The sequence below is a fragment of the Filicampus tigris genome, chromosome 1, assembly GCF_054856515.1.
Source record: "Filicampus tigris isolate MCC_2025a chromosome 1, RoL_Ftig_1.0, whole genome shotgun sequence".
Lineage (NCBI taxonomy): Eukaryota > Metazoa > Chordata > Actinopteri > Syngnathiformes > Syngnathidae > Filicampus > Filicampus tigris.
Window position 1 is genome coordinate 14,041,033 of NC_141217.1, and position 278,636 is coordinate 14,319,668.

Consider the following 278,636-nt stretch of genomic DNA (forward strand, 5'->3'; position numbering starts at 1 on the left):
TCTATACCTAATGCATCTTTCCCTGGATGCCACGATTTACAGAACAGCATTGGGGTCGTTACTTACATTTTCAGGCCACCTACCTACCAGCCAAAGGGAGCACCAGAAGCATAACGTAAACTAGCTGATGGCTAGTGAAGCACAGCGACGACTCTGTGGGAAACATCCCAGCCACTCAAGGCTTTAAGCAGATATAGTATTTTCACAGTTCAAACATGGTGCCATGTGTCGGCATAGGAAAGTTGCTCAACGAAGTAATCCATTTTTCAGCAGGGCACGGTTTCACGCATTCAGTGGTTCGGCCGACAGCAGGGACAATTTTTGTCCTGAGATTATTTTTTAAAAATCATTCATACTTGACATGGTTGTTAACTCATTCACTGCCATTGACGAATTTACTTGTCTATTCACAGTCTAGCCAATCAATCCCAGGAACTTTTTTTTTTTTTTTTCAAACGTTACCGTAAAAGGGGGTCTGAAAATGTCTGGCAGTGAATGAGTTAACAACACACTATGTGGCGTGTCAAATTTACAAGACACATTTATTCTCACTTTACAGGGACTTTAAATGTCTCCCCTACCTTTGTTTGCACTTTCAATTTGCATATCAAAGAAATCCCAATGGGACTTTCTTTCCATATTTACATTTTGATTTGGAACGTTAAATGAACATGTCAAAAACAGTCGTGTTTGTATCTTTCTGAAGGTGCAAGAACTACGGAGCTTGTATAATTAGCACCAGAACATGTAACATTGCCAAATGAACAAAAGAAGCAGAATTCAAACGGGATTCAAACAACGGCAAGAGGCGCCTTTCATTCCACGTATTCAAATATTCCCATTTCACCTTTGGACCGCAATGCTTGCTAAGTGATAGCTCTCTTTGAATAATAAAGACAAAAATATGTATTGGAGGTATGCGCTAATGTTTCTTAGCCAGTAGTGACATTAGGTCTCCTAAATTCCATCAGTTTCACTTCTGAAGGGGGTTGAATATTTTTAGATTGTTCACAGTTGTGAAAGGAGTTTAGGTTCAAGGTCGTTTTTTTCCCTCTGCTTGACAAAAACAATCTGTCTTTTTAACGTCACAGAGTTCAAAGTCACGATACAGTAAAAGCGATCTGTCATTTTACCTGACAGTGGAACGTCTGCAAACTGATATGTTCATCCTCTGAAACCAAATTTAAACTTTTTTTTGTCACATGTTGATGGGGGCAGAAGATGGGGGGAGGACTCCGAGGTACTTTTTTTTTTTTCCCACTGTGGTGACATGTTTGATGTGTGTTTCTTAGCATGTCTACAAATGAAACCGTTCCCCAGCTTCTCCCTGCTGCAAAAGGAGCCTAAAAATATGATTATTGTTGGAGTCAGTACTTTGGATTCAGGATTGCACACTGGTCTATTCGGCGTACAAAGGTATGAATTTCGATTTCTTCCATGCTACCTAACCTCCAAATGCATTGGTTTGGTTCTCCTTTATTATTATTTAGCCTCTGGGGCTTATTAAAACAATTATTTTAATGTAGTACAGCAAGTACAGGCTTTGAAATGTACTTAAACACAAAGGAGAAAAATATATTTTTATTAGTCAACTGTATACAATACCTATTTTGATAACATGATAAAACAGAAATAATTTTACTCTTAACTAGAGATATACCAATATTTTTTTTTCCAGGGCCGATACCGATTATTAGTAGTCAAGGAGGCTGATGGCCGCTATTTGGAGCCGATATTCAATTTCAGAAAAAAAGAAAATATTTGTGTTAAAATCTAAAAAAAAAACCCTCTTAACTTTGCTGTTTATTGAACATTTTTTCTGATTTGCATGAATGTTCTTCTCTGTGTGCCCTGCGATTGGCTGGCAACCAGTTCAGGGTGTACCCCGCCTACTGCCCAAAAACGAGATAGGCTCCAGCGCACCCGCGACCCTTGTGAGGATAAGCAGAATGGATAATAGATAGATGGAAATAAGAGGGCAAATACTTTTTTCACAGCTCTGTGTTTAATCCCAGAAATCTATTGTATTTTCAAAAGCTTCAAATGATACAATTCTGTAGCTTAGTCTGCTCCCTGTTGGTTTGAATGTGACACTGCAATGGAATATTTATGACAACCTCCCAAACAAGAAAAACGATCTTGCAGGTTGTGACGAAGATGAGACACATAGAACTTGAAAAACATGAGGAACCAACCAAATAGTTGCTCCAACAGAATTTAAAAAAAAAACAATGGTGCAAACTACTGTAATTCAAATGACAAACAGTACATTTAAATGCAGTTAAAAAAACAAACAAAAAAAAAAACTCCCCCAAAAAACGCAGAACTTTTAAATGTAAACAACTAATATAAAGTGTTCTTAGTATATAAATAAAGCAAAGAGTTTCTTAGGCTATCTGCAGTTTCTCCTGTGGATCACAAATCACTGAATGACACTGCCAGTATTAAAAGTGTTTTGTGATTTTATTGAACTCTAAACATACTGATAAAAAGGGAAGAACAACAATGTTGTATTCACTGTGTAACACATGACTCTGGGCCCTCCAGCGGCTGAGAGGTGCACCCATCAGACTTGGCATCTGCAAAAACAACAAAAATATACAGTCATTAATAATTGGTGTTCATGAACCAAACCCAAGTGCTGTCCCTGTGAAAATGACACCACTTGACAATTTCTTGTGTACACTGGCCAAAGCCCGAGACGACAAAAATCAGTTTATAACAACTCCAGCCATCACCTGATCAATTACCGGTTGTCTTACAAATTGTTTGACACTTTAAACCAGGGGTGGCCAAACAGAAAAGGATGCGAGGGCCACTTGAAAAAAAACAAAACAATATGTAAAGTCACTGTATGCTAAGCAATTTTATTTCATGTGTATTACATACTTTCAATTTATCATATCTGCTACATCACGTCTTTTAAAGCTGCTAAAGAGTTTAGTAATAATCCAATAAACAGCCAGTTGTGTGTTTATTTGAGGTCAGTGATTTGATCTCTACAGTGGTAACAGCCCTCTGAGGGGAAACCATATCTACGTTGTGTCCTGATTTTGACACCTGTGCACTGGACATCCCGAGCAGAAACTCATCTCCAAATTCCAAACCAAAACAAGAGCAATCATTACTAAGATGATGATCTTTAAAATAGTGCTCACTGTTTTGAAATAAAGTACAATGCAGGCAGGCTAGACACAAGCAGAGTATTTTTTTTTTTGTATGTGTCAAGGGCCAAACGGCCGATGGTTGTGTAGTAGATTTTGGACACCCTTGCTTATAAAGTTGATATCGCTGGCGTGGGCCAAAACCTCATACTGTCACAAATTAGTCAATTTAATATTCCCCCGCCCCCACAAATCATCATGCATTTGTTTTTTCCCCCCAAAGTCCTTAAAATGGCTTGCTCTATTTGACAATACAATGTTAATGTTTGAACAAATGTGCCATTTTTGGGGTCCTCTGAAAAACGATGATTTTGAAGGTATTAGGGTTCTGCCCGACACCAGCGATATGCGACGTCCGTGTTAGGCATCACCGAAGTAACAAGGTAGTGATGTGACGCACATTGAGAAATGTAAATTCACCCCCCGCCCCCAAAAAGAAGGATGTGCATCTGGTTGCAGGTTCAGTTCAATGTGTCAGTGCAGCCAAATGTAAATAATGGCCCAAGTCAAATTTCAACTATAATAATAATAATAATAATATTTAACTTGAACATCCAGTTTCTGCTAAAATCAGCAACATGCTTAATTAAACAGATCATTCAATTCTGCCCCTGAAATAAAATGAATACATAATATATAGTAATCAGTATTTGGTTCAATTTTTGTGTTATTGAAAAAGAATGAAAAAGTGAAATGACTTGAGCCATCATTTTAGGAAAGTGACTAAATGTTAATTAACACCCAAAATGTGACCGACCGCAGTTACTGGTCTCTGCAATTGCCCCATCGGGAACATGGCAAACATCTGACAAAGACAAACAGCCTTAATAGGACAACGATTTACAGATAAAGCGCACAGAGACGTGGGATTTGTTTAAGGAGTTTACCTGCACTGATTCCAAGACTGGAGTTATCAAAGAACATTTTGGGAAATGTTCTGGATAGTAGATCTGCGTTTGCGGCTTTGTCAAAAAATTTGCTTTTTGGAGAGTCAAGCAGTGGGACTTTTGATGAATCCAACAGCTTGACTGGGGAGTTCAGGCCCTTCTGAGGCGCAAGTACGAACTTCTTTGGTGACTGAGGCAAGAAGTCGGGGAACACGGGAACTTCCCGTTTGGTGGGAGTACACGGCGGTGATGGCTTAGCTTCCACTTTGGCCTTTGACTTCAGCTTCAGCGCTCTGTTTTTCCATTTGGTCAGGTCATCCTGCTGGCTGGAAATTACGCTGGGGATGGAGCGGAGCAGAACATGTCAAGAGGAAATCTGACTGACGCGGTGACCCTTATTCTGTGTCTTCGTCTTACTTTTCAAGATGCTCGATTTTGATTTGAAGCCGTTTGACTTCTTCCTCCAGTTTGCCATTTTGCAGAACAGCACTGTTCTTGATCACCAAACCCCGGGGGTTTAGAATTCGGTCACAAAGCTCTTCACCCTGCAGGACTAAAGAAGCATTCAAGAAACTTGTATGAGTTGGAAAAAGTTGAAACTGATATAATATCGATATAAAAATCGACCTCTAAATATTCATGTATTCATTTATGACAACCGCAAAAATATGCTCATTTTTCTAGCACCATTTAATATTGAGTACAAATATGTCCTCTGATCAGAATCAGGCTTCTTACAAATGTATATGAAAACACGCTATCAATCAGATATCTGACAATGCAGATTAGGAAAACACTATTCTTCTGTCCAGACCATGTGTGGAAAATAGAGCACAGGGTTGTCATAGACAGTGAAATAGTGTAAACAATTTTCCAACAAAAACACAGAAGATCTATTATTAGTAAGACCTTTTTATTTTGATGTCTGTAGTCCTTCATAAAAGCGGACTGGCTATCTTTTGTGTTTATCCAAGCATCCATCATCTGGATCTGGGACCCATAGCTCGTGACCATAGGTGAGGGTAACAACGTAGATCGACCGGTAAATCGAGAGCGTCGCCTTTCGGCTCAGCTCCTCCTTCACCACGACAGACCGATGTAGAGTCCGCACCCCGACAGACGCTGCGCCCATCCGCCTGTCGATCTCACGTTCCATCCTGCCCTCACTCGTGAACAAGAACCCAAGATACTTGAACTCCTCAACTTGGGGCAGAATCTCATCCCTGACCTGGAGAGGGCACTCCACGCTTTTCCGCCTGAGGACCATGTTCTCAGATATGGAGGTGCTGATTTTCATCGCAACCGCTTCGCACTCGGCGGCCAACCGCTCCAGTGAGAGTTGGAGATCGCGGTTTGAAGAAGCCAACAATACCACATCATCTGCAAAAAGCAGAGCTGCGATACTGAGGACACCAAACCGGACCCCCTCAACGCCGAGAAATTCTGTCCATAAAAGGTACGAACATAATCGGTGACAAAGGGCAGTCTTGGTGGAGTCCAACCCTCACTGGAAACTAATCCGACTTACTGCCGGCAATGTGGACCAAACTCTGACATCGGTGGCACAGTAGCCAAACTTTTGTGTTTAATCAATATAAAACATTTGCAAACATCTGTTTTTTACTTTTTACTTAAAAGTTTGGAGCATCAAACCCTCTCAGGTGCTATTGCTGAATTTTTTTCTTTTATTTTTTACAATCACTAAAAATGACCAAAACAACAATAATTGGTTCAACAATAATCTGGGAGGAAAAATGGTTTTGAAATACACTAATGCAAAATAAAATTCTGATTTGATGAATCTATCGAATAATCTATTCTAAAAGCATTTGATAGTGACAGTCCTACTTCCCTCACCTCCATGATTCTGCAAGCAGTATGCTGGCTCCACACCAAAGATTGGTGATACATTAAGCGCAGTCCTGTTTTTACTGTTTTCAAACTATGTTTTCCAACATGTATTTAGGTACAATTTTTAACGTGTAAATGTTCATACCATGCATAATGTTATTAGTGTCATCCAATAATATGCCTAATTCTTGAAGAACAGTGCGGCAAACTGTGCTCCTGTATTTAAATGTCGCTTTAGTATTTTTTTTTTGGTGTGGTACTGTAAAGTGTACGTGTAAATTTGAGAGCCACTGCCTTACATGACTCCTCTCCTTGCTGCTGCAACGTCCTTAGAGATTCCTTCAGTTTCCTCACTAAGTCTTCCTTCATTTGCAGAACAGTAGTCATCCTCTCGATCCTGCGAGACATATTTGGGGCAGAATGTCAAGAAGAGGGAGAATGTGGTGCTGGTACTGTTCCGGCCAGTCCTTACTCTTGTTGATGTTTATCAGAAGCAACGCTCAACTCCATTTCCTTCATGTACAATTGAGCTTGGGCTTTCTGCAGCTCAGCAACTGAAGGTGGGGCAAGTTTCTATCAGGAAGACAGGGTGTAAATGTCAAATCATTTCAGGAGAGTCTGTGTGCTTTAGTTGTGAGTGAAAAAACTTTTTTAATGTGAGCTTTCGGATTTGTATATGTGAGAAAAATAAAATTCAGCAGTCTGTGTAAGAGCGTTTAGTCTTGTATGTGTGGGAGTGAGATAATCATGAATTATGTCCACTATGGTAAGTAGTGAAGTTGAAACCAACCTCAGACTCTTGCAGTTGGCTCGTCAGGGTTTTGATGGTGTTCTTTAGTTCTTCAACTTGGACTCGACTTGCCACAAGTTCCGTCTCAAGTTGCTGAATGGCTGTCTTGTAGCCAGAGATGCAACTGTTGTTTTTTTGCCTGGCCTCTTCGAGCTGCTCATTCTTGAGACACAATGCCTGATATAGATAGCATGTCACTATTTTGATAATACACATCATGTCAATGTCTGTACTGTACAGAAAAAAAGGTGTTTCATCCTTTCATGCATTACCTGGTAATGCTAAGAATTGCGAAAGTGCTTTTGTGTCAAAAAATTGCAATATCAATGGAGAACATCTTGCACTAATTGAAGCACGTAAACTGTTGGTGATAACATGCTGTGATAGTCATGAACTAGACTGATGACACTTACTTTTACTTTCTCCTCGGATTGATGGAGTAGAACAAGTTCTTGGTTGTGACTGAGCAACGTCAGCTCCGGCCTTGTTGGAGTTTCCTCCAGCTTCTGTTGCAGAATGACACGCTTGCTTTTTTCTTCTTCCAACTGGAAATGAGCCTGCGCCACCACCTGCTGCATTTCCTGACACTGAACATTGCGGTCATCAATGATGCCCTGCAAAGGGATTAGAGAGACGATGAGCTTTGGTATGCAAAGGCAATTTCAGAGCCAAACTCCAAATCCTTGAATGCTCGCATCAATTCTGTTATGTACCACTAGGGGTTTGTTGTTCCAAAGTGCAATGAACCTCTCAAGTTCTCTCTAAATTAAATAACATGTTAAAAAAAAAAGTTTAAAGCTTTTTTTAAAGCCTTTAACAAAAAATAAATAAAAATCTCTAAAACGACACACTAAATTTACAAAATTGCCAATGCCAAACAATCACAGTTAAGGGAATTTAGTACAGTACATTTAAAATAACATTATATTGTTAGCTATATAAGTGGTACTTAATTTTTTTTTCTTAACGTTTATAAAAGATGTTTAAAAAATAGATCACAAATGTACTGGTGACATTGGTTTGACAACTCGCCAACAATTTTTGCTGCTGCTTTGAGCACTGCCCCCTTTGTCATTTTCCAGAATACCTTTTAGGGGTATGTTTGACTATGTATGAATATCCTTAGTCGCATCTTTCCAATTTAGTGGTGATTTGAAGTTTGAATGGCAAAATTAGGCCAAAAGGTCAATTAATGTCTTAAAATGCAAGTACAATTTTATGATACAACTCTTTGGGATCTGGAAGGAATTATCCAAACTATAATCGATTAGAGTAGAAGATTTTTCATTGTCATCCAACAGACTGTGGTGGTACTTTGATGTACCACAGCAATTTGACAACTAAATTGAATCGCAGAACTTTATAAAATCCAATAACTTCATCTTGATGTGCTCACACATTTTTCAGGCTCGGCGCTTGTTTGGAATGACTTCCTAGAGAAATATCTGCAGGGTTCCAATATTTTTTCACCAGCTAGACAAATGTTCATGGAGTTTGTAGTGCCTTCACTTTAAACACATGGTGCAAAAGAAGGCTTTGAAACAAATCATGTACAGTAAACACTACAAGCAAAATGCGCAGAACATCCACGGTGCATATGCTGTAATGCCGTTTGGCCTTTAGTTGAACAATAGAACAATATAGGCACATGGCTCTTAAGCATCTAAACATTTAACTGTTACCGTCTGTTGAAAGAACAGTTATAGCCTGGCTAATGTTTCCCCCCCTTAATCGGCGCCAGGCTAATATAAAAAAAATTGCAAAGCATCAAATTAAATGCACACCAAGTTAGGCTGAAAAATAAATAAATGAGAACATGGACCATACCTGCAAAAACATTTGTCTGCTTTGCAACACTGCTGATCTGCTGTCAGCCTCAGTACTAAAGAGGCTGTGCATCCTACTGACAAGTAATGGCGGCCTGGTGTGCTCATCCTGCACCAGCCTCAAGAACCTCATCCTTTCTCTGACCTCAGCGGAAACTTCATTGCGGTAAGACTCCAAGCCTGCCCAAAGTTTCTCCAAAATGTCGCCCAATTTCTGTAAAACCAAGCATGTATGTCGGTTTTAAAAGCATCAAAGAACAAGAAGATGTGCAGTAATCCTCCGAGCCCCGCGTAACAGAAAAACGGCCAGTAAGGAAAGCTCACCTGCACATAGAACTGTCTTTTTTTAACCAGCTCACCCAGTCTGTGTTCCTGGTCTGAGCAACAGTCCAGGTCTTCAGGAGAGTAGGCTCTGTATCGCAACACATCCTGCGAGCGCCGCTCCTCAAAGATAGACACATCAATTCTGATCGACTCCTGAAAAATCCTCTTGTATACCCTCGCCTTGCCCAGAAGGGCATCCTGTAAAAAGCAAAGAGCAGAATTTGGTAAATACTGTATGTTAAGAAAGGACTTGAAGGAAAAAATCAAATGGAAAGAACGCATGTTATTTACAATAATATTCCGGAAAGTCCTCAAATGCTTGAGTCCCAGGCTACAGACAATGTTGTGGGCTTTGACCGTGGCTTGAGGAAAGGAGTCGTAGACCCCGGCACTGAGGAAATTTTCCACCCTCAGAATGTCATCTTTGAATGCGGGGTGAGGCTGGCTGGATTCGTCTATAAATTGATCCAGTCTTCCAAATAACTCCTGGAAATTGTATCATTTGAGGGGTATCAGATAAAGTACTATGAAGCTTGCGGGGGGTATGTGTGATGTAAAAGCAAGGAGAGATGATTTCACTACTTCCGTACCCAGCAAAAATGCAACATGACGCATTTACCTGAAGTTGCAAAGTTGAGTCGTGCAGCCTTGATGATGAAGTCACCTTGGAACCGGTCAAGTCTCGGTCGCAAACTGTAAGCTTCTCATTGAGTACAGAGATGGTTGCGTTTGCTTCAACGAGCAACTGAAAAGGTGAATAAGAATAGCACGGTAGTGAAACCTTGAGTGTCGACGAACACAAAAGAAATACAACGCAATGTTATTATATATAAATTGCTTAATGAGTTTTCTCTTTTGTCTTATTCTTGTTAAAATAAAGTTTAAGGCCATCCAAGTTTTGCTTGTGGAGATTTATCTAAATGTTGTGCTAAATAGACAAAATTTAAAGAGCCTATATCATACAAAAATCAAATTTGGGGCTTTTAGCTATGTTGAAATGCTAATTCCTCAACAAAAACCTCCCCAAAGGGGTGTTTTCTCCATTCTCTGACCATTCATGCTCTCTAAGCACCAGCTCCCCCCGATGCAAGAAAATGATTGGGTCTTCACTCAATTTTACAGTGTCAAATTGGGGGAGGCACTCCCGTACCGCCCCTGCAAAGTAAACGCACCCCCACTTTCTCCGAGCGGCCAGCAGGACGCCTGACATTCGTATCCGGGAAAGAGGCGCATTGAGCGGCCTCCCCGGCGACAGACCATTCAGCAACTGTTTGCCTGTGATCATTATTTCTCAGAGGACTTCCTGGTGACCCTTAGCTAGTACCAAAGTGAATTGGGCAGAAGACGAAACCTTAAAACTGCCGCAATTACAACAATCAAACCTGATGGAGAGGCCAGAGCTCTAAGTCAATCAAACTGCTAGCTAAATGATGACATAATATTGGCATTAATGCACTAACATTAGCTTTGTTGTCAAGCAGCAAGCGCCATATGTTAGATGCATTTTGTTGTATAAAAAATAAACCTACTTGTGACACCGTTTATACAGCACTGATGGACTATTCATCCATACAAACGGTAAAGATTGCCACTTGACTCTGGATTGAGGACGTAAGGCTCCACAGTATTTTCTCCCATTTGTTAATATTTATTGTTTGATGCGCACCAGCCGGCATTAGGATGATGTCGTGAAAGGGGCGTGGAAGCCACACGGGGAGAGGCGGAGTTTTCGTGAGCCAGGCATCTTTCTTTCAGGTTAGAAAAATAGCCACCAAAATAACTCATGTTTCAGAAGAAATTAGATGGCCATTGTGCCAAAGGTGATAATCTTATATGCCTAGAGTTAACTGTGGAAAGCTTAAAAGAGCATGATATAGGCCCTTTAAGACAATGTCAATCTGTCCTTCAAGTGTTTCAATGCAATAATACATTTGTCAACACCTTAGCTAAAGTTGCTTAACTTTAAATAATATACCAATGAGTAGCGGGTTTTACTGTATTCTGCACAGTACACTGACAAAAAAGCTTTACTCCATTTCATTTCGTCAAGTAGTTGCACGAAATAAAAGCATCTGAATCCAGATAGATTTTTTAAGCAGACTATGCATCTACTTTAAAAATATCTCTGGATACAGATGTTTATTCTGTGCAACCACTTGACGAAATCAAATGGAGTAAATTCAACCACTTTTTTCAGTGTGGGAAAATAATACATTTACTTCTGTAGGAGAAGAGTGTGGCCCTAAACTTGGCCCATCTGTAATGTATATTGGTGTGAATTGGCATTACAGAACTAAATGTATGAAGACAAAAAAAAGTTCATAACAAACCTGCTGTGACATGACTGCTTCTGCTTGAGCCACCGTTTGATTTTCCTTTAATGTATTTAGCTGCTCCTCCAGCTGCTCTACCTAAAGGCAATCAGCATTTGTCAGAGAGAATAATTTACTGTATTTTAAGACTACCCTTACTGTAAGTAAGAACATTAGTATTTAGAAGATGAAGAAATATGTAGCGTTGCATGTCTTGATGGAAATGTACATGTTAAGTTGTGTTTTTCCTTACAGCGCATGTGTGCAAGGGGTTTTTGGGGGTACCTAAGATAGGGCGAAGATGAGATTCTCATTTGTTAAAGAGAACTTGAGTGAGTGTTGCACGGGGTCCAGGTACCAATACCATTCCGTGATTTTTTTTTTTGGAATCAAAAATGGCTTGATAGCTAACCTAGATGGAGTCCCTTACCATCTCCATATTTTCCTCGTGTTCTGTTTTGAGCTGGACCTTCTCCCGTCTCAGGTGCTCCACCATCTCAACGAGCTGATCCCTCTCTTCACTGAGGGACGTCACTCTGCACAGCAACTTCTGATTCTCTTCTATGAAAGTCTGATGCGCAGCTTCCTTGTTGATACATAGGTCGTCCCTCTCTGCTTTCACCGTTTCAAGCTCTCCACTTAAAATCTTCATCTGTTTGAAAGAGGTGTATTTTATAGGCACAAACAGTTCAAGGATGGACAACTCATCTGGGAAAAATAAAATCAATGACAACTGTTGTTACTTACACTTTGCTCAAAATCAAACTCCTTCTCCTCAGTGACTTTGACAAGATTATAATTCTTCTTCTTCAGTTCTTCAAACTCATCTTGAAGGGAATGTAGAAGCTTTTGAGACTCTTCAACCTACAAATGAGGAAACAAGTGGAGGTTTAGGGTATTTATAAAAACATGTTCCATTTTTAAAAATATGTTTTAACAAACTTGATGTTCCAGTTGAGCATGTTTTTCTTGACCCATTCTTTCAAAGTCATTATTTTTCTGAACTTGCTCTTGAAGCTGCGATCGGAGGGAATGTAGAAGGCTTTGGTCCTCTGCAGCCTAATATTTGAATAAGAAAAAAGTTTCAAGGGGCCCAATTAAGAGAGAGAGAAAGAAACGCAGTAGATGGCAAAATCATCAAAGCTATGTAGTCCCTTACCATCTCCATATTTTCCTCATGTTCTGTTTTGAGCTGGACCTTGTCCCGTCTCAGTTCCTCCACCATTTCAAGGAGTTGATCCCTCTCTTCACTGAGGGACGTCACTCTGCACAGCAACTTCCGATTCTCTTCCATGAAAGTCTGATGCCCGGCCTCCTTGTTGAAACAGAGGTCATCCCTCTCTGCTTTCACCGTTTCAAGCTCGCCACTTAAAATCTTCATCTGTTTGAAAGAGGTGTATTTTATAGGCACAAACAACAGTTCAAGGATGGACAACTCGGTTGGGAAAAATAAATCAATGACAACTGCTGTTACTTACACTTTGCTCAAAATCAAACTCCTTCTCCTCAGTGACTTTGACAAGATTATAATTCTTCTGCTTCAGCTCGTCAAACTCATCTTGAAGGGAATGTAGAAGCTTTTGAGACTCTTCAACCTACAAATGAGGAAACAAGTGGAGCTTTAGGGTATTTATAAAAACATGTTACATTTCAAAATATATATATCTATATATGTTTTAACAAACTTGATGTTCCAGTTGAGCATGTTTTTCTTGACCCATTCTTTCAAGGTCATTATTTCTCTGAACTTGCTCTTGAAGCTGAGATTGAAGGGACTGTAGAAGGCTTTGGTTCTCTGAAGCCTAACATTGATTTAAAAAAAAAAAAAAAAAAAAAAAAAGACAGAAAGAAATACAGTAGACTGCAAAATCATTTCATGCTTGGCAAAATGTTATTTTGCAACGTGAATAAGGCAAAGCTTCCACATACCCCATCAATAAATTGCTGCAGCTCTCCCTCTAGTTGGCTCTTCTGCTCAGTGACCACTTGCAGACTAGCCTGAAGTTGCTCTTTCTGAAATGGGAAAACAAGCATGACTGTCTGTGGAAAAATCAGACCGACTAGGCTGGAATCAGAACTGACGGTACTCCTCAAGTAAGCTTTACTGGGTCAAAAACATACAATATGTAAAATAAAAGAGCAATATGAAAGTAGTAATGGCATTTTTCACAGGTCGCAAAGTCGCAACATACACCAAAATCCTAACAGATACACATGGCTCGCTACTTGAAAGTCACCACAAAGGAGGGGGTAGGAGGTGTACCATGATAACGTGATAATGCAGTTTGCTTTGCTTTAAGATGTTGGTACACAACTTTGTTGGTGATTATTTTATTTGGCAGTCTGAACATTCGACTGAAAACTGATATGAACTGAACTGTGGACTTTGTGACCAGTACCCCTGACCCCCAATTTGAGAGGCCCTAATATAAAATCTAGTTTTGAAACATGCACTAAGTAACCAAAGGCCAATTAAACAAACTAGTAGACACAGCCTTAATTAGGGTGCAGTACAACAACACTAAATCACTACAGTTACATTGTGTTGTTTTTGTTGATTCAGTACCAGAGACAATTTGGAGGAAAAAACGCTTTTACTTCCCTCGCGCACTTGCAAGCATAACATCCAACAAGAGTCCGCTCAAAACAATCTCGCGGTACCCCCAAAACCTTGCGCACATGCGCTGTAAGAAAAACATAACTTAACAGATCATGCATCTGGTTAGGAAGTGCGTGTGAGCCTATAAAGCCCCCAGTAGCACTGATGAAAAACTGCAGCCTCCTCCATCACATAAATTGCCCGTATCTGGATTAGATGGTCTGCTGATGTGTACTCTCACTAACTCCATAATATTTGCTCTTTAGATTCCAAAGATATGAACAGTGGCATTGCTGGGCTGTATTCCACATGGGTTTTGAGGTCAAAGGGCACCGACATTGCACATGCTAATAGACGAAAGAAAAACATTAAAAAAAAGTAAGGAACAAGTAAGCCAGGAATAGACCATGACAGTGATTAGAAGTGCAATAGCTGCCTTGTTTTATTGCCATCCATTCCCGCCCTTAGGACTTTAGTGTTCTATTATTATACTGCCGCCTGTTTAAGATGTAATTTGACGCCCTTAAAATGCTTCAAAACTCACCAAATTTTGCAAGCACATCAAGAATGGGTGAATTTGCGATGCTAGGTGTGGGAACGATAATCGTTTTTTCGATGCATCGTTCGGCGTATTAAAAAGATTCTGAATCGATTCCTATCAATTAATTACGTATTAATAATCAATATTTAAAGTTCAAATAAAAAACTAAAGGCCTGCGCAAGTCATTAAGTGCGTTTGTACGTCAGATGTCTGTGCTAGGCTAAGCTAATATGTGACAGGATGGCGGCACAAACAAAACGTCATACGAGCGCAGCGAAGTCAAAGTGTGAAATACAAATCATTGCTCTTCCTTGAGTTTTTTGTTTTAAAAAAAATGTACCAGTGTTTTGCAGGGACTATAAAATGTAAGCCAATGTAGTGATGCATCGGAATCAGAATTGAATCAAATCATAGGCCTCTGAATCGGAATTGAATCGAATCATGGGCCTCTGAATCAAAATCGTATCATGATGTACCCGTAGATTCCCACTCCTATGCGATATGCGGTAGTCTTCTGCCTTTTAAACATCTTTGCAATTGCAAATGTCATCAACATTGCTTTTATTCCAGAAAAGCCATCTCAGCCAATCACATTCAATAGACGCATGGATCAGTTATAATTGGGTAGGTGTGTGTGTGTGTGGGGTGGGGTCACTAATTCCACCCAACACAATGCAGTGACTCACTCTGAAGTTACACTCTGGGCTACGAGGGTCAACCGTGGAAACATTTCAATAAAAAAAATAATAAACAAGTTTGACCACAAGAGGGCCTGTGGGTTTATAAAACCCACCAATCCTATATCATCTACACCACTGGATATGAATCATATTGCTTGCTGGGATGGAAGTACAATCGGCAATGTTTATACAAAGAAGAACAACTTCCTGTTACTAACTCTTTAGGACAATGATTCCTAATCTTGAGACTCATCCCTGAAGACACAAGCGGGTGCTTGTTTTTTTAAAATGATTTATAACCACTTAATGGATTATAATGGACATCCCCAGTTGATGGGCCATTTTTTAAACTATATAGAGTCCCTTACCATCACTATATTTTCCTCATGTTCTGTTTTGAGCTGGACCTTCTCCCGTCTCAGGTGCTCCACCATCTCAACGAGCTGATCCCTCTCTTCACTGAGGGACGTCACTCTGCACAGCAACTTCCGATTCTCTTCCATGAAAGTCTGATGCCCGGCTTCCTTGTTGAAACATAGGTCACCCCTCTCTGCTTTCACCGTTTCAAGCTCTCCACTTAAAATCTTCATCTGTTTGAAAGAGGTGTATTTTTATAGGCACAAACAACAGTTCAAGGATGGACAACTCATCTGGGAAAAATAAATCAATGACAACTGTTGTTACTTACACTTTGCTCAAAATCAAACTCCTTCTCCTCAGTGACTTTGACAAGATTATAATTCTTCTGCTTCAGCTCGTCAAACTCATCTTGAAGGGAATGTAGAAGCTTTTGAGACTCTTCAAGCTACAAATGAGGAAACAAGTGGAGGTTTAGGGTATTTATAAAAACATGTTACATTTTAAAATATATATATATATGTTTTAACAAACTTGATGTTCCAGTCGAGCATGTTTTTCTTGACCCATTCTTTCAAGGTCATTATTTCTCTGAACTTGCTCTTGAAACTGAGATTGGAGGGAATGTAGAAGGCTTTGGTTCTCTGAAGCCTAATATTGATTTAAAAAAAAAAAAAAAAGAAAGAAATACAGTAGACTGCAAAATCATTTCATGCTTGGCAAAATGTTATTTTGCAACGTGAATAAGGGAAAACTTCCACATACCCCATCAATAAATTGCTGCAGCTCTCCCTCTAGTTGGTTCTTCTGCTCAGTGACCACTTGCAGAGTAGCCTGAAGTTGCTCTTTCTGAAATGGGAAAACAAACATGACTGTCTGTGGAAAAATCAGAGGGACGGACTAGGCTGGAATCAGAACTGACTGTACTACTCAAGTATGCATTAGTGGGTCAAAAACATACAATATATAAAATAAAAGAGCAAAAGGAAAGTAATAATGGCATTTTTCACAGGTCACAAAGCCTCAACATACACCCCAACATCCTAACAGACACACACGGCTTGCTACATGAAGTCAACACAAAAGAGGGGGTGGGGGGGGTATACTACGATAATGTGATGACGCAGTTTTCTTTGCTTTAAGATGTTGGTACTCAACTTCATTGTTGAGTACTTTATTTGGCAGTCTGCACATTTGAATGAAAACTGTGACCACAAAACTGAACTGTGGACTTTGTGACCAGTACGCCTGCTCCCCAATCTGAGAGGCCCTAATATATAATTTAGTTTTGAATCATGCACTAAGTAACCAAAGGCCAATTAACCAAACTATTAGACACAGCCCTCATTAAGGCTTCTTTATACACTCGGAGGCGATGTCCGGGAGCACATCACTGCGGCAATGCCGCACGCAGTTTGCCTTTATACTCGCGCACAACCCACACGCATTGTTTTGAAAATGCGTTGCAGATTGACTCCAAGTGGTGAGGTGTCGCTACGGCTGATACTGATGAGGGTGGAATTTCCTCTTCCTTTTATGGGCAATTCCGGTCGGCGTTTTTACTGCCGAGCAATGATCAAGACGACGACGACAACAATGGATATCGTGCCTGCTGCAACAGAGGGACCTAGATGACTAGACGATGCATTTAATTGTATTGCGAAATCAATCAGGAAGGTAGGAACGTGTGTGTAGAACCGAGCTGGGGAAAAGCATACGTCATCGCAACATGTGACACAACGGACCAATCACAAAAGAGAATGCGCACAACGTCCTATACGCAGCTACAATTTCTGACGTGTGCGGAATGTGTTGCAGACCCGTCACCAACACGAGTCGGTCACGTGATGCAATGCGGCAGTTGTCGCCCGCGCTGACGAGGGAGTATCAAGAAGCGTATAGGGTGCAGTACAACAACACTAAATCACTACAAACAATTACCGTATTTTCCGGGCTATAAGGCACAACTTTTTTCCTAGGTTTTGAGCCATGCGGCTTTTTCTTCCACCGCTCTAACCGGAATTACAGTGCAATTCAATACATTTGCCATTAACCGGATGTGACTGCAGGTGGAGGAGTTCAACAGGCGAGGGCGCTATGCACTAGATTATTGCATTAGGTGCTGTAACTCTTTGATTTTATGTTTTCCGAGAGGTCCTTGAAGTGCACATGAATGTGATTGGCTCATGTTAGGTATGTTCTGTTGTTTCTGGTGGACCCTAGCTGACAAATTGGAGCGTCAGCTGGCAGTGAAATGTACTGTTTATTTTCTCTTAATTCTGTTCAGTTTTAATCAGCAACGTTGCTGCAGTGTAAACAGGCACCGTTAGGAAAGAATCTGTTCAGGTACATTTACAGTTCATAATCGTTATGTAAATGCAGTGAATATCTTTTTTTTTTTTTACATAGCTATGTGTGGCTTATATGTTTTTTTTTGTTTTAAAAATAATAAAAATAATAATAGGCTTGTATAAAGGTGCGTCTTATAGTCGTGAAAATACGGTACCTTGTGTTGTTTTCATTGTGGAGACTACTGGAACAGTAATGACACATTCATATCCAATTGCATCAATCAAAACTGAGCATTATCCTAAACAATAGTTGATACAGCTCTTGTACTGGATCTTTGTATTTGCAAATGGTTATGTCTTGGCCTGTTAAGTGCATGTCTCAGGTTTTATGGATTGAAAAAAAAATAGAATTGTCTTTATCAAGTTGTCCAATGTGGCATTCCACATTTTTTTAAAATTATGTTTTGGCAACTCACTTGTGTTTGAAGCGTCTCAAGCTCTGTAGACATGTCATCAAAAGGCTTTCCTAACTTGGATGTTTGGGAATCTTTCAGCTGTTGTTCCAGATCAACTATTTTCCCAAGCGCAGTCCTCAGCTCTTCCTGATTCTCAATCATCTGTTTTGACGACAATAATTAGTGTTGACACGATATCAAAATTTTTACTTCGATACTATACCTGCATGAAATAAAACAACATTCTAAAACTAGCAAAAGCAGCACAATAACTGACAAAAGAACTTCAAATAAAAAAAGTAATTAATTCAAAATATTAGGATATGCTTGATAAGAAAATAGCATTTTAAAGATTGTCAACCACTTATGAACATTTGCACACATGACAAGGGAGAGTGAGATAAATATTACGTTTCTTTCTAAATTTGTTTATATTTTATAGACTACATGTAAATTAAACTTTAAGAAATCTAGTTTTTTTTTTTTTTTTTAAACATCACTACTAGAACATGTGCACAGAGGTTTATAAAGCCATTAGTGTCACATCCACTCTCATGCAGTATTGAGCAGGTTATGATCATTTTCATGGCCAAATAAGCAGCTGTATAGGATCTATGCTTTTTAGACACAGACTTGGGCAAGTCCGAGCTTAAGAACTTTTTTTTTTATTTTTAAATGTATTCAATGCCTGCATTTATTTGTTTATATAAGCATAAAAAAAATAATAATAAAAAAAGGTATCGAGGCGCTTTTGATGCCGAAAAATCACGGTACGGTAATGGTACCGGTATCCCGTACAACATGACAATTACTTGCAGATTGAGCTATGCGACTTGGACACACACACACGCAAAACAAACAAAAACAACAACAAAAGAAAAAAAAAAAAAAAAAAAAAAGACGCATGGACAGAAATGAAAAGGTTTAGTAGAGCGGTAGGGTGAAAGCTGACCAAATCTATATTTTCTTGTAGATCCATCCGGAGCTGGTCTCTCTCCTCTGTAAGAGCGGCAACCACTGACTCTTGCTTCTCCATCTCTTCAGCAGAAATCTGAACATCAGACATTACAAGATTTTCTTTATCCTCCTTTTTTAAAGTACTTGTATCGACACTGCATATGCTTACAGTTAGGGCTGAGAAAAAAAATTAAGTCGACCACAAAAATATATGCGTCAAAACTAGAATAATTTTAAAACCATAAAGACCCCTCGTAATCGATGGAATAATCTATGGGACAACCTGGATAATTCTTACAGTACATCAGGGGTCTCCAAAATCAGTTTAATTGTAAATGTAATACAGCAATGTTAAAGTTGAACCAATTATTTTAAGTTGAACTTTTCCTGGAAAAAAAAAAATATCTAGTTTAAAGCCATTTCTTATGGCATCTAAGCAGTATGTTCCGCTATAATTAGGGTCTTTTTGGAAAATGTGCTCCCCGGGCCCCCCAAAAGATGGTATTTGAGTTTGAGGTTTTGCTCCATAAACAAACAAACCTCCTTCTCCAGGTTGTTCACTTCGAAAGGGGGAGCCTGAAGTGACCTGAGTTCCTGCAGCTGAGCTCTCAGGTCTCCCTCAGCTTCTTGAGATGTTGCAAGCTCCTTTTTCAGGTTGGCCACTGTTCTCTCAAGTTCCACACTATCCATCATATCTGTGGACAGAAAACATTTCATCACTTGCCATCACTCTCAAAATTCACTGCCACAAGGCTGGGCTACTTTGAGGATTAGCAGCGCCCAGCAGTGGCATTATAACATTTTATAAAAACCTACTTCTGGGGGCTTTGCCATCAAGTAGAGTGGTTAGCTTGATGTTCTCGTTAAACACAACATTGAGCTCTTTCTGAAGATCCGCCTGCATCTTCCGGAAATTAGCTTTTTCAGCCTTAAGTTGGAAATGCAGGCTGTTGACTTCAGCTTCCATCTTTTCATGGCTGACAGTCAGGGTCATCTGAAGAGAAGATAATGACAAGAAAATCAGCTTCCGAACAAAACTCAATTTGCTTACTCATACAGTGGACCGCCGCATACACATGCATTTCTTACCTCCGCATACACATGTATTTGCCGACATTTGATCAAAAATAAATCTTTTTGGGTGTAAGCCTTTTCTGTGGAGAATGGTTATTGGCGGCTTACTTTAATAAATAATTAATACACATTTCATACATATTAATAATGTCATAGAACACCTGGGCAACAAAACATCAGTCAAATGTTCCAACACTTTTGATCACATGAAAAAAAGGTTGGGTTCACACATAAGGTTCTATCTTCCAAGTTATGTATGGATCCAGATATAAATAACCTGCAATAAAGGACGTACTGTTGATCTCTTATACTAGCAGTCTTTTGATGACAGACCCAAATGTTTTGGTATGAGGGAAATTGATGTCTTTTGTCCAATTTGTTACCTTCAACTCTTCCAGGGCAATGTTTTCACTGCGCAGAACTGCCCATTCTTTCCTTGTCTCTCGTCCAAAGGCCTCCGCATCATCTAGAGAAAGACGAAGGTTCGCCACTTCTTCAGACAAATCCTTACCACACTGAAAGAAGGAAACAAATGGTCCAAGTAGTTCAACACAGCACAAACAAAAAGAAAAAATATATATATAAAAAAAATACTCCATCATATGTACCATACTCTGAAGATCATCAGCAATTTTGCTTTTCTTCTTCAGCTCTTCAGAGACAGTCTCCATATCTTTCTTTAAATAAAAACAAACAAAAACATTTAATTTGTTTCAATGCACTATCAGGACGTTTAAAAAAATGTATAAAAATAAAACTACACATTACATTTTTTTAAATCAAATTGAACAGATTAAATATTGTTACTGAAGAAGGGGCATTCATTTTATTTATGCCCCTTAGTTGAAAAAAAAAAAGCTGGAACTCTCAGCCACCTCACCTTAAGTTTGAAGTACTGGAGATCACGAGTTTCCATAGCTTCCTTCAATGAAGAAATTTTATTTTGCAACTCACTCTGTGAGATCACAAACATTGGCAAAATGTCAACATTTTCTAACAAAAGTCTCATTAATTACAAGCAATGCTTTTAAGTTTTGTATCACATGAAGATGTTCATAACTGGAAATAAAAGTTGAAAATCTGATTTATTGTCTCAGTTTTCAGAATACAGCAAAACTAACTGTAAAGAAATGTCCTCACTTAATATTTTTGAAAGGCAGTGTACCTGCACATGTATGTAAATGTACAGTAAGGGCAAGTGACCAAAGGAGGTAAATGGTGTTATGTTGCTCTTTTTTTATACAATGAGAGGATCTTAGAACTTTGAAAGGCAATGCTTTAAAAAAATGAGTTGCGTATTGCAACCTTTTGAAAATAGCACCTGTAAAATAACAATTGCAAACTGCAGTTTGTTTGTTTTGCAGGTCAGTTTTTAAGACAATTCTGGCAATGTGGCCTGTAATCAAAAGAACATTCTCCGAATGCTGATACGTATTTCCTTAATTACCTCATTTTCCTTTCTTATCTTTGCCTCGAAAGATATGAAATCCTCCAGCTCCACCTTCTCCACAAGTTCCTGTGAAAGAACAGCTTTCTCCTTCTCCAGTTTTTGAGTCTGCTCCACAACAATGTCCAGCTCCTGCTTGAGATGGTCTCGCTCAGATGCCAGCATATCCTAGAAACACAAACAGCCAAAACTCCTTTGATGTTTTTTCCTTTAATCATAAATAGCTGGTGTGCATGTCTTTTTGTTGGCATGATTTTTTTTTTTTTTTTAATTGTTGTTAATCTGAGATATGCATTAATTAGATATCTTAAAAAAAACAACAACAACCCCCTAACCCCCCCCCCCACACACTTTTTTTTTCGGGGGGTTAAAAAGGAAAAACTGTTTAAAGCACAGTTTAAAACCCAGAAGTGAACAAAAAGGGAAACATATGCTTTCGTAGATGCAAGGCGGCATAAATATTTAAAGGCCAAGTCACCCAGCCCTAATGACATAAAATCAAAAATGTATTGCAGTAAGTTGAGGACAGTGTCTGCATGCTGCCAGAGTCAAATTGTATGCCAGGACATATTGTGCATAGTTTGTTAGTTATCTGATTACCCAGGATCATGTGATAGATGCACTCTAATTGAAGTTCTGGCTGTCATGCGGAAATGTTGATCTCAAATTAGTAGCTCCCAAAAATGTCAACTCCATTCATTGTGTCATGTGCGATCATTTCACAACAGCAGAATTCAAAACTGGATTTGATGGGAGAAAGTTACCTTCTCTGTGGCTAGAATCTCACAACGCTGGACAATCTCTGCAAAATGTATTCCCAGCTAGGGTAGAAACAAAAAAAGGTTGGCGTTCAAAATAAAACCAGCACAGTGTGCACGAGACCATGTAAACAGAACTTTGTAAATGACACACCTGTTCGTCAGACTCAGACAGAGTGTCGCTCTGTTCTTCAAGTTGTCCTTTCAGATCTGCCACGGCCAGCTCCAGCAACACTACTTTCTCTATGACCTCAGCTTTTTGCTGAGCTTCACTTTGGAGCTGGAGGTCAACTTCTGCTGACTTCTGCTCCATTGCCACAATTTGATCCAAGGCTTGCTGCTTTTGCTGGACTACTGTTTGAAGTTCAAGTTCCAGTTCTGCCACTCTTTCCCCTGACCTAAAATGTGCATGAATATATACACTTGCTTATTAAATAGTTTTAGACAGTCTATATACTAAAAAAAAAAAAAAAAAATCTAAAAAAAATCGAATTAATAGAAAAAAAAACCCTGCAACAATTCAAATGTGATTATAAGAGCACTAGTACCTGTGACCCAAGCTACGGAAAGTAACCAAGTCTGGACTTCCGGTTGTGTCATCTGATGACTCATCAGGAATCTCCCAGTGACCGTCAAAGTCTTCCCCCTCTATTAAAATCAAAAGTTGCACACGTAAATGCAGCTCTATTTCACCCCTGCTGACCGCCAGAGGCATGAAAATCCATCTTGCAGTACAAACAACGAGCATGCAATGAAATAAACGGGACTCTAACTTGAATGTGCCGTTAATGTCCTTACCTTCAACCAGCAGCTCCATCACACAGGAGCTATCAGCTTTTCTCTTCAAACTGACAGACTCAGCAAAGCTACGGTCTGACAGACCAGCTGGAGTAGGAGATGGGTGGGCCAAGCGTAACATTTTCCCTCCCCATGTAACCCTGCGTTTGGGCACCTTCAAAACAATAAATGGTAGGCATTGTTAGGACAGCAATGAAGAAAAAAAAGCAGAATTTAAATACTCCAATATTATTTTGAACACAAGTTACCCTTTGTACATGTGTGAGGTTGGTGCTAGTGACCAGCAGTTTGGTGAGGTTTCTTATTCTGTCCTCTTGTTCTACTTGAAGTTGATGTTTTTCTTGGAGAAGTTGAGAGAGCACTTCTTTCTCTGTTGCTGTGGTCTGTGTTTCTGAGGAAACCTGCAGTGAGGTGGGGGTGTCACGCCATTAACGCATCAAAAGTGACTCCGCAATAGAACCCGGGCAGACGGACAAAGCATTGCAGTGGGGAAAAAAAAAGAAAAGAAAAAAGGCTCTTGCCTCCTGAAGTCGCCTCTTGAGGTCCACAATTTCATTCCGATATCTTTTGAGCAGAGCCCCGTCATCAGAAACTTCTGTGACATGTGGATCATTCTTCATTTTCTTTGCAGTGCTAGCAAACTGTAGAATGAACACATTTGAAGATTATTTAAACACCAAGCAACATCTAACAATAACTGTAAACCAAATATTGTTCACCATTTTAGTTCTTAGTTCAACATTTTCTGGACAGAGGTAAAAGTGTCATGCTTACACACCTGAAAAATAATTTATCAACATTATCCTAAAATTAACTTTTCTGGTGGTATTTGGTGTATACCTAATTAAAGAAACTTTTTAGAATAAAAAGGCTCAAATTATATCTTGGTCGAAATTTTCAGTTTCTCCAAATCAAAGAGAAACGGTAGAAGTTTTTGATTCATTTTAAATACTGACTGTTTAAATGTACAAAACCATCATTTGAAAGCTTACTGTCATTGCCTGTAAACTGGAAGGAATTCTTACAAAAATGTGGTGGATTTTTAATGACAACATAAATAAAACGCCATGAAAGAGAAGGTGTATTCCAACCTGCAGAGTGCGGAGCGTCTCATCGAGTGATGCAGTAGTGATTGTGCACAGGATGACTGTTTTGGCGTTTCCACCGAGGGAGTTCTGAAGAATGCGTGTTAACTTACTGTCTCTGTAGTTTATGAAACTTCTGGAAATACAATGATGTTGAAGACTAAAGACTTGATGCAATGCACACAGATACATTTGTAACATTACAAACTGTGAGAAACACTCTGTATCTGTACACAAAAACACTATGATGAGGTGTGAGCAGTGACAGATGGCAAATCGGTGAAGCAGTCACAACAATGAACAACTTGTGCATTCAGTACAAGTGCATGCCTATATTTGACATACCTTTGGCTTTCTTCACCAAGCTTCTTTATCACTTGGCCAAGTGTGAAAAGGCTGCGATTGATATTGCAGCCCTCTTTCAAGCGCGTACCTAACAAGTGGATTGATGTCAACGGTAGCACTTAACACTATTTACCATCAAGCGTTAAAGAAAGTGAGGATTCAAATACAGCGTAAAACTGCACTTCTTTACCTTCAGCCCCTGTTTGGCTTGCTCTCTCTGATCCAGCCAAGTCAACTAAATTCTGAGACAGACAAAAAAACAAAAAAAACAAACATCAAATCAAAATCTATTTATATATAAAGTACTTTCATCTTAACAGCTGCTGCTGTCAGGGTTATAGTAGAGGAATAAAATGGATTGAATGGGGGGAAATCAATAAAACAAGTTACAAAAGAAAATTAAATAAGTACAAAAGGAAAAAATGTATGCCTCATTTACTAAAAGAACTCTAAAATAGACAAGCGAAAAAGAATTACAGCACATTGAACATTAACTTAAAACAGGTTGAAAAGACTCAGTTAATGTCCTCGGTCGCATGCAAATGACCCACTGCTAACCACGTGCCTAATCCATATTTCTTTACCATGACGATTGGGAAGTGGCGCTATGGCACTGAGACTAGGCAAATGTGACACATACAGCGGACGTGTGTTTGGTTTGGCTTTGAAATTGTATCAGGGTGCAATTAGGCAAATTAGCCAAATTGTGACTGCGCAATTCAGCAAAAACTCAGTTAGACATTTTTTTTTAAATTTAAAATAAAAAACCTATAAAACAGGGCTGCTTTAAAAAGGCAACAATGGGCTTGACAAATTAGAAATGGAATAGTACAGTCAACACACTGCCAAATTTTAAAATTTCTGAATTCAGCGCTTCAAGCAGTGCTTCCAATTTTAGTGGAATATGACAACCAAGGAAAAGCAGCTGCTAGTTGAAAACTATGAGCTGCCTTTGGCAAACATGATCAACAAAATAAAGTATGGCGCAAAAAAAAAAACAGACTTACCAAATGGGAAACAATGATAGCACCATCTGCATTTTCCCCTGATGCCAGGTCACTTCTTTCACGACTCTCTAGGATCTATAGCAAAGTGCAGCATTTGTAAGTGAAGCCTTCACAATGGATACACAAGACCTGAACCACTTCAGCTCCACATTAACATCTCTTTTAAAAGAAAAACAAATCTTAAATACAACATTTAAAAAATAAATAAAATAACTTTTGTTAGAAAGTTAAAAAGTGTTACATTCACATCAATTAGTAGGGCAAGAAACTTGGGGATTGTTTTCAGTTGAGGGAGCACAAAAGATTAGGGTAAAATGGAAAAGTGTAGTCATAAAAGTGTCAAAACAATCCAATCACAGAATATTGTTCCAAGTTGCTTACCATTCGAAAAACAGTGTGTGAACGGCTGCTGCGCTCGTTCATTTTAGTCTTTCCATAGTGACGGTTTTCTGCAGGATCAAACACAGTGCATGAAAAAAAAAAAATCTTCCAGATGAGCCAATTTCTCAAACTTACTTTCTCCTTTGCGAATCCAGGCCAGTACTTGTGCAGAAGAGGTCACCAGTTCCTCAGTCAGGTCAACTACATAGATGGTTTTCTACACAGAGTAGAAGAACTATGCTGAACATTCAATGAAATGAAAAGTGCTACAAGTGTCTAAGTTTGGCCTTTATCAAAGAGACCAGAAAAATAAAATGACTGAGAACACAAATCTTGTCAAAACAATTGGAAGGGACTTCATAAAGTAGTTAGCCATCTGATACAATTAGAAATCCCAAAGATGCCACTGGACCCATCCTTCCCTTGTTTAGGACACTAGTCGTCAAACGGGGATTAGTGGTCCTCAAAATAATTCAATAAAATGTTGCATCATGTACGGTAGATTAATTGCCGATTCTAAATTGTTTGCAGGTGTGACTATTTGGCTGACAACCAGTTAAAGGTGTACCCAGCCTCCTGCCCGATGACAGCTGGGATAATTCATTCAGAGAATGAATTAATGTCGTATCCTTTATAAAAATTAAAAATAACAAGATACAAAGATCACTCATATCGTGTGACTAAGATGCAAGAGAGTTAAAAAAAAAAAAAAAAGACAACTTACATTTATAGTCTCTCTGACTTCCAGAGGCTTTCTTTTCCAGCTATCTACAAGCAGGTCGGTCACGGTTTCATTGTATATTTCCATGTAAGACACTCTGAGAAGAAACTCCTTCTTTGGACACTGTAGACCAAACAGAGAACATCAGTGAAAAACCGATATTGACCAACAAAACGTAGCATAATCACAAAAGCACGGCAAAAAAATTGCATCTTTGACCTTTTTAATGGTTTCAAAGACATCATCAACAGCCTGTGGTATGACACCAGGAACATGGTCACTCCCCATCATAGTGAATGTCTTTCCAGAGGATGTCTGACCGTAAGCAAAGATGGTACCTGTTTAAAGGAAAAAGGTGACAAAATGTACTTATGCACGTACAGTATATGCAGTAGTAATGTATACGCCATTACTAACCATTGTATCCTTCCACAGTTGAAACAACCAGTGGCTTTGCGATAGCCTGGTATACCTGATTGGTTGTTTCTTCAGCAGTGAACACTCTGTCTGTTGAAAATACACAATAGTACAATAGATGTCACCATACTGTGGCTGTATTTCACACTCTGCAGATTTATAAACAATATGTGATACAAAGTACATTCTTGTGCAGAAAGTCATACCAAAACTGAAACTCTTTGTTGAGCTTCCATCATCAATCTGATGAATTATTTTCTTATCAGTTTTCCAAAAAACCCGAACAGGCTCTGTCGTTTCTGATGGAACTCTTTCTTCTCTGTAACAAAGAAACATTGAAGATGTTAGATATTTTGAAGGTGAAGTTTAAAAGATTGTTGCAGTTAAAAAGGGGTCATTGGCAGGGGTGCGCATAACTGGTATGCAGGTACGCATGCGCAACAGAAATCACTACTGCTAGTGGTGCACTGCAACGAATCATCTTTGATTGTTAAGGATCAAGCATCGGTTGGGCATGATCCACAGAATGGTTGGTGAAAAAAAAAAAAAAAAAGGCTAACTTCAAAGTAAAGCTTTGAAGTTGGCCCGCGCAACGGCTAACTTGACTTCCGTTTTCAACGTATCAACAGTTTTAACGCTTGCTACCAACGCTGTCTCGAAATCATATTCAGTCGCTAATTTAGGACACGAACAAACTGCTGGTTAATTACGCTGTCGTTGTGGAATACGGCACAAGTCTCCGGCGTTAGTGGCTAGCAGCTGTTATCATTAGCTGGTAGTTAAACAGCTGCTCCTTAATGGCTTTTTTTATTTTCTAACTTCTTTTTCTATATTGTGGCCCTAGATTACTTTGTAATGTGCTGTCCATGTTTTAAGAAAGGTGCCATAAATTGCACTTTTTTCTTTGTCTTTTTCATTATGAAAAAAATACAAAACAATAAAACTTTGTCTTCATTTAATTTATAACAACACATTTGCCTAATAATTAAGAAAACATTCAGCTCAAATGTCTGGCAGGATACCCTGAAATGTATACACTGTACCACTTAGAAAATTGCATTAAAGTGTGTTCTTAAATCTTTAACAGCCATATTAGACATTAGGAGTTGATTTTTTTTTTTTTTAAATGGGCAAAAGCCTTTTATGAAATAAATGAGGACAAAGTTCTATTTAGCTCCCCCCCCCCCCTCATACAAAAAACCATGCGATTTGTGACTCAAAATCCATGACCGATCCGAACCATCACTTATGTGATCCGTTGGCCCACTAGTGAGTGCCAAAGACAATCTCCTGGTACTCATGTGAGTACCGCATGAAAAAAATTATGTGCACCCCTGGTCATTGGCTTACAAAAGCCTTATTTTGTTTATTAGGTTTTTTTTGTGTGTAGTTATTTCCCCCAAAATAGTGATGGGCCACTTTGTGTCGAGGCTTTGGCTGAGCAATCCAGGATGAAGCACGTATCAAATAGTGATTTGCTAGGGGGAAATGACACAATTGATGAGAAGGGGTTCATGTGTTCTAACCCAATTAATTAACAGACGAGGAAAAAAGAGGGAACGGATCCGCGGAAATTTTTTGTTAGTTGCCCTGTTGGAAGATGGCCAATTTCCTTTGACAAATCAAGTCAAGTCAAACTGTGCAAATACAATTGCTTCTTCATGAAGTCTTCTAAGGAAAAGGTGTTGACAATTCTGGGGTAGCTCTCTCCAAATAAAGATATTCCACCTGTATATCGTATACCTGTATTGCGTGAAATTTGTAACTGGTGCAAGCCGAGTAGTAGTCACATATTTCATCACTTCTATATATCAGAAGATTTTTTTTTATTCCAATTCTAAGTGTTTTGTTGTTCCCCAATTAGATTTGAGAGTTTTGACCTCATTTTATAGTTTTTTTTCTCCTCAGATAAACTAGTGTGATGTAGAAGTGCAGCGACACCTCACTGAACCAAAAATCGGCAATATAGTTTATTGAGTAAAAATGTTATCGGTGGACGTTGCTTTTAACCGCTTACTGTAATCTGTAAAACAGGCCAGACCCATTTTAGTTTTTGTGGAACATGATCAATTGTAAGCTTACATATACGCTGATTACTCACCTTTCAATAATCGGACGCACTCGAACACATACTTTAACAGCCGACTCCTCAGCCATTTTGTTGCTTGAAAAGCCTCCCCAAAGATATCAAATTAAATTCTTCTTGTTCATCGACGCAACGCACTTTCCTCAACTCAACTGCCCACTAAATTGTCTCGCCCAAGTATTCAAATTTCTTCTTCTCTTGATAAATAAAGGTGGAAATAGCGATGAAGCACTACATCTCCACCTACTGGTAAGAAGTGTGATTCAAGTGCTGTACAGTACTGCACTTGCTTCTGATGACGGCAGATTGTAATCTGTAATAGAACATTTTGTATCATCTTCGTTTTACAACAAAGGAGGAAAAAATATCTGCTATAATTTTTTTTTTTTAATTTTTTCTATAATTGTTTTGTTTTTTTTCAATGTGAGTCACAGCTTGTGTGTTCTCAAGTAGTTTTAGTAAGCAACAATAACAATGAAATAAATCCAGGACCAGTCCACGTACTATCGGGGTACTGATGGATAAATAGATGCATTGATAAGTATTTATGTACAGTATTCATTTATTTACGCATCTTCGCATTAAAAAAAACCCTGTGTGAATAGACGTGAGAATAGTGACCCTACGCGGACAACATTTATACTACAACACTGAGGGGATTCCGAGAAAACAATAAAGCAGTAAATCAGGGGCAGACACGATCGGCAACCGAAGATTAATCCACATAAAATTGCTGTTGGGTCTTGCATAGACCTGTTGTAGCAATCTGGCAATTAGTCAGTGTTCAGAAGAGCCTTAAATTGGAGGGTGCGGCTGACTGGCAGAGTGGAGGGGTGAGTGGAAAAACAATGTGAGAATGCACAGGGGGCGCATGGTAGCGAAATTAACATGAAACAATACGTTTGTTTTGACTGTCGTCGTAAATACTTTGTATAGATACATTAAATGTGCCATAAAACTGAATAATGCACGACCCGGTGTTTTTCTTTTCTTTCTTTCTTTTATTAAATCCCGTTACACTGCTGCAAGACAAGACAAAATAGAACAATTCCAATTTATTTCCTTGGATTACAGTAGTGGGCAGACATCCTGTCTCATATAATACGTGTGATGATTAGACGTGCGTGATCATAATTTCTGAACATAATTTCTGTTCACATAAATTAGAATAAATGCATCCTCTTAATGAAAAGCAGCTGAATAAGCATAAACACAAATTGAAGTTACAAACAACCATAAAAGAAAATAGATAGAAACATTGATGTGAATTAAGATTGAGAATATTTGTAAGAGTTGTTGAAAAATACTTTTTAAAAAATCCCGTTGCAGTGTTACTGAAAAAGGCAGTGTTGTTACTGAATGTAATAAATGTTCAGTGAATTTCATTCATGAGCTTTTAGGGAAACCTTTCTGATTAAAAGAAACAAATGAAAAGAAAATATTTGGAGATTTGTTTTTTTTATTGGACAGTCTGATTAGTATACAGATAATTGCTTGAAAAGTCATTGATTTTATTGCGTATGTGTTGCAAAACCTTTCACTGATGGTCCATTTACTCTTATATACAAATGTAATCAAAAGAAAGGAAATTACATTTGACTCTGTTGTCAGTGAGATAGAAGATTTAAGATATGTGATATATTTATTTGTGTTTTAGGTGGTTTGTTAGCAGGGTTAAAACATAAAACTCAACAACCTATTGAAACTTGCTACACAAATATGTCCGTTTTTCAGCGTTACAGGATTTGGTCTTGCACATCATGTCAGATTTTATGCAGTAGTGATGTGTTATCGAAATAAAATGTTCTCTCTATTTACAAGTCCACAACAGAGCTTAGACAAAGTATCAACAAAGAAAGAAAAGCTTCAGACATGTCCATGTCACCTTGTAATGTTACAGTACATGAAATGAGTCAGCTGCGAGTAATTTTCTACCTTTGTAATGTGTTAAGAGCTTTGTTATATTAGTTCAATTCAGATTTATCTTGACAGCATGCAACAGGGGAACGCTCGCCCTGGCCTCCACATGATGAACATTCACCATTCAAGAAAGTTCCAGAAGCTTAACTGGCTAGTCCTCTCCTTCCAGTTTTTGTGTGACACATTTGATGCGAATATTTTCTCGAAGGTTGCGGAGTCGTGCACTGCGACTCGTAATTTCTTCCACGTAGGGTTTGGGGAACCAGCCCCGTTCCCCATCGGACAGCCGGATGCCTTCCACCCAACCTGGAAGAAAGATCAACCACATTAACATCAAATAGAGGAAATCATTACATGTTTCATTTTTATCATGATAGACTGAATAATGGGGGCATGGTGTGGTAGTGGTTATCATGTTCGTCTCAAAGTACGATGTTAAAATCCAACTTCCAGTGGCATGCATTGAGGGTCTTCAAAGCCTTTCCTGCTGATCTAAATATGATCAGAAGTACTGACCTGCATTTAAATCTTACATCTCAATAGTTATTTGTCTTCATTTCATAGTGTGTGTCTTGGCTGTGCGGCTTCCAGTTGTTTGTGGGTTCTTATATCTTCTATCCAATCAGATTTCAGCTTCTATGTGTTGCCATATAAATGTAATAATCCCAGGGCCTTAAGATTCAGGTTTGCTGGTCGATGCCAAAACTACAATGGTAAATCTAAATTTACCAATCAAACCAATTTTAATCCAATTTTAGATTCAATAAACAGAGCCATCAAGAAGGCTGATGTCAGCACTTTTCCGTCCTCTGATTGGTTTAGAGCTATTCGAATGGGATTCCCGTACATTACTGGAAGCCAGTGACTGAGCAACAAAGGACATCCATCCATCCATTATCTGTACCGCTTATCCTCACAAGGGTGCAACAGAGGACATGATTGAAAATTCAAAATCGTCCAAACCACGGCTCGTATCTTGAAAAATTCACGATGGGTCATTCGTATCTCAAGGCACCACTGTAGGAAGCTGACAAGAGATTTACTTAGAGGTGTAATTTCACATTTGATATGTGGGCAGCCACTCCAAACACCCAACTATTTTTCATATAAACAAATAAAAAGTATGTGGTGACCCCAAAGGGGACAAGCCGAAAGGGAAAAAGATGTAGAAGTATTCCCTTTAATTTTTGTTGAACAAATTTCAAACCGTTTTCTCACCGTCGCTTGTGATGGTCTTGGCATGGAGAATGTCCGCCTTCTCCAGTGTTAACTCATCATGCTCTTGTGCCTGATAGCTTCTAATGCACTGGACCTGTGATATGTCTGAGATGAGAAGATAAGGAAATTAAAGGACAGTTAAAATGCTTTGCGTTCATGCTTCAGAGACACCTTAAAATACTGATCCTAATTAGATTATATTTCAAAATCGCTCAGCCTTACTGTGTACTCACCATCATGCTCGCTGGCTTGCTCGATGTCTTCTAGAGGATTGGATGGAAACATGGCTGCGATCCATCGCTGCTTCCCGCTCCTTGTTGCACACAAAATCAACACAACGTTTCAGCACAAGTTTTGATGAGAACATCCACTTATGATTCCATTACGCACTCAGTGTTTGATTTGAGCAGAATCTGATGTTTGAGCTGCTGTCCTTCACACAACTGAAGGTGGAAGATGAAGCCCGAGATTCCTTGTAGCTTCTGACTCAAATCCTTCACTTTTAGCTCTCCTATCTTGGCGTGGACAAACACTAAGAACTTCCATGTGCTGCAACACAACCACAAACAGTTTGGATACAAAATCGAACAAAGTTCTCCAAAGCTTTTCACTTGGAGGATTGCTTCTTTTTTTCAGCGTTGAAAGTAGAATAAGCAAACATCCATCCATTTCCTACGGTGCTTGTCGTCATTAGGCACGCAGGTGAGCTACAGCCCATCTCAGCAGATTTAAGTAGAGGTCAGATAAACCCTGGACTGGTTGCCAGCCAATCGCAGGATACATACAGACCAACAAGTATTCACGCTCATATTCACACCTATGGGCAATTTAGAATCTTGAATCAACCTAACTTGCAGGTTTTTGGAATGTGGGAGGAAGTACCCAAAGAAAACCCACGGACGCACCAGGGAGAACATACAAACTCCACACAGAAAGGACAGAGCTGAAATTCAAACCCTCAGAACTGTGAGGCAGATAAGATAACTGTGCTGCCTGAAAGTAGAATTGAAAAAGCAGGTTAAAAAAGTTAAACAGAGATTTGAATTTCATTTTATTCCCATTCAGAGTTAATGTATCAAAATTTGAAAACAAACAAAAAATGATTATTTTTTCCAGAATATGTTCTTTGTAGGCCTACTAGTCTAAACACGGCAATCTGATTAATATTGCATTTGTGGAATATGAGAAATCCACCCGTTTTTAGCTAGCTCAGGGAGTGGCCATCTTGTCACTTCTGTCGACTGAAGATGACATCGAAGTTGCTCAGGGCTCTGGTAACGACCAATCACAGCTCAGCTGTTTTCTGAAGCTGAGCCATGATTGGTCGTTATCTGAGCCCTGAGCAACTTCGATGTCATCTTCAGTCGACAGAAGTGACAAAATGGCCGCCCCCTGAGATGGCTTAAAGTGGGTGCATTTTGCTCCTTAATTTATATTCCACAAACGCAATATTAATCAGAATGCCGTATTTCAACTAGTGGGCCTGCATAGAACATATTCTGGAAAAAATATCTTTGGGTTGACTTCCGGTTTAAGAAAAAGTCGAATTGAAGTGCCCTACTGGTGACCTACTCTTTCCTTCTGGACAGCAGCAGGCAGTCGTTGAACAGGTGCAAGTACACTGGCTTGGTGGGCAGCTTGAGTTTGGATCCAGAAATACTCATGGTCTGTGTGTCCACCTCCAGAAGTTCACCGTGCTTCACTAGCCAGCGAGACTGAGAAATCAGGGGGAAGATCTAGAAAGAAAGGAATTGTTTGTTAAAGCCCCTGTAAAGTGAAATAAATATATCTTGCCAATTTGACACACCACAGAGAAGAGTGTTGTTCACCACCTGCCAAATTTGAATGATTAAAAAAAAAATCACGAAGAACATAAAATCATTTAAAAAGTCACGATTTTCTCTATAATCTGAAATGCTGGATGCACTGAAACCACGGCTCAAATGTCAATTACGACCTGGAAAATGGATGTTACTTAATCTTGCTTTATAAATCAAGGTTAAAAACTATGCTTCCCCCCCATTCCTTTGATTACGGTCATTTGGCATTTTTAAAATCAGAAAGTTCAGAAAGCAACTTTTAATTTTTTTCCCTTAGCTTTTAAATGACTTCAGATCTTTTGGTTGTAAATGTGACTAAAAGTTATCGATGAATGTTCTTTTAGTAATTTTAATAAACTACTTTTGTTCTCTTTGCTTTGTGAATATCTTGAGTTGTTCTGTTAATGCTTTTAGAGGCAGTGCTTTTGGTTGTGTGAAGGGCTGGACACAAGTATGTCAATAGGCACCGTTTTAATAATAAAAAAAAAAAAGGAAATCAAAAATAGTAAAAAATGTAGCATAGCTTTGCTTAGCGCTATATCTCAACAATTCAGGACTACATATTTTTTAGTCTTTGCGCATAACAATTATCTTCCAACATTTGTAATGTATTCAGAAACAAAACTTTAAATTCACTTTATGGGCTTTGATTTTATTTATTTTTAAGGAGACGGTGGTAATAAGCAGACAGTTATCAACAGACTTGTCACCTTGCCCTCAAACTGAATTTTCTTATTGAGGTGGATGAGTTCCTCCATCCTCTTCATGGACCGCACGCTGGAGTTGCACTCCTTAATAATCTAAAACAAGACAGTCACCAGAGTTAGGACTGTTCACAAGTCTTTTCAGAATGATAGTAGAAAGTACCTTTTTTAGCTCATTGAAAGCCTTTGTTGCAGTGTCCTCATCTCTGGAGCCTGGTGTGGTCCTCTTTAAGATGTTCTACAAACATTTTGACATTCTTTTAAATGTATCCGATCAAAATCTCATGTTGCGTGATGTGAAGGGAGATTCCCGATCTTATTCAGTTTAAACTTTAACGTGATTGGCTTTTAAGTGCAAACGTGAAGTGTGTGCAGTGAGTTTCAAGTGTACCTCCACCAGCATTTTAAGGCGAGTGATCCTTTGGAATGGGAGGATTAGAAAGGAGGTCAGAGGCAGTCTCTGGCAGATGCTGTCCTCCTCCAGACGGGCCAAGGTGGCAGGAAAGCGAGCTTTCTCCTGCCTGACCACACAAGAGGGGAAATGCTGAAATTATTCTTGGAAAATTTGAGTTTAATCCAAATGCGAGGGTCCAAAGTGACCTGCATTCATTTGCCAAGGTGAATGGCAACTGGCTGAGGTTTTATTTTATTTTTTTCCGTCATTTGGAAAAATGTATTTTATGATTGATTATTCAAAGTACACTTTATATGTTACTTTTGATTACCACAGATGAACATTTCCTTTTATAACTTACTGAACAAAAATAGATTTTATATTTCTACATCAAGTTTACAAACATGGGTCAAAAATGGCCCATTAGTCCAAGCGTTATTTTACATTAAAATGACTTTCCACTATTAAGAGCAATAATGCATTATCAAATACCCTATTATGAAATTAGTTCTTTGCTAAAATGTATGAAATAAAAACTCACCCGGATCACTTTGGAGCCAAGCTACGCATCAAAGGGAACATTTTTGCACTTGAGAAATTCTTCAGCTCACTACAAGTTAAGTCATGTAGGTGTATATGAACACCCAACACAACCACCCACTTGAAAATATATTTAACGCCACCAAGACACTGGTCTGCTTGGCGCAGGTGACCTTTTATTCTGGATGTTTTTTCAGCTGGTAAACAGCTGTTTTAGTGATTGATTTGATACGAGTGCTGAGGTCTGATCCGAGCAGGCCATTGTTTCAGATTTGCTCTTTGTTTTTTAAAGACAGTAACTCCAAGTGTTTCCTAACAGCAATCCTCTTTTCTTTATTGCCCAAAGCAATCACCTCGGGTTTGTTTTGGAGATTTCGGTTCATCCACTCATTTATTTGTTTAGTGACACAACAAGGCAAGAACGAGAGAGAAGATGACTTCAGCAACAAGACAAAAAGCTCTACTCACAAGAGCCGTTGATAGGTCTGTTCTTGGTAAGCCTGGTTGGTTACATAAGGTAAGTAGACCCTGCGCAGAGCCGGGCAGTGATCCAGAACGATGTCACACACGTCAAAACGCAGGATGTCTTCCTCCAACCTGTGCTCCAAGTCCTGAAGGAACCTGCGAGTAATGGAGAGTGCTGAAGAGATACACCGTCATGACGGACGCGATCAATGACAGACAAGCGGCTCATGACTTCACCTCTCACTGACATCTTTGACTTCGGGCAGCTTGGAGAAGAGCCACTGCTTGTCCTGAGCGCCGAGACATTCAGAGAGCTCCTGTGACAGCATGAAGTGATCCACAGCGATGGTCAAACTTCGGATGTAGGAGGCCTCGGATGTCACCAGCTCAAATTTGGCCTAAAGGGAGGAGTACTGGTCAATTAGAGCTGAGCAGACCCAGGATACGGGATATTAAAAGACAACCCAAGGCAAAAATGTACTTTTGTATGTTCTATGTGCCGCCCTCTATAGTCTCAACAATATTTTGAATAATATTGTTTGTTGTATAAGAATTAAGCAGAAAAATCCATCCATTTCCATGCATCTATGGGGGTCACCATTTTGGCTTTATGCCACTCTCTGAGACACTCCCTCAAAAAAAAAGAGAAAAATATTGGAAAACAATATTGAAAATAAAATCCATGAATATGAGTGGCAGGTGTCTAATGTGGCATGTTTTTGACTAGTGAGGGCACATAAAACAATTATTTACCTTGAGTTCGGCTTTAAAGAGGAAGTCAACCCAAACATATTTTTTTTCCAGAATGTGTTCTACGCAGGCCCACTGGTAACACGGGATTCTGTTTAATCAACCAATCATGGCTCAGCTTCAGAGAACTGGTGATTGGTTGATACCTGAGCGATTGTGATGTCATTCTCAGTCAACAGTAAGTCAAAATGGCCGGCCCCTGAGATGGACAAAAGTGGGTGCATTTTTCTGTTCAACTCATATTCCACAAACGCAATATTAATCAGAATGCCATGTTTAGATGAGTGGGGATGCATAGAACATATTTGGGGTTGACTTCCCATTTTAAGGCTCATTTGTGCGATGCAAAGTGAAAACAACCTCCTGTAATTTTCTTTGCTCATTGCTGAAGTTGTCCAGCTGACCACTAGAGCGCACATCGGGGATATCCTGCCACAGGGCAAAAGCAGAACCCCGTGAGGAGCAAAATGAGCTGGACGGAGATAGACTGGATGGAGATGGGGTCCCATCGGAACCCTCGTCTCTGAGGCCGTCCTCGTCCGTGCCCGGCTCCTTGCCCTGTTGCCTTTGGATCTCTCTGTTAATGGCGACATCGCTGTATTCTTGATACAAGATGGCTACGGGAAACATTGAAATATTTTCAAGTATCTGCTTTTGAACAGATTCAGAAGAAGGACAGTTGTGGAAGAATTTAACTTACAACTCGGCAAGAACCTCGATAAGCGATTGGAGCAAGCAACAACGGGCGGCCTGCACAAGTCTTCCTCAATGGACCTTTTTCGCATTCTGTCGCCATCAATATTTAGTAACATCAGTATAGTGAACCTCCACTTATTAATTCAGTTCATTGTTCTTTGCATATTTTCATGGTCTTTCTGCAACACCTTAAAATGAAAAATTAAAGGGGGAGGTTGCAATTTCCATAAAAATCACTATTTGTCATATTAAATATAAAATGTCAGTTTGGCTTGACAGTAGTACATGATTAAAATTATGTTTGAAAAAAATAATAAATCCCTTTCTGGCCATCGCAATATGGAAACAAGTGTTGCCTTTCAGAGGTGGAGAGACCTCAGGCAGCTGAGAGCATTATTCAGAAGCGACACAGGATTATTTAATTGATTGTACATTCCACTAAATAAAATGCAAACACATCTTAGGAACACTCCATTACGCATAAGTCATGCTGCCAACATAGCATGCGTGGCTAACATCGGCTCGCTTAGCATGCTATTGCTTTCTTAGTATTTCCAGCCGAGCACTGCTGTTTTCTTGAAGCTGGATATGCGTTCTCCGTCAATTTAAGAAGAACACACGTGAACGTTAGTTAGCGTTGGTCAGAGACTCAAGGGGAGAGACATTCGTTAAGTAAAGCTAGATTCAATTCTTGCAAACATTTTGAATGCTGCAAACTGCCTTTGAATTTAGATGCTCCCGAAAGTATTTTCTCAGTCAAGAAGTTGTGTCACTTCAACCTAACTGCTTGATACAAATGATTACTTTTCTATTAGCTGGGGTGTTGACACCATCTTGTGGCATCTTAAGGTATTACACAAAGAGCTGGAAAAAATGCAAATGATTTTTCAATGATTAGTTGAAAAAACACAAATGGGTGGATTTGTGAATTGCCAACTGTGAATAGTTATAGCAATAACAGTTGCGTGGAGAAATATTCACCCAAGTTTGCTGCTCCACCAATGCGTTGGCACTCCATTGTCACTGCTGGGCAGTGGCGAGGCAGGTCCTACGGGACTGTGGGGGGCGCTATCACTGTAGCCTCCTGAGCTGCGTTGCTTTACGTTGGACTTATCTAGAACGTGTTTCAAACACAAATAGTACAGATGTATCAAGATGTCTGCTACTAAAAGTGGGCATACTCTGTGTAGGCCCAAGAAAAAAAAAGGATTTCAGGCACCTCTGTTTCTACTAATAATATTGGTGATTTATCATTCAAACACCTACAATACCATCATTGTTTCACTGGCAGTGTTGTTTACATTATGCTGTCAGCCTGTCATGTCTCGTATGTTTTTTTTGTAGCAGATTCAACTTCAAGAATGGACTGGGATTGATTTACACAACATCTCAAGTGTTAATCATCGAGTGGGATGCAGAATATGGTCTCGGCCTACTAAGAATAACAAGAATCAACCAAAATATTGCGTTTATTTAAAAAGTGTCACCTGCTTTCTTATTTTTGGACTCTAAAAACTGCAACGGCAAAGTGCAAAATGAAGTTGCTGAATGAATTGTTTAATTTCCTCATTTTATGTATTACCCTTTTTGACTCTAGCTTTAATTGACAATTATCTGTTCAATCTATGTGTCATGACATATACAGTATCCGTGCCAAGGTTACTACTACTCACTGTCTGGGCTCAGACCGCTAGAACTCTGTCGGTCCTTGGAGGTAACTCGGGCTGAGAGTGACTTTCCCAGCTTCATGGTGAAGGAATTCTTCCTTTGGGATAGCTGGAGTCTGGAAATCAGTTCTGAGGCTGAAAAGCGCCTCCGCTCGTGGTCTACTTGGCGACTGCGTGGCACACTGCTGCCCCCCATTGCCATCGTCGAGGCGTCCTGACTATCTTCTCTCACGCCTGGTAGTGAGTCTTCTAACATGGGCAGCAGCCTTTCTGTCGGTAGGTGGAGACTATCATCCTGATCAAGGTTCTGCAGGTCCGGAGTGGCATCTGTAGACAAGGGGCTGGTGTTGGTGTCTTGTGAGGACTGCCCGCTGTGGTCCTCCTCCAGAAAAGATGCAAAGGTAACAGGGAAGAGAAAGTCTGCATCCAGGACGGGGCTGCTGAGAGAGTCGTCACTGAGGCTGTCTGGAGAATAAACTTGCATCTTACGGCCTGCAAAGAACAACACAACTTAGAAAAAAATATAGATCGAACAACTGTGAAGTGTTAAAGTGGAAGTCAATCCAAACATTTTTTTTCCAAGAATATTTTCTCTGCAGGCCTACTAGTTTAAACAAGGCATTCTAATTAATATTGTGTTTGTGGAATATGAGAAATCCACTTTTTTAGCTAGCTCAGCAGGCGGCCACTTTGTCACTTCGTCGACTGAAAATGACATAAAAATTGCTCAGGGCTCAGGTAAGATGCAATCGTGGCTCGGCTTCAGAAAACAGGTGAGCTGTGATTGGTCGTTATTTGAGCCCCGAGCAACTGTGATGTCATTTTCAGTTGACAGAAGTGACAAAATGGCCACCCCGTGAGATGGCTAAACAGGTGGATTTTTCTGCGTGACTCATATTCCACAAACACACTATTATCAGCATGCCTTGTTTCAACTCGTCGGCCTGCATAGAACATATTATTGAAAAAAACGTTTGGGTTGACTTCCGCTTTAAAGGAAAAGCAAACTCACGGATGGACTTCTCTCTAAGCGAACCTTGGGATGTTCGCCTCTGTGGATGGTAGGAGTCCAAGTTGTGAAACTCTGGACCCTCGGGTGGCGATGGAGAGCAAGGTATCTGAGAATCCCAGGAGTCTCTGTTTGTGTAGAGCGAGGACAGCGGGAAGGCCAAAGGGAGACTCAGAGGTACGTGGTGGGGACGATACGCTGATGTGACACTTTGTGCTCCTCCATCAGTCTGTTCTAGTGAATAAGTCCTCTGACCACTCTGAGATTTTATATCACTCATACTGGTACGACAAGAGTTTGAAGTGAGCGGTTCATCCTCCTTGCCTGTTTCGAGGTAGCTTTTCGCCCAGTCAATCAGTTCACTCTGAGAGCTTTTAAAAGAGTCGAGAGGTGTGCCGAGCGTGGCACGTTGTCGATCACAAGCAGAGCCGTGTCCATTTAGTTGAGCATTCCCTGGTGGCTGAAAATCGAGGAAAGTCAAAGACTCCTGCTGGCACACGGCCACGTGTTTGTGGCGACACGGATGGGGGAGAGGCTCGTCGTCGTGGGGGTCAGAGATGAGTGCCGCCGACTTGCCCGGGCCAGGGAGCCACATGCTGGGACCGTCTCCCTTGCAGTGCAAAGCGTGATGGTGGGGCTGGAAATCAGGAAAAGGAGAGAGTCCATACCCGGGAAGCATGGCTAGTCAGACACGCTGGATCTGAGGGAGGCAGACAAAAAATATAATATAATTCAACACTGCACACACATTGTAGCACAGGGAAATTCATTTTGTTCCGGTATACGGTAAATATTCTATTATTTGCTTCAGTTTCTTCTTTTTTTTTTCCACGGCAGGTTTTTGGTCTAACCAGATGCCCATATCCTTCAATACTGCATCACTAACATAAAACATTCTAATGTGCATGCCTGCAGCGACATAGACAGGAAATGAGATTTCACCTTCTTCTTTGTGGAAGCACATGTGTTGTCAATGTGCAGCTGTTGGGAAGCCACACCTGTTCTAGTGAAGGCGGCCAGGGACAATCCGCTTTATCTCTGCCCCACCCCTCCACGCACACACGGCAGGTAGTTAGCGCAAATGGTTATGTGTTCCCAGACAAAGGGTGTCTTTATGCATGTTGGAGCCTGGCTGACACCTGAGAGACTGTGGTAAGCGCTTACACTGATCCGCTCCTATGGTGACAGCCACTGGGCCCTAGACACAAGTTCCAGCCTATGAGGCACAATGACACAAGGTGACCGAGTGGCCAGCGAACGTCACTGACGCAACATTCCAGGATACAATTCAAACAGTATTTTTAAGCCGTCATAAAAGCGTCGCAAAAACCCCACAAAAGGCACCGAGTGTTCTGATTCCACCTGCGCATTCCTCGTGCTCCGAGTATCCAATTACGCCATTCGAAATCCAATTCCTGAGATGTGTCATTTTCCCTATCCTAGCAATAACGGGCTGCTATTTGCGCCTCACGGCTGACCTGTTTTCTGAATCTGAGCCGTGATTGGTCGTTGTGAGCAGTTTTCATGTCATTTTCAGTTTACAGAAGACAAAATGGCCGCCCCCAGAGATGGCTAAAAACGAGTGGATTAACAATTACTCCACAAACGCAATAGTTATCAGAATGCCCCGTTTCAACTAGTAGGCTTGCATAGAACATATTCTTGAAAAAAAAAAAGTTTGCGTTGACTTCGCCTTTACTGATTTGCATGTCAAATATTTATTGCTCGAGTCTCTCATTAGAGGATTCCATTGATGTTGTGATGTTAAGGTTTCAGACTGAGGGCCATTGACTTTAGCGCAATATCTAACAATTTGACCTGAAAGTAATTGAAACGCATATGAGAAGGAGAAGAGCTCGTCTCTCGTAGCTGTAGCGACACCAGACATGCTACTTTAGTGGTCTTCATCATTGACGGGAGCAGCCAGGAGACAGCACAGTGGTTCGAGTTAGTCACAGTGGGGTGAGAGCTGCTGGTGTGTGTGCGTTGTGTGTGTGTGTGAGATCACAACAGCACACTAATTGCATTGTCTATGTACACATGCACACACACACGCGCACTTACAGGCGCGCACCGTTATGTGTGCGGAAAGTCTTGTGGGATTTTTCCAGCAACAATGTAAGATTTTTTTTTTTTTTTTTTTAACGTCAGATTTCAGCCTCTGAATCTAATCTTCCCATGGCCCTCAGAATCAGTAGTGCTGGCGGATTTAACTACATTACTTAAACTACATTATCTGGTGTGCTCATCTTGGCTACTTGGGGCCAGTATTAAGACAAACAGACGTCACAATTCCTCTCACCCCATTAGTACGGCACTAATATTAGCCTAAATTTGCAGTGATAATAAACCTGAAGCCTCTTTTTTGAGGAATTGTTCACTATTGGCCAAATTGTTGCTTAATTGTTCAGTGAGTTGAGTTCATTGTCACCATACATTGCTTTATTGCAAGTATGCACTTGCATGACAAAGAAAAAAAATGGCTGAATAAGGGCTTGTATCATGAGAAACTCAAATTGAGACAATCGTATCTTAAGGCACAATTACTGTGTTTAATAATCATCATCCCTGGTGATTATGATGTTTTCCATTATAATGGTGGTTTATGTATTTTATCATAATGCATGTTGATACAGAGCTGCTCCATTTGGTGTATGTGGCGCAATCGCATGCTGTTCTACGACATTATGGTACAGCAGGGTCACCAACCTTTTTGAAACTAAGAGCTACTTCTTGGGTATAAATCTCTGCCAGTATTTACATTTTCAAGTAATCACTTCTACAATTTATAGAAAATCAAGAGAGAGGCAGATTAAGTCAGGCTAGTGCCCACCAAAGGCCCCGGTACCAAAACGCATGGGCCACCATGATCTAAAATAGAGACTGAGAAACAACTACATTTTGTCATTTGACACATTTTAAGACCAGACTTTTTTCTTTTTGCTGCGATTATGGAAGAGTGAACTCAGGTCACCCATGAAGGCAGGTGTGGACCCCAGAGGCTACGCAGGAGCGGGGTTGCGAGGGTCTGGCTTACCCAAATGTCGATACATGGAAACATATTTATGACCATCCCAGACACCAGCAATATTCAGACTGACAATCTTTCTGGCAAATACACAAAGGACACGTGAATGTGCGCATGGGTGGAAGTTGTGATTTGGTCAAGACAGCAAGCGGAGGGGGGGATTGTGGGAGTCCCTTGCAGCAAGCCAACAGAAATTTATGGCAGCCTGAAAAAAAACTACGACAATCTCGCAAGTAAACGCCAAGAAAGTCTGGACCTTTGACCCCCGCCCACCCTTCACAAGACTAACTTTCCTTTCGCCATAACAAGTCTGATCTCAGACTGTGACAAAGGCACAAAAGATCTTTGGGCAAAATGACGTCATCTTATTCATGACGCACGGCATGACAAAATCCTCCAGTCAGCATCCTATCAAATACGTGTGCGTAGTCACATCTGAAAATGAGGAACACCTCAACGTGGCACATTGGCCAATGACATGGGAAAAAATGCATCATTGTTCATGTTAAACTGCCATCAAAACCCTAATATAATGCCATAAAGAATGTTTTTTTCCATTTGAATTCACCCTCATTGATGACTGCTTTTCTAGTTCACAATGGATGTAAAAAAAAAGTCTACACACCCCTGTTGAAATGTTGTTGTGATATAAAATAAATGAGACCAAGATAGATCATTTCAATACTTTTTTCCATCAATAATGTGGCAAATAACCTGTACAAATAGTTTGAAATATTCTGTTATTCTCTATGAAAGGATACGTAAAATATAAATCAATGTAAATAAATAAATACAAAGTATTGAAATTATGTGGTTGCACAAGTTACCACACCCTCTTATTAGTGGCTGTGTTCAGAAAAAAACTGTTACACTCAAACTCATGTTAAATGTGATTCAGCAGATCAGGTTTTTTTTCAAGCAGAGCATATGTGTTGGACTCAGCCCATTTATTATGTGGACAGGATGGGACATGCTACCTTTTCAAACGAGGAACGCACCAAACAAATTGACCGTCCAACAAGTATTGCCCCTGAAAGAAACTGACTGGAGTAAAAGCCTTGAAGAACCCAAATACACCGACCTGCTTTGTTTAGGTGTGTGTGTGTGGGGGGGGGGGGGGGGGGGGGGGTGCTAGGGCCAAACATTTTCCTGCAAAGACTAAGAAACACTGACTTTTTTTTTAACGCACAGCCATCGCCTCGGGCTTCCGCATTTGCACGCCTGCTGCTTTAAGCAGCTCAAGTGTGCCAAATGTTCTCAGCCGTGCAGAAGAAAATTAATACCTTAAAAGATTAGACTCTTATCTCTTTATAAATCAAAGGCATCAATCACGGTCTTTATTAGTCTATTGCTCACTAGGTGGTCCTTTTAATAGTACACCTTTCAAGTTCATGTCCATTTTCAAGGGTCTCGTCGTCCTCCTCATATTCCTACTCCCCCCCAGGAGATAAGACCCTTGGATACTCTCAGACACTTTTCCACATTCCCAAGATGACTTGGACCCACATTCCTCTCAAATGGACCGCTAAGCCGAGGCCGGAGACAATCAAAGAAACGCAACTGCACACATGCGCACAGGTTGCTATTATGGACTGCTGGAACCGCTGCAATTTAGGCTACATGCCCCAAAACGCAGAAAAAAAAAACAGGAAAGGGACACATTCTCATCTAAAATGTGTCTCACACACACACACGGCAGCCATGTCCAAATACTGCACCATGCTTTATCAGGCCATGCACAGGATCTATATGACGCTCAGAATGAGCTGAGCGCTGCAACGCATCTCACCTCCAAACTGCTAAAAGAGTACGACAAACAGCGTTTTCTTTAGGGGGCGACGATGAAGTAATGAGCTCCACCCTGCAGCAGTTTGCGAAAGTCATCGACGAGCCTCCTCTTCTGTGGTGTGTTTTGTTTGACGCTGTTTGAATGACAGGTGTTCTCCGGACAAACCGTTGTGAGGCAGGGAAGGCTGAATGGGGCTTTTGCCTCTAAATGTGTCAGCAGTGGTTAGAAATATTCAGTTACCACACCCGCCCCGGGCTGCCTCAGAGTGCACCGTGGCCAGCCACAACGCCGCCAACGGCCGGCTACATTTCATCAGAGCCAATGTAATAACAAAGAGACATAGGTGGCCACAAGATGCCCACATATTGTCAACTAACCAATCAGAGGAAAGCCAGTTTTCCATTGTTGGAATGTTCTATAAATTGCTACCGGTAATTGGTCTTATGCCCTAGAGACCTGCAAAATATAGAATATGCATACAGAAACGCTGTAGGAAAACATACTGAAAGATAATATAACAATACTCAAAGGTATACATTCTTCCTAATCTGTGAAAAATGACATAAATAAAGCTCAATCAACGATAAAATAAAATATTGATGATTTTGTCTGGCCTGATGTGTGTGCAAAGTTTTGTGAGATTTCGTGCATGTTTGGACCCTCAAAATCAGCGTTGTTTTACTGGCAAACTTCGTGTTGTCATGGCAAGAGCTTAGACCCTCAAAATCAGCGTTGTTTTACTGGCAAACTTTGTGTTGTCATGGCAACAGCTTTTTGCGAAGAATCACAAATTTCGTATTTTAACATCAGGAAGGTCTAAACCAGAGGTCACCGACTCCGGTCCTCGAGGGCACCTGTCCTGCAGGTTTTCAATCTCTCCCTGCTATAACACACCTGATTCAAATGATCAGCTCATCAGCAAGCTCTTGAGAAGCCTGATAACTATCCTGATCATTTTAACAGGTGTGTTACAGCAGGGAGAGATTGAAAACCTGCAGGACAGGTGCCCTCGAGGACCGGAGTTGGTGACCCCTGGTCTTCTGAGCAATTATGAGGTAGACCTGGTAACCTGCGAGGAGAAAAATATCAAAGTATAAAACATGTACTTCCTTTAGCCAACTTTCTTCTTCTACTCCTCTTAATATAAGTGAGCACTCCATGCATAAACAGCACCACACTGCCGCTAAAAGGTTTATTTAATATAATATTATTTTACTTTGTTACCAATTTGTTTTCTAGTTGATCTTTCAAATTATATTTAAAACTTAATCTAGGTTATTAAATGAATAGCAATGAAGAAATAAATACGATTCAAAGTCAATGAATAATCATCTTTCTTAATCATAATTTCAATTTCAATCAAAATAATGAATGAATGAATATTATTTTCTTCCATAATCGCCCAGTGCTGCTTTTTGGGACACTTTGGTACAAACTGCAAAGGGTGTACAGAAGACACGTGCAGCCATGGGCCACCTACACCGAAAATCATTATTTCAGAGACGAGACACAGACACAAACACGCGCGCGCGCACACGTACATATGCACGTTTGACATTACAGAGCATTTAGTCATCAGTGTGGCAGACAGTCACCTCAGCTTAGCCTCTCATGGCAGACTGGCGATGCGTCAAAGTGTCCACAGTGGTGATTGTGCACCCGCACGTGTCGAATGTGCCTTCACAAGCCAAAGTGAAGCTTGCAGGTGAGACACAGAAGTCGTGCGTTGAATATCGGAGCTGTGTGCAGTTTGTAACAAGCTCTCGCGTGGCAAGAACATACCCCAGACATGCGCTTACCTGCCCCGCTGTGCAAAACCTCCTTGGCGCACAGCAACCAACATCATCTTCTCACCCAACATCATCATTAACATTATTATGATCAGGGAAGCAAATGCTTCCTATACACAAGCTTGATGTTTAGCGACAGGGCTGTGCTGAGAGTCAATACAAGCCTCAGAATTTCAGCTTCTCAACAGTAAGTTTTTTTTTTGTACTCCTCCATGAAAGCGGACTGATTATCATTGTGTCGAATCCAAATAAAACATTTACTAATTAGAAAACAATGAACAGCATTTTCCCCCATTTTTTGACATGTCACGGACCAAACCAGCAATTTAATCATAATCAATTTATGGACATGCAGTGTCAATTTGAAATAATGTCATGTTTTTGAATAAGGGAATGGACATTTCAATGTTTTTATCCAAATCATCGACAAAATAATTGACAGATTAATCGATTATTAAAAAGTTATGGTTACAGCCCTACTTGACACTTTAGCATAGTTGCTAAAACAGCAAATAACGATGAGCCAAGACTTCTGAGCAAGTACAACACTGACTTAGTGACAGCATGAGTGTGAATGGTTGTCTATCTCTGCATGTGCCCTGCGATTGACCGGCGACCAGTCCCAAGTTTCAGCTGTGATAAGCTCCCATGTTGTATGTATTGATAATGAATACCTGCAGGGCTGCAAGCAGCCTAGCGCGGCCGCTGTCCGGACGCCGCCGGCAACAGCGCGAAGGTCCTGCAGGCCATCAAAGGCTCAAGGCAAGCAGCTCCGTTGTCCATCACTGTCTTGACTTCCGTCTGTCCTCCCTCCTCCCTTCTTTTGGGAAAAAAAAATCTTCCACTCCTATTGCTTGCATGGAGAGAAAAAAAAGAGGTTAGCGACTTACGACGCAGATCTCCTGAATGTGTCTGTCTCTCTTCTCACTTCTCTCTTCCCTCCCTTCCTCCAGCCGTCACTCCCTCTCTCTCTCTCTCTCTCTCTCTCTCTCTCTCTCTCTCTCTCCCTCTCTCTACTACTGTTGGCTTCGGACTCGCTGTTATTTTTTCGCATTCTCCTCCTCCCCCTCTCGCCCTCCCTCTAACGTGAAAATATCTGGCTTGCAGCTGAGCACCTGCCCGAGGAGGAAACGACAGTGAGAAAGCAGACAGCAGGTGAGGTGACCTTAGTGACCTTTGCACACATTTTCATCCATGCTGTTGTGTTATTCAGCAAAGTTCCCTTTTGTGTATTTGACTTACTATAGGAAGAAAACAGGGCAAAGTATGACATACATGCACACACACGCACACAAACAAAGCTTCAGAAAACAGGTGAGCCATGATTGGTCGTTACCTGAGCCCTGAGCTGTGATGTTATTTTCAGGCAACAGAAAGTGGTAAAATGGCCTGAACTGAATTTGTGCATTTGAAGATTGAATTGTTATTTGGGAAACTGAATGAAAAGTCAAGCGAACGGAATCTGTATGGTAAAGATTTTAATTTGTATGTGTAAAACAGAATATGAAAAAATATACAGAATTGAACTCTTAGTGTGAGGAATTCATATTCAAATTGTATAATTCAAATTCAGTTTTTAAATTCAATTATTCAAGTTTAGCTATTCAAATTCAAATCTACATCATTCAGATTCAGTTTCTAGTGGCACAAATTTTAGCCCATCGGCCGCCCCCCGAGATGGATAAAAAGGGGGATATTGCTGCTCATCTCATACGCCACAAATTAATCAGAAGGCCTTGTTTACACTAGTAAAGGCGCATGGAACATACTATTGCGAAGAAAATGTTTCGGTTGACTTTCTCTTTAAATATTTTGGAGCATCTTCTGCCACTGTGATGATGTACAGCTATCTACCTCCACATCATATATTGTTTAGCTAGCTAGCTTACTTAGCTAGTGTTAACCCCCCCGATTTGTTTCTTTTGCCTTTTTTTTTTCTTAATTTTAAAACACTTTTTTGTTGCCACACTATAAGGCCCACTAAAGTGTTTTTTTCATCACCGCGTTGTGTACGTCTCACACAAAGTTTTATACTAGCTGTTCTTGTCTTGTTTGAACTGATTCAAACGTTCTCTGTACTCTGCTCCTCAATTTTCAAGATCTGAAGGCAAATCATAAACATGTTAAAACATAGCAGAAAACAGGCCATAATGCATACTTGAGTGACATTATTTCAATACCTCGAACTTGGCTGTGACTTCTCAGTTTATACATGTGATGATGCAACAGCAGCACAGGTGAAACCTCTCGCAACAGCCATAAACATCAATCACACCGCCCTCTGTTGGCCCAAGTGAAGATAACACAAAAATGTCACAAAACGTATACAGCAGAGAACAGTACATAAAAAAAGACGCTTCAATCTGTTTATTGGTACTCCCAATTGAAGATTGTCCAACTAAACATTACACAAAGAAAATTACACTTTGTGTATTCAGCTCAATGCTAACAAATAATGGGAAACACCAGATATGAGCTAACCATAGCATATATCTATCTAGCATCTATGTGGTGGTGTTCCAACCACTTAAGCAACAGACAGACATTTGGACAGAAATGGTGCAGCAACACATGTAGACAGACCATATTACAATTCTCACAGGCACATAGTCTTTTTATTCTCTGCGAAGAAGGACGAATATGACTACACAGGAGTTGGGGTGTCTCCTCTGGCTCCAAGCACTACATGTCCATCCAGCCATTCTCCGTACCGCTTATCCTCACATGGGTCACAAGGGTGTGCTGACTTTGGGCAAAAGGTGGGGCAGGCCATAAGCTGGTTGCCAGCCAGTCGCAGGGGAAAAATAGACAACCAACCATTCACATTCACACCTGTTTTTATTATACTGCCCCCATGTGGTCAAGGTGCTAATGCCAGGAGGAGGAGCACAATGTCTAATAATTGAAGCACAAAAGTGCGACCAAAACAGTTACATTCTTTACATTCTATTCCACATTGTTGTTGTTGTTGTTTTTTCGGCTGTAATGGACATAACGATAGTTTTACATGGGACATAGCAAGTCAATTTCAATTGTCCTAGGTCATGACACTCATACTCTTTCCACTTTGTTTTCCTTGTGCAGATCCTTGGTTTAAGTGCACTACAACAACACGCGCAGAGTGGCGTCAATTCGCATCAAACTGCACAGTTTGTGCAAAACTAGAAAATAATGTCGCTCCTGCACACACACGCTCACCATCTGTTTCTATTCTTATGTGTGGCTACATTCCATAGGCACAGCACTGTGATGCGACTGTCATAAAAAAAAAACATTTTCAGTAAATGATTAAATTTTTAATGCAAATGATTTACACACACCTTTCATTTTCCACTTTATTCTCTTCTGCCACCAGGTTATTTTTTCAATCATTAGCACAGTTGACAGTAGTAAAAAAAAAAAAAGAAAACAGCAACACTGGCATGTGCATGTTCTGTTTCATTAGTGCTTCATTAACATCCCAATAAAACAGCGTAACTTAACACACATTTTACTTATATGATATTTTCATGAAAACAAAAAAGTATAAGATGTCATCCATCATTGGCCAGCAATGTTTGACTTCTTGTTAACATGATGGCTTTCCACTTACCACATCTGAACTTCACTGTCTGGAAGCCAACGTCACCAACTTTGGGAATCCCGCAACACAGATTTTTTTTTTTTTTTCAACACCAACCAGCCACAACATTAATTTTGATTAACACTGTTAGAGAGGTTTGAGTGTAACAATATGTTCATGATTGTGCAACATTATACGAAAGCTGACACCAATACGTTTGACTCTGTCATGTTATCAAAGTTAGTGACAGCTCTCAGTAGTTGTACACCACCGCAAACAAGCAGTATTCATAATTCTTCTGGTGTATATATGTGATGGAAAATAAAGTGCGCTTGGGTACTCGAACGCCATTCACTGTCAACAATGACGTGGAGGTCTAACTCATTAACTAAAATTTTCACTCCTTTTGTACACACACAAAAAAACTCTTCTCAGCTCCATTGAACAATACGGAAGTTAAAAGAATTACAATACAAAAGCAACAATTAAAAAAACGTGAGAAAGTGGCGAATTTTGGATGCTCAGTACCTTTTTCACCTGAGATTAGATTTGTTTGTAAAAGGGCAGCAGAGGCAATCAAGTGGCACTTGGAAAAGATTAAAGCACTCGACATGACGGCACGTGTAAGTCAAATATCTACAGTGGATATGAAGTCTACACACCCCCTTTTCAAAATTTTTTTTTAACAAATATTGTGACATAACCTGTACAACTCAATGAAAACACATCTTTAAGAGGGGAACTAAAAATAAACAATTGAGATAATGTGGTTGCACAAGTGTGCACGCCCTCATTCAATTTCCAATGTGGCTACTCAGAAATAAAAGTATCCCTTTTACCATTTATTATTAATTAGCAGTCAGTGTTAGCACTAGCATTCAAGATTCTGCTTGAAAGAAAAAAAAATGTCAAGAACAGCCTACTAGAACAATTGAAATGTATCTGGGGTTGATCAGTGGCACCTGTTATCTTGGCAGGTGCGTGCTGGCTTGCTTTGAACTTGAGCTTGGATGTAATTGGTTCATTCTGAACACCACCACAACCTGGTTTGAAGAGGGTGTGCACACTTCTGCAACTGCATTATCGCTGCAGTTATTTTTACTTCCGTTATCGAAAAAGACTGAATATTTTTTTCAATTGAGTTGTGAAGGCCGTAGGTCACATTAATATTGTAAACAGTTTTATCTTGCTTTATTTTTATTTATATCACAGAAACCTGGTTTGCATTTGCTGTATTGACTACAATGTTTTCCCGTTGACAGGAATTAAAATTACAAGATAAAAGCACAATGGTTGTGGTTCCAGAGACAAAAAGAAAAACAAGTGCATCATATCATGGTGATTTGGTGCTACTGCATTGCAAGAAGGTCTGCCTCGCAATGACACAAGCAGCAGGCCTATAACGAACAAAATGCTTCATTGGTACCATGAGGAAAACAATGTGCAAGTCTGCATGGAAGCCGTCTGCTCATGTCAAGTGCACAAAAAGGCTTTTGTCATCAATTCGGCGATATATCTCATCTCATAAATTTGAATATTGTAGAAAAGTTCATATCAGTACAGTAGTTGATTTCAAAAAGTGAAATTTAGCCTAGTATTGATATATGGCGTCTTTAAACATGGAAAATACTTTTCAGAAGGCCAGTTCCTGCCGAGTTAATTTCTTGAGATTGTGAATTTCCATTAGATGTACACTACAATCCTTTCAATAATAACTTTGCGTGTAGATCATCTATATAATTTTCAATTCAGGTAAAATTGGTTAAATGGAAGCAGTAAAATACTGACATTTATTTAGATGCACCAGTATGTACACTACTCAAAAAAGTTAGGGATACTCAGCTTTCAGTGAGATTTTTGGATGAACCAGAAATGTTCAATCTTCCTGTACTTTTTGCACAACAAAATTTCAGCACCTCAACAGTAACTTTTGTCCAATTGCTGACGTTCTCCATGAAAGCAAATAAAACATTTTCAAATACCTGTGTTTAGAAAACAATGATCAACATTTTTCTTGATTTTTTGACAGACTTTACTGACCAAACCAGCAACTGAATCATCATCAGTTTGTTTGCGGATTTTCTGCATTTGAAAGAAGCGCTTTTTAAATCTAATTAATCGACCAAATAATTGACAGATGAATCAATTATTAGAACAATCGTTAGTTGCAGCCCAAATATCATTTCTGACTGAATTCAAGCAGGACACCTGTTTTGAATTTTTCTTGTTCAGCAGTTAGACAACTGCATGTTGTGCAAAAAGTAAGAAAATACAGAACAGTTTCACATAGAAAAGGTCAAATAAGCTCACCTGCAAAGGTTACAGTGCATTTTAGGTTGAACGTGAAATTTTACCCGAAAGCCGAGTAGCCCTACTGTTTTGTGAGTGGTGTGTATCGTACGAGGACCAACATAGGCGTTGGTGCACAAGTGGGGAAACATCGTTTTAACTGTAAATCAGTGACTATAGCTCATATACAACATTTCTATCTGGCTGTGCCTTATATGAGTGTGCTGACCTATCACTGGTGTGCATTTGTATGTGTGAGTGTGTGTGTGTTTCGGTGTGTGTGTGTGTGTGTGTGTGTGTCAGCACCAAGGCTCGCGCTGCGCTCGGCCCCGTGCCAAACTGTCTGCCCGCTGCCAGGCGCTCTTCATTAAAGCCAGGCCTTCGCTGCAGCGCTTCTGCACTGACGGCTCGCACACCTCTCTGTGGGGGAGCGCCACCTGTGGACAGTCAAGACATGCTGGTAAATGGACAACTGCTCAAGAGCATCGTCGACTGTGAGGCCTTTACGCAAATACTGTATGCCAAAGAAAGAGGGGTACAGTACTTCAAATGCGGACATATTTATAAAATAAATAAAATCTGACAGGAGAAACCAGGTGCAGCAACTACCCCACAAACACAAAAACTCAACATTTATTTAACTTCAATCACGCCTGCAGAATAGTTTGGAAGACCTTATTTTCAATAAGGCTGCAACTAACAATTATCTTAATGACTGAACAATCTGTTGATTATTTTGTCATTAAATTGATGAATCGGATTAAAAAAAGAAATTGGAGATTTACCTTAGAGAAGAATTTGAAATAAAAAATGTATCTAAAAGAATAATCGATTTTCAAAAATAATTATCAATTCATTTGTTGATCAATTATTTGTCGATTCATTTTTGCACCTCTAATTTTGAGTAACCTTGCACGCAAAAATACAGTTGTTGACATGGTGGATTTGCTCAATAAAATCTCCATTTATAGAAGCTAATGTAATTGTTGATGATCAAAAAGGTTATTTCTTGTAAATCACAATGAACAAAAACAGCATATACCAATACCTAATAATTTCATTAAAAGCATATTAACTGATGATGAAGTATGTTTTCAGGTTTGTACAGTGGTTACCTGTGACACGAGTTTAATTTGTTCCATGCTCAAAACTCAAACCACTGAATCAGAATCCGTTCCCCGGTACCCCAAACCTCAGAAATGTGAGGCAGACATGCTAACCACTCATCCGTGCTTCCGCATGTATAAAAATATACATAATAACCCACCTGGAAGATGCTTCTCCACCCGCTGTCCAACACCTCCAGTAGTCGGTCTCTCTCCTCACACCCGCTGAAATACAAGACCCACGGGGGAAGGAAGCGCTCACGGTCCGCGGCAAACTCCTGCCCATAAAACAAGCAGAAAATGTGCGCCGGTGAATGAAAGTTCCAGCGGGAGGACATATTGAAGGCATTCGATACAGTCATAGATGTCCACTCACAATGACACAGTACTCCATGTCAGCTTCCAGGCTGACGGCCTCGACGTCGCAGATGTCGGCGCTGCCCAGCGAGCGGAAGAAGCTTGTCTGGCAGTCCTGATGGCAAGTCAGCAGCCTGCTGTCCGTCACAACCAGACAACACGGGATACACGGGGTGGGGGCCGCGCCTTGGAGGATGACCTGGAGGAGAACAAATTGTTAGTAAATCTTACAAGTCACAAAAACACCTATTGGTGTTTTTTTTTTTTTTTGCAGGCTCTCTGAAACGGCCTAAGATGCTGCCAAAGCCCTGTCTACATTGGAAAGGAAGACAGTAATTGGGTCAAGGACTGTTTAATATTTTTACTAGGGATAGAGCGACTATGGGCTCCGACATTGTTTTTTGACGAATATCACCTTTTTAAAAATACGATGGCCGATAATACATCAATTTAAAATGGTGTCAACTTAAAGGAACTATTCATTCATTTTTTTAGTTAACTTTATAAGAGACTCTACTTACCCTGGGAACACTCTGCGCTTTTTGTTTTTGTTTAAAAATCAAAACAAAGATAAGTGACATTTTAACCTTTCTGTCGTATTTTAAATTTTGGAGGACTTTATTTACTGTAGAGAATTATGGACTTATTGTTAAAGTCTTCATTTAACTTTTGAATACATGTTAATGACCCTGGAATTCCAACCCCCAACCCCCCCCCCTTTTTTTTAAAGAATTTTACTACAAAGATGTTATAATATGCTAACATTGATAATAATACAAATAAAAATGTTAAAAATTGAACATTTTTTCATTTAAATCATGCTTAAAGATGTTTCATCACAGTTAATAGTTTTAATTTTTTTTCAGATTTTGACGCCAATATTTTCTTTTTTGCTGAAAATGAATATCGGCTCCAAATATCGTTATCGGCCTGCTTGACTACATCGGTATCGGTCCTGAAAAAAAACCCATATCAGCCTATCTCTAATTTTTCAACAGTTTTTGGGAAGGTGACAATGTTTGTCACTAGAGGCAAATAATGGTAAATCATTAACATAAATACATATAAAACATTTGGTTGAGTCAAAAAAAAAAAAAGTCTGTCCTCACTCCTTTAGAGACAGACTGGCAGAGCAGCTGCATCCAGTCAGCCATGTCCTGTTCATTGTTGGCACTGAGCTCCAGAGGGGGGCGCTCTGTCAGGATGACTTGAAAGGCATGTGGACGCTCGGTGCTGTTTGAACGGCGGCACCCTCCGCAGTATTCCCCTCTGACATAAGAAGGGGTGGGGGGTATACGGGACACGTGTCATCGCTGCCTTTGCCCACCTTTCAAGTGGCATAAAAAAATGAATCAAAGTTACCCCAAAGTAACTGAGAGCACAGGCGTTACATCAGCCCTTTCTGCATAGAGGTACAGAATTCCATTGCTAGAAGAGGAGGACAAAGTAATTAGACTGCTGAGAACGTCACATAGATTAGTCCAAAAGGCAAAACTATTATGTTTATGTGAACATCTTTACCATTTGCTTCGCACGTTACAGCACTCTTAATTGCTTGGCGGACAGGGTGGGCTGCGTGGGCCCAGCCCAGAGTAAACCGCGCATTGTGTGTACACTTGTATTACGCAACACAACACAAAGAAAAGATTTGTATACCAACCTGAGGACGAGGTAGCAGCTTTTCCACAGCTCCTTGCCCAGATACGTGGAGCCAGACCGGTACTGCATCAGCCCTTCCTTGGTGCTGGAATGTAATATCAAGTTGGGCAAGGTTGTATCCATGGGATCCTCCCAGTGGACCAGTGAATACAGATGTATGGAAACTTCAGAGACCTGGAGGTACACAGAAGCGCTGCCTCAAGTCTTTTCTTAAATCAGTGATTCCCAACCACTGTGTCTTGGCAAGTCACTTCACCGGTCTCAAATTTCTTTACCACAAATACATGTAAATATTCTTTGAAGACAAAGACAACCCAAACATATTTTTTTCCAGAATATGTTCAATGGAGGCCCACTTGTCTAAACATGGTATTCTGATTAATATTGCGATTGTGGAATATGAGAAATCCACCCGTTTTTAGCTAGCTCAGAGGGCGGCCATTTTGTCACTTCTGTCGCAGTTGCTCAGGGCTCAGATAACGACCAATAATGGCTCAGCTTCACAAAACAGGTGAGCCGTGATCGGTTGCTATCTGAGCCCTGAGCAACTCAGATGCCATTTTCAGTCGAGAGAAGTGACAAAATGGTCGCCCCCAAGGAGGGCTAAAAACGGGTGGATTAACTCTTATTCCACAAATGCAACATTTATCAGAATGCCGTATTTCAATTAGTGGGCCTGCATAGAAAATATTCTGGAAAAATATATGTTTGGGTTGACTTCCACTTTAACTACACTCCAGAAGGTACAATCAATGTGGTATTTATACAGCTGACTACAGTACACCAATAGCTTTGTGTTCAAAAAGAAAGTACATTTGTGAGCAAATGCTAAACGTTTTGTAACATTTTTGTCTGATGGTGTGCTGTGAGTCTTTTCTAATGTAAAATACGCGCCTTGGCGCAAAGGATGGGAAACACAGATTTTAAACAACAAGAGGCCATTGGCCATCTTCACCTCACACTGAGATTCCTGGGAGACAAATTTGGTGAGAGCAAGTTTTTCCATGGTGGCATCAGTCAGGATGGAAGGATACGGGGGCTCGCGGCAACCCTTCACCATGGCCGTCTTCAGAACAGACAAGAACCATCTGGAGGCGAAAGGTGATGAGATTACCATGGGCAGTCGTGAAGAGACACGGAGACGTGTCGAAACACACTCACAGGGTCAAGGAGGCATCAGCTGTGTCTAACAGGAACTTCCTTCTTCTATTAGTGCAAACGATGCTCACTGTCTGTTGATCAAGGCCCACCTGAAAACATGACAGACTTCTTTTTTGCACTGTAGACAGAGACAGATTGAAGTAGGCAGAAAGACATGCATAAGGCAAGGAAAAAAATCATACTGAGAGATAGTCAAGCTCATTGTAAGAAACAGCATCTTCCACCGTGTAAGGCTTCTCTGCTGCACCTGTGCAGAATCACACAAAGTATCACCACACCTTAAAGAAAGGCAGAAGAGCAAAAGGTAGTAGGCTGCAGTGTCACAATATCAACATTTGGATTTTGATAATATACCTGCATAAAATACCTCAATACTGCTACCGAAAGGGTAAAAAAAAAAAAATCTCAAATCATCAAGAGCGGCATAATTAAAACTGATAAAAAAAATCTTCACATTTTCAAAAATGTGTTATTAATTCAAAATATTAGGGTCTGCTTGATAAGAAAATAACATTTTAAACAGTGTTAAACACTTTTGCACACATGTGGGGGAGTCAGATAAATATATTACACTGTTTCTTTCTACACTTGATTATTTATACAGTATTTATAGACTACATGTAAATTAAACTTTAAGAAAATGAGTTCCTTTTTTTTTTTTTTTTAAACAAACGTCGTTAGTAGAAAATGCACAGAGGTTTGTAGAGCCATTAGTGCGACATCTACTGTAATTCAGTATGGAGCCGGTTATGAGCATTTTCATGGACAGATATGCAGCTCTTATAGCCTCTGTGCTTTTTGGACACAGAACAGCAGAGCAGAGCAGCGTGTTTTTTTTGTTATTTTTTTTAAAACAGGTATTTTTAAAAAAATGATATCAAGCCGTTTTTGACGCCGAAAAATCACGGTACGGTACTGGTACCAGTACCCCGTGCAGCACTAGTAGGCAGAACACCTCAGAGGTCACACACTTAGCAGGGTAGAGCACACAGAATTTGGGTATTATTAGTACGGATCAGTGCAACATTTCCTTGCTGACGCACTGACCTTTCCTCAGCAAGTAGATGTAACAGTCAGTCAGCAGCAGGTAAAGAGGCTGCAGGTCCCCTTCCATATGGCCTGTACTCATCCTCACCATCTAAAAAGATGAGATGGAATATGCTGCATCATAAATGCATTGCAGTTTTGTTAACATCGGCAGCTACATATGAACGAACAGCTCCACAAAAATTAAAACGCTATTTAATCATTACTATGCCCATATAGAGCTACAATCAGTATACAAACGGTGCCTTGATTTCACAATTTTTCGAGATACAAGGTGCCACTTGACCCTTTTTTGTCTTGAGATCCAAGGAAAATGAGACAATCAAATGCACGTCAGAGCCCCAGCGTTAGATGGCGGCAGCACATTTCAATTCATTTCAACAGGGAAAGTTGATTTGAGATATGAATATTTTCTGATGTCAAGGCGCCACTGTATACGATACAATAAGGTGATCACCCTGAAGAGTTGCTCCTCATTCTCTCGGAACACATGGATCATGAGGAGTAGTAAGTGGTTGTTGTCCACCCTAAAAGACAAAAAGTGGACATGAAACCGCATGTCGTGTTATTAAAAAAAAACAAAAAAAAAAACACAGTACAGATCGCGTCCTTACTTAAATTCAGCAGGATGGGAACTTTCCGAGGGACTGAGCTTCTCCTCTTGCACAACAGTCATTTTACAACCGTCCGCATCGGATTCCTCCTCATTCGTCACGTCGGGTTCCCGTCCTGCCGGTGCTTTTGCCTCTGCTTGATCTTCATGGCCACCTGAAAGTATCTGTGACTGGCGATGCTCTGTAGGGTCATGGTGCCCACCACCTGGGGGAGAAGAGTCTGGATCGTCGGGGGTAAGGCGGAGTACATTCTGAGCGACCTGCAGGAGGTCTGGACTCCAGTCGGGGTCAGGAGGCTCACCCCCGGAGTCCTCCCGAAAGGGCTGCTGCGCAGGAGGCTCGGGACCCTCCTCGCACCTGGGCGGGTCCCAGACCTCCTCGTTAAGTCTGTCCATGACATCCCGGAGGGGTTGGCCAACGCTATCCATGGAGGTGTCTGTCATCTCAGGAAGCCTCAGGAGGGCCTCCACGCCGTCCTCATCGCATCCCTCTGCCACTTCTGTTCCCGCCCCGTCAAGGTGGATTACGGTGCAGTTCAAAGAATCGGAATCCTCCGCGTTTGGGAAGCTGCCGTCCGTTTCTACGTGCTCGGACGAGAAGGAGTTCTGGATGCTGCTGATGGAATCTGTGGAGCTCTTCCCGCGTCGTTTTTTGCTCGCTTTCCTTCGTCTTGCCATCCTGGATGTCGAGAGGAAGAAGCTGTTCATTCGCACTGTCGCTAGTGATTATCAAAGTGTGATAAAAGTGCTCTCATGCAGGGGTGGGAATTTAAAGCGGAAGTCAACCCAAACATATTTTTTTTCAAGAATATCTTCCCAGTGGGCCCACTAGTTGAAACACGGCATTCTGATTAATTTTGCATTTGTGGAATATAAGTTAAGCAGCAAAATGCACTCGTTTTTAGCTATCTCCGGGGGCAGCCATTTTGTCTTCTGTCGACTGAAAATGACATCACAACTCCTCACGACAACCAAACACGGCTGACCTGTTTTGTCATTTGCAGTCGACAGAAGACAAAATGGCTGCCCCCAGAGATGGCTAAAAACGAGTCGATTTATTCCACAAATGCAATATTTATCAGAATGCCCTGTTTCAACTAGTGGGCTTGCATAGAACATATTCTTGAAAAAAAAAATGTTTGCGTTGACTTCCACTTTAACTTTGCAAAGGGGCCACATGAGAAACTGCAACGCGTGCTGAGGCCCAAGACAACATGCCAATCTCTCTTTTGTCCAGATTACTTTTAATACATTTAGGATATTTTTCATTAAATTGCTAAGTGCATAATACATGCTGCGTATTGTTATAATTAGGACATTTCAAACAAAATTATAAGCGGTCATTAATATTACATTTACATTCTGTAAAAGTTTGAGAAGCGCTAATGTAGACAAAGGTACTGTAAGAAAGTCATCGGTCTACTTTACCGAATGACTTCCAGCTCGTTGCTCTCTGTGTCGTCTCCAGCGCAAGCGGTGTGGCAGCCAGCCACGTGGACCGGCGTGACGTCAGCCGAGGTGTTGGTGTCCGAGTCATGACTGAAAGGGTTGTGTCTGGATGCGGGACTGAGCGACGATAGACAAGCCCCCACCTTCACCTTGCCATTGCCAGCAGGTAAGACCACCGAGTCGCTGATGACAGTCAGAGGATCAGAACCACTGGACCTCGGGCAGCTGGCCTGGTCGGTCAGGTCGCCTTCTTTTGTGGAAAGAGACATCAAGACACTGAGTTAGGACAAAAAAAAAAAAAAAAACATCTTACATCTTTGCTTTTGGAGTTATAGAAATACACAACATTTTGTAAATGATAAATGGTTTATCATAGGTGTAGTCGTTATATATTGTACCACTACAAAAACTACAGATTACACTGGTCAAGAAATTCCTTTTTCTTTTTTAAATAAGAGATGCAAGTAAACTTGTCTAGATAATTTTTTGCGCCGATTCCGAATTTGCCCTTTCCTTACCACATCAGTTTTTCATAATAATAATAATAATAATAATACATAACGTGTAATATTGTAATATTAGTAATATTTAGTAATATTAATAAATTAAGGGTTAGGTTCAGCAACAGGTGGGATTTTTTTTGTCTGAAACATCAAAGCTATAAATTACGTGGTAAAATCTGTATTGCGCAAGCTTTTATAGGTCTAATTTAATAAAAACAAGAAAATATCTAAAAAAACCTAACACGCTAGAAAAAAGTAGACATTTTTAAAATTAGCGTCAGAAATATATTCACAGACATCTTTGATTAAAATGTTCTGTTCACCAGTGTTTATCTGTAGCAACCAACAGAAGCAATGTGTATTTCTACATCTCCACTCCACACAACACATGAGTTAGAGCTTGCCACATTCTTGATGTTCATCAGCAGGGCCCAAAACACTTAAGACAATATCGGAAGCCATCGAGTAGTAGTAGTAGTAGTAAAAGACAAGAAGAAGTGGCACAGGCCTAGTCTGAGGATTTCTTTACAAAGACTACACTAAGACTTCACATATTCACATTTGGCATGCACTTTTGAATTGAGGCGCTTCAATTAGTCAAAAGTAGTCCTGTGAAAACCATAACATGAGTCAACCAAATTCAACGCATTTAGCAGATATGAAAAATATATAGCAATTTAAGCACAGGACTAAAGATATTTGTAATTATTGCTTTGCGGCACGTTGAAGGCTAGGTTTGCACATCTGCCTCAAAGTTCGGAGTTTCAGGGTTCAGTGTCGCTCACTGTGCTAGCAAGGGTTTTGTCAGGGTACTGCAACTTTTGCCCACATTCCAAAAACATGCATCTTGGGTTTCTTGAAGATACTATTTGGCCATTATTCATAGGTGTGAATGGTTGTTTGTCTATGTGAGCTGTCTCGCCCAAAGTTAGATGAGAGGCTCCAGCTCAACCCTAACTAGGATAAGCAGTAAAGAATATGCATTGGTGGTTATTTGTTTATTACAACTTGTGATCAGACTCTAGACCAGTGTCACACACCAAGAAGGAGAAAGACTGGACAAGATGAGAACAGTGACAAGAGCCGCACTTGTCTCACTGCGCTAAAGGAAAAGGAGGATTAGGATGGCATCCCACATGAGCTTCATGCATACAATATCAGCAGAGCAATCATAAGTGGCCACACTTGTAACTCAAAACACTCACGTTGCAAATCAATCTTTCCCATTAAAATGAATGGAATTGCCATTAATTGGTCAAATAGCATTGTTAATACTTTATAAAACATATAGACAGAACATAAATAAATAGAATGAAAATAATCAGATCCTCAAACATGATTTAGTGCATCAACTCGATTAATTGTGTTGCTCCTAATGGTGTGCCCAGTGTCCACCTTGCCAGACAGACACAAACGAATTAAGAGTCACCATTATTCTCAGACCCTCAGTAAGGTGCAATAATATTGGCTGTATAATATTGGTTGTTTTTTTTGCAGAGGATAAAGAATATATGCGAGTATTGTGGAACCCCACTTACGTTTTTTCACCTGCAGAGTCGCTGATTTATTTGTCAAAAAAATATCTTTTTTTTTGTGGTGGGAGGTGAGTAACCTACAATTTTCATGGAAAACAATTATTGGCGGTATATCTCTGCTTAATCGAGAATTTTCTGGGTTAAAAATGTATACATGTTTTTCTCTCCTTCAATGCCATTAAATGGGTGTAAATTAATTGTGGATTTTTACTATTCAAAGGCCAACCTGATCCCTAACTTTGTTATATTGTTTGTATAGATGTGTTGCTCCATAGCTGTCTTTAAATATCCGTTGCCTAAACGTTGGTCCTAACACCGCAAGTAATGGTACTAATCATTAGCCTGTCCATGCCGTTTTCCATTAGGTGTTAGCATTACGCTTGCGGGTGCATTGCAAAGGCAAAGTTAATGTTGTTATTTTTTGCTAAATATACAAAGTGTAATTCTCTTTGTTTTATATTTAGTTTGACAGTAAAATTCAACTTCACTTGCAGTGAACTGACTTGAGTTTTCTGCCACCACAAAGCTCTAACGTCTCAAGTCTGTGCTCACAAGTCAACACAAAAGCACAAAAAAGAAAAAAAAAAACGAAACCCGCGACACATTCATATTTTACGGCACCACTGTAATTCCTGAAAACACAAATGCATATTTTGCAAAGACAAACCGTAGCATTTGTTTATCTCTGACAAGTACCCCTCATTTTATGACCTAAAATTGTTCGATATTGAGCAACACAAAAAAAGTGTTTTGACATGACTATAATTACTGTGTAAACACTGTGCTGCATTATCTTGAAATGTTTATCAAAGGAGTTGTTGCAGTTATGCGCAAGCCATTGCTGGTGATCAAGTACGTATACTCAAGGACTATAATTAAATGTGCCTCCACAAGAATTCCACTTGAATAAGAAAAAATGATAGTTTTCCACAAAAAACACCACATTTTTCCTAATATCATGCCAAAGCAGTGCAGTGTGTACACAACATACATGAAGCAAAACAATGGAAAACACAATGCGAAAACAAAGGAAATAGGAAGGGCATGGATTGGCGGGGAGGAAAGTTTTAACCAATGTCCCACCTTCCCAGTCTGCACTTGGCATTGCCTGCAACACGGGGAAGATGTCACCAAAATCATAATCTAAAAAAAGGAGGGATAACATGAAACATTAGAGAGAGCTTTGTACGAATTGAAAATAATGTGAATTATAGCATGCAAAAAAAAAGTGAATCAATGGAAGGAGAATAAATCGAAAAGTGGAAACTATAAATGTAACAGGAGTGATGTGCCACTTTCTCTTCACTTGCGGAATCCTAACGCCAACTCTCAAAAGGTAAATTCAGCATCCGCATGATACTTCCATGGATACGCCGATAATGTTCAGCCCACCTTCACTTGAGGGTGCGATGGCACTGTCGTCCCACTCCAGGTTGGTGGACGTCAAGGAGGTGAAGGAGTTGAGGGATAAACTGTCCGAGCTGGGCAGCCTTTCCTCAAAGTCCAACAGGTTGTGCGGTTTGTAGTATTCTGGCATGTAGGCGGCCACGTCCAAATAGGGCACATCCTGGAGCATCACATTGGGAGGTTAGCAATGCGTCACGGATTCAATTGGGAAGGATAGCGTGAAAGAGACGCGTACCAGTTCCAGATCGAAACGAATGAACTCCAATCCAGCCACCAGCGTGAGGAAGAGAGTCAGGTGGTCATGACTGCAGACCAGCGCATTCCTACGACAACAAATATGATCCACACATCTTAGCTTTCATCGCAACATTTGCATGCGCTGTAAATTCTTCTTCAATTAGTTTATGATGCAGAGGTCAAAGAACACTTTAGAAGTTGGGCATGAAACGCGCAAATTCTTTTTAAATACGTGGCATGAAGCAACAACAGTAGCGATGCATTTATTTTAGTTGCAAAGCCCGTTTGCATAAAACGATACAATATGTATTGTTTTGCTGCATGCTTTGAATGGAAAAAAGTAGCACTATCTAGTGGACAAAAATGTAAAACATTTTGAAAGCCACTACAGTATTTTTTTCTATATATTTTGTTTTCAAGTTATTCTGTATTAAAATACATTCACAATGTGCATGAAAAGTGTGCTTTAATAAGTTAAACTGTGTCTACATTCAAATATGTTTAAAGCCTGTGAGAGCGGTAAAACTGTATAAAATGAAGTTTTATTAGCAATGTGCCAGTTCCCAAAAATGACAGTCTGTCAAAATGTAGAGACTGGTTGCAGTGGCAACTTCAACATGAGGACAAAGCACCAAGAATTTTGACAATCTGATGAAGGGTGTCTTTTGTGCATTTTGTTTATTATGATATTGCCCACGGTAAATCTGGTAAAAAAAAAAGAAAATGCCTTCAAATTAGATTCAAACTGTATTAACTTCATTATTATCAAACCATCTCCTTGACCCTTTTGTTTCATTTTGCTACTCAGGCAAACCCTTCTTTGACTGGCTGAAAATTTCAGTTAAAAAAATAAATAAAATAAAATTTAAAAAATACATTGAAAAAAAAAAATCACCAATAGGCCTGTGCCGGCTGAAATTCCCTGGCGTTCTCCAGCTTGACACGTACCGTAATGTTTCAAATAATTACACAATAACACATTAGACAATTACACAATAACACGTTAGTCAAGAATCAATTGTCATCGATGCATTTGTTTTGAGGATGTTATCGGCATTTCAAGTGCTCATTACATGTTTTTTTGAAAATTCCACAAAGAGAGCAGCCACTTGTCATGTTGCTCCTCTCATATGGTCCCTCCAAAGCAGATGGATCTTGACCTTATATGCCGTGATAAATGTGGCTTTACTGTCATCTTAACATAAAGGACTGCACAAATATAATGTAAATATGGGATGAAAAATTGCATTTTCAAACGCGACAATTCAATCAACACTGCCAAAAAGGTTTGGATTCCTTTTGGGTTAAATGACTCACTTGAAGTAGTACTTCTGTAGCAGTCCTTGGTTCTCTTGGAAGAGGCGTAGGTAGCTTTCTAAAGAGCTCTCGCTCAACGCCAGGTATAACCATGCCCGACCTAGTAGCACAGTCACCGTGAGGCTTCTTGAAGTGCACTCATGAGTGTGTGTGAGAATGCAAGTCAGACTCACTTCGACCCAGGTTAGTTGCTATGTTCTCAAGGTCGTCGATCTGGCGGACAGCCTCTCTCCGTGTGAAGTGAAGGACAAGAACCCAGTAGCCTGAGGAGATATCCTGCAGCCTGCAGTGGAGAAAAGGTCATGCTCAAATGCCTCGTGACACATTGGTGGAAGGTGATCATTTCATTCCATCGTCATAGAAACATGACAACTTTCTTACCCGTACAGTAGCGCATGGTCAAGGTGCTCGCAGAGTCGCTGCAGGACCCGGTCGTGGTTCCTGATGGCTGGAGTCTCATCTTCACATGCTGCAAAGTAACTCTGCAACTGTAGAAACACAATATGACGACGCCGGTGGCGACTAACTTGGGATTGAAAGTACAAGAGTGTTATTTTTCATATGAAGAATTGAAGAAAACTTGGGTACAAAAAGGAAATACAGTATAACTGATCTCTATTGGCAGACAAAACTTATTTGTATCTGAAAGGTACCGGTAAGTAATAACGAGGTATAATCAGTCTCTGAATTTGTTGTGTTTGCTAACTAATCCCTAATGTTTAGACAACCTTGCTGCTCCATTCAGCAAAACAAGTTAGGGAAGAATTCAGAGCCAAGAAATGGAAATTGATGACGTGACTTAAATTTACTAGTAAAGACCAAAGTGAAGGCAAAACATATTTGACAGAAATAAAGATAAGTGGTGGAAAGTATGTCAGACTCAGCAGTATTGACCAAAGGCTGAATGAGTTCAATGAATAAAAGTTCATGGACTCGTTCATATTTTGGGCAAATGTGAACTGAGGGTAGTGTATGTCTGCCTGATGATTCGTTTTTATTACCGGTAATTTATTGTTTTAACTGTCTTTGTTCGTACAGCACTTTGTGTGCAGCAGTGGTTGTTTTAAAGTGCTCTATAAATTGAGTTGAGTTTTAGGCAGGTAGAGGGACAAAGAGGTAGTGGCAGTGACAGCTTATTTCCTTCCTCAGATTGTATTTGCGCCTGCACATTAAGGACTATAGTCTAGTTTTGATCATTAAATGTTGTTTCAAATCATTCAAGCAACAAGTCTAGTTTTTGTTTTAATTCCTCATTCAATATATATATATATATATACACACATATTTTTAAATCATTCAAGCAACTCGTTTTTGCTCACGTTTTTGAGACTGTAAGGTGGAAGTTGCAGCTGGCTACAAGTGGACTGAATGGGTAGCTGCAATGGGTAAATGCCTGTATTTTGAAGGTAATAGCTTGCAGCAACATATTGCAAGAAAAAAACAACAACTATGAACTAGTTAATTTTTGGAACGCTGAATTAAGTTCAAAATTTTGAATCACTAGCTCATTTTTAAATGTGTGAACTGAACTAGTTTAAACGAACTTTCCCAACACTGGCTTAGCTGTCATGGTCTCTGCAATGCATTGGGGGATATAAATAATTATGATTGTCGGAGGCTAAGTGTGTTGAACATTACCAACACAAAGTCATTGTTTCATCCATCTTCCTTCCTCACAAGTAATGAGTAGCAGTAAACAACACAGTACAATTATATTTGCTTTCACAGTGAGTATGTTGAATTTGTTGGCAATTTTAAATAGGGCACACGGACTAATCGATTACCACATCCGAGGCTTTGACAATTAACACCATTGTGCTCTTTAGTTGACAGCGTATTCAAGCTATAAAGCAATGGTGTTTTTGTTTTGTTTACTCCACAAAGTCCATTGGACATTCACCGGGCTCAATATTTTCATAAATTCCGCATTGTACTGTCGTTGTACTCCACAAGTCAACCGTGTTTCAAGTGTATCGAATGGATACCTAACACTTATTGACACATATAGTTGTAAAGCAGGAAACGTATAATTTAAATACGTACGTACAATATGTGGCAGATTGCCCTGTTTAGCCCCATATTGCAGTGGTTTCCAAACTTTTTAGCTTGTGTATCCACGGGATTTTGTGTAATACCATGAGAAGCCACTCACACATCCGTGTTGACGATTCTCCAAAAGTAAATCACAACTGATTAATGAATGGAACTCGTTTTATGTAGTTTTCTTAATTTGAACAATGGCTAATCAAAAATAAACATTATGATGCCGCGAAAATAAGTAAAGCAAAAATACAAAAATCTGCCGATATAACTCATAACATTACCACCAAAAATAGCGCTCCTTTGAATAGATCCCCTTTGAACAAACATCTTAACTTTAAATATCAAGAATGAGACACTGAACTATTTCTGATCAGTCATCTAAGCTTTAATGAGACACTTAAATTGACACCTACGCGACAATTGTGATTTTAGAGCGATGGGCCACTGTTTATTGATCTAGGAAATTAATTATTCATTTATTAAATGTTTCCACGAACCCCCTGAAATGTGCTCACGTTAAGCATCCTGAGAAACACTGCCCGTATGCCGCAGTGCCTCGATGCGGTCATCGTAACTTACAGGGACGTGACTGGCTATTGTAGAATTTGAAATGACAAAGTCAACGAGTGACCAAATTGGTTCGAGATGAGCGCAAGCCTGCTTACAAAAACATCTGCGCGTTCAAAAATTACAAGTGGAACCTTACCTTCTTGACGGACATGGAGATGTTTTCCAGAATTCGGTCCTTGACTTTGAGTTGATCCATCGCGCGCGGTTCTTGTTGACAGCAGGCGCGGCAGACTGAAGCCTGTCAGCTGACTCTAGCTGGCTACTGCACTGCTAGTTTTGCTAAAGCTAACAGCGCCGTAGCTCGCTAATTTACCGGCTCCAGCTTTGGAAACACATTCACATTAAGTATTGTCGGTTTCGTTAAACACGTCAGGCAACCCGACGAGCTTAATAATACTGCAATGATTTGATTTCGTCCTACGATTATTACCTAAAGACATTTAAGGTAGCTGGGAGAAACCACGGATAACCGCATCGTACTACAATGGCAGTAAATGTGACTTCTTAGCATCTCTCATGCAGTTACTTTTATGTCTATTGTTCACCTAGTTATACACATTGAGAGGCGGCTAACTTATGCTAACTTTCTACGCTTAGCGCTAAACGGCTAACCATTGCTTTCATTGTCTCAGGAAACGTGACGTCACTGTACAAGTCACAGCCCCCAAAAAGCGCCGCCTACGAAATATCTTAAGCATGTTTAACACAAGTAATTTTCCAATGGTACTGTTCCAATATTAATTAAAAAGTATGTACCAACGTCGTTATTTATTTTACAATGCAAATCTTGAGTTATCCAGGTCTAGGTAATCCGCAAAGGTTGAATCGAGGAATTCTCAGCAAATGCTGTCACATTATACATGGGAGAAATGTTTTCTGTTTTGCCGTGTTTTATTTGAAGTCATCCATTTCTTACTTCTAAAAGCTCCGGTTTAAAATGAAATTAAGTAAAAACATACTGTAAGAAGAGTACATTGTTTAATGATGCATCTATGGGAAGCACCTGCTTGTGAATGCTTATTCCCTTTCACAAGGTAAGGAGTTTAACACAACTTCCAGGACAAATTTGATATATTTTGAAACCTAAACTACAACCCAACTTCAGTGTAGGCCGGACAATCAACCAGCTCCTCTACACAAGTCATCCTGTGGCGTTTGCTTCATTCAGTGCATGAGAAGAGGCAAGAGTTGCAAACACCCTTTCTGACCGAGAAGGATACAGACGTGCTGGAGCAATTTCCCTATCCCACAACATGGTTACTGTGATTACCCGACCTTTTTTCCAAGCTCTCGGCCAGGTTGTAATAAAGGGGACCCGTTTTGAAGGTGTGTATGACATCACAATGGCAGACGGAGAATTCTCAGGAATCCTTTGACAAGTTTATGACAGTGTAGCAGGACTTGGAAAGAGCATTAGACTCCGTTGGATTATTTTAGGGTAAGTGTAAAACTATATATCTTTTGACACCAGACCTGGAACCTTTCTAATACATCTCGTATTTCTATACTACTCACAAAAAGTTTGTTGGCTTTAGGGTGAAATTTCAGGATTGATGAGAGAACTACATTTTAACTTCTCTAAAACTTTGAACATATGTTCAATGTTTTGGTATTTGGTACAACTTGGAGCTTGGAGTCGCGAAATTCACAACAGGTGTTTGATCCCTGAATCCACGGATAAAGTGTATAAAAGTAAATAAACTTCTTCACCTTTCTGTGACTGTCCTTGGTATCTCTGCTGCAAACTGCTGATTAGCTGTGCAAAAACTAGAAAGACTGAATAGATTGACATTAAATGTTTAGAAGTCAAATTAAGGTTCTTGAAATATCACCTATGGAAAAAATGTTATCCTAATGCTGCTGTCCCCCAAATGTTGTGAGTAATACATGTTCTAAACACACATTTTTTAAACACATTTTTTCAAGAATATGTTCCCAGCAGGCCCACTAGTTGAAACGTATCATTCTGATTAATATTGCGTTTGTGGAATAGGAGTTAAGCAGCAAAATCAACCCCTTTTTAGCCATCTCAGGGGGTGGCTATTTTGTCATTTCTGTCGACTGAAAATGACATAACTACTCAGGGCTCAGGTAACGACCAATCACGGCTGACCTGCTTTCTTGAAAAAAATATGTTTGCGTTGACTTCTCGAAGTAATTTTTGTTGTTGTTTTTAAACATTGTCAATTTGCTGCGGTTGTACATTGTTTAAATTGTAATATGTTGCAAAATCAGACCCAAACAATCTTGGTAATACAGTTCCATGTGGAATGTCAGTATTTTATTGTTTAAAAAAAAAAAAAGTCTTCACACAAATTACCAGTGGGGGTATTTTTGTTCAGTGCACGTGGCTACCACATTGTGAAACAAGAGTCAATACATTGCTGTTGTCGCTTCATCATTAGAGAAATTTTTCACAACCAAGTATGAAGTAACATCAACAGAATTCTGATTTTTCACGGGGCTTGAAGTAAAGTGTAAAAGAAAGCCCAAACACCTGTATAAAAACATCCACCAGCCACTTACTTGAGTGTCATTGTACCCCAACAAATGGATTCAATTTTCGAGTTGCTTTCAAAGTTCGCTTGTCATTTTCTGTTTCTGCCAAATTAGTCAGACTTTTCCTTCTCCTTCATGTGCAGGAAGACAACGCTGAAGACAAAGAGTCCTGACATCATTGAGAAGACGCTGGCGTAGTACGGGAACGCCGAGGGGATGAAGCGCTCATACTGGGTGTGCTGCAGGGGACGCACTGACACCTATTGTGACAAACACAACAGCAGTGCACGGATATGATTATTTTTTCTATGATACATTCATTTATTCTCTCAGGTTATTTTCTTTCCTAAAAGTTGTAAGAATCAGATTTGAAAGCGGAACTAGCCTGAGTGGACGAGTACAGGTGTGTGTATCCCAGTCGGTTGTAGTCCACCTTGAATTGGAAAACTCCATACACGTCGGGCAACTTGAACTGGACGCTGTATTCCCCATCTTTATATGAATCAAAAATTCCATTGGCATCCTGTATGTTAAGATTCAAAGCAGTAAAGGCGCATGCCTTCATACCATCTTTCTTAAGGTAAGTCCTGACGAAGGGGTCGATTCTCACAAACTCCAGTTGAATATCGTCACCATCGAAAGGAACCCAGTGGCCCTCAGACAGCATCTCAATGACAATGCTGTACTCCTGCATGTGCAACACATTTTCCATTAAAAAGGAGACATGCTTTTTTTTTTTTTTTTTCACCCTTTAAAACTTTGTCCAATAACTTTACATGATTTAGAAAATGGATGCATTCAGTATATTGAAAGCTTTTACAAATGTGTTTACAATTACAAATTATTTTTAACAATAGAGTACTGAGTTTTGATTTTCAGAGCTGAGTATTCCGGCTACCTACGCTGCTGACGGATGACGTTAGTAAAATGCCCAGCTGTGTTGATTTTGCCTTTTGAGATCTGCATAATGTTGTTAAAAATACATTTCAGTAGCGCTCATCTTTATTTTTTTTCTATATCAATTTCTGTTAGAGACATTTTTTTATGCCTCTTATTTAGATTGATCTCTATATTTGTGCAAAAATATGTGGCCTACTTCACTTATGTTTACATTTGATGATTTTATATCACAGCATTAGGGCTGCTGGATGCGTTTCTCATTTGATACAGGTCTGTTTAACGTTACTTCAAAATAAGGTGAGAAAAAGTAAGCAGTCATTGCGTTGTAGTGAAGGGGAAACAAAGCTTCAAATTTGCTTCATGAACTAGTTTTATTTTTGACTCCTCTAGATGGCACACACTAGTCAACATTGGGATGAAAAGTACACTGACTTACCATTTCATTTAAACCACCACTGCCATCTAGAGGAGTGTGTTGTATATTTTTTTATAGGATAAGTGAAAATATATCGTTCTTGTGATTTTTTCCCATATTGCCCAGCACTACTCCACTGCAAAACTCACCACAAGGTCGGTGACGGTGTATGCTGCAGGGGGCATGTTCTCTCCCACGGGATGATGCCTAACTTCACCCACCCTGAGGACGCCAGCCTCTTTAAACACCCAACGAGACAGAGCCTCAGCCAGTTCCATGTTGCCTGTCTGCTCATGTCTACAAGGAATGAGGAATGAGACCATCATAATTTGACAAAACAACACGGTACATTGCTTTTGCATGCAAGAGCAACAACTACGACCAGGACAAATACAGTGAAACGGCACTGACAGCTGAGATCCAGGTGTGGCTTTCTGCACGTCAGAGGTGAAAAAGGCGTCACTGAAGAAGTCCAGCGAGCCACTAAAAACCACTCTGGCGTTGTTTCTGGCCTGCAGGCCGGCAATCAGCAGGGTGTTTTTGCCCACAGCGTGTGGGTACTAGAGAAAAGAGCACAAATTAGTCAATATTTGATTCACTTCATATCAAGAAACGGGAACAAAGCGTTCAATCCATGTAGAAAACTAAAAAAATCCATACACAACTGCAGTGTGGGGCATTATATTGCATTGTTACCTGAGAAATGGGTCTGTCGGGGAAAAATGAGTAGGCCGCTGACGAGCCGGTGAGGATGTCAAGCACAAGAGGGTTGTCGGGGTCGGCCACCATGCTGAAAAGAGATAGACATGGCATTCACATGGGGTCACATTCATCACTATTTGCAATGTTTAAGGCCGCATTTGCTAGGTTTTGATTTGAAGCATGTGTCAATGTTGTTGTTTTGATTCCTATTTGTAGCATGTAACACAACATAGGTGGAAGGTACATTCAATCTGTATCCCCCTGTTGCCGTTCATACAAACTAGCTTTGTTTTGGGGGTTTTTCAACAAAAAGGCTCAGATTTTTGCGTTTGAATTGAACATGATCACACTTTTTGTTTGGTGGTTTGCTGTGTGATTTTTCTGATGCAAATGTATGCCTTGGTCCAATAAAGGTTGGGAAACACTACTCGAGTATATAATCAAAGTGTATTAGTGTACAGGACATTAGAGTGACATCAGATGCTGTCCCTTTTCAGTATCATCTTAACTTACCCGACACCCTTAAACAGCACTGGTTTATTGGTGTCTTTACCAACAATGGTTGGTGCTTTCAGCAGGTTCTCTGGTTCAGCAACAATCAGAGTGTGCTGCAGGCAAAAAAGATGATCTTGTGAGTAAGAACAGTGCGGCAAGGCATTGGTACAATTAGGTTACCTCTCCAGGATCAGACTTGTCGTAGTTGTGATGGTCAATAACGGCAGTCCCCTCCTCGTCAAACTCGATGCCACACTCACTGCCCAGCTCCCTTAGCGGGTCACCTGATTTATTACGGGGGGGGGGGGGGGGGGGGGGGGGGATAACATTGGAACATTTTGAATAATATTTAACCTAAGCCAGAGCTGGTAGAAGTCAACTGACCAATATCAGAACTGGCAGCAACCAAGACACTTCCTCCACCATCAATGAAGGATGTAATGGTCTCCACATTGATATTTCCTCCAAAGTCTGTAGATGAGAAAGAGAACACTTTGGAATATAGAAGACAAAATGTGACCCAGAAATATGAAGAAAAGGGCAAGGAATGTACCTTCAACAGACGGTGAAAAGATGATGAGATGGTCATACAGGAACTGGCCATATTTGATGAGAGAAAGTGACGGGTCGTCGGCGGTTTTGAACGTAAGATCAAAGCCTCGATCTGAAAAGTCATTGCGGGAAAACATCAACATTAAAGTGATTGCATGGGCACATGACACTATTAAACAGTCTACAGTAATCACATAGTTATGTTGACTACACAGCCAAATAATTATCAAATAAGACTATATGCCAACTAACTCATACAGACCCACAAAGGCTAATGCTGGAAAACAACATTAAAAAAGACTACATTGACATGTTTGAAAAAAAAAAAAAATATATATATATATATATATATATTAAACTGGCAACACTGACGCAAAGTACCAAAAAAAAAGGCCATGCAGGAAAACAACTACATTAAATAGACTCACAGTCAAATAAAACAGTCGACATACTCAACAACTACACCGTCACTGCCACACAACTACATGATCACATAAAGCACACATACTTTTCACACAACAGACTACACTGTCAGACACAATACTATAAAAGTCAATTTAGTTTAACAAGTACATTCAAAAGACTACATCGCCATATAGCCACTTCATTAAAACAGAATACACACATGACATACAGTATCTGTCAGTCTTGGCCACTATCTATCTATCTATCTATAAGGCGATAGCAACTCAAGTCTCACAACTAATAATGTCACAACTATTGATTTATACCCAAATATTTATAAGGAAGGGCTGTTAATTACATTTGTCAATTTTTTTTCTAAGTCAACATTTTTTCTAAATTAGAGACGCAAGTAAACCTTTCTAGATTTCTTTTCACAGATACCGCTCTGTTTTTTTTCCTCAAGCACATCATGTTTTCCGATTAGTATAATAATATGTAATATAGTAATTTATTTAACATTTATGGGTTATGTTCAGCAGCAGGTGTATTTTTTTCCAGAAACTTCATTGCTATAATTTACAACACATGGTAAAATCCGTGTTGCGCAAGAATTTATAAATTAAACTTAAAAACAATACCTGAAATAAAAACAAAAAGTGAAAATATCTTGTATCAGTATTTATGTTACACCAACTGGCGTTAATCCCGAACGTTATAATTATGCGCCAACAATGACGTAATTAAGGTGCGCCAAAGTAGACAACGATTCATTTGACTTAAGATTCCACTATAAAGTCCACTTGATAAAAATCTCCTGAACAGTGATTTTGGGGTACAAATGGGTCGAATTCTAGGTCGTGGTGCGATCATATTGGTCACCACAGAGCGGTCATAGTGAGCAAATTTTGATAGGTGGATCATGAGATCGTTAATGAAGCTAGGCTAATGTTAGCATGCATTTCGTGCAACATTTAACTCAAACCAGGATACTCCCGAAAATGTTTTATCTGGTTTGTATACACAGGAAGGACAAAATATTTACAAAACAATATAATAAAATAGCATAATTGACGCTTACCTGACAGACTACGGAAGAAGATTGAATGTGTGTCCCTGATGTTGACGTTGTCCAGCAGGACCAGCGTCTTGCCGTCGGCCGCAGCACAGTGCAACAAGGAGGCTAACGAAAGCAATATAACAACGCTTTCCAAAATGGTTGACCTACTTTGAATCATCCGTGTTTTTGACGACAATCTAGAAACGGCCCGGTTTGTCGGCATGTCTGCTATCGACGCGGCCATTATGCTGCTATGGATGGAAGTCGACGTCAGCGTTAGTGCGGCACTACACTCTGACCCCGGGAAGCAGCCATTCGGAAAGGACAACGCGTCATCTTCTGTTTTTCTTCCACCAATGGGATTAAAGCAATGTTGTAGTCCATTTCCGCACTGTCAGACTTTATGTGGAATACATTAAGGTAAACTACAACGCACGTAGTTTAATCCGTCCAGCGCTCTACTTTTTTTTTAGCACATTTCAAAAAATGTTTTTGGGGGGGATGCTTCTCACTCTAGCATTATACCTTTCAGTGGTTTCACCCTTACAACTAACACTTCTGCTTGCAACCAAGTTTGGCACCATATGAATCCAAAAAGGAGGCAAAAAATTGTGCACCTGCTGAGGCTATCGTCAAGTTATGGGTACAAGTAATCATTCTACAGCAGCACCATCACTCAACATTCACAAATTGTTTTTAATTCTTAAAACTCTTGACGATTACATCATGGGCGTGACCACCATTTTACATATAAAGAGGGAAATCCACAACAGCAACATAGCCACTGTTCTTTAAACCAGACGCATACAAAAGTACCCGTTTCATCAAGACTTCATACATTCGGTGGATTCAAAAATGATATTAATAGCAACATTGGGTATTTTTCTTTTTTTAATTGAAGAAAGGTTCCACCCCTGGTGCAGTAACATTAGACTTTGACAATGTAAATTTGACAATTTTACTGCAGTACAATTTAAATTGTACTAAAAGCATAAAACGTTAACGTGATAATGTTTAATACCCCCACATAATACTTGGAAGACAAAATAAATATACTGTACTAAAAAAATCTTTCTAAGAAAATACTTAATACATAAAATATTTTGTTCTTGAATGAAAATGTACATATCCAAAGTGAGTACCATGGGGAACAATCAATACATACTTTTACTCTTTTTTTTTTTCCACAATCAACAACGCACCATTCAATATTACAATGCAAAAATAAACAGATTATGTAAAGTACAGTGTTGGAATGATATACATTACTAACGCTGCCTCAACAGCTACCTTTCAAAGTGTTGCGTCCAGTGGCGGGTGTGGAAAAGTATCTTTTGCATGCTAAAGCAGCTTGAATAGGAACCTTTGAAAGTCGGCATGACTACAATTGAACTTCACACACAATCAGCTCTCCTTCAATTCTTCGATCTGTCTGGAGCTCAGGCAGCATTTCAAGCTGTCCATCGTCCCCACTCTTCCCATCCAGCAGCCCTTCTTCTCCTTGTGGCTCCCCAATCACCTCCTCTTGAGCATTTCCCTCTCCATCTTGGCCACGGAATATGAGCTCCCCTTCCTGGATCACCTGCTCCGATGCGGGTTGCCACGTTGAGGTGCCGTCCCCCTCGGCAGTGGTGACAGCGGTGTACTGGTAGAAGTCAGAGTCTGCTTGAAACATGACCAAGGCCTGGGCTGTGTGAATTCGTATGTGCTGAGCTAGGGAACTAGCATCCAGGAATTTATCCCCACATGAATCGCAGGCATAAAGTATCTGCGTGTTGGGGTCTAGAAACAGAAAAGGGGGGAGCATGCAAAAAGGAGCAGTTATATCATTTAATTCTGTCTAATTTGTGTATATCTGTGTTTCACTGAGTAAGGCCCGACTGATTATCTGGCCGGCCAATTCAATCGGCGGATATTAGCTCTTCTAAAACTGGCAAAAACCTGCCAACTTTTTGCTGCTTGTCATTTTTTACAACGTAAGACAACGTTCAAACATTCAAATGCCCCGCCCCCCAAAAATTTGCCTAAGTAGGTTTAAGTTTTTTTGTTTGTCTTGTAAAGTTAAATACTGATGGACAAGTACTGTAAAACAGACAAATGTTCTGCCTGTATTTCACATCTTAATTGTTATAAGCATTAATGGACCAAAAAACAAGTAAAAATATATAATTTGTTGAAAATTATCATCCGTTTAATCGTTATCAGAATTTTATTCTGCCAAATATCAGAATCTGCATCAGCCTAAAAAAAAAAAATCCATGTCCGTCAGGCTCTAGTAAGTCAATTGAGATGTGATGATTCTTTTAATATACAGTGGTGCCTTGAGATATAACTTTAAATTGTTCTTTGACCACACTCACGCTCAAAACACTTGTCTCAAATCATTTTTTCCCATTAAAATGAAAACAAATACCATTAATCTGTTCTAGCCTTCCCCCAAACAACAAGTGCTGGAATGTGTACTTTAATGAGGAAAATTATCCCTCCATAACATTGTACTTTACAAAACCATACAGTAAAGACATTATTTAAAAGAATTAAACAGTTGTTGTCAGACTGCATCAATTGAATGGCCATTGTGCCGTTTTTTTCTGGCCACTGTAGCGGTATAAGACAGACATATAATATATAATATATGACCATCAGTACTGTTATATTGTCTGTCTACATGTGTTGCTGCACTGTTTGTGTTCAATCCATTGCCGAAAGGGTTATATACTGTAGCACCGAAACATAGATGGAATTTAACAATAGCATTGAGCTAGCTGACTGGAAAGGCTAAGCTATGATTGTTTTAAACACACGAGGTATTATTCACTATGTTTTATGTTTAGCTTGGCAATCAAGATCAAGTGGGAGTGGCAATAAACAGCTTGAAGACTCTTTTTTGAAGAATTGTTCACTATTTAACAAAGTGCTGCTATTGTTAAGTGTATCGAATTGAATTCTGCCACCATTCAGCACAGTTGTCTTTCCAGTCTCACCTGCTTCCTGCACTTTCTCGACTGCCTTGGTGATTTCTGCTTTCAAAGCTTCGGTTGCATCAGCGCACACGGATCCATCCACTGGTAACACTTGAAAACACATTAGCAAACATTGAGTTTCCAGTTCACTGAAGGCATCTCAACTCTCTCACCTGTTAGTTGGGCCACGGCACTGGCCGCCAAGGCTTCCGTCGCCAGGGTAACAATGTCCTCGGAGACAGTTACAATGTTGATCTCGCCATCTGAGGGAGATGCCTCAACACAGCCGTCGATCTCCTCGTCTGTGCCGCTGCCCGTGTCGGGGCGCCGCCGCTTTATGCCAGCCTTGCCGCGGTGGACAGTCCTGATGTGAGAGCGAAGATTGTCTACGCGGTTAAAGCCTCTGCCGCATCTGTCGCACAGAAACGGCTTCTCTCCTAAAGAGAAGTCAACAGTCAAGTGAAAGGTGTCAAAAAGGGAAGCTGGCACATGTTACCTGTGTGAACGATGACGTGCTTGGAAAGGTCGCCCACGTTGACAAATGACTTGTCACACATTTGACACTGGTGAGGGCGGACGTTGTCGTGGTGGCGAATGTGATTGGCCAGTTGACTGGACTGCACAAACCTACCAGGAAGAGACAAGATTACATCCCATAATAAGTCCTCCACTGGACACTTTCCAAGTCTAACAACCGGTGTATTGTATCGCTGGCGTCGGGCCAAAATCTCATGAGTCACATTTTGGTGAATTCCATATCTAAAGGAACAAAATCAAATCTAATATTGTAATGTTTTTTTTTATCACGAGCTCCTTTTTTTAACAACATCGTGAGCTTTTATACAGTATCGTGAGTTTTTTACATATCGCCAACCTCGCCACAATGTCATTATCATATCAATATATATCGTGAGGTTCATATCGCGATATCGTATCGTGACATTTGGATGTCGTGGCATCCCTTTGTTCTACACAAAATAGGTGTTTCATGAACAAATGGAAAACGCATACTAGAAAATTGCCATTTATTGCATGCAAGTTTAAGGAAAAATGCTATTTTGGTATATACAGGGGTTTCTTGAAAATGATCTGTCATTAGTTTCATAGAAATGTTATGTATCAAAAGTTCTAGTGGTATCGGTTACTTGGTATCTGTGAGTATGCAAGAGTTGAGATCTCATACTGATATCTGTCTGAAAAAGGCGGTATTGAGCATCCCTACCTTTTTCCACAACGATCACACACGTAGGGTTTCTCTCCCGTGTGCTGGCGGACGTGTGTGATGAGGGAGCTGGCCTGGGTGAAAGCTTTGCCGCAGGTGGGACATACGCAAGGTTTCTCTCCTGTGAGACAGCAATGTTGCAGCATGCGTGGGCATTCATTCAAGGTTGAAGTACGAGAAATATTTTGCCGTGCGCTGAATGTCACTGTTGTACCTGTGTGGATGCGCTCGTGCCGCTGCAGAGCTCCGGGATCACTGAACGCTCTTTGGCAGTGTGTACAGACGTATGGCTTCTCCCCGCTGTGTACCCGGGAATGACGCTTCAAATTTCCTGACACACGAAACATTTGCCGTGATATACATAATATGGATGTTTCAATCAAGCCCTTGGATATTTACGGTATGTTAGGTTTGATCAGGAAGTGCTAGTATGTGTGATGGAATGTCGATGGCTTTAAAAGGTGAGGGCCTGGTGAGTGACATGGGCGTCAGTGAAAGTGTAGAGTTGGCTGGCTGTTAAATGGCAAATCCATTAGCCTAGTCCGCGCGCTAAATGAGTTGCGGCCATCGGTTGCTTGTGTATGAGCTTATTACGTGTTTTTTTTTTCCTATTCAATAATGTGCACCGGTCGCTGTATCTATCCTTGACCACATGCATTATAATACGTTCTAACTGGTGATGGTATGCTGAATTAAACTAGCCAACATTGATTTATTAACTTCTGTTAGTAATTGTAGATGTGCTGGTGTAGTACACATAGCACTTTATTGTCCTTGTTAAGTGTGAAATGATTTCAAACTTTGGCCGTTCTGTCTTTTGGACTCTTTCCTCTTTGGCTTGCCTGCATCACGCCAATTTATTTTTTACACCGAGTGGCATGTGCGACTGCAATAACATTAGTCCATGTGGAAAAATGATTCCAAAAAATAATCTGCGTTGTAGCGGAGCAGCAGTAGGTGAACTCAGAAGTAGCAGCGTAGCACTGCACTGAAGATACTTTTCTTACCTGAGGTGGTAAATTGTTTGCCGCATTCTCTGCACTTCAGGGGCCCATCTGCGATATGGATTTTTAAGTGGGCTTTCAAATTTCCGGGCTAAACGTACAAGAAAACATAAAGAGTTAGCACACCCAGTATTAACTGTCAAGTAACATCTTTTAGTGAATGAATAATATACAGACCAAACAATTTTATAGCAGTTGAATACTGCGTCCGTACAAAGGCATTACCTGATTGAAGCGTTTGTCACAGTGCGGGCACTTGTTGCCCTTGTTGGCGTCGTGCGTCTCCAAGTGTCGCATCTTGGCAGTGGGGTCCGAGAAAGCCTTGTCGCAGTATTCGCAATGGTACGGCTTCAAACCGCTGTGCACCAGGCGGTGGCGCTTCAGGTTGCCCGATGTGGTGAAGATCTTCTCGCACGCCTCGCAGCTGTAGCGTGCCTCGCCGGTGTGCTGCTTGCGGTGCAGGTTGAGCAGGCTGATCTGACGGTAGCTCTTTCCACAGATTGAGCAGCAAAATGGCTTCAGGGGGCTGCGGGGGTGAGGAGATGGCCACTTATATAGCTCAGTAGGGTGATATTAAGTTGAGAAAAAAAAAAAAAAAAAAAAGGTAAAATATGAGGTGAATCTGACCTGTGCGTTTTCTCATGAACTTTACAAGCCGCCGCATCAGAGAAAGCCTTGTTGCAGTCTCGACAGGCGAAGGGTTTCTCCCCTGTGTGAATGCGCACGTGTCTCTTGAAATTGCCAGTGTGTGTGAATTTCTTCCCACAGTCCTTGAAAGAAGAGCACATGAAATGTTTATTTTTCATATCAAATCAAATCAAATCAAATCAGTCCGAGTCACCCTGGACTGGTTGCCAGCCAATGGCAGGGCACATATAGACAATATATACATTCACTTCTATGGACAAGTTAGAGCCAAACTACGGCTCGCTCATAAAAGCAGCCCGCGGAATTGTTGATGTCGAAAAACAACGGGGGTTGCCCACATGTGAATTGGGATTGGGGACCCCCATGAAATCTATTACAACTTCTAATACTAATAAATTGATTTTATAGAGATTTTTACGATAGGAAAAAACACAAAGACACCATTTACAACAAGAAAAAAATGGTGACTAAGAAAATTCCAATTGACAAGCAAAAACCTTTACACTCGTCATTTTTCCCTCATTGTTCTGTCTCAATTTTTTTTATTGCTGCTCATTTCAATTATTCACATAGTTTTAACAGAGCTGAGTTAACAAAATGTTATTGTTTCTTTGTGTACTGCTGTGTATAATTGGAAAAAAATGATGAGAAAGAAGTCTATATAAAAACGCTGTCCTCCACTTTCTGTTCGGTGTCAAGTGTCCTTTTTGTGAAGTGGCTACGGGCAAACTAAAAATCTGAAACTTATCACCTTATCACCAGTTTTTCCAAATGTAACTGCAATATATAAACAATGGTTAATTGCTTGATGGATTGGTTTTAGTGTGTTTAATAAATTTGAGTTGAAGAATTTTCAAATGACCCTTGCATCCTTCCATTTTTCCTGTATACGGCCCGCCGAGGAAAATATTTGGACACACAGTCTCCGATTAATCAAACATGCATGTTATTGCAAACACAGCCACGCGGCCTATAGCAAAACATATCTCACCTCACATTTGTGCGTCACGGAGCTGTAAGGCTTCGATTCAGTTCGGCTGCTGACAACAGCAGAGTGGACTGCACTCTCATCTGTGTCGTTGCTTACGTCCCCTTGGGGCTGACTCGTATCCGATTGTGCCTCAGGGTCCTTGTCTCCATCAACTTCCCCACATTCATCCTTCTGGCCTGGCTTTGTCGCGCTCTTCTTGGGTTCCATTTTTATGCCTTCATCATCTGAGTCGTTTCCTTACAGTTCATCAAGAGAGACTGATGAGAGACATGGTAACGCTTTTGACAACATTTTTCCTGCTCACAATGTACAGTAATACACATCTACCAAATGTTATGCTCTGCCTGCCTGCATGTGTCTGATCTATTTTTCAGAAATATATAGAGCAGATTGCAAGTTGAAGTTCCCCTTGAGGGTAAAGAGTATAATACATTGGTGCCTTGTAATACAGGCTTAATTCGTTCCACAACCCCCATTAAAATGAATAGAAATGGCATTAACCCCTTCACGCCTCCCAAAGGAACACTTTTGTAATGTGTTTGTCATAGGAAAAAATAGCTCTCTGGCACATATAGATAAACAACCACTCACACTCAACCAAACCTAGTAATGACATAATTAAATTGTTTTTAATCACACTCCTTCAGTGCGTTTTGCGCTGCTCATTCCGGTCTGTGCCCCTTGGCCACCTGGGGGCGGTATAAGAGACATACGGATATTCTGTACCGGAGACTCAGCTCCTCTCTCGACTTCTCAGTACGGCAGTTATCTTAGCTGTTCTTTGCAGAAGATAAATAATATATGCCTGTGAGTATTGTGTTATATGCCAGCAATTGTCGCTATGCCGTATGTGTTGAGTTATCTATTACTTAAAGAATAACAATAATGTCACATAGATACTAGTTTTTTTAAATCCACAACTAATGTAATTCTGTTTATTTGATGTTTAGTTTGACAGTAACATTCAGATGAGTGTGGCAATAAACAACTTCAAAGCCTCTTTTTTGAAGAATAATTACTACTGTTCGAAACGGCCGCTTGTTGTGAAGTATGTTGAGTCACACAGTGCTTTTATCTCAAGTTTGTGCTCGCAAGTGAAAGTAAAAAATCTTACATCGATGGCTCATATCTCCTAAAACTCCTAAATTAGGTCACGTGTATCTCAAGGCACCACTGTATATCAAAATTTGGGGGCAGATTTTATCTATTTTTTAAACCCAGGGGGCATCACTGAGGCAAATTTTGGGGGCCATGCATGCCTCTACTACCGAACGTAAATTTTCAACAAGATGAACTCATGATGGAAACAGCTATTTTAAAACAGCTATTTAAAGGGGAAATCAACCCAAACATATTTTTTTCAAGAATATGTTCCAAGCAGGCCCTCAGGGCACAGGTAATGACCAATGACAGCTCAACTTCAGAAAACAGGTCAGCCATGAATGAAAAATGGGTGGGTTAACTCTTATTCAACCAAACGCAATATTTATCAGAATGCCTTGTTTCAACTAGTAGGTTTGCATAGAACATATTCTTGAAAAAAATATGTGTGGGTTAACTTCCTTTTTAATTTGCCAAAATATACTGTATGCGTACAACTGACAAGTGAACCTCGAACTGAAAGGGGTGAGACTGCAAGTGTACAACACTAACGGCTCACCATGTGGGAAGTTTTGTCGAGGTTTCCTAATCCTCCTCCCACGAGAATTGGTAAAAATGGGGGTGGTGACAGATTTGATGGGTGCATCTGGAAATACATAAAACATCAAAGTTGTGTAAGACATCAAATGGGGATGTGAACGTTTCTAGCTGCTCAAAAACACACATGCTTGATAAAGCTAGCACAGTGGCATGCAAGGGGAGGTGGGTGGTGGGCGGGACAGAAGAATCTACAAATGCCCGTAGATGAAAAATGACAGTAAGTTTCAGAGTCTTCCATCTGAGGACACTTCACTGGGCCCCCCGTTACTGTCGACAAAAAAGGGCCATATAATCAGGCCCTCGCCCTGGGCATTCACTCTGCTTTGCACACCACTGAGCTAGCATTTCCTCATAACCAACGTACGCGGTGTGTAGTCTGCATCAGAGGGGTCGTCCTGAAATGTGGATGCGGCGTCCTGTACAGCATCACTATCCTCTTCTTCATTCTTCACTGATGCTCCCTTTTGTGCAGCATTACTTTTGCTAGGTTGCACACGATCTGGACAGCTTTTGGCGGGGTCCAGCTCGGAAACCTCTGTCTTTTGTGCATTCATGGCGAGGTGTCTGGTTTGGTCCTGGCCTTCTGTCAGCTTGTTGTTCTTATCTTCCGTGGTGGTTGTGGAAGAATTCTGCTCTGCTTGCAATGCCGCCTCAGCTAAGTCACTGTCACAATCTTCTCTCGGCTGGTCTTCAACTGCTTTTTCTCCTTTATAAAAAAAAAGGAAAAAAATCATATAAGAGTAAGTAAAGAAATAATGTGTTTTTGCTACACTTTCCCCGCTTTTCTTAACGGGGGAGTTAACAATCTACAGGTAAAAAAAAAACAACAACACTTTTTGTTATGTTTGTTAAAACTGTCAGTATAAACCTGATAATGGTACATTACTAAAATGATCTTTGTCTCGGCCCCAATCTTTGTACTTCTACTTTGATTTTGAAGTAAACACAACGTCTGAGAAAAAAACAACCAATCGCGGAAAGAAGGTGCGACGAACATGGTGTCAATCATTTGCCGAGGACTTGCACTAACAGCCCGCACCCTCCTGCCTCAATGGGCTACAGGAGCTTTTGCTGAAACTACCGCTGAATATCCCTCTCCATCTCAACAGAATATACTGAAATGTGAAAGACATGTCAGTACTCACCCACAAAGGCTAAATTTTCTCTCAACTTTGATGATGTTGTACGAATGGCCACAGCTAAAATCGATCCTTTAATTTTGTCTGCTACTTGGAGAACCCCTTCTTTGCTTAGCTGTCAAACTTCTGCCAAAAAGATGTACAAATAATCTCATACGGGCCAGAATTCCCAGGCGTGCTCCAAGTGACCACTGTGAAATTGCTGTGGTATTTCAAACTGCGTCATTTGCTATAAAGCTTTGACTTTAATTAAACATCATTCATGAGAACAGCAGTGTCGGCAGTAGAATTGGTCAGGCAGTTTAGCAATTGTTTTCTCATTAATTCATCCGTTATGGGGGATTTTAAAGATGTTTGAAGTACAAATGTGTGTGTGTTTTTTTCTAATTCCACTAAGATGTCACGTTGCTACTTGTAGGTCAAATTTTTGCTCCCAACACAAGACAAAAAATTGTAACTCGAAAATCTCAAAAGTTGGGGGACGCTTAAAAGTAAAAAAAAAAAAAAGAAAGAAAAAAAAAGTACTATCCAAGTGTTTTCCAGAATGGCCTCGAATCCTACACAAGGACTGGACTCACCTTCAGCAACATCCAGCGTGACCTGAGATGGAGCAGGATCAGCCACAGACTGGTACAAGGAGCAAGCGTTTACAATCTCTTGCATTTGCAGGAAATTGGCAACGGACATCACATCCTCAAAGTTGTCAGGAGTCAAACTCAGCTTGGCTGTGTACATGAACTCCAGTACCTGGGACAAACCTGCAGCAATAGAAAACATTACAAATGATTGTATTCATAGAAAAGTGGAACAAATCACAGCTCCTCACAACCTGCAGCATTGCTGATGTCCAGATGCACCACATCCTTCTGATCCAGGAAGAGGGTGCGGAAGTAGACACTGCAGGCTGCCAGCACACATTTGTGGGCCTTGAAGTCCACGCCATCCACGACAAATGTGCAATCACACAACAAACCCTGCTTGCGCTGGTTGTTGAACTGCTCCAAGACCTTCCCACTGTGCCACGGGAACTCCATTATTCTTGAAGATTTTTTGGATGACAGAGAGGCTCACAGACTCTGGGGACAGCGGATGGGTGGGAGGTCATGTTAATCATTTATTTGGTAAAATACAAAACATACAAATGGCAACTAGCTAGGTCGTACCCCACCTCAGTTCAGTTTATTAATTTTATTCAGACATATTTTCACAACAAACCATTTACTCACAAAGCATAATATACATTTTGTCTGAAAGGGAAAATAGGCAGTAGCAGAAGCTTGTTATGCCTACCCGATGTCCATAAGGTAAACAAAGTGTTGCAGAATAGCATTATTCACATCATAAAATATTAGTAATAATATGCAGTGAAAAACCAATTACTGCATTGTCTAATTTCAACATAGGTGTTTAAGATATTCCTCTAATACATATTTTTAAAGTAACTTATTTTTCTCTGCAGTCTTTAATTTCTTGGTTCGACTTATTCCATACTCCAACTCCAACAAAAGAAATGCAATGCTGGTTTACATTAGCACTTACTTTATTATTATCATTTTTTTTTTTAAACATGCCATAATCTCTTAAGCAGGAGTCACCAATGTGGTTTCCCCCGGGCACCTGGTATCCCCTAAGGACCACATGAGTAACCCCCGGAGCAGTTCTCAGAATAGCTTTCCAGTGATGGGACATTGCGATTTTCTAGGAATGTTGTAGAAGTGATCATTTGGAAAACGTGAACATTGGCAGAGATTTATAACGATAATGTAGCCTGTTAATTCTTATCTGTTTCTTAATTATTGAGAGAAATCATTAACATAATCAGTGTTTTTTCATAACTTATCAATATCTTTAAAAATAATAATATTAAAGGTCATATAAGCAAATATGTTATTTTAGAAGTGTGTACCCAACTGGTAGCCCTTGCCAATAATCAGTACTAAAGAAGAAGCTCTCATCTTCCAAAAGGTTGGTGACCCCTGCTCTAAAGTCGCCTTGCCTCTATTGAGGACAAGTTGTATTGAAAATGAATACATGTATATGAAAAATGTACAAATGCACAGGCCTGGAATGGATATCGTGTGTGGAATAATTTTTTTGCATGACAAAAGGAGGCCATGGGAAGACAATCACAGAGTCAATCGCACAGAACATCGCACAGAGACATGGTGCTCATTTTAATCCGCAAAGGTCGAATCGAAGCAACTAAACTGTTTCATGTTTCTTGAAGACATTTGATGAAAAAGGCTTCTTCATTTTTACATTTTTTCTGATTCTGAACTGAAGAATTATTTTAAATGTTAATTTATAAAGGATTGTGATGGTTTTCACCCTTTTTTTGTCAAAGGACAAAGTCTCAAGGGTTAAGAAAGCTTACTTTGGTAACCTTAATAAATCTAACCAGGAACAGTCTTTATGAGTATCCATGACTTGAGCTTTAATTACAAATGCTTCCTGTGACCATTCAACATTCATGTTTTACCTGCTGAAGGTCTTAGAGACGCCATTCACGTATATGAAATAACTTCATCCGTGACAGTGAATAGCTGGGTAATATCAACGTTTTTGGACACTTTTGCCATATGACGGTTTAACAGTGCAATCGATCGATTACAATGCCTCTATGATCCTCGTGGTCGTGTTATCAGGGATGAATTTAGCATGCCTAGCAAGGACGTCGTTAGGCGGACACAAGATGGCGGACGCCGTCGCCAAAGCTTGTTGTTGTCTGCTCGCTCTTCCTAAACGTCGCCGATCTGCACCGTATTCTACCTACCCCTCGAATCGCGTGCTTAGGCTCGCTCCTTAGATGCGTCCTCGAACCTGTGGCTCAGCTGGTGCCGAGAAAAGTTGATCTTAGTAATGTACCCGATCGAGTTTTTCGGTGATCGATCGTGTGCTGTTGACTTGGTTCAGCGCCATCTTCCTCTCGCTGATCGATTGATAGGGACCAGTCAGATGTGTTTTCACGAGCATGCGCAGTGTAAAACATTTGCAGTTGCGGTGTTCGACCGCGTGGCTGTGCTCAAACTCAGCTGCTTGACAACTATTCCGATTTGTAGTTCATATTTAGAAATAGAGTACAGTACAGTATAGAGTGTGGCAAAAATGTTTTCACTCTGGGAAAACATGGAAATTCAAAATATGTAACGAAATGTAATCGGTTCAACGTGTACTTGGGAACATTAAAGGGAAATTCCCACTGGTGAGACAAGCAAGATAAAGTCATGTAGGCTACATTTGTGATATTTTTTTAGGACAACAGGACAAAATAAATGAAAATATAAATTATTTTATTCCATTAATTTCCCCTTAATATGTGGTGAATGAACTGCTTAGTCAGTAACCTATAGCAGTTAGTTATAATTCCAGATCAATGGGTCACAGATATGCACTATTATCATTTGCAAGGAGTACTTTTGCATTTACAAACGCTCAACTGTGTGTATTAGTTATCCCGAAAGAGTGCTTATGCTAACAGAAGTTCCATCTGTGATGCTAGAGCCTCGAAGGACCTGTAAAAGCACGAGTGCAGCATTCAGTTCTTTTGAGAATTTGCGATTTATAACTTTAAAAGACAAATAAATCACTTAGACAATTGCATTCAGGTTGCCCCTGCAACCTTGTGAAAGCTTCTTGATAAAGGGATTGCAGATTCCCTGTCCTGCCATATCACTCAAGATAAATCACATTGAGTGATTTCCCTTGACAAAGTCTTACAGTGTGACAAAATCGCAGTGTTGCCATGTTTTTTTAAAAAAATATATATTTTAGTGGCAACTACGATTTTTTATTTTTGGCAGACTATAATGAAGCTGCAAAACATCCTTACAAAGCATTGTGTTTCCCCTCTGCCGATAGAATTTCTTTTAATTTCAGATTGTAAGGTGTGTATGTTTTTTTTTCTGGGAGATGAATCCGAACTGTTGGTGTGTGCTTTAAAACAAAACATTCCCATGAACCCAAACACTCCTTTCGCTGTTTTTGTCAACACCACAATCGCGCTTATTATGTGACTCATCTTTACATACATACATCCTTGTAAGATCGGAGCAAGGTGGGGAGAAGCTTGGTTACTATGGGAACAGAAATCTCATCGAATACTTAGTGCCAAGAGTCCTGTTGCCGAGAGTGATGTAAGCATCCAGCCGCTCTCCCCCCCAAAAAACACACAAGTGTGTTGTGGTGTGTAACTGTGTGTCAAGTGTAGACTATATTAGTTTTTTACTTTGTATCCAAGACATGCCACTGCACACACACTTCCTACATCAGCGATCCCCAACCCCTGTACACATTAGCATGCTATAAGAGGTCAGTAGGTGTTTTGCATTGTATATATACTTTTTTGTGGTCGTCTCACTAACATTTGAACAATTCTGCACTTCACCATGCGTAAACCCTCTTGGAATTGATTTATTTCTTCGTCATTAGGTCAAATGGATCTACCGGTAAATAAAAAAAAAAACAGCAGTGCAGTTGCTGTTCCACTCAAATGCTCTACTTTAGTTCTCAATGGTGTGCTTTCAAACTGTTGCCAACATAACCAATCAAGAAGAAAGTTATTCCAGATGTCTGTGGAATAACAATGATAGAAGCAACAGTAACAACTCTCCGGATGATGTGACTGAACAGTTCAGCAACTACTTTTCATGAGTAGCCGACCATCTTCAACTAGGTTTACTGCGATTCAACAGCGCTGCAATGCCCAGCATGCACTCTTAGTGCATTGTGCGAGCGAGGTTCACATACTCACACAATCACATGCTAGTCTCCATTGTGTTTAATTTTAATAATTTACACTATTAAAACAAGATATTTCGTTAGTGTAATAGCATAATTGCCAGAGTAATTTTTTACTTCTCAGTACTACTGTCACAATATCAATAACAAATAGCCTACTGCGCTTGTTTGAAGTTGAGATTTTTTTTCATTACTTTTGTATGGATTCTCAGTCATTCAGGTCCTGTTTGTTGAATTTACTTTTCTTTTTTTTTTTTTTTAATTTCTTGTTATTCAAAAACAGTGAATAATGATTTAGGTTGCTGTTGATGATGATGTACATGTGGCTAAAAAGCAAACCACGGAGTCTCTGAATCTGAAATGCATGAGTGAAATAACTGAGTGGGCCGGGGCAATCATTACCAACAGCCTCTCTGACATCCACACTCTCCTTTATTTCTCACCCATTTCCTCCTTTTGTAGCCATTCCAAAACAGCTTAAGTGGCTAGGGCAATTCGTTTCTTCTCGACTGCAATGTTCTTTGTGGTTCAACAAAGACATATACAGGAAGTGCTGTATATTATGTTGCCTCAAAAATGTCCAGATAGGAACACCATGGGTCGCAGATTATCCGTTGCAGTGCTGTAGGTGTACGGCAGGGAGTCGCCGAATGTAACTGGTTTGCGATTGCTCAGTTTAGTCGCGTCGCGTGATGTGTGGCGGGCCTTAACTCTTCAAAGAAATAGACCCAGGAAGAAGTCCCCGCCGCAACTGCTTTGGTAACATGATTTTCAAACATCTGAGCTAGAGACACAAGCGCATATTGACGCACAACCGTATGTTTACACACTTTACGCTGGCGCAGTTATGCCCTTCCACTGCGCACTCATTTCTTCTCTTCTTTTGGTCTGTTAGTGAGGCAAACTAGCTTTGCTCGTACAGTGTCTCAAACGTGTCTTGTGACCTTTCAGTGTCGCTTGGAGTGCAAGAAAAGTCCAATTCAATTCAAATTCTTGATGTGTAATTAAGTAATCACAATTAACACATTAAAGTCCAATATATTTTCTATGAACTATCCTGGTCAAGGTCAAAGATGGGCTGGAGCTTCTCCCAGATAACTTTGGGTGAGAGGCAGGATTCACCCCTGGACTAGTTGACAGTCAATCACAAAGACCAACATAGCATTCACACTCACATTCACACGAATGGAAAATTTTTAGATTTCAGTGAAGCCGGAGTGAAGGTTAATTGCGGAGACAATAAACTAGTCTATGTTTCTACGTCCAAGACGCCACTCAATCTTCGCTCTCTGCTCACCATGCATACCACCACCTGCACCCTCCATTCCGGCAATTTGAATAACCTCTTCATTCTGAAAGTCCACACTACTTTTGCTAGAGCTTGTCAATTTTCTGCCCGAAACGACTGGAAAACCCGACAACAAATAGTAAAACTCACCTCGTTCATCCAAATATCACCATTTGAAAAGTTAGCAATGGATGCTGTACATGATTGCTGCACCTGCTCTACGAACCTTTTACTCATCATACGCTGTGATGTAATGTAAGGTATTACACGTACGCTTATTTGCTTACATTTTGCTTTGTGCTACTCTGCTGTCTGCAACCAGGTCGACATTGCAATCTGTTCTCAGTTACTTTACCTGGATGAATAAAGGTTAAAAAAAATATACATTTAAGAAAAGCTAACATGCATGTTTTCGGAAGGAAGTCGAATTACAAAACAAGCCCAGATTCGAACCGAGAACATCGCACAATGAGGCAGACGCACAAACCACATGCCCATATGCCTAATATACAAAGTAATTCAATTTTAACCCAATTTAAATCATTTCAATAAAGAGAAAACATCCTCATTGCTAATGTCTTTCCAATCATTTCATTATATTCCCAGACTGGATTTCCCCCCCCTCACACATTTGTGAGAACAGGAGAAGAATAGAGAGAGGGGACGAGAGGGGGTTTGTTGGAGACGTCAGCAAACATGCATTCATACTTTCTCCCCATTTTCTGCTCTCTCACTCAGGCGCTCTCTCTCATTCTGTCTCTTTCTTCCTCCCTGTGCGCCAGCTGCCCTCCCCTCGTCATCTTGAAGCCACCATGGGCACCAGATAACCGCCTGCAGGCTTTCCACACATCATGGGTTGCTGCCTCTGTAAAAGTAACAAAGGTCAGTGTCAAGATGCATGCGCGTGTAGTCCTGAGTGTGTGCGTGCAATTGCGCACGTGCGCGTGTGTGTGAAAGCAAGTCTGGAAGTTGCTCGGATCATTTCATGCTCGTAAGAGTGACTGACACTGCTGACAAGTCAAGGGCAGACATGTAGCGTCAGACCCTAAAAATACCAAAAGCAAATACAAATACACGCATGACCTGAATCCATCCAACAAATGATGAGTGTGAAGCACAAATTAATTTACAAAAAAAAAACCTTATTTTCACCAGCTATTACCTCACGAGTCTGCAGCTAGCTGTGAATTTTTAGGATCAGGACAGTACTAAATCGCGACAGGACAAAGCTATCAGAAGCGCCTCTCATCATTGGTATTCTATGCGGCGATGTTTACATGCAAATGCTCACTCGGGGCCTTCCCACTTGAAAGAATTTAAACATGAATGAGATGCTGAAGTGATTTGACAATTTTTATCGAGGATGAGATTGAACTCATACTCCCTTGCAATATTTTCTGCCTGAATCTGTGATGCACTCTGAAAATATTCTCAACAGGAGGATGGCAAATGTGTGTGTGTGTGTTGGCTCTAAATGATGATAGCTTTTCTTGACTTGCCAGTGAGTATGTACTTGTATCTTTGTTTGTTCTTCTAGTGTGTGTGTGTGTGTGTGTGAGTTTGTCCCTGCTCTGGTGACTTAAGTAAATGGAAGGGTATCACTCAGCTCCTGTTGCTGTAATGTTGCCATAGCAACAGCCAATTGTCTTGACGCCATATCTCAGGGGAAACCCCAAGTGTCTGTGTGCCTATGTGTGTCCACTGACCTTTTTAAGTATGTTAATTCTCAATTCCTCTTGTCATTCAATGAGCCTCGCTTACAAAATGAAGTTGGCAAGGGGATCCAGTCGAAGGGATGTTTGAGAAATTGCCTCACTTCACCTTTGGCCAGGATGATAAATAAGAAAGTAATAGTTAGGAATCCCCTGAGCTCTGTCGAGAAACACACAAGAGCAAGCAGACAGCAGATGTCTAAACATCGGTATGTGTATGTTTGCTTCATCCACAGAGCTCCACTATCCCCTGACAGTGCTACATGAGGGTCATCCTCCAACCTCCGCCAAAGTGAGTCAACCCCACCCCGGATGTCAATTTTCGAACCAAGGTTGAATGTTTTGGTCATAATTCGAAAAGGTATGCCGTCACCAAAGGAACAGCACAGGTACAGCGGTGGCAGCATCAAGCCGTGGGGCTGTTTTCTTCAGATGGAACTGGGGCCCCGTGTCAAGGTGGATGGATTAATCAACAGTTTCAAATAGCAGTCAGTGTTATCACAAAAGGCTGCCGCTAGAAAATAAAATGTCAGGAAAAGCTTATGAGAGCAGCTGACCTTTGGTGTTAAACAGTGGCACATCAGGTGACTCCTTAACAGGAATTTGAATATGACTTGTTCATTCTGAACACATCTACATTCCCAGTTAGGGAGTGTGCACACTCAACTCTTTATTTTTATTTCCCATATCGCATTCTGATTAGTATTGTTTTTGTGGAATATGAGATAAGCAGCTAAATCCAGTTTTTAACCATCTCAGGGGGTGGCCATTTTGCCACTTTCTGTCAACTGAAAATGACATCACAGTTGCTCAGGGCTCAGATAATGACCAATCACAGCTCACTTGTTTTCTGAAGCAGAGCCATGATTGGTTGTTACCCGAGTCAAGGATTTTACTGCTTAACTAAATAAAAATAAAAATCAGGATGCCATGTTTAGACTAGTGGGACTGCATAGAACATATTATCGTAAAGAAATGTTTTGGGTTGACTTCCACTTTAATGTTGCTGATGATCTGTAGGTTTTGCGTGTAAGTGTGAGGTAAGTGTGAGTCGTAGGTAGGAGGAACTGTCTCTATTCTATTCGTATTTCGCCCAACAGATTCCGTCTGCGCCTGCATCGCACTTAAAGATCTGCAAAGATAATTCCCATATGCCTTCAAACAATTGTCCATTTTGTCCTCACAGTCGTGAACTGGGGGGGAAAAAAAGCAGGTACCTTACTTGCAATCGATTTCACTCACACCATGTTGTAAACAGGTTAAAGTGAACTGAAACACCGGGAGAGGAATCAATCTAGTGTCCTTCTCAGCATTAACCATAGCTACTATGGTGCCAACACCACACACGTTTGACATGTCCACCTTTGATTGCCAGTCCTTTGTCATGAAACGTCATAATGGTGGCTTGTTATTATTTTGAATACAAAAGTGGCTCATTTGGGAGTTGAGAACTGTATGTCGGCGTTATAATGTGCTCGACTTTCAGATGAAATGCTATTCACAAACATCATTTCTTTCAAACAATCCCACAAAGAGAAGAAAATACAAAACTCAAGGATGAACTAAAAGGGTGCCTTTCAACACCTTTTTACATTTCAATAAACAAAAATCATTTCAGATACAGTACTAGGTTTTAAACAATGGCAAGCATTATTTCTTCACATTTAATCTTTTTATTGTATTGATACATTATTTTAAGCTATCGCAATATATTTCCAGATTGAATATTTTTTGTAGAGTTCCTTGAGCCTATTCAGAGTGGAGTAGTGCATTTATGAACATCATTTTGGTAACCAGAAAACAGCTGCTAACCCAGATATGTGCTAACAAAGATATTGAAGCTGCATGCAGATGACTCTACAGAATGATTATGGGGAGCCTATCATTCAGTAAAGCAGTGTTTTGCGTTGCATTATGGGATTTGTACGTCAGTAATCGCGCCATTAAAAAGATTTTGTGCTGTGTTAGGGGATCGGTGGAAAAGGTCGTATCCCAGCATGCTTTGCTCCTGTATATCAAATATCGTAATGATTGCATTTCATTGTTCTATAATGCCTCTTAGATGTATAATTTTGTAAAGATAATCGTTTGGTTTCTAGACATGCACAGTTCAATTATTGCCACTTTTGATGGTGGTCAATCTGGCGCCCTGAATAACCATGCTAGTCACACTCGGGTCTCTTGCAGCACCTGCATGTTTGTGTCTGATATGAAGTAGGTGTTAATGAGAACAGGAAAAAAACGCTGTTTGTTGCTATTTATCAAATTGTTTTGCAAGACGGATGTGGCCTAGAGGCTGAGTTTGACACATATGGGTAAGATTGGATGGATGGATGGATGGATGGATGGATGGATGGATAGCATTTTTGGCAGTCCTGTGTGTAAGATGAAGTCAACGCAGAATCAGAGCCCCAAGACTCACTGGCTGCAACTATTTGTGACAAAAGCAATTGTCACTCTACAGGAAACTGCCTCTGATGTCACCGCTCATTTAATTATCTAAATGTGAAAAGCTGCATTGGCTGTGTAAGCGCACACTTCAGTTAGTTGTATTCTATTTTTGTTTCATTATTCTAACTGAAAGAGACGTGTAAACCACACACACATGTCCAAAGGCCATTATGTTATTTTGTTCTCAATGACTAACCCTGTGTAATTAGATTAGTGTAAAAGATTTTCAACTGGAATATTGTATTGCCGGAGATCAAAAATGCAACAAGCCGAAATGTGCTTTTTTCCCCCCAAAAATGGTTATGAATATGTTATGTTCCGGTGCAGGACGACCAGGCTCCATCAAATGGCCAAGCAGCAGATAAAAGCAACCACTACAACATTGGCGAGCTGGCCACGTCCTCTCTGCTAGGTGAGACTGTTGTGTGCACATTTACTTTGACAACAGCAAGCTGAGCTTCACCATGAATCCGGCACGCGACGTGGGAAATGATATTAGTAACCATGGGAGCTTAGTAATGTTATTTGCCTCCTCTGTGCTGCATTATATGCATGCGCACTAAGCCTACTCTTATATTCACAGAGAAGTGGACAAATAAGCATTCAAATATGATGCGCTCGTCTATTAGTCTCCGCTCAGCTGCATCCCTCTTTTCATCCACGTGTGCTTTTTACCTCACTGAAAGCTCCATTCTACTCTGACAATTGCATTAGAAAGGCCACGAACATGCATTGCATTGTACACTGGACTGTTCCGGCACGCGAACAGCAAAAATCTGCGATGCCCATGATAAATCCATTGTAAAATCTAATTTGTGTTTTCCACAAAAAACAGGGTTGCCCCCGCCAAAAAACAAAAAAAATCAATATTGGGAAAAAAAAATTCCACAAATTAGTAAATCTGCAAATCTGGAAATTAATACTTATGAATATATGAATGCACAAGCAGGCAAAATGATGACAGCAAAATGATCTTAAAACATTGAAATCGCTAACCCAATAAAGCCGCTGGGACTCTTACTTCAACGTTTCAATATTGACGTTTTAACTTCAATGAACTCATGAGAGATCAACATTTTTCCCATATTCTTTCTTTTACCTCACGTTAATGACATTTGCTTTCCAGATGATCTCCCTCCTTCCTCTTCTTGCACATCTTTATTTCATTCCCTTTATCAAGATGTATCCCTCCCTATTTAGGTCTGGTGGCCACGATAAAGGAGCACATCACCAAGCCCACGGCCATGGCTCAAGGGCGAGTGGCTCATCTGATTGAGTGGAAGGGCTGGGGAGGTGGCGGCGAGGCCGGGGCCGGCGGAGGCTGGGCTCGAGGAGGCGGAAGCTGGGGCCCTGAGGAAGACGAACAATTTTACTCCCAAATGACAGATGAGATCAAGGAAGCTCGCTTTGCTGCCGGTGAGTCAGAAGAAGGAATTGAATAGAGACAAGTAAAAAAAAAAAAAGAAATCCATGTGGACGTTGTTTTTGTTCTCAGGCGAGCATGATCAATCTAGCTCTCAGGGGCAATGACTCACATGGAAAAAAACAAAGATAACATGTTTGTGTGCAGGAGTAGCAGAGCAGTTTGCCTTGGCTGAGGCTGCCATGAGTTTTTGGTCCTTAAATGACTGCTTTGATCAACCTTCGACCAGCTTGCAAGGTTGGTTTCTCCTTTCTGTGGCGACAGCCCTCACACCAGTTTATTGAAGCTCTCTTTTCAAAAAGTCAGCAATTATTACGCTCAATAGAGGCAAGGATGACAATACAAAAGCGTTTATGATGTGCCATTGGAAATCCATTCAAGCATTGATGTGGGAATAAAGTATATTGAAGAGAATTTCTTCCCAATTATACTCACCATCTCAGTTCTTGTGTATCGCAAGAGTGTTCGATGTGCTTATCCTTCTACACTTAAGTCATCCAAGAATGGATGATGATTTGCTGTTGTGATGGAACAGGAAAAAGAACTTCCACAAAGGAACCATAGAACTCTCCTCAAAAGAACTTCTACAAAGGAACCATAGAACTGTCCTCAAACTATCATCAAAGTAGCACCGTGGGAATGCACGTCACATTGAACGTATCAGTCAGAATGAGACATGCTGACAAAGATTAAAGGTGAAGGCAACCCCCCAAAAATCTTTGCAGTTAATGTTAATGCGCCTTCACTAGTCTAAACATGGCATTCTTAGTAATATTGCGTTTGTGGAAGAGGAGTTAAGCTGCAAAATCCACCACTGAAAATGAAATCACAGTTGCTCAGGGCTCAGGTAACGACCAATCACTGCTCACCTGTTTTCTGAAGCTGAGCCATAATTGGTCGTTACCTGAGCCCTGAGCAACTGTGATGTCATTTTTAGTCGACAGAAAGTGCCAAAATGGCCGCCCAATGAGATGGCTAAAAACGGGTGGATTAACTCCATCCATCCATCCATTATCTCCCGCTTATCCGAAGTCGGGTCGCGGAGGCAGCAGCTTCAGCAGGGAAGCCCAGACTTCCCTCTCCCCAGCAACATCCTCCAGCTCTTCCGGAAGGATCCCAAGGCGTTCCCAGGCAAGCCGGGAGACATAGTCTCTCCAGCGTGTTCTGGGTCGTCCTCGGGGTCTCCTGCCGGTGGGACATGCCCGGAACACCTCACCAGGGAGGCGTCCAGGAGGCATCCTAATCAGATGCCCGAGCCACCTCAACTGGCTCCTCTCGACGCGGAGGAGCAGCGGCTCGACTCTGAGTCCCTCCCGGATGGCCGAACTTCTCACCCTATCTCTAAGGGAGAGCCCAGACACCCTGCGAAGGAAACCCATTTCGGCCGCTTGTATCCGAGATCTTGTTCTTTCGGTCATGACCCACAGCTCATGACCATAGGTGAGAGCAGGAACGTAGATCGACCGGTAAATTGAGAGCTTCGCCTTTCGGCTAAGCTCCTTCTTCACCACGACAGACCGATACAGGGTCCGCATCACAGCAGACGCTGCACCGATCCGCCTGTCGATCTCCCGTTCCATCTTACCCTCACTCGTGAACAAGACCCCAAGATACTTGAACTCCTCCACTTGGGGCAGAATCCCATCCCCGACCTGGAGAGGGCACGCCACCCTTTTCCGACTGAGGACCATGGTCTCAGATTTGGAGGTGCTGATCTTATTCCACATTACTCTTATTCCACAAACGCAATATTAATCAGAACGACATGTTTTGACTACTGGGCCCACATTGAACATATTCTTGCAAAGAACATTTTTGGGTTGACTTGATCTAATAAGATGACAAAAACATTTGAATAAAATGTGGTACTCAACAGAGAGGCTGACTATTACGTGTTGTTTGCAGAACGTTACGGGTGTATTTTGCTCGTCGAAATGAACTTGCTCTGACCAACCAATCAGAGGATGGAAAAACAGGGACGTCATTGTGGGCTCTGAAACAAATCTGAAATCTGATTGGCTAAAGACATATTAGATGGATGTGGCCGCGCAGGGCTGACAATACTACAAAATGAGAGAGTAGACTGTACAACTTCATGGAAGAAATATTTGTATTCACTTTGTAAATATACAGTAGGTTACTACTGTTGAAATCATACGCTGTGGTGCTTGATTTCTCTAATGGAAAGTCAAATACGAATTGTCAGTTAGGGGTGTTGGACTGTCAAGTCGATTTTCTACATCTTTTAACTGTCCTTCCTCCAATTCCTTGTCAGGGACACCAAGGAATCACCTGTTGTCTTGTTTCCTGCTGGATGACGCAAGCGTCAGCGTCCCCCATTACCTGCACAGCACCCATGCCGAGACGCATGGCAACAGCCAGCTCAGTAGCCAGGTCGCCCCCACCCAACCATCCGTGGCCTCCATTAAACCACAAGAGAAGAATTCTACCAGCGAGGATAAATGCAGTGCAGTCACCGCAGAGGCTGCTGTGCGACACATAGACAGCAGCTCACCGTCTGAGGATGATGTGTTTTATAATTAAATACCTTCACACTCCAATTACAGTGGTGCCTTGAGATACAAGCGCTGTATGGTTGCAATGAACTCAGCTAACTTCACAACAAGCAGCAGTTTGGCAGAGAGTAAACGATTCTTCAAAAAAAGAGGCTTCAAGTTGTTAAACCAGAAGGAGCAACACAATGTCCATTGAACTGAAGCAAAAAATGTGGCAAAAATGTTTAACTTCTTTACACTCTACTTAATTACGTCATAAATATATGTTTTTAAAAATTACAATAGTGAGGAGTACTATTTTCTTATTAAAATGTTTTTGGGGAGGCTAATGGCATTTCTATTCATTTCATTGGGGAAAGATGAATTGCGATATGAGTATTTTGGTCAGCGTGGTCACGGAACGAATTAAACTCGTATCTCAAGGCGCCACTGTGCTTTATCTGGATTTGAACAAAAAAGACTCAAGTTTAACACCAGCACTCTGTGAAAATAACTTCAAAAGCATTGCCCTCATGTAAAACATTTGTGAATGTATAGTTGCTTAGCTACATTGGACTTTTCTATTCATTGTACTTCAGATATATTTGATTGTATGTTGAACTTACAGCCAATGGGAAGTACAGTATTGTGTAAATATCTTGGTATACAACCACCCACTTCGTGATCTGCTGCTCCTTGCTTGTTTTTGATCCATTTGTTGGCTCACACTAAGCGAATGAGAACTGGTACGGGATGTCTTTGTGACACACAATCACCCGCCAGATTTGACAGTACAAACAGTGAAGATGTAATTATGTACTCATTATTTATTCATATTTATTAAAATGTATTGACAATGGAGATAGTCAGGCACTGTGCAAGCGTATAAATAGCTCTTCCACATAACCACACTGGTGAATTTAAAGTGGACCAATTAGTGGTGAGACTCTTTTTTTTTACCAAAAAAATTAAAATACTTTTAAAATTGTGGATCTCATTAGATGCAAGTTTAACGCAGATGAGTGTAAAGGTCAGGCATGTGGCTTTTTCTCCTCAGGGCGCATTAGATTTCTTTGGCCAAGTCTTCTAAAATTCTCTTCATCTAGAGGAAAAAAAACACCCGGGTCTTTATCCACATGGCACTAGGACAAATGAGCCTGAGTGTGCACACAAGTTACCTCTGACCATGTGACCAGCCCAAGCAGCCTTCCTCTGTCAGTGACAAACACAGTCTGACCCCCAACAAGGCTCAGGATGCTGAAAGCCTGAAAGAAACATCGGGAGTCTTTCCTAAATAATAGTACTTTGCCTCTATTCAGTCAAAGTTAAAGTGAAGTCAACCCAAACATATTTTTTTCAAGAATATGTTCTATGCAAGACCACTAGTTGAAACAAGGCATTCTGATCAATATTGCGTTTGTGGAATAAGAGTTAATCCACCCATTTTTAGCCATCTCAGGGGGCGGCCATTTGTCACTTCTGTCGACTGCAAATGACATCACAACTGCTCAGGGCTCAGGTAACGACCAATCACGGCTGACCTGTTTTCTGAAGTTGAGCCGTCATTGGTCATTACCTGTGCCCTGAGCAGTTGCGATTTCATTTTCAGTTGACAGAAGTGACAAAATGGCCACTCCCTGAGATGGCTAAAAAGGGGTGGATTTTGAAGCTTAAAGTGACACTTGGGTGAGTTTAACATTGGCACTTATATAAAAGGTTTGCATGTAAAAATGACATCAGTACTAAAATATCAGCTCTATTTTCGTGAATCGGTATAAACACCCGATGATGGTAATTTCGCAGATGAGCGCAGGCCGTAAGAGGGAGAGCTGCGCCGCGGTGGAAGTGCTCACAGCTGACTTGGATCATGTCCAATCAAAACGGCTCCTTTCATTCCCGTGAGATGTGTTGCAGTAGCGCACTTGAGACTCAATATGGTGGAACCGCACCTGCACTGCCAAGGGGGTGACTGACAACCCCCCCTCCCCCCCCCCACCTGCCCTGTTGCCCAGTTGCACTGCTTAGTGGGATGATTTAAAATATATAGCCTACAGTATTAAAAAATTCAAAATGTTTCATGCCCACTGTTTAAGAATGAATTAGGTAATATTCGACCAGCAGTCTACCCTGAGTCAGTGGAAGACGTGGTCTGAGCAGGTGTAAGGCTTAGATCCACCATCTGTCATTCTGCCAGGCGCATCTTCAAGTCACTCCTTTTGCTGTGCTGGCTGCCAAACTGGCAAACAGGCGCAGCGAGCCTCACGGCGATATGAAAATCAGGATCCACCGGCTTTTGCGCAGATGTGATTCTACAAAAATAGAGCTCCAACGGAAGAGGTGCTCATTGTGTGAAGGCGATTGCATTCACACATATATTATTCCTACAGTTTATTATTATTCCACTTTTTTTACACTTTTTTTGGCGTGCGACTCCTTCCACATTTTTCTCTCGATTCACTTCATTCAAGTTTCAAAACATTTAGAAAATTCATGCCTTCCGGGGTAGTATTTTTTTTCGTTCCCCAAATTTACCGCTTCCCCAATATTTCCCATTTTTCACCCGCCCAAAAAAACCCCATTAATTTCCAATGCACTTTCAAATTTCAATTTCACAAGATTCAACTCATTCAACTCACATTGGTAAAGCTTTTCAACACACCCACAATTCCTACTTCCCAAAAAATTCAACTTATTCACCCTTAAAAAAGCTACAAAAAATTCACCATTCATTCCCAATTGCAGATTCACTCGACGTTTTAGCAGGGAAACAAGTCTGCCTCGCAATGCTGAGATTCTGGGTTTGAATCTCGAGCTCCGGCTTTCCTATGTGGAGTTTGAATGTTCTCTTCCTGTACTCCCGCTTACTCCCACATTCCAAAAACATGTACTTTAGGTTCAGTAAAGACTCAAAATTGTCCATCAGGGTGAATGTGAATAGTTTGTGTCATGAATAATTCACTGTGCTTTTGAGGCTTATTCTGTTGTACACACCTTGGCCACCAGGGCACCAATAATTTTCATTCAGATATTCATGAGGATGGCAACTCCTCAGTAAGCCACAATAATAGTCGTTCATTGCAGAACATATAGGAAATATAGTTGTATTAAATTGTCTGGCTACATCTGTTACTCCACCGATTTCAAAAATCTGTTGCTTGAAGAAATAGAACACCACAACACAGATGTGCAAAACAAGCCAGAATGTCCAAGCAAAAAATGTAGCTAAACGATAGCTTGTATCTTGAGAAACTTCTAAGTTACGTCACTTGTATGTAAAGGCACCATTCAATCTCATCTCTTCTCATTCTCATTCAATCTTCAATCTCGATTTGTTTTGCATTTGTGTCGGTACTGTACTGCATTTTCTGAGAGTACAGAAAATAATCTTTGGGTCATGCTGATGATAACACAAAAAGCATCAGTAAAACAAACATTTGCTGGATGATTTAGAATTATCATACATGGTTGAAAATGTGAGCCTCTACAGCTAAATTGTTTATTGAATACTATGATAATTATCTTCTCACCTCCTGAATGGTGTTGTGAGGACACAACAAGGCAGAAGAAGGTTGAATGCTGCATACCTCCTCTAGATGCCGATCCACGCCCTGAACAAGGACCACAACATGAACAAGTTTAAAATGTTTACCTTTTTTTTCCTTTACAATTGTGTGATTGTTGGTGAGTGATAGTGAGCCACTAGGGTTTCTGTCACACAAAAGTCGATGAAGGAAAAAGTAAGAAAGAATTAGTGCCCCCTTTCTGCAACCAATGACGTGATCTCAGAGCACTCACGTTGTTCACCGATCCTCATCCAATCGCTAAACAAACTAAACTTTTCATGTTTTTTGTACTATTTCTGTAACGCCACAAGATGTCGCACGACAGCACCAAAGGCCTGGTTAAGTAGGTAAGAGTAATTGATGTCAAGGAAACATGTTGAAGTGCTACAATTGACTGAGAGACACGCTCTGTATTGTACCGGGGGTGGAGCTAAGTTTAGTCTGGGTTCTTAGTGGAGTTACAGAGCATTTTCTTCATTTAACTGTTTTAGGATCATAATTTGTTGCGTACTTAGGTTTTAAGCAATTAAAGGCAATTCTAAACATTTTAGTCAATTAATCACATTTTTTTGATAGTCACAAGCTGTGACTTAGGGTTTACAATACTACAATACTGGTCACACTCACTCTTGCTATGAAATGGTTTGATGTATTAAGCGGAAATGTGGTGCTCAGTTTGTATTTTTTTTTAGACAATCTTTCAGCACGCATGTGCTATTTGTGTGCGACTGTGGTTTTAAATTGAATTCCTCATGCAAAGCTTTTTGGTTTGATTCAGCTCATTTCGCCTGGGCTCGCTTTATGTGTGTGTGTGTGGGGGGGGGGGGGGTCTGTGTGTGTAACTTTACCTGGGTAGTGCCACATAGACGAAGGAACATCAGCAGCTGTGATCGTGTGACAAAGCCCAGCAATGTCGGCGCCTCTTCAAGGGAGAGAAGAGCACATGCATGTGAAGAAAAGTTGGTTCAAACTAGGGATCAAAGATTAGAGAACATGCAAACTCCACACAGGAAGGCCGGGGCCGGGATCGAACCCACAACCTCTGAATTGGGAGGCTGATGTGCTAACCAGTTGACCGCCGTGCCGCATCCTACACCATGTCTATATTACAATTCATAATGTGTCCTTTTTGTTCAAATATGATGTGAAATGCTCAATATTTTTAATGAATTATGTATATCAACAGTTTCATACACTCATTGTGTATGAAACTGTTCCAAAGTGTCCAAGAAATTGGAACATACTTTACCTCCAAGTATTTCCACAAAATATTCTGGCTACCCATTTATCATCTCTCTATCGATCCATTTATCCATCTCGCGTAGCTTGCTAGCTAGCTGGCAAGAAACACTAACTAAACATGCGATGGAGGATTATTGTGATTAACTGAGACACTTTCGTGCAACTGAAAGAGTGCCCCTTTTTTTCTGTTTGATCATGATGTGTGTGGAGAAGGAGCACTAATTTCCACGTGTGTGTCAGCACACCATGTGAGTCCACCACAGGGATTTCCGTCTCGCTGCCGCGGTTTACAACATGTCGGACTTCCTCTGGGCCAGCCGCTTTCTGCAGCTGCACTCGTGTCGCTCCCAAAACGTGTCCCACCTGCGTGGAGAGAAGCCTGTCAAAGAAGAGACACGTTATCCTCAAAGCAGCCTCTAGTCAACGGCAAATGCTCTCTTGTCACGAATTTGTCACCAGAATTCTGTGGAGATTTAGGCTGTTATAGAAGGCTAAATTAGATTTGCTTCCCCTTTCACTGTGTGTTATAGGGATTGCGGTATTATCCCCCCTCTTGTAATGTGTTCAGGTTTGGATTCTTACTTGCTGTGTACATGATGATGAGATGTGACCGATTTCATTGAAATGATAGCAGTTTTATAGTGGTGGGAAGTAACAACTACAAATACTTTCATGTACTTTTTTTCCCAGGTACCTGCACTCACGTGCAATGAAAACTCAACAACATCAACTCATCTGTCCAATATACCCTAGATAACATTTGATAAGATTTTGAGTAGGCCGAATCCCCCCAAAAGGCGATTTGCCTGAATCAAAGCGCTTTCATTTGTATTACTATCCTCACACTTCCGCACTCGGGCCGGGTCTTAAAAGTCTTACATATTAATCTGGCAGGCCATTCTAAAATCAGATGTGGTGGAGATTATTTTACAGAGAAGATCGCCAATTGTACTTGTACAGATGAGCATGTGACTACTGTATATTTTAGAAGTGTTGGTATACCCTGGGCGTGCCATGATGAGAGAGGGCATGTGTGGCAGCTTCTTGCTGATGGAGACAGCGTCATAGAAAGATGGGCGGCTGCCAGCGCGAGCGACGCCATTGGCCAGCAGAGTTGCCAGGAGGACGGGAATTAAATGGCTGGATTGACCGGTTAACTCTAAGGCCAAAAGGGCCGGCGATAATGTGTGCGTCACAGCCCCGGAAAATGCTGCTGCACCTACACAATGACGACGACAACAACAACAATGACACACATCAGGTTGAATCATGTACAGAGGTGCTTTGAGACATGAGTCCAATTTGTTATTTGTTATTCCATTTCGAGTGTAACACATTAGAATTCTTGGATAGTGCTACAGTATTGGCATATATTGAATTTCTTCTAAAATATTTGTTTTAATTTCTTTTAAATTATATACTAATTTGGATGTATTATAACTTGTTAAACACTGTAACATGTGTTGTTGTTTTTGTTTTACCAGCAAGTGCATATCCCCCAGGATTGATAGAAGACCATTCCTGTGTGTGGGAGGAAATGTAAACTATTCCTTCTGCAAGCAAACGGCCTAAGGCTGCCCCTGGAAAAACAGAAAAGAAACAAAATTGAGTATTACCGGTAACTAAAAAGCTTTCTGCACAAAATGATCCAACTTGCTAATGTAGAAAATTACAGCACTCTCTTTTACTTTCTTGTTTCTTTTTTACTTGGCAGTTTACACACAAACAACCAATATTGAATATAAATGCCTACATACCATGTTCAAATGTATTTGTGCTATATATAAGAACTGAGACCAAGATTAATAATTCAATTTAAATTTAAATTGAATAGAAATTGTGCCATTGGGTAGGTCAGCGATAACAATGAGTGGCCATTGGAAATCCCAATGTGTTCACAAATACTTTTCAATAAGAGACCATTGTTATGTTATCATGTTTCAATGACACATCAAACACATTTTTTACCCCCTCACTCACCATAGATGAAGACTGGCATGAAGTACCCGGCTGGCAGAGGCAGAGTGCAGGCAAGCACCGACATCCACAGCTGAGAAGCAATATCATAAAGCTAACTCTCACCACGGGCCTCACAAATCCAATTCAATCTGGCTGCTTTCATACTGCGGCATCAATTTGACGCAAATAATGGTGTGTGAAAAGTACAGAGGCTTACTATGGACAGACTGAAAAGGGGAAAAACGCATTTTGTTTCGAGTAAAAGGACAAAAATGAAGATGGAAGAATAAGAAAGTGAAGTAAGAAAAAATTGGATCGTACGCATAAATTGTGTGAAGATGAGGACTTGTTGGTGAGCTCTTGTCAACATACACTTTGGTAGAAATTTGACAAACACCGAAATTTTATCTCTGTAGGAAAGAGCTGAATGCATTACGTTTGCCGTAATATACAAACACTTTGGACAATGTTGGTCATAATATTATTATTATTATTATTATTATTATTATTAAAGGGCTCCAGACTGGGACTAAAGCCCCTTTTCCATTCTACGAATTTGAAACAGCCTGGCTACGCCCTGTGTGGTCGCTTTTCCATTACACTCTTTAGAGGCTGTGTAGTTACAATGAAATCGTTCTTCAGACCTTCTTCCAGTCTGGTTCTGGAACGTGGGCTGAGGAGGGCCGTGGCATCACTCATTGCCCAACAGGTGCAGGTATTTCTTTAAACGATGCGGAAAGGAACTCCACTTAACACGCCCATTTCTTGGTTTGAAGTGAGCGAGACGCGGCAAACTGCCACCAGTTCATTAAAATGCAGAATACTGTACAGTTCACATTAAAAAAAATAAATAAAAAAAGATGGAGTGGGCCCACTCTCGACATAAAATGAATGGACCCTCAGAAAGGTGTGCCACTTGATAAAATTTTTACCACAAGTTTCGCTATTTCATCCATCATTACATAAGAAATTGTAAATACAATACGGTCAAGTATTGTTAAAACACAATGTATGTGCACTCTACAGTATATACTGTTTTTTTTTATGACTTGGCAGCAGTCTGTGTCTTTTTCATTTAAACTCAGAAATGCATTTTTTTCTGTGTGAAAGCTTCTATGCATGTTTTCATTTCCCATGTCCCACGTCATGCAACTGAGATTCATAATTTGAATCGCATCTAAACTTGCCACTCGTGAAATTTGAAGGCAGAACCCTGCATACTGCAAGCGTGCAGTGGAGGCTGGCACAGTTCAGTGGATCCCACCCATATGGATTGGTAACTGTTGTTAATGAAGAAGCAACGGAGGTAAGGCCTGGTCAAGCAAGGCAGCGGCAGAGCAGAATGGAAAAGGGTCTCAAATGGTCACATTTTATCCTTAGAATGTGAGGCACAGTGACAACAACTACCGCGCTTGTGCGACCAGTAAATCTGCAGATTTTTATCCATTATAATTCAACATTTTTTGTTACTGACAATTTAAAGGGGAAAAAGAGGAAATCAACCCAAACACATTTTTTTCAAGAATATGTTCCCAGCCGGCCCACTAGGTGAAACACGGCATTCGGATTAATATTACGTTTGTGGAATATGAGTTAAGCAGCAAAATCCACCCCTTTTTAGCCATCTCTGGGGACAGCCATTTTGTCACTTCTGTCAACTGAAAATGAGAGCACAGTTGCTCAGGGCTCAGACAACGACCAATCAGGGCTGAGGTTCACAAAACAGGTGAGCCGTGATTGGTCGTTACCTAACCCCTGAGCAACTGTGATGTCATTTTTAGTCGACAGAAGTGACAAAATGGCCGTCCCCAGAGATGGCTAAAAACGAGTGGATTAACTCTTATTCCACAAACGCAATATTTATCAGAATGCCTTGTTTCAACTAGGTGGGCTTGCATACAACATATTCTTGAAAAAAATATGTTTGGGTTGACTTGCCCCCAAACAACTTTTTTCTTTCTTACACCTCCAATAAACCTTGTGTGCCAGGAGACAAAACCTGATAATGAGATAATAAGCAAATTGTTTGGTTAAAAAAAAAGGCAGTTAATGTTGGGATGAATAAAAAATATGTATTATTAGGGCCTGAGCTTGACTTTCTAAGGACCCAATTAAAATGGAAATTCCGGCAAACACATTTTTTCCGCAAAACACACACATGCTGCAAAGACATTCATAGCTGTTTTTATAGAAACCATAACCTTTCAGCGCCGGGTTTAGGAAGACACAGCTGCCTCAAAGGTTGAGTAATATTGAAACGGCTCATTGTCTTGTCAAAATGTCAGCCTTAAAAGTGCATAATTTTAGCCGGGTCGAATTTTGTCTCCTTTTTTTTGTCAGTCCTTCATTTGTACCTTCATGAGCAGAAAGACCGTCAGCGACAGGTAGACGGTAGACTCGGACGAGCCCCACTCTGTCTCCAGCTGCCGCGAGGCGTTGTGAGATTGAGACGTCCACGGTGTGTTTTCCAGTAAGGAAGTGAGCAGCTGCTTCATGGTGGACTGAATTTAACAGAAAAGGCAGTGCCATTATTCTTGGCGAAAAAAAAAAAAAGAAGAGCATGCATCCCCCATTGTGGAAAAGCTGTAGTACTTTGGGATATCCGAGTGTGTACTCACATTAGAACAGTGTTTCCAAACCTTTACTGAGCTAAAGCACATATTTTACATTTCAAAAAAGAATTTGTTTCTGTCTACTGAAAAGATTAGCAAGTTGTTTTTTTCATTTTGTCCCCTAATTACGTTCCCACTTATAACCAGCCCCCTAATGGCAACCATAACTGCAATGTGGCCCGTGTTGAAAATGAGTTTGACACCCCTGCTCTAAGTTCTAACCAGGGGTCCATTTCACAAAGCAGGTTTAGTGAAAACCTAAAAAAGAGTCTGCTAACCCTGAAAAGAGGGAAACTCTGATCTTTCCGTTTCAAGAAGGGAGGTAACTCAAACCAGAGAAAGAGGATTAACTCTAGCCGGTTTCAGAGATCGAGGTAATTTAAGGTCCCGGTCAGTTACTGCAGTAACAGACTCTCTGAATTTAACCTGGTCGGGGGCAGGTTTAGCTCACTGAACCTTGGGTTTCGCTCAGTCTCTGCCCTCTTTCTGAGCCACACACTCCATTTCATTTCCTCATTCCTTCAGTTCGCCCAGGCGAGTTTAGTCGTAGCGTAGTTCTGCCGTGTCATGAAAAAAAAAATCGGAGTCATCCATCCATCCATTATCGATACCGCTTCTCCTCACAAGGGTCGCAGGCCGTGCTGGAGTATATCCCAGCTGTCTTCGGGCAGTAGGCGGGGGACACCCTGAATTGGTTGCCAGCCAATCGCGGGGCACACAGAGACAAACAAACATCCACGCTCACAATCACACCTAGGGGCAATTTAGAGAGTCCTATCAACATACCATGCATGTTTTTGGAATGTAGGGAGGAAACCGGAGTTCCCGGAGAAAACCCACGCAGGCACGGGGAGAACATGCAAACTCCACACAGGGAGGCCGGAGCCGGGATGGAACCCACAACCTCTGAACGGTGAGGTGGATGTGCTAACCAGTCAACCACCGTGCCGCCCAAAATCGGAGTCAGTATGAGAAGTCCATTAGGCACAGTATCACTGAAAAGGTTTCTGTTGAATTTACTCTATTTGGTGGTTGCACGAAATATAATCATCTGGATTAAGATACATTTTTGAAGTAGACTATACATCTACTAAATAAATGTATCCGGCTCCAGATTATTTTATTTTGTGCAACCACCTGATGAAATATAATTTTGTAAATTCAACCATCATTTGTTTCAGTGTACCCACATGAGATTATGCTGAGGTCTTAACTGATCAAACAATGTTTTTAGATTTCATCAGCTGTTAACTTTGCTTCTCCCCCACGAGCTTGCACCTAAATTAAATAAATTAATTGGCGGAAGCAATCTGTATTCCTCTGTTATTTTATCGTGATTGCAAAGGAATTGAAACCTCCAAATATATTGACCCGAGCAGCAATGTTCTCCCACGCCCCTCCCTCGTTGCTATGGTGACTCGGCGAATCGGGGTTCCATTCATGCTGTCTTTTCATAGTTGTGGTGCACGCGCTTAACTCCAGGTGAAGGTTGAGTAAACTGATTAAAATCAGCTGTTCTGGAACCGCAAACTCAGAGTTTCTTATCTCAGAGTAGATCAACTCAGACTTCAGGATTAGACTCAGAGTTTGATGAACCTGCTTTGTGAAATAGAGCCCAGGAGTGGGTTTTACTTGATGAAGACCCACCTTGGAAGCCATGTGTTGACCCATGGAGAGAGGGAAGGTGAGAGATGCCAAAAAGAAGGCCACCGCGGCAGAGTACAATGTTTTCCTGCGCAGAGAAGCATCTCTGTCATTTCACTTCCATTTCATTTATCTTGGCATTATTTTTAAATTTCGATTGCAGCTATCGTTAATTATTGCTATCCATCCATCCATTTTCTATACCATGTATTCTTATTAATCTCGTGGGTGAAATTCCAGCTAACTTTAAATGTATTTTCTTTGTGTATGAAATGTGCTGTATACAGAAAGTTGCCTTACCTTACTGTTATTACGTTGTTATCATTTACATGACTTTTATTTCTCATTAAGTAACAGCTCCAACATTGTGTGCGCGCCTGTGTGTGTGTGTGCGTGCGCGCTCACTCTGTTTTCAGCAAGTTGATGAGGGTGGCATTTGTGGTGATAAGATGCAGCATGTGCCGATGCAGCGAGAGGTACAAGCAGCTCACAGCTCCACACAGCAGCCTGTTTCCAGGACAAATATACACACACACACGCGCGCGCGCGCGCACACAGGCAAGCACGCACACGCGCACACACGAGTCATTAGCAGCCATGATGAGGCTAATTGGAAGAACAACACAACAGCTCAGAGTTTCCACATGGCCTAATGTGAATATGAATCAGTCAGACGTCTTCTCCGGGAATGGAATTAAATTGGTTGTGAAGAGACGGTCAGAGTCAGCTCACCCCAGCAGAGCAAAGAGTAGAATCTCCAGCGGGAGGAAAGGAAAAGCCGTGGGGAAATTGGTTTGAAACAACACCTGGAGAGTCTCTGGAGGGACAAAACAAATCAAATCTTCCCTCATTTAAGTTCAATGATCTTTAATTAAAATCTGAACTTGAAGGTCTTCCTGGTATAAATTGTATCCAAAGTCACTTCTTACTTTAAACGTTTCTGTCAGTCACTTAAATACTGGTGAATTATTCAGTCGAAAACTATTATTGGGCTTGTGCAAACAATCCGTGCGTGTGTGTGTGAGTATCTGTTTGCCCATGAACAATGATGAATTCAAACTGGAAGGGTTCTACTTGCCGAGTTAAAATATCTGACATGGGGCAGAAATTCTGGGCCAATCCATCTTCTCTATAAATAGCTTTCCGGAAGCTTTTGAAATCTTGCTGTATTGATGTGTAAGATGGAAGAGCATTAAAAAGGTTCCGTCGCTGATGCTGAGCGATAAGACTCAGTGTGAGTCCTGTTGGTCCTAGCTGTGAAAGTGCCTTGAGAAAATCTCTTGGAAAAAAAAAAAGATAAAAGCTGCAAACCAGTTGTACGCCTATAGTACCCCTGCAAGTGGACATTTAGTCCTTTTGTAATTTAGTTATTAGTATTACAGGAGTTGAGCAGACTTAAAAACACAAAAAACTAAAAAAAAAACACTTATTTTGTTTGTCAGTGCTCTTAAATGTATTTTTTTTTAATTATGTGAAGCACATTGTGTATGAAATGCGCTATATAAATAAAGCTGCCTTGCATTACCTGTACACAGAGTTAGAAACCACTGTGGCCTTCCTTTACCTTCCTCTCCACTCCACACTGACAACAAGCGGAAGGTCAATGCGCCGCAGGCCACTGAGAAGAAAGACGGGAAGTAGATCTGCATGGCGAAGTGAGAGGATATCACCTCCATGCTGAAGAGCACACCTGCAGGAACGGTAAAGAAACAAATTTGTGCCAGTTTAACCTTACGAATGTACACTATCTCTGGAGTTGAGATTAAACACACAAAGCATTTATTTATTTTTATTTTCCTTACCACTTACAGGTGCTCCGAAGCAGCTAGCAACACCGACTGCAGCAGCTACAACTAGAATTTCTCCATCTGCTTTCTTTCAGACGACATAAAGCAAATGACAATGAGCTGATCTATTCAAAATTATTATATTAACTAGAATTAAACGGGTTGTGCATCAAGATTTAATGCTGCAATTTAATTCAATGTGCTGCTCCTCCTGGTGTACCCGTCTTATCTCTCTGCATGTGTTGCCCTACCGTTTGTGTTGTCACTGCTTAAAAGGTTCTAAAACACCGACTAGCGATGCTAACCGTTAGCAAAACAATGGTGATTTCCATTACATGTTGAAGTTAAGATTGCAAAATCTTCCTTCTTAAGTCAGTGTTGTTGAGTTGAGTTGTTTTATGTTTAGTTTGACAGTAAACTTCAACTGGGAGTGGTATTAAACAGCTTGAAGCCTTTTTCTTGAATCGTTCAATATTTGCCCAACTTTGTTTTGAAGTCAAATGAGTTCACACTCAAAAAACCCGTAAGTCGGGTCAATCGTATCTCCAATATCATGTCGTCTTTCAAGTTGATTTGTGATTTTTGGACCACTTTGAGGAGAACAACGGTTGTTACTGTACCTCCTTTGTGGTTTGTAGCAGCGAGCAGAGCTTGCTCAGGTAACTTGCCATCATAGTGCAAATATGCACAAATGGACCCTGATAGTAGGAAGCAAACACCCACAATAAATAACAGAGACGATTTTTAACCAGCATGTGCAGGCAAGGAGTCTCTCACCACTTTCCCCAGGTAAAGTGTGCTCCCAGCTGCCAGTGCACAAAGGAGACCCAGGAACTTGGTGAACATATTGGTGAGGGATAAGTAATGTGGCATTTGTATGCCGGTCAGCATGGTCCTCACCTCTGGTATTCCAGAGCCTGACGAAACATTAATAAAGTATCAAAGAAATTACCATTTGTTCGGCTAACTCATCCACTAAGACTTACCCAACCAATAGGGGGCATACTTGCATTGTTTCCGGGGGATGCTAAGTTATGCTATGCAATAATAACCGGTGTGATACAGTATTTCCGTGTTCTTTTCTCACAGCATTTACTGAAGGTATCCGTAAAGATGATTTTGAGGGGTTTAATAAAGATAAAAAATGTGACCATACATTATACTTATATTCAGAAAAGAATGAGTGGTTTGCACTGCCTTTTTTTTGCGAATCATAATACAAGAAATATGATGCCAACCAAGAAAATATTCAAACATAAACTAATGTTAAATTGTCCATTAATTATTACTTTTTGATGGGCTGCATGCAAACTACATTACATAACTGAAAAGTGATTTGATCATGAAAGAGTTTTCTTAAAAAGATTGAATATGGAAATTGAATATGATACTATAATTTCATTAATTAATGGACAATTTCATTGATTAGTTAAAATTGACATTACAGAGGGGGGCCACCAACATTTTTGTTTTTTAAAACTGAGCTACTTCCTGGGTTTAATGTGCTTGCATACTCCACTCTTCATTTTGTATGTTGCGTTGTTTGTATCTATTCGTACTGACTAATGCGTGATAAATGGTAACATGTAGGTCCGTACGTCTTGTTTTATTTTTTTACCTTCCTGTAAATACTGTTTTCACCTTGATTTAACTGTTTGATTGTAAGGCATCCATGTGGGCTTTGAAAGGTGATTTCAGATAGATTGCATTATCATTGCAATGTACCTGTGCAGTGGCAGACAGACCTGTGGAGAAGGGGCAGACGTTGTGGCAGAGTGAAGCTGAGATGGCACAGAGGCATGCTGGGTAAAGAGTCCAACAGAAGAACTGCAGCAGACCGTTACCCTCCAGCTGGCTATAAAGCCACTGGTGAGCTACAAATACACACAGACAGACTACATATAGTATTTGATAGGATTTAAACCAAAAATTACTTCGAATTGATAGTTAGATAGCCCATTAAAGGCTTAGGTCCTCCCAATTTGTACAAATGCTCATGTCACTTGAAAATAGCACGAGCAGTACAAGCATAACATACAGTGGAGCTTTGTTTTTGTTTTTTGGGCGGGTAAAATATCCTACTAAACTTTGTTGCAGCACTTCATGTTATCATCTCTGTGCGTGTTAGCATACCTGTCAGGAGTTTGCTAACGCTCAAGTCCATTAGAAAGCTGAGAACGGCGCTTAACATTCCGAGAGCAGCGTAGATGTACCATTCCATCCCGCACACTCGTTCCAGACAAAAAGTTAGCTTCAAAAGACAACCTGTGGGATTAAAACAGTGAAATTTATACTTGAGGTGCTGAGGCCAGTTAAACGTTCCTGATTAATTGACTTGAGCTTTGAAAAGGTTTTATTTGCTTGAGCCACAGTGACAGGAAGAATGAGAGCAATTTGAAGACTAGTCCAAAGGGCAACTCCAACAGGGGGTGCAAATTGCCCATACAAACGGTAATCTTTGGCATTGAAAAGGGACTCACTGGCCTGGAGACTATTTGGCGACTCAAGTTTCCGCTGGATGCGGAGATGTCGCCGCAACGTTTCGTGGCGACTTCCCGGGTCGCCAGGGAGTCGCAGTAAATTTAAACGTTACATTTTTAACAGAGACCTTTTGGAGACTTTTTACAGGTGGTCTTGAGACTAATTCTGTCAACCTGTTGGAGACTAAGGAGACTGATACATATTGTGGGGACGTCACTGTGAAGTTTACATAACGCTTGACCCACAAGACCACGTGAATGAGAGCCCACGAGGCGTAGCCCACGCTGACCACATTCAGAGCTGGGCATCGTCGATCCGTCTAAAACTTCTTGGCGGTATTTCCAGCCGACTCAAGTGGTCACAGTTGTCCCCTCGTCAGAGACAGCCAATTCTTGAGAACATAATTTTCACATCACACGCAGGCGCCGCACAAGCAGACAAGCTGTCAAATAAAGAAAATGATCAAATACAAACAACAGACACATACGCACACACGCACAGCATGGTGATCGGTGAAATAAAAAAAAATGGGATACAACACTTTTATTTTTCTCTTGGGTCGGCTGCGTGTCATGAGAGGGGCACCTGCATGTGACGTGGTGCCGGTAAAGTCCATTCTCAACGCCGTTTGGCTGACTCTGACCGACCGGGCAGGTCTGAAGTATAGAACTCATAGGCCCAATCCCAATACCCACACTTGCACCCTACGGTCCTTACTGAAAAATGTACACGTCGTCGAAGTGCACGTAGTGTTCGAGGGCTCAAGTTACAAGTGTACAAAAGTTGCAGAATTGGGACAGTGCGTGTGACGTCATAGACTTATGCCGCTGCGTCAGAGAGCATGGTGGCAAGGGTTGATGTTTTGGCAATTTTGCTTTTTGAAATTATTTTAAAACTTCAGTAAAATAAAACTTGGCCTCGGTTTTCCAGTCGATGGGAGCTATGGCTCCATTATTTGGACTATTTGCGGCTCCTGCACGATATAGGTTGCTAAATACAGCAGGTACATTACGACAAAAAAATGTAGGTAAACGGTGACTTGAATTTACACATACACAAATGATAAACTTTGTAATAATTCGATATTTACACTTAAAGACATTTTTTTCGGCACAGGTACAGGAATTCCAGGAATTTGGGTCAAATCCGCAATTAATTGTTGGTAAAATGCTTTGGCTGAGGGGCCATGGATGCTGGCTCAGCCGAAGTGCGATAGCACTTTGCAGAATCTGGACACCCACACTCGTACCCTCTGCGAGAACGCGTGAGTGAGGGTCACAAGTGCGCAAGTGTGGGTGTATTGGGATTGGGCCATAGACGGACTAGAGCATAGACAAATGCCCAGCTCTGGCCAAAGTAGTTTCAACGAGAGCATACTTTGGTCTCCTAAGTGTCCTGAGTCGCCATTGAAAATAATTTCTGTAGATTTATTTTATGTGCGGCTGCACATTTTGCACATGCCATAAATGACCAGTGTACAGCAAAGTAATGTGTTCAAGTGACAGTGTTTTCATATTTCTTCAAATGGTATCGTAGATAGTAGCCCACTCAGCACTCACAATTGTTTTTGATTTTTTTAACCCATGTCTTTTTCCAGCCATCCATTTTCTTCACCTTATCTGGGTTCAGCTCACAGGAGCAGCAACTTAAGTCAAGAGTCTCAGACTTCCCACTCCCTATCCTCTTCACCCATCTTTTCTGGGGGGCATTCCACACCCATTCCCCCAAATTAAGATAATGGATAGGCATACTATTGGGATGAACCCCACAGCGGAGTTCCTGGAGTGAAAGAGAAGCTTGACCTCAATTATCTTAGTATTGTAAAGGTCAAATGCACATGGCTCGCCTGTGATGTATTGATGGCGTCTGCAACGATTAGAGTAAAATGTCAGACCTTTGACAAACCCACGGGAGCGTGGGTGAGGTTTCCGAGGATGAGCGGGGAGCAGCGTCCGACTCTGGAAGGTCTCCTGGTTGTGATGTCTTCTCTCATGCATGCGACTGGCTCCGTCAGTTTCACTCTGACCAGACTCATCCGGCAACCTCATGATGCCTTCAAATGTTTGCGTTAATTTAAACAAGAATTAGCTCTAATCCATGGATGGAACTGCTTGAGTATCAAAAGCTAAAACCCAAACTGAACAGGCTTACCTGAGAGATGCAGTGGTTTTGTTCTGTGATCTGTTGGCAAGGTCATGTTTGTGCAGGTACTGCTGTGGGCATTTAGACAATAGAGCAGTCACACTTGGGAGAGCGGCAAAATTTAACTCTTTGGAGAAAGTTTGCTACTTGCTATTCATATGACCTAACCAGATAATTATTTACTTAAAGGGGTCAACCCAAACATATTTTTCCCAGAATATGCACAGGCCCACGAGTTGAAATAATGTATTCTGATTAATATTGCATTTGTGGAATATAGTTAAGCAGCAAAATGCACCCACGTTTAGCCATCTCAATGGGCCATTTTGCCACTTCTGTCGACTGAAGATGACTTCGAAATTGCACAGGGCTCAGATAACCGATCACGGCTCACCTGTTTTCTGATTGTTCTGGTCGTTCTCTGAGTCCTGAGCAACTTCAATATCATCTTCAGTTGGAAGAAGTGACAAAATGGCCACCCCATGAGCTAGCTAAAAATGGGTCGATTTCTTATATTCCACAGGTGCAATTTTAATCAGAATGCATTGTTTAGACTAGTGGGCCTGCATCGAACATATTCTGCAAAAAATGTACTTGGGGTGACTTCCCCTTTAAAGAAAAAAAAACAATCTCCCACTTTCAAACATGGCATGAATATAAATGTGGACGAAATGAAGGGAAATCTCTCTTATTCTCTGTCAAAACATGCACTAAAATTGAATGAGATAGAATTGTGGCACCAAAATGGCAAGTTACTGATTGAAATGTTCATTATTAATTACCCTGACTTTGACCTAACACAATGATTACCTTCACTTCAGACATCAGTCTCAAAGTCAGGCTCACTTTCAAGGGAGTGTAAACATATTTATGTCTTTCATGACTCCCATTACACATACACACCCGCACATATGCTTGCCTTGAGGCCAGAATGCAGTTACACTTTTACTTTTCTCAATTCCACCTCCCCTTCACACTTCCAATTAGCACTTGTGCCATTTTAGATATTTGAGATCTGCAAGCATCAGTCGCACACGCAAGTAGAAACACACCAACTTGTTTCCTTGGAAACACTCCACCAAAGGTAAAAGCTGAGTAGACTTTTGATTAATAATAATTAAATCCAATAGCAGGATGTGCATTAGGCACTTGATCCTTGGCTTTTTTGTTTGTTAAATTAGTTTTTCATTTAACTAATTAATAATTAGTTGATGGAGTAATTATAAATAATAAAATAAAATATCACATAATACGCATACATACAAATACATTTACAAATAAAATTTTAACATGGGCATGAATTTATTTTATATAAAAGAAACCATTTTATATTAACTTTTTTTTTAAACCTCGTATACAAATGATCTGGCCTGTGTGTGTTGATGTAATGTGGCCCTTGCTACAAAACTGCTGTAGGTTTCTCTTAACATCTGTTAACAACAGCCAACAAATAAACAGACTCAAGTGCGGGGAGGAAAAAAAAACAGTTATGAAGGTCAGTGAGACCTGAACAAAGACACATTACCAGCTGTGAATTGTAACTCATGAATATACCAATAAAATAAATTAACATGACACATGAGAAGACCTTCCATGCGTCCACCATCTATGGTAATTGCTGTGTTGGTCTGTCTGCAGCCTTACGTAACACACAGCAGCTGAAACGGACACACAGTCTGTTCGGTATGTATACAAACAAACGCACGACGCAGATTCAGAGTCACTGATGAGACAGGCTGGATTACTGGATCACATTTATTCTCCTAAATTTAGTACTTTTCACACCACTGTGGTAGCTTTTCTTTCCATGAATGCAAATATATTGGGAACACTGCACATTGTATTCCAAAACAAAACATGATGTTCCTTTACAAAAACTGATGAAAAAAATTACAATAGCTTGTTAAAAAAAAAAAGAAAAATCAGGTTGTATTTTTCTTTTTTTAATGCTAATTTTAATGTCGTCAGTGAAAAAAACCAATTTTAACTTCATGTCCGTCACTAAACTCATACTTAGTTGTATGAACTGCAGTTTACGTTTGCTTCGCATCTGAGTTGAACAACCCACTGCAATGAATCAGAACAAATGTATTCAACACTTATGAACATGCTAGCTTGTGATGTACCAAAAATGTAAAAAGCTCCTCATTGAGGTCCAATGGGCATAACCACATCTATCAAAGACACTGACAAAGCCATGCAATTGAATTTGAATGTTCAGGATGTCATCAGCCAGACGTCATGAGTTGCAGATATTAATAGACACAAAGCATGACACCCCTAACTCCCCGACAGCTTTGTTTTCCAGCACATTCTTTCCATCTTTGTTTGGCTCGCAACTTCACCTCGAAGATAAGATATTTTCCATCTTGCTCAGAGCTGAGTTTGTTTGTCATTTCTCTGTCGATCAGCAAGTTAACATAAAAAAAGTAAAGTTAAAGCAGTTGCCATAATGAATGAATGATGTCATTACTGAATGTTTTTTAAGTTCAATATTATGGAGTGCTATACAGTATTTATTCATTAAAATACACATTGCACCAATTTGTTGTTTTTAGGGGGGGAAGACTGCAATGGATTAATAACAATATTGTTCAATTCAATGGGAAAAGATTTATTTGAAATACAAGTATTTTGAGTGCTGTCACTGAATAAATGAAACTTGTATCTCAAGGCTCTTTTTTTTTTTTTTTACATTTTACTTATGTGGCATTGTGATTCCCACAGTAGTGCTTGTGGGCAGCTAAAAACTTTTTTTTTTTTCTTAATGCACATGTTAGGTTGGCTACCTATATGGTCATAGGCATTTACATTTTTTTTTCTTTTTTACATTGTAAAATCTCTGAAGTCAGTGTTCAAAACTAATGAGCTGGAAGTGGCTCCTGAGCCACATGTTGGATAGCCTTGTAGTAGGGTGATGCAGCACAGTATATACACACACACACACACAGACAGATAATCTATTTCAGGGACAGCGATGTAGGAATGGCAACTGTTCCCACATGCACACACACACACACAACATCACTTACAGGCGGTCTCGATTAACTTTTCCAAGCACAGAGCCTTCCTGTCGCTTGGTGCCGTGTGCTGACAAAAATAGACCATTATCACACATGTGAACACCCCCTGTCCACACAAGGACTAACACTGCTTGTATGGGACACAAGGGGGGAGTGGCCGTTAAATACTGCCAATATAGGAGAATGCACTGACCTCAAACACAAATTACGGGTTGATTATGAGAAGACAAAAAGCCAAGAGATAAAGTTCCGTCTTGTCACATTTACTTGGAAAGTGCGGAAGAAGAAGTCAGCCTCTCTGCCTTGTCCCTTCACTCGGCCTCCCCAAGCAACCTTAGCCATCCATGAGTGCGAGCAACTCTTCTGCCTACCGATCGGAGCGGAGTTTTCATCAGACGTCGTCCTCGTCTTCCTCCAGCAATCCGTACACGGAGAAGAGTCACGGGATGTTTTCCGAGGACTTTGGAAACTTCATGAGACCTGGCGGCGACACCTTGGGCTTTTCCAGTAAGTGAAAGGCAATTTAAAGCATGATAATAGAGTCAGATAGAGACAATAGGTGAGATGAACAGAGCTACCTGATAGCTTCAGTGTCAGACCATACAGTGTTGCCTTGAGAAACAACTTTAATTCATTCATTGACCACGCTTGTATTTTCTATCTACATGTTTGTCTATGAGGAAGCAGAGTCTGTGGACTCTGAGGTTAAACCCTCATATTGCTGGGTTGAACTGAGGTGGTTAAAAAGCTCCTCAGTGGCGGGGCAAAGGGGGCAGATGAGATCCGCCCAGAGTTCCTAAAGGTTCTGTATGTTGTGGGGCTCTCTGGGTTATCAAACCTATGCAACATTGCAAGGACTTGGACATCGGGGACTGTACCGTAGGATTGGCAGGTTGGGGTGGTGGTCCCTCTAACTACAGGGGAAATCCACTCCTCAGCCTTCCAAGTAAGGTCTATGAAGGGGTTCTGAAGATGACGTCAAATTTCAGATTCAGCAGGAGCAGTGTATTTTTCGTCCAGTCCAGTGGACCAGCACTGCACCCTCGCCAGGGCTCTGGAGGGTGCATGTTTGTTCAACCAGTGTGGTTTGTGGACTTGGAGAAGATGTTTCACCATTTCTCTTGGGGAATCCTGTGGATGTTTGAAAGAATCCAGGGGGGGAACCGGTGCTTTTATCCCGAATGCTCACTATGCTAATAGTAAATACCAGAAGACTGCATATTCTCAGTTGAACTATTTAATACAGGGGTGTCAAACTCATTTTTGTCATGGGCCAAATCATAGTTATGCTGTCCCTCGGAGGGCCATTACGACTGTGAAATGCACAATCGTTTTATATTATGACATATACACAAATTGATGGATAACTAGTTTTGAAATCAGAAGCCAATAAATAGTTTGTTTGTCTCTTTTCAGTTTGTTTTAAAGGAGGGATTGGTAACAAATGATTGAAATATCTCATATGTAGTAGTAAAAGTGAAGACAATTTGAAAGAAAGATGCCAAGTCAACACACATTGACTTGATTTGCCTTCGTGGCCCACTTAAAATGTCACGGGCCGGATCTGGCCCCCACGCCTTGAGTTTGACACCTGTGATTTGATGGATTCCAGAAAGGTCGATACACAGACGTGGAGCCTTTTCTGCAGAGCTGGGCATTATACTACAAAGTGAGAATCTGTTAATCGTCATCAGCGTTTAAGAAGCCTGTTCACAGCCTGGTCCCGCACTCAAATCTGTCCCCCAAGCAACAACACCTCACTCTTTTCCCCCCTGCGAAAAATAGACTAACGACGGACTGCTGATGAATAACGGACTAAATAAAAGAGGCTTCCAGCTATGCCTAGTCCATCTATTTTTAAATTTTCCCGTCAATCGTCAGCAAATCGGGCGTCCGTCAGTGACGAATAGACGGTCCGTCACATATGCGGCCCAGCTCTGCTTTTCTGCAATGTTGCAGAAGAAGCACTAACCCCCTCCCCCAGGATTGCCACTCTCATACTCTGTGACTATGTGTGACTCTACGGCCTTAACTCAAATCAACTAATAAGTGTGCCATGGGTGTTAAGAAGATGCTAAGCCAGGAGGAAAGGTCACAGTGACACAATGGGCAAGCTCAAGTCACCTATCTCATCATATGGGCCAAAGAAGCCTAATTTAACAAGGTACTCCAGAAGTATGGGGTCCAGCCTGTAACAGCCAGTGTCGAGAATTTTTCTGCAGTGCCAGCAACAAGTTGGATTTGTTTCCTGTGAGGGTTGGACTCTGTCAAGGCTGCATTTTGTCTCCAATTCTGTTCATGACCTTTATGGATAGAATTTCAAGGTTAGGCGACCTCAGTATTACATCCCTGCTTTTTGCAGGTGATGTGGTTCTTTTGCTCATACAACCACAATCTTTACTCGTGCTATCGTGTGCAAGTCACATACAATGACCAAAACTGAAACACTTAGCAATTTAGTGTCGTCCATCGGTCTAGCATAGGCGGTTCGAATCTGGTAGCAATGTTCAGGCCAATTTTTAAGGAGTAGTTTTGACAATTACCAATGAAACAACCATCCTCCACAAAACCAATAATATTACTGCATGTGCATGCGTGACCTTTAAATGTACTCGACAGGAATTTGTGCACTTGACGTGTCACAATTGTTTAGGGCACTATGATTGGTATCCGGTAGCTAGAAGCAGCAGAGTGGTCAGGGTGCACTACAATAGATACACACACACACACACACACACACACACACACACACACACACACACACCCACTGGAGAATGCTGGACTGCTTGCCAGCGGTGTGACTTCAGAGACAGACTATCTGGATGACGCCTGCACAAGAGGCATAACCAAATGGTTGCGCGGTTACTGGTGTACACACAAATACACGTGCGTGTGAGCCGTATAGTTCTCGACTGAGGTCACAATCACACACCGGGACAAACAGCTGTCACTGTCCACACTTCCATCATCGCTGCCGGCTCGACTCGTATATGCTTCACAACACTTGTATGCAATGCATATCAGTTGAAAGCGGGCTAGGGGCTTGGAGTGGAAATCAACCCAAACATGTTTTTTTTTCATGAATATGTTCTATGCAAGCCCACTAGTTGAATCAAGGCATTCTGATTAATATTGCGTTTGTGGAATATGAGTTAAGCAGCAAATTCCACCCGTTTTTAGCCATCTCAGGGGGCCAGGCCATTTTGTCATTTCTGTCGACTGAAAATGACATCACAACTACCCAGGGCTCAGGTAATGACCAATCACAGCTCGCCTGTTTTCTAAAGCTGAGCCGTGATTGGATAGAACATATTCTTGAAAAAAATATGTTTGGGTTGACTTCCACTTCAAAGCCATTTGTTATCTCATCACAGATAGGAATGAAGACAATGTGCAGCGCTGGTATTGGGTCGACATCCAAACAAGTCCTTTTGCACTCTTCCCAACACATCAGGTTTTTATTTTATTTATTTTCTTTTGCAGGCGGAAGTGGCAAGATCAAAGCGCTCGGGGATTCTTACCAGTTCACAGTGGACGTTCGAGACTTCTCCCCTGAAGATGTCATCGTCACCACGTCCAACAACCAAATTGAAGTCCGTGCGGAAAAGGTTAGCAGTGTTATTTGATTTGATGTTTTGTTGCCAGCAAGCAGGACAGTTTGCTTCAGACCACACACATTTTCTTGCATTTCCATCATAAATCCTAAAATGTACCATCCCATTTTTTTGTAGTACTAGGAGGCGGAGTAAAACCTTGCCACAGTTGCTTCTACTCAGGTAGCTCGTTGACTTGCCAGTTGAGTAGAAGCACCTGTGGCGAAAGCCAAATTGTGGCAGGGTTTTTACTTCCTGAATTTTGAAAAAAAACTGAATCCTGAACCTAAATTTCCCATCTCTGGGTAGCAGCCTATGGAGACGCACTTTTAGATTTATACTTTTTTTTTTTGTTACTGTGGAAACCATCCCCAGCTAGTCGCTGAAAAACATTGCGATTTGGGGATTTTATGGTCTTTCTGAAAAGCCCCCACCAGATGATGCTGAAATCCTGTCCAAAAGAATAGACATGGTTTGTAATAGTAATAGAACAAAATTGGCCAAAAGAAGTTCAGTATGTTGAAGTGAGACATCTTGATTGAGAAACTACCTTTGTATGTAGGGGAGGAGCTAAGTACAGCCTGGGTTGTTAGTGGAAATTAAATCTATGGACAATTTGTTTTGAAAGTTAGTGTAAGATGAGTTAAAAATAATAGCTTCTTTTGATATCCTAGCTTGCGTCAAATTTATGATTTAAACAATTGACATATGAAACTAGAATCCCTTTTAAGGTCTAGTGTCAATTGTTTCACTCTGTTCCGTTAACTAACTGACCGTACAGAGTGGACGATTAAAGCATGAACTTGCTTACTTAACTTTTATTGGAATAGGACAAGCCAATGCAATACAGTACGTTACTCAGTCTCGTCTTCAAGCAGAACGTCACTTCCTCTCGCCCGTTCCCTCACTTAAATCAGTCCGCAAGCAACATCAACTCAATCTAACAATCATATTGTTACATCAATTACTTGTTTCTTTGCTTTTCGCGCCACGGCTCGATCCCAATTACTGAGTCTCACAGATGTCACATGCTGTTGAGTGAGGGCCTTTCCAGTTTGGCCTTTCCAGTTTGACAAAGATGGCTTTCAAATCAGTGGTCCCTCTATCCAGATTTTACACGTTGTTGTCCGACCTTTTTGAGATGCAAAACAACTGCTGACTCTGAACCCCTCAAAAATACCAACCCAACCACCTTCCCAATCGGAAATATCAAATTCATATCTGTAGCTTTATCTGACATCCTTGTTGTTTTAACTTATTGACAGTTGGCCAAGGATGGTTCCGTGATGAACACATTCACCCACAAGTGTCAGCTACCAGAAGACGTGGACCCCACCTCTGTGACGTCATCACTTGGCCCCGAGGGGACGCTAACGGTCCGGGCGCAGCGACACCCGGCCAAACACGAGCACGCACAGACCTTCCGCACGGAAATTAAGATTTAGATGAGGATCCACATAGATATACAGTACACCACTCTAAAACGCACTTGAAATGAATGCTTTTACTATATTATCAGTTGTGTGAATAAAAGTCTAACGCTTTTGTGTTTTTGTCATTTGGGGCCCTGCAATATGTCCTGTTCATCAAAAATAAGCAAATATTGAAATCCTAAACAATACTTTTGTAGAGAAAAGTAATCTTTTCTAACTGTTAAACATGAAATTTATGGAAAGAAATTTAAAAAGAAAAAAGAAAAGCTTTTGATCGCAAATTAACTTTAACTGGATTACTTAAATGTTTGGTTTGCTGGCTAAAAATCAACATCAATCAACATTGACTTCGATTGTAGTACATGTACATCCATCCATTTTTTTAAAACAGTGCTTGACCTCATTCGGGTCACGGGTGAGCAAAGCCTCCATGCTCCTTGTTGGTAGGCCTCGAACCAATCACTTCCAAATATGGGCAAGCTTACACTAACGCCGTCAACACAAAGAAAACAAGTGCAGTGTGAAAAGAGCTTTATGAGCAACATTACTTGGAGCCAGTCTGACACCATGTGGTTAGATGGCAAAATTGCAGTTCTACTTTCCAACCACTCTCATTCATTGTGTGCTACTGCATTTTATAATTTACATAAAATTGTACCCTTAAAAGTTGTTCTACCTTATCTTCGGAGGCCGTGATATGGCGGGTTACGGTAGAGGTTTTAGTGACATGTATTTCTTCCGGCGTCTTCCTCGCTAAAGAGCACCGACATGAGAGGAAAGTGTCTCGTTGCCACTTTATTCAGAGTTGAACAGCCTCGCTCTAATTCACCTATTTCTCAGGAAATGCGCCGTACCAAACCGACTCAAAAAGGAACCAATTCTTAAGCAGAATAAAAATAAATATATAGGCCCTACTCACAACACAATATTGCAGCATGTTAGAAAAACAAGAAATGCAAAATATGTGCGATTCCAAAATTAATATACAAAAATGAAAATATCTCTTTGGCAACTAAATCATGTATTGCAGTCTAAATCATGTGTGAAAACAATCAGTGAGGACCGCTTGTGTAGCGTCTAAAATTTGAAATCTATCCCATGGCCAGCAGAGGGAAGCACCGGTGTTTGAAAACCGCTTAAAAAAAAAAAAGACAAGAAAAATAAAAAAAAGTTGGGTCTGTAACCTACAAGATTTTTATTTTGATGATTAAAATACAATATTTAAAGATTAACATGCTACTTATTTTTGTTTTTCTTAAAAGCGTTCTTGTTTAGTCGTCCCATTAAAACAACACAGTCATTTAGTGGTTAGCTAGTCTGCCTCACAAACAGTTGGGAGGTCAAGGGTTTGAATCTCGGCTGCGTCCTCCCTGTGTGGAGTTCTTCATGCGCTTACGTTGGTTCTCTCTGGGTACCACAAATTATGATGAGTATGCATCTCAAACCACACATTACCTTTAGAAAAACAACAAAATGTTTTCTTTCATTCAGTCATATACGTGTGTAACATTAGGTTGTAAATTATGGGTCTATCAAAAAACCATATGTATGTGAATTTGCAGGTAAATCCTTGAATAAAAATGGGAATATAAGTGACTTTAAAGTACAACCAACCTATAAAATGAAAATAAGTCTTCTAAATTTGACTCACCCCAGAGAAGAGTGTTGTTAACAAGCCAGCCAAATTTGAATGATTAAAGAAAAGTATATAAAATGAGGTTCCAGAATTGTGAAAAATCAAGCCGTTGTTAGGGCAACAATGAGGCACTCTAAAGAAGCCACGCCAGTGCCAAGGCACTGTCCACATTCTGGCTGTTAAGTCAACCCAAAAACATTTTACCTCGCTCTTCTGCCCTCTCTTCATGATGCGCACGCACTCAAGGTTGACAACGAGGTTTTCCAAAACACCCAAAAGGAAGATGCATTTTTTTGGGTGTTTGCATATCTAACTGCCTGATGTGAATGAAACTCATGTCGGACGCCCAATTACGTTTTAGCCAAGTCCCCCAAAAATCAGGAAAACTGAAACTGCATCTACACACTTCAGTACTACATTGTTCTCAAGAACACATGGACGTGCACATGCACATGGTTTCAGCAATTATCGTCAAACATGTATAATGTAGTCAGAAAAAAAAAAATCCCTAAATTAATTTTACAAGTTACAGTATTTAAAAATTACATAGGCCCGACCGGTAAGGATTCTTTGAGGCTGATGACATTTCCAATATTTGAGAGAATAAAATTCCAATAGCCTATAAACAGAGCTGGGCACTTGACCCTTTTATGCCGGTCCGTCCTCCGTCCGCTACCTGGGTAGCCTTCAGTCCTCATCCATCCGTCCTCATTCATAAAAATTATCATCCTCAGATCCCGTCCGTCCTCGTCCTTTTAAAGTTCTTCCGTCCTGGCTAATTTCCCATGCACATCGCTTACCGGCTTGGAGTATCATGAGTGGGTTGAATTGTTTACAACTGTTTAACTCACAAAATCACAAATCCCCCAAATCAAATAGTGCCTGAACTCATCTCAAGAGATAAATGCAATGAGCTTGCCTGCTCCTTTAGTGATAAAGTACAATCCATCAGGTCAAACATCATTACAAACTAGCCAAATTCCAAAATGATGCAGCACTTCAAATCACCAAGGAATAATTTGGTTACCATGACAGAATTTGATAAAGTGGATCAAAAAACTATAACAGATTTGGTTCAGCAGCCGAAACCATCAACTATTTGCCTTGACCCATTACCGTCTGACTTTTTCAAAACTATTGTGAATTCTTTTCTATGTTCAATGTCCCCAAATGACACCAGTTCAATCAGCGTATTGTGTCACTGACTAGAGCAAATTAACAACTGGATGAACCAAAATTTCCTTCAGCTAAACCAAAACAAAACAGAGGGAATTGTTTTCTGCAATAAGGAAAAGAGGATTGCTGTTACAAAATACCTGGAGTCACTGTCTTTAGAAACCAAAAGACCAAGTCTGATATCTTGGGGTACCGATAGACTCAGACCTGACTTTCAGCAATCATATACAATCAATCACTAAATCAGCCTTTTATCAGCTGAAAAATATATCCAAACTGAAGGCTTGCATCAATTAGTGGAACTGAGAGTTCAAGGTAAACATGGTGAAGCTTCATTTAGCTGTTACGCTGCACGCAAATAGTGTAAATGCTTTTAAATCCAGGTTAAAAACTTTGCTTTATTCCTCATACCTTTGATTAAGGTCCTCTAGACAATTTAAAATCTTTTATATATTTTAGAAACCCACTTTTATTTCGTTACTTTTAAATGTTTTTAAAGTTTTCTGCTAATGTGCTTAAATGTTGTAGTTTGTTGGTTGCTTTTGTTTTCTGTACTTTGCTTTTGAAATGTTAACTGTTGTGTTTGTAAATGCTTGTAGGCGTTGTCTTTGCTTGTGTGAGGCACATTGAGTTGCCTTGTGTATGAAATGTGCTATATAAATAAAACTGCCATGCCTTGCCTAACTAAGATAGCTTTTAACTGCCAGCAACCACGATCGTGATGTGATGATGAAAATGATGATGATGTGGACGGAACAAGCCTGGGGACATCACGAGAATATTTAAGATTACGTAATAGGACAATACTATTGGGTTTTGTTGCACGTTTTCACTTTTTATTTCGTTATTTCGCAATGAAAATAATTATTGCAAAATAAGGCAATGTTATTTTAGGAGGAGAACGAACGTCTTCCACTTTATAGCTTTCAGTGGTTTTTTTGGTTGTTTTTTTTATCTCGCCAGTGTAATGGGAGTCCACTAGAGGGCAGACTACGCCTGTGAGAACAATATGCAGGCAGGGAATGCACATGAAAACGCACTCCAGTGTTCTGCAGGCTTAGCAAAGCTTAGCTTTTTAAAAGAACCCAACACAACATTTCAGCTGAGACTTGAGCCGGTTAGAGACGGTTACAGGGACGGACAAAAACATAGAGTGCTTAGTCCGTCCTTTTTAAAATAATTCTCGTCCTCCGTCTGACAGTAAAGGAATGCCCAGCTCTGCCGATTAATGAAAAAAATAGTAGTATTATGTCATAAATCACGTGGAGGAGGACCCAAAAGCAGGAGGCAAAAATGAAGCTCAATATAAAGTATTTAATTTAAAGAAAACAAAAAGGCAAACAAGGTCCTGGGATAAGACCAAAACAACCAGGACCAAAACAAACTAAACAAACACTAGGACTTAACTTGCCTTTGACAAATGACAACCCACAATAAACCAACAAGAACTGAAAGAAAGCGGGGAACTAAATACAGACAAGTTGAAGATACAACGATTAACACCTGGACAAGACACGGAGTGTAGGAGGGAGCTGGTTGGCCAACAAAAGGGTCCGGGATGACAAGCACAGGTGGACTCAATAACTCAACGAGAGACTGACAAAGGAACACAAGGAAAAACATGAAACTAAAGTCAAAAACCAAACTCAAAAGACAGACTATGACAGTATTAGTTCAAAGCGAAAGTCAAGTCAACATGTTCTTTACAATAATATGTTCTATGCGGCCCCACTCGTCTAATCAGGGTGGAAACGTCACATGCTTAAACCAGAAAACAGATGAGCTGTAATAGTTGTTACCTGAGCCCTTGGGCACTGTGATGTCATTTTCAGCCGACAGCAAGTGTTCCTTTGTAAGATTTTTGTTGCTTAATTCATCCATCATCCATTATCCTCACAAGGGTCGCAGGAGTGCTGGAGCCTATCCCAGCTGTCAGTGGGCAGTAGGCGGGGGACACCCTGAATTGGTTGCCAGCAGGGCACACAGAGACAAAAAAACATCCGCACTCACAATCACACCTAGGGGCAATTTAGAGTGTCCAATCAACTTACCAACTTACCGTTTTATTAGTTGCATGTTTTTTTGATGGGGGGGGTTGAATGTCATTAACTTTGTCTTATGTTGTAATTTTTCTTTTCTTATGTTTTGATTTTCGCAGATTCTAGCCGAACTAGTACTGGCCGATTAAATCGGCCGGCCGATCAATCAGTCAGCAGCCCCTAATAATAACCATTATTGTTAACAATTACAATTTGGTAACCATAACATGAGAAACAGCTCTCAGTATGATGTAGAATTGACGCCACTTCACAGGCCTGTTATAAAACACTTTCATGAAGCGCTTGTATCGGTTCAACTTCTCACTAACTGTAGCCATTTTTTAAAAAAAAGAAATAAAAGCACACTTTGTCTGCTCTTGAGTTGACTTTTATGGTTTGACGCTGACTGACCTTTATGTCCCGACAATAAAGATGGCATTAACATTTGCCTAGAAACTTTATCTTGGATCCGAACGAGAACATGATCTCATCTTCAAACCGCCGCTTTCATTTTGAACATCCTTCTCGAGACAACCTGTAACAGCAGCTCCTTGTTCCTCGCTGGCCTTCCTCCTTATTTTCTTTGCGCACGTGTGCCAAGGGCAACAGGGGGAATGCTGGGAAAAGTCCCGAAAAGGCCCAGCGACGGGCGACAGTTTTGTCCTCCAACACGGCGAGGAAAAGCGCAAGGGGACTTTCTGCGGCTTGCGCGCACATGTGAAGCTTGTTTCGCTTATTCAATCGCTTGCATCTGCGATGACTCCCACAGTGGCAGACACAATGAGAGCATAATATTAGGCTAAGGCGCACATGACATGACAGGCGTGGTGATGCATGTGTGTGTATGCGTATAAATGCTGCAAAACCACCGTCTGCTTCCCTCCCATTTGCTGAAGCTCCAAAATAGTCTTCAGAGGATGTGAGAGCGGGAAGGCTCTTTTTGCTGGCTAATGCTTCTGGTCACAAAGCTGGCGAGGTCTGTGAAGGCGACACCAAACGGAAGTGCCTTAATCCAATTCACTCCCTTCTCGTATTTTTTTTTTTTTTTTTGTGCAGGGACCACCTCAGCTCTCCTGATGGAGGAGAGCGCGGCCTCGGGGTCTAACTAAAACCTGCCCTCCATGTGCTCCCTAATTGCTTTAATGACTGTAATTATCTGCTGGGGTGCATGTTGTGCACGGGACGATTAATGGCCTCCACAACACATGCAGACAGGCGGAAATGAAGGGGGGAGCACTGAAATGTAAGGAAAGAAAATGCACACACTTTGGAGAGGGACGTACATCCTGCTGGTTAAAATAAATAGAATCATGACCCAGTCCTGGCAGTCTTTGTTTTGATGAGAACAGCAAAGATGTGCTACGAACGTTTGCTTCTTGGAAGTGTGCAGATGTGCAAAGGATGCCGAACCCACGCAGGTTAAAGTCAATAAAGCCTGCTTAAAATTGTAGTTTCACAATCATCCCCTAAATCTAAATGTAGTCAATAAAAATAATAATTCACAATGTATTTTTACAGCATTTCAGATCATACAAATGTGATATTTGACAACCTGATAGTCTCCTACAGAAATGATCCATAAAATATCGTTTTGAGTAGTTGATTTCTGGTTGTGAAATTAATATTGCTCACTCAGTTTGGTAGGTTAAGCATATTACGGCCTGAAAATCTTGTACATAGAATCAGACAAATACACGGAATCACTGGCGGAGCTTCGGGGGTGAGGGTGGCGTGAAATATGACTGGACCCCCCAGGTGCGAGGCCAGATAATTGATTTTTGGCTATTTTCTGATTCGTTCTGGATTTTTTATCCCACATTTCCCCCCATTCTCCGCAGAGAAAAATACAATGAATGTCTATCAGCGTTTTCTGATGAATTTTGGGGGTTTATATATATTTTTTGTGGACCCCCTGAGATAGCCATGAACCCCAAAAGGAGTCTAGCTCCGCCACTGCATAGAATGAATGATAGTAAAAAGCGTCAAAATAAGCCTCTTAGTTGGTTAACTTATATTAACTTTGAATTTCCTAAATAAAAAGTATGAACTTTAACCTGGAATCAGAAATAAAAAATAAAAAATTGCTCAAGTCATAAAAAATCTAGATTTTTGCTTTTACGTTTGAACTCTTAAATTTTAGTAGCTAGACGTAAACATTTGTCATTTAAAGTTATCTCTTCTTCACTCTGAATGTAATGTTTCAGAGAGTCCTCATCTCATGTGGCCTCGTAGAGCAATCAATCAGCAGCTAAGTTTGGGAAATTGAAGGAAAACAATTCATTGCTTTTTGACACCATGTGGCCAAAGTTTAATAGAGTTTACATCAGGCATCTTGTTTCAAATGGGAGCTTTTGAAATATGTCATCTTGGTTCAGGGCATAAAATCTTCCAGTGGGCCACTGTGGAGCTTGGAAGGGGAATTATGTGCAAAATCCCCATAAGGAGCAAGAAGACCAATATAGACAGAAATTGGAGGATGTGTTTTCTGGTCAGGAACCCAAAGCTAAAGTTAGCCAGGATGTAAATTCCACAGCGCTGCTGGTTTTTTTTCTCTCCCTTTTTCAATGCATGACAAAGAGGAAGGAGTAGGACATGAAAAAAAAATAGCTTTCCGTCATACTCATCTGAAAGGACGTGGAAGAAGCCGCAAGAAGATAGAAGAGCTGAGTCCCCACGCTTTGGGCACAATGGCCAAACATGCTAATGTGACCTCGTGTAAACCTTTAGCATGGCTCCAATCTCCAACTAAACCCCGCTGCCAGCGTCACCAACACCAGCAGGCTTCCCTCCTGTCTTGTGCCCCAAGCATGCCTGTTATTTACAGTCCTTAATGACTAGATACAAACTCGCACCCATTCAGGCCCTGCAGAGCCAGGATAATCACATTACAGCTGACGACAGGGACATCAAGCACAACTCCATCGGCCGGCGCTCGGTTTGGACACGCTCATGTGTGGATTTACATAAAACCAATGAGTACAATCAGCAGGCTCTGCCCCTCTTTTTCCATCTCGCACTGGAAAAAAAAAAAGAATCCACCACTGTGAGAGAATGGATGGAAAATGTCTTTCTTCGTTTAGAGCTGCCACACAAAGCCGCGACTATTTTGAGGCCTTCTATTGGTCGGAGGGGGGTGAGAAGAGAACACACAGCCAGCTGGAAGTCAAGGACAAAGACTCGCCAGAGACTTAGTGACAAATCCCAGTTCCCAGGCTCCTTTCTTCCAGATGAATTCAATACTTAAACATTGACATTCCGCTTTCTTATCTGAAGAATGTATTTAAAGGCTTTGTCACTTGAATCAATCATTTTGAAGGTGACGGTAAGTGTGATAACACTAAACGGCCTTGTGAAAAAAAGTCAAATGTTCCGCCTAAAAATGACACTGCTGGCAACGTGCGCGTCCTCTGCAAAAAGGAGCTGGAATAGGCTTGTAGGTGGTGACTTTGGAGCAAAACACTACACAAATGCTTTTAATAACTGGTCAAAGCCTTTTTTGTGTGCTTTTAGAATATGATGAATATACTGTACCTAAGAAGCTGTGCAATAAATGTACACTTGGAGTGGTTGAATGTAAAAACATAAGTCAAGATTCCTAATTTGAAGGAACATCAAAGTCAAAGTCATCTGTAAAGGCCCGTTTACGCTACAGTTAGCACAGCGCAGTGCACCGTTGACCAAGCCATTCATTGTCTATGTGGCGCTGAGGTACAAGGGACGACATCTCGCATCCAGTAGGAGAGTTGGCCAAGTAACTGGCGTTCTTAAAATGGAAGTCAACCCAAACATTTTTTTCAAGAATATGTGCTATGCAGGCCCACTAGTTGAAACAAGGCATTCTGATAAATATTGTGTTTGTGGAATAAGAGTTAATCCACCCATTTTTAGGCATCCCGGGGGCGGCCATTTTGTCAATTCTGTCAACTGAAAATGACATCACAATTGCTCAGGTAACGTCCAATCACGGCTCACCTGTTCTCTGAAGCGGAGCCATGATTGGTCGCTATCTGAGCCCTGAGCATCTGTGATGTCATATTAAGTCGACAGAGATGACAAAATGGCCACCCCCGGAGATCGCTAAAAACAGGTGGATTTTGCTGCTCAACTCATATACCACAAACACAATATTAATCAGAATGCCTTGTTTCAACTAGTTGGCCTGCATAGAACATATTCCTGAAAAAAATGTTTGCGTTGACTTCGCCTTTGAGTGAAAACAGCGTGAAGAAGAAAATGGAGGACTAGGTAAATAATGTGGTGTCCCGAGCTCTGGGACACAAGATACAGTAGATGACATACCATGACATGGTAGGAAAAAGAAACGGCTCCATGCTGTGCCTAAAGTACACTTTGAAGCAATCTTCACTGCTCACAGATGAGCCTAAATTCCCCCAGATCCTGCCGTGCCATTAGAATTGGATGAGCAAAGGCAATTGGACCAACAATATATTGCTGAGCTGTATCTTCTGTCCAAAGCAGTGGGGAAAATGGCCTGTCTGGTTGTTTTGCAACAAGTGCCAAATATGGACTTGCGTATTATAAAAAAAAATTTTATAATACAATAATCATGATATCTCATCAATGACTTTGTTTTTAACAGGACTTAGTACTGTAATTATAACTTGATTCATGAATTATTTGACTTGTCTTCTTGTTTTTTCTTTACTGGCAGAAATGAGTTTCTGTATTTCTCCAGTCCAAATAAACCATTATTTACTCTGTAATGACTCATTTCTCATTATTGTCATTGTGCAGGATTGTATCTATGTACTGCATTTACCATGTAAATGCTGATTCTGTTTCACAAGCATAATACAAAAAGATTCACATACAGAAAGTGTGACAGCATTGTTTGTGTGTCAAAAATCAGGATTTAAAACTTTATTGCTCCACATATGCATGAAAGCAAACCGAACTTTGAATATTTCAGCAATAAAAGGGACACAGCTTCTTTTTTTTTTTAAATGACAGAGCCGCCTTCAATTCTAATCCAAGCTCAGTGTTTTATCAGGACGAATAAATAAAAGTAAAAAATAAATAGACTATTAAATACATTTTTTAAAAAGTCAAAAATGAAGGCATTATGTCTTTGACGAAAGATCATTTTGGGAGAGGCAGCTAAAATGGCTTTGGATAGAAATAGTGGAAACTGTACAAAATTATCTGTGAAGTGACATCATATCAAATGTAACACAAAAAAAATCCCTTTTTCCAAAGCTACATCTACATCATCAACAAAAGGATCATTTGAAAAATTCAAGTCAAGAAAGGTGTTCATCAGTAACACAACAATTTGCAGTCATCAATTAAAAAAGAAAATCAAACAGGCACTTAAAACTGTCACACTTCATTGTCAAAGCATTTGTTCCCCGTGTCCTCCAGAACAGCACATGAGAACTTGAGTGTAGTTTACAAAAATAGACAAGACGTTGAAACTATTATTTAGTCTGAAATCATCTCCACCACGACAAGACATCTTTTTTTCTGGCAACACTTCATCTTCATTACCGGCAGATCAGATAGAGTGTCTTCTCATTTGCACCATTGCTTTTCATTTGTAAAAGCATAATAAGCCATTTCCTGTCCCATCTACACAAACCAAAACCACAATATTTTCAAAGGAAGTGCTACATTAGAATTTTTTTTTTTTTTTTTTTTTTTTTTTAATCCCAGTGGTTTGGGTGAACTCCGAAAATACAAAGAAAAGTGGATTATTTACAGAGTACCTCATACATAAGCCTCACTTTTTGCTTACAAGATTATAGCTTAGTTTGCTTCGGGCCATCTCGCGCTTGTCTCAGGCGTCCTCACTGGTTGAACAGGAAGTGGAAGCCGGACTCCTCGCTCGCTCGCTCTCTCTCTCTCTCTCTCTTTCTCTCTCTCTCTTCGCCCACGCTGCCACACCTTCTGCCTTTGCTCCACATTGAACACACATGGGAAGCCATTCCCGCGAGTGCTGTTTCTTTTTTTAAACAAGGAGTACTTAAGTCTTGTGTATTTCCGCCATCGCTCGCCGATGTTTACTCTGCTCTCTTGTTGATACGAGCATCAAAAAGTGTACGGGGGATGTTTGTTTTTGCTTGAGCCGTCCCTGTGGTACCACTCCAGCTCAATTGGGAGTCCATAGGGCTCTCTGCTTCAGTGCTTGGTTTCAAGTCCCTTTGTGATGGCGTTCACACTGCGAACACGCTCAGGGTGCTGGTCTGGTCCTTTAAACCCAAAATGCTGTAGGCGATTCTTTTCAAATGGCCGGGCAGCCTCACCCCGATGTCCTTAATGTCCCTGTGACAGAGAGACAAGAGAGAGACATTTTGTGAGCGTTTGCACTCTGGCCCGCTTCCAACACTTGACGCTCCTGCGCCTTGAAGTTATTAAACATCCGCTTGCACTCCATTCATGCGGAGCGGGTTGAACGTAACGACATGAAAGAACAACACTTAAGTCAAAGCCTTCATTAGCGGCTTTAATGATTTAACAATGATTCACTTGGCTGCCGGTGGTCTTCGGAGTGCTTGCAGATGGAGCCACGCAATCACACCATATTCCACGACAAACACTTGAAAGGATTTTCTCATCTGCTGCCCAATCTCCCCAAATCACAGCCAGTTAGGATGTGAACGGCATACAGCAGGCAGGGAAGATGCCGCCTCTTGCGGCTTCCTTTTGGCCGCTCGCCCGCTTGGAAAAAGCTCTGGCCCTCATTATTGTCCCAAACAAGCCGATATGATGTGCTTGACTAAGCCTTTTCTCCAAACGTTTGGGCAATTTCACTCAATTGCCCCCCCCCCCCCCCCTTCTAAGTGTTGCCATACACGTGAGAAGATAAGGCTTAACTCCTCTTCCACCTTCAATTTCTTCAAGAATGTTCTCTTTGCTTTAAAAAAAAAAAGCCACAAGAAGCATTTTGCCCTCAACAGCCAAAAGTAACTTTTTGAGGGTTTGCAAAAGCGCCACTCGGGGCAAAGAGTGTGGGCAGAGGGAGGGTTGAAGGGATGAGAGAAAGAAGAAGTGGCGTGACCTCAAAAAGAAAGCCACGTCTTTCGCCGTACTTTTTCCATCACAAGCTTTTGACAAGTTCTGACTGAGGCTGGGGATGATAATGACGCCAGCAATTTTGCAGATTCTAGAAAGTACTTGGACCAAGTCAGGAACAGATGTCCCGCCGAGAGTGAAAACACGCTCTTGCAATAAAATGTATCGAGCAAAACCAAAAAACACAATAATCTAAAAAGAATACGTGGCGTCAGCAAATGTCAAACGTACTCGTTCTTCATCTGCAGGACTTGCTCCATGCTGACGATGCCGGCGCAGCTGAAGTTGTCGCTGTACTGGCTCATCTTTATGGATTCCAGCCACTCGGACACGGACCTGAAGGGCGAGCCGTCTGAGCCGCTGACGCTGGGCAGGCGGATGGATACGCTGCGAGAGGAGGACAGGTCAATCCCCCATTATTATAATGACAATAATACTAAAAGCAAAGGAGTGACGGCTTTAATAACAGTGCAGGAAGACACTTTGTGATGAAAACCAGTTGGAGCAGTCAGGGAAAAAGTGACGATTGAGATACGACAAAGCTGGCCTTTTGTCCCGTCTCGCTGTCACAAAAAGGAAAAAGAAAAAAAAAAGACCTGCCTTCTTGCACACTCTCACACACAACAACATTCAAGGGTTTCTGTGTTTCTCTCCAATGAGTGCTGTCGACACTAAAATGCTGATTTGCTCAATTTGGACATTTGGGGAAGCAACTGGAGCACACACACGTGTCTTTTCTTAATCTGGCCTCGTCAATGTCGGGCTTTGCGGAATGTCTTTCCAGCTCATCCCCCGCCTAAAAGAAAATTCAGTCGTACTGTATGATCCTTGTCCATTCTCGTTAGCTGGCCTCTACCTCGAGCTTACACTCTTGCTGAGTCAAACGTAACCTAAATCGGGTAAACCCAGCGCATTGGGTTGAGGATTTGACCCGGCATGCTGGGTCAAGGTTTTGATCCAGCGAGGGGTAAAAACTACCAAAACTGATCAGTTAGAGCTAGCAAGAAATGGGTTACCAGGTAATGACTACAGTCGTGGTTAAAAGTCATATTAGTTTTTGAACAAACAGCAACGCTCACCTTCCAGTGTTCGCCCCACAATGTACTCACGTATGTTTGGCACAGTTTTTACTCTGGATGCCTTTCCTGATCTTCCGAAGTGAGACGTCTACCCTGACTGGGATTTGAACCCCAAACCCCCTGTCCAAAGTCAGTGTTGTTGGCCACTGATTCATCCAAGCACCACCAATGTTTTTGAGAATGTTACATTCAATTTACTGCCACATCAGTACTCATGGTATCAAACGGGAACTGTCAGATGCTCAGGGCATTGTGAGCAGGCATATTATCAGGGAAGTAGCCCACATTAAATGGGAAAACTCGTAGTTTGTTGTCGGTCTTGAAATATATCTTTTGCGACACCAGTCCTGGAACTTTTCAGACACACCCTTATTTGGATGATATATTTGAATAAAGGTTACCGTGGGTCAAAGTCGGCAATGGCCTTGAGGGAGTCTGGACTCCGCAGCAGTTTGTCCAACAGGCTGACAATGTCCCCGAAACGTGGCCGCTTGGAGCGGTCCTGGAGCCAGCACTGCAGCATGAGCTGGTAAACGGCCGAGGGACAGTCCATGGGCGCCGGCAGCCTGAAAGCCTCGTTGATAGCCTTCATCACCTGCGCACAATTTAGCAGGAGCTCTGTTGACGACTCCAAGTGGCCGGTAAACGTTGCAAGCTTAAGCAAAAATCTCACCTCGTGATTACTCATGTCCCAGTAGGGCCTTTCGCCAAACGCCATCACCTCCCACATAACAATGCCAAAACTCCAAACGTCGCTGGCTGACGTGAACTTCCTGTACGCGATTGCCTCCGGAGCTGTCCAGCGAATGGGGATCTTTCCCCCCTGTCGAATAAAAAGGTAGCAAACTCAGACATGCCTTTAAAGACAAAGTCAACCCACGTGTATTTTTTTCAAGAATGTGTTCTATGCAGGCCCACTAGTTGAAACACGGCATTCTGATTACTACTGCATTTTTGGAATAACAATTAATCCACCTGTTTTTAGCCATCTCAGGGGGCGGCCATTTTGTCAATTCTGTCGACTGAGAATGACATCACAACTACTCAGGGTCCAGGTAATGACTAATCATGGCTCACCTGTTTCTTGAAGCTGAGCCATGATTGGTCGTGATCTGAGCCCTGAGCATCTGTGATGTCATTTTCAGTCGACAGAAGTGACAAAATGGCCGCCCCCTTCGATGGCTAAAAGCGGGCGGATTTTGCTGCTTAATTCATATTCCACAAACTCAATATTAATCAGAATGCATTGCCTCAACTTGTGGGCCCGCACAGAACATATTCTGGAAAAAAATATGTTTGGGTTGACTTCAACTTTAAAGTAACGGGTCCAAGCCATTCATCGTACGTCCACTCACACTTGTGGTGTAGGTCCCCTCAGGATCGTCTTCCAGCACTCGTGATAAGCCAAAGTCGGACACTTTACACTCCAGAGTGTTGTTGACCAGGATGTTGCGAGCGGCCAGGTCGCGGTGGACGTAGCTCATATCGGAGAGGTACTTCATGCCCGCGGCGATGCCGCGCAGCATGCCCACCAGTTGGAAGGAGGAAATCTCACCGTCACGATCCTGATGGTAAGAAATAAAAAAATGTTATCAGCTCCATAGCACAGTTGAAGCTAATCGCTAATTGACATCCATTTCAAAGTATGTAAAGTTGACATTTAAATTGATTTCATTGCTTGTATAGGGGAGAGCGGGAAAGCAGGGACAGCATACAATTGTAAGGGATATACTTTTATTAATTTATTTTGGGATATTTCTTTTTTATTTATTTTGGCCACCACAACCACCAGACCTCACCTCTATGGATTTCTTTTTTGGGGGTTGTCAAAGATAAAGTATATTCCAGAAAACACACCTGACGACGAGTCAATTCTTAGGGAAGCATGTTAAGACCATGATACGACTAACTTGATAATACTAAAGGCATCTGCCTTAAAGTGTGTTTGAGTGTAGAAATTAGACTCCAGGAATGTGTAAATGCTAAAAAAAAAAAAAAAAGAAAAAAAGTTGAGCACATAAGAGATGATATTTTAAGGGCATTTGGATGTTGTTCTAGTTGTGACTTAATAATCTTATTGTGTTTTTCAAAACAAAAACAAAACTTGATAACTATTTTTTCATTTGTCTGAAGTTGTATCTCTGGAGTGCTTGCTTCAACCAACCAAGTAAATCTTTTGTAAGCTGTTTAATTCTGAAAATGTGTGAGTTGTAACTGATGTTAATTTTGTGAATTGCTCATTTACATAATACCACCCCACACAATGATTCACCACCCGAGTGATTTCTTATCCATTTTTCAACAAAGAATGCCCTGTAAAAGACACTTGTTAAGTGTTTCTAATTATGGACCAAAAAAAACCCCCCGCATATGTTGAATTAGTGTGAACTCACCCTGAGGTATCGGTCCAGTGCTCCGTTCTCCATGTATTCTGTCACGATCATGGCATGTTTGACTGCACACAAACGTAAAACATGTCAAGAAACAGGTGAGATGATGTTTCAACTGCAAAGTCCTTACATTTGGTGACCACCCCCTCCAGGCGGATGATGTTCTGGTGGGAGAATTGACCCATGATGGAAGCCTCGCCCAGAAAGTCCTGCCTCTGTTTCTCCGAGTATCCTGGCTTCAGCGTCTTGACGGCCACGGCCACTTCTTTCCTGCCTGGGACCTTGAGAATACCGCGATACACCTCGCCAAACTCTCCTGTAAGACGCAACAGCAATAGGATATATATTAGCAAAGTCAGAATACGGCCATGTCAGACATCCGTGTGTTGTAAAGTTTTGGCTTTCGGCCTGTGGGGGGTTGGTTTGCATGAAACAGGGGGAAAAAGTAAGTGTGCGTGGCTGTTTGGCCCCAGGCTCTCCCGCGGAGGTGTGTTCAAGGTTGGGTGTTGTTTAAGCAGCGGGTGGCCTGTGGTGTGGGAGTATGGGAATCAGCTGTCAAATGAGGAGAAAGTCAGGGAGGGGGTACGGTCATGGGAACCGGGGTGGGGGTGTATATCTGAGGGGAAAAAAAAGGGGCTCCCACTTGAATAAACATCTAATGTGTGGGAGATTCGGGAGGTGCTGACCAAAACAGGCCAGGTAGATGTTCATCTTCCTGAACTAAGCCGCTGTCAATCAACACGTTAAGTTGTGGACAATGTGCTGTGTAAACAACATCTCTCAGCGTGCTGGCAGGCTGTCACTCACCAGCTCCAATGACTTTCTGTTTGCTGATGTGGCTGGGGTGGATTTCGGTGGCAAACTTCAGTACAGCTGTGTTGGGGTCCTCGTAGGTGTGCGGGTCCACGTAGGTCTTCAGGGGTTTAAGTTGCTCTATGGAGTCAGGACAACGAGGATTATCACATCATCAGAGGAATGAAATGAGGAGAAGGAGATGATTCCCTCCCCCCTCCACCGCCTTTTAGGTACCCGAGCTGGAGAAGTAGGCGTCTTCCGGTCCTTGTCTGGTATGAGAGTTTCTTTTCCTGAATGAGACACACAAAAGAATACTTTTAATCACCACCAATTGATTGAGGCCAAAGTTTGATGTGTTTTTGTGCATGTTTAGGCCCTCAAAAATGTGCTTATTTCAAATGATAATAATTACTGCAAAAACAATTGGGACCTTAAAGCGGTCACTGCCAGGTCCCGAAATATAAAAAATATGATTGATTTATTGTCTTTTCAAACCTTTATTTATATAGCCACCATTCATTCATTCAAGCAACACAAAATGATTCAGCAAAAACATGATAAAAGACACAAACACATCCACCCATCTGCAGTCTCTGAACCCCTAGGACATCTAAAAGTAGTTGCAGTTTGAATAAATGATTAAATACATTACATGGCAGAGCATAAAAGTTATTCTGCTGGCCTGAATGAAATATTCTTTTGAGTATTTTTCAATTGTTCATATATAAACCGGGCAGCGACACCAGGGGCTATAAGGGGTGTTAAAATCAGTATTTCTTTGTGTACGATTGTTTCCAATGGTATGTCATCTGTATTTAATCACATAAACACACACACCTCATTGCCATAAAATTCCGACATGAAGGCTGAGTGGGTGGATAGGAGTGGAGGGGGGGGGGGGGGTGCATCTTGTACGTCCTCATGCAACAGGCTGCTTTAATATCAATGGCACATAGCAACCTTTGTCATGGCTTTCACAAAGGATCTCTTTGATCAGCGCTAACGATGGGCCGTGTTTGCTGAGGCGATTGATTCAAAGGCGTGACGAGTAGACAAGAGGAAGGTGGATGACGACAATCTTTAGGCTGCTACAGGAACACTTGAGCTCAACATTACAAGACAGAGAAACAATTTGTACCGAGAGGCCCATCCCTCTTGTCGCCGACAATGCAGCACTCCGGACACGTTTCCTTTCAAAGGCCCTGACAATCTCAAGTATAGAACCAATGAACATGCAACACTTTTGTTTTGTTGCCGTGAGGGTTGGAACACATTGAGATCCAGAAAGTTGACAAAAGGAAGAATGAAAAGAAGAGGTGAAGACGGATTGAATGCAAAGGCCATTTGGAGGCCCTGTTGAGGAAGTGGAGTGCTTACTGACCGTCGGCGGAGGAAGATGACCACGACCAGTATGAACAACACAGCCGCGCCTACGACTGGCACACCGAAAATGAGAGCAGGGTTGGTCTGAGTCATCGGTTCTGTAAAAAAGGCAAGCATGGACGCATGAATGAAAGCCGCGTCGGTCCAAAATGTGTCAAAAGAGTGGCCTGAGTGGTTCTCCTGTTTACCTGCAGATGAGGTTTCAAACTGTTCTTCCACACTGGAGCCCCCGGGACTGCCGTCGCTGCTGAGGGCCTGCACCCTGAACAGGTAGGCCGTGCCTGGGGCCAGATCGCTGATCTCCACCGAACTCTTCTCCAGGATCAGCACCGTGTAGGTGGTCACGTCCAGATTGTCATCCTGAGAGGACAAGAATATTATAAGTAAGACCCCTCTGGTGTTACGAGAAGCGTTTGCCAAAGATGTCAACAACATTTGTGCTATGAAAGAAAAAACATTGCAACAAAATGTTTATTTGGCTCCATTTTGGTTCACAAATATCTTTTTTACAAAATTAATATTTGTAATATTGTGTTTGAAAAGTATGCTTTCCAAGAGGTTATTATCAGGAATTAATATGAGTTTACACAAAAGCAAATTCGCAAACATTTAGATTTGTTGATAGGTGTGGGTGTTAACAGCACTGTAGGCGAAAACATTAATAAACAATCTCAATTTAATTTTTAGCTCTTCACTGAAGGAACTTATTAAGTTTGCACATATATCAGTAAATCAAATATCTATTATGAATAATGTGTTCATTATTAGCAGATTTTTTGTTCAATTGTTTAAAAATATTAATTTGTGGGGGGGGGCAACCCACATTATTCATAGAAAACACTTTTGGAGGTTTATTTTACCCCCATTTTTTTCATTTTTGGGGGTTAAAAAACTATTTTCCAATGCATGTATCATGGCTGTCAATAATATGTGGATTTTTGCTACCGTGTATATGGGAGTCCACGCTTCATGATACAGATGGTATAAATGTCTTCAAAGTTCCAGTTAACATTTACATTCATTCTCATCAATCGCCTAGGTGGAAAATGTCCAACGTACACAGTTTAGTTCCAAAATTCCTCTGCTCTATTTCCCATGGAAAGTTTCTGGAATTTTTCCCGCTACATTGTATGCCCAGTCACAATAAAACTACTGTTTTTCTTTCAAGACGTGTGCAGTATTAATCATGCTCTTCATTTACCGTAGCATGACTCACCGACGTTACCACTGCGGTGCAAACTAACAGATTTTAACAGAATAAACAAAGTGTGCCTTTTATCTGCATAACTTTGACTTTGATTCATAGAAAATGCAAAATAGTGCTTCCTTCCATGCAGATGATGGGAAAAGTGCACTGTAGTAAGACTAATTTGAAACGTGAGAAGAAGAGCACCTTCTTGCGATAGGTAAGTTCATAGCGGAAGGGCCGAGGTTGGAAACGCGGTCGGGGGGAAACATCCCAGGAAATGGACAACCTGGTGGCCGTTCTCTCCACCATTCGAATGGCGGTGATCTTTGGGGGATCTGGACACAGAGTAACTTTTCAGTTTTTGTTTTTTTCAGCTCGAAAAGAATTGACATGTTCTTTATAGAATGACAGCATCCCTCGTCACCTGTGTAGTGCAGGGATGTAGTCAGGGCGCTGGTGGAGGGCGTGGCCTGACTGGCAAACATGGTCACGCCGCTGTGAGCCTCCACGATGAAGGTATAGTTGAAGTGAGCGTCCAGCTCGCTCACTGACACCTTGGTGTCGGTCAGGCCGGTGCTGGATGGGTCGTAGTGGGTTTTGTCCCCGCACGGCAGACAGGAGGAGCCCTCGCAGCGCTGGCATTCCACGCTGTACGTCAGGTCCGTGCGACCCCCGCTGTCATCTGGTGGACTCCAGGAGAGGAGGAGTTTTCCGGCCGATAGTTGTGTGGTGGTGGCCATGAGGTCTTTGGGGGCGGAGGGGAGGCCTGAGCATGGGATGATGAAGAAGGATATTAAAATACTAAACACGGGGTGTTCAAATTGCGGCCCAGGGGCCTTTTGCTGACTGAGCTTGTACTCAGGTTAACAATTTACATAGCTTGTGACGACGTTCAGTACTAATTGGTGCCTTGAGATACAAGTGACGCTGGTCAATAGGATGATTTTTTTAACTTGCCAATTTGACGTGCGCCGTATGGTGGCAATGTACTCAAGGCACTTCACCACAAGTCGTTTGGCAGATGTGCAGTGAACAATTCTTCAAATAAGAGGCTTCAAGCTGTCAATGCCTCTCCCAGTTGCAGTTAACTGTCAAACTAAAATATTACAATAAAGACAACCATACAGCCTTGTCTTTAGGAAAGCCCACTTAACAATAACAAACAATGCAATAGAAGGCTAATGAATATGATTGGTGTCAATTTGTTATATCTCTTTAAGCAATGGATTTTTAAACCGACAATATAGCAGTACTCAAGGGCATATATTCTTTATCCTCTGAAAAGACATTACTGTGGCTTTCTAACAATTTGTGGCCACTACAGGGAGCCCACGTACCACAAGTTGAGCTCGTACCACACTTGAGACTGACGTTGGCAAAAATTTACAATTTAACATGGCCCATCTGTCTGGGATACCTGCTTCAGATGAACTCTCTGAGTTTATCAAAATGCGAGCCTTGAAATTCACTTCACAACACAATGGCCGACTTCTTGTGTCCCTTGAATCCTTGAAATTTTCTGCATGTGGCCCTTGGAATGAAAAGTTTGCACGCCAATAAGGGCTTCACACCTAGTGGAGAAAACGTTTGGAAACTTGCTTTGAAATTGTAATTCTCCTTCCTCATTTTAAATGTTTGCACATAAAAAGGTCCATCAAGGCATGAGTCAAACACAATCTCTTGTCCAACACCTCAGTGGGACATGTTTCATGTCCCTATATGTCTGTCCATATGAACCAGAAGTGACACTTGTTGGTGTGAAAAAGGAGATGAGGGCGTGTCATCACCTGAGCAGGGTCCAGTGGGCGGGTCGCTGGGGGCTCGAAAGAAGCCGTCCACGCAGGAACAGAACAAAGCCCCGGAGCCCGGCCCTTGGGTGTTGGCAGGACACGGCTGACAATTCTCACCGGAAGCTTCTGCTTTGAAGAAGCCGGGCTGACATTCTGCACAGAAGAAAAAAAAAAAAAAAGCATTTGCAAGTGTGACTTGAGGCAAACATCACATGTGACACGGAAGCAGCCGGTCCGACCTCTTGAAGATTTCGCTAGTGCCGTGAACTTTTAACCTCTTGTGTGTTAGACAGCAAGCTTCAGTGGACGTTTCATTAGACAAAGGTCAAAGGTGACATATATGAGCAGGAAAACCGGGGGCTGTGCAGTGTTGACTCAAGTCATTACAACTGTCCATCCCTGCAACACTGCCACTAATACTTCTTGTAACACAGCAAACCGATGCCTCTCTTGTAACAAACACAACCAGTCGTCCCACATTCCACAGCAGAAAGACGGGCTCCGTGCGATGCTACAAGTTCCAGTCATGCTTAACTTAAAACCCTGACGGCTCTGTGAAACGTCAACATTGTGGCCATGTAAATGTTCAATTCCATTTCACAAGGCCAAAGACATCTCTGCTATATTTAGATTTTGCAATATAGATCTGATCTGGATGAAACATTTGATTCTGGATGAAACATTCGATCCTGTGTACACACAGAAAATTCTGTATGATACAATAATGTGATTCCCCCGAAATCTTTTATGGCATTAATTTGAGAAATTCCACAGGGATTACCAAACACAAACAAACACACACTAATGAAACAAAAAACTTGGTGGAGAACATTGTAAATAAACTAATGATGGCGGAGAAAGCAGCATGGGTTGCAAAACAAACCATGTACCTTTTTTTTTTTTTTTTTTAAGTACCAAATTACTATAGAGTTGTGACATTTGCTATGCTGTTTTCCGGCTATGTAGCAATTTATCAACCGCAGCCCCCCTTCATCATAGATGTCTTTGCGTGGAATGTAAACTTGTCTATTACAGAAATCTGCAATGTCCTTGTATGTGGGAAAGAAGAGCCACAGTCACCAAGGCACCTTTCAGCCATTTATTGACAAATCAAAAACACCATGAGCACACACACACAGGAGCTGCGGTTGGCCTCAGCTCACGCTCAAACACACTTGCAACATATTGAGACAACCAAACCAACCACCATCCAGCTCGTCAACATCAAACGCCACCGCACAGGGCCCCGCCTCTTTAATGCACATACCTTAACATACAGATACTACAGTATGAACAGTACTTTCTATGCCATTTTATGCCTGCCATTATTTTCTGTGCACAAATATGTTAATGTTTTTAAAGTGTTCTAATTAGTTCAAATGTGTTTAAAGCGGAAATCAACCCCACATATTTTTTTCAAGAATGTTTCCAGCGGGCCCACTAGTCGAAACACGGCATTCTAACTAATACTGCGTTTGTGGAATAAGAGTTAATCCACCCGTTTTGAGCCATCTCAGGGGCGGCCATTTTGTCACTTCTGTCGACTGAAAATGACCTCACAACTACTCAGGGCTTAGGTAACGACGAATCATGGCTCAGCTTCAGGAAACAGGTCAGCCGTGATTGGTCGTTACCTGAGCAGTTGTGATGTCATTTTCATTTGACAGTGGTGACAAAATGGCGGTCCCCAACATGCTAGCTCAATTCAACTCAATGTTATGAAAAGAAGACTGCAGATGAAACAAAGTTCATCTGAATAAACTTTAAAAAAAACGAACAAATTTAAAAACCATAATAACAAAACACGAAAATAAGAGTTCAAGTCTCTGTTGTCAAGTCCGGTGTTGAAAGCTTGTGGCACAATTATATAGCACAATTATAGCACAATTATAAAATGCACAGTCATCTAGCTGAGGCAGGCCAAAATAGGAGTTAGGTGCTCCCTCTTTTCTGTTTCAGTTAAGCGATGAACAGCAGCAATGTGAACCAATTAGAAACATTTGAGTGAGGACTGGTTGACTAATAATAATAAAAGAATCCATCAAACATGCCATAAAGGCATAGATTACTGTTTCAAAGAGCCGCTGTGTAAGAAAAGGCTTCACTTTTGCAGCTGCCTGGTGAAAACAGCTGGGTTTAACAACCTCACAAATTTACGCACTAAATGTTGATTCTCACTATTCGTTAATGGAATCATCTTTGCAAGAAAACTTAGCTGACTTACCAAATATTAAAAAAAAAAAATCTGAAAAGCAATAGAAGTGAAGCATTGGTGATTAAATGAAGGGCACTCAACATTCTAGCTGCCCCCCTCCCCTCTAAACACTACATGCATGCTTTTGAAAGCGTATGGCCCAGATAAGGTGACACTTGATTTCACACGTCCAGCGTCAGTGGCCAGAACTGCAGGTAGCGCTCCCCGCCATGCGTCGGCATGCTGAAATATGAACTTAATACGGCGTGAAATATCCTAGCGAGCGCGCCATAAAAGAGTGTGAAAATGAGAGGGCCCTCTTTTGGCCGAGAACATTCCGCCGGCGGTCGCGATGGCGGCTGCAGCTCGTGTCCTCACACCATGGCACGTTCGCACAAACACACCATGCTAGCAAACACGTCCGTGTGGGTTAATATCTGACACTCGAGGGCGGATTCGGTCTGCTGCCGGTCACCTGTTCAAGTCAATTTGTGTTTTTTCTATGTACATGTATGTTGCGCTTAACACGGTGCGTCTTGTCGCACTCGTAACGCTGCAGTGTTGAACTAGCCCCTGACAGATGGCATAAAACTGGAAATGAACGTGAGGGCCATTAATGTTATGAGTTGAAACGATGAGACCACGAGTCAACTTGAGCGGTCCGCATCGATGTTTAACGATTTGAATAATCACGTGTTTCTGGCATGTCATCTTCCAATAGGCCAATTTACAGGAGATTTTTGACTCGCCTGTCTGCTGCCATCACCAAATAATAACGCCGGCAGCAGGTGAGCAAGTCGAAAGTGTATAAAACACAAAGATGAGAAGTTTGCTGGAGAGAAACATGCGCAAGACTACAACTATAATCAGCGTATAGCTGAGTTAATATTTGTTTTTATTTGTCATGCAAATTACAATATACAATATCAGATTGATTATACATAATGTTTTGGTTTTATAGGTTAGGTTAAGGTAAAACAAAGGCAAATGAACCAGGAATTACTTTGAAAGTCTATTTTCTTTATCTACTTCCATCAGAGTTGTTAACTTAAAAGCGCTTTGACTTGTAGTCTTTTAATTGTTCACTACGACAACTTAACAGAATTAGGGCGTGAACACAAATCAGTAAGTCATAAATTAGATTCCAAATATAGCAAATCTGTGGCTTTATCACTTCAACTTTTATGTTCAATGAAACAATGATATGTAGACTGTACTTACTAAGCACTGACCTGATCTAGACATTCTAAATACATATTTCCCAAATTGCAACTTTTGCGTTTTTAAAATTGCATTTACATTGCGATGCCGACTTGAATTCGATAACTTGTTCAGCCCTACCTAGAATCCATAAAAGAGCCAGCTGCATCATATCAATGGTGTCCTGTTTACGCCTTGACATAGAGCAGATGAGCTCCTGCTCAGAGGTGTACATTAACTTGAAGGGCGGGCAGAGGAACAAAGACAACTAGTTTGCATGAAAAGAATGCGCTCGCATGTCACTCAAGCCTGCCATTAGGACAGAAGCTCCTCTCTGTCTGTGCCAGCTGCTTTGCAACTTATTAACCGAGCCAGGCGAGATGCCGTGGCGAGGAGCAGAAGATCCTGCGGAGGACTGACAGAAAGGGCGAAAAGACACAGGGCAAACCTGACTAGCATTGAGAAGGGGAAGCAGCTGCTGCCTCCAACTCACTACCTCTCCACACTCGTAATCCCCAAATTCCTTGCTCCCCTCTCCCCAGCTAAGCCATTAACGTTGCTATTCACCGGCAAGCAGCAGGCGAGGAGAATGCCACGCCATTCAAGTGCTAAGAGAGAAAAAGGCCTTACGGATGGGAGTTGCCCAAATGCCACATGGCAAGTGAAAAAAAAAAGGCAGGCTGGCCTCCCTGTCCGCAATGCATCTTGCTCGAACTTACAGTCACATCAAGATGCATTCCAGTGAGCGCCACGCAACAGGAGGTCCCAACCAAAACAAGACACACTGCTACTCTTTCAGTTCCTTTCTCTAATGAGAGAAGAAAAAAAAGCTATTGACTTTGTTGTCTCTATTATGTGACTTTATGAAAAGGAATTCAGTGTTTGTTCATGTAACGATGTCGAGAAACAATAGAAAGAAAACCAAATACTGGGTTTTGCTATACACAAATCAAGTAGCAAATAAACAATTTTTCTTCAGCTACAAGAAATTTGGCGTAAGTGCCTCTTCAAGACAAGTCAACCCAAACGTATTCTTTTCAAGAATATGTTCTATGCAGGCCCACTAGTTGAAACAAGGCAATATGATTAATAGGAAATATGAGTTAAGCAGCAAAATCCACCTGTTTTAGCCATCTCAGGGGCGGCCATTTTGTCACTTCTGTCGAATGAAAATGACAATCACAGACCCTCGGATTTAGGACCCCTGGCATTTTTGCATTTCATTTTTACTCTGTTAAATGTGGTGTCTGTTTTATTTGTCTTCTGTGTGAAGTTATGGCATGTAATGCCATATTTGATAATTAAAAATTGTTGAATGAAAAACAAAACAAAAAACTCCTCAGGGCTCAGGTAATGACCAATCATGGCTCACCTGTTTTCTGAAGCTGAGCTATGATTGGTCGTTATCTGAGCCCTGAGAGTTTGTGATGTCATTTTCAGTCAACAGAAGTGACAAAATGGCCGCCCCCAGAGATGGCTAAAAATGGGTGCAACCCACACATTTTTTCAAGAATATGTTCCCAGCAGGCCCACTAATTGAAACATGGCATTCTGATTAATATTGCGTTAGTGGAATATGAGTTAAGCAGCAAAATCCACCCCTTTTTAGCCATCTTGGGGGGCGGCCATTTTGTCACTTCTGTCGACTGAAAATGACAACACAGTGCTCAGAATGCCTTGTTTCAACTAGTGGGCCTGCATAGAACATATTCTTGACTTCCGCTTTAAGACGATGCATTTTTTTTCTACGATGCAGCTTAGTCGCTATTTGTACGTAGACTACCTTAGAGGGACAGCCCTATGACAGAAAAAGCAAATGGTGCATCAAGAATGCAAATATCACATCACAAATACAATCTACAGCAGTATTTCCTCTTTCAACCAGTATGAAATATTGTGAACACCTTATTATGCATGAAAAAAATACCGTATCATATACTGTGAAAATGTAACCGTATACATTTTTGGTCATCATCACCCAGCACTAATAGTTACAGTCGGTCTTCTACAGTCTTCTTGGTCTCGGAGCTCAGAGCATCTCAGAGTTTGTAGCACTAGTTCTAAAGTGTTCATGAAAAGGGAGTTCCTCAGGTACCCTAATCAAAACACATCCCTCCAGCAATCAGTTTTAACCTCATCGTTGTTTGTCCTGAATACCTGTGTTCTTCCGGGCTATTCAAATAGGTTTTGATCCCACGTGTCTAACCAAGCCCTTATTGGGCACGACTATCAGCAGATGACTCTTGAGTTATTTACCAACGAGGGTTCTTCGACAACAGTGCAAAGGAAGCTTCCTGAGTCCACGTAGAAAGCGGATTGTTTCGTGAAAAGACAGGAAGCAGGAAGCGTGAGGCTGACGCAGCGCTTCCTTCCTTCCTCAAGGGTTCAATGAAAGTAAGAAAACAGAGCAAGCGTGACCAAGAGAAGAAGCAGAATTGAGTCAAGTGTGGAGATGGGGGAAACGTAAATGTGTTGACCTGACAGCACGGGAGCAAAACCCAAAGGAAGGCTCCTGATATGAACATAAACAAAATACCTTTTAAGAGAGTCCAAACATCTGATGAACTTAAGGCACCCATTTTCCCTCCTTAGTGCTCCAAAGTGAAGTGCTGTTTGTCATTTGAGAAGCCCCGCCAGCCTCCAGCCGGTCTGTTTGTTTATTGAAGCTGAGTGCAAGGGGCCTGTTACATTCTGGGAGCCCCCTGGTCCAGGAGCAGGAGCCATGACGCGCCCCTCCCGGTGCGTCTGCTCAAGTTAAGATGGATGAGATGGTGACAGTGATGAATGCATGCTCGGATAGATGGATGAATGGCCAACATGGAGACTTGACAAGGGAAATTGCCCCCGAGACCCGAGGCATAAGTGGCAGGGGGGCCCCACAATGGAGTTTGGCAGTAAGGTCATGTGTGCCTGAGGGCAGCGGTGAGTTAAAGTGTGCGTGGCTTCCAAAGAGTCGCTGCCCAAGTAAAACAAACTCATGTTTTCAGCGAGGAGGGGAGAAACGGGTCAAAAGCATGGCCAAGGAACATAAAAACACAGTGAATGAATGAGCACAAATAAATGTGTAAATCATTATCCCTGACTCGTCCGTTCCTGAGCTACTTGAATCCATCACGGCAATATGTCATGTCATTCTGCTTGAATGCAGGGTGACAACACGTCATTAGCATTTTGGCTGCTGCAGCGGTGGAACAATGGGGCTCTCTGTTGGGGGAGGTTGCATGAGGTAGAAGAAGGTGGTAGGTAGAGAACGGCGGAAGCGTGTGCATGAACGGGGGTGGGCCATTAGGCAAAAGGATTAGCAGCTGTAAGGGCATTACATCTGTTACACAATTGCACTCGGGCTTTCATGTGGCTGTTAACTAACATAAGCTATTCTCTTATCCCCTTTCGCTTCTTGGACCACCGGCAACAGGAGGATCCACCCAATGAAAAGACATTCGAAAGTAAAGCCACCGTTGAAGGGGACTAAAAAAGAGAAGGACTGGCTTGGTGACTTTTTAAGATGCATGGAAATTTGACTAAAATAACCCAAAAATAAATTGTCATTGTGAAGCTAACAACCATGGATAATAAGTCGAGCTATTGCAGCTCATCTACGGTGAATCAGAACAGACGGGACGAAAACAGAGTATACTCCATACGAAGACATGAGAGGCCTTCGGAAAGGCTCTTCTGGGAGAGATGAACGTTTGCAACCAGCTACCAGAGTTGGCTTGTTTACTGGTAAATATTAGACTCGCTACCGAGGCGGCTAACTAGCATGGTTAACATCAGCTCATTATCCCATTTGACGTTGCTTGATAAGTGGCAAAGAGCAGGTACGTAGCTACTAATTTTCAAGGAAAATACGCATTTTTGCCTTTCTACTACATTTTGATTTTATTTTGAAAAGATTACATTGTTTTTTTTGGTTTACATAACAACACACTTTGCAATGCCGTTGCCCACGACACTAGCCCATGCCAAACTATGGTAACACTTTGCTTTGGACTATTCCGTTTAATGTTTGCGACAATACAAATCAGTCTTAAAGGCTATTTACAGTGATACCTTGACTTCCGTCCGCTGATAGTGTAGTGGTACACACGCCTGAGTTGTGTGCGGGCAGCGTGGGATCGATTCCCGCTCAGTGACAGTGTCTATGTGTGCCCTGCGACTGGCTGGCGACCAGTTCGGGGTGTAGTCTGCCTTCGCCCATTGACGGCTGGGATAGGCTCCAGCAACTCCCCGTGACCCTATATAGGATAAGCGGTTTGGAAGATGACATGACATGACCTTGACTTCCATGACCAAGCTCCTAACTAAATTTACTCGTACACAAAAATCCATATTATCAATTAAAATAAAATGCCATTAATACAATTGAGCCCTAAAAAAAATCCAAATGTTTTTGTTATGTGTTTTAAATGGAGAAAAATAGCACTGTATGGTATAAAACAACAAAATAGAGAATGTAAAGAAATGAAGTGGTTGCCTGAAGTGTAAATACTGGACATTCAGACAATCCAGAAATAATGACAACTATAGTGTTGTGTGAATGTCTACTGCCTACTGTCCCATTCAATAAACAGCTAAAAGTGCATCAGCTACTGTGGCTTTGTCCCCCCCCCCCCATGAATCCGTGTGAATCTGAAGCTTGCTTGTGATTAAAATTTTGGCTCACAATACAAAGCAAAAAATAAATCAAATCTATCAAGCAACTCATAAATGCAAAAAAACGTGTAAGTGAAGGTAGCCGTGTGCTAAGAAGCTAAAGGGGGTTATATCGCCAGCCAGTTGTGGAGGCTGACATGCATTGGTTAGTAGTTGGATTGTATACCATGACTTAGTTGAAATAAGAAGTAAGGAAGGAAGATAGCAAAACTCTATAGTAATGGTATGAGATCTAACCAATGGCTATTTTTCATAAATGAGGCACTTCAATGCTGTTTATCTAAGCAGAAAATCTTGGCAATCATCTGTCAAAAAGGATGCAAGCCATGTTATAACTTGTACATGGAATGCAGCAACGCTGTTGAGTAAAGCAAGATTGTTATTGTGTTTAACTGAATAGTGGCGTGAGTTCACCCTGTTAACTTGATCAAGTGAACAAGCCAGGTGGCAAAGCAGCTTTCTCCCCGGTGCCCTCGACTTCCTGGTGAAATGCACCAATAAAAAAAATCTATGAAAGTGGCTGAGCGTGGCCAGCCACAATAGAAAGCCCTGAGCCGAACGGGTCGGGGAGTCAACCGGGGATTAGGTGGCCTCCGGTTTCCGCTCGTCCTGTTGGCAGTGACGGGTGGCCGGCCGTTGTCGGATGAGGAGATGAATGACACACTAGGAAGGAAAGTGCTGAGCTCACCTCGCACAGCAGAAGAACAACACAATGCGCTTCACATTGCAGGGACACCAACCACCCCCCCACCACCCCGCGCCTCAGCTCCGCACCGCCACCACAATAACACGTCCATACACAACATTCCCAACTTCCCTTCTACCAGAATAACACAGCCAATAACACAATTTGTTCTGGAGAAACCACATCAATACGTCTTAAAAAAATCAACTTTATTCTATGCGAAAAACGCCCAAACCCAGCATAGCTTCCAAAACCTCAATTCGGACAACAGAGGCATTTTGTGGGATTTTTCTTTTGTAATTTTGTAAATTGAATACACCAATTTTCTCTTGCTTGCATTGCTTGCAGTTACGTGTATGGTAGCTTTTTTTTTTTTGCCATGTCGTTCTAAATTGCTGCAGGACGTTCACAATCAGAAGTGCTGGTTGACGCAAATTATTAAATCTGTATCAGCAATTGTTCTGTTTAATCAGATTTCATCCTCACGGGGCCAGCCTCTGATGTGTTTCATTTACATGGTTTCTTTTGTCATGCTATTAGAGAAATATTTATTCTGAATATCTTTCGATAATATACGTTGCACAGTTCTGTTTTTCTGTCCCCCCCCCCCCCCCCCCTTTGCAGTCCACTGTGCCAACCCCGATCATCACCTCTTAGGAACATTCTGGATCATTTTGATTTTGTCAGAAACATTTGTGTCTCAGCTAAAACAGACACATGTCACCAATAAGACTCCAAACACAAATATTTTCTTTACATCTGTATTACGTTTTCCCTATTTGAATAATTTCTGGTGTCAAACTGTTGACAAATTCTCTGCTTGTTTTGGTTTAATATGCCTCAGCACTATATTGATATTCTAATATACAATAATGTAGAGACAGTTTTACTGAAAGAATGTCATATTACAAGAGAATAAGTTTCTGAGTGGTTTCTATGGTATTCAAGCAAAGCTAAATTGATTTAAAAAAATGAAACAAGAATGCAATTTGTGAACATTTTTATGTGGATCTCATCTTCAATTCCAATTTTTTGAGACTACATTTAAGGAGAGCTTAGCAGCTTGGCATGGCTTCGCAGTCTTCACCTGTTAGTTACTTCTCGTCCTCATTTCGTGACATCAGTTGCGGTCAACATTCCATTGTTGCGGATTCATAGCGTATCATTAAATACATTTTTGCCCCGTCGTAGTCACGCAAGTGACGTCTGTCACGCAAGAGCTCAAGCTATTACACACGCGTGATGGAAAGCAACATAAAAGCAATCAGTTTATTGGTGCATTTCCTGTTGGCTTGTGGGCAGCGATTGCAGCCTTGTTTCAATTCTCATGAGGAAACATGACATGACTTGAAAGTGCCTTTATGATCCTCCCATTATTTAAAAGGCAACTCCCTCACCCATCGGGCAGATTCTACCTTGGCACTACATCTAAAGAAACCATGCCGGAGGAAAAAAAAGAAAGGAAAAAAAAAGCACATGTGCGTCTAAGTGATCTTTGCCGTGAAGTAAATCTCAATCAATTGCTTCAGTCGTGACATCCACCACAGGTCAACTAAATACAAGTGGCCATGTTCACGTCCGTGCAGATAAAGTGAAATGGTGTAAGACCTTGGCCTTAGAGGGTTACGGAGATTCTAAATACACAGTTGGCACGAAGCTGAAAGAATGTCCGTGAATCACTTGCTTTTATCAGGATGTTTCAAAACAGCCTGCCTTGCTCAAATTCCACAGTTATCACAATCCTTTAGGACAAAAAAAAAATCTCAAGAGGAAGTTCATGTAGCACGCTTACAAAATGTCAAAATGTCAATGACAATCAGTATTCATCCCTTAAAAGCAATCAAACACTATTCAAACAGTCCCTTCACTTTAATGACATGGTCTGATTTTTTTTACAACATCAACTGTCACACAAATATAAAATGAAACTGTGTAAAATGTTAAAAGTTAAAACAAAGTAGCACTTTGGAGGCAACACACATACACTCAAAGCCAGCTATCGGGTAGCACGACAAGCTAACGAAGCAGAATAGATTCATAGGTTCATTCAGCACTGCTCCTTCTTGCCTAACAGACTGACTCAAACACCAGTCTCACAAGATTATGTTCAAACTCCTTTATTCCCAAATTCTTGGGCAATACTGGCTCCTATCAAGCTAACAGCAATGGGAGAAAAACATGAAGTAGCAGCCAAGCCAACCACAATAAAACTTAAAGGGAAGTCAACCCAAACATTTTTTTCAAGAATATGTTCTATGCAGGCCAACCAGTTGAAACAAGGCATTCCGATTAATATTGTGTTGGAATATGAGTTAAGCAGCAAAATCCACCTGTTTGTAGCCATCTCCGAGGGCTGCCATCTTGTCACTTCAGTCGACTGAAAATGACATCACAACTACTCAGGGCTCAGGTAACGACCAATCACGGCTCAGCTTTAGAAAACAGGCGAGCTGTGATTGGTCATTCCCTGAGCCCTGGGTAGTTGTGATGTCATTTTCAGTCGACAGAAGTGACAAAATGGCCGCCCCCCCCGAGATGGCTGAAAACGGGTGGATTTTGCTGCTCATCTCATATTGTACAAACGCTCTATTAATCAGAATGCCGTGTTTCAACTAGGGTTCCTGCTGGGAACATATTCTTGAAAAAAAATATGTTTGGGTTGATTTCCTCTTTTAACAAGAGAAGCCACATTTTGTGCTCAGCCATCTGCGTGACTTCAAGCCTTTCATCACACTCAAAACTCTGCCCCAAACTTTTCCGATTTCGTGAGTCCGCTTACTTCACGCTACTTGCTGTAATGTTTTGGGGGGAGAGTTTGGGTGAAAGGACTTCAACAGCTCAACATGTCTTGAAGTCAGGGGCATACAGTATTTTTCACCGCAGATTCGGTGGGACTCCCAAATTGAAAACATTTTGTGGTGTCGTTACATCAAAAAGCACCACTGTAGTTCATTGTGTCTCTTGTGTGCTTTGGAAATTACATTTCTTCTCGAGTTGCAAGATTCCAGTAATTTTCAAGGTTGGAAACGGGATTAGGAGTTGTCATGTCACGTCATTTTATGCTTCATGTGGGGAGCCCAAATTTGATGTGCAAGTGAGCTTCAGACACACCGCCACTCATTTTGTATAAATGTCTGCTTGCGACAACACAAAATGATTCGATTTGTACTTGAATACGATACCTTTCCATTAAATTACCCTCAATACCCAGTTAATTCACATAATTGCCATGGAAAGTGCAATTGAGAATATTTCCTAATTTTTCCGGACATTTGGCGTAAATTTTCTAGGCCTTTGCAACCCTAATTTCTACAATGCTTGAATGTCGTGGGAAGAAGTGAGCAGAGGTCCTCTAAATGCTCCCATCAGGGCCGCTGCATGAAGGATGTTCAAACTCCACTGGTGTCATATTCATGACTCCTGCACCCCAAAATAACCAGCAAACTTTGTTTGGCAGCTTGTTAGCCTTAGGCGCCAGTGCACGTCTTTGCGCTAAACACCGGAAAATAAGGATGGGATTATGCGGAGATGGGACTCTTTAAATAAATATACTACCAGAGGGAAAATAGCAATAGTCAGTCTGTGAGGAGGGGTAGTCGTTGCACAAAAAGGGGGAGAAAAAGCACACAAGACCAGTAGTTAGTTAAACACACCCAAGTCAATTACTAGCCATTCACATCACTCACCCACCACACAAGTCAAACTTCTTCGTTGCGTCATCCGAGGATGAGTGTGGAGACGGAGACAGAGTGGAACATTAGAAGACACAGAAAATAGTTTACAGGAACTCTCTGGTGAGACCAATAATCACGTTACTGGAACCCTACTAAGGCTCCAGTTCGGCCAAGATGCTAATTCAGTGCTTGGCAGTCCAAATACTTCTCATTGTGTGTTCCGGAATAAAAACCTTGACCTGGGATTAAGTGTGATGAGGCTGATGATCTGAGGACCCGAAGGGCTAAACACAATCCCAAAGTCCAGCAGCCAAGGCCGTCTGTGCGCCATCTCCCAAATGATAAGAGCCTCGATTGTAGCAGGAAGGATTATGGGTAAGGAAGGACGTGATTAGGAAATGAAGAAACAGGGAGTGCCAATGCACAGTGGCGCCTTGAGATATGAGTTTAATTAGTTCTATGACCAAACTCGCAATTCTAAACACTAATATCTCAAATGATCTTTTCCAAATGAAATGAATGGAAATGCCACGAATCTATTCCAGGCTCACATGTTTTTTAATAGATAAATAAATACAGAGGAAACTCAGGTGACAAACGTCCCTTAATACGAACAATTCGAGTTACACACAAAATTTTTGTCGAAAAATTACCTCTACTTACGGTATTCCGGTATACAAACGGAAATTACAATACAAATAAAAATTCGGTTCATTACGAAAAATGACGAATGACAGACGGGTACCCAGGCCGCTGAGGAATGACGAATGATGGGCCAGCAAAATGTAGTAAAATGCCCACCTCTGCACTATACTGTCATGAGTATAAAAACAAATTAACAACAGTAAAAGGACAAACTGCTCTGAAGTCTGATCACTCAAACTGAGATATATGTAAGGCATATGGCATGATAAAAAATACTAAACCAGCAAAGTCCAATTAAAGCAAGGTACAAACAACAGGAGCAGAAGGAATCAATTCACGATAAAAGAGAACCCGACCAGATTAACGTGACTAACAACAGCAACAACAACGAACAGACACAGGCTGAGAGAAACCAGGGAACTAAATACAAGTAGATTGACAAAACAACAAGGTACGCCCGGACATAACATGCGTGTCTGAAGGGAGCTGATTGGTTGACATAAGTAACGGGGCTGACGAGAATAAGTGGAAACCAAAACCTAACGAGCAAGACGAGAACATGAAACAAAACCAAATATAATCGAAACAACACACATCATGTCAATTTTTTTCTTTGATGCCTTTACGGTTGAGGCTGCTCTTTCTTTACGAATAAAACCCACAAAAAGCCAATGAAAAAGAAAAACACAACTGTAATCCTGAAACGTGTGGTATGTTGCATGACAGCGGTTCAAACAACACAACAACGACATTTTTGTGCAACTTTAAAGACTGAAAACTCAAGTGAGAATTGTGGTAAGGTCAAAGAGTTTTAGTGCTTTTCTTTTACTGCGTTGTTACTTCTGTACTATTAAGAAAAAAATCAACCCAAACACATTTTTTTAAGAATACGTTCTATGCAGGCCCACTAGTTGAAATACGGCATTCCGATTAATATGCGTTTCTGGAATCAGAGTTAATCCACCCGTTTTCAGCCATCTATGGGGACGGCCATTTTGCCACTTCTGTCGACTGAAAATGACATCACAACTGCACAGTGCTCAGGTAATGACCAATCATGGCTCAGCTTCAGAAAACAGGTCAGCCGTGATTGGTCGTTACCTGAGCCGCAGCAGTTGTGATGTCATTTTCAGTTGGCAGAAGACAAAATGGCCGCCCCCAGTGATGGCTGAAAACGGGTGGATTAACTCTTATTCCATCCATCCATTCTCGATACGGCTTCTCCTCACAAGGGTCGCGGGGCGTGCTGGAGCCTATCCCAGCTGTCTTCGGGCAGTAGGCGGGGGACACCTTGAATTGGTTGCCAGCCAATCGCAGGGCACACAGAGACAAACATCCGCACTCACAATCACACCTAGGGGCAATTTAGAGAGTCCAATCAACTTACCATGCATGCATGTTTCTGGAATGTGGGAGGAAACCGGAGTACCCGGAGAAAACCCACGCAGGCACGGGGAGAACATGCAAACTCCACACAGGGAGGCCGGAGCCGGGATCGAACCCACGACCTCTGAACTGTGAGGCGGACGTGCTAACCAGTCGACCACCGCCTTGCAAAAAATATGTTTGGATTGACTTCCAATTTAAATACATGTTTAAAATCTGATTTGTTACTCTTTTATTTATTGTGGCAATAAGAATGGGCTACCAAGTTAAAAAGATAAATATTTGTCTAATATTTGAGTCTTAATAAACATTTAGTCAACATCTGATTTATCTTCAATTTGACGGTCACGGATTATCAGAGCCAAAATAAACCGCGTGTTTTCATTCCAAACATTTTGGCTGACAGACGTGAGTTACAGTTTATAAATGCGATAAAATTCTCCGCAGTCGATTAGGGGAGTTAGTCATCCCACCAAGAAAGATTTCCTATTGAGCAAATGTGCGCGCGAGCCATCTTCAAACGTTTGAAGAGCAGATGGAGAGCAAAAGCAGACATTTCCACCCTCATCTCCAACTTCCTTTATGCGTCTCGGAGCTCCCATTTGACTTCATCTTGGATTTGCGGCGTTTACTCATTTTTATGGGAGGTCTTGACCCGGCATCGACACCCCAGCCCCCACCACCAAGCACTACCAGCATGCCTGGGAAGGAGGCCGCTCGTCGGCAAACGGATCAGGAATGCACTGGGGAGGTGAGCGGGAAACAGAGCGCCTCATTGTTCTCCTACCTTTACATTCCAGTCTGTTTTAAAATCACAGCCCTCCTCAAAATACAACCTCTCGGTCGCTTTGGTGAAGTTCTGCTCTCATTCCTACACTCCTCCCTCATCATCCCACCTGGCACTTTTCCCCGCAGCTAAAAATGATGCACTGACAGTAAACTTCAGCACGTTTATGCCATCGGGAGGGGAAACTAAGTGCAGATCTATTACAGGCATGCAGGATTTATGAGCGTAATTCCGTGTGCGCTTGGCTGTGTACGCATACTTGCGCGTGTGTGTTTACAGCGGCGTGCTGTAGAAAAGGAGCAATTTGGATTGATTGGAGTCATGAGGTGTTTAGTCATCTGAACAGGCCTGTCGGTGCATGCCGTCACACAACACACCTTAAAGCTGCGGCCCACGACATTGATGAAAATGTTTTCCACTGCACACTGAAACCCCGAAAGCGCCGTTTTTACAGTCGAAACTGGCAGCTGTTGGTAGCGAGAATTTTACTGCAACAAACGCAGCGGAACAGTTTTTCGTATGAGGGAAAACGGTTATTAGTGCAGTGGTGACTGACTTTGTCCCAAGACCGGAATCAATTTTCCCCATTGAATGTAAATGAAATTCCATTAATCCAATCCAGTCCCTAATAAAATACCACCAAAGTACTTTGGAAATAAATCAGTGTACAGTAAACCCCGCTCCATTGCAGGTCCTGGGTTCATGGTACTGCTATTTCACGGAGTTTTGCTTTTGTCCAGTTATAACTCAAATGTCATTTATTTGGGGATGTAATTGTTCTTTTGGCCACCAGGAAGCGGCCCACAATTGTGTTTAACATTTGAAAGAACAAGAGAAAACGAAGTGTTCAAGATCAACCGATTTTTTGCCGAAGAGTTTTGAAAGAGATTATTGAATGACTGAAACCTCTATCATCCTGCATTTTATGCCTACAGAAAGCAACGGCTGTATATTCATTTTATAAAGGTACATCTTGGGGCACGGTTATTGGTGTACATTGTGAGACGATAAATTTGTTAATTTGGAAAAAAATGGGACTTGATTAACACGAGGATCGGTGCACTGTTCCGATGATTATTCATTATTTTTGAGAAACCATTGCTCTTCTGGCTCTCACAATATATTAAATGTTTTTGGATATGTTTATTTACCATAAAGGTGTGTTTAAAGATCTTAAAAAAAGAAGTGCCATGTATGCTATAAAAACATGGCTAAGGAGTATTTAAATAGGTTATTTCTATATCATGGATATTCACTTGGGGTTTCAAATTAGGGTTTGAAGCGAGGATTAGGGTTTCAAACAATGGTTTCAAGACCGGGCTGAGGTTTCACATCGGGTCTTGAAGAAAAGGTTAGAGTTTCAAAGTAGGGAGTTCAGGACAATATTAGGGTGTCAAATTAGTTCCTCAACTTAGATTCTGGTTTCAAATTAGGTTTTGAAGCAAGTGTTAGGTTCAGTTTTGAACCAATTTGTGAAAGAGAGCTTCCTTTGGCTTGCTTTCAGTCTGAGGACTTCTGCAATAATTTCCACAGGTTTCAGTTGCACGAAATCAGGATCGGGACCTTTGTACTTTCATGTGAAAATCTCAAAAAGACCTTCATACATGACCGCGCACTTGTAAGAGTGCTTTCCAAGAGTTGTTAAATGGCCGTGGAGGATAGAAAGCACGTACATGCTCATTGTCTAGGCTGTGCTTCCAGGTCAGGGATAATGTTGGAACATGTAGCATTCCTGCCATTGCAGAGGAGCCACGCTAGCCGAGGGGGGAATTCCACCGAGCGGTGATAATAACGCCCATGACAAACATACGCAGCAAATGACGGTTTAGCAACCCAAACAAACAGTCAAGCCAAATGGTCAGCGCGAAGAGACGCTGGCATGGGAAGGACAGTATCCGGAATGTCCGTTCAAGCGCTTACCTTGACACAAATCTTGGACTTTTTCATGGCCCTCTTTGCACTGGCACTGGCCGACCGGCACCACCCATTCTCCATCCACGGTGCAGTACACGCGAGGCAGCTCCTCGCTGACGGCGTTATCCACGCATATCCCGTTCACCTCCCTCAGAGCCTGGTTCTCGCCGCCGGCCACGGTTTCGGGAAAGGACGCCAGGCTCATCACCGTGGCGGGGCAGGTTTTGTAGTAAACCCTGACCGACAGAAGCGCCACACAGGCGCCGATGTCTTGAAAAGCCAAGTAGAAGCCTTTCCGGGAGAGGTTCTCCACCACCCGAGTCTCGGTGTTGATGCGCAGCTCGTTCTTGCTGGTGATCTCGTCGGGAGCGATGGTGGCCACTTTCTTGAACTGGCCCTTGCGGAAGGTGGTGCCCACGTCCACGTCCGACTCGGATGTGAAGAGGTTGAAGGTTTCCTTACAGGTCATGGAGGCGCCGTCGAAGGAGTTGCAGTCGCGTACAATGAACTGGAGCTCCACGAAGACCCGCGAGGCTGACGGGCGCCGCTGGATAAAAGTGGTGCGCAGCCAGTTGTCTTGCTCGCGTTCGCCGACATTGCACACGGAATAGGTGTAAAACTGAGAGCCGTTCAGAGTCCGTTGGACGACCTCCCACTGAAAGACAACGCAAAGAGTTTAGAGCCAAAACCTCGACAATGAAATGGACACATGGGGGGTTTTAATCAATAATACTTGAATGGGAACTGACCTCCTGTTCTGATGTTCTATTAAATGGGACATATAAAGGAAAATGTACTTTTTAAATGGCTTGTACACATACAGCCGGGTCTTCGGAGTGCCTGCCCATGTGTGAAATTTAATAACCAAGTAAAACTTTTGCGATCCACCTATTTCTGACAACCAGTCTGTGAGCGTACCGTGTCACACTTTCATAACGTTCATTTTCAAAATAACCGCCCCATGCTGAGTTTCTCTAGCTTCAACCAAGCTCGTTGGTTGAAGATCCAAAGCCACTTTCAAGCTATGGCCATAGTCTCAAACATTGTCATGCAGAGGGACGCACATGCTCTCACAGGTGCCATACCCCTGCTAGCCAAGAGGTAAGCAGAGCTGTATTGAGTTTTGTTGGACGCACACTTGATAGACTACACTGATCTGAGCGGCTGGATCGGTAGCGATTTAGCATTTTATGCAAAATCGGTGAGCGGTTGCAATGTTAACTTACTGATCAATCAATGATGGCATTGATCAGATCCGCAAAATAAGACACTACAGCAAACACAATCTCGTTCACTCCAGGGACGTTCTGTGCTTCCATCGTAATAAGCCAAGTTTTCTTAGCATAACAGTCAGATTTTTTTTTTCAAATCTTCTTACACTTTTGTTTTATTTTGTGGGGGTTTGCAAGGATCGGATCCCCTAAATTTTCCGTGTATTGAATGGTTATCAGTATTTTGTGGAAAACTTTGGGGGTTTAATTGTTATTTTTTTCCCAATGCACTTCAATGGGCACAATTGTACTTGAATTTTGGCTATCCGTGGGCCAGGTCGGTCCAAATCCACCCTGAATAGTGGGGGTCAACTACAGTAAATAAATAAGTTGTTTTGATAGATTGGAGACCTTAATCCAACTTCTGATCGGATAGGTGATCGGTTATTGGGTTTTTTTCAAACTCGCTGATCAGTGACCTGCTCCAAATTCCTGATCGTTTAAAGCCTAATGCACACATTTCTTTGTGTTAGCTTTTGATACTTGATTGTCGTCATGGTGACCGCGGTGGAGCGATTCGTGTGTTAGGTGATGGTTAAGTGATGATGTCCATGCCCACACATACACCCAGAATTGTGCATGAAGTGCTGCCCCCATGAATGAATGCTTTTATTGCCTTTATTTGTATCTTCTATTCAATCTTGTTACTGTAATTCTTGACCCTTGGCGTATTTTGACAAAAAGCACGATAGACGTGTTACTAAGACACCTGGGAATGGTTTTAACTGAAACATGCATAAAGTACAGTGACGATGCCGCGACGTGTTTCCATAGCAAAGGTCAAATTTGTTTCCATAGCTGATGTCATGTCGGCCTTCTTTCGACAGCACCTCAATCCTAATTACACTCATCCCTATTACAAACACTAAATTGAGGTGCAGATTCAATTCCCGCTTTAATGTAGTAAGACTGACAGCGTGCCACATACAATGGTTCAATCACTACAGTCTAAACCTGGGTTTCATTTCCTTCACAGCAGTAATTAACGTCACGGCAACACGGAAAAGTAGATTGAGTGTTCATTCCGTTTTTTTTAATACGGATCCTGTGCTGTACCAACACAGCGTGAGAAAGCACTGCTAGGTCCCACATTATTTCCAGTCACTTTTCCGAAGCTGCTTAAACTGTACACTAGAAGTTGCCACAAATATTTCTGGAAAAGCCACAACATGTTTGAACACAGCCTTGGCTCAAGGAGCAACTAGCCCCACGGGGCCTTTTTAAGGCAGGCTAGGTATGCCGTTTTTGTACACACAAAGTAGCTGCATAAAACCCCTGCTATACAAAAAGGGAATAAAAGTAGCATTTTAAAGCGGGGGAGATGAGCAGCAGGACCACACATTTGAGTCATCAGCACATAAAATGAGTTGAATTGGACCACTCAACTACTGCGAAACCGCATTATGGACATGGACAAACAAACTTGTATAATAAGCACAGCATTTGTGTGGAACAAGGTAGCCATTTTCATTTGTCTTTTCAAGACACTTTTGAAGCAGCATCTGTGAGCATTAAAAAGCCCCTTCCCCTCTAAAACGGAGGCCGACCTTAAAAAGTTAATTGCTTGCTAACATACAATTGTGGAGCCCAGGCCTCCAAACCGCAAGAAGCCACAAGTATTCCCAGTCCAGAGCGAGCTGCTAGTCTGTCTGCCTCCTCTCCGGCGGAGCCCAGACGTGCTCGGCAGGCAACTTCAACCCCTTCCTTCTCGTACAACAAGTGGCACATTTGACACAAAAGGCCAAGACCTTTCACAAGCACACCACACAAGTCAAATGGTCACATATTTCACACAAGCGAGGCTTGGCCCTTCCTGTGCAAAGTCTCCGTGCGGGCAAATTCCAAGTGTGCAAAACGTGTGTGTGCGAGAGCCATACTCACCCCGGGCTTGTCTCCCTGCTCGAAAGGCCAAGTCAACCAGCCCAGCTCGCCTCCTGTGGCCTTCATGTCCAAAAGCACCTCTGTGTGTGGAGACACCAACAATGTCAAAAGTCTTTATTTCATTGTGGGCCACATCGCAGTTATGGTTTCTCTCAGGAGGGCTTTATGACTGCAACTCTTGTAACTGTATCATCACCACCTCATATTATTACAGTTGCAAGAGTGGCCCTGCATTTCATTGCTATTATGAACAAAAAAAAATTGAATTTTGATTCAGAAGTCATGGAAAATAATAAAGACAACTAAATATGAATACTATTGTTCAATTTATGTTAAGCGGGGAAAACAGCGCTTGTAATAGCTCTAAAAAGTAAATACATTCTAGTCCTTTGACAGTTTTGTAAAAGTCTTAGAAAATGTTAAAAAGTCATACAGTCAATTACAAAACGAAGTGACAATAGACAAAAGTGTGCAATAAAAGACCTAAGTACATATAGTTAATCATTATCACGGACAATGTGTTCGAGGTAACAGTATTTAGCGGCGTGCTGCTGACACTTTGAAAGTTTCTTGAACGTACTCCGCGTGGTGCGCGCGTTCAACTCCAGGGAAAGTTTGAACTTCGAAATAGGACGTGAGACTCACCCTCTTTGCTTTGCAGGGTGACAAGGATGCCATGAATGAGCACATAGGTGAATATTAAGAGCGGTCGGACTCCTGTGAAAAATTCCATTTGCTCCACTTGCTTGCTCGCTCTCTCGCTCGCTCGTTCTGCGCTCCTGAGCTGCTACTGACCGACTGTGGAGCGTCTCCCTGCATACACGCGTGCACACACGCGACGCGCGCACGCGCACACACTCATTCACAAAGCTGAAACGCCCGCATGCTGGAATGTGCGCGTGTGTACGTGCGTGTGTGCGTGGGAGGGGGGGGAGGAGGAGGAGGAAGACTCCTCCTGAGAAACCTTTGCTGCTGCTGCATTCATGAACGGTCGGAAATATTAAGTGACTGCCGCAAAGAAGTGACACAGAGCAGATCGATTTCGATCAGACTCTATTTTGAGAAGAGGTGGGCAAACATTTTGTAATCAAGGGTAAAAAGTTTGTATTAGTTTGTATCTCCAAGCAATCATCCATCCATCCATTTTCAATCCAACTTCTCCTCAATCGGGGTTACAGGGTCAGTGTGAGCCTACCCCAGCTAATAGAAAAGGTTAGGGTGGCACTGTGGGCGACTGATTAGCACATTTTCTTTCAGTTCAGGGGTCATGGGTTTGAAAACGGATGGCGGCCTTCCAGTGTGGAGTTTGCATGTTCTCCTTCCTGTCTTCCCCCCACAATCCAAAAACATGCATTTTCGGGTTATTGAAAACATTGAATTGTCCAATATGTGCCCTGCGATTGGCTGGAGACCATTCCAGGGTGTAACCCTGCCTCTCGTCAGCTGGTATCGGCCTTATTCCTAGAGCCTTTGCGTGAATTATGGGTGCGACTTCCATTATGAACTGGAACCGGCGTTTTGTTTACATGGCAACTGGTTGCACCAGTCCACTCTCTATGTCTTAAATCAAGACTGAAATCAATGTGACAACGCTAGTTGTCGCAGTTTACAAGAGAAAAGATTTCAATACCGCTTCCTACTAATTAGCAAGGAAGGAGGATGACAAAAAAAAGGAGCCAGCGACAACATAGTTGCATGTTTAGCACCTTTCTCAACTCTGCCGCTCCAGACAGTGAGGCAATGAGCAATTGCAAAATCTCTGAGGCGTATCAGGCGTATTTAAGATGTTAAACACCGTTGCATGTTTAACTTGCATATGATGTTTAGTCACCGGGAAAGCCCTGTTAATGACTGAAAAATGCTAATGGAATGGAAAGCACAGCATTCCAAAGATACCTAGTGAATTATGACTCTGTTCCCCACCCTTCCTTCCTATCACTGAAGTGGGGAACACAGCCAACAACATAACAAGGTTGTTCACACCCATCAACAATAATTAGCGAAATTTCTTATCCGAGCGTAAACGAATGTTATCAATGCTACCGCTGCTATGAGCTGATGCTATCAAATTGTGTTTAGCTGCAGAAGTGGTCAAAGTGGGTTGTTTTGGGTCAAAACACGAAACTGTTTTCTTGAGTTATCAGATGTGAGGGCCGATTCATGTTGTTTGTAGCCATTGAAAGTGCTGTTCACAACCACCCAAGCTTGCCTGTGCTTGTTGGTCGAAACCACTCAAATAGGACTGCAAAGAACGTATATTTGTTTGCCTGTCTTTGCCAGCGACAAGAAAAACCATCAAATGCTCTCCCACTCGATGGGCTCAGCTTCAGAAAACAGGTCAGCCATGTCCGCAAACGCAATATTAATCAGATTGCAGTGTTTCAACTAGTGAGCTTGCATAGAACATATTCTTGAAAAAAATATGTTTGGGTTGACTTCCTCTTTAAATCACACTCTCTAGGGAGTTAAAAAAAATAATTTGTATTGGTTATTTGCCACATTACTGGTGGGGGAAGTATTGAAATGATTTACCTTGGCGCAATTTTTTTTCGATAGAAAATTGCTACCTTGAAATGTGGCTACTACTATTTAATATTCAGAAATGCAGTGAAGATTGAAGTATTTTTAATCCCCTTGCGTGCTTTGTACAGTATTCCTCTAAAATCCAAAGGCGAGGACAGGAAAGGACAATAGTTGAACTTATGCATGCACAACTGTTTGCCACCGTGAAAGGATCCAGTGGAGGGAGATGGAGCTTTGTTGTGCCCATCTCGACATACAGAGGCACAATTGGAGTGACAGGCGCAGAGAAATGGATTCATACAAGCATAATGGACACTCTCAATAGCAGCTGGCATGCTAATAGCCTGTCATAATTTACGGGAATTATCCCCAAAAGGCGTGTAGACAGATCGTGGAGCGCAAAGGCCCCATCACGTAGTCGCAGGAGGCAACGTGGGATTGAGAAGCAAGTGCTGTCCATGTCCAGCACTGGTGTCCATATTATCACCCAGGGGCCATTTGAGTGAGGCCAGTCAGGTGTTTCCTTAGCGGCCTGCAGTAGATTTAAGCAATATTCAAGGTAATTACAACAGTTCTACAAGCATTTATTAGTACAAGCATTTATTTGTTAACAGTAATAAGATATGATGAATTATGATTTGTTTGTGGATTTCACTTTCTGTAACTGTTTCCATTAATAAGTGAAATATGAGTCCGTCAAAAATTTGCCCTTGTGCCAGCTAGCTGTTGCTAGCTAGCTCACCGATTGTGACTGGAGGAAAACTTTAAAGGGGGAAGTCAACGCAAAAATGTTCTTTACAAGAATATGTGCTATGTAAGCCCACAGGCCGAAATGTGGCATTCTGATAAATATTGCGGTTATGATGAAATATGAGTAAAATCCACCTGTTTTTGTCCATCTCAGGGGCCGGCCATTTTGTCACTTGCTGTCAACCGAAAATGACATCACAGTTGCTCAGTGCTCAGGGAACAACCAATCATGGTCCAACTTCAGAAAAAAGATGTGCCGTGATTGGTCGTTACCTGAGCACCGAGCAAATGTGATTTTTCAGTTGGGAGCAAGTGGCAAAATGGCCGCCTACTGAGGTGGCTAAAAACAGGTGAATTTTGCTGTTTAACTCATAGTCTATAAACACAATATTAATCAGAATGCCATGTTCAGACTTGTGAAGGCACATAGAACATACTATTACAAAGAATTTTTGGGGTTGACTTCCTCTTTAAGTGTTTTATCGTCCGTTTCATTGACACCTCATGTTTTTGCCATCTTTATGCTCTACTACAAGATATTTGTTTTGACAGTAAGTCGGCTACAATCCTATTGTTGCCGTGTGTCGTGTTCTACATGTTTAATTCTCACCCGAGAAAGATTAGCTCAACATACAGCCAGTGGAAACGAGTCACTTAACAGAGATGAGGATTATTTACCATGTTTCGCCTTGATAATTGCCATCCAGCAAACCCTTACAATCTGGGTCATGTAGCTTTTCACATACTAGTAACTACATTATCAGAAAACACTTAAAGAGACACTTGGGTGATCTTAACATTGGCACTTATATAATAGGTTTGCATGTAAAAATGGCATCAGTGCTAAAGTGTCCCCCCAAAAGACTCAAAAGATTTAAGGTCTTTTTTTGTGTTTAGATTTATGACAAATTGCCCCGCCCTCTTTTGGGGCGTGGCTTATGTTATGTTTTCGGTCTCAGCGGTCTACGTCATGGGAGGGAGGCAAGTGTGGTAATGTTGCTCGCTTTGTCAGTTCTGTTGTCTAAAACGGTGACCGATCGCCACCAAAATGCAAATGCACATCTAATCACAAAAAAAGACCTTACTACTATTGTCCACTTCAACCTGTGAAAGTATAAAAGTGTTCTGCACAATAGTTTGGATTTATTGACATAAAACGTGATCTCCTCATGATCACCTCCACAAAATCAAAAATACCGTGGCGATTGCTCCTCCACTTTCATAAACTGAAGCGGACAAGAGCATGAGCATGAATGCGCACACGAACCCCGACTGGTTATATTCCGGACATTTAGCTATGCTAAACTTGTGTCAACTTGTGTTGTAGATTGAAAAACTGCGGCCATTCCTCATCCAAAAAAATGTGCACGTCTACTCAATCCCACTTCAGTCTCTGTAAATATCCTGACTGGTGTTTAATGCCTCGCCCGTCCTAACTGTGATCAGCAAAGAAGCAGTGTTTTTAGCAGTGTTTTTTTTTTTTAAGCAAAGAAGCAGTGTGCGCTCATCCCAGCATCAAGCTATGTGGCTCTGCTCACTTCCACATTTCCTCATTCTCATATAAATCAGTCACGGAGAGGTTAATCCTTTTGATATAAGAATAAGAATAAGAATGCCTTTATTGATCCCACAGTGGGTAGATTTTCATTGTTACAGCAGCAAAGATATAGGTCACACAGGGACGGCGGCATAATGTAGCCATTAATGTATAACATTGACGGCAAACATTCGGGATCAAACCTATGTAGATATAAGCAGTAACATGTGTATATACATATGTTGAAGTGGGCATTAGTAGGGATGTCCACATAAATGTTGCTGCCAATTGATCGCCGTTTTTGGACGTTATAAGCAATGAAAGTACAATGTTTTCCAATGGAGAGTTTGGAATCGGTTCCTCCCGTTACTCCGGCCGAACAAGGATAGAACGGTAGGGGGCGCGGCCATTGGCCTAATTAACGAGAAGCGTTATTCATGGGGTTACTTATTTCCTAATTCCTCCAAAATGAATAAATAAAATAGAAAATGGCAACTCTTTTCATTTTCCTGATCAAAAAATATGTCAAATGAACTTAGTGAAGTTAGTGAAAACATGGCCATCCCGGTCCCTTTAACCACTTTTTTTTCTTTTTTAACTCATTCACTGCAAGACATTTTCAGACACTCTTTTACCCTAACGTTTGAAAAAAAATAGAAAAAAATATGCATGAATTCCTGGGATTAAATGGCTGGACTGTGAAAATACAAGTAAATTCCTCAATGGCAGTGAATGAGTTAATGATAGGTACTTAGTCTACAGTGCAGTTGCCAGTTGTCCACTCTGTTAAAGAAGCTGACCAACAGCGGTTAGCCAGTTACCAATAGTCGCTTCACGTTTTCTTTTTTTTTTTTCTCTTGTTTGGGTATCACTCGGACAGACGAGAAGCCGTGGGCGTTTGACAGCTTTAGGCGTTGCGGTTTTTGCCCATTGCTCACCAACTGAAATTGGCACAGAGCAACATTCCTGCCTGGCAGAAAGTTGTTCTGTCCCTGAATAAAGTTCACTGCCACTTTTGATAAACTTTATGGCCATCAACAAAAGCTCCATTCAGCGGATGCTTGGGAGTGATAAAGGCATAAAGCTTTACACGTAGCGACTTCGGGTTGTTCAAGGGGAAGATTATGATGTGCAACAACTTGCAACCAACTTTGCAATGCTGCTCCAATGTCATTTGGCAAGCCATGGGCAAGGGAAATGGCATGCTTGCAAAAAACTGCAAAGCCTATGTTGACAAATGCTAACGGCTTGGCGGCTGTCCCGAATGATACCTCAAATAGAAAAAAGGAAGCGTATAGGGCCACCCTGTACATGAAAACAATGCATAATTGCTTGGCTTATTTTTACGTACACCTGTTGGTTTGGCTTCAGCATTTTTATTCAATCAAAGGTAAACAATGTTGAAGTGCAGCCTTCATTTTTTTTTCCTGTATGCAGACCTTGGAAAAAAGAATCATGTTTGGGCATTTGTAGTGTAAAACTTTATTCTCTGGCTTACTTTCCTCGTTTGACAGTGCGCAACAAATGTGAGGATAAAAGCCTCTACTGCTGTGTTTACTTATTGGAACAGCACCCTCGCCACCGTGATTACAATACAGTGTGGCACTGATTCCACACACACACATGCACACCCGCACACACCTACACACACCCACACACCTGTGACGCTGACCGCGGGAAAGAAGGTGAACCTCCTCAGGCGGGGGCTCCATTTTATAGGCACATTTACCCCCCTTCTCCATCCCCCTCCACATGTGCCCCTCTTCAAGCTCCAGTTTCACAAAGCCCCTCACCCCAAAGCACAGAAGAACCCGCTAAGTTCCCCAGAAACCCCCCACACCACCCACACCTCACGCTCTCGTCACCTCCACTCAACAGTTTTTCCTCACTACTAACATTTTGTCCGACTCATTTACCAAAGTTTTCCTACTAATGTGCAACAAGGTAAACAGTAGTGGAAGACAGTGATGGAAAAACGTCACTAGTTACAAACAGTCATTCTCTAAGTGCACTGAGAGGACTACTACTGGTGCTATGTTTATCCTACCAGTACACAATTAAACTTTACTAGGATATTAGTGTGCCGCACTAGTAACACTGCTAGGCATGCACACAGTAGCAGCAGCGGTGGCTGGCGGAGATTTCTCCGGGGTGGGGGGACTTTCACCAGTTGGGAGACAAATGTGCTGAGCTAACCTCCCATGCTCTTATCACACTGACAACTGCAATCTGAAGGTCCACTTGCAGCCGTCTCATGCGCACTCGCTGGAATTTGCTCCATCTTTTTTCAAAGCAACCCGTCACACCGAGAAAGACATCATTAGATAAAGACATGAACATTTTCATCATATTTAAAATGTTTTCTGCTTCAAACAAGAGCAGCAGTGACACACGCACACTCACAGCCAATGTTAGCAAACATTGTATTGCTTTTGTTCTTTTTAAATGAATAAAGAGCAATTCCAGCAGACAGTGAGGGAATTTAACATTCCGCTGGGAAGTCTCTCCTATGTCAACAGAGAACATGATATATGTAGACGTCAATATACTGTTCATACTGTAGATGTCTGCAGAGGCATCAATGGAGATGAAGCTGGCAGTCAGATGCAAGGTCCGGACGTTAGTTGGAATGGCGCGCCCCACCTTGGTCCTATCTCTCGCCTTGCATAGGAGCTACTGTGACTTTGATGGCCTACACAGATTACACGACTTTTTTGTCATTCACGACGGTTGCGCTGTCAGACTACCAGACGATATCGTTCTGTGTCTTGGACCGGTGGAGACGTCACCCTACAAGTCCGTCACCGACTCGACCATGCTCAATCGTTACGTACTTCTCTCAAGATTCTGTCCATCGGCGTGGGTGGCGTCGTGGAGGCGGGACAAGCAGCTGTGTTGTCACGTCGATGGAGGCATTATGTGCATGTATGATTGTTCCCTGCTCTGAAAAGGCAAAAAAAAAAAGAGAGAGACTATCGACCTATTCCTGGATGGTGGAGAAAGAGCAGTATGAACTGTCGATTCTCCAAAAAAGAACTACATTTTGAGAAAGAGCAAATGTGTTTTATGACACACCACGTCCCCAATCAGCTACTGGCTTTGCAGTTAGCAAACATAGCCTGAGTTCAATTTAATGTGTACTTTCCATTTTTTTCGGCATTTTGATTGTTTGTATTTGCATTTCTGCACACTAGTAGGTCAACTACATGTTACTAGTGAGACTATTTTCTAGTTGACAACTGCATGCTACTAGTGACACAAAATTCTACTTGTTAACATCTTCACTTGTAGTAATTTGTATTTTTCAAGACATGCTGTCAAAGTTTTGGTACTGTGGAGGCAAAAGTGTCGGACCCAAGTGCAGGGAGGCAGGAGTATTCCAAAACAAATGTACAGTATTTATTCACAAAAAAACAAAACAAGGCATGTGGAATGACCAACATACTAATTAAGTCCTTTATAAGCAAGGTTCAAAGAAACTCAGGCATGAAACTCAAACCAACAGGAAACATGACATGACAAGATTAACATGACTGACAGCAGCAACACACAACATTGACAATGAACTGACAAAGACGGAATGAAATCACAGAACTAAAAATAAGCAAACTGACGAGACAACAAGGCACATTTGATGAGACCAGGTGGAAAGGAAGAACTAACGAATAGACGTGACATGAAAAAAGGGATACAAGGAAAACATGACAAAACTAAATCCAAGCAAAACAAAAACAGATCATGACACAATTTTAGTTTTTGATTTCCTACCCATTTTAACACACATATCGTCGCTGTCCTGTGAAAAACACTTATCTCCAATTTTGGAAACTTTTTTAATTTTCACTTTAATGCGATGTCTGTAACGCAGAAACACGATTCATGTAAAAATAGGAAAATTAAAAAAAAATGGAGATAAGTGTTTTTCACATGACAGCGACGATATGACACTTGAGAACATTTTTAAAAGCAATGCCTGTGCAGTTCATAAAGGTTCTATGACAACAAAAGTTCCGCATTGTTTGACATTGAAACCAAGGTTGCGTCGCCAAGTGTGTATGACCTTAGAGATTCCGATGAAATGCACATACAGTCGTCACACCGTAATACATTCCAAGCACTTGCAAGAATTTCAGGGTGCACTATTTAAAGCGAAGGAAAAAGCAGGCGTCTTTCATTCATCCTTCTGGGGAGAATTCAATTTCACACTCATTGTTTCGTACGTGCAAATATACAAAAATGCCCAAGCAAGCACAAGGGCAGAGATGTCAGTGAGGCGGGCAGTGCAAGCAATATCCAGTATCTTGCTCAAGGGCACCTCAGAAGCGCTCAGAAGCACATTTCCACATTTTCTCCTGCACTCTGCCCCGCTCGTGTGTCTGGAGAGAAGCGCTATTTCCTAATTCCCCCTCCGTTTCCTTTGATAGGCTCCATTTGAATGAAACGATAGGATGTCGTGCCCGAGGGGGACTCGTATGTGCGTGATCCCACCTGGTACGCCTGTTGAATATGTATTGTTCTTTGTAGTGCAGCACTAAGTGCTAATGCAGGATGTAAGATGAGAACTAAAGTGGGTTGGGGTTGCTGGTTGAAGTGTGTGTGCATGGGTGTGCGTACGTGTGTGTGTGTGCGTGTGCGTGTGTGTGCACAGAGGGTGGCATTAAAGCACAGGTGTAAGGCAACTGCAGGAGCAGAGTGCAAACAGCCGCGCAATTGTTGTTACACACACGCACGCACACACACAGGCTGATCACCTGTTTGCGTGATTAGCAAGACAACACCTCAGCCTCATATTATGTATGGTGAACACCCACAGACAACGCAATGCAATCGTATGCAGCTCGGCATGAAAGTAGTTCCAGCAGTCAGCGATAGCTGGATGTGACCGATCATGGCTCAGCTTCAGAAAACAGGTGAGCCGTGATTGGTCGCGACCTGAGCCCTGAGCAACTGTGATGTCATTTTCAGTCGACAGAAGTGACAAAATGGCCGCCTCCTGAGCTGTCGAAAAGCGGGTGCATTTTGCTGCTTAACTCATATTCCACAAACATGTTTGGGTTGACTTCCCCTTTAACAGCAGTATGATGGTTAAAAATGTCAAGATGGTACTTTTATTTTTTTAGGTCAATTGCAATTGCATGAATTATTACAGCGTCTGTGTAATAGTGACGGAACGTGGGCGGTAAAGTAGCCTTGCTGTGTGTATTTAGCTAATAAGCGACAAGCGAGTGAGTCATGAGAAAGTATTCCTGTGCGCACATTTGGATTTGGAGCTAAAGACACAGCTAGCACAGCAAACTATGTTTTCATATTTTACAAATAACAGAGAACTTAATCTCAAGGCATTTTCATTGTTTCCATGTCACATACTTACTCCAATCCAATAATGAATTGACATTCTTCCACTTTCAAGCTGCGGATGAGTGTTCCTTGAAAGCATCGTTTCCTGACATTTGACAAATATCCACCAACCACACAAGGCAAGAGATGTCTGTTTTGACTTAATGGTTAACCAGCAGCCTCCGTTAGCTTTTGCAGAGGTGGAATAGATGTGTGTGAGTCATTTGCTCACATTTTTTGTCCCTTTTAAAGACTGAAAATGTATGAACGCTGAATGCTTGACTTGACCTATTGGTGGAACCTCAGTTTGTTTACATCCACTCGGTTCAAATTTCAACTATTTCTCCCATAATAAACCACTGAAATGTAATGAAAGATGACCCATTTACTAGTTCATTTGTTTGTTTTATTATTATGTTTACCAAACTACTTGAGAAAACTCCATATTTTAATTTTGCTGTGGTGATGAAGAAACTTTCCCTTTGACAGTTACATAATAAGGTGACCACTACAACTGTGACCATTAACAAAAAGACACTTTAATAGTAAATGAGGAGGGCTTAGGAATAGTTCCACCTCACAAAGAGCAAAAATTACCTGTAAGTTTTATGAGCGTATTAACATTATATTACATGAAAAAACAAAAGTCATTAATTGATTGTAAAATGTTAATTTTGGGTGTCACAGTGACCTAGTGGTTAGCACCTCTGCCTTACAGTCTGAGGTTCTGAGTCCAAATCCTGGCTCAGACGTACCCGTGTGTAGTTTTCATGTTTTTCCCGCACATGCGTGGCTTGTATTCATGGTTTCCAGTACATGCCAAAAACATTAGTAGTAAGGGAGAGTGGGGTAATGTGTGCCAAGGCGCAAGTAGGGCCACCCCTGTTATTTAGAAAACGATAGCAGAAGTTGGTCATGTGACCACCTCTTTTTGAAAAGGCATTCATTTCGCTCATCTTGCAAAGAAGGGATACACATGGTTTGATAGGTAAGCACATTTAAGTTCAAACCTGGGATATTTCCATCCCACCAAAGCGCTAGAGAAAATAGAAATGGATGGATACAAAACATTGATTCAATAGAATACACAGCGTTTGAGAAGAACCGCAGCTCGCCAGTTAAGTAGCTAGCAGCTAACGTTAGCAATAGCATAGCCTGAACTTCGCATCTTTTATGAGGCAACTTTTTCAGAACTCTGGTAAGGCGCGTTTGAGGCCTTGAAACTCTGTTTGTAGACAGCCTCCTCATGTGCATTTTCATCCAAAATCAAGCCCGTTCACTACCCCCTGCTTATCACAACATTATCTAAGCATTCCGATGCTCTGAACTGGAACATGCTCATATTCTCAGACGACGCCTCCGCTGCAAGTGTGTGTGTGTGGGTGTGTGTGTGGGGGTGTGCGTGCGTGTGTGTGTGTGTTTGGAGATGCAGGTCAAATAGAGGAGTGGCAGATGTTCCCATTTGCTCAGTCATGTAGAATGAGCTTCTCCTCAAGGCGCATCCGTGCTCGCCTCCTTCCGTATCAAGTGACCGCCGCTCCAAAGGCCTTTGTGGACGTTTAAGGAAGCGCGCAGGAAGGAGCCAGAAGAGGTGACGCTTGGAATAAAGTCAACACGCAGGAGGGAGGGGAGGTGAGGTGGGGCTGCTACTGAACCGCTAAGAGCCCCTTTCGACGACCACCTGTTGATTCAGTTCCACGTGACCCCACTGGGTTGGGATCAGATAGGACGACCAAGAGGAGGAAATGGAGAAGTGTGTTTGGATAAGTGGAGGTGTGGGAACATGAGCTTTATCCATTTTGTCTTTTGCTCACACACTGCTCATCCATCACACTACCCAATCTTCATTTTACTTTCATATGCTACTAAGACGCTCTCATCAACACTACCGAAATGTTCTCACACACATCTGAAAAGGTTTCAGTGTATTATGAGCCTATTTAGATATGATGTGTAAAAGGATTTCAGTGTCAGGTGAGAGCATACCAGTGATGTGTAAAAAGGTGTTTCAGTAGTGAGAGTGAAAGCGTTTCAGTATAAGAATTTTCTTCCTCTGTGAAAGCATTTCATTTAATATTAATTTAAAGCAATATGATTAAACAAAATTCCGATATGTTTGTGAGAGCATTTTAGTAGTGGTGGTGAGGGCATTTTAGTTGTGTGAGCAAGAGTGATTCTGGAGTGTATGTGATGGGGGAAATGTAGTAGTGTTTAATAGTGTTTAAATTGTGTGTGAGCAAAATATTTTTTAGTAGTGTGTGTGGGAGGATTTCAGTAGTTTTGATGAGCAATTGTCTGACCCCCCAAAAAAATTCATTAGTATGAGTGAGACCTTTTCAGTAGCTTTGGGGGAACGTTTCAGAAGTGTATATAAGTCCCAAACATTTTCAGGTGTGTATGTGAGAACAATTTTCATTAGTTCTTGTGAGAGCATTTCAAGCGTGTACAGTATATGAGCAAATAAATTCAGTAATGTTTGTGTGAGCATTTAAAGTAGTGAGTGTGAGAGTGTTTCAGTGGTGTAATTTTGCGAGAGAAAAATTCAGTAGTGTGTATGAGCATTTCAGTAATAAACATTAGTAGAATAAAAATCTGTAGTCTGTGTGAGAGCATTTCAGTTGTCGTCTGTGAGGTTGTAAATGGTATATGAGAGCAATTCAATAGTGAATATAAATAAGTGGTGTGAGAGGGTTTCAATTGTCTTTGTGAGCAAAAACAATGTTTTTTTTCTCACAAATTTTTTCAGTGTGAGGTAATTCTGAATTCTCTGATTGACTGCTGACCTGTTGCTGCCAGTAAAGTAGTCAAGGCCCGGCCGCTCTTTCCACCGCAACTCCTTCCAGTGACTTTGTGCGTGTGAGAGGCCTTCTGTCGCTTGTTGAAGTCTTTCATCAAAAGCGAGCGTTTCTCCTAAGCTGCTAAGCAAAACGAAGCTGTAATTACTTGCAATATTTGACAAGCAATTTTTGTGGTCCTCGTTTAACACTAACTCGCACATTCCTTGATGTAATTTGTCCTATTAGCTTGTTCGTCACTGAAACACAAGTGTATGCTACTTCTCAAGTAGTAAAAATAAAAACATGTTAAAAAGATATCTGTGACAAAGACATTGAGTGAAAGGTGACAACTCTTCATAGTGTCCATGTTGAGCTTTGAATATTGTCAAAGGTTTTGAAAGTGCTTTTGTGGTTTTTGCTTCTACATATTCCCTTCAGTCAGGTGTGGGACTGATTGACATGTCAATCAAGGCAAAAACTTTTGACAGTTTAACTTGACTTTCAGTTTCAAGGGAGACATTACAAGACTGTAATGGTCAGTGAGCAGGCAGCATCTGCTTGTCGTTAGCGGCTGTGCACCTTTAACCAGTTCTACACGTTGACCCACACATCATATCTAATGAAGTCTCCTCAAGCACCAGACCCATCACCAGACCTTAGACTTAAAGTGGAAAAAAAAGTAACAAACATATTTTTTTTCAAGAATATGTTCCCCAGCAGGTCCACTAGTTGAAACACGGCATTCTGATTAATATTGCGTTGGTGGAATATGAGTTAAGCAGCAAAATGCACCCCTTTTTAGCCATCTCTGGGGGCGGCCATTTTGTCACTTCTGTTGACGGCTCAGCTTCATAAAACAGGTCAGCCATGATTGGTCGTTACCTGAGCCCTGAGCATCTGTGATGTCATTTTTAGTCGACAGAAGTGACAAAATGGCCGCCCCCAGAGATGGCTAAAATCAGGTGGATTAACTCTTATTCCACAAAGGCAATATTCATCAGAATGCCTTGTTTCAACTAGTGGGCTTGCATAGAACAGATTCTTGAAAAATATATGTTTGGGTTGACTTCCACTTTAAGCTTGGCACATTAAATGCATGGGGGGTGGGGTCAATTATTATGAATACCCTCCAGACAACCTTTCGTGGGCCGGTATTTTGTCCATATTTAAAATGATGTTTTTGTCATGCATCTACCTGGGGGGGACCGAGCCTTCTCTGCTGTCTATATATGCGATACATACGTTATGCAATGTATGTAAGTCTCATGCCATGAAGTAGTTATGTGATCTTTATAAAGTCACGTGACATACATGTAAGTCATTCAAAAATGTGAGTTATGCGATGTATGGAAGGCTTTAGATATATAATAGTCATGTGACATGTCGTGATGTGTGGAAGTGATATGAGTGTGTAGGTCATGTGAAGTGCAGTATGTAAGAAATATGATGGTCTTTGTTTTCGTGAATGGTGTAAATCCTGCATGGTGCGTGACGTAACTGCGTGTAGGCGAGTTACACCCGGTGTTCGGAGACAAGCGCGGGAGAAAGAGGGTGTTCTGCAGCTCTGTGGGAGTGATCACAGCTGACTTCAATCATATGCAGGTCATGTGATATATGCAAGTTATTTAACTGTGTAAGTCATGTAAGGTGTCCAAGCCATGTGACATGCATAAGCCACATGACATATGGAGCTCATGTGATGTGTGTAAAAGATGTTTGTTGCCAGTATCTAAAGAGTAAGGCGTGAACGAAGCACAAACCCTCCAGAGGAGTGCCAATCAATCCCAATTGTCCTTGCCCATCTTTGTTTCCTAGCATTTCCTTGATTCCGCTTTTGGATTTTCCAACCGCCCCCAAAATTCCAACCTATCATTTCCTGTGTGGGAGCGAGGGCCGGGAGCTGAGCAGGCAGAGCACACGGCATAATGGCTCTTTGTACACCACCAGCACCACCTCCTAGTGAGTAAGGCACATCCATAGGGACTGATTTCAAACGTACATCAGCCACCCAAAGGCTCCAGCCCAAGTCTCAGTCATTCACGTTGGCCCGCAGGCTGGCTTGCGGAGGCGGGTGTGGCCAAATCCAAAATAGATGGATGGCAAGAAAGATGTAAACACTCAAGCTTGTCTCTTATTTTCCCCTGAAAAGTGAACATGCATGCAAAAAAGGCTTTTCTCGGCCACGTCATAACCCAAAGCTTCCTGTACTATCCTGCCACAATAATGACATTAAATGTACATGCCATGCCATTAAAAAATAGTTTTGTGTAGCAAAGTAGAGTACAAAGTAATGCTGGGTCCGTAAATGTTCTACGTTGTCTATTGATAGATGAATTTTGATTGCGTGTACAACTTCATGTTATCTGCATTCAGTACATTCGACAGCTCGTGTTAACAAGCTTTACATGACAGTGTCCTGTTTAAAATTTTCTGAAGCAAACGGTGCTGCATTCAGTGACCATTCCTGAGTGATTATAGTTCATCTGTTGTCCTGATTGCCTTAAATGTGACAACAAAGAATCACCATAATCAGCTGCATAGCCACACACACACAACGATATATTGACATTTACCTGTCATCCAGATGGAAACTCCAAGTGCAGTAGAAAATAAGTTGAAAATAAGCTCTGTAGGGCACTAGTTTCCGCCCAGTGTTTTCACGAAATATTCATTATTGATGCTTGTGTTCCCAAGTGCAATTCAGGAAGTGAAAAGCACAGCATTAAATCACAACATTGCGCCCAAGGCACGTTTGCCAGCTCATCAACAAGTATTCATCTTGAACCACAAATGAGGCGGAGACATTCAAGCTCACAACTTTGGGAAGAAGAAGAACAAAACGAAATTGCCTGAGTTTTGTTCCCAAGCCAGGAAATTAAAAAGAAAAAAAAAAGTGTTAACCATCCAGAGAGCTGAGGTTGACCGTGAAAACCACGTCAGCTATTGTTGTTCTCCCAGCAGCTTTATATTTAGCTGTATATTTACACGCTATGTGGCATGCTATTTATGTTGTAACACCTTACCTTTAGTTTAGGTTTAGAAAGAAAAAGTGTGTTTTCTACCAAGCATTAAGTTTACCTCCCCTTTGGTGCTGTTCAATATTTTAGCATAAAGACAAAGGCCATTTACATATCAATTCTAATTTAATCACAAAATCTATGGCAACACCTGCTAGTGTTGACAAAAGGTTCCTACTTCCTATATGACAAGGAGGTGGCCTACATCAAGACAGCTTGTGAAATGCCCCCGTCCATCAATGCCTTTGATTTACTTTAGTTTTACTTAAAGGGGAAAATCAACCAGTTAAGCAGCAAAATGCACCCCTTTGTAGCCATCTCAGGGGCTACCATTTTGTCACTTCTGTCGACTGAAAATGACATCACAGATGGTAATGACCAATCACGGCTCAGCTTCAGAAAACAGGTCAGCCGTGATTGGTCGTTACCTGAGCCCTGAGCATTTGTGATGTAATTTTCAGTTGGCAGAAGTGACAAAATGGCCACCCCCGGAGATGCCTAAAAAAGGGGTGGATTAACTCTTATTCCACAAACGCAATATTTATCAGAATGATTTGTTTCAACTAGTGGTTTTTGCATAGAACATATTCTTGAAAAAAATATGTTTGGCTTATATTCCACTTGGCCACTGCACTCTGAGCACTAGCGAGGTGATTTTTAATTTTTTTTCTTTTTTTTTTTTTTCGCAAAAAGGGTCACAATATGAAGTAGCAGTCCCAACTTCCATATTTGTCTTCAATGGGTCTCAAACCTATGACCCAGCCAAAAGAAGCGTTACATTTAAGCACTCTGCCCAAAAACCCGTTTATATTTGTTTGCTTCTGTGCGCCTGTGTATGGTACAGCATGGAATGTTGGGAGGATACAAACAAGAAAACCAGCACTTATCAATGTCTGAAAAAACATTGTTTTCTATTCCCTATAAAAGATGTTTTTAAAAATGTGAAAATAAAAGTATCACAAGGGCCTCTCATGAGCTGCGCTCTGTCTCCCCGTCTCTGTCTTGTCCCAGTCTGCTCTGCTTCTTGTCAGCTTGCAAAAAGGCCATCAATTAACATTCCCAGCGGTGGCCTGCGAGGCACTAAATCACGTAAGTAGTCATACTCCTCTAGCTTCATATTGAAGACGCCAGGCTGTGGGAGAGTATACATGAGAGAAGCCATGAACGGGTGTTCATGTGTAGGAACTCACTCACAATTTCTTGTGGCCCATTTGTGTCTGTAAGTGGAACGCTTATGAACTCAGGCTACATGTAAGCGGCAAGAGGACCAAAGATATCCAGAAACAATGACATCAGTTTGAATGGACAGAGATGGGAGTAAGCTGCTGCTTACACAACCCACTAGGACACACGCGAACACATCGCGTACATTGTGCATATGTTTTTGGAGATGTGCTGCTTTTAATATTATAACATGACAATGATTTGGCAATTTTAATATCGCAATGCCACCATTACCGTTACATACCCTAATAGAAACCAGATGGACACCCTTTTTTTTTTACTTGGGTTACAAGTGTAGGCCTACTTAAATCAAAAACACTTTTGATTCACCCGCAGAGTAAATCATCCGATGCTCGGTCTAATTTCACAAGATTTCAGAGGCCTAATCCCCCCGTATTGTGGTCCAATTCCACTTCGTACTCATTTACCGACTTAATTGCTCAATAGATCAATGACCTGCTACGTAGACCGGCTGGCTGCAGTATACATTGTTCTCAATGGAACCGACCCTCACGTCACGTTCAATTGATGTTACAGCCTTAGTTGTGTCATATGGGCAGCTACTGACCTCTTTTGACCACTGTGGTACTGCAGGCACTTATTGAATCATTCCATCGTCTTGAGCGTCATTCTCATTAGAGTGTAGGGTGAACTGAGGCCTAGGTGACCTCTGGCGAGAGGCAAGGTACACTTGACCGGGTCGCTAGTCAATTGCAGAGCACATGTAAACAACCTTTCACACAATAAGTCTCAATTAGCTACATACATTTTTTTTTAACGTGGTGAGAACTCCACTTCAGCCTGAGCAAAGACTGGAAAACATCTTGATGGTCAGGCAGACATGCCAAACACTTCTGCACTGTGCGGTCTTGTTATGAATGCAATAAACACATTAAAAAAAAAAAAGATTCAGAGTCATGGACCATTTAATGATCTTCAGAAGTTAAACAACAAAATTATATTACAGTTAAAAATGTCCTCATGGAGGAGCAGCAAAAATACACCCAAATTAAGACAGTTTTCGTATCAATCACTGTTTTTTCTTCTTCTAATTTATCAAAACATGATAAGTGCCTTCAACATAACAATAACAGTATTGAGCTTACAGTCATCAAACAAGACTGACAAGCGTGATTTACTTTCAGCATCGGTTTCACACAAGAGTCCCTTTCCTCAGACAATAACTACACGGAGAAATATGAGCGCACACGGAGGACACATGGAAGTATTTACAGCTTGGCTTCAGAAAGACAAATCCACATGGGACAGACAATAACAAACACATCCAATAGCGGCATGATGGCAAGTTCAAGTCACATTCGTTGCACATCTGTCATTCGACAGCTTGGGGCAGTAGGGGACCAAAATCAGCAGCGGACAAAAACAAAGGTGAAATAACATTCCCAACATTCATCCACAAAAAGGAATGAAAATACAAAGTCATATTAAAATAGATTATGATTACTTTTTTCTTTTGTTTTACATAAAGCACAAACATTTTGGCACAGAATGTAAAAAAAAAAAAAAAAGCGTTTTGTGGATGACACCCTTTTGTCAAATGTCAGAAGAACACATTGAAAACATTTGAAGATCCGTCAGGAAAATAATAAATTCACTTGGTCTCTCCACATTGCATCAGTCTTGAACTATGTATCCTATTTACAGTTGCACAATGGCCCGCAAAAAATGCTGCAAACTAACTTTTGACTGTAAACTGTACAACTCTCAACTTGGCCATGGAGCAAAAGCAGCGGACTAAAATGATTCTTGATATCTGGGTTATACCATAATATGGATCATTTTACACTCAAATCTGTACAGACTTCACATTTTTTTCTTATACATAGTGCAATGACTCCTCACATCTCTCTTAAAAAAAACCACAATCACTTTGATGAAGAGAAAAAAAACCTGTCAAGAATCTCCAAAAGTCTGAGTCCAAAGCCTTCTCAATGCCTCCAAAACATGGCAACATTGAAATATTCAAGCAGAAATGCTCTTAGAAATGTCCTGTACTTCAAAAGTAACATTTTTGGACTTCAACGCCACTGAGTGAATTAAGGACTTGGTGAAGTGAACCAAAATAGTGAAGGAAAAAAAAAATAACTTGCTTAAATGCTTAATTGAGATTTTCATAAAAAATATGAGGCAATTCCAGTTTACAAAAAACAGCTGGTGTTGGCTTTGCTTTAGAAACAAATAAATAAAATCAAACAGAGGCAATGACGATCATGAGGTGAGGTGAAATAGTGGAGATGCTGTTCAAAAGGTCTGGGGCCAGGCGGGACAGGTGGCTCTCAGAGAAGTCACACGGTGGGAAAATCTGCACCACGTAGGCGGGCTGGAAATACAAGCATGAACATATAAAAAGGAGGAACTCAAACAAGTCACATTATTAGACCAGAGTTTACCAACCTTTATTGAGCTATGGCAGATATTTCACACTGGAAAAATGTCACTGAAAGGACACTACCAGTGAAAAGTTTGGACGCAATATCGAATTTACAGATTACCCCAAAAATCACTTTACACTTCATTTCAGGTATCATTCAGACAAACGTGAGGCCATCAGAATTTGACAGTTTAGGCTTTGCAGTTTTTATAACTAACTCATGACTCGCTCATTGCTCATTAGAGAAGCTTTGCAAAATTTCCGTCTGGCAAGATGTTTTTCTATCCGGCACACTTGATGATCTCTCTAAAGTGTGAAGGCACGGTGGTTGGGAATGACAGTATTAAGGCCCTGATAGACCTAACCGACGTCGGAGGTCGTGAAGCGTCGTGGCGTCTGAATGCGCCATCTGTTTGGTGTAGTGGCCACCGTCGTAGTGTCGTAACCCGTCTGTAAGCGTCTTGGGGGCGGTTACGTTTGTTGAATCGGCGTCGCCAGTCGTGACATTTGGTCACTCTGATTGGCTGTTAGCTAGCAAATCAGCGCTCGGAGCACCAACAGGAAGTGACAAATGCGGAAAAACAGTGAGCGCGCCTCCGCTGCCTTAATCTTCTTACAAGTACAAAAGCGAGGGTTGACAATGCAAGTATTTCACAATACCGTGTCACGAACGTGAGGGTTTACTTCGCGTGGGAGTTCATCGTGAGTGAAGAATAGAGCTGAATGCATTGTTTACGTTTTTATAATCCGCCCCCGGCCATTTTCAAACCATGAGAAATGGTGACTACCGCCGCCGATGGTATGGAAGGCTATTACATCTTATGCATGCGCAGAAGGTACTTTAATGGTCAGCGTCGCTGTCTGTCGTTGCGGTGTGCTTTGCCAGCGTGCCGACAGCCGGCCGGACGCCACAGGGGGTAAGCGTCTGTCACTGTTGGCCAGCGTCTTTTTGGTCTATCTAGGCCTTTAGACTTAAAAAGGTTCAACAGACCTGATTGGAACCAGGATTGGGCACATTGATGATGCCAGCTGCCTGCTTGGCCTGCAGGTAGGTGATGAAGCCACTTTTCAAGGCTTGCGTTTGACTCAGGACGTCATCCTGGTCTCGACCACATGGCAGCGCCAGGAGCAAACAGAAATCATTCTCCACCTGCCATGGATGATAGAAGTTGTGTCGTCGTGATTTTTATTCTCCCACGTTTTAGCCCAAAAGTACTTACAGTCATCCGTCGAGCCACACTGTCTAGCTGAGACGCTTCCAGCCTCATCCTCTGAACAATGCGAAGAAGCGGACCTCCCTCTAGCGGTGGCAGTGAGCGCTGAGCCAATAAAGTGTTGCCAGAAACAAAGTGCAGCTGGACAGCCGCCTGCTCATTCTTCAATGCCAAAAGACCTTGCCACATGATGGGATATTTCTGTATGAAAACAACATTATTTTATTTGCCTATGAGGCGCGAGAATTGAAAATGTTAATTACAGTTAATTAATTACATAAACAAAACTGCATTTCAACACACACGGAACATTTCTCCGGGCCCTAATTCCAGTGTTGTGTGGCCCGTCTAAGGGGCAAGTGAGTAAAAGAGTCAAGAGGACAAGGAGGTGTAGGGAGGAAACTGAAACAAAGACAATCAGAGCACTTAAAAATCTGGCAATTTGGCAATGAAAAAAAGAAAATATGACTGATTATTTTGGTATTTGTCTTTTAATCCAGCATGAAAAATTGCCTGATTTTTCACATTTCAATTTTAGGCTAAGATCAAAAATACAAAATGTGAAAACGGGCCACAGAACTGAATTTGATTTAAATATTTACTTGGTGCGGTTTACATGTCCCGGAAGTTTGGTAACGAGCATTAATAAAGGTACATTAGCTTGTTAGCGACCACAGTCAGTCTGGACAATTATGTTTGTTTGTTTTTTAATTTGAGCCTGAAATTGACATATTGGTATTAAAAACCAGTCAATTGTTTCTGTTAAAGTGGAAATCAACCCAAAAGTGTGTTTACAAAAATATGTTCAATGAGCCTCCACTAGTCAAAACAAGGCATTCTGATTAATATTGAGTTTGTGGAATATGAGAAATCCACCCGTTTTTAGCTAAAAAGCGCTATACAAGTGACAGTCCATTTACTATTTACCATTGCTCAGGGGCGGCCATTTTGTCACTTCTGACGACTGATGACATCGAAATTGGTCAGGGCTCAGGTAACGACCAATCGCGGCTCACCTGTTTTCTGAAGCCGAGCCATGATTGATCTTTACCTGAGCGCTGAGCAACTGAGCATGAGCATGAGCATGAGCATGTATACCTATGTCGCTTTCTTGACGGCTTCTAATTGAGATGTGAACAAAGTAGAGGTACATGTTGTGTGTGTGTGTGTGTATATAATTCCCACCGTCAAAAGCTGCACCATGTCAATCGAGCGGTGTCCTGAATGATCTGACTTGGCATCAAGCCGTGGCTGAAATGAAGTTGATGAGGGTACCGCAGGCAGAGGTGTTGTCAAGAAAGCGGGAGGGCCTTTCTGTGGTGACTGATCTGGCTTGTGATTCAGGCCCATTGGGGTGCTCATAGGAGACTGGTACGAGGGAGAGACTCCCTCCCTTGGTATTCGAGACATGTTAGAAGAGGTAGAATGGCGAAGGTGGGGACTCTCTGGCTTGAGAGACTGAGGCATTTTACATAGGTGACCCAGTTCAGGTTCTGGAGGAATCTGATCCATAGAACATAAATCAACAAATCAGTACGTATAGCATTAATGGATGGTTGTGGTGGTAGAGGATGCAATTTCATTCAGAAAACTGCCACCAGTAAATACATTTTATTTACCTGTGAAGATGTGCTCCGGCCTGATGAAGGATGCCCAGTTAACTGGCGAGGGAAGCCCCTCGGGTCACTATAGACCGGAAAGGAGGCCACACCTCCGGTATGAGACAGCTGCATGCAATGAGGGTGAGGAGACACCATGACTGGGCTAGATGTGTGAACCGTCCTGATTCTAGTTTCACTGCTCGGTGAATGGATCAGCTGTCCTTCCGGTACTTTGTAGGATTGCTTTCCTGGAAGTTCAGTGTTCTTCCTCACAGAGATGTTACTGGTTCCGTTCTCCAAGTTGTGTGACAATCTTGTTTCCACAGTGGTCTGCTCTCCTGGCTGTTGATGTGCGAGCATGCTCTGGTGCACCCCTCTGTACTGGTCCAGACTTAAATTCGGATGGAGCCCTCCGCGATCATTGTGAGACAACATGACATCAGACTGCAGCTGTGATAATGAAGCTCTGCTAAGGGCTTGGTTAAACGGTCTGTGTTCCTCGTCAGTTACACTCCCGACACCACCAACAGTAGACAATGACCCTTGGGGAGTTGAATGGGACTGCCTGATGACAATCGACTGAGATATGCCTGAGTGTTGTACTGGTCCGGGCAGAGGAGAGGACAGAGAGTTACTTCGCCTTCCATAGCTAATCGCAGGCATCGGTGAAGCGCTCACCCTTGCGTCGTGCGTCACTGGGTGGGTGACACTGTGAGGTTGGATGATGACAGAAGACGGTTCAGAGTGCGGGTGGTGCATAGTGGCATTAAAATTTGATGTGGATGACAAGCCATGAGGCATGACGACTGAGGTTCCTGGCGAACTGCTAGGGGCACACGCTTTGACAAGACGTGAAGGGGAGAGAACAGCCGTTGGTGAGGACTGGGGGTCTTGTTTTGGTTGCAAAGTTGAGCGATCAGTCGGCGTGCTAGGACTGGAGCTCATGCATGATCCAGATAGTGATGAGTGGTGAGGGCTCTTGATGGGGCTGAGGTTAGACTGCTTGATTGATTTTTGGGGTAGTACCTCTGTTCCAAGTCTCTTACCATGCTGCTGTTGCATGATAGCTTGGTTGTACATTAAGACTTGAGGAGCAGAGACTGGCTGTTGAAACATCTTAACCACACTCCCTTGAGATGCTGTATGATATAAAACTTCAGGCTTGTCACATCCACGCCTATCCTGCTTGGTACTGGAAATGACAGGTTGAGAGTTATAAGACTGGTTGGTCAAGAGAACCCCTGTGCGCCCATAAGCAGATGGTGTTGGGGGTACTTTAGTGCCGGAAAACTGGGACAAGGGAATCATCGGGTCTTGCTTTGTCTGAGATTTAGGCATAACTTGTTGAAACTCTATGTCCCCAGCACTGGCTTGCGGAATTTGACTTATTTTGGCTCTCATTCTGTGGGGCCCTTCTGTTTTTTGACCTGAATAACTCAGAACAACAACACCCTCTGATGTATTTACTCTAAGACCAGGAACGGAACGTGAAGTGCTCTCGACAACAGAGCGCCCTCTAGTTTCATCTTCTGCGATATCAAGGCCATGGTATTGATGATTTTCATTAGAATTTGCTTTGAATTTTGGTTTGGTCAAAGAAGGACACATACTTCTGCTGCTAAGGGAAATGCGTGGTGTCTCGTCTGTATCATAAGGTATCGGAATGCGACTTATTACAGAGGTAGTGGGGGAAATTACAGTATGTTGGGTGTTCTCACCACAATTTTTAAGGGACTCTGCCAGTGGTTTACATTTGTAATGTATAGACTGAGGGAGTAAAGACAATTTATCTTCCGCATGCCTTGGACTCGGAGCAACAGAGGTATTTCCATTTTCTGACATCTGGAAATGATCTGACGAAGTAGTTGTTACCATAGTAGTGGAAAATGCATTGCCGCTTGATGCAGACACATATTTAGGTTCCATTAGGATTTTTCTTAAAGTACTGGAACTTGGATGCAGATCAGAAGCCTTAGTATCAGGAGGCATTGGGGGATTGATTGAAGAGGGTCCAAGCGAAGTTGATGATGGTACAGTAGAAGTTACCACTGTTACATGACATGGAGGGCTAACAAAGATTCTACTTTCTTCAGTTCTCGGAGGCCAGCTTGGTAAAAGTTTAGCCGGTCGTAATAAAGGTACACCTGACTGGGATACAAGTGGTGGGCGGGAAGGTGAAGGCGCAAGACTCGCGGTATATGACTCTGCTGCCTGTGAATGTTTTTGGTCATTGCAGATGACTCTTGAATCTGAATGAAAGGCTGATTCTTTAGGTACAGGCTGTTCAACTTCAGGTTGTTCTGCCTCTTTGGGTGTGCCCAAAGTCGTAGAGCTTGTAACATCCTGCTTACATGTAGCAACAGCAGTTCCCACTGTTCCCACTATAGTGCTCCCAGTTGTAATAACTGCTGCTTTGGAATTTATGATTTCAGGATCCTCTGGGATTGACTCGGGTAGCTTAAAAGCAGAGGGCTCTGGACGCACTACATCTTCGTTCTTCTTATTCATAGCACATTTACGACCTCTTGACTTTTTCTGGGTTTTGGGTCTAACTTTACCTGTTTTCTTGGATGTATTGGCTACTGGCGAATCTGAAGTAATCTTAGATTCTGCTATTACACCCTTGGCACTCGGTATTAAAAGACCATCATCTGAGTCTGCAGCAAGAATATTATTGACCACCGTGCTCACTGTTTCAGTTTCCATGCTCTCACTGGAGTTAACAGACAGCAATGAATCAGGAGTGCGAATAATAGCACTGAAAGTGGGAGTAGCAGTGAATCCTTCTGCATCTGCACTCAATTCTTCAGCTGTGATGGAATCAATAGCAGCTGCAAGTTCTGTTTCACTTGATGGGTTAGCTCGCTTTTCCTCTTCAACCTCAGTTTGTGACTGTGGCAATACAGTAGGTACTGTAGGCACTTGCCCTGAAGGTGGTTCCTTATACAGCCGAGGAGGTTGCTCCGTAAGTTTGGCTATATTTTCAACTGCCTGCTCTAGTTCCATTTGATGTGCGAGAAGAACAGCCGCTGGGTGCACAGGAAGCTCTGACTCAGGTACAGCATCTTCAGTGTTTTTCACATCAATTGCCTTTGATTCTTTGGCAAGGCATATTGATATTGAGTCCTCAGACTTAACTAGGGACTTGCTTTTTTTAATACTGACTGGAAATGACTCAGAGTCATCATTTTCGGAACGGAGCAAACCTTTTACATCATCAACACTTACACGGATTTCAAGATTTCTCAAGGTGTGAGACTTATCATCAGTAAACTGCTTGGTATTTCGTTTGAACCTTTGTTTTTTGATTTTGACACTCTTGTCAGCCACTTTGCTCTTTGGGAGTGTTACACCTGGGTTCTCAATATCCCCATCAGTGGATGTAAGGGCTGTGTCTTGTTCCTTTGTGCGCATTTGAGAGTTTGTGCCAGATAACTTTGCAGTTAGGTCCGAATCATCTTTGGGTTTTAGCTCTGGTTCATCACAACTTCCCATATCTGTTAATTCAACTAGAACTGTAGTTCCTTCAGACAGTTTGTCTAGTCTGCTTCCTTTTTTGTTTACTGGTGTTGATACAGTCAGTGGCGGTTGCTGAACCTTTCTAGGAGAGCGCCATCCCTCAGAAGATTTCACAACTTCCAGTGTGGTAGAGGTATCGCAGATGTCTGTGTTACCATCCATTGTTTTCTGCATATCCCCTTTTGCTGGCAAAATACGGTCGAGTCGTTTGATACCTCTTTTTGGGGGGCGCCCTCGTCGAGGATTCGTAGATGGAATTTGAATATCTTGCTGCGTTTCTGTATTTAGTTCTTTATCTACAGCACGTTTGCGCATTGTTCGTGATGGCTCCACTGCCTCTTTGGCAGACTGCTCTTCTTCACGTATGGTGGCATAGACTGATCGGACGTTTCTTCGACGTGTTCTGCCATGAACCAAACCAGACTCAAGGTTTTGTTCAGAATTTGATGCATGAACAGGGGACTTTGATGGAATTTTACTCTCTAACGATCCTTTCGGCACTTCTGCTCGTGGAGATGAGTCCCTTTTGAGTTTCTCTCGATCAATACGTTCACTCTTTCGTGTTGCAGGTTTATCTTTAGCATTTTTGGTAGCCTGTGATGCACGCAATATGTTGTGTGGTTTTGCTCTTTTATTTTTAGGTTGTCTCTTTTTAGGTACTGGTTTATTTTCAACCTGTAGCTCTGGCATACATATTTCATGGACCATCTCTGGTTTCTTCGATTCCTCACAATGGTGTGTTTTCTGAATTTGTGCCTTGGGGTCACGTTCATCTTTTATCTTTGTATACTCAGAGCATGTAAACGCTGTATTCTCCTGTTCAAAACTAACCCTAGAAGTCTCTGGAGTTGGAGGCTCATCTTCCACCGGATGATTGTACTCTATTGGCAAATTGTCAGCAATTTCTGCTTTGGGCTCCATTGCTTCTGTTTTTGCTTCTACTTTATTTTCTGCCTCTGAAAGTATGGGTGGAGGGCTTACATTGGGTTTATGGGTTATAGGTTTCAAGTCTTTCAAAAGAGGAGGCGAGGGAGAGATCTCAAGAACTGTCTCTACACTATCTTGTTTAGATGGAACATGTTTATCTACAGGCAGTATTAAAACCTCTTTCTTTTCGGGTGACGACATTTCTTTCAGGCATGGAACAGGTGGGGTAGCAGGTATGGTCGAATGAGGGCTGACTGATTTTTCATCAACCTTCAATCGTGTGGGTGCCATTTTATCTGACAACACATCATCACAACCTGGCACATACTTGTGTTTAATCTCCACCACAACTGAATCAATCTCGGGATCAAGTGGACAAATGTCCTTGTCTTTTTGTTGTTGTAGCTCCAAAAAACGACTGTGGAATAGCACGATGGGCTCTGGTGGAATATCACCATCTTCACATTCTGTCTGTACTTCAGGATCACCTGGCTGAGCAGAATTCTTATCAAGTCCTGTTTCAGAGCGTTGGTCTTTGCGTTCAAGGCGCTGCAAACGGCGAGAATCCTGTTCAAAAATTGAACTATGAAGGAAGCGGGAGGCAAACAGTTCCTGCCGTTCTTGGTCCTGAGCCTTAAATTCCTCTTTTTTGCTTTGCAGATTTTCAGCAGAACTGGTACGAATCTTCTTTTTCTTCATATACCAAGAAGGAATTGGTCGGGGTGCTAATTCTTCCTTGTTTTTATCTGCACAGCTGTGTGTGGTTGGGAAGCGTGAAGGAAGAAAGGACCAGTTGTCTTCTCGTGAAGAGTAAAGTGTCTTGGCTCTTTCGAGAAGTGCTTTTGTATCCGGGGTTATAGTTTTGTCTAGTGCAAATGAGTAAAATTTATTCTTTTCCAATGAGCCACAAAGTTTCAGATCTGTCATCCTTTCATCATGTTCTCTGAGGATATAAGACACAGAACTACTGGATTTGTGAGAGAGGGGTTTTCTTTCTCCATCATCATCATCATCATCAGAATCAGACTGTACTTCTCCCGGTTCCAAATCCTGACCTTCGCATTTACCACCACTTTCAGTTTGGAAAGTCAGTTCCATTTTTTGAGAATCAGAAGAAACCCTTCCTAGCCAACTGTACATAAAGTCCTCATTGCCTCCAAGAAACGATGCCTTTAGCTTTTCCTGCTCACTTTCGGCTGCTTGAAAATGTCTTGGTTTGAGGACCATATTACTTTTCACTGACTGTGCATGTGTAAAGTGTTCTTTTGTAGAGGATGATTTTGTTTCAGTGTTTACGACTGAGACAGAAATATGGGTGGTTTCCTCTTCCCTTCTTAAAGAAATGGGAACTGTTGAGGGTGTTACATGGTGAAAAGTATCCTCATTCAAGTTGTGACAAGTTACAAAGTTTTGCTCTCTTTTGGAGTTGATATTATCCATTTTGTTCCTTTTACACAAAGAGAAGTCATCATTGTTTGTGTCCTGGTTTGGTTTTCTAATATCATGCAAGGCAAAATCCATTCCAAAGTCATGAGTTTCATCGCGAGGTGTATTATCATACTTGTCACTCTTATCAAGATCACAAAGTTTGGCTTGCGACCATCGACTCTGTTCAGCTTTGCGTTTTGGAAAGGTGTTAGTCTGGCCAAAGCGCGCATACTGTTCCTCATCTTCGGAGTCTCTACAATTCATTCCACTTTGGTCCTTGTCACACAAAACTCTCTGTTCTTTTATTTCATCGAAATCAAGGCTGCCATCACTTGATATCTTTGTGAGACTGGAACTATTTTCACTTATTGAGCCCACTAATTTCATTTTCAGGAAGGGGGACTCTAATTGTTCTGAAGATTCATCTGGCAGTGCTTGCTGGGACGGCAGCTGAAGGGGAAGGCTTATGGAGTTATTTTCAGAGTCTTGTCCCTCATTAGGACTATTAACTGAAAATGTCCGTACAGATTTATCCTTGTGATGTTCCCTTTTTTGCATCTTTTTTATGAAAACATTCTTATGGAAATCAGAGTCCTTATTATTCCATGGCTTGTGAAGGACAGAGCTACCAAGGTCGTTTTCACTAATTCTCTTCTGATGATCATTTTTTCCAGAGTCTTCAAAACGCCGTTTTCTTGCAGCCAAGCGATCAAAATCCATTGAAACACCACTGTCGAAACCAATTTCTGATTTTCCGTGTTTTTTGGACTTCATTTTGATATCTATGTCAATATGTTCCACTAAACTGTGCATGTTTTTATCTCTGGGACCCTTTCCATTTCCTTTTGATGACTCTGTGCGGTAAAGAGGACTTCTTTGGTCAGCTGAAGGTGATATCAGTCTAGGACTGTCATTCCCAGTCCTCAATATTTGTTTCTCATGAGAAATCAGTTTTCCTTCTTCTTCTTTCACCCGTGTTAACTGTACCACACAAGGCAGAAGATCCAACTTGCCTCGACTTGAGCTATCTTTCAGGATTTTACTATTTTTACTTTGAAGGGAAGACTCTGGGCTAATGTCTCTATTCAGTTCAGGCTCTGCATCACATGTTTGAATGATTGGAGAAGATACTTTGAGCTTCTTAAGTCGCTGTCTCTCACTTTTATCCTTATCCCCGCGATCATTACGTCCAGCACGCTTCTCCTTTTCAACCAAATGGATCTTTTCAACTTCACAAATACCCGTTTCAAACTTGTTTATTTTACTATACCGTTCTGTGCGCGTCTTCTCAAGTTTTTCAAATCTGGGAGGGGAGACTGAACTGCAGCTACCACTTCTTTCAGAAGACGGGCAACATATTCGGCGGTCGGAGTCACTTGCTATCCTTTCAGAGATTGAAGGGGATGCTATGGGGGTCGGAGGGCGACGTGAGGTAAGATGATTAAGGGTTGGGCTTTGGCTCCGCTCAATGGTTCTCCTCCCATGGTCTCGTCCGCGATCAGTCTCAAAGCGCTCCCTCTCCCTCTCACGTTCTCGCTGCAAATAACTGTATTTACGAATGTCCTGCTCGTAAGGATCGGCTCGGTATTCTCGATATTCCCGGGTGTCTTCATAGTACTGTGTTTCATAGTAATCCCCTTGATATGGATCCCATTCAGCGTAGAACTCACGACTTCTGCTTGTGTATTTACGGCGAGGATCTTCAGTATATGTTCCTGGTGTGCGTACATTTTCATAATACGGTCTCTCCACTTGAAACTCATATTGAGAGCGTCGATCATCCCTGCCGAGATACAGCATAAATATTGCAAATGACAATACACAATAGGAGCCAAGGATTGTCCTCATTTAATATGAGGTATCAAGTATATATATTAAGTAAACAAACCTTCTTTCAGAAAGAATGTCATAAAAATCTCTAATATCCTGGCCAGAGGCTTGCATTGAACGATAGAAAGCCATCTGACTCTCCTGATTGGCAAAATCCACCTATTGAAAAAAAGTAGACAGTTTCAATAACTATTTTATCGGTAATTCGACATATTGAATCAGGCTTACCTTTATTTTAGTGCCCCCTATCTTCCATCCCTTTGTGTCTTTGACCGCAGCCTGAGCATATTCAATGTTGTTATACAAGATAAGGGCCATTCCTTTCATCCTGTCAAATACAACCTGCGGTAGACAAAGAAGGCAAACTTATCACATGCTCAAGGGCAAAGTACAATTATACATCCACTCACCTTGACAACATGTCCGTAGCGGCAGAAGTGTCGGGTGAGAAACTGTTCAGTTGTGTTTGATGCTAACCCATCCAGCCAAACACAAGTTGTTGGCATACTCTTTCCGAAGCCCAGCTGAAAAACAAAACCTTTTTAAAATACCCAGATCCTAGACCTGTTGATTGATTTTCTTGTGAAATTTTATTCTTACTTTAAGTCTATTGTTTCCAAGGTACTCCCCATCCATCTTCTTTATGGCTTTGCAGACACTTGCAATGTCACAGTATTGCAGAAAGGCATATTGTGGGGCTCCGTTCACTTTCTTGATGTCGATATCCTTTATGGGCGTTAGAAAATAAAACGATCCTGTTAGCAAGCAATGTATGGTCAAACATGGTGCAAAGTTCAAGTTGTTTAAAAAACATACCACAATCTCTCCAAAGCGTTGAAAGATGCTGAGAAGATCATGATATGTGGTGGTCTTCTCCAAGTTCCCAATGAACAATGTCCTTGTAGCCTTTGGATGAAACTCATCTATCCTTTCATCCAAGGGCCGGAACTCATTTTCGCTTTCAGTCTCTGGAAAGGTTTATTTCTTTAAGTATTTCATCAATAAATTGCACACAAGACTGCAAGATTATGTAGATTACAACATACCAGGGCCATTCCAGGCAGTGACATCAATTTGCATTCCAAAAAAAAGCTTCCCCTTTGACGCTCCGAGAGCTTTTTCTTGGTCCTCTTGCTGCCGGAAAAAGACAAGTCCATAGCGCTCCTCTGAAGCTCCATGAATTTGTACAGATGTGACTTTTCCGTGTTTTTTGAACTCATGGAACAAACCGTCTTTAAGACTTGTATCTGTAGTGAACAAAAAGTGTACCTTTAGGCATGTCTAGTGAAACAGGCTTTTTTTACTTGGGCTGACAAGCAACAGCAACTGACCTGTCGAGCGTACAGGAAGATTTTGGACCTTGATGCCGAAGCTTTTACGTGGTTCCTCCTTGTCAAGGGATGATAAAGGAAGTGCTGAAGGTGCTGGAACAGCGGCTGACTGTACGGAGCGAGCAGGCGACTCATCGCTTGAACTACTGCTGGAATCACTGGGGCAAAAACACAACATCGTAGGAACATAGCCTTGCTGTATTGTAATGGGCCAATACTAATGGCCTACTATAATGCAAAATTTAACAGCTAACTACTAACAGTAAATGATTTGTTTTTCCCATTGACCTATGTACATTATGTCTATTCAAAAACATTTTGGTGGAAGGCTAGACAAACACATGAACTTAAACAGTCATTGCTGTTCCAATTGGGTCTTGTAGGTGTCTAAGAGCATTGCTTTCAAAATGTTGCCAAACTGTCTAAACAAATCAAGAAGGGAGCATTTCCACCATCTGTGTCTGGGAGGTCTCATGCTAAAAAAACAACACCACAAACAGAGAGATACAGGCATATGTTCATGCAATTCACTTCCGAACATTAAGACGACTGTTCACACATGGCGCAGGTGCAGTGATTGAAAAAACACTCCTAACTCCTAAGCTTGCTGTGTCAGACCAAATATTTCCTCTCATCTTTGAACCAGTTCCTGAAAAAAAAAAAAGTAGCACTGCTCATCCTAACACGCGTGCCGCTAACATTAGCACAGGTGCCCATGCTCACCACAACATGTTTTGCATGTGATAACGTAGACTATGTGAAATAAAGCCCTTCATTGATAAACGTAAATTTGCTTCCATTCCCCTAAATAAACTTGTCATTTAATGCCTCTTGTACATCAGTGTTATTGATGTGCCATAAATCAGGGTTCTGACAGCCATTCTGTTGCTTAGAGTGAAGGAATACTAAAGTGCTATTAAATTCCTTATTTTTTTCAACATGTTGTGTTCTGTAGTTAGGGGTTAGTTTAGAGGAAACCACTTTGTCCATCCAACAAGTAGTATTTTTTACTGCTCCTGTCTGACGAAAACCATGACACATTTTTAATAAATTGCAATTGCAAATAACAATTTCATACAAAACAGCAAATGATGCACATTTTTTTCAGTTTGTCAATTTGTTCATGATGTTGTTTTGGTCATACTTCATGGCCACTGTAGTTCCACCCCAAAAAGTGTCTTTTTATGCAACACAAATGTGCTATATATAGTGTAGGACTTTTCTTACTTTGAGTACTGTACAGTGATTGTACAATGTATGCAAGTGGGTGTCTGAAAAGGACAAAGCACACTGCACCCCAAGGGCAGTAAGACTGCCCGATTTCTCCCCGCCAAACAGTGAAGTCAAATGTTATAATCAAATTAGGTATTAAAGCTTTTTGATAAATGTACATATTCAAATATTTCAAATCCAAAGCGTCTATATAATGGATTTCCCTCTAGTCATAGTTCATTCAAATGACAACACTGTCAATGCTTTTTTCCAATATTAAAGGTACTTTAATATGGCTGGTCTAACCAAAATAAACTCATGTGTAAATGGAGGCATTGCTACTGAAAAATGCTGCCCATAATTCATATTTCATATCTCAACAGCAGTGAGTAAGAGAAATCTAAAACATCTCACATTTCTCTCATGCTCTTTTACAGGTCGAGCAACGCGCAGACAGACAGAGAGAGCTATCACTACAATAAGCAATTCAAAATCAAAACCATCTTAATCATCAACCAGACGTGAACTAATCTCTGATTTTCTGTACAAGAATACTGCAATGGTCGTCCTTCTGTGGAATTTCATCCTTTCACATAACGCACAATAGCTGCTTGCTACTCTCATCCAATAGTTTATATTTATTATGCAGATGTACATTCATGCATTATTCATATCAGGTTTTTTTTCATTGCATTTCATGTTAGTGCATTAGCAGAAAATAATTTTCATATGAAGGCACCAAGGAGTAGCAACCTCAGATTTTGTTGTATTTATACAGTGTCAATAAAAGCGATAGCGATTCTTATTCTGATTTGTCCGCCGCTGCCTCCCACTGTGAAAGGATAAATGGAAGAGTGTGTGTCTTCAAAATCATGGCTGCCTCATTTTCCTTAAACCATCCCCATGCCAGCCTCTCTCATTGCTCTTTTTCTCCTGCCCTCCCTTTCTCCGTCTGTGCTCAGACACTCCCGGAAGTGCTACTGACTGACGGAGCCTGGCCTGTGGGAGTGGGCAGGCAGCCAGCACTGGCTAGAAATTTCCAGTTTCAACTGGATCTCACGCAAGGGGGTTGGGGGCACATTGCCACAGAGGTACGCAGTGAGAACAAGATAGAGCAGGCGTCTCCTGAAAATACCCCAATGACAGTACCTCGTCTGACCACAGGTGTCGTTCTAACCCGTTTACAATGTCCACAGAGGACCATGCAGTTCAGTTCACAGCAAAAAACAAGTCTGCATCTGAATGTCTAGGCGTGTGTTTTGGCCTATGGCATCTCGATGCAAGAATGAACGGCTGAAAGTCCATCCGTGAGTGTGGCTAACATTTTTTTTTTGAATTCACTCAAACTGCAGCATATCTGAAGCTGGCTCATAACTACAATTTGCAACACTAGGCAAAATAAAAACAATGGTATCTTAAAAAAAACTATAAGTTTGGTACGTCAAGGTACGGTAGACAGTATAAATTTGGCCTAGGTTATTGATTTGGAGTCTAACGACCAATTGCGATAGCACATGATGACATTATCGTTATCAGCCTCAATGTTAAAATGGCTTCAAGCATGTCTGACCACAGAGCTGGAGTAGCGGCCACACCGTTACGGAGCATCCGCTCCAACCGTCGCCATCCTTTCTTGCTTTCCCGGCTTGTCGGGAGCAGCTGTGGGAATTCTCGGCACTCTGAGCTGTGGCTGAATAGCTAGCATCGCTAAGCACTGTCCTTCCATGGTGCAGAGTCTTTGAGATACTAACCCTCGCATCCATGGTGGCAAATAACTCATAAGCAGCACTTCTGACCAGTATTGATATCACAAAAAGGAGGGTGAGAAACTAAGCATGCGATACACCAAGCTAGAAGAAAGAAGACAGTGAAGCCATGCGCTCCGCTAAGATATCAAATGTACAGTCGTGAAACACTAGAATACAGTAAGCGCTTAGGTGGAACAGTAGTCTGATTGGAACCACTTTACAGCACACACAACTGGTCCGAAAACCAGAAATGAATTAGTATGTCACAGGACACCACAGCAGGATTTGTTAGAGACAGGGCCCAACTGTGAATAGCGAAAAAAAAAAAAAGCTCCTTATAATTGGCATGTGGAAAACTAAATCCCAAAAGAAACGCAAACATACAGGTCAGTGAGTTTTTAAAAAATGTAAATCAGCGGGGGGACCGTGAAAATAAATACTGAAAATTAACGGGGGTTTCTGCGAAAAATGGGAGATAAGTTCCCCTCAAAAATCCACAAGTAGGTCATTGCTGAGCCGTGAATCTGTGTGGGTCCACCTTTGTTATATGTTGTTGACTCCTTCTTACAACCCATTCAAAAATACTGATTATACATTTCAACACTTATTTTTATATTGCAATGTCTATCGTGCAGGGCTTCAAATTATACTGTCGTGTGAATTTTAGGCCATATTGCTCAGCTCTAAACCTAGCCATGAAGCCCTATCTTGAAGACCTAACACTGTCTTGAAACCGTTACGCATGTTTGATCCCTGAATTTGAAACCCAAATTGGAAAACCCTAACACTAGTTTGAAACCCAAATTTGAAACCAGAACGCAGTCTTGACACACTGACAATGTCGTGAGACCCTAACCCCGACTTTAAACTCTTCAGTGAAATCCTGACCTGGGCTTGAACCCTAAATGTGAAAATCCCTAACATTGGCTTCCTACCACAAGCATAGTTCAAAGCCATAATCCGAAACCCTATCCCTGTCTTTAAACCCAAACACTGGCTGGTTGCTCAGTACAACATGGCTAAAATGACGAGTTTACAAACAAAAGACAAAGAGACAACCACAAAGATTATTCCTTTTCGTATACCGGGTAAGCTAGTTATCCTTGTCTTGCAGACAGAGGGAACTTTTCTTTCAGTTGCATTTCAACAAACATATAGTCAAGCCAAGCAAGGTGGAGATTTGAGGGCAGCTCACAACTTCAGCGATATTCATAGTCTCAACCCTCCAGTTCCCAAGTCAAGTGCTTCATTTTAGGCATAATTTTTCTCTTCAAAGTACATCCGAGCTACCACCTAGAGCACTGAAGCCCCCTCATGCTTAATTAACCATTCTGTCGTCGATAACTTGCCGCATACTCAAGCGATCTCTACACCCACCGTTGACTAGAGGTGGGCATTTTAGAAAATTTTGCTCACAGCCCGTCATTCGTCATCCGTTAGCAGCTTGCGTACCTGTCAGTCATTATTCGTGATGAACCAAATTGTAATACTGTATGTAATGTAAAACCAGCTAGTGATGATTACTCTGACGGACAAAAATCAATTTCTGTCAATGCTTAGTCATTTTTAAAAAGTGTCCTGTCATTCTTCGGTTGTCAACAAAACAGGTGTCCGTCAGTGGCGGACAGACGGACCGGTCCGTCAATCTGACGGAATGCCCACCTCTGCCATCGGCCATTGAAAAAGCACAACGATGAACACTCCCACAGTTCTCAATTCATAACTCCAACATGGAAACACAACTGTAAACAGCAACCACGTTGAGAGCTAAAACATTAAAAAATAAATAAATAAAATAAAAAAAGCTTCTCTCACCTGCCACTCGTGCTGCTGCTGGTGCTGCTGACTGAGTCGGAACTGGAGGAGCGGCTGCGTGAGCCCGAGACGCTGTGGGAGCGTGGAGGCCGACTTGCCTGGCTTGCCAGCCTCTGGGGAGAGGGGTTTCGCGAATGCGCCGAATGTGGAGAGCGGCTGCGACTGTGCTGAAATGACCGCTCGCTGCGCCGCGCCCTGTCTTCTCTGTAAAGGTCTCTGTGAACCACGCTGGCCAAAGTAAAGGCCTCCCTGCTCCGAGATTCGTACCGAGGCTCTGGCGTCTCAAAGCGGCATGGACTCCTGCTGTGGGAGCGGTAGTAGCTAACCCCGCTGGATGCGGAGCCTCCACTTGCCCCTGTGGCGGCCCCTGCGGCTCCACTTGTTCCGGTGTTGCCAGCAACAGCGTTAACGATACCGCCGACTCCAGAGGACAGACTTGTACTGCTTCCCATGGACGTACCGGAACCATTCCCAGATGAGCTAAGAGTTCTTTCTCTCGAATAATAGTCTGTGTCATAGTGCCGCTGGCGTTCGAAGCTGCTTCCTTGCCGCTCGTGGTGACCATAAGCACCGTGATCGTACGGACGCTCACGACTTTCAGCAGTCCTAACAAAGACAAAAACAAGTGGGGAGAAAAATCAGCAAAATGTAATATCTTTGAGGCAAGACCAACCTTTTTTTCCTTTCAATCTTAAATAAATGTGTCTTACAAATTTGGCACAAGGCTTTCTGAGATCACCTATAGGCTATTTGTTTGTTGCGTTGCACAATTTCAGGTCAGTCAGTCGTCATGAAAATTGGTTAACATACAGAAACAAAGGAGATAAAAAGTAACTCTCTAACCATGTACTCGAATCCCAATTGTACGTTTTGAACAACTAAATAAAGGACTATTGAACAAATTTCAGGTCTGTCCAAACCTAAAATGATTCTCGTGAGAATGTTTCTGAAAGGCAAACTTATGTGATGTGTTCTCACGCCTTTTATTTCTTCATCTAATTTTATAAATAATTCTATAATTTTTATTATGCGTTATTGTGTATTTTACAATGTATTTATTAATGTACAGTAGGGCTGAAACTAATGATTACTAATTGATTTCTGTACCGATTATTTTGATTAATCGATTAATCTGATTTGTCAGAAACAGGACATTATTTCAAATTGACAGTGTGGAAAATGCACTAATAATTGTTGATTCAGTTTGATTTGATCTGTAACATAAAATGTTGATGGTTGTTTTCCAAAGTAAAAGCAAATGTTTTGAAATGTTTTCTTTTTGATTCAACACAAAACTAATCAGTCTTTCATGGAGGACTACAGGAATCTGAGAAAAATGTAATGCTGGGTGGCTGAAATTCCAAAGATTTGGACAATTTTAAATAAAACGTGATCCCTAAACCATTAATTGATTCCGCAAAATAACTGACTATTTAGTAATCGATTAGTACCTTGTCTCTGTTTCTGTTGGGTTCTTGCATTGCCAGAGTTTCCCAATGTTTTTTGTTTGTTTGTTTGTTTGATACAATGTACAAGCATGACAATTATCTTATGTTTAATGTTTGCATTTCTTTTTTCAAAGCATTTTGTAGCCATATGTTGTGTAAAGGTTATATAAAAACAACAGTATTACTATAAAGCATAAGAAAGAATGTAGAGTCAAGTGGAACAAGCAAAAATAAAAGCAGAAAGACAACTACTGTACGTGTACCTGGGAGGTGAGCTTCAGAGAGTGGGTCTGATTTACAAAAGGTTTGCACGGGCAAAAACCGGTGCAAACTTGATTGCGCATACAACAGATGTAAAAGCTGATCTACTAAGCAGGTGCACCCAGGATTGCATTTGGCAAATGGGCAAAATTGTGGCACAGATCAATTTGTGCGTTCTGAGGTTATACACAAATAGATTAATTTAGCATGCGTAATGCCAATTCATCAAACGTGAAATAAATTCCCAGAGTATGTATACTGGTGGAATTTGGTAGACAGAAACGCTAATGGAAGCCCGTTTAAAATTATAAGCGGACTGGCCGATAGGCGATTATTATTTGGTACGGCCGGACAAAAAGGCGGATAGACGGAGGATGAAAGGGTACCCGGGCTGCAGACAGAAGACGATAGATGGACCAGGAAATTTTCGTAAAATGCCCAGCTCTGCGAATCCCCAAAACTGCTTTTTTCTTTAAACACCGTGTCTGAAAGGTGTAAAGCCACCGTGCTGTGAGTTACAATAACGAGGAGACAATGGAAAAATGATCGACGAAAGGATCTTTTCTGTTCGCGCAAACGTTTTTGAAATGCCAGAAACAAAAATTTGACTGCTCAGCAATGCAATTTTGGAGCTGCTTAATTGTCTGGGGACTGACTTGGAGCCAGTCACAAAAAGGTGTCATGCCATATAACCTATGACAAAACTCCTTCCAACTCTGCATTTCCTTGCATCTGTGCTGTACCAAATGGCTACTACTTGGGATCTCAATGGATCACACGCAACACACCCACCATAAGTGAGCACAATCTGTAGCGTAAACACGCAATTTAGCGCCCACTAGCTGCGACCTTAGTAAATGAGGACCTGTCTCAACTGTTGATTTTCGGTGTACATTCTGTTCTTTCAAAACCATGATGTGGTCTAATGTCACCTATTGTGGTTTTAGTCCCATTGTACAGAGCAGCAAGGACAGGAGGTCGTGCTACTTTCCTTCATCACAGTTTAACATTTCATTTTATGATTGCACTAATAAATTCGACTTTTCGTTTTTGACTTTTCTGTACAAACATTGATTTGGAGAAGCTATGCATCTATCTTGTAACATCAGTATGCGATTATACATTGGAAATATCCTACAGTAATTTTATGGCTAACACATTACGTGAATAAAATATTGTTCAAAAGGTACAGTGATTCCTGCTACACAGCGGTTCACCTTTTTGCGCCCTCACTATATTGTGGATTTTTAAGTAATCGTTTCTGGGTTTTTACAGTATACAAACAAATCTGAATTCACAGTTGAACACTTTCAGTGTAGTACCACGTGTTGCCGCAACATGCTGGGCAGCACTACTGGAAGACATGCAGCTTAAGAGAAGAAGAGCAAGACGAAGAGGCAGAGCAGGTGCCAAACTCAACTCTAGCACAGTATTAGTCATTTTCCCACAGAGGAGAGAGAATATGCCCGCTGTGAGTAATGTTGTACTCTCTGTTTGAATGTGTTGCTGTTCTGCGTGTGTTAAAATAGCAGCTGTTTGAAGGGTTGTAAATTATCGTAACTCATTACCTATGCCGCTTATTCTGACTATGCCATATTGCTAAATTTACTAATCTGCTAGTTTCACGTTATATGTTAGCATTAAGATAGCAGACTTTGGTGATCATATGACATTTTGGTTTTACAGTAAACTTCCAACTTCAGTCACATACAACTTGAAGAAAGCACACTTTGGAAAACTGTGCAACTGGGAGTCCCGGACACACTCACGCACACACACAAAGATCACACAGCACCCCACAGGAGTATGAAATGTACAGAGATCCTAAAATAGGTAGACTATTTTATTTCAATACATTTTATACTAACAATATGTTCTTTAGTGTGTGTTCAAATATGTTTACAAAATGTGTTTTAATAAGTTTAAATGTGTTCTAAAAAGTGTGTGTGTGTGGGGGGGGGGGGGGGGGGGGGGGGGATTATGTAGTTTTTTTATAGGAGCTCACTACATCCTGGAGTTTCACCTATTCCAGGTCGGTCTGAAACACACGCCTGCACGATAAACGCGGGTTCACAGTATTTTAACTGCAGAATTTCAGAATTCTAACAAAAATATGCCTCAAAAGCAGCACCAAAAAAATTTATGGCAGAATATCACAGTACTAATTAAAGACCCTGTAAAGTGATTTCAGGAATGTGTTTCTACATACATTATATATGTTTGAAGATAATTACTGAAAACCTGCAAAGACTGAGAACAACGCAATGTAGTGCTGAATTGTTCAGATATAGACAAATCTTTCACCATTTCAGCTGTCCGGATTTTGTGGCGTGGCAAAAACGAAGCCCAGGTACGCACTTGTGCTTTTTGGCATGAGCGAGTCCTCCTTCACTAAATAAGTAATGAGTGCCTTCATTCCAAAAGTGGCTATCCAGCGCAATTTCGAGTTACTTGTTTTTTAATACCACTACTTAATTTGTACCACTACAGCATACAGTTGGCCAGCAAGCTACGTCCACGACCCGAAAAAATGCATCTTCCTTGTATGCCACAATTTACAGAACAGCTCGGTGTTATTCAAATTCACAATTGTGTGTTTAATTATCTATTCTGTGTTATTCCAACTGCCGCAATACATTGAAACACAAAGCATTGCAGGGTTTTTAACTCAAAGGAAGTGTGTGCTCAAATGAGCTGCAGTCTGAGTAATGTATGCCACTGTTTGATAAACGGTTAACTTTCCCTGAAGTGTCTGTTACGTGGACCCACTCACCACAAAAACAGAGTGCGGCGGTGACTTATTGGACCATCCCAACGCCGGTTCATGGCCTTTGTAAAACGGTTAGCCCAGCTAGCCCACAAACTAGCTAGCAACTAGCACAGAGTAATTGGAAAAGCCCCGTGGGGGACTCTTTGGAATAGTGCATATTCCAAGGGCCCCGGGCTTAAAGTGGATATATTTTTGTGGCTCAAACATATCGGAATGTGTGGGCAAATGCTAGACATACAAACATATTTGAACATGTTCAAACCAAGCGGGTCGCGTTTTCAGTGCAGCCAGCAGACACTCCTACATCATCTGAAAGCTTTGTGCACGTTTCAATTCTCCATTTTGAAGCCTGATTTCATATACCTGGATATTTATTTTAATTCATTCAAATTTGGCAGGCTTTTTAACAGCACTCGTCTCTGCGGCGCATCAAATTTATACGAATTTTATTTCCACTTTACAGGGACTTTAAACGTAGCTCATAGACCTCAGTACAAAACAAGCATAGCGACTAATCTACGCTAGGAATGTGACAATAAAAGCAAATTCCATAATCAATTATTGTTTGGCTGCAATGTCTCGAAAGCGGACCCAAAACATCACAAGAGATGAGGGCATATTGCGCACACATCATCGTAGCTCACACACCTCATTCAGCAAACATCAAAAGGCTAATAATGTAAAACTAAAATTTAAAAAAAGCAATAGAAATCACCTTCACTTTAAAGTTAAGACTGACTGATTTTGTTGTTTATTTTTTTTAACTCGTATGACAGCTAAGAAGGTTAAAATGTTTCTGGTACAGCTAATGATGGTTTGACCCTGGAATGCAATTATTTCCTATTGCAGTATATCACACATTTGATCCCCCAAAACTTGTCAGCAGAAAACATGAGGCTGATCTACAGAGGAAAACACGAAGATCATTATTCCTGCTATGCCACTGCATTCCCGCTATGTCATGAGAGCTGGTGGTCAGGTAAGATAAATTGAAGAGAAGGGGAAACAATAGAAAGTAAGGCAAAGTATAGAAAACGCAGCAACTAGTGCCGTTAGTGTGAAGATCAAAGAGTCAGCGGTGCAAACTACGGGGGTTAGCGAGGACAGCTAAAATACACAGGCAGGGCAGGACATACCAACCTTTTGAGAAAGTGGTAACTTGACCTATAATTCCAAATACAATACAGGGGGATAGAACTTTGTGTGGGCAAAAATGATGAGTGGAGAGTGGTGGTGGGGTGGGGGCAATGAAGCAACACTGTTAATGTGAAAAAACTTAATCCTCGTCTTCAGGGGAGGAGACCTTAGAGAAGATGGGAGTGCAAAATGGGATCCAAGCTCAGAATACCAAATGCTTGAATGAGTCAACTCGAGTCCATATATCCATCCAGGTGATAGTCTTCCATTACTACATAACATCCAAGAGTCCATCTTTAACTATAATGCGACTGAGCGCCCATTCTAGACTTGTCATCTTTGTGTGTGAGCTCCTGCAAATTCCATAAAGGAGAGACATCAGTCCAGCTCAGTCCATTCCAGTCTTGCGTGAAAGGCGCTGATCAATGGTAATCCATCTTCTTGCAGTCATTTGCTTGCAGTGAGGAGAAAATGCATTGTTAAAGGTTCACTTTAGTTGTCTGTCCATGCTTAAGGCCGCATGCAGTCCACACACGGGTAAAGTTGTCTTTGCGCTTTCATCCAACACTTATAGTTCCACGCAAGAGGAGGTAGGTATTCCACAGGCACATTATCTCCAACAGTAAGGAGGTTAAGACTCTCCAGCCAGCAAACATTGTCCTTATCAGTCCTTGAGTAATAAAAAGTCCCAATCAATTAAGGTGATTTGTGTCTCTTGAGTTTTTGTGGTCTCCAGGAGGTCTCAAATTTCAATGACCTGATCTCAGTCATAATTCCAAATAAAAGAAATGAAAAGCAACCCGTACCGTTGGAAGGATAGAATATCCTTTAGGTGTTAATCCATCAGCGGGGGATATATTTCCTGTGTAGGTTATCCACATGACTCCAGTGTGAATAAATGAAAGATGAGACTCATCCAAATAATGCTGTCTTGTATTATACTGTACATTGTGTGCTTGTTTGTTTGACTATATGGGGACAAACGGTGAGATAATCCACCAGGCCAGCCATGTAACTCCAGATTAGGAGAGGAATCCCAGTCGCTGGACCACTCTCTCTTTAGCTCCCTGCATTTAGCCATCTGCAACATTCCTGGGAAAATGTACCATGTCCAATCTTTACCCTCCACAAATGATAACTGCATATCCACCTGACAAAGTTGCTTCTATTTGACAAAAAGAATCTCACCATTTACGCTATTGGCGACCAGATACAGTGGACTGTGCGCACTCACATTAGGCGATACACAACCGTGATTGCCCCTGAACTGCTCTTTAACCATTCAGGCACTGTATTATACAACGGAGCATTAGTACAATTTGATTGTCGATTATTTCAAGCCCTCTTTATTTCTACTTGGCGTAAACAACTGGTAAGAAGATCACATTATGCGAGCGCAGGTGATTGTGCCCAATAACGTTTTTCTGAACTAATATTTTTTTCTATTCCTGGTGCTCAAGGTGTGAATAACAGTACATTGTGAGTGCATGAGCCCGTGAGTGACCGAGTGTGCCATGGACATTTTGTTTTAAATTTAAAATTATTTCTAGTCATCCAGTTTATTTCTATCACTCAATGAGGTAGTTGTCCAGAATAACTGCCAAGAGGATGTTCATTGCATGAGCATGGCTTCAACCCGCATGCAGCGGATTTGATTACCTTGGGTGTGGACTGCTTTGAATATTTATTTCTATTGTGCAAGGTGGCACTCATGAATATGTACTGAAAGGAACGATTACATTATAGTGCAGTAACTCCCTGCACCTTCAAGTACTGTATTTTGTGCTTTTTCTGAAACACCCAAGATTGCATATATGAAGTATATTGAAGTGATACACCACAACTAATAGACACGATTTGTATGTCGTTAAAGGAGCTAAGTTTAGCCTGGGTGCTAACCGGGAGTTTTGATATTCTTCACTGCATAGGCACGTCACATTTTTTTCCAAAATCAAATAACCTGTAAATCGTTTTTTAAAGGATATTCTACAATGAATTTGAAATGATTAGTTGTTGTTGTTTTTTGAAATCACAGTTTTGTGGTATAATTACAGTTTAAATTAGGCAATCCTAAACATTTTTGGGGGAGGCATCAATTAGTTGTATTTTTTTTTCCCCGATACTTGCAGCAGAGCTTGGTCCCTATCCCCCAGGAACAGTGGATTACTGTAATTGTGCAACATGCCCATGTTTCCCATGTGTATGAGTGTGACCGAGCATGCCTGGGGAGGGGAGGTGCACACTCAAACTAGCCAAACGCGATACATTTTAGGTGTCAAATGGGCGCAAGCACGGCACGGATTGCCTCATGTGAGTACACTCTTAGTCACAAGGTGTTAACAAGTAATGCGGTGTCTACATTTTAGAATACATCCAGGAGAGCTGACTTTAGTGGGAATCCCTGTACGATTATATCCTCCTACACACGTCAGAGAACATGCTAGAAAGACGCTTGGAGGTGAGCTGTTTACTAACAAAGCACGCTTCCCCCTGCCGTCAAAGAAACGGTGTCCACTTACCCGTCTAGTCTCCGTTCATAGCGTCCATCTCTGCTGTGGAGCGACGTTGGGGGGCCATACACGCCCCCCCCTGCCGCCCGTGTGAACCCTGATACATCCCGGCCACGAGAGCCTAAGGACAGACTATCGTCCAGCCCCCTCGCCGCACTCGGAATGGTGCCCGGTTCATTGTAATCAGTGCGCAGGTCTCTGTCCCCCATCTTGTTGATAGCATTGTGAGCCTTCTGAGCACTTTTGATGTCCACAAAATCCACAAAGGCCGCAACTCCGCCCTCTGAACCCCGTTTAGGCAGGACTTTGACACTCTCCACGCGTCCATATCTGTAGAGGAAAAAAAACCCAGCAAAAACAAACTGATGAGCCAAGTGCAAAGAATACCAAACAACCCGATCGCTCGAATCGATTTCACGCATTTGAGAAGTTGTCTTACGCATAGTTGGAATGTACGTGTGAAAGAATGGAGTCTAATGGAAGAGCCACAGTCTGCATGAATTCACATTCACAATTCTTAACAACCCCATTTCCACCAAGAGGTTTGCTTGGGTTCAGTTTGGTATGTGACACTTTTTGGCATTTGCGTTTCAAAGGTCCAAAACGGATTCTTGGACCTTCAACCTGAACTTGTCCCACTTTTCAGTAACCCCTTTGTCAGGGTGCTGGTCGCAGGGGCACGTGTCTGTCATTTTGGGTAGCTCTTCTTTTTTTTTTTTTTTCTAAATTGCCGCTTCAACAGTGTAAGCTGCAGTTTGACGAATGGAATGGGAAGCAAAAACAAAACCCATGAAGTTGACACAAAATACAAGCAATAAAAAAAAAAACAAAAAAAAACAATGCAAGGGCACATGAGTTGCTGTAAATGGAACAAGTAACGTCTTATTTATGGGTTTTGACAACAGCAGTGTATGCTGCTGTAGTCTGGATTTTCTCACGCACTCCAATACACAAATGAATAAAGCTATATTAAAATCTGTGAGCAGCAATGAACGGGTCCCACATCCCCTCATCTGTGAAGGGAGTGTAAAAATGACCAATATACCAGCATACCAGGAGGTACATGCTGGGTGGATGAAAAGATGCAAGTATACAAGCTGAATAAAATGTACACATCAGAGGCTGGGTTGTTACTACCATATTTACTGGGTTTATTTGACTCTTTACTATTTATGGCCTATAAGTGTTTTTCATACTAATGTTGACTCCAATTTTGACTTTACTACTGGGTTAATGCAAGTTAGTGATAGACTTGCAGTGCATTGTGACTTGCGTACTAGACTGGGTTTGGCGGTGGGAATGGGACTCTTTCGTGAAGTTTTGTCATTTGAGTCATTAACTTTGCTGCAATGCTACATCCAAACGTAATCATGAAATTGCTCATTCTTAGCAACATCCACCTTTCTCGTATACTGTACTTGGCTCAAATCTTGTAGCAAAATTTTATAGCAATCGGACATTATATCTGGGGTGAGACTGGAGGAGGACTCCTGGAAATCGCCAAGATATCCCTCATATGGTTACTTCAAAGAAAAATGACTGACGTTCTATGGCTTTTCGGGCATGCGTTTTTAAAATTATTTTATTTTATTGTGGCTTTATTCATGATAGAAAGGATTGCCACATTTCATGTTGCCAAGTGAAACTGGCAGAATTCCTCTGCAATATAAAAAGACAACTCTGGAGTGGGCTACTGAGACAAATTTTGGGGTCAGTTTTTGAGGATGGGAAAATGCTACCATAATGTGTGAACACGTGTGATATTTGTGATTTTGTATTTTAACCATGTGAAGCTCTTGTTTATGCAGAAGTGCTACAGTTACTGTATACAATGGCGGTTTTGGATGTGTGCAATATGTGCGTCTGTGCGGGGCTGCAATTCTGGGCGGTGGCAAATTGCTAAAAAAAAAAATGCTACATGAAAAAAAATTCTATAAACCTCATGACGTGTAAATACTTTTAAGTTTGTATAGCGAATTTGTGCCTCCTTTCTGAGTCGAACTCTGGAGAAGAGATAGAAGGGTAAATTGAGGTGGGGTGCAAATTGGGTATCACACAGGGCCATTCAAGATAGACCACCAAAATTTAAAAACGTCCAGCATTGGGGAGAATGTGTACATAAATCCACTGTGATACAATGAGCCATTGTTACGTTCATGGGGGAAAAAAAACCTCAATTCTCAATTATCAAGTCTACATGACTTAAAATGTTACACTATCAAAACATTTTTGGGATGTGCAGGTCCCCCAACAACGTACAGCTCCCGACGCCATTTTATTCACTTGCTCACTCATTCTGCCTTCCCCCATCACATCACATCTCTCTCTCGCACACGCGCGCACACACACACACATACATACACTCACCTGCACGCACGCTGCCTTCCTCGGCTCGCTCAGAGTTGAACCTCTGCAGCCACGGAGGGAGGCAGCTTCCTCCTGCGCCATTGCAACAACGAGCACGACGCACATCAATTCACACGTACGCGCGCACGTAAAGGCTTGCTTGCATTTATTGCTAGCGTTCACGTTGAGCAACAGAGACGGACGAGTCGTGCATTTATGAGGCGTGCGTGATTTGTGCTGATATGGCGACGCCTACGACGGCCTGAGAAACATAGGCGCATAAGGAATGGTTTGAGCAATCTGGCATTTGGGGGACACATATGGACGCAGCTGCGAGGCGGGCTGTGATTTCCTTGACAGCTTGCAAACAAGCGCACAACAATTCGGATTTCCTGAAGAGCATTGTGAACAATTACACCAAAATCGACACCGGCAACGAAAGCCACGATAACCCTCGTGTGTGCGCGAGTGTGTTCGGGAGTTGCAACGATTCTTCTTGCTGCAGTGCAATCAAATTCAGCTTGCAAGGAGAGAAAAAAAAACACACGCACACAAATTTACATTGCGGCTGCGCGACGTCTACCACATATCACTGACCTGTGTTGATTTTATTTAAAATCGTTCACATAACTGACACTCACTAGGTCCCAATGCACAATTCAGCAAGTGCAGCGTTCATACAACTAAGTCGTTTTTTTCCCTGACAGGTGGTCAGGTGGGCTACGAGTAAAATGGTGGGACTGTCGACATGCACATGGAAACAAGTGTGTGCAACATGATGATGATGCTGATTAGGATAGGACGGCACAGATGCGAGAAGGAAAGAGGGGAAAAAAACACTAGCTTTCTACTCACCGCTTGAAGTGCTCGATGATTTTCTCTTCTCGCACATTTTCCGGTAAATTTCCCACCCATAAATGTCTGGTTTCCCGAACCATGCTGCGCGCTGCTGCTGCTGCTGTGCGACCATACAGATCTCTTTTGCTATGTCAGTAAACAGGAGAAGAAGAGATGTGCAATGTCAATGCCATTGACTACTCGTTGTGCCCCAATGTGGACCATTTGGGTTGTTGTCCCCTGCCTTGCACGCTCTCTTTTGACACTACACTGTTTAAATCGCGACCTTGCACCTCGTGAACGCGCTGCGGGCCGTTCCCGTGACGAGGAGGAGGTGGGGGAGGCGCGTCCCAAGCGCAACGCGACCTTTGAGTGGCGAGAAAATACGCATGGGGCTTCCTAAAAAGAAACAGTGCAAACTTAGGATTGTAATGAGAGGTGCATCGCGCAGGCGTGGCTTTGTGTGTGACTGTGCGTGTGCGTGTGTGTGTGTGAACCAGCGACCCACTCGCCCCCACTCTTTCACCCGATGAGATCACACGCGAGTGCGCATGCGTAAGAGTAGCACCCACTCCTCCTCCTGATGCTGCTTGAATAAATGATACTTTCAGGAGGACACCATCATTACAGCAACGGGATAGACCCATACATAAATGTGCATTCTAACATTTTAGTATAATAAACATGCCAATGATAATAATAACAATAAACAGCACCGTTGGATGAAAACGCCACATCTGGTCATTTTTAGATGAAATATTATTGAAAGAAAAGCTAATTATGCTTTTGTTTCGTTTAACTCACGTTAAAGAAATAAGCCAGTGGCAATGTCGTCATCAGCATTTTTGTGATTGTGTCCGTGTGTCTTTTGTCTGCCTTTTGTTGCTCTGTATTAACTCAAGTTTTCAAGTTTTAACCCGGCCGGAGCTCCGTTTATAGCTAATAAGTAACAAGCAATCAAAGCCCGTGTGCATAGTTCAAAGGTAGCAAGATCTGTACTGATAAGCACTAATGGATGATAAATAAATATGCGTTCATATGCTCTCAATCTTTGTTCAGGTTATAGTCTCGGACCTCTGAACACATGCGTGTCCTCTTTACACGTACTATATATTTCTAGTGTGGTTTAGGATTACTTATTTTGTATACGTTAATATTCTCGTGGCACAGTGTTTATAAAAATCAAAAGGTATGAAAAAAAATAAAATACGATGACTTGTTAAAGGGGGGGGGGGGTTAAACGCCTTTGTTTCGTCCAACCGCGGTGTTACTATTTTAAGCTTCAGTATCAAGGCAGGACAGGACAATATGTAACCAGGCGGACAGTAAACGTCATTTGCGCGTGCGCGTGTTCAGCCAATCAGAGAAGGACAGAACTATACAATTCTGCTATGCTTGGACGTGCTCACGACGGCGACGCACAAAACAAGCAGTCGTCAGACATTTTATCACATTTCTCTGTGTGCTCGGCTACGTGTGGACCGTCCTCCATGACTCTGCCGAATCCGTCCTGTGGTGGAACCGTATACAATTCAAATCCAATAAACCCGTGGGAGTACAATTTCCAAAACTAAAGTGATTCACTCACTTGGATTATCACGGAAACGGGAGCGTCAGACGTGTCACTGTCGATTCCACACGGAATGACGGGGCTCTTACAAAAAGCCTCGCCCATGGAATATAACGTTATGTGAACGGCTAGAGTTAAGACACAATATCGGCGCGTAACATGGATTTAATGTCATGTGGATGGTTTGCGAGGCGTCACAGTGGACCGTGAATATAAATAACTTTTACACGAAGATATCTACCCTGTGTGTATTTATTTCGGTCTAGAAGGGTGGGGTGGGCATAGTATTTTAAGTGCTCGACATAATAAAGTCGTGGTAAAGCAACGCAGTGTACTCTTTGTCAAACGCCATTTTGTGTGATTTTTAATACAGGGGCGTCGTCAGCCATTTTGCCCCCTTTCTGTTCTTGCTGTACAATCGTGTCCAAAATTTTGAGAATGACACATATATTATTTTTCACCAATTCTACTCATTTTTTTATGATGGAAAATTGGAATATACTCTCGAATGTAATTAGAAGTGATCAGATTAATTGAAATGAATTGCCTTATCCCTATTTGCCATGAAAATGAACTCCCCCCCCCCCCCCCCCGCAAATTTCCACTGCAACTCAGCCCTGACACAAAAGGACCAGCTGACATCATTATGTCTGTGAGTGTCTCCTGAACCCAGTTGAGAGTGTTGATGAGGACAATGCTTGAGATCTCTTTGTCATGCTGACTGAGTTAGCTTTAAAAGGAGGGTGGTGCTAGAAGTCATCGTTCTTCCTCTGTTAACCATGGTTACCGGGAAGGTAACACGTGCAGTTGTCATTGCGATGCACATAAAGGGTAAAGATATTGTACAAGACAAGTAAAGATATTGCTGATTGTAAGATTACACCTAGAGCAACCATTTATCGGATCATTAAGAACTTCAAGGAGTGTGGTTCAGTTGCTGTGCAGAAGGCTTCAGGGTAGGGCTGCTCGATTATGTAAAAAATAATCATGATTATTTTGGTAATAATTGAAATCACGATTATCCAAACGATTATTTTTTTGATGTAAAACAAGAACAGGTTTAAACATGTAAAAAAATATTAAGACAACATTCTTTGAAACGCTATAATAATTTAAGTTCGTTTTGGACCCAACAACATTTATTAAATTAATTATTTAAAAAAAAAAATTAAAGTGCAAGTGTATAAATTAAAGTATGGTTTCCTTGTATAAACAAACGAGTTAACTTGCTATGCACTTATAAATTGCCAAAGTAGTAAACTGCTTGGAGTAAAATGCCAATTTTGACAGAATAACAAGACATGTTATTCCCGTTTCATCTACACATTTAGACCTTTGTCTGGAGCCTTTTTTGTTTTGTTTTTAAAGTAATATTTACACATAGTAAACAAAGGTAACGTAATTTGCTTCTGATAAATTATAAATTTAATATGCTGATTGGGTCAAACTAATTTAAATGTTGACTGTTACATACTAGTAATCTATACAATACTTCTAAATTACAGTAGGCCATATATAAACTGTATTACAATACAATGACCAATAATGTTTTCAAATTGCATGTGAAGCAATTTGAAACAAAACTGAACACAAAAATGTGACTTCATATTATAGAGTACACAAGAAATTTAATTTAAGTCACAGTAATAATGTTTAGCATGGTTTCTATTTTTGTGCTAGTAAAAGTAGTATAGATTTGCATAAGATATGTTATTTAAAATAAATCCCTCGTGCCGATTGCGAAGTGGAGTCTGTGCCCTAAACATTTGGAAGCCTTGTCCGGGCAATAGATTCTGTTATCTTTTTGTGTCTCTCAGATGTTGATGCGTGGGGTTTGCTGCTTACAGTGTTTCAATGACTGACATTTGCGTTGCGGACGACGCCAACTCTCTGTGTTTTCTTGCTTTGGTGTATCATAACATCATAAACCAAACGATGGTTGAATAGATTCATTGTGTTGCCGGTGGATGCAGAGACAACTTGCACTTTATACGTCTTTGCTCGCCGTCTTCCACGGCAAACCCAAAATGTAACCAAATAAGCGATTTCGACATACCTTGCTTGTTTACAAGTCGTTCCTGTGAACGAATTATTGAATTTCGAATAATTGCACAGCCCCACTTCAGGGTGCCCAAGAAAGTCCAGCAAACTGGGATTGGAATGCTGATGGCTGGGGTAAAGTCATTTTCTCTGATGAATCCCCTTTTAAATTGGGGCATCTGGAAAAAAGCTTGTCTGAGGAAGAAAAGGTGAGCGCTACCATCCGTCCTGTGTCATGCCAACAATAAATAAAGCATCCTGAGACCTTTCCTGGGCTCACAATTTTGCCTAAAAACACCCATGAATAAAGAATGGTACCAAAACATCCTCAGAGAGCAACTTCTCCCAACCATCCACGAACAATTTGGTGATGAACAATTCCTTTTCCAGCATGATGGAGCACCTTGCCATAATGCAAAAGTGATAACTATATGGCTCAGAGAGAAAAACATCCACATTTGGGGTCCATGGCCAGGAAACTACCCAGATCTTAATCCCATTAAGAACTTGTGGTCAATCCTCAGTAGGTGGTTGGGCAAACAAAAACGGACAAACTCCAAGCATTGATTATTCAAGAATAGGCTGTCATCAGTCAAGATGTGGCCCAGAAGTTAATTGACAGCGTGCCAGGGCAAATTGCAGAAGTCTTGAAAAAGAAGGGTCAACACTGCAAATATTGATTCTTTGCATAAATGTCATTTGTCAATAAAAGTCTTTGACAGTTACAAAATTCTTGTAATTATACTTCAGTATATCATAGTAACATCTAACAAAAATATAAACACTGAAGCAGCAAACTTTGTGAAAACCAATACTTGTGTCATCCTCAAATGTTTTTGGCCACGACTGTAGTACTAGAGGTGGGGCATACGGTAATCTGTTTTTACCTAGTGGCAGCGGCGATGAAGACTTCTCCCCCCAAAGTTGTTATGTTGTCCCCTGGGCACCAGGATTTGTGTTAACAGCCATTCTATGTCATTAGTGCAGGTGTTAACATAACGTGTTGTTTCCAAAATGGCTGTCATGAAAATGTTTACATGTTTAGCTTTGCTTGATTAAACATTCAGTTTCATCACTGCCTTAAATCTTGTGTCCATTCGTCATGTTCATTTTGTCGTGACTACAGTTTGCAATGTAACATGTTGAGACAAGACATATTTAGAGATGGCAAATTCAGGTCCAGGAAGTAGAAACCCTACCACAGTTTGGCTTTAACCACAGGTGTTTCTACTCAACCGGTAGGTAAACCAGCTCAGTTGATCAACTGGCAGTGTTTTTGCTTTCTGGACCTGGATTTCCCATCTCTGGACATATTTATGGACAAATATAGTACAGTGCAGAAGCCTTACATGATGGAGCTTTACTCTGACAAACTGAAGAAATGCAAATCATTACATTCTGCCTCGTGTCCTCCTGGTCACTTTGGTGCTCATTTTCAATATTTCTTAATCCTCTTCAACCTGCCCACTTAAAATATGATGTATGTACACAATAATTTCAAAAATGTCCAAAAAATAATTTTACATTTAGTATTTACACGATTTATTCATATGACAGCTAACACTCAAACTTCAGTGGTAGTTGTTACTCTATAATCACTAATCCTCCTTGTTAGTTACAAAACTTATTAAAAATGCACCACCCATCATCAATCAGCATTTCTGAAAAATGCAACTGATTTCTACTAAAATGTCATATTTAATGCACTGCAACAAAAATAACCCCCGTTTGCAAAACCTTTTCTACTGTTGCTTGGAAACTAGCATCTAAGCGTTAGACGGGTTAAATGCAGCAGTGAAACAATTTATCCTACCCATGAAAGGTAATCCCATGCAATCTATTCACGAATGTTTGGCGATTTGAACAACGCCAAGCAGAACGATGACGCGGCACCATTTTTCAAGTCTTGACTAATGACTGTCACAATATGGCGTACATCCTCATACAAAATTTTACATTTCTCTTTTTTTTCTGACAAGATTGGGTGCTGAGTGTACATTAATGTACTTTTTTGATTTTGGCAAACGGCTGCAATGACACAGACAGAAAGTGACAAATTTCAAGGTCTGAATACTTTCCGTACCCACTGTATATGATCCGGACGATTTTTTTTACGACGTCTAAAGATGTCTATGAGGTATACTTGGATGTACCTCAACTTCCAAGTGAAGTCACATTGTTCTCCCTTGGACAGACTGACTACAAACTCTTTGAGATCGATTCAACAGCACCTCTGCTGGTTGCATCCTAGTAGTGCACTCCCTTTGGCCAAGGGAATCCTTAAAAATCAATTTGTCATCTTCATCCCTGGAAACACATTTGCACATATTTTCCCGAGCTGTTAATATCCTTTGGCTCTGGACCATTTTGAGGATCACTAACCTGCGAGAAGATTGCATCCATCAGATCTGTCGCGGGGATCAGACAGCTGGCCTCACCCAGGAAACACACGAGAATGTGGAGTACATCGGCCCAGCGTCCAACAGTCAGCATCAGGACCATTAACGCACCGAGACGCACCACCACCGAGCTCAGGAGCGCCTGGCTTGCTGGCAGATTGTGCTGCTCGTCTGCTTAAGGAAGATGTAATATTGAATCAAATAATCTGTTAACCATTTAGTTGAAAGTTTCAAATGATTATAAAGTGCTTTGAGATCATACTTTGTGTTCTATATACAGTTACCACTATTAATGTAGGCAGTTATAAAAAGGTTTATCCAACATGTCAATTACTCACATTTTTTCACTATTTGCAGCAGGATTTAGCCCCTACCCCCCCTATACTGTACCCTTCTTAAGATAACATCTCACCCTGCATATACACCACCAGCAGAGTGTAACAAATCGTCAGCGGAGTCCAAAACTTAAGTGCATCTGTTGCAGACAGGAAGTGCTGATTGATGATCGCTACAGCTGCCACCACAGCCACGGTGAAGGCGACGATGAGTATCCCGCATAGCGTGGGAAGCAGCAGAGGGCCGCGGCCGTATGTCAGCAGGCCGACGCAAATGCCGCAGTAACGCTGCGAGCTGTGCAGTTTGTACAGAGTCGCAACGTGCCACTGTAAGGCTGAGGCCTTCCTGGCCAGCCAACAGCTGAGCGCTGTGGCCAGGAGCGAGCATAGCAAGCGATGCGGAGCCCCTTCGTGGAGGAATTGTAGCGTGCAGCTGAGGGCACATCCCAGGGAGAATTGGCTCTGAACCATGAGGTGCTGGAGCACCTTCAGAGAGTCCTGAATAACACAATTGCACAAAAACGTGAGACCAGGAACCATAAGCAACTTAAAGGGGTAGTCAACCCAAACATATAAAGAATGTTCTTTGCAGGCCCACTAGTTGAAACACGGCATTCTGATTAACATTGCATTTGTGGAATGAGGACTTATTTACTAGGACTTAATCACAGTTTACATGTTTTCTGAAGCTGAGCCATGATTGATCGTTATCTGAGCCCTGAGCAACTGTGATGTCATTTTCATTCGACAGAAGTGACAAAATGGCCGCCCCGCTGTGATGGCTAAAAATGGCTGGATTTTGCTGCTTAAAGCGGAAGTCAACACAAACATTTTTTTTTCAAGAATATGTTCTATGCAAGACCACTAGTTGGAATAGGGCATTTTGATAAATATTGTATTTGTGGAATAAGTGTGAATCCACTTGTTTTTAGACATCTCCGGGGGCGTCCATTTTGTCTTATGTCGACTGGAAACGACATCACAACTGCTCACAATGACCAATCACGGCTCAGATTAAAAAAACAGGTCAGTCGTTTTCTGACTTGCCTTGTAAGGACATTTTTGGGGTTGACTTTGTCTTTAAAGTCACACTCAAATTCAATGACCCAGTTACTACAGTGTAGGATGGTGACCCCTAGTGCACAAAAATAATACTGCACCTCACATGCATATATTTCATTGTTATGTATGAACGGGGATTCAATTAATATATAAATAATAGAATATCATTTTGGTAGGTAATTTACAGATTTCGTTGATTGCATGGGTGTTTTTTTGTTTTACTAGCTTCCAATCCCAAGTATTTACACATCTTAAAATCCTTTCTCTGATGTGCTGAGGAACGTCTCATTTTTTTTGTTTTCATGAGGCAACTGCAACTTCATGCCATTTGCTTTCTTACCGGTCCCCGTGTAACCCATCCAGAAACAGCTCGAAGACAAAATTCCAACACCACCAGGGAGGCCACACGAGAACCTACAGCAGCCAGCATCCCGGCCACAAAGACAAAGTGCAGCATCCCCGCCAGTCCGCGTTTAACCCTCCTCTGACTCGATGCATCTTTTTCACTCCTGCTGTGTTACAGGAAGAGGAAATGAACCAGTCGTACTGTACTTTGAAGTCAAATTGCAGTGTCAAATGTACCTTCCTTCAACATACAAACGCACTCTGAGAAAGGAGCCGAGCACGGAGATCCCACATGCACCAACAAGTCCTATAGATAGTATAGTACACGTCATTTCATTGTCTCAAAATAACATGTGAAATAAAAACGTGATGGAGTCTCACCTTGAAGCAAACGACACACCACATTCACGTTCAGAGCCCACCACCCTGTCAAGTAGGATGTCGGCAGCAGCGACATGATGAATGAAATCATATTGCTTGAAAAAAACTCATTCACTTCAAATGCCAATGATAGCAGTGCATCCCATTTAAATCGGCATATGTATACTTTGTGGTTAATCCGCGTGGTTTCACAAAAAGTGACATTTATTTCTGGTCGTTCAGGGTTAAGCCTTGCCCAACCTGAAGCTTGTACCAAAGGTCGGCCATATGACTCACGGCAGATAATGGCGGCACACAAGGAAATATTTGACATGAATGACAGTGATGTCACGAGCCTTTTGAGAGAAGCATTGGACAAAAATGCGACCTGTATGAATAAAAATTATTCCAAGACCTGGTGAAGGGCTTTAACATTAGGTAAGTTTCTCTGGGAATTAATGGATAATTTAAAGAACTTTGACAATACAATCTCATGTATGTTGCTAAAATGTGTGTCTTTAATTATGTTACATACATGTGTATTTAATCTACAATGTTCAAGCTTTTATACACACACACACACACACACACACAATACACAAAATTATTTACTTTTTTTTATTGCGTGTAAATATGACATTAAAAAAAAAAGACCCTACATTTTGAGTTCATTCCCTTTAACTGTCATCATGAATTCCAATACAATTGAATTCCAAAACTCACTCACTAAAGTTCCCTTGGAAAGATTCAGAACATCTTCCACACATTGAGGTGTCGCTGTTTTTGTTTGCCATTTTCCAAGGGTGCATCATGTCACATACTCATTTTACACACTTATGGTTAATCTTAATCACACTGCTCACCCTCAAAGTCCACTTTGAGTCAAAGTCCACATATTGCGGCGTTAAAGTGTTTGAAGTAGTCACCAACAAGGATTAAGCACCCACATCTTGATTGGACTTTGTCATAGCAAGTCATATAAACAAACATACAGTGCAGCATGCTAGCAGTAGAGGACAACAAATTAATTTATGGCCGGCTGAGCCCAGTGAACACATGAAAGTCCTGTGTGCCATCCCTCTCCCGCTCCCATTAGAGGCTTTCAAATTCCCCGAGGCAGGTTCCACACATTCAGGATTGCGATGGTGTTCTTGAATGAGGATCTTTCCTATCTCTGACATAACTTCCTGTGCACAGGCATTAAAGACCGAAGAGGTGACTGAAGACTTCCCACATGGAAGCCAACGGTGCTAGTGTTCAATACAACCGCTGGAATGAGGACAACATCAACATGAACGTGGAGGCGTCACAGTCCTCCATGACGAGGTGAGTACGTTTCGACCTTGTAGTACCATGACGTTCTGACGCCGCACAATCTTCCGGGAAAATATGCCTCCAAGCTGTCTGTAGGCGTTAACACTATACGTGTTATGGCTGTAGAGAGTAAGTTAAATGTAATGTTTGGTGATGCGTTGTTTTCAGGCTCTATAACAGAATGTGCACGGGCAAGACTGGCATCATAGTGAAGGCAGCCGGAGCTCTGGCCGCACTAGTGTCTGTCTTCCTCATAGGATACGTGACAGGATACTACATCCATAGATGCTAATAGAGCCGGAAAATATGAAAAAGCCTTTTTGGATGATCTCCGACATTTGTACTTTTCTATGTTTTCCACTAAAAAAATGACAATCACAAAGCACCGAAATGATGAATTGATAAATCTGACATGCCCACTCCTGATTTTCCAAGTGTCTAGACTCTGGGGGTTCATCTGTACAACTGCGGAATTAATCACTTACACAATGGAAGAATGTCAAGATTTAGTGATATGAAAAACACGCATTTGACAATAACATTAGAAACATTGGTAGCGAATGTAATGTGGTCAATTTTCAAACTCATTGGTGACCTTTGTTATTATGACCAGATAATTGTTCAATTATCCATGCCAACGATGTATAGTGACAGACCCAAGGTACAATTAAGTTGTATTATATCAGCTTTGTACTAGATTAAACAGATTTCACACTGTGCACTTGTGAGTCAATTGAGTCGAGAACATCCTTATTTCATTATTCACACTTGACATTCTTGTTCGGTAGAGTGTTGTCAGATTTGTTTTCTAATGTAGAAATGAGTGCCCTGGCTAAATAAAATTTGTGAAACACTGTGATATTATACCTGTGGAACATTACATTCTTGACAGCTCTACCATCAATTTTTTTGTGCCACATTCATTCCTGCTACATCTTCTGGGCTCGCTCCTCCACATAGAGCTGCATCTGTTCCAAACACACAAAAACACAACTCAGTAGTGGTAAACACAAATGGTAGAAAACTGCAAACATTTCTCAGTTGAACAAAGCGGAAATAAAAAAAATGCTAATTTCTACTGCAGACTTAAAAGAAAATGTACGCTAACAACCATGCAAAATGGTCATCACAACCAAGATGGCTGATAGTACAACACAAGGATGCAATGGCACAGGTTTCAAGTTAGGATTTCACGCTGTGTAAAGTAAATATATATTAAGAGTTTTAAGAAAGGGCTTCAAACAATTGTTTTTTAAACCAGGGTTGGAGTTTGAAAGTAGTGTTTCAAGATGGGGTTTCAAATAGTGGTTTCAAATCAGTCTTATGGTTTCAAAGTAGAATTTCAAAACAGGGTTAAGGTTTTAACTCAGGACTAAGCTTTCAAAGTGCTCATCTGCTTTTTTTTTGTTCTTTCTTTTTTTTTAAGAAACTTCCACAATGATGGCAGGCACTTCTCAAGTTGCTATTACAAGATATGGTAAATGCTCGAGACTAAGATTTCAAATCAGGATAAGGCTTACAAGCAAACAAATTAAGCTTTCAAGATGAGCTTGGGGTTGGACATTAAAATTAAGAGTCTCAAAAGATGGAGCTTCAAAGAAGGGTTTCAATCAGGGTTAGGAAATAAGCCTGTCATGTCACATGGCATGAATGGTATACAGGAAAAGCACATGTCAACAGTTGAATGTTTTCGCCCTCCTTTACGTTAATGTCATCGACAATCACAAGAAAAACTAATCTTAATAGTACTGCATTAAGTACTATTAATACTGTATGTCTGAGTGGATATTAGTACATAGTAATTAGACAATTTACATCAGGGAGCAAGGCCCTTGATACGTGCAAACTATTTCAACATCTCAACATGCAACAGTCGAGGATATACTATACAATGCTTCCTTCACCTTCACTATGTCAGATGTCAAGGTCTTCAGCGGGATGAGTCTGGGCTCCTGCATGTGGACCTCCTGCTCATCAGCAACTATCCATGGGAAATCCTATAAAACAACCAAGTGCCGGAATTTACACAACGCGATACATACCTGCGCCATTTTATCTTTGTTTCCCCCCATACAAGAAGTGTCCATCTTTTGTTCTTACCTTGATGACTTGAACCTTCTCCATGTTGCGTGTGGCAGAATTTCTCGTATGAACTAAGACTGTGAATGAACACTCTGAGAGAAGGTAATTAACAAGTTTGTATCGATTCTGAACAGAAACTCAAATTCATCTAACCACTATGTTATTAATCTGTTCAAATCAGATCTCACCTGGTGGATTATTGTTTAAAACTGCGTCACACACGCTAATCTTCAGAATGAATGCCCTCAGCAGCTGCTCCACATGAGACAGTAATGTGTCTGAGCTAAAAAAATATTTAAAAAATCACACTGGTAGTTTTACACTTGATTATTGTTTCAAAGGACAGGAGCTTGCAAACCTTATAGAGAGCAGCGGCGGTTGAGATATCTCAAACACAAATCTCTCGACTGGATGGTGCTCCTTGTCCATAATGACGACAACCACCTTCTCAGCATCATTCTAACAGGGAAATGGAGGCGAGTGGAAGATCAACATTGTACAGTTGCAATATCACTGAGAGCAGGTCTTACCTTCTCAATAAGCGGCTTTATACAATGAAGTGTATCTTGGATGTACTGGTTTAGCTCAGGGTGGCATGACATCTGCAAAAGTAACCAAACATTTGAGCTGAGGGAGTATGAACACCAATGTGTCAAATGTGTGAGTTCATCCTGTACCTGCACAGGGACATTGTACTTCTTTCGCTTCTGAAATATTCCAGAGGGGTAAACTTCACGGACATACAGGATGAGATGAATGGCAACTTCCAGGAATTCACACAAAATGTCAGCAACCACTGGTGGATCGACACCCGAGTTAATTCTTCTATCGTCTGTAAAGATGCAGCTCCTCATGACAACAAATACCCTGATATATCTTTAGAATTGGAACTGGGCATTAAAATCTTTGTAAATCATGCTGAATTTTTGATTGAGCATTCGTGATGAGAAATTAGTATGAGTTACCGTTTTAACAATGTCTTTTATCTTAAATCGGGGATTGAAAAAGAATGTTTAAGTATTACACGCCATACCTTGTCCAAAATTGAGATCTTGCCTTGTTAGAGTTGTCATTCTTCCAACAATAGAGACATGAAGAAGAAACTGCTCGCTTCCACTTTGGAGCTTGATTTTATTTGTTGTCGCTGTCGACCACGACTACATACCAGAAGCCGAATGCTAAGTAAACCAAATCCCAACTTTAAGAAGATACTTTTAAATACACGCAAATAACTATACACGTGTATATATGTATATAAAAAAACAAAAATAAAATAAAAATCACGGCCGAGAGTCGTGTTTAGCCCGCCGTTTGCGATAATATTCAATCATAGACGGCGCACATTAATGACGTAATAATCATCGTTTTCAAGCCGTTTCTTGTCCACTATTGATGACGTATTTGGTTCGGGGAAACGATCCATTGCTAAGTAAATCCGTGGCGTTAGTAATGTGGTTATTATTTACATGGGTTTTTTTTCCCGTTTTTTAATTTTTTTTTTTTTTTTTTAACGGAACAAGGTGCTGCAAACAGCAGTTCAGAGTGGATAACAACCGTCTCTTCAGGTAAGGTAATAATAAATAGCCCATTTGTAATAATCATTTTGCATCAAAGGCACACTTACCCACGACAAAACAATACAAAATTTAGAAAAAAACAACATATTCCACATGAGATCCACTTTGTGGCAAATAGGCACACATGGTCATCAGGGCTTTAATGAGCTAATTTTTTTGGGAACCATCCTAATGGTTCCATTTGATTTTTTTGAATTCTATGGGTACATTAACATTTTTTCACTGATTTGATTGGAAATTCCAATTACTTAAAGGTGGCGGGAAGAAAAGTTTAAATATATACCATTTTCTAGTTTTAAATGTCATTCAGGCATCAATAGAAAATACTGGTTAGAATCATTCAAAAGGGGTACAAAAGTGAAACCAGGATTTAACAGTAAAATAGTAATTAAACCAAATAAATGAGCCCCAGATTTCCTTTGGGGATGAAAGTGCCATATTTGTTTCTAAGGATCGGATTTTCATGTAACGGCTTTATCAAGCAGAGTTAACACCTTCACAGCTTATCACTTGTTGATCTGGTTGTCAATCATTTCAAATTTAGCTGGGGCTTTTCACCTTACTATTCCAGAGATCCCCCTGCAAGAGCTAGATGAAAGTCTGGGGAGAGGGAAGTCTGCACTGGCCATGTAGGATTCCATGGGAGACTGGTTATTACTGTTTTACTAAGATCATTAATAATTGAATAGTTTTATTTTACCTTTCATGATTGATTTTTTGGGGGGTTGGGGAGTACAGGCAGCAGAAATAAAAATCCACCCTGAAGTAGTAAAACACCGAAAAAACATCACATTATACACTGTTCTAGAGACATACACAACAACCACATTCTTTTTTTGTGTGTTTTTTAATTCCTTTTTCTTCTGAAAATGTGTCCTCCAGGCCCCAGGGGAATATATACATTATCATAGAAATAAGAAACAGCAATGCAAAACTGTATGACCACACATTAATATACCGAAAGCACCACAATAGTGCTGTTAATTATGCAGCATTAAAGTTATAGGACGTTGAGTCCTGATATGTGCAAAAAATGTGAAGGCATTTTGGCAGAAATGACTTCCTCCATGGCTCACTGACACAGTGAGGTTAAATAAATTTGTGGCTGAGCTTGAACCCAACCACATACCCGACCTTTCTGATCGGTTTAAGTCTGTTAGCATTTATAGCTGTATGACTGTATTCCCCCATACTGACCCATCAAAGATGGTGACTTTCAACAATTTGCAACACTGGTTTGGATCAATTTATTGCAGACATTTAAAGGAACTGAATCTCCAAAGGAAGAAGAGTCAGCCCTTATAGATAACCCCAGCATTGATTGACCACATCACCCCCATCTCTTACCCAGGTGGAGAGAGTTGAGAATTTTCACATCACTCTAAATGATGTGGACTGCAGAAAATGGTGGAATGCTGGTTTTGGACAGCTAGCACTTCTCCCTCATTTTTTAGCTTTGAGATTCCCATACCACCACCTTGCAAATTGGTGCACTGGAGGCCGCCGAGTGTTCACTCTTCCTCCACATGAGCAACAAATTTCTTTGGTTGACAAGACTGAGTTGTATTAAACGTCCTTGGAAAATATCCTTGGAGGGAACCGGTGTTGCGAACCAGACAGAATCAGAGACAAAGTTGTTTAGCCTGGCAACTGAAGTCTGCCAACAGGTCATCCTTATGGCCTGTGGACCTCCACTGAATGTTTTGACAGTTTTGGTCTAAGAGAACATGCAGGAGCATTAACATTAGGTCCCTAAGTATTGATTCCATGAGTCACATTTTAATGCTTTATGTCTGCATCTAATTAGAGCGGCATTATGTCCACAATTTGGGCATAAAACCGTAGAGGACTCAAGAGACTCCTGCGCTATATTTATAGTTTTTTTCATTTCTGACATGTTGTTTTTCCTACTGTCACCAAAGTCCAGTAACCTGTTTGTCTCAGCTTCTGCTTTACATCTCAGTGGCATGAGTTCTCGGTCCACAATCATCCCACCCCTTGGCCTGTATGGTGTCCGACTGACTGGAGGGCCTGTGCTGATTCTGATGGGCTCTAGTTTCTTTTCTGGAGGCTTTTCTTTTTTCAACGATATTCTTCCCTTCGGTCTTTGAGACACAATAGGTGGAAGCATTCGTTGTTTATGGGTCTGGAGGCCTCTCCTTTCCTCTTTTGAGAAATCACCATGGCCAGGCTTTGTTTTTGGTGTTTTCTGAGAAATGGGTGAGAGCTTTGGTTTTTGTGGTTCAGGCAAATTGGTCTGTACCCCTTTTGATTTGACTTTCACTGATTCACCACCCGTACCGCCTGCTTTTATAGGTGCAAGCACTGGCTTTGACTTTGACAGTAGTGCTTTTTTTTTTTCCAAGCCACTCTTTAGTCTCTGAGAAGCATCTTTTTGTGGGATAGGTGAGAGTCGGCGTAGTCCCTTCATTTTATGTCCCTCACCCTTGCGTAGGATAGGGGGGATGACTGATTTTCCAGACTCTTGAGATAATTTTGTTTCTTCAAGTGGTGATGTCACTGGAAATGCTGCTGATATATCATCTATATCTGGCATTGAAGTTGATGTGGCAGCATCTTTGAATGGTGGTTCAGTGGGTGGTGACGGTACTGGCTCAGGCTCTGGTTCGGGCTCTGGTTCAGGCTCTGGTTCAGGCACTGGCTCAGGCTCTGGTTCGGGCTCTGGTTCAGGCTCTGGTTCAGGTTCTGGCTCTGGCTCCGGTTCTGGCTCAGGCTCTGGCTCAGGTTCTGGTTCAGGCTCAGGCTCAACTATGACTTCTACATCAGACTCTTCTTCTGGAGGTGATGGTGTTGGTTCAGGTTCGTCCTCATGTAGTGATGGCAATGTCTCAGTGTCCTCTTTATCGGACTCTGTGTCTTTGTCGAGTAACGATTCAGACAAGTCTTCTGTATCAGACAAAGTGATCTCTCCATGTGGAGAGAGCACCGGGCAATTCATGTCCTCTGTGTTTTGCTCTGATAACCTGCTATCACTGTCTGATCCAGTTAAGTCCTCTGACTCAGTCTCTTTCGGCGGCGATGGAACTGATTCAGGTAAGTCTTCTTTATCAGACACAGACTCTGGTATCTCCTCAATAATAGGTTCAAGGATTTCTTCAGGTGGTGATGGCACCTTCTCAGGTATAACCTCTACAGGTGATGGCACAGTAGGTAATTCTTCCATATCGGGTACCTGGATCTCTCGATGAGACACTGATGCTGATATTCCGTCTGTGTTGGTCACACTGACTGATAGAATGGATGAAGTTGACATAGTTGATACAGAATTTTCCTCAAATGTAGTTTCCGAATTGTCAATTTTGACCATTAAGTCATATTCTACGCACGTAAATGGTGTCTGTATTGGCATTTCTTCTGTATCATTCATAGTGACAGATAAAGTGAATGAACTTGAGACTGTGTATGATGGAGACTCTACTACTGCTACAGTTTCTTGGATCTCTTGCATTTTGTTGATATTAATTGACAAGTCGTACTCTACTGAGGTACTTGGTTCAGACATAAGCATTGTATCAAAAGTAGTGATCTCTCTGTGTGATTCACATATGTCCCGTGTATTTGTTCGTTCAGATATACCATCTCTATCAGATACTTGTATCGCTCCATGTAAGGGTTTAGATATGTCCTCAGTATTAGATCCTGGTCCGGATTCTTCTGTTTTGCTCATAGTGAGTGATAAAGTGGATGATACTGTTGACATAGGAGACTCCTCTCTTGCTATCTCTTGGATTTTATTCATCTTTATAGTAATGTCAGACTCTACATAGGTATTTGGCACAGAAGGGGATATATCTTGTGCATTTGGCACTGGCTCAGATATACTCTGTGTGTCAGATGCAATGATGTCTTCATGTGGTTGTGACACAGCTCCAGATAGGTGCTGTCTATTCGGCACTGGTACTAATGTGTCCTCTGTATTTGTTGCAGGATCTGCTATAGTTTGTTTATTAAATGACACACAATCCTCATTTGCTGACGACACCACTGTGAGTATATTCTCTGTATCAGATATCTGGATTTCCTCGTGTGATTGCAGCCTGTCTGCTTTGCTCACAGTGACTGAAACAGTAGACACATCCTCTCTTGCTGTTTCTTGGCTTGTATTGATTTTGATGACAATGTCCGACTCTGCATGACTAATTGGGTCAGGAATAAACATATCTTCTGCAATTTGCACTGGTCCAGACACATTCTCAGTATTTGGTACAGGTTCAGATGTATCCCTTGTGTGTGATATTGGTTCAGGTGATAGGATATCTTCATGTAGCGATGACATCGTTATACATATGTCCTCCAAATCAGATACATGGATCTCTTCATGTGATTGTGGCAATGACACTGATTCCGACATTTCCTCCTTTTTGTTCACAGTGACAGATATCGTGGATGAACTTGAAACAGCCGACATTGGTGATTCCACTCCACATGTTTGGAGTTCTTGTTTTTTATTGATCTTGATTAAGATGTCAGACTCCACGTAGGAGCTTGGCACAGGAGTGCATATCTCTTCTCTAATCGACAGTGATTCGGATATGTCCTTTGTATGTGGCAGTTGTTCAAATATATTGTCTGTATCAGATTCAAGTATCTCCCCCTGTGATTGTGAAATCGACACTTGTCTTGAATCTGATACTGGCCCTTCTGTTTTGCTCACAATAACTGATACGGTAGATGTACTTGATACAGGGGACATAGGAGACTCCTCCCCTGATAATAGTTTCATTTCTTGTCTTTTGTTGATCTTAATAGACAAGTCATACTCTAAAACCTTGCTTGGCATTGGATCAAGTGTGCCTTCTGCAATTGGACCTGCTCTAGATATATCCTCTGTATTTGAAACAGGTCGAGATATGTACTCAGAATCCGATAAATCGATCTCTTCACATGGTTGTGACATTGTGCCAGGTATGTCCCCTAATGTTGGCACTTGTTCAGACATGACATCTGCATCAGATAAAGCGATGTCTTCATGCACGAATGCATCTGGTCCAGATATGTTCTGTCTGTCCAAGACATGAATTTCTTCATGTGATTGTGGTAATGGCACCGCTGCAGACATGTACTGTGTATCAGACATGTGGACCTCTCCAAGTGATTGCGGCATTGACAGTTGTCCTGATATGGCCTCTGATTTGCTTCCAATGACTGACACATTGTCTGAACTGGACACACTGGATATATGTGATTCATTTCCCACTGCATCTTGTGTCTCCTGTACTTGTTTCATACTGTTTAATCTGTAATCTGCAACAGCATCTATTATGTCTTCTTTAATTGACACTGATCCAGGTATATCCTCTGGATGTGGTAGTAGCGCACATATTTCCTCTCTCTCATACACAGAAATCCCTCCATGCGGTTGTGGCACTGGTTCAGGAATATCTTCTGCAGTTAACACCACTTTATTTTTTTCAGAAGAAGTCTCATCCTCTGATAACAGCATTGGTCTAGCTATGACTTCTCTGTCAGATACGAGGATCTCTCCATGTGATTGTGGCAATGACGGCGGTCCCGATATGTCTCCTGTTATGCTTACAGTAACTGATACTGTAGAAGAACTCGATACAGCTGGTATAGGAGATTCCTCTCTTGGTGTTTTTTTGGTTTCTTGTCTTTTGTTTATTTTAATTGAAAGAGTCAATGTCTCTTCGGTAATTTCATCTGATCCAGATATGTCTGTATTTGATATTAGTTCAGTTATGTCCTCTGTATTAGATACTGTGATCTTTTCACATGGTTGTAACATTGGTCCAGGTGTGTTCTCCGTATTTAGCACAGGTGCCGAAATGTCCTTTGCATCAGATGAGGACATTCCTTCATGTGCTGATGGCACTTGTCTAAATACCTCATCTGAATCAGACACAGGGATCTCATTGTATGATTGTGTCACCGAAACTTTTCTAGATAAATGTGGCAATGACAGCAGTCCAGATGGGATCTCTTCATGTTCTGATATCGCTTGTCCAAATACATCCTCTGAATCAGATATGTGTATCTCATGTTGAGATTGTGTCACTGAAACTGGCCCATGTATGTTCTCCATATAAGATACATGGATCCCGTCATGTAAACACGGTAGAGAAGCGGGTCTAGGTATATGTTCTGTATTGGATACATGGAATTCTCCGTGTAGTTGCGGCAATGACACTGCTCCTGATATTTCTACTGTGTTGCCCATGTTGACTGATATATTGGCTGAACTTGACACACTGGATGGAAGAGATTCATCTCTCATTGTTCTTTCATGTGTTCTGTCATATTCAGCAGCTATGTCTTCTGCATTTTGTAATGTGCTTTCTGTATCACGTACAGTGAACTCCAACTTTGGTATTTCCCTTCTATTTGATACTGATTCTGACATGTCATCTGTATTGGGAATTGATCCTCGAGATGTGCATTGCACTCCAGATACATGACTCTCTCCATAGGAATGTGGCAATAACACTGGTCTTGTTTTTTCCTCTGTTACATTCACAATTACTGATAGAGTGGATGAACTTGATACAGCGGACATTGGAGAGTCTGCTCTGGGTGTTTCTTGGGATTCTTGTCTTGTGTTGATCTTGATGATGATGTCAGACCCTTTATAAGTAATTGAAGATGTGTTTTCTGTAACGATACCCGATACAGATCTGTCGTCTGTACTTGGTACTGGGTTAAATAGGTCCTCTGTATCAGATGAGGGTGTCGCTACACATGGTGAAGCCACTGATCCAGATGCATCCTCTGAATGAGCTACATGAATCCCCCCTTGGGATTGACACCGTGAAATTGGTCTTGGTATTTCCCCCGTTTTGCTCACAGTGACTGATACAGTGGATGATCTTGATATAGTGGGCATTGAAGAGTCATTGCGCACTGCTTCTTGTCTTTCATGAATCTCAGTTAAGTCATATTCTGCACAGGTAGTGGGCAATGGAGTGGATATGTCCTTTGTACTTCGCACTGATGGTAATGGTGAACGAATTTCTTTGGCATTGGTCTCAGCAAATGACACAGTGGCAGAGGTGGATGAACCTGGGACACTGGATGTGGCCAGATCCGGTAGTGGACTTTCTTGTGTCTCTTGCCTTTTGTTGATCTTTCTTAAGAAGTCATACTCTGAAAAAGACAACACGTAGTTACATGAGAATTGAATGTAGACTGCACTATAGCAGCAGAGACAATATTTTTGCTAATCAGTGAACCAGTCTAAATTATTTCAAAGCCTTCCAAATCTGTATTCACAAATCTCTATTCATCTCACACCTTTTGCCAAAGAGCATGCATTTTCCCGTGTGCTGAGTCCTATAGACAAAAAACCTACCTATGTATCCTGTTCAGAATGACTCCCACTCCTGTACCACACCCATCTAGAAGGTTAGCTACATAAAAAATAAATAAATAAATAAACAGTTTGTCGTCCGTGTTTCCTCATGGACCCTCTGAGGTTACTGGATAATTCCGCTCCCATGAAATTTTTATCTTGTCCCAATCCGGTGATTAAAGGTAAAATTGACTCCCCTCTTGCGGGAATCCCACATGATTCCCGGGACCTGGGGGATTCCTGAGAAAAATGTCAGGCTTTAATGTACGATCAACAACTTCCACCAGAATCCCTGTTGATGGTTGAACTTTGATTTGGTAGACTTTTCCAATTTCCAATTGAGATCAATTATATCTGGAAATATCACTTTCTGAGTCTATTAAAGAAATTAACCAGATGATTATTTTAAAGACAATCAAACACAACTAAATAGGCCCTTAAAGGGAAGTCTAGTCAAAACGTTTCTTTACAATATGTTCTGCGCAACCCTCCTATTCTAAATGTGGCATTCTGATTAATGTTGCGTTTGTGAAATATGAATTAAGCAGCCAAATCCACCCGTTTTTCTCCATCTCAGGTAGTACCTATTTTACCACTCGCTGCAGACTGAAATTTACATTACAGTTGCTCAGGGCTCAGGTAACGACCAATCACGGCTCAGCTTGCTAACGTCACACGACCAAACCCAGAAAACAAGTGAGCCGTGATTGGTCGTTACCTGAGCCCTGAGTAACTGTGATGTCATTTTCAGTCTACATAAGTGGCAAAATAGCCGCCCCCTGAGATGGATAAAAACGGGTGGATTTTCCTGCTTAATTCAAATTCCACAAACGCAATATTAATCAGAATGCCACGTTTAGACTAGTAGGGGTGCACAGAACATATTGGAAAGATGATTTTAGACTTGACTTCTACTTTAACTTTAATGAGATGAAGAGGGTTTCATTTTTAGCACAAAGTGTCACACAAGTTTAAAATTAAACTGATCATGTGTCATCTTCCTAACCGCTTATAATACACAGGGTCGCAGGGAGGTGTTGGAGCTTATCCCAGCCGTCAACGAGTGAAGGCAGACTACACCCCGAACTGGTCGCCAGCCAGTCTCCGGGGACACACAGACACCGTCACTGAGCGGGAATCCATCCCACACTGCCCGCACACAACTCAGGCGTGTGTACCACTACACTATCAGTGACCTATTAAACTGATCAAGTATATTGTTAAATCATTAAACAGAAATAACATATTGTAATCCCAGGTGAAAAGTTTTTGGCAGCTAGCTAGTTGGTGACTAGGTACTGTAGCTAGTGTGAGAAACGAATGCAGCAGATTTGCATATTGCTCCCTCTTGTCAAAAAGCACAAACACATGGACTCAGAAGCTTGACACTAGTAACATCCCTGCTAATAAAACCAGCATAGACCAGCCTGCATTTGTTGTGTTTTTATGCTGGTCTTGCTGGTGTCACCAGCTACTAGAGTAGCAACTGCAATAAGATGATGTTGCTAGTGTAACTAGGAAGACCAGCAGCAAAAACACAGCAAAAACATTCAAGATTCAAACACCCAAGCAGGGATAAGTTCCTCAAAAAAATCTCTTCACAAAAACTTGCTTTATATGCTAGCTGTCAGATGAAAGCCAACAGAATTGGACCAACCCAGGAAGTAAAAACATCACAACATTAAAGGAGTACTATAGTGCTAAACGGGGCTTAACAGAAGAAATATTTCTGCTCATTCATTCAGTACATGACAACCGGCCATCATCTCTAAGTCTCATGACAATCATAGACCAAAATAAGTACTTGAACACCAACAGAGTCCTTGCATCTTAAACTATCGAATCTGCTTACTTCACACTAATTTCCCATGTCTATTCTGCTCTGACCACTGTCCTCTTTTCAGAATAAGTGTTTCCTTGTCTTTACACATGAGGTAAATAGCTCATGTGCTCTCTGTAACTGTAAACAAATGGGTTCCCAACCACTACTCTGCTAAACTCTGCTACATTTGTGTACTGTAACTCGCAGGCCCAAATTCTCCTCTTCCATATAAGGAATAAAATGCCAGTATATTTTTGGCGTGTCCCAGTGTTTATTGCGGTAATATCAGAAAACATTTGCCACAACACACATGCAAAGTTAATCCTTTGATGGTACATTAACCAATACATAAACAAGTGAGTAGTTATTAATGCTGTTAATTTAGAGAAGAGTTCCATGTCATGATGTACTGGTACGCCTAGGCCTGTCACGATAATTACTATATCGATTTATGGTTCGATGAATAAAATAGACACGATAGTTTTTCGTTTTTGTTTCTTGTTTTTTTTTTTTACATGCGTTTGTTTGCATACTTCATCACCATCATTCATGTTGCTTCGTTTCTGTCAGTCACCTTGCTTGCTCTGGAAGTCTCACAAGCAACTAGGGGTGGAAAAGCTTTTGAAAAACATTTTGGTTCAACTGTTCCAGTTCTGTTCACATCATGTGTCCTGTCTGTTCATAGACACACAACTCTTTTTCTCATTTATTAATGAGGCGCAGCTGTGTATCATAGTGCTAATGGTAGCCAAGTAACGCTAAAGCTGCCAGTTATCCTTCTTCAGTGCTCTTTTTGCACTATTTCAATGCTTTTTACAGTTCTGCGATCATTTGCCAGGAACTTAACGAGACTCTTGAGCGGCACAAGATACCTGTTTCGAGTGCAAGAATTGACAGCCGGACCAGTGTACTGAGTCTCTTTAATCCAGTGCTTCTCAAATAGTGGGGCGGGGCCCCCTGGGGGGGCACCGTGCGATGCTGAGGGGGGCACGTGTGACCCTGGGGATCATGCTTTTTTACAAATGTTTACAGCTTAAACAAGGATATTATTATTTTTTGAATTTCAGGCAAATTGATGCACTTAAAATCTTCTTTTACAGACTAATAAACAATGTTAGTAAGGTTATTCTTGTAAATTGAACTACAGTATATCTCTTTATTTTTGTTTTCTTTATGTTAACAAGGATACGATGTTATGCAGAGGTGTACCTATAACTATTTTATAGACAAATGCTATTATTTATACTTGCGGCGGCGAGTGGGTGGTGGGGTGGGGGCCGCAAATTGTTTTCTTGTTGTTGGCGCAACAGAGCAAATAATTGAGAAGCACTGATTTAATCAAGGCGGCACGGCGGTCGACTGGTTAGCACGTCCGCCTCACAGTTCAGAGGTCGTGGGTTCGATCCGGCCGCGGCCTCCCTGTGTGGAGTTTGCATGTTCTCCCCGTGCCTGCGAGGGTTTTCTCCGGGTACTGCGGTTTCCTCCCACATTCCAAAAACATGCATGGTAAGTTGATTATACTCTCTAAATTGCCCCTAGGTGTGATTGTGAGTGCGGATGTTTGTCTCTGTGTGCCCTGCGATTGGCTGGCAACCAGTTCAGGGTGTCCCCCGCCTACTGCCCGAAGACAGCTGGGATAGGCTCCAGCACGCCCCGCGACCCTTGTACTTACTCGGTGTGAAATCTGGGCTTGTTTAATTGAACACAGAGCTGATATATTTGCAGGGAGCCATGACTTATTCTGTTGGATGAATGACAACAGTTGGACACACAAGTTGATTGCACTTTTTGCCATCCAGTGGAAGAACATTTGATTTTTCTGCCTGCCACTATACACTGCTGGCATAGATAGAAAAAGATATATTTCTGATGAATAAACAGCAATAATATTGATAATGTTAATAACATACATACTTCCTGTGATCATTGTTTCACTTTTAAGGTAATTGTAGACTTTTAATAGGCAGTACAAATTGCCTTTCCAGCATTGTACAACCACGTGAAAGAGGACATTCTGAAGGAGATAAAACACATCTCATTTTACTCTGCCTCTACACATAGTATTTGGTTGTATGAGTTAATATTTGTTGAAGTGTTGTTTTTAACAGAGCCTTGATTGATTTTCTTTATTTTTTATTGAAGATATTTTATTATTCTACCTTTGAATACAACTGTTTAATATTCTTGAGAATTGAAATTATTTCTCTTTAAAAGTCCTTATTTTTGCTCTTGTATCATCACTTTGTCAGTAAAAAGAAAAAAAACTTTTTTTTTACGGTGATACTTTCTGGGAAAATATATCATCCTAAAAATGATTATTGTGACAGGCATAGGTACTCAATTTTTTCTGTTTGAGTGATGGTCGGCAATTTTTTGTTTGGAATGGTACATTTGGTCTGGCTTGCATTTTACATAAAGAGACAAACGAGACTTACCCCATTGCTCTTGAAATCGAAAGGCAACCTCGTTATCGTTTAAGTCTGCTCCTCCAAACCTTGACATGTGTGTTAAATGTGTTTCTAAACATCTTGGAATGTCATCGGGCTGGGATAATATTGTCGTCCTGGATGTACACTCAATCAGACTTTTGACGCCAAAGGATAACGGATTCTTGGAATCCATTTTAAACAATGATAACCGTCCTTCTTTTAGAAAACCTTGTGTGTGCGTGGGTTGGTTGAAGCTTTCAGAACATGATCACTCTGACACTCCTCTCGTCACAAGAAACAAAGACTGTGTCAGGGATCAACAATTGCTTTTAAATGCATTCCTCAATGGATGTCAGTAATTATGTCATATTGTGTGACATCACCCAACGATGAGGTCACCTTGCATCACAGGGCTGTATGTTGTCATTGCGTTACTTATCAGCATTGAAAGCCACTTTCTTCCACCAAGTGCGACAGTTCAGCTTCATTTGCTTTGTCACGTAAACCCTGATCAATCTGGTCTTGGCACTACAGGGTGCGGAACAGTGCTGCATGCTGGCATTATGGATACATGCTGTACCTCTCTCCGTCATAATTTGATACAGCTTGAAATGGCTTCTTTATAACACGGAAGAGACAATTCTCCTTTGGCTAAACAACGAACAGCGGGGTGGAAAGTTCCACCACGCATTGGCAAACGTATTGAATCATCTGTCAGCGATGCCATGGACCAACAAACATGTACTGACAGCTGGGTCGTTGCAGTCTTTTGATCCAAAACCGATTAATCGATTCTTCTGTTTATATTTGATTTGAAAATTCCACTTATGGGTTTAATATGTGTCAGATGGTTACAATAAATATAAACTTTTCTGGAGAGGCCTTATATGCTCATCTTGAATGGTGTGTTCCAACATTTATGAACAATATGAGAATTTGCTGTGCTGAGATTTGATCTGTAACAAAAAAACAATAAAAAAAACTTTCATACCGCATTGTTGTGATGCAAATAGTACTGCATCAATATGCACACATGGTGATATGTGCACAGACTTTTAAATACTTTTTTTTTTTTTTAAAGACTTGAATACTGTCTTCTCATTTAAGTTATCCATCAGGTGTAGGTAAGCAAAAAGCTTGAGTGAACTGCAGTTTTGGACCATATCCGCACCAATGAAAGATATTTTCAAAACATCAGCTTGCAAATGGTCTTTAAAATGTAACTTTTGGAAAACTCAGACTTTTCAACACTAGGTCTTCAGAGTCCGTTGTCAACGAGAAGTGATTGTTGTTTACCTTGGTATGTATGGCATTATTACAACAATAGAACACAACTGTTATCACCTAATGTGCATTGCGAGTGCCACTTATAATACACACAATTATAAAACATTCAGTGAAGTTGCTTTTTCAGCCTTATGACTGGCCAGAATGTGTGTGAGCTACAAATGTTGCTGGGTGTTTTTTTTTTGGGGGGGGGACAGCTACCATGTACATGTAGACTGGTGAACACCTGGTACAATCTCACTTAAAAAAAAAAAAAATCTATCGTCCCTTTCATTCAATGTTCCGCATCACATTTTCTATGCAGCATTATTCCTGTCCTCCTTTGTGCACTTTTAGATCAATTATAGACCATTAAGAGTTTTTTTCTCTCACACTCTTTATTTGATCAGAATAAGCAACCAGTAGGTGATTATTAATTTAAATGAAATAACATTCTACACATCATAGTCGCGGACTATACCTTAGGACTCAGTGGCACGAGTTCCGGATCAAAAATCATTCCTCCTTTGGGTCTATATGGGACCCTTATCTCAGATCCAGGGCCTACTTCAGGTTTTTTAACACCCCTATACTTATGGACTGTTGGCCCCGTACCAGTTCTGACTGGCTCCAATTTCTTGTCCTGATCAGACTGATTATTGGATTTATGATACAAGCAGTCTTCCAGTGAGCAGGTGAAATTGTCACTGTTTGTTCTGGGCGTCTTTCTCGCTTTCAACTTTTTTTGTGGAGAGGCTTTCTGCGGGGAGCTGGGCGAGACAGCGAGTTGAGGATGTTTGATGATCTGCTGCCCGATGCTCTGCGGCCCTTTCCGCTCCTCCTTTACGTATTCACTGCACACCACTCTTGTTTTCGTCCCTTGGGAAGAAGGTTTCTGCGGCAGCTGTACGACGGTGGGTGCTGGAGACTTTTTAGCCACTTTTGTTTCCTTTTGACTGGGGGTCCTGGCTGTAAAAGCCTGTTGTTGCTTTTTTCTCTGCGATGATCCACATATTTCCACAGTACCAGATAGAGGTATCTCTTCATATGGCAGCGACTGTGGTACTGAGAGTTTCTCAGCCCCAAATAGAGTTAATGTTCTGGAAATGGCCAGAGACGATGAAGACAGTCTGACTCCCAACTCTGCGATTTCTCTTTGTCTGCTGATCGTCATCAGGAAGTCGCTCTCTGCAAAGACGACAAAGAATTATACATGGAATGTGGGTAGCTGCGGCATCTATTCATGACTATTGTCAGCAAAAAAAAAAAAAAAAGGACAAATATTACTAATATTTTGATTTGTGAAGATGTCGAAGATCCATGTAACCCTTTTCATTTGACCTTACAAATCACGGTGACATGATGAATGAATGAATGTCATGTGACTGAAATACTGTGCACCAAAACATTGAACACTGATTTTTTGGATCCCGTATAACCAGAGTCATATCATGAGGGTCAACTCTAAAACCGAATCTATTGATCCGCAATGCTGGTCATCTAGATAGTACAGCAACCTATGTTTACAGATTCTTTGTTCTGCATAGTTTCTTGACACAATTTAAAACCAGTCAGGCTTACCCCATTGTTCTTGATAGCGAAAAGCAACCTCTTTAAGATCTGTTTCGTCAGGACCTCCGAAGTCTATCATTTGAGTCAGATGGGCTTCTAAAAACTTGGTGATATCACCCGGCTGTGACAGGAGCACCGCACGTGAAATGCACTCAAGCTGACTCCTAAGGCCGTACGGTAACAGATCCATTTAGATTACGACAAGGGCCCGATCACACAGAATGAATACACTCAGAGGTACCGGCACCCTGACAAGGATCATCAGTGGCTTTCAGATGCATTCGCGGCGGATGAAAAGGCTCGCGTCATTAGAGCGAATGAAGCGTCTATGTGATATCACCTGCTTCAAGGAGGTTGTGTGACATCACAGGGCTGTGTGATGTATGAAACATGTAAAAATAGTCTAGTCATGACACAACGAGCTTCCAGAGTGAGCCAGCGTTGCCAATTCCGAGCGATTTAATCATTAAGTGATCCTACGGAATGTCATTTCATGGAACCTGCTAGCCATGCGGGTGCCTGGTGTTGTTGTTCGTGTGGCTAGCTTTATGACTGCTGGCTGATTTGGATGCAAGATTTCTGGACGAATACAGGCATCATGAGATAAACTGTGGAATGGCAAGATGATAGGTCTCCTTTGATGGAACACGGGGATTTGACAGGGCTGCCCTCCCTGGGTTACCTTGTCTTTTTCTTTTACCAATTTTTGCTCACTTCATCAAAGCAAGGCAACCGGAAGAAAAGGGATGGTCATCACTCAAGTCGACTAACGAGCAGGCCAAACTTCTTTGTTCCCAAACATTGCAACATTATGTAGGAAACTGACTTGACATTGTGGAACCATGTGGAATCACCTCCTTAAGTAAAGTCTATTTCGCACAGCTGTGAAACAAATGATCAGACAAACGAACAATAACAGCTTACAAAAAGAAATGGAGGGAAAGACTTGTACGTTCTTGCAGTAGCAGTCTATTGGCTTCATAAGGTTATGCAAGACAAAAATAACACTATATTGTATTAAATTATATGTACATGATACAAAATGAGATTAATCAGAGATTCCCTGTTCCCTAAATGTATTTTTTATGCTGACTAAAAAATACACCAGTAAAAAAAATGTCTTTACTTTTTTTTTAGTACATCAACATACCTGTCAAGTACACTTTCAGCGTAATTTGTACAGGTGGAAACACCTTTTCAAACATGTACACGCTGATTTCCGTTCACGTGACATCAGCCATTCGAAAATAATGTGTAATGTGTAAGATTATAAACAGATATGTAAGGGCAAATTATAACTTTCGTAAGATTCAGTACACCGTGGATTGACAGGTATGCATCAAGTTTTTGAGATAATTTAATTGTTTTTATAGCTATGCCATTTCAGGAAAAAATACTAAATATATCATTATTATTATTATTATTATTATTGTTATTATTATTATTATTACTGTTGTTGTTGTTGTTGTTGTTGTTCTTATTATATAGGAAAACCTTAAACCCGATGTGCTAGAGACCAAACGAGGGCAGATTCGGGATCATATGGAGTTGGCAGTGCCCAAAAAGCAATCATCTAAAAAAGTTATCCTACATCTCTGATTTAATTATTTTCGCATTGATGGCTTAAAAGTGAGACCGAGCGATAAAGAAACGTTACATTTCGAAAAAATAAAAAGTGAAAAAAATTAACTATTTATATCTCGTAGTGTATTTTTTTTCCTGTACTCCGTCTTGTTCAATCTGAATTTTTTTTTTTAATATTTTTTTTAAATAATTTTTTTTGGTCTTTTTCTCAACATTAAGCAGCACAGAACTGCAGCCTGGAGGTGGCAGTAATGTGGGATATCAGCCATTTTCTCATCGTGTCTGGTAGAAAACAAAACGAAGAAGTAATGTCTGCCGAAGAAGAATCTTATCCCCCATGGATCAGCTGATATTGAATCGATTAATTTATTGGATGTGGTACGTCATTGTTTCAATAATATACCAATGCAATACACTATGCGACATTTTATTTGTTTTATAACATGCTAATTAGTTCGTATGGTCGTTGTATTTATGATTGGCTCACCAAGGCTAGTACAGTCGACGAGTGGATAGCACGTTTACCTTCCAATAGTTGTGAGATTCAGGATTCGAATCTCCGTACTGGCCCTTCTGTGTGGCGTTTGCATGTTCCTTCCGTGCTTGCGTGTTTTCCCCCGGATACTCGGGCGTCCTCCCGCATCCTCAGAACATGCATGTTTTGCAGATCTCTCAATTGTCCATCGGTCTGAATGCTTTTGGGCACTATTCTGTTGTGTAGATGTGTAACACTGTAAGTGAAATTTCAAATTTATTTCATTCATATGACACCCGCATCATCAGACAGATCTTTTAAAGACGATTCCTGTGATATAAGATTCATTTTACCGTGCAGACATCTATGAATACACTGGTCAACAGCAATGGCCAAACGAATTTTTGACACTGATTTAAAAAAATGTCTTCATTTTTTTCCGCGGCACATGAGTTTTTTGTTGTTCTTTGACCTATAAAAGTTTACGCGATATGGATTTTACCATATACTAGCTATGACGTTTCAGAAAAAAAAAATCCACCTGTTGCCGAACCTAACCTTTAACTCATAAATCTTACTAAATATGTTACTATATTACATATAGTTATTATTGTTTTATGAAAACCTGATGTGCTAGATAAAAAAAACATGGGCAGATTTGGAATCAGTGCAAAAAAATATCATATCAAGAAAAGTTAACTTGCATCTCTCATTAGACTTTTTTTTTTTTAATTGTCTTTTTAACCTTTATCCTCTTTTCAAAACGTTGGTATTGTTGGAAAGTTTGTCAGACAGCCTATAATCATAAACTTAAAGTAATCATAGCAAGCCAATTTACAGGTGAATTTTTTTTTTCACAAAATATAGAACAAGAGCCAAATAGTGTTTGCAGATGGGAGTCCGTTGCTTTGTGTTTTAATTTGGCACTCAAAAGTTGAAAATTAACAAACACTCCATTGATTGTTAAAATACTTAGTAAGGAATAAATCTAGGACACAGAGGAATTCCCCAAAATGTCGTCCAAGTATTTTGTACTTTCTCATCCAAAAAATTTCCAAGTCATGATTCTAAGTCATGAGTCAAAAATAACTGATTCAGTATTTCAATACACACTGTCTTTAATTCTTCCATAGTGTAGAATTAAGGAATTTGCTGTGTCTTTTTGCAGAATCCATTAGGCTGTCTTCACTGGAGAGATGGATCCAGTTGAAGCTGTTGAACCACTGCATGTTGCTGCTGCTGCCGCTGATGATCCCGATGGGATTGATGTCACATCTTGGGTGTCGGTCTGTCCGATAGGCCTCTGGGCGGTCCACAAGACACTGACGCACTCAGAAAGCCAACAGAAAGTTTTGAATTCAGGAGAAGGTGTCCACATGATGCTTTTCTTTCTATTTGATTTCGAGGTGTCAAAATTAAGTAATTAATCAACAACTAATTGATTATCAAATGAATCGACGGCTATTTCAATAAACGACTAATTGTTTGGAGCCATTTTTTAAACTTGCCCAAATCCTCTGATTGACGCATGTTTCGTATTTAAATTCACAATGCGTGCAATTAATTTTTGTTGTGCGTTTAGTTTTACATTAAACTCCCAACTAGGTGTTAAACAGCTTAAAGCACACCGCTTACGCTACAGTCTTGCTACGCCAGCAACATGATGCATTCAGGGTACTTTCACAACATCGGGAACTTGTAAACGCACTGAGCCGTTCTGCATGTTAATCGGTTTAATTCGATCGTAACATTTTAAAGATCAAGAGAAGCCAAAATCTAAATTTCGATGAATCGTCCAACCCTTGTGACAGCCCTAATTAGATTTACCAGGACTTAATCGAGCTGTAATCGTCCTATTGTTTGTTTTCTCCTAGCGCTTTCGCCCGCTTACAAGCCAAGGTTGGGTTCACTGTGTCGCGTCCGTGTGTGTGTGACGGATCAAACTGACAAAACGGCATCCGTGAAAGACGATCAGACCAAGCGAGGAGGTCCACTTGATGTTCCAGAAGCGGCCTTTCTACAGCGTCAGCTGGACTCGGTTCTGCAGATACCACTGGGTGAATGGACCACGCTTCGACTTGGGGAGGGTCATTGTGATGTTACAGAAGCCTGCGTGGAGGCCATGAGTGCCGGAGAGGCATGCCAGGTATGAAAAATAACACGTCAGCGGATTTGGTCGAGCTTTTCTCACCAGATCATCCAACATAACAGACTGCTTTCATGTAAAGCATTTCTTTTGATGGAGGAAACATAGCGTGCCTTTGGGCCAGCACAAATACTGTAATAGATGGGAAATAAAAATGGCCAAAATCCCACAGAATAAACGCAGCTTTCTTTCTCTCACAGATGCCAAGTCAGTCTAATTTTTGTGTCTTGCTACTCAGATACGACTCACTCCGGTAAATGGAGCCGATGTGTGGCATTCCCAGCCCATGCAGGAAATACACGCCACTGTGGAGCTCCAAACCTTCATGCCAGGAAAGGAATCCTGGCAGATGTCACCTGTCGAAAAGTGGGAGTGGGTGAGGTCGCATAAGGAAAGAGGCGGCGAGAGATTCAGAAGCGGAGACTTGTGGGGAGCGTCGGACAGCTACAGTCGCGCCCTCAAACTGGTCATCACCCTGCAGGGCTGCGAGGCGGACAGAAAAGAACAGCAAATCGACGAACAAAGTGCGGCACCCTCTGAAGAGCAACCCTGCAGTCCTGCGGTTCATCAAGTGCAAAGCATGAAAGCAGAACTTCACTCCAACTTGTCGTTGTGTCAGCTCAAATTGAAGCAGCCAGTGCGGGCTAAAGAAAGCGCTGCCAAGGCCACGCGGCTGGAACCGGGCTGCGCTAAAGCTTGGTACCGACTTGGCCAAGCCTGCCAGATGGTCAACGAGCTAGAGGAGGCCCGGCTGGCCTTTCGAGAACTCCTGAAGCTGCAGCCGGAATCCACGGCGGCCGTCAAGGCCCTGAAAGACATCACAAGTCGAGAAAGGGAAACAAATGCGCAGCTGGGACAGAGGCTTAGTAAAATGTTCAACTAGGATGCAGAAAACATAGTGATGGGAAAATGAAGCTTCATGAAGTACTTGTGATATTTTTTCCTCCTCTAGATGGTGCTCTCGGTTTAAAGATAAAGGCTAGTGCAATGGAATTTAATAAAGTCCCACTGCTTAAAACCACGAGTGCCATCTAGAGGAGTCAAAAATGATTTGACTTGAGTGCTTCATGAAGTGTCATTTGTCCATCACTACAAATGTGTCTAATACTGTAACACTGATGATGATTGTTTTGCATGGTTCTCCATCCATTGGCAGCGGTCCCCACCAGACTTTGAAATTGATGCTGTACTTTAGCCTGGCTGTGTCTGATCCGCTTTAGGCAGCTGTTAAAGGTGAAGCTTTTTCTTAACGAAGCAGCATTTTGAACCTTTAGTCCATGCCTTTATGACATCAGATATATTACTGAAATCTACTGTACTTTGGAGTCAGCCAGTCCTCCCTCAGACATCTCCAGTTGGTTCAAAATGCAGCTGCTCGCTTCTTTAAGTGGGACACGAAAGAAAGAGCCATTGTGCTCATAACCTTTGCAGAATTTATGAATTGTTAGCGTTTTTTGGGGGGGAAGGTATGACTGGTGGCTGAATGCGGACTTATTTCCCTTTTTCTTTTTGTATTTTTCTTTTGTGTTACTTTGAAAAGCGCAAGTTTCATTTGAATACCATTTAAAAAATGTTTTGCCTGATTCCTTGGGGTTTTTTTTGTACACAAATGACACCTTCAGCCAGGGTACATCAGGAGATATTCTAGCCTTGTTTTCATGTAGTAGATGTTTTTACAATATTTTAAAAAAAAAAACTTTTTATGTTTGTTTTTTTTTTTCATTTAAAAATTTCATTGGGGAATTATGTAAAAACACTTACACAACAGCACTTCGTTTCAGCAGTTGCTTTTAAAGTGATCTAAATATACTTGAGTATTGTTGAGGTGGTACAATAAATTGGTTTCGAATCTCATCAGTGATTTGCGTGTATTACTAATAAATGACCACTAGAAGTCGCACATACAGCTCCTCCCAATACAGCAAAGGGGAAGCAAAATGCCGAAACCCGGGATCGAACCAGGGACCTTTAGATCTTCAGTCTAACGCTCTCCCAACTGAGCTATTTCGGCTTATGACGTACTGTCGCCTGTTTGTAGCAATTTATATGTCGAAACAGCTTAACGCCAGCTCAACCTTTATTCGGGTTTTATTTTTTCATTTTTTATGAATCACGTAAATTTAGACCTGAGACCACTTTGTGAAAAGTTTTTATTGAGCATTCTGGTCCCTATCGCAAACATTTTCTCCATGGCATGCTCAACATTTCAATCGAGCAGGACCAATTTTTTGCCGTCTTCAAGTGTCTTTTGTGTGCTTGCCCTGCACATAGCTAGGAACGTATCATGCCACAGACACATCGTACTATTGTTTCTTGGACTTATGAGACTTTCTCCCATCCGAATGTGTCTGGGCGGCTGACAGCTGTCTCCAGGCATCCACAATGAGCGTCAGTGGCACGATGATCCACAGAAAGTTCAAGAACACAAAGTAGAACCAAAAGTAGATGGGGTGGCCCAGCTCACTGTGAGCGTAACCCTCTCTGTGTTCTAGGAAGAAGTACAGCACAACTCCATACAGCTGGCCTGGAGGAGGATGACATAAAATGGCCCATCACTTACGTTGCAGTGCACCGGTGCAATCCAACGTGACAACAAGTGCTAGATTTTTCTTACCAAGTGAAAGTATGAGCTGCAGGACAAATCTGTAGGGCTTGTTTGTTAAGAAGGCAAACACAGCCCAAAAGCTGAATGGTCCCCATAACCACGCAGTCACGGTCTCCATGCAAACAGTAAAGTTATCAGCTCTGGGCACACAAGAAATATGCTTTGAATACAGTCAGATGTATGAATTATAGTATATACATATTTGATCGTGTGCAATCATAAACTCACATTACATATCGACTGTCCCCTTTAGAGTACTCTTTCCCTGGTAGAAAGGTGTGAGAACACATTTTTAATATGACAAATTGCACAAGGTATTTTTTAGTAGTGCAGTGGTCACCTGAAAGCATTATCGGATGAATTTTTAAACATTATACGCAATTCTATTCTATCTTAAATTAGAAAAAACCTTTAACGTAGTCATTATGCGGCCACTTCGTCGTCTGCGGGGGCAGTCGGAGGCCACTCTCATTAATTTCTATACACAGCCTCCCATCAGGGGTTTGTGCTTCAACTGTTTACTTTCCTCCGGTACTTTTTTTTGGGGCACCCTGAATAACCAAATGACACCATTCGAACAACGTTGTGAGTTTCCGAGTTTCTGAATGAAACAACTCACTTTTCCAAACCCACCCACGATGAAGGAACGGGGGATTTTAGGGGTGAAGGGCTGGAATGTTCATTTTCTTGGTTTTTGTAAAAACACATTTTCCTCTCAAGAGATCAGAACATATTACTCCAGTCCTAAAAGCTTCAAACTGGCTCCCAAATAGCTGTAGAATATATTTAAAATCCAGCTATCGGTCTATAAGTCATTGAATGGTTTAGGTCCCGAATACATTAATGAAATGCCGATTGAAAATAAACCCAGTAGGGCTCTGAGATCTGCAAACTCAGTCAAGTGGTGGAGCCCAAAGTTCAAAGTAAACATGGTGAAGCTGCTTGCTGCACACAAATGGAATAAGCTGCCAACAGAACTGAAGTCAGCCCTGAGTGTAAATGCTTTTAAATCTAGGGTATCCTTGCTTGGCTCAAAAGAGGGAAAAAACAAATAAATAAATAAATAAAATAAATAAAAACAATAATCAACATTTTTTGACTCGTCTGACTTGGAAGGAAGAAAAATAGCAAGAAAACTTACAACAAAGCAGGGTAAGCCAGCAATTGATGAAGTTGTGGTACCAAATGAAAACCCTGCGTTACAGTGAAGCCGCAATAACGGAACCTCAAAGTAATGAGGGAACACTGAACTCCCAAAAAGTTAGGGACACCAGACTTTAAGGTGACATTTCTGAATGAACATAAAATGCACTATAACCTTTACAGGTTAACTTAATTTTACCTTTTGTAAGCTTTTGAAAACTTTTTGAAAAAGTACTAAAACACCGAACAGTTGTTTATGTGCATTCAAAGGTTTATAGTTCACCGGCCTTAGGTTATAGTGCATTTTCGGTTCATCCTGCAAAGTGTCGTGAAACGTCCTTGTACTCACACAACTGTGACAGGAAGCTTTGGTCTCCTGGAATAACATCATAGTAGAGTGAGAACCAGCCCTCGATGACACTGTGGATGAAACCACAAACTGCAAACCAGCACACGGCGAGACGCCTGAGTGCGACCAGCCGAGCAGTAATCATCCAGGTCACGAGCACAAACACCGCAGACACAGAGAAGAGAAACGTCAGGATCTCTGCCATGGATCGATCATTGGCCACATAAGTGGGAATTAGAAGATCCCTCGGCCAGTAGGGATGAGGAAGTGCAGACGCGGAGGGGGCTTCCATCACCTGTTTTGAAGAAGGGAATTGTGAACACGTTAGCACACCGATGCCTATCACCTGCATTGCAGTTAACACAAGATTTCACAAATGAATACACAGCATATGTACAAATTAACTTCGAGCTGGTTGATCATAATGTCAGAGTAGCAAACAGAAATATGCCTCGCGTTTCAAATGCGTATTTTGCTCTCACCAGTGACGAAGAGCAAAATCCCTAAACTTTAAAAGAAACGACACTGTAGGAGAACTCCCAAAAACTGTAACTGTACAGCATGTCCAAAAAAAAAAATCACAAACACAAAACTCCAGTCGCTGACCAATCAGAGTTCTTGCTTCGTTGTGCCCCATAGCATGTGATATCAACTGGCTCGCCGATTGGCTCGTTCTCTCGGAACATGGACGTCATCGATGGAATACACTAATGAAAAAACACGTCACTAAATAGACTACTCAGTTGCTGTCTCCGTTAACTCGTACAAAAAGTGTTGATACCGTCAGCCGGTTCTATCAGGTAATTGTATTATACAACACTTGTAACTTGTAAAGTTAATTCCCCTAAATGCAAAACTTGTAAAGTTAATGTACCTAAATACATTTTAGATTATACAGAACGATTTCCCCGTTGTTTCTTCTGTAAATAGAAGACTCGTGGTGCCGTGCATAATCTACTCCTGAAATTGACACATTTTTGAGTTTGACGAAAGCATGTAATAATAAGGTAGTGTCTTTACTACAAAAAAAGAACCCAAGCAGTACGTAGGATTTTCTCCTTGCCGTGACCCGGATTCGAACCGGGGTTGCTGCGGCCACAACGCAGAGTACTAACCACTATACGATCACGGCGAGCTGCTGGGTACGGTTGGACGAAAAGAAAATGTTGTACTATAATACAAAAATGTGAGTGGTGGTTTTTTTGTTTTTTTTCTTGTCAATTATATTGATGAATGATATCTGTAAATGTGTTGCAGTTGTGACATTCAGCATCAGAGGTTGCAACAGCGAGTCACTAACATGACGAAATTGTTTATTGTAATAGTTTTCATTGTATTATTTACAACTAATTAATTAAACCATTATGTAAATATATATATATTTTACAACGTAAATATGAAATATTACACTAATTCATCAATTTACGAAAAAAACCTGACCGAAATTATTTAGACGCTACAACTAATAAAAATGTAATTACCAGTGAATTCAGTCCCATATGGTCTAGCGGTTAGGATTCCTGGTTTTCACCCAGGCGGCCCGGGTTCGACTCCCGGTATGGGAACACCTTTTTCTGATTTGGGTAAGGAAATAAGGTAATGAAACAGCAAATTTGCTGACTGCACTGTGCTTAGAGATCCGTAGACATAGACATGTATACAGTACCTAGATACTACCATCAGCGATAAATCGGACGTCGACGTTGCAGCCATGTTCAGCCTTTTTCATTTCCGGCTGGAAAAGTACCAACCGCAGCAGGGATTACCATTCATCCCTTTCACTGCTCACACTGATCAATGAATCATGATTGAACATCATTTTGTAAAGTTATAGTTATTTGATAATTTTATGGCAAATTCTATGACGGTCTGTTAAAGGTGACGTTTTATTTACTTCAATTAATTTACGCGGTAGGTGTGCCACCTCCAATTTGGCTGAGCAGAGCCCGAGCCAGTTTACGTTGAAGCCTGGTTGAATTTGAAACATCACGTGACGTATTCTTCACCACATGATACAATGTCACGTGACGCACTGCGGAAGTTTTTTTTTTTAAGCCGTGTAGCAATTTGTTGTCTGTTAAGTGCTCGAAACACTGACGGTCGGATTTAAAAGTTTGATTTACCCTTTAAAAAAAGCTATGGACGAATCTGCTCAATTACTGGATGAAAATTTGCTTGCTTTCATGGACCAGCTGGAGCTACTGGAGGAAAAACGATCTCGTCTAAACTCCCTTATCGAGCAGGTAGCGACGAAGAGGCAGCTTTGTATATTGTTGTGAGAAAAAAGATGTAAATTGCGGGCACAATATAAATATAAATATAACATGCGGCGGCACGGTGGTCGACTGGTTAGCACGTCCGCCTCACACCCGGTTCGATCCCGACTCCGGCCTCCCTGTGTGGAGTTTGCATGTTCTCCCCGTGCCTGTGTGGGTTTTCTCCGGGTACTCCGGTTTCCTCCCACATTCCAAAAACATGCATGGTAAGTTGATTGGACTCTGTAAATTGCCCCTAGGTGTTGTCTTTGTGTGCCCTACGATTGGCTGACAACCAATTCAGGGTGTACCCCGCCTACTGCCCGAAGACAGTTGGTATAGGCTCCAGCACGCCCCGCGACCCTTGTGAGGATAAGCGGTATCGATAATGGATGGATGGATATAACATACGTGCACAAAACGCTCATTGTGGCTTCTAATTGGACAGTTGGATAAGCAAATCGTGTGCACCTTTTCTACCAACGGATGGGGAGACGTAGACGGCACCGATAGGGATCGTATGATTTCATTTTATTTTAGGCTGGACTGGGAATGAGCTACAAATGCACTCTGAAAAGCCTGATATTGAAAGTATGTAATTGTTGTTTTTACGGAGAGGCATTTAAAAGTTACCTTAGAAACTTCTAGCGAAGTTTGGTTATACACACAAGATGTTCATGGGACTGATTTTTAAACACAAATTAATATTTCATGCGCACGTCGCACGCCATACCTTTATGTTATACAGTACCTTACCGATACCTTGTTTAGTGGCCACAGATTTGATTTTTGCACACTGGTAATATTGTCTGGGTCTAAATGATCAATAGAAATTTGAAACACAGTAAACAGACTACTGTAAATGGATGCTCTCCTACTGCCATGTTTAATTCTTTATGTGTACCAGAAGTTGTGGGCAGCATATTGTTGTTGTTTTTCTTCATAATCATGTGTTTGAATGCGTCAGGTCAACTTTAATCTTGTAAGTGTCATGTTATGTAGTTACCATTATGTGCTCTCTGCAGGGGTGGTTTTTCATTTCCAAGGCGCGATATTCCATGGGAAACAAACAAGTGTCAGCGCTTCAGTATGCAAGTGAGATCAAGCCACTGGTTGGTGTTCATATAAGGTGAGAACTCAAGCAAGACACATTGACTTAAAACCTTCATTACGCATTCTAAAAAGCGATTATTTGATGTGTATACAGGGCACTTGGTCATGACGATATCGAGTTCTGCACAGATTCACGAAAGCATAATAATGAGTGTCACAACACTAATGCACCTGTTGAAGACATTGGCCCAACCGAGCAAGGTAAGACTTTAGTCTATTTAAAATTTGATGTTATTTGAAACCATCTTTAAATCATTGTACAATATTTTCTTCATTTTGGGTGTGTCTTTTTCTCCACACAGGTGTCAGAAGAAGAATAAAACTTAAACAAATTAGTAGTGAAAAGGAGACAGTTGAAGAAATAAGTAATACAAAGTCACCAGAAGACCTTCCGGCCTCAAAAAGTGAACCAAATCTTCAGCAAAACCCTCTTCAGTGGTTCGGGATTTTGGTGCCGCAATCCCTGAAACAAGCCCAGTTATCATTCAAACAAGGTAATGAGTGTCAAAATATTTGTTTAAGCAGTAGAAAAATGGCTCCATGGCTACCTTACCTGAGACTTGCATCTTTCGTTGGTGGAGGAGCTGAATTGTGTCACGTGAGCAAGACTTTGCTGCAGACGATGAATGAGCGCCACTTTTTTGTTGTCTTGTGTTTGTTTCGCAGTCATCGAACTGTCTGCTGAGATTGCAACGCTTCAGGTGCAAATTTTAAACACCAGGCAGGAGCTGAAGCGACATTTTCAGGAGAAAGAGGAGAAAAAGAGAACAAAAGAGGAAACGACTTGATGTTGAAAATATAAATGATCTTTGCGTCGTTCATTTGTGTGTCTTAAATTGTCATGCTTTATTGGAAATGTATTGTTGAATGTGCTTAATAAAATAGAGGACGTACTGTGGTCGACTCTCTGTGATGAGATGGGGTTGATTTGGTTTTCATGCCCCTCAATCAATCCCATCTGGGTGCAACCTGCAACATGAGCCTTCATCTATGATCGATGATGGAAATGCCGCGAAAAACTGGGCTGCTGGGGATGCCCGGGCAGTGGCTCCACCCTCTGCACACCCCTGGATTGAAAATCTAATTTGAAACCCTAACTTGAGGTTAAAACCCTAATTTGAAACCCCAACCCTAGGTTAAAACCCTAATTTGAAACTCCAACCTTATTTTAAAATCCTAATTTGAAACCATAACTCTTGTTTAAAACCTTACTATGAAACCATAACCCTTGTTTAAAACCGGACTCTAAAACCCAAACCCTAATTTCAAACCCTAGTTTGAAACCCTTACCGTAGTTTAAATCTCTACTTTGAAACAGTAACTCTAGTTTAAAACCCTACTTTGAAACTCCAACATTATTTTAAAACTATAATTTGAAACCCTAACTCTTGTTTAAAACCATACTATGAAACCATAACCCTTGTTTAAAACCGGACTTTAAAACCCAAACCCTAATTTCAAACCCTAGTTTGAAACCCTAACCGTAGTTTAAATCTCTACTCTGAAACAGTAACTCTAGTTTACAACCCTACTCTGAAACTCCAACATTATTTTAAAACCATAATTTGAAACCCTAACTCTTGTTTAAAACCTTACTGTGAAACCATAACCCTTGTTTAAAACCGGACTTTAAAACCCAAACCCTAATTTCAAACCCTAGTTTGAAATCCTTACCCTAGTTTAAATCTCTACTTTGAAACATTAACTCTTGTTTAAAACCCTACTTTGAAACCCTAACTCTAGTTTAAAACCCTACTTTGAAACCCTAATCCTAGTTCAAAACCTTACTTTGAAACCCTAACCCTAGTTTAAATCTCTACTTTGAAACGCGAACCCTAGTTTAAAACCCTACTTTGAAACCCTAACCCTAGTTTAAATCTCTACTTTGAAATGCTAACCCTAGTGTAACACCCTACTTTGAAACCCTAACTAGTTTAAAACCCTACTTTGACACCCTAACCCTAGTTTCTAGCCATACTTTGAAACCTTAACCCTAGTTTAAAAACCTACTTTTAAACCTTATCCTTAATTTCAACCCCTACTTTGAAACCCTAACCCTAGTTTAAAACCCTCTACTTTAAAATTTCAAAGGGTTTAATCCCTACATTAAAACCCTAACCCTAGTTTCAATGCCTACTTTGAAACCCTAACTCCAGTTTAAAACCCTACTTTGAAACCCTAACTCTACTTTAAAGCATTACTTTGAAACACTAACCCTAGTTTTAATCCCTACTTTGAAACGCTAACCCTAGTTTCAAACCCTACATTGAAACCCTAACCCTAGTTTAAAACTCTACTTTGAACCCCCAACTCTAGTTTAAAACCCTACTTTGATACCTTAACCCCAGTTTAAAACCCTACTTTGAAAACCTAACCCTATTTTAAAACCCTACTTTGAAACCTTAACCCTAGTTTCATACCCTACTTTGAAAACCAAACTGTAGTTTAAAACCCTACTTTGAAGCCCCAGCTCTACTTTGAAATCCTACTTTGAAACCCTAACCCAAGTTTAAAACTCTACTTTGAAACCTAACTCTAGTTTAAAACCCTAGTTTGAAACCCTAACCCTAATTTAAAACCCTACTTTGAAACCCTAACTTTAATTTCACCCCCTACTTTGAAAATCTAACCCTATTTTAAAACTACTTTGAAACATTAACCCTTGTTTAAAATCCTACTTTGAAACCCCAACTCTAGTTTAAAACCCTTCTTTAAAACCCTTACTCCAGTTTAAATCCCTACTTTGAAACCCTAACCCACATTTAAACTCTAATTTGTAACCCTAACCCCAGGTTAAAACCCTAATTTAAAACCCTAAACGTAGTTTGAAACCCTAACCCAAGTTTAAAACCGTAATTTGAAACACCAAATATAGTTTAAAATCCCACTTTAACCCTAACCGACTTTGAAACCCTAACCCTAGGTTGAAACCTTAACCATAGTTTAAAACCCTACTTTGAAACCCTAACCATAGTTTGAAACACTAACCCTCGTTTAAACCCTATCTTCAAACCCGAACCCTAGTTTAAAACCCTACTTTTGTATATCCATCCATCCATTTTCAATGGTGCTTGTCCTCAAGCGCTCATGTTTGCATACCAAAGTATTACTACGTTTTTAAATTTTATAGTACATGTAGTCCTAACTTATACTATTAGAGCTATAAGCATGATATCATATTAACCCGTCCTCACATTTTACATTTCAATTTATTCTAATCGCAGTGCTTCTCAAAGTGTGCGGTACGTGGGTTCTCTCTAGTGGTAATCAAACAAATCACTTCCTAAGTATTACTTTTTTCTTTTTCTTTTTACTTGGTACAATACGTTTGAATTTAATGATTAAGATCTTTTTGTTTGTAAACATTTAAATAATTCTTTATTGTTATGTGCAATACATTTTCACGGAATCCTAATTTCAAGTACAGTTTTATGTGTTTTACTATACTTTACTGGTGTGTTCATTTTCAAACTGCGTAAGGTTCCCGCATTTATACTTTTGAAATATACTTAGGACCTATATTTATTTTTATTTTTTTTAGGTGGTACTTGGTGTAAAAAGTTTGACAATAACGGCTTTAGCGTCTTATAGTTTTATATAATAAGAATGATAGTTGAGGATCAGATGAGCACAACGGACATACAGTATATAATAATTATTATATACGTCCGTGCCATCCAAGCAGCAACCGGAAATGAAACTCTGTCTCTTCCGTTTACTTCCTGGTTTGAGCTCACGCGCAAAAACGCGCACGCGCGCACGAACACGGTGTCGTCTCGCCTCCTGCGTCCGAACGGCGGATGTATCCACAACTGTTGTTTTCCTGCTGACATCCGCAGTGGCCTGTGTTTGCTATCCGGCCGTGTAAGCGAGCCATCTCCACAACTTGTGTCGTTTTATTTTGTGCACCCTCCTCCTTTTTTCAGTTTTTTTGGTTTGTTTTGTTTTTGGGTTTTTTTTTTTTTGTTTTTTTTTTGCGTGACCGCGGGCGTCGGGAAGTAAACACGCCGACCTGTGCCGATGAAAGCCAGCGAGGAAGGACCCATACGTCGCTCTCATCATCACCGTCATCATCACCATCACCATCATCACCATCATCATCATCATCACCATCATCATCATTGTCCTTGCTTGTGATTTCGGATTGGGTGCAGACGAGAGGGAATGTTTGCGCCCATGGCGTCCGTTTCGAAGGTGTCTATTCTGGATTACTTTAATATTGTGTACGAGGGCGAGAATGGCAAAATTGAATCCAACTGCAAGGCGTGTGGCACCAGAATCCAAGCGAAGCGCAGCGTCACGTCCAACTTCGTCACGCATCTGAAGGTAATTCCCCCAAAACGCCACAGGAATGAATAATGAGCATGTTGTATGTGGGTCATTCCAGAATTGGAGGGCATTTTCTCCCCATGTCCCCAGGGGCGTAGCCATCATTTTATAAGTGGGGGCGACGAATTGTTCTCGGGTAAACCAACTTTTATGAGCTAAATGATCATCCTTTCGCATTCAACTGCTCCTCTCCACAGAGGCTAAAGAAATAAAGCGCCAAACTGTCAATTCATTCATGAAAACATGTTTTGATCTAATAAGAAGCAAGTGCCCAATAACACAAAATAGAAAGGAAGCAAAATAGCTTTGAACCATTTTTCAAGTTATATTTTAAAAAGTCCTCGTTATCTGATTTCCGCCTCTCGAATGTGAATGCTTTCTTCCTCACTCTTCCATAGAAGCAGACATATTGTCAGCAAAACTAGGCATTCATGGACATCTGCTTGGATTTAGTAAAACAACATTTTGCCATGCTAGCTAGCCCAGTTATTCCCAAGATTTAAATGTCATGTTTCAATTTGTAATCTGAAAATCCCCCAAAGCCCACCAAAACCTCAACACGTGAGACATGGGTAATTAATTCCCAAATCTACATTTTAATAAACATAATAAGTCTATATGAACATACATAAATGGTAATTAACAACATTGGTCAACTGCAAATTTTAATCAAAAATGCTTTGTGTCCCTAAATGTATTTTTGTCGCTGATTTAAAAATGTCTTGCCTTTTTTTTTCTAGCACATCAGGTTTTTGATGCATTTACGTTTTTTTGTTCTTTTATTTTTATTTTTTTTCATTATTTTTTTAAGACAGTGAATCCAAGTGCTTACTAACAGCAATCTTCTTTTCTTGATTACCAAATACAATTAGCTCCGTTTTGTTTTGGTTTAGCTGAAGGAGATCATCCACGTATTTATTTGTTTTAGACAGTGACACAACACCTTAATTGAAGTGTTATTGTTTGGGGACATTGCTTAATATAGCTGCATGCATTGAATTTAAACGTGTTTCACCCAATATCCATCAACATAACTAATAATTACCATAACATTGAAATACATTATGAACAAGACGATGTGATTAAATCAGACCATTTATTTACTACACATACTCCAAAACAAAAATTGTATGCATTGCAATAAATCACAGCTTTATCATTCCAAGATGGGAAATACGTGCCAAGCACAAGTGCTTTTTTATTCTATTGTGAAGGTTTGAAAAAAGTATACACAAAGCATTGAGCACAAATTCAGAGCAGAATTGAAAAGGATTGGGTTTGTTTGTAGTATTAAAATACTACATCCTGCGGGCAAGCTAGCATACTGTAAGGTAACAAATAGCTGCATTAGTCTTAGTATAGTATAGAGGAGAGTATAGAGCATAATACAGACACAGATATACTTAACTGTACTGGTGGTCAGCTCCTATCTCTGCTTCTCAGTACCGCAGTAATAGTAGTTTAGTAGCTTTGCGGAGGATAAAACATTTAATGCAATTAATTTAGTTAATTTAATTTGTGTTGCAGCACCCTTTGTGTTCAGATATTCGTTGTTTCAAGTGTAACAACACCACCGCATGGATGCTAATGTTTAGCCTGTGTGCCTTTGGAGTTTCCCGTTGTATGTTAGCATTAAGCTAGCAGAGGCTATGTAGTTGTTTTAAATACGCAACATGTACTGTAATTCGCTGTGCTTTATGTTTAATTTGACAGTAACCTTTGGGTGAGAGTTGCGATAAACAGCTTGAAGCCTCTTTTTTCAAGAATGTTTATTAATTCTGCCAAAATATCTAACAGGGTCGTGCCAAATACAGCAAAATATAGGATAAGGTGAAATATTTCATAAAACATTTATGGTTACGCTGCATGAATCCAAATATATGATGTCTTATTACCTTTATTTCATTGAAAAGGAAAAAAAAACTAGGAATAGGAACCAAAATTGTCCCCCAATTCAGGAATGTCCCATGTGTGGTAGTGCAGGTAATGAAGTAACACTGTTGTGGCTTCCATTCAGCGCAAGCACCAGGCCATGTATGATGACTTTGTCAAACGAAAGGACATGAAGAGAGAAGGCTACCCCTCTGCACCCATGCACACTTTGACGGCCAATGGAGGGAATGCCCGCTACACTCTCCCTGTGGGCACGGGAGTGGGAGTGGGAGGAGGTGCAGGAGGGATGGGAGCACGGGAGGGAGGAGGAGGAGTGAGCAAGTTTGACAAGCACGATCCACGTCAGGTGGGTGAGCCCGTCTTATGTCCATTTTTTTTCAAAACAGCAGAGCCCGGGTTCCCACGGAAGACAAATAAGCAAATAATTGAGCTTTTTCTCATGATTATAACCACAGATTTTGATCAGTGAGGCAATTGCTAAGATGATCGTTCGCGATCTGCAGCCAGTTTCCATGGTGGAAAATTGTGGCTTCAGGGTACTGCTTCAGCTCCTGGAGCCACGCTACACCCCGGATCCCCAGTACTACATCCAGAACCAGCTCCTCCCCGCATACACTTACCAGGCCCAGGTGACTATCCGTCAGGCTCTGGCTTCAGCGCATGCCCTCAGCCTCAGCCTGGATGTCTGGAGGGCCTCATCGGCAGCCACGTTAGGGTAAGGATTGTAAACAAACAAACAATACTAGCATACGGTGATCATTGGTTTTATACAATGCTTATTGGCTGTCATTCTTTAGCTACCTTGGTGTCACCTGCCACTTTCTGTCATTGGAGTGGCAGATGCGCTCAGCTCTCCTGGCGTGCCTTCCCCTCAGTGGAAATCGGATTCTTTCTGATTTTGAAGAAGTGTGTCACTCTCACGGCGTATCTGGAAGAGCCTTCCGCGTTGTGTCCGACCTGCTTTTGGCCACGACTACTGCGGAGCCATGCTGTCTACCCGGTTTCTGCCAAGAGGAGGAGGATGACGATGATGCCGAAACGCGTAACGATGCCGAGGGAGCAATTAGGAATGGACACGTGGGAGAGGAAGCATGGGAGGACTCGTGGGAGCGGGATCTTGGTGTTTGTCGCGTGGACTGCTTCTCTCGCTCTCTGAGCCATTGTGTCAGAGAGGGGTTGCGTTCTTGCACGCAGATCTCTTCTGCGCTAGCCAAAGCTGGCCGCTTCTACAGCTACATTACGACAGTGGTTCCACCAGAGAAATTGAGTCAGGTGTTTGATAGACCTGGCCTGGCGATTGGGGCCCTAGGAAATGCTTCACTACTGGTTCGAGACTGGGCTACCCAGCTTAAGGTACATATGATCTCCCTAATTGCTGTTACAGTAACCCATCTTATCATTTTCAAACTCTCAAAGACAATTGATCTCTTTCCTATCCGGAACTGATGCATTCATTTGAATTGTGAGCTGAGACAAGAAGACGAATGCGAGCCACAGACGCCGATGCGCTAACACACTCACGCAGGACCTGCTGTCGTACAGCTCATGCCCAGACTCACAAGTAGACTTGCTGATGTCACACGCCACGTTTACACTGTCAGATATTCACTCCTGCAACATTCCTAGGAAATCACAATGTCCAGTGACCGATGAGCTATTTTTAGAACAGGTCCGCAGGCTACTCATGTGGTCGTTGGCACCATGTGGGTTACCCCTGGTGTGTCGGGAGTCTAGTTCACTTCTGAACACTTTCAGACACTGAACCCAAATCGTTCCTGGACTTCTAGAACTCATGGCTTAGTTACCAGACACCTGGCTTAGTCTGAATAGAATATCCTCTTGCAGAACAGAGGTAGATGGAGTCAAATGGCGTATCGGGAAGTTGTTGTCTAACGGTGTGTCTGTGTTGGGATGCAGGTGCTTCGTCGGCTCTTGGAGTCTGTGGAGATCTTGGAGGAGATGAGTGGTCCTGGGGAAATGCTGCTAGGCGTTCCAGAGACGGCGCTGCTGAGGGAGCTCGCTGACACTTTGGAGCCCTTCATGGAAGCCTGGGACATGGTGTGCGGGGAACGACGGCCCGACACGCAGACCGACGCACAGACAGACAGACACGTGTCCATTAGTCTGGCACTCCCATGCGTGCTGGGCTTACGCAAGCATCTTTCGGAGACGTCAACCCCTCATTGTCCTTCTCTCATGGCCAACCTCAGCCAGGCCGCAGAGCGTCGCCTCGCCCCGATCCTGGAGGACCCCCTCTACATCGCCGCCACCACCCTTGACCCCCAGTTCAAGCTCACATGGAGCAGTGACCCTGAATGGCACAGACAGGTTCTTCTCAAAGAATTATCCAAATATTCGGCAGACTCCAACACAGAACAACTTGCTCATTCCCACACGTCTCCAGCCCCGCCGCCATCGCCCGTGTCGTCGCTGGCTCGGCCCTGCAAACTGTTCTCTTTCATCAAACAGAGACCCATGACACAGGCCAAGAGCCTGGAGCAGGAGCTAGCCATCTACTTGCGAGAGGAACCCACGGATGAAGAGGCTTTGCATTACTGGCGACGTAAAGCTATTGACTTCCCGCTCCTTGCCCAGGTGGCCAAGAGGGCGTTGACCATACCTGCTTGCGGCACCGTGGTAGAAAGCATCTTCGGCAAGGCCGAGCGCTGTCTGCGGCCCGAGAGAGGACGACTCTTACCAAAGAACCTGGAGACACTTATCTACCTCAAAGCCAATTACAGATTATTATGGGCATAGTGTCGTTGTTTGCAGCCTTATTCAAAACATCATACCACATGCTAAGGAATAAAGGGAACTACTTGTTATTTGACTTTGCCTCACCTTATCTCAGCATACCAACACTATCTTTATCTAACCGTTCCGCGAGACATTTAACCCACTAACAAACCAATGATTACATTGAACAAAACATTTTTGCATAGGACTCCTAGTTGCTGATATATATTAACACACTAAGTTAATGTATTCAATTTTTTGAAATGCCTATACGACAATGCATCAACCACTAACATCATTTTCCTTATTTGTGTATGCCTCATCAATAGCACTTAATAAATGACCTTTACTTGTCATCGTAAATGTAACCAACAATGTGTAGGCATCACATAATCATACACCAACCTCCTGACTGATTTCCAGTTCTTACTAAATGTTGATAAAAACATACGCTAATGCAGGGATTGTGTATCTTTGTTGTTGGGTCTCGGGTTTAAGGTCCTAGGTATTATGGTATAAGGTTGGTACTAGGGTATATGGTCTCATTGGTTGTATGATCTTGGTATTGTAGGGCCTTGGGGGTAAAACATGTGCCGTATGTTCGAGGGTGTACGGTGTCATTGGTTGTAGCGTGTCAGGTGTCGTTGGTTGTAGGGTATAAGGTGGCACAGGCGTTGCGGTGTACGGCATCAAGAGTTCTTGTACGTAAGGTGTCAGATTCTAGGGTGCAAGTTGCCATTGGTTCAATGGTGTAAGCCAAGGTATGGTGCTTTTGGGTCTAGAGTGTACAGTGTTGTTGGGTGTCTTAGGGTCTAGGGTGTAAGTAGGGATGGGCGATCTGGCAAAAATATCATATTACGATTTTTTAAAAATAAAATCACGATCACGATATTATAGATTCTTTTTTTTACGACTAATTTGCCTCATTTCTGACCATTTTCCTCATGTTAAACATAAAACATATTTAAAATGTGTATAAAACTCAAAGAAAAAAAATGACATTTTAAGTCATCTTAAGGCAGCTTTCTGAACAGGTTTTAATTTGACTAGTCACAATTTTTATCAAAATGTGCAGTGAATGTAAACATAAAAGGCAACATAATGTAAACCTAAAAACACAGCGCGTAACGGAGGTCTAGTACTTTGAAGAGTCTTTTAGACCCCTCGTTTTCCACTGTTTTAATGGGAATCATGTCTTCAGCAAGGTAATAAGTCACTGCCTCAGTTACTTTTTTACACTGCTTGCTTATTTTTCATATGGAGTGCTCTTGTTAAATGACTGTGTTACCGTGGGTTGCGTTAGCTTGGAGCTAGCGGCTGCCTCTGGCTACCATGTGTCCGCTCGCTTTGGCTGTCGGCGCTGACGTCCGAACCGAGTCCCTGCAAACTTTTCAAATAACTGGTTTGTGCGTTCTCCTCCGGGGAAAAGCCAAACCAACTCTGCTTCGTGGTGACTTTCCGCTATAGCTCCCCGCTATACAGACAAACAAAAGCCGAAAGATCGTTTGTTCGTCTACATGGCGTATCCTAACCAGTTTAGATCTATGGCGCGCAAAGCCGCTGGCACGTATACCCGACCAACCAATCACAGCACGCACAGTGCACCGTACGTGACGCTCCCCGCCTCCTAATATCGTCATATCGCCCACCCCTAGGTGTAAGATGTCATTAGTTGTAAGGTTTAAGATGTTATATGCACTTTGGTTCCAGGTAGGGCTGCTCGATTAAGCGATTTTGAACCATAACCGAATTTCCCGGGAAAACGACGTTAACAACGTTCAAATCGGCACATTCGAGTTTGTTACTTTTGGTGTATCTAAGCCACCGTAGTTTCCTCTGCATTTCCGCTTCCTCCCACGAGCGCGCAGTGCGAAACAACGACAACATCCATGGCTACCGGCGATTCTGCTATTTGCTCAGGCAAGTGAGCGTTAAGTTAATAAATCGGGCAAAAATAGATCTGTTGTGTAGTGTGTCCCTCGCATGTGCAATACAACCCGTGAGCAAGTAACTCAACGTCTGAAAGTCGTCTCTTTTTTTTCTCCTCTACAACGGACCTCTGGTCCAGCTGGACTATGCATTCGTACTTAAGCTTGACAGTGCATTGTATTATTGAGTGACAGTTTTGCACTAATCATTGATTTATGTTTAAGTAAGACCAGGGAGAAAGGTGAAAGGCTCGTCACTAGCTGGTTGGCAAAATGACAGACTGTTTGGTTTACAGACTTGACTGGCTACCTTCTCTCATGTTGATGATTTCGTTTCAGATGGTATAATGCACTTTCTTCTTTCATTATTGGTTTAATTAAGAACAGATCTGAAATCTATTGTGTAAGTAAAATGCTGTAAGTCCCAATGGATTGTTCTGTATGTATTAAGTTAAATTGACTTGCATTTCGAAAGAAAGAAAAATTAAGTTTAAATAAAAGACATTAAAAATACTTCATTTTCCATTATTTTTACTTGACAAAGAAATCGTAATCGTAAAATCGGGTTGGAGAAAAACTTATCTGGATTTTCTTATTAGGCAAAATCAAACAGCCCTAGTTCCAGGTGTCATAGGTCTAGGGCAGGGATGCCCATGTCTGGTCCTCGAGAGCACCTATCCAGCTTGTTTTAGATGTTGAGCTGATTTAAATGATAAGCTCATCAGGAAGCATGGCAAAAGCCTGATAACAATCCTGATCATTTGAATCAGGTGTGTTAGAGGAGGGAGACAGATAAAACAGGATGGATAGGGGATCTCGAGGACCGGACTTGGCCACCCCTGGTCTAGGGTGAGAGAGATCATGAGTTCTTGTATGTAAGGTGTCGTAGGTTCTAGGCTGTAAGGTGTCCTTGATTGTAAGGTGTAAAGCGTTGTTGGTCCCAGGGTGTCGTAACAACGTAAGCCGTTTTGTGTTCTATGGGGATCATACTTTATATAGTTTCCATCCAGAATGATGTCACTATAGTTTCAAACATGGTTTCTAATACCGATGATGATTTGTCTGACTGCTGCCCATCCCATTGATGTGTTGTGGATTGTTTATGCAGCTCTCTCGCTCTCTCTCTCTCTCACTCCCTCTACCAGACTGTGACAGCTCATCCATTTGCGTTTAGACCAGCCAGCTCCTATTGGTAATTGCCTCTCAAATGAATTACTTGGCTGAGAGTGTGGCTGCAGGACGGGAGGAAATTGTAATTGAACGCCCCTGCCCACTCTGCCTCATGCCAAGTGATTACATCTGCAGTGCAGAGAGCCACGGTACATGTGCAGTTACAAAACCAATTCTTCCCTTCCCCTACTCGACGAACCGTATTGATACAGAGTGAGTTCATGGATTGAATGTACACAGGCACATGCATACCGGGCCACCCTGCATGCTCCCTTTGCTATTTATAACACAGAGAGGCATCATGTTTGTCTGCACTCCTCTATTTAGGTGGCTGGGGGCTTAGGCAGCTTATTGCTTAGTGCTGCAGGACAGCACTGTTGCCAAAAACAAAAGTTATGGTTCTGTATCGAAAGAGCCTTGGTAACCCTGTACACACACAGGGATAAACAGACCAGTTTATGTTATTAATAACCTGCCCGTTGCTGACCGCCGACAGTTACGAGAGGTCGGGGAATCTTTTGTTTCAGGGATCTCACGCTTAGTCTCTCATTTGAACGGTCTGAAGACAAGTACGCCATGTCAATAAAAAGTGTTGGGGCACCTAGTCCTCACACTGACAGGAGCTGAAAATGGGAGGGAATATGGAGTTGAGCAGTGATAACCGACTTTCTACGGTGTTCATTCTGTAATATTTGTCCAATCGTCCAGAAGAGTGGACCTACATCAGAGTATCTGTTGTAGTTCATCTAAAGGTGTTTGGTGCAGATTTTTGTATAGCAATTACATCCAACTACAGTATGGCTTGAAGCTTTAAGCACCTAGTGAACAGAATAACAGTCAAGCTGCAGTGAGGGCAGTCCTACCTTTGTTATTCAATATGCTGTCTTGTCATCTCTTGCCCTTTTAGCATCCAGGGCCTGGGTGGGGACCGAGAGGGGGGAGTGGGTTCACCGAGCCTGCTCTAGCCAGACATGCACATGATATGACTCAGATCACAATGGCTTCTATTTTTGTTGATGCACTCGGGTTATCACTCCACTTGCACCCGCTCTCTCGCCCCCTTCTTTCTCTTCATCCAACACTCTTCACTTGCTCCTTCCTACAAAATCATGGCAGACAGAAGCAGCCGGGTCAGTGTTAAGCGCAAGGAGAAGAAGGCAGAAAACAAAACCAATGACGAGAAGGAGAAAGAAAAGACCAAATGTGGCAAAAAGCAGGACAAAGTTGCCCAAAAACCGGAGACGGCCCCTGAGATGGATGAGGACAAGAGGAACGGGGAAGCTGCTGGGGCAGCAGGTGTGCAAGTGAAGAAAAATGATGGAAACGGCGAGTTTGAGCCCATTGAACTACCTCCATTTGAGATCGTCACAGGGTGGGTAAGATGCTTGCTATTCTGGTGCATTTGTTTTTTTTTTGCACGCGTATTTTCAGTGAATATAGGGATATACCTGTATTTTGAAACTTGCTGGAGGAATAAGGAGTCACATATAGATCTTTTTGTATACAGTACTTCATTTGCCTCAAAACAGAAATGGGTTTATGGAAAATTATCTTGTTGCAGTATTTACTAAGAGGTATCTGACCTATACTTCAGTTTACTTTTTCCAACAACTTTTGACTTTTACTCAAAAGTAATAGTAGTACTTTCTACTCCTTATTTTGTCCAAATAGGCTTGTAATTTCTTTCCACATTTGCTGATGATGACACAACTTAAAAAAGACAAACAGGAGAGAGTTGAAGTCAACTGTGGTCGAGCTCTTGATTGACTCATGAGATCTTGGTATCTTGGTGAAAAAAACAGGGACAGCAGCAATATGGACGAATGTGAACCAGGGCATTAGCGACAATAGCAACAGATTTGGAGAAGCACATATATTCCCCAACCATGGCCTTATTCAAGAGAACTGTTTGATGTTGTCAGAAGTGTTGTATCTTGTGCCACCCTAAGAAATCACCTTCTGGCATTCAATAATTCTCAGGCTATTTTTAATCACTTATTGTTAGCTAATTCAACATTTTGTGTTACTCAGTTCACAATATTTGCAAACGTGTGGGAACACATTGTTTTGATAGCCTAAAAATCGAGCCAACGCTAACTAGCGAATGTGTTGTCTTTGTGCCATTCTAAAAACCATTAGCTTCATGCATTCAAAAATTCTCCATATAATCTTTAAAAACGTATGCAAATATGGTGTAATTTCCCCTCCATTTATTAATAGCAAATTTACTATTTTTTTTGTTACTAGTTTTACAATGTTAGCAAAGCAATGAGAACAATTGTTTTGGTAGCATAAACCTCGCTCGACAGCTAGCTAGATAGCTAGCTAGATAGCTAGCTAGCTAGGAGACTCAGTACAAGCTCTATGAAAATTAAGAAAAGAGGGGAACTATTTAATTTGCAGATACATTTCTTTTTATTGTGCCAAGTTAACAAAATGGGCATTGAATATAAATTGATGTTTGAAATATATGTTTATGTTTGTGCTTAAGTACATTTAAATTTCCCCCACACAAGTATTGGTATTTCTAGTTCTTCCAAGTAGAGTGTGTGCGAACCCTTCCCAACTCTTTTTTTTATTTTTTATTTTTTTTTAACAATTAGCCTATGTACCAGCCGTCAATTTTATCAGCACACCTTTTGCCTTTGCTCAAAAAGCTTGCAATGTGGTCATAAATTTACAGACATTTTTTTACTTCCTACCAGAGAGCAGATGAGCCCATTCTACTTCAAGTTTCAGTTCAGGAATGTGGAGTACTCGTCGGGCAGGAACAAGACCCTGCTGTGCTACAGAGTGGACACGCCAGGAGGCAGCACGGAGCCTTTGAAAGGTTATATGGAGGATGAACATGCCACAGCTCACGCTGAAGAGGCTTTCTTTCAGCAAGTAATGTGCTCCCTGCTCAGCTGTTCATACTGTTATCCCTTTTCCATAACGGCAGCTTCGGTGATGATTCTGGGCCGGTTCCCAAAAGTTACACCCATTTCTTTGAGTTTCGATTGGTCACCCGTACTGGTGCAGACGTTGCCCTCAAAGCTTCCTGGGACATACCTTTGAACCCTTTTGTGAAAGTACCTGGTGCAATTGTTGCTACAATCAACAATCAGTAGGCTACTACAATCCGTCTGCAGGTTCTAATGAGAACAATACACAGTGCCAGCAAAAGCGTTAATGGTGCGCGAAGCAAAATTTCATTTGGGGCCCCTCTCCCACCATTGCAGCGTCACCGCTGCTTAACTACTCTACAGATAAAGTGTTACACTTTTATACGGAATATAGAATTTTGCGGTATAGAAAATGGATTTCTAATTGAACCAGAACTGAACTGATTTGAATAGAAAAGAGGTACATGAAGTGCAAACCTTTTTCCTCCCCTCTCTTTCCTTTCAAGGTACTTCCTGACAGTAACCCCCCACAGGAATATGACGTCACATGGTACGTGACCTCTAGCCCCTGTGTGGCCTGTGCAGCCAAGGTGGCCAACATCCTGCGGCAACGCAAGAAGCTCCGTCTGTGTGTTTTCTGCTCTCGTCTCTTTGAGTGCGAGGAGCCAGAAATAGTGGAGGGGCTTAAGGCCCTGGTGAACGCTGGCTGCAAGCTGAGGATGATGAAGCCGTCTGACTTCCAGCATGTTTGGGAGACCTACGTGGACAAGGAGGACCAGAGCTTTACCCCCTGGGAAGACTGTAAGGAGAACTACGACTACTATGTGGAGAAACTGGCCGATATCCTCAAGTAGATGTAAGCCATCAATCGAGCAGATCAATTTGCATTTTTGAAGTCTTTCCTTTTCTGACAAAAAAGAAAAAAGAAAAAAAAAACAGCAAAAAATAAAAACGTGTCTTTGTTTTCCCTTTCGTAGGCGCATGCGTGGTGATTTCTCCTCCAGTGGAATATTTTGAACATTTTGGGTGGTGATACATTGGCAGACAGAAAGATTTACTTCAAGTGTATTTTTTTTTTACTGTAGTTTTATTCATCACTTGTTATCCAACAGGTCACAATAGACCAACAGAGAACACATTTTGCTGTCGCATTTACATTAAAGGTACAGCTCCTGTCTTTAAACTTTGTCGTAACTGTCTAATGTGGTGTTTGCTGGAATAGTTGTGCATACTTTGACAGCCGTCGGCTTATGTACAAAGTAATGGTTCCAAAATATTTTACAACAGTACCTAAATGAGTTCATCAACAAAAATAGAACCCTACACTTCCAAGGAACCAATATTATTTGACATCTATACCAGTGAAGATTTGACTTTTCATTTGCACCACCACCATCAGTTTAAATATGTTGTGTAGTGGCCACTCTCACAATTATTATGTTATTTTCACAAACGTTTTCTTTGGCTGTTGCATGCAGGTTTCAAATACTCTAACACAGACATCTATAGCGGCTCAGTGTTGAAAGGAAACCAGAGCACCTTCCTCCGCAGGAGGTCTTTCACTGCTCTCCACTGCCACAACTGTCGACATAAAGGGACAAAAACTGTATGTGGGCAGCGGCATTATTAAAATTATACAGCACCACGTTACCTTGGTCATCCTGAGAGGATACCGGTAGCGGTGTTTCTTCACTACAAATAACGTCCGCGCCTTCTGCAGAACAAATGAGAAGAAACATAACTGAGGAACAAGCTTAGCGACACAAAATTATTCATTCATCTGCCCTGTACCTTTTGCTGGAACATTTAGTTCCGCATCTGTGATGTAATCAACTAGTGGACAAGGAGCGTCTGCAGGCAAGAGAGAGGAACTTAAACACGAGTGCCAACGCCCAGACTGAGACAAGCCATGCATGTGGTTTCTAAAATAGCTTCAAAATAAGTCATTCAATATGAGGAAATAGAGACTGTCCTGTGTCGCCATACCATCACGGTCCTTGAGCTGAGCCATGGTGAGGAAGAGCTCGCTCTCCTCTGGCCCTACATCATCGTCAGCTGCATAATTAGAAAAGACACCTGGTCAGCATGCTGCAACACAGGCTCACATTTGATAGGTCTCAAAATTGTGGTCCGTTGGAGGGGGCGGGTGGCAGAAAATAATTTGCAAAAACATTACCACATCTTATCATTCCAAAAAAGTGCACATTAGGGATTAGGATTATGAGGTGATCCATGGAGGAATTTCTCCCCTGTTGGTGTCCTTGGAGCCACAATTTTGAGAACCCCTGCTTAAAATGTCCACCACACCTTTTTTTCTGGTGACTCTCAGAACAATGCAGCCGAAGAAAACGGCAACGATACCAAAGATGATAATGCCAGAGATGGAAAGAAGCACCCGCCGCTTTAACACTAGAGGTAATCAAAGCCACAAACGAAAGTGAGGAAGCACTTGGTGACGTAATCAAAGACCAAACATCCACATGGAATTCAAAACGTACACAAGTTCTTCGTTGTGAGAGAATCACTTTCTTTGGAGTAAGAAGGTCGCCCGCTGCGAATACCCTGGCAAGTGTATTGGCTCTGCACAGGGTCATTCTGGGGTGTCACTGTGTATTTGTCAGACGACGAGTTCATGATCTGATGCCTTTCCATAAACCTGTTATTTCACACACAGGTCACAACATTAGGTCCGCCTGCACAATCTATTGACATCCACTCAAAATGTTGAATCAAAGTGGCACAGTAAAGGCACAGAAAGGGGAAAAGTGCCATCCAAGGAAACCTTGAGCAGAACTAAAACTCTTATGGGAAACGCATTTGCCCCCAGCAGTTGACATGAGGCGGATCGAGCAAATGAAGCATATTTTTCTCGATTCTCGAATCAAACTGTTGTATTGGATTGGATTGTATGTTATTACCATGTGTAGTTCCACATGTCCTCGCTACCTTTCACCTCACACTTAAGCACAAGAGTGTCAGTGGAAAAGACCTCAGACCATCCCGTTGAGACGATTATATATGCTGCCGGCCGTTCTGCGGAAGAAAAATGATCGCATATAAGTTTACCAATGAAACACAAACCGTAGGTGACTATTACAAGAGAGATGGGCACACAAACCTTCAACTTGGAGTCTTAAAGCTCGACTTTGTTGGGTTTTGAAGACGCTAGTAGTTCTACCTCTGATTGCTTCACATTTATATGAGCCAGTGTTTGTTTTGTCCACAGAATGTATTGTGTAATTGTTTCCAGATACTGGGAGCTGAGTGTCATCTTGGTACCACACATACTCCCAACCAGAGGACTGGTTGATGTCGCAGCTATACGAGACGGAATCTCCAGTGTGCATGACCATGTGTTCAGGGTCCTGCCACAGTTTGGCGATGGGTTTGTTGTCTAAAAGGAAAATGATGATTACATGTGTGGTTTGCAATTTTCCAAATGCAGTGGTACCTTGACTTACGCATTACATTTGTTCGTGACCACGTCTTAACTCATATCACTCGTAGCACCATTCAACTTTCTGAAATGAATTGAAATGCCATTAATCAGCTACAGCCCCCACAAAAAATATAACATGTTTTTTTTAATCAGAAAAATACAACTCTATATTCTGTCTAAAAACATAACAACTATAATACAACATAATGTAAAAAAAAAGAACAGTATTTGCATTGTTTTCCCCTTCACTGAACAAAACGCAGTTTTGAATTATTTTGACACCCTTGGCTGGCGTGAAAGCCTTTTTTCACACCATCTGCTCTGGTGTAGTGCTGTGTTCATCGCAGGTTCACAGTCTTGCTGTAATTCCACTGTTGGCCACTAGAGAGCGGCACACTATAATGTTTGACACTGTAAATTTGAAAGAGCAAGCATTAAAACAGGAAGTATTTCAAGCCCAGCCTCGTTTTTTGCTGAAGACAATCCCCTTTAATCCTGCTTTATACACCTACAGAAAGCCATGGCTGTTGGTTAATTTTATAATGTACATCTTTGCGCATGATTATTGATGTATATAGTGAGATGGTTATTTAGATTTGTTAGTTTGGAAAAAATGATTTTGTAAACACAGAGAGGGATTGTAACAGTACAATATTTTTGTCTTATCTATCGCTCTGTCCCACTCTCTTTTAAATAACTGTCATAAATGCTACAGTGTAAAAACATGCCTGGAAGTATTAAAGGGTTATTTCTACAGTTTATTGCGGATTTCACTTATTGCAGGGGTGGTCTTAAATGTAAGGGCCTAAGGCGGCGGGGCGTATTGTTCCTGTATACTGTATTACAATGCTCATACTGCTTTTCCAAGTCGACTACACGTTCATCTCTCGTGTTTTAACATGATTTTGTGCTTTAAGCCAATGGACATCATCAACTTCTCAGTTCTCACATTCTTAGGACCCATGCTTGGAAAAAGAGAATTTGGCAAAAAGTCGGCAACCAATCAAACAACGTGAACCGGTGTTGGCCAGCTGTTGTAACGTTTTCTGGCGTCATCAAAGTGAAGGAGTGTCTGTAGCTCACTCATTGCAGGTCACATTTTTGCTGACGACTCAAAGCAAAAAAAAAAAAAAAAACAGTGAGCGACAACTCCTGACTCGACAACCTTGTAAAGGGGCACCCGGAAGTCAAGATACCACTGCGTGTGTTTTTCAAGAAAGAATACTCACCATAAACCCTGAGGGTCATTCCAGATGAGCAGTTGCTCCTAACAGACCTGCCCTTGAGCTTCCCCCAGCAGCAGTACTGTCCTCGGTGAGAAGTCGAAGCAGAGCTGATAGACAGGGTGGCACCGTCAGGCCCAAAAGACACCGCGTCATCACTGGGGATCACCCGACTGTCTCGGTGCCACGTATACGTCCAGCCAGAACTGTTGGCCATCGCGCAGCTCAATGTCACGCTCTCGGTGGGGAACACATCATCCCACCCTCTGCTTGTCGTCAAAGATGGAAGAGGAATTTCTGAAAAGAAACACATACTGACCAGTCAGCCATTCTGATATTGTGTGACTTTTCAATATCCTATCTATCTATCTATCTATCTATCTATCTCTCTATCTCTCTATCTATCTATCTATCTATCTATCTCTCTCTCTCTCTCTCTATCTATCTATCTATCTATCTATCTATCTATCTATCTATCTATCTATCTATCTATCTATCTATCTATCTATCTATCTATCTATCTATCTATCTATCTATCTATCTATCTATCTATCTATCTATTCATCTTTCTGTCTATAGAGTATCTACATGTATTAAATCCATATATTCATGGCCCGTTGGAAACAGAAAATCTAAAATGCAGAGGAACAATGACCAAGTAGAAAAACGAAACAGGTCAACGCCACCCGCCCCAGTTTAATATTCGCCGCTAAATGTATTCATTTCCGTCCCCTCCCTGCACAGTACCACATCCTGTTTCAACAGAATAAAAACAGCTTGGAAAGGAAGCAAGGTGCACACTAAATGCTGTTCCACTCATAGACTTCCTGAGGTTTAAAAGGGGTAAAAAAAAAAAAAATCAACTTAATGAATAACGTTTTTCAGCAGATTGAACTGAACCCACCGAGAACATCTTGAGTCATCTTGCTGCTGATGTCCGTGGATGTTCTCTGGCCCCTGATGGCCTTGCACCAATAGGCCCCCCCATCATGAGGACTGAGGTGGATTCCGAGGGTTTCGTCCGTGGGCACGAGCTGCTTTCCGTCTTTAAACCAGTGGTACATCCACTCGGACCCCACATGAACTTTGCAGGTGAATGTGGTGTTTTCTCCAACATACATCGAGTTCAAAACAGGATCCTTGCTCAGTGACGGTTTCGGGATATTTTCTGAAACAAACACAGTAAGTGGATCAATACCTCAGTCATGAGTAGGCATCACCTGAGTGATTCCCAATCCAAACTATATTTAGGTTCACTTAATTGGTCCCCCCCAAAAATTGTATTTAGTACAAATAATATACAGTATATTTGTTCATTTATTTATGCCAGCGATGTATAGTGACAGGCAGGACAATTAAATACTCTTCCACTAAACCCCTGTGTACACCCGTTTCCAAATGTAGATTGATTGGGAATCACTACAGTACATACACGAAGAAACATTTTGACCCAATACAAAAAGAAAATTGGCCTCAGTTAATAAAAGTCAGGGCAATTTTGAAGACCTGAAACCTTTGTAACGATCGGCATGGTCATTTGTTACAAACCGCAATCCTTTCACTGTCTTGCTTATTTGCGGAACTGCACAATATAATAGCAAAATATTGACTCGTGAGAGTTGAATGTATTCATCAACAGGCGAGCTTTGCATTAAGACAAGGAGAAACCAAACTGTCTAGTTTCACATTAAGCCCTAAAAACCTCCATCCGTCCATTTTCGAGAAAATGAGAAGGGCGAACACGCTTTTTTTGAAATATCAAAAGGCCACTGAGTGGCATGGCAACGGACAACCGCACACTGCACGGTTACAATTAAGCTTCCGGGAAATGACATGAACACTATGTACAACCAAAGCGTAAAAACGTCATGTACCATAAACTGTAACATCTACGGTGTTGCTGAAAGCAGAGCTGACTCTCCTGGACTTAAGGTGTGCTTTGCAGGCATATCTTCCCTGGTGGGCTCGAGAAGCAGTGGTGATGTTAAGAAGAGATCCCCCTAAGCTCGGGACCAGTGCCGGGTCCTCTTGGAGCGCCATTCCGTTTCTGTGCCAAGTGAACGTCCAGTTCGGGTTGCCCACGTCACAAGTCAGCTCTACACTTTCCATTTGGAACACGTCAAACCAGGAAGTCCGCAGCTTTGCGGTTGGAGAGGGTGGTTCTGGAGTTATTGCAATTAGCAGTCAGAACGATGAAGAACGTATGTTGAACAAACCATGAAGTAGTGTGTCAAGCTTACCGGACACCTGCAGTGTTGATGTTTCACTCTGCTCTGTGTAGAAAGGACGTTGTCCTCTCTCGGCTTTGCAGTGGTATCGTCCGCTGTCGGACAGCGATAAAGAAACTATTCTATAACTATTATTAAGAGATCGTTGGATTTCCTTGTCATTGTGATACCACAGATAGTCCCATCCAAAGGTTATGTTAATTAGGCACTGAAAGGTGGCAGATTCTCCAGGGAACATTTCCTGAAACTTCGGGTTAAGCACCAACATTGGCTTTGGCTTGTTCGCTAAGCAGGAAGAGGACGTCCCAAATTAACATGAATATAATTTTCAACAAAGAAAGGGATAGCGTGATATGAAACTTACCATAAACTTTCAGTTCAATTGGGTTACTCTTGGAGGACTCGCCCTTTACTTTGTGGTGAGCTTTACAAGAGTACTCTCCAGAGTTCGCCCGAGACGCTGCCGTGATCGTTAGTGCCGCTCGGTGGGACGGACTTGATGAGACATTTTGGTCTGCATCACGCAAGCGCTGCCCATTTCTGTACCAAGTGAAGGTCCAGTCGGAGCTGTCATTGATGCTACATCCAAACTCTGCATTCTCAAATGGGAACACGTCAGGCCAGGCAGACAACAGGTGCAGTGATGGGACCGGAGGCTCTGGAAACGGGTGAAAATATATGCGCTTGATGTTATATATAGGAGATGACATCAGTTAAAACCTCTGCGCAATTCTCCGATAAACGTTTTGAACATCTTGGAGTAGAAGTGGAAAAACAAAATTGAAACATTGAGATCTCTTAATCAATTCAGGAAGTAGCTTGGCTTGTGGGGAAAATGTTTTTGTTGAGCTCCTTTCCTCACCGTAGATCGTATGGTTTTCAATTGGCAGTGCATCGGTTGGGATAATGTCCATCAACATGGAGGTGACTGTAGGGAGATGACACACACAGTTCATTTTTCAGTTTAAACACATTGTGAATAGACTGAGATGGTTGTTGTCATTTTAGATATTAGATGATGTAGTCGAATAGAAAGTCTTTTCAAATATGAATGCTAAATCCATTAATAGTCGGTTAATATGTTCATATATATCAGTTTGGGGAACCATTCATTGTGACAAGGGATATTTCATTGTTGAATACAATATATTGAAATTTGTAAAAATAGTGTCCCTTAAACACTTAAAGGCCTGGTACACACATAAAGACAATCGGACCTTTTTGACTTTGTGATTTCGCCCCTTCCTGACCAAATGTCAGATTATGTTAAAATTGATTAGATTATCCTTATGTTTGAGGTGTATTGGGATTGGATTTGTCACAATAATGGGGTTAGAATTGGGTAAATATTAAAAACGTTCAATATGAACATTAAAAAAAAATCTTCATGTGAGTGGGGAAAGCCGATCACCTCGCGAGTCAATGACTCAGTTTGACTGAGGCTCGGACTTCATGACTGTGAAGTGAAACGGAATGCGAGCCAATTCCCAAGAAGTTACCTAAAGTTTACGCGGGCACAAATACAAGAGCAACTGCTTGTGTTATGTCTAACAAGTCAATAGCCAAAATGAAAATTACGAGCACAGTTTGCAACTGTAATGTAGTTAGTTACCATCTGAGATTACAGTTAGCCACTATTCTTCTATTTCTTCATCTACAGTGATAATTCTTTGTTCTTCTTTGTATTTTCCATCAGTCAAAATCCCATGAAGCACAATGCTGCCTCTCACAGTCCCAAGTCAATCTTGAGACTACAACAGACAGCTGTCTTGGGGGAAGTCACTCCAGATTGCCAATATTGTTGCGTGTGGTGTGCTGATTTTTTTTCCCGTTATGTGTAGGGTCTCTCACATTTTAAACGTCATTTAAGTTGTTAAACAGCAGTATGTACGGTATGCATAGCCATCTTAAGAGGAACAATAAATAAAATGCAGCGCAACATGAGCACAAACTGCTGTCTCGGCTTCAGTTCGAGTAAAACATGCATGAAAATGAATAATAACACCTTTAACTGGTGTAATATTGGAAATATGGCAACAATAATGAAAGACAGACAAGAAACACATAGCCGAAAGACCTGATCTAAAATTGCCTCAGGAAGTGTCACTCGCACGAGAACAAAGTACTTCATGTTTCTTCTGTGTGACTTCCTCAACGGTGTTTTGGTTTGCTTCTATGTTTTACTTCTGATTATGGAACATATATCATATAAGAATATAAAGCTGAATACTTAAGATACAAAAAAGAAAGAAATGCAACCATATGCCTTCAAGCTCAGATGAGTGTAGTACACATATTTCAAATAGTAAAGTTTCTCACCATCCTCATTATCCACAGCCGCACAGAGAGTTGTAATATCTGTCGAAACAAATGGAGATGAATGCTCTTGAACATGTCTCTTAATGGATGGATGCTCTCAGACTTACACATGACCCCAAAGACCTTGATGAGCCCCATTTTCCATTGAGTGGCACATGCAGTCAAGTGATGCAGTCGCTGTGTGGTGAAGCTCAACAAAGGAAACCCACTGAACGGGCGTGTGAGCAGCAGCAGCTTTCCTCCATTGGCCACATCTGCTTTTTCACGCTGTTCTCCAGGAAACGAGTTTGTCAAGCATGTTTAGCATGAATTGTCATTTCCAGCGTGTCTGTGAGGACATCACGTATAAAATTTATAAATGTATATATATATATATATATGTATGTATATATATATATATATATGTATATATCTGTGTGTGTATATATATATATATACATATATATATATATATATGTATATATCTGTGTGTGTGTATATATATATATATACATATATATATATATATATATATATATATATATACATACATACGGTACATATATATATATATATGTATGTATATATTCGGTGTGAATCCACCACATGTCGGGATTTATTTTGATACTGTGTAAATTTGACTAAAGAAGAAGATTGAAACCAGGAAGTACAGTATTTCAGATCACCACAGTTTTTGTTAAAGGCTATTGAATGTCAGTCTCCTTCAATCCTGCTTTTCACGCCTACAGAAAGCGACGGCTGTAGGTTCATTTGAGAATTAAAAGTATATATATATATATATATATATATATATATATATATATATATATATATATATATATATATATATATATATATACATATATATATATATATATTTATGATAAATGTTCACCTTGCTATAAAGATATACTGCAGCTGAAAATGTGGGACACTTTCAATACATGTAGAAATCCACACAGTATATCATAAAATAGAATATTTATTTCACATTCTATGCTCTTTGCAAATTCAAAATAATTTTATTGAGTGATATACTAGAGTATAACAAACTGCAAATTACGGAAAAATCATTGGACATTCAGCCTGGCACGTGACAAACTCAATTCTCATTCAACATTTAGCCAAGCTGGATTGTTGTTGAGTGGGTGTACGAGATGATGTGGGTTGAGGACCATTTCTTCATTATATACACAACGTCGCACCACCATCTTTTCCTCTCACCTCGCCCAGAACCCTGGACACACACAACAAGTGTATGGAGCACTTATAAATACAGTACGTAAAATGGTATAGAGTACAGAAAGTTAGACAGTACATGAAGTACTATATCATGCAGGGCCGGGTCTAGGCAGGGGCAAGAGGGGGTCTGGCCCCCTCAAAAAGATGTTTGCCCCCCAAATTAAATCCAACCAAATATATTATATTATCTTATTTAGATTATATATCACATATTTTTATCATCTCATGCCTCTCTCCTCTGCTCCACTTCTTACTGTTTCACTATTTCACTGTCTTAGTGTTCTTGCCCCCTCAAATATAAAATATATCAAATTGTTTCTTGTGCCGTGTTTCTCATCTCCGCTGCATCTCCTATTTCACTCTGCTCATTTCGGCCTGCTACTGGCTCACTGTGAGGGATAGCTGTCTGCAGCGAGCTGAGACCCAACTTCCAATCACCCTTCAGTATGCAACGTATGCCTGTCATGTTTCTAATAGCGGTTTGCAGCAGTAAACTGCTACCCGCATCCAAGTGAGTGGATTTATCAGTTAGACATGGTAAAAGGTGCTGGAGGACGATGCCCGCTCAAGATTTGTAGCTGGCACCTCATACATGCCTGTCTAGAACCCGCCTTGGTATCATGTCTGTATGAATGGCGAAAGCGTGTATTTATGCACCAAATGAGGCATGTGAGCCAGTGCCGAATCGATCCAGCAGATGGTGCTGTCGTTGAAACAAAATAAAAGCTAGCCAGGTCAGGCTAGAATTCGTTTTCTATATCACTTATCCTGTTTCTTTACAGTAAGTGTTTTATATTCAATGCAGAGTAGTACAAAATAAATCTGTAAATAAATTGTCCCTGTACCTTCCATGCCGCTGGGGTGATGCAGTGCAAACTACAAACAGTAATCATGAATCTTACCATTTTTTTTTAAATTTTTGTATAGGCTTGAAAAATTCTGCCTGGCAACAAGTCCCCATGCAAATTTATGTCGTGACCGAACAAAAGAATCTGAGCAGTTTTGCCGATCTGCGTTGTTGTACTCACTAGCTGTAGCTGAAGTCCCATTTCTATTGTGAAGTTATAAAATGAATCACATGTGGTCAGAGCGCTGTGCTATTATCTTGTTATTGACCAAAATGTGGCATTTTAACTGCATGGGCCTTTTCAAAGATCACCTGTCAGTTTTGGTTCTCCTTTGCCCCGAGGCCCACTCTGCCCGTTGACTCATGGTAATGCAATGAGTTTGGCTGCGTGTCAGATTAGTGTGACTCATTTTTAGAAGCTGTGGACTGCAGTGCTGACATCATCCTGCATCCCCTATTAACAGTCCCCTCCTCACCCAAAGGAAAGGCGCTCCCTTAATAATCCCTTGTTTACCCCTTGAGAAACCTTCCCAAGTATGGTGGCGGCTCCATCGGCCCGCACCCGGAGGGACACAGTTAATCATGTCGTCCACAGGCCCGCGGTTCGCACTAGGCATGAAAACACTCCTTTGGTAATGTGATCTGATCACAAGTGGGCAGCCGGAAATACAGGTGTGAATGCATCCCAACGCACTGAGGATGCATTCAGGACCGGACCTCTGGGGTGGTCAGGAAGGCATGTGACCCTATTTGCAGCCCAGTGTGAATACACACGTCCTTGCTTGCAGTGAAGGTCAACTATGGAGTGTGTGTGTGTGTGTGTGTGTGTGTGGGTGTGTGTGTGTATGTGTGCACAAAGTTTCGGTTCATGCCTGTCAG

The 278,636-nt window shown here is 41.4% G+C and overlaps 24 protein-coding genes, 4 long non-coding RNA genes and 3 other non-coding genes across 56 annotated transcripts in view; 12 read left to right on the forward strand and 19 right to left on the reverse strand.

The window, feature by feature from the left end:
* Positions 1 to 1,099: 1,099 nt before the first annotated feature.
* Positions 1,100 to 6,568, forward strand: LOC147152897 (uncharacterized). Of its 2 annotated transcripts, none has more exons than XR_015088140.1 (3): positions 1,100 to 1,416; positions 4,365 to 5,067; positions 5,144 to 6,568. It is a non-coding gene; the product is annotated as an uncharacterized LOC147152897 (long non-coding RNA). The 2 variants fall into 2 exon arrangements; XR_015088136.1 differs by having other exon boundaries at positions 4,365 to 4,439; positions 5,026 to 6,568.
* Positions 2,445 to 29,334, reverse strand: cenpe (centromere protein E). 3 transcript variants are annotated; one of them, XM_086040537.1, is made up of 49 exons: positions 29,169 to 29,334; positions 27,274 to 27,386; positions 27,068 to 27,157; positions 26,870 to 26,988; positions 26,654 to 26,773; positions 26,065 to 26,146; positions 25,930 to 25,997; positions 25,549 to 25,623; positions 24,732 to 24,783; positions 24,542 to 24,629; positions 24,203 to 24,332; positions 23,633 to 23,752; positions 23,360 to 23,512; positions 23,112 to 23,265; positions 22,862 to 22,961; positions 22,468 to 22,711; positions 22,320 to 22,376; positions 21,556 to 21,723; positions 20,989 to 21,063; positions 20,717 to 20,785; positions 20,492 to 20,623; positions 19,851 to 20,028; positions 19,575 to 19,729; positions 19,030 to 19,128; positions 18,099 to 18,239; positions 16,097 to 16,180; positions 15,866 to 15,982; positions 15,663 to 15,779; positions 15,343 to 15,564; positions 13,084 to 13,167; positions 12,840 to 12,956; positions 12,633 to 12,749; positions 12,314 to 12,535; positions 12,097 to 12,213; positions 11,902 to 12,018; positions 11,585 to 11,806; positions 11,173 to 11,253; positions 9,462 to 9,587; positions 9,134 to 9,328; positions 8,843 to 9,040; positions 8,520 to 8,732; positions 7,106 to 7,306; positions 6,693 to 6,869; positions 6,375 to 6,475; positions 6,202 to 6,299; positions 4,469 to 4,604; positions 4,052 to 4,389; positions 3,922 to 3,969; positions 2,445 to 2,579 (listed from the first exon to the last, which is right to left on the reverse strand). In XM_086040537.1, the coding sequence occupies exons 1-49, from the start codon at positions 29,222 to 29,224 to the stop codon at positions 2,515 to 2,517; spliced, it is 6,351 nt and encodes a 2,116-aa protein (XP_085896663.1). In that variant the 5' UTR covers positions 29,225 to 29,334; the 3' UTR covers positions 2,445 to 2,514. The 3 variants fall into 3 exon arrangements, with proteins under 3 accessions (XP_085896663.1, XP_085896756.1, XP_085896843.1); XM_086040630.1 differs by lacking the exon at positions 3,922 to 3,969; XM_086040717.1 differs by lacking the exons at positions 15,343 to 15,564; positions 15,663 to 15,779; positions 15,866 to 15,982; positions 16,097 to 16,180.
* A 1,309-nt stretch (positions 29,335 to 30,643) lies between these two features.
* Positions 30,644 to 49,219, reverse strand: arhgef19 (Rho guanine nucleotide exchange factor (GEF) 19). Of its 5 annotated transcripts, XM_086041801.1 has the most exons (18): positions 49,124 to 49,219; positions 47,618 to 47,796; positions 40,340 to 41,036; positions 39,334 to 39,819; positions 38,642 to 38,774; positions 37,665 to 37,750; positions 37,480 to 37,581; positions 37,325 to 37,392; positions 36,452 to 36,612; positions 36,218 to 36,370; positions 35,207 to 35,336; positions 34,979 to 35,053; positions 34,822 to 34,911; positions 33,864 to 34,027; positions 32,682 to 32,840; positions 32,525 to 32,604; positions 32,292 to 32,396; positions 30,644 to 31,379 (listed from the first exon to the last, which is right to left on the reverse strand). In XM_086041801.1, the coding sequence occupies exons 3-18, from the start codon at positions 41,013 to 41,015 to the stop codon at positions 31,225 to 31,227; spliced, it is 2,823 nt and encodes a 940-aa protein (XP_085897927.1). In that variant the 5' UTR covers positions 41,016 to 41,036; positions 47,618 to 47,796; positions 49,124 to 49,219; the 3' UTR covers positions 30,644 to 31,224. The 5 variants fall into 5 exon arrangements, with proteins under 5 accessions (XP_085897927.1, XP_085897845.1, XP_085897589.1 ...); XM_086041719.1 differs by having other exon boundaries at positions 37,325 to 37,581; positions 40,364 to 41,036; XM_086041463.1 differs by having other exon boundaries at positions 37,325 to 37,581.
* A 76-nt stretch (positions 49,220 to 49,295) lies between these two features.
* plekhm2 (pleckstrin homology and RUN domain containing M2) lies at positions 49,296 to 68,472 on the reverse strand. Of its 6 annotated transcripts, none has more exons than XM_086041042.1 (21): positions 67,935 to 68,472; positions 65,567 to 65,673; positions 65,359 to 65,468; positions 65,186 to 65,285; positions 63,867 to 63,954; positions 63,617 to 63,791; positions 63,308 to 63,367; positions 60,166 to 60,433; positions 58,739 to 59,416; positions 58,582 to 58,651; positions 58,125 to 58,215; positions 57,260 to 57,324; positions 57,078 to 57,166; positions 56,872 to 57,004; positions 55,918 to 56,090; positions 55,620 to 55,685; positions 55,367 to 55,526; positions 54,277 to 54,456; positions 54,062 to 54,178; positions 53,101 to 53,231; positions 49,296 to 51,902 (listed from the first exon to the last, which is right to left on the reverse strand). In XM_086041042.1, the coding sequence occupies exons 1-21, from the start codon at positions 67,992 to 67,994 to the stop codon at positions 51,839 to 51,841; spliced, it is 2,985 nt and encodes a 994-aa protein (XP_085897168.1). In that variant the 5' UTR covers positions 67,995 to 68,472; the 3' UTR covers positions 49,296 to 51,838. The 6 variants fall into 6 exon arrangements, 5 of the variants coding, with proteins under 5 accessions (XP_085897168.1, XP_085897090.1, XP_085897431.1 ...); XM_086040964.1 differs by having other exon boundaries at positions 60,166 to 60,436; XM_086041305.1 differs by lacking the exon at positions 63,308 to 63,367 and having other exon boundaries at positions 67,935 to 68,471.
* LOC147152901 (uncharacterized) lies at positions 67,797 to 72,741 on the forward strand. Its single transcript, XR_015088258.1, has 2 exons — positions 67,797 to 68,832; positions 68,904 to 72,741. It is a non-coding gene; the product is annotated as an uncharacterized LOC147152901 (long non-coding RNA).
* ddost (dolichyl-diphosphooligosaccharide--protein glycosyltransferase subunit (non-catalytic)) lies at positions 70,053 to 75,171 on the reverse strand. The gene is made up of 11 exons (XM_086041928.1): positions 74,845 to 75,171; positions 73,363 to 73,473; positions 73,194 to 73,280; positions 72,990 to 73,093; positions 72,828 to 72,922; positions 72,309 to 72,402; positions 72,024 to 72,172; positions 71,762 to 71,909; positions 70,865 to 70,985; positions 70,683 to 70,789; positions 70,053 to 70,557 (listed from the first exon to the last, which is right to left on the reverse strand). The coding sequence occupies exons 1-11, from the start codon at positions 75,065 to 75,067 to the stop codon at positions 70,408 to 70,410; spliced, it is 1,389 nt and encodes a 462-aa protein (XP_085898054.1). The 5' UTR covers positions 75,068 to 75,171; the 3' UTR covers positions 70,053 to 70,407.
* Positions 75,172 to 75,499: 328 nt separating this feature from the next.
* zbtb17 (zinc finger and BTB domain containing 17) lies at positions 75,500 to 87,479 on the reverse strand. 2 transcript variants are annotated; one of them, XM_086042166.1, is made up of 16 exons: positions 87,265 to 87,479; positions 85,465 to 85,567; positions 85,321 to 85,395; positions 85,070 to 85,249; positions 83,717 to 84,058; positions 83,312 to 83,398; positions 81,652 to 81,887; positions 80,640 to 80,782; positions 80,238 to 80,538; positions 80,016 to 80,103; positions 79,223 to 79,339; positions 79,009 to 79,129; positions 78,283 to 78,413; positions 77,960 to 78,223; positions 77,808 to 77,897; positions 75,500 to 76,605 (listed from the first exon to the last, which is right to left on the reverse strand). In XM_086042166.1, the coding sequence occupies exons 2-16, from the start codon at positions 85,523 to 85,525 to the stop codon at positions 76,205 to 76,207; spliced, it is 2,637 nt and encodes an 878-aa protein (XP_085898292.1). In that variant the 5' UTR covers positions 85,526 to 85,567; positions 87,265 to 87,479; the 3' UTR covers positions 75,500 to 76,204. The 2 variants fall into 2 exon arrangements, with proteins under 2 accessions (XP_085898292.1, XP_085898203.1); XM_086042077.1 differs by having other exon boundaries at positions 85,321 to 85,567; positions 87,265 to 87,478.
* Positions 87,480 to 90,830: 3,351 nt separating this feature from the next.
* Positions 90,831 to 99,372, forward strand: fam131c (family with sequence similarity 131 member C). 2 transcript variants are annotated; one of them, XM_086042552.1, is made up of 8 exons: positions 90,997 to 91,030; positions 91,123 to 91,202; positions 91,299 to 91,398; positions 92,465 to 92,520; positions 95,007 to 95,091; positions 95,880 to 96,095; positions 96,250 to 96,339; positions 98,378 to 99,372. In XM_086042552.1, exons 3-8 carry the CDS (start codon positions 91,368 to 91,370, stop codon positions 98,644 to 98,646), a joined length of 747 nt encoding a protein of 248 aa, XP_085898678.1. In that variant the 5' UTR covers positions 90,997 to 91,030; positions 91,123 to 91,202; positions 91,299 to 91,367; the 3' UTR covers positions 98,647 to 99,372. The 2 variants fall into 2 exon arrangements, with proteins under 2 accessions (XP_085898765.1, XP_085898678.1); XM_086042639.1 differs by having other exon boundaries at positions 90,831 to 91,202.
* A 37-nt stretch (positions 99,373 to 99,409) lies between these two features.
* clcnk (chloride voltage-gated channel K) lies at positions 99,410 to 116,096 on the reverse strand. Of its 3 annotated transcripts, XM_086042291.1 has the most exons (20): positions 116,037 to 116,096; positions 115,780 to 115,938; positions 113,538 to 113,669; positions 113,150 to 113,278; positions 112,182 to 112,321; positions 112,025 to 112,102; positions 111,420 to 111,492; positions 111,182 to 111,307; positions 110,350 to 110,434; positions 110,023 to 110,124; positions 109,621 to 109,705; positions 107,716 to 107,862; positions 105,383 to 105,452; positions 104,884 to 104,982; positions 104,405 to 104,621; positions 103,648 to 103,781; positions 103,009 to 103,082; positions 102,125 to 102,205; positions 99,776 to 99,862; positions 99,410 to 99,699 (listed from the first exon to the last, which is right to left on the reverse strand). In XM_086042291.1, exons 1-20 carry the CDS (start codon positions 116,080 to 116,082, stop codon positions 99,661 to 99,663), a joined length of 2,103 nt encoding a protein of 700 aa, XP_085898417.1. In that variant the 5' UTR covers positions 116,083 to 116,096; the 3' UTR covers positions 99,410 to 99,660. The 3 variants fall into 3 exon arrangements, 2 of the variants coding, with proteins under 2 accessions (XP_085898417.1, XP_085898546.1); XR_015088288.1 differs by lacking the exons at positions 99,410 to 99,699; positions 99,776 to 99,862 and having other exon boundaries at positions 102,139 to 102,205; positions 103,648 to 103,765; XM_086042420.1 differs by lacking the exons at positions 113,150 to 113,278; positions 113,538 to 113,669; positions 115,780 to 115,938; positions 116,037 to 116,096 and adding an exon at positions 112,391 to 112,410.
* LOC147152906 (uncharacterized) lies at positions 109,535 to 111,646 on the forward strand. Its single transcript, XR_015088331.1, has 4 exons — positions 109,535 to 109,657; positions 110,034 to 110,093; positions 111,153 to 111,318; positions 111,429 to 111,646. It is a non-coding gene; the product is annotated as an uncharacterized LOC147152906 (long non-coding RNA).
* Positions 116,097 to 119,247: 3,151 nt separating the features above from the next.
* Positions 119,248 to 124,188, forward strand: hspb7 (heat shock protein family B (small) member 7). Its single transcript, XM_086043017.1, has 3 exons — positions 119,248 to 119,557; positions 122,534 to 122,658; positions 123,909 to 124,188. Exons 1-3 carry the CDS (start codon positions 119,395 to 119,397, stop codon positions 124,086 to 124,088), a joined length of 468 nt encoding a protein of 155 aa, XP_085899143.1. The 5' UTR covers positions 119,248 to 119,394; the 3' UTR covers positions 124,089 to 124,188.
* A 10,377-nt stretch (positions 124,189 to 134,565) lies between these two features.
* On the reverse strand, positions 134,566 to 165,676 carry epha2b (eph receptor A2 b). The gene is made up of 17 exons (XM_086042841.1): positions 165,524 to 165,676; positions 164,879 to 164,958; positions 161,733 to 162,381; positions 144,583 to 144,738; positions 143,220 to 143,561; positions 143,000 to 143,130; positions 141,795 to 141,966; positions 141,605 to 141,704; positions 140,458 to 140,513; positions 140,236 to 140,361; positions 139,559 to 139,744; positions 139,432 to 139,493; positions 138,394 to 138,603; positions 137,712 to 137,861; positions 137,440 to 137,633; positions 136,191 to 136,346; positions 134,566 to 135,209 (listed from the first exon to the last, which is right to left on the reverse strand). Exons 1-17 carry the CDS (start codon positions 165,609 to 165,611, stop codon positions 135,101 to 135,103), a joined length of 2,967 nt encoding a protein of 988 aa, XP_085898967.1. The 5' UTR covers positions 165,612 to 165,676; the 3' UTR covers positions 134,566 to 135,100.
* Positions 141,145 to 142,773, forward strand: LOC147152909 (uncharacterized). Its single transcript, XR_015088369.1, has 2 exons — positions 141,145 to 141,715; positions 141,801 to 142,773. It is a non-coding gene; the product is annotated as an uncharacterized LOC147152909 (long non-coding RNA).
* A 17,275-nt stretch (positions 165,677 to 182,951) lies between the features above and the next one.
* On the reverse strand, positions 182,952 to 212,839 carry spen (spen family transcriptional repressor). Of its 3 annotated transcripts, none has more exons than XM_086043044.1 (15): positions 212,388 to 212,839; positions 209,196 to 209,516; positions 201,061 to 201,666; positions 196,286 to 196,443; positions 196,001 to 196,201; positions 195,771 to 195,922; positions 195,555 to 195,680; positions 195,365 to 195,478; positions 195,183 to 195,296; positions 195,013 to 195,113; positions 187,269 to 194,907; positions 186,835 to 187,152; positions 185,656 to 185,850; positions 185,427 to 185,585; positions 182,952 to 184,384 (listed from the first exon to the last, which is right to left on the reverse strand). In XM_086043044.1, exons 1-15 carry the CDS (start codon positions 212,468 to 212,470, stop codon positions 184,253 to 184,255), a joined length of 10,419 nt encoding a protein of 3,472 aa, XP_085899170.1. In that variant the 5' UTR covers positions 212,471 to 212,839; the 3' UTR covers positions 182,952 to 184,252. The 3 variants fall into 3 exon arrangements, with proteins under 3 accessions (XP_085899170.1, XP_085899239.1, XP_085899304.1); XM_086043113.1 differs by lacking the exon at positions 212,388 to 212,839 and adding an exon at positions 211,554 to 211,657; XM_086043178.1 differs by lacking the exons at positions 182,952 to 184,384; positions 185,427 to 185,585; positions 185,656 to 185,850; ... (8 more) ...; positions 196,286 to 196,443; positions 201,061 to 201,666 and adding an exon at positions 204,893 to 207,768.
* Positions 212,840 to 217,418: 4,579 nt separating this feature from the next.
* tmem82 (transmembrane protein 82) lies at positions 217,419 to 220,622 on the reverse strand. Of its 2 annotated transcripts, none has more exons than XM_086043651.1 (6): positions 220,502 to 220,622; positions 220,358 to 220,427; positions 220,116 to 220,284; positions 218,791 to 219,211; positions 218,362 to 218,549; positions 217,419 to 218,286 (listed from the first exon to the last, which is right to left on the reverse strand). In XM_086043651.1, the coding sequence occupies exons 1-6, from the start codon at positions 220,590 to 220,592 to the stop codon at positions 218,281 to 218,283; spliced, it is 945 nt and encodes a 314-aa protein (XP_085899777.1). In that variant the 5' UTR covers positions 220,593 to 220,622; the 3' UTR covers positions 217,419 to 218,280. The 2 variants fall into 2 exon arrangements, with proteins under 2 accessions (XP_085899777.1, XP_085899693.1); XM_086043567.1 differs by having other exon boundaries at positions 218,358 to 218,549.
* smim1 (small integral membrane protein 1) lies at positions 220,519 to 222,744 on the forward strand. 2 transcript variants are annotated; one of them, XM_086044262.1, is made up of 3 exons: positions 220,519 to 220,918; positions 221,678 to 221,806; positions 221,963 to 222,744. In XM_086044262.1, exons 2-3 carry the CDS (start codon positions 221,715 to 221,717, stop codon positions 222,084 to 222,086), a joined length of 216 nt encoding a protein of 71 aa, XP_085900388.1. In that variant the 5' UTR covers positions 220,519 to 220,918; positions 221,678 to 221,714; the 3' UTR covers positions 222,087 to 222,744. The 2 variants fall into 2 exon arrangements, with proteins under 2 accessions (XP_085900388.1, XP_085900333.1); XM_086044207.1 differs by lacking the exon at positions 220,519 to 220,918 and adding an exon at positions 221,231 to 221,596.
* mad2l2 (mitotic arrest deficient 2 like 2) lies at positions 220,977 to 225,239 on the reverse strand. Of its 2 annotated transcripts, none has more exons than XM_086044009.1 (8): positions 224,910 to 225,239; positions 224,554 to 224,708; positions 224,407 to 224,478; positions 224,235 to 224,335; positions 224,065 to 224,159; positions 223,895 to 223,968; positions 223,699 to 223,791; positions 220,977 to 222,762 (listed from the first exon to the last, which is right to left on the reverse strand). In XM_086044009.1, the coding sequence occupies exons 1-8, from the start codon at positions 224,947 to 224,949 to the stop codon at positions 222,724 to 222,726; spliced, it is 669 nt and encodes a 222-aa protein (XP_085900135.1). In that variant the 5' UTR covers positions 224,950 to 225,239; the 3' UTR covers positions 220,977 to 222,723. The 2 variants fall into 2 exon arrangements, with proteins under 2 accessions (XP_085900135.1, XP_085900213.1); XM_086044087.1 differs by having other exon boundaries at positions 224,554 to 224,672; positions 224,910 to 225,238.
* Positions 225,240 to 225,320: 81 nt separating this feature from the next.
* On the forward strand, positions 225,321 to 245,928 carry fkbpl (FKBP prolyl isomerase like). Of its 3 annotated transcripts, none has more exons than XM_086043451.1 (4): positions 225,321 to 225,441; positions 243,097 to 243,296; positions 243,803 to 244,074; positions 244,313 to 245,928. In XM_086043451.1, exons 2-4 carry the CDS (start codon positions 243,125 to 243,127, stop codon positions 244,955 to 244,957), a joined length of 1,089 nt encoding a protein of 362 aa, XP_085899577.1. In that variant the 5' UTR covers positions 225,321 to 225,441; positions 243,097 to 243,124; the 3' UTR covers positions 244,958 to 245,928. The 3 variants fall into 3 exon arrangements, with proteins under 3 accessions (XP_085899577.1, XP_085899418.1, XP_085899501.1); XM_086043292.1 differs by lacking the exon at positions 225,321 to 225,441 and adding an exon at positions 241,690 to 241,831; XM_086043375.1 differs by lacking the exon at positions 225,321 to 225,441 and adding an exon at positions 241,885 to 242,186.
* LOC147152915 (uncharacterized) lies at positions 227,198 to 228,982 on the reverse strand. The gene is made up of 2 exons (XM_086044556.1): positions 227,899 to 228,982; positions 227,198 to 227,757 (listed from the first exon to the last, which is right to left on the reverse strand). The coding sequence occupies exons 1-2, from the start codon at positions 228,980 to 228,982 to the stop codon at positions 227,198 to 227,200; spliced, it is 1,644 nt and encodes a 547-aa protein (XP_085900682.1).
* LOC147152916 (uncharacterized) lies at positions 228,987 to 230,254 on the reverse strand. The gene is made up of 3 exons (XM_086044601.1): positions 229,400 to 230,254; positions 229,166 to 229,297; positions 228,987 to 229,004 (listed from the first exon to the last, which is right to left on the reverse strand). The coding sequence occupies exons 1-3, from the start codon at positions 230,252 to 230,254 to the stop codon at positions 228,987 to 228,989; spliced, it is 1,005 nt and encodes a 334-aa protein (XP_085900727.1).
* On the reverse strand, positions 231,321 to 232,826 carry LOC147152917 (uncharacterized). Its single transcript, XM_086044614.1, has 3 exons — positions 232,823 to 232,826; positions 231,834 to 232,575; positions 231,321 to 231,324 (listed from the first exon to the last, which is right to left on the reverse strand). Exons 1-3 carry the CDS (start codon positions 232,824 to 232,826, stop codon positions 231,321 to 231,323), a joined length of 750 nt encoding a protein of 249 aa, XP_085900740.1.
* LOC147152918 (uncharacterized) lies at positions 238,705 to 240,167 on the reverse strand. Its single transcript, XM_086043773.1, has 2 exons — positions 239,879 to 240,167; positions 238,705 to 239,485 (listed from the first exon to the last, which is right to left on the reverse strand). Exons 1-2 carry the CDS (start codon positions 240,057 to 240,059, stop codon positions 238,773 to 238,775), a joined length of 894 nt encoding a protein of 297 aa, XP_085899899.1. The 5' UTR covers positions 240,060 to 240,167; the 3' UTR covers positions 238,705 to 238,772.
* An 84-nt stretch (positions 245,929 to 246,012) lies between the features above and the next one.
* Positions 246,013 to 246,085, reverse strand: trnaf-gaa (transfer RNA phenylalanine (anticodon GAA)). The gene has a single exon. It is a non-coding gene; the product is annotated as a tRNA-Phe (tRNA).
* A 122-nt stretch (positions 246,086 to 246,207) lies between these two features.
* ebp (EBP cholestenol delta-isomerase) lies at positions 246,208 to 248,773 on the reverse strand. The gene is made up of 5 exons (XM_086043887.1): positions 248,654 to 248,773; positions 248,172 to 248,466; positions 246,908 to 246,944; positions 246,689 to 246,819; positions 246,208 to 246,598 (listed from the first exon to the last, which is right to left on the reverse strand). Exons 2-5 carry the CDS (start codon positions 248,461 to 248,463, stop codon positions 246,378 to 246,380), a joined length of 681 nt encoding a protein of 226 aa, XP_085900013.1. The 5' UTR covers positions 248,464 to 248,466; positions 248,654 to 248,773; the 3' UTR covers positions 246,208 to 246,377.
* A 458-nt stretch (positions 248,774 to 249,231) lies between these two features.
* On the reverse strand, positions 249,232 to 249,303 carry trnah-gug (transfer RNA histidin (anticodon GUG)). Its single transcript has one exon. It is a non-coding gene; the product is annotated as a tRNA-His (tRNA).
* A 361-nt stretch (positions 249,304 to 249,664) lies between these two features.
* Positions 249,665 to 249,736, forward strand: trnae-uuc (transfer RNA glutamic acid (anticodon UUC)). Its single transcript has one exon. It is a non-coding gene; the product is annotated as a tRNA-Glu (tRNA).
* A 396-nt stretch (positions 249,737 to 250,132) lies between these two features.
* vma22 (vacuolar ATPase assembly factor VMA22) lies at positions 250,133 to 252,447 on the forward strand. The gene is made up of 5 exons (XM_086043144.1): positions 250,133 to 250,414; positions 251,452 to 251,555; positions 251,634 to 251,740; positions 251,842 to 252,033; positions 252,206 to 252,447. Exons 1-5 carry the CDS (start codon positions 250,310 to 250,312, stop codon positions 252,325 to 252,327), a joined length of 630 nt encoding a protein of 209 aa, XP_085899270.1. The 5' UTR covers positions 250,133 to 250,309; the 3' UTR covers positions 252,328 to 252,447.
* Positions 252,448 to 255,298: 2,851 nt separating this feature from the next.
* Positions 255,299 to 262,938, forward strand: LOC147152924 (zinc finger BED domain-containing protein 4). The gene is made up of 5 exons (XM_086044497.1): positions 255,299 to 255,865; positions 257,886 to 258,107; positions 258,217 to 258,476; positions 258,559 to 259,114; positions 259,679 to 262,938. Exons 1-5 carry the CDS (start codon positions 255,704 to 255,706, stop codon positions 260,516 to 260,518), a joined length of 2,040 nt encoding a protein of 679 aa, XP_085900623.1. The 5' UTR covers positions 255,299 to 255,703; the 3' UTR covers positions 260,519 to 262,938.
* Positions 262,939 to 264,652: 1,714 nt separating this feature from the next.
* On the forward strand, positions 264,653 to 267,640 carry apobec2b (apolipoprotein B mRNA editing enzyme, catalytic polypeptide-like 2b). Its single transcript, XM_086044626.1, has 4 exons — positions 264,653 to 264,967; positions 266,301 to 266,481; positions 266,987 to 267,336; positions 267,458 to 267,640. The coding sequence occupies exons 1-3, from the start codon at positions 264,705 to 264,707 to the stop codon at positions 267,332 to 267,334; spliced, it is 792 nt and encodes a 263-aa protein (XP_085900752.1). The 5' UTR covers positions 264,653 to 264,704; the 3' UTR covers positions 267,335 to 267,336; positions 267,458 to 267,640.
* Positions 267,531 to 275,926, reverse strand: LOC147152926 (cell adhesion molecule CEACAM5). 2 transcript variants are annotated; one of them, XM_086044382.1, is made up of 16 exons: positions 275,797 to 275,926; positions 275,690 to 275,728; positions 274,233 to 274,298; positions 273,735 to 274,028; positions 273,383 to 273,655; positions 273,017 to 273,304; positions 272,047 to 272,310; positions 271,149 to 271,439; positions 269,599 to 269,874; positions 269,399 to 269,513; positions 268,979 to 269,136; positions 268,788 to 268,889; positions 268,467 to 268,535; positions 268,272 to 268,331; positions 268,132 to 268,194; positions 267,532 to 268,061 (listed from the first exon to the last, which is right to left on the reverse strand). In XM_086044382.1, exons 1-16 carry the CDS (start codon positions 275,825 to 275,827, stop codon positions 267,994 to 267,996), a joined length of 2,457 nt encoding a protein of 818 aa, XP_085900508.1. In that variant the 5' UTR covers positions 275,828 to 275,926; the 3' UTR covers positions 267,532 to 267,993. The 2 variants fall into 2 exon arrangements, with proteins under 2 accessions (XP_085900427.1, XP_085900508.1); XM_086044301.1 differs by having other exon boundaries at positions 267,531 to 268,194.
* Positions 275,927 to 276,670: 744 nt separating this feature from the next.
* Positions 276,671 to 278,636, reverse strand: part of mybpha (myosin binding protein Ha) — an 18,162-nt gene continuing 16,196 nt past the window's right edge. For both annotated transcript variants that reach the window (XM_086043070.1, XM_086043060.1), the window contains exon 13: positions 276,671 to 276,905. The gene's annotated coding sequence lies outside the window, so the exon portion shown is untranslated. The remainder of the gene's footprint in view (positions 276,906 to 278,636) is intronic.

What these genes read in the sequence shown, in the direction of transcription:
- vma22 (XM_086043144.1), top strand. Translation starts at nt 250,310, where the DNA reads ATGGACGAATCTGCTCAATTACTGGATGAAAATTTGCTTGCTTTCATG. An exon ending in CTGGTTGGTGTTCATATAAG is followed by an intron (nt 251,556 to 251,633) that starts GTGAGAACTCAA and finishes ATGTGTATACAG; the next exon opens with GGCACTTGGTCATGACGATA. An exon ending in CATTGGCCCAACCGAGCAAG is followed by an intron (nt 251,741 to 251,841) that starts GTAAGACTTTAG and finishes TTCTCCACACAG; the next exon opens with GTGTCAGAAGAAGAATAAAA.
- tmem82 (XM_086043567.1), bottom strand. Translation starts at nt 220,592, where the DNA reads ATGATTTCATTCATCATGTCGCTGCTGCCGACATCCTACTTGACAGGG. An exon ending in CGTTTGTATGTTGAAGGAAG is followed by an intron (nt 220,285 to 220,357) that starts GTACATTTGACA and finishes GTAACACAGCAG; the next exon opens with GAGTGAAAAAGATGCATCGA. An exon ending in GATGGGTTACACGGGGACCG is followed by an intron (nt 219,212 to 220,115) that starts GTAAGAAAGCAA and finishes TGTGTTATTCAG; the next exon opens with GACTCTCTGAAGGTGCTCCA.
- LOC147152924 (XM_086044497.1), top strand. Translation starts at nt 255,704, where the DNA reads ATGTTTGCGCCCATGGCGTCCGTTTCGAAGGTGTCTATTCTGGATTAC. An exon ending in ACTTCGTCACGCATCTGAAG is followed by an intron (nt 255,866 to 257,885) that starts GTAATTCCCCCA and finishes GCTTCCATTCAG; the next exon opens with CGCAAGCACCAGGCCATGTA. An exon ending in ACTGGGCTACCCAGCTTAAG is followed by an intron (nt 259,115 to 259,678) that starts GTACATATGATC and finishes GTTGGGATGCAG; the next exon opens with GTGCTTCGTCGGCTCTTGGA.
- LOC147152915 (XM_086044556.1), bottom strand. Translation starts at nt 228,982, where the DNA reads ATGCTTATGTCTGAACCAAGTACCTCAGTAGAGTACGACTTGTCAATT. An exon ending in CCCCCCTATCCTACGCAAGG is followed by an intron (nt 227,758 to 227,898) that starts GTGAGGGACATA and finishes CTATAAAAGCAG; the next exon opens with GCGGTACGGGTGGTGAATCA.
- spen (XM_086043044.1), bottom strand. Translation starts at nt 212,470, where the DNA reads ATGGTTCGGGAAACCAGACATTTATGGGTGGGAAATTTACCGGAAAAT. An exon ending in ATCATCGAGCACTTCAAGCG is followed by an intron (nt 209,517 to 212,387) that starts GTGAGTAGAAAG and finishes TTTCCTCTACAG; the next exon opens with ATATGGACGCGTGGAGAGTG. An exon ending in TATGAACGGAGACTAGACGG is followed by an intron (nt 201,667 to 209,195) that starts GTAAGTGGACAC and finishes TGTCTTTGTTAG; the next exon opens with GACTGCTGAAAGTCGTGAGC.
- hspb7 (XM_086043017.1), top strand. Translation starts at nt 119,395, where the DNA reads ATGAGTGCGAGCAACTCTTCTGCCTACCGATCGGAGCGGAGTTTTCAT. An exon ending in CGACACCTTGGGCTTTTCCA is followed by an intron (nt 119,558 to 122,533) that starts GTAAGTGAAAGG and finishes TTTCTTTTGCAG; the next exon opens with GCGGAAGTGGCAAGATCAAA. An exon ending in TTGAAGTCCGTGCGGAAAAG is followed by an intron (nt 122,659 to 123,908) that starts GTTAGCAGTGTT and finishes ACTTATTGACAG; the next exon opens with TTGGCCAAGGATGGTTCCGT.
- cenpe (XM_086040537.1), bottom strand. Translation starts at nt 29,224, where the DNA reads ATGGCTGAGGAGTCGGCTGTTAAAGTATGTGTTCGAGTGCGTCCGATT. An exon ending in ATGCTCAACTGGAACATCAA is followed by an intron (nt 12,750 to 12,839) that starts GTTTGTTAAAAC and finishes CCTCATTTGTAG; the next exon opens with GTTGAAGAGTCTCAAAAGCT. An exon ending in AAGCAGTCATGTCACAGCAG is followed by an intron (nt 9,588 to 11,172) that starts GTTTGTTATGAA and finishes TCACCTTTTCAG; the next exon opens with TTGCTCGTTGAAGCAAACGC.
- plekhm2 (XM_086040964.1), bottom strand. Translation starts at nt 67,994, where the DNA reads ATGGATCAACTCAAAGTCAAGGACCGAATTCTGGAAAACATCTCCATG. An exon ending in AACGAGCTGGAAGTCATTCG is followed by an intron (nt 59,417 to 60,165) that starts GTAAAGTAGACC and finishes CTCGACATCCAG; the next exon opens with GATGGCAAGACGAAGGAAAG. An exon ending in ACATGGAGTACTGTGTCATT is followed by an intron (nt 54,179 to 54,276) that starts GTGAGTGGACAT and finishes TTTTATGGGCAG; the next exon opens with GAGTTTGCCGCGGACCGTGA.
- epha2b (XM_086042841.1), bottom strand. Translation starts at nt 165,611, where the DNA reads ATGGAATTTTTCACAGGAGTCCGACCGCTCTTAATATTCACCTATGTG. An exon ending in ACAGAAAGTCATTGGAGCTG is followed by an intron (nt 139,745 to 140,235) that starts GTGAGTGACAGC and finishes TGCGTCTTACAG; the next exon opens with GAGAGTTTGGCGAGGTGTAT. An exon ending in GGAGGGGGTGGTCACCAAAT is followed by an intron (nt 139,494 to 139,558) that starts GTAAGGACTTTG and finishes GTTTGTGTGCAG; the next exon opens with TCAAACATGCCATGATCGTG.
- ebp (XM_086043887.1), bottom strand. Translation starts at nt 248,463, where the DNA reads ATGGAAGCCCCCTCCGCGTCTGCACTTCCTCATCCCTACTGGCCGAGG. An exon ending in GGGGACAGTCGATATGTAAT is followed by an intron (nt 246,820 to 246,907) that starts GTGAGTTTATGA and finishes TTGTGTGCCCAG; the next exon opens with AGCTGATAACTTTACTGTTT. An exon ending in GCAGCTCATACTTTCACTTG is followed by an intron (nt 246,599 to 246,688) that starts GTAAGAAAAATC and finishes ATCCTCCTCCAG; the next exon opens with GCCAGCTGTATGGAGTTGTG.
- clcnk (XM_086042291.1), bottom strand. Translation starts at nt 116,082, where the DNA reads ATGACCTTGCCAACAGATCACAGAACAAAACCACTGCATCTCTCAG. An exon ending in CTTCGGAGCACCTGTAAGTG is followed by an intron (nt 111,308 to 111,419) that starts GTAAGGAAAATA and finishes CCGTTCCTGCAG; the next exon opens with GTGTGCTCTTCAGCATGGAG. An exon ending in CGGTCTTTCTGCTCATGAAG is followed by an intron (nt 105,453 to 107,715) that starts GTACAAATGAAG and finishes ATTGCTTCTCAG; the next exon opens with CTGTGGATGTCGGTGCTTGC.
- smim1 (XM_086044262.1), top strand. Translation starts at nt 221,715, where the DNA reads ATGGAAGCCAACGGTGCTAGTGTTCAATACAACCGCTGGAATGAGGAC. An exon ending in TCACAGTCCTCCATGACGAG is followed by an intron (nt 221,807 to 221,962) that starts GTGAGTACGTTT and finishes CGTTGTTTTCAG; the next exon opens with GCTCTATAACAGAATGTGCA.
- apobec2b (XM_086044626.1), top strand. Translation starts at nt 264,705, where the DNA reads ATGGCAGACAGAAGCAGCCGGGTCAGTGTTAAGCGCAAGGAGAAGAAG. An exon ending in CCATTTGAGATCGTCACAGG is followed by an intron (nt 264,968 to 266,300) that starts GTGGGTAAGATG and finishes ACTTCCTACCAG; the next exon opens with AGAGCAGATGAGCCCATTCT. An exon ending in AAGAGGCTTTCTTTCAGCAA is followed by an intron (nt 266,482 to 266,986) that starts GTAATGTGCTCC and finishes TTTCCTTTCAAG; the next exon opens with GTACTTCCTGACAGTAACCC.
- zbtb17 (XM_086042077.1), bottom strand. Translation starts at nt 85,525, where the DNA reads ATGGAGTTCCCGTGGCACAGTGGGAAGGTCTTGGAGCAGTTCAACAAC. An exon ending in CCGTGACGCACAAATGTGAG is followed by an intron (nt 80,783 to 81,651) that starts GTGAGATATGTT and finishes TCTTCTTTCAAG; the next exon opens with GACTGTGGGAAGAAATTCAC. An exon ending in TGTGATCGTTGTGGAAAAAG is followed by an intron (nt 78,414 to 79,008) that starts GTAGGGATGCTC and finishes TCTTCCTGGTAG; the next exon opens with GTTTGTGCAGTCCAGTCAAC.
- fam131c (XM_086042639.1), top strand. Translation starts at nt 91,368, where the DNA reads ATGGGTTGCTGCCTCTGTAAAAGTAACAAAG. An exon ending in ATCCTCCAACCTCCGCCAAA is followed by an intron (nt 92,521 to 95,006) that starts GTGAGTCAACCC and finishes GTTCCGGTGCAG; the next exon opens with GACGACCAGGCTCCATCAAA. An exon ending in GGCCACGTCCTCTCTGCTAG is followed by an intron (nt 95,092 to 95,879) that starts GTGAGACTGTTG and finishes CTCCCTATTTAG; the next exon opens with GTCTGGTGGCCACGATAAAG.
- ddost (XM_086041928.1), bottom strand. Translation starts at nt 75,067, where the DNA reads ATGGCCGCGTCGATAGCAGACATGCCGACAAACCGGGCCGTTTCTAGA. An exon ending in CTTCTTCCGTAGTCTGTCAG is followed by an intron (nt 73,474 to 74,844) that starts GTAAGCGTCAAT and finishes ATGACTTTTCAG; the next exon opens with ATCGAGGCTTTGATCTTACG. An exon ending in ACACCGTCACCGACCTTGTG is followed by an intron (nt 70,986 to 71,761) that starts GTGAGTTTTGCA and finishes TTGCACATGCAG; the next exon opens with GAGTACAGCATTGTCATTGA.
- arhgef19 (XM_086041463.1), bottom strand. Translation starts at nt 41,015, where the DNA reads ATGCTTCCCGGGTATGGACTCTCTCCTTTTCCTGATTTCCAGCCCCAC. An exon ending in AGCAAAGAAAATTACAGGAG is followed by an intron (nt 36,613 to 37,324) that starts GTTGTTTTCACT and finishes TCCTCCCTTTAG; the next exon opens with GCCAAATTTGAGCTGGTGAC. An exon ending in CTGCTGTCCAGAAGGAAAGA is followed by an intron (nt 32,841 to 33,863) that starts GTAGGTCACCAG and finishes GTTGTGTTGCAG; the next exon opens with CACATGGAAGTTCTTAGTGT.
- LOC147152918 (XM_086043773.1), bottom strand. Translation starts at nt 240,059, where the DNA reads ATGGATCTGTTACCGTACGGCCTTAGGAGTCAGCTTGAGTGCATTTCA. An exon ending in TCGCTATCAAGAACAATGGG is followed by an intron (nt 239,486 to 239,878) that starts GTAAGCCTGACT and finishes TCGTCTTTGCAG; the next exon opens with AGAGCGACTTCCTGATGACG.
- LOC147152926 (XM_086044301.1), bottom strand. Translation starts at nt 275,827, where the DNA reads ATGGGGCTCATCAAGGTCTTTGGGGTCATGT. An exon ending in AATTGAACTGAAAGTTTATG is followed by an intron (nt 273,656 to 273,734) that starts GTAAGTTTCATA and finishes CTTCCTGCTTAG; the next exon opens with CGAACAAGCCAAAGCCAATG. An exon ending in GATGACTCAAGATGTTCTCG is followed by an intron (nt 271,440 to 272,046) that starts GTGGGTTCAGTT and finishes GTTTCTTTTCAG; the next exon opens with AAATTCCTCTTCCATCTTTG.
- LOC147152916 (XM_086044601.1), bottom strand. Translation starts at nt 230,254, where the DNA reads ATGCCAAGCAAGGTTTTAGAGTATGACTTGTCTATTAAGATCAACAAA. An exon ending in AACAAACTATAGCAGATCCT is followed by an intron (nt 229,298 to 229,399) that starts GCAACAAATACA and finishes TCTGACACACAG; the next exon opens with AGTATATCTGAGCCAGTGCC.
- mad2l2 (XM_086044009.1), bottom strand. Translation starts at nt 224,949, where the DNA reads ATGACAACTCTAACAAGGCAAGATCTCAATTTTGGACAAG. An exon ending in AGATCTCAATTTTGGACAAG is followed by an intron (nt 224,709 to 224,909) that starts GTATGGCGTGTA and finishes GCATCTTTACAG; the next exon opens with ACGATAGAAGAATTAACTCG. An exon ending in TAAAGCCGCTTATTGAGAAG is followed by an intron (nt 224,336 to 224,406) that starts GTAAGACCTGCT and finishes TTTCCCTGTTAG; the next exon opens with AATGATGCTGAGAAGGTGGT.
- fkbpl (XM_086043451.1), top strand. Translation starts at nt 243,125, where the DNA reads ATGGATCCAGTTGAAGCTGTTGAACCACTGCATGTTGCTGCTGCTGCC. An exon ending in AGTTTTGAATTCAGGAGAAG is followed by an intron (nt 243,297 to 243,802) that starts GTGTCCACATGA and finishes GTTTTCTCCTAG; the next exon opens with CGCTTTCGCCCGCTTACAAG. An exon ending in GTGCCGGAGAGGCATGCCAG is followed by an intron (nt 244,075 to 244,312) that starts GTATGAAAAATA and finishes CTTGCTACTCAG; the next exon opens with ATACGACTCACTCCGGTAAA.